General features: G+C 36.5%; 1 protein-coding gene and 1 pseudogene across 2 annotated transcripts; both read right to left on the bottom strand.

Moving 5' to 3' along the window:
* Positions 1 to 109,217: 109,217 nt before the first annotated feature.
* BIN4 (double-stranded DNA binding protein) lies at positions 109,218 to 269,805 on the bottom strand. 2 transcript variants are annotated; one of them, XM_089812844.1, is made up of 11 exons: positions 269,652 to 269,805; positions 223,724 to 223,930; positions 223,287 to 223,431; positions 223,086 to 223,168; positions 198,539 to 198,589; positions 178,800 to 178,917; positions 177,860 to 177,906; positions 177,722 to 177,748; positions 145,408 to 145,483; positions 118,426 to 118,565; positions 109,218 to 110,035 (listed from the first exon to the last, which is right to left on the bottom strand). In XM_089812844.1, exons 1-11 carry the CDS (start codon positions 269,697 to 269,699, stop codon positions 109,940 to 109,942), a joined length of 1,038 nt encoding a protein of 345 aa, XP_089668970.1. In that variant the 5' UTR covers positions 269,700 to 269,805; the 3' UTR covers positions 109,218 to 109,939. The 2 variants fall into 2 exon arrangements, with proteins under 2 accessions (XP_089668970.1, XP_089668971.1); XM_089812845.1 differs by lacking the exon at positions 109,218 to 110,035 and adding an exon at positions 111,992 to 112,113.
* On the bottom strand, positions 117,815 to 117,911 carry LOC149571290 (U6 spliceosomal RNA; annotated as a pseudogene).
* Positions 269,806 to 288,358: the final 18,553 nt, after the last annotated feature.

Genomic DNA, 288,358 nt, shown 5'->3' with positions numbered 1-288,358 from the left:
GTGAAGGTTTTTGAACCATTTTGGGGTTCTAGAGACGTTGCAAAGTAAGAGTTCTAGAAAGCCCTAGGGTAAAGGGGCTAGAAAGGAGGGTTTTGTAAAAACCATTGTAAAGTTGATCATGAGACCAAAAAAATAGAATAATCCTTGCATTTGAGTCGTTTCTTAAGACTTTTTTGGGTCATGGGAGTTCCAAAAGTCAAGGGATTGTGAGTTGCTTTGTAAATGGCCTCAAACTAGGCCTAGTTGGCAGACTGAAATAGCCAATTTTGAGTGATATTTTACAAAACAAGTGTAGTTGGTTTTGGAGTATATTTTAGAGTGAGGAAAAGGGTATTTTAATCACCCAATAGTTTAGGAAGTTCTGTGGAAAATTTTGGAGAAGACAACAAATTAGTGACTGGCAAGGGCTAGTTGGAACAAGCCTAGAAGAGGCAAAATTGAGAAAGTGTAAGAGATGAGTTGCTGAGAGTGTGCAAGGAGTTGGAACATGTTAGATGAGATGTTTTGAGATGATCCAAGGTGTTGAGACCATGATATGATGCCAAGGACAAGTTTTGGTACTTGCATAGGGTGTTCCAACCAAGCTACAAATGCATAGGATAGGACCTTGTAAGGTACTTGCAAATTATGGTTCTAATGCCGACAAAATAGAACTCCCACCAAACTTGAAAATTTACCTTATCTTTAATGTCAAGGACTAAGTTCAATATAAAGAGCCTACATTCATAGAATGACAAACAAAATCAAAGGTTGAAGAAGTCACTATCCCATTATAATCTTAGCCAAAAGTTGAAAAGGTTATGGATTCAAGAATCAAGAAGAAGACTTGTCATGGCGCCTATATGGAGCATCTTATCAAATGGAAGGATCAACCAGAATCTGAAGTAACATGGATAGATAAGAGTGATTTTGGAAAGAAAGGTATTCCTACGAAATTCCTTCAGATTTATCCACCATGAGTTCTTGGTCACATGGGGAGAATGGTGCAAGAGCACCTAGTGAGTTTGAAAATTTTGGCCTAATTGGGGCTCTAGACCTAGTAGGTCAAGTAAGAAAGAAAAGGACATCTATGCTTTGGGTTGGTGAGTGGAGTCTTGTGATGATTAGGAGAGTTTGGAAATATCAAGTTGAGGACCATATAATAACCCTAGATATTGCATTGGGGTTTGTGCCCAAATTTTCCTAGTAGAGAGAAAATGCCTTCATTTGAATATTGGGGTGATTGAAGTTGACATAGTCAATTGGTGTGCATAGATCCTAGGGAAGGGGATAGTTGGGAGATATCCTCTTGGGAATAGGGTCAGGAAGAAACCCTATAGGATCAAAAGAAGTCATTGGTTAGTTTGGGCATAGTGGCCTAAACTAGCAGGGTGGGTCTCCTTACATTACTGTTGGTTAGAGAATTCCAATTTTTATTTGTTCAAGGCTAAGAGACATATAAAAAACTACATTTTCAATTATGATCTCAAGGCCTGCATGGCAGTCCAAGTACATGGATGGATGATGAAATAATTATTCTTGAATTGGCTAGACCACTTTGTAAGAACAATTCCATGTGGGGTGTTTCTCTCAAAAAGGTGTCTTCTAGTATTTGATGATCATGGAATCCATATGACATGGAAAATAATTGATAAAGCAAAGAAGTTGGGCATAGATTGTGTGTCACTTGTAATGTATACCATCTATAGGTGTCAATCATTGGATGTTAGTTTTTTCTCACCATTAAAATCTTACTTAAAACATATTTGGAATGTGTGGTTGGCTAGGAACCCTCAAATCAATATTGGTAGTAAGGAGTTAGGAATGTTATCCAGCAAAGCCTCCAATTTGGCACTTACACCCGATAATATAATGAGTGGTTTCCATAGGATAGGGATATGGTCTTTGAATAGGGAGGTTTTAGTGAATGATATAGGCCCAAGAAAGTGCTTCATTGTTGATGAGGATGGAAAATAGGGATCTAAACCACAACCCACAAGTAGTGGATCAGAAGAAACAACTACTGTAGATGATGCAAATATTGATGAGTTGTAAAGCGAGGGGAAGGAAATCACTATTGAATCCTTCCTAAAAATCAATGGCTTATTAGATGAACCAATTAACACTTTGTTGAGGAGTTATGGACAAAATATGAAGGGACTAGGTACAATTGCACCTAAAAATACCCAACCAGAAAACCTGAACCAGCCAGTGGACTATTATAGGAGATAAAACCTTGAGCATACAACAAACATTGATATTAGATTAAGCTTGCTAATGCAAGATTCACAACCAGATTGGTTGTAGGAGGTTGTCACAAACCTTGGGTAACCAAATACTTGTGGGGATGAAAATGTTTCCCTTTTAATTCCATCCCCACCACATGTTGACCCCAAGGACTTCATCTAATGCTTTGCAAATGGTGGCAACCATGATGAAATAAATAGTTAACAATTTTTTGATACCCAGGCCCAAAATGACTATGATGGAGATGTTGATTTTATACGTTACATGCCACTAGACAGAAAACAACATAGTGGTTTACCCAGTAGATTCCTATAGCTACCAAAGAAAAGGATACAAAATTCTAAGGAACAAGAGAGACTAAGAAGTTATTTGAGGCTAATGCACTTTACGTGAAGGAAATATTCTGATATACCTATGAATGAAACGGGCCCCAAAGTTTCTTTTTGACCATTTTTAGGTGATTTCACATAGTGCGTATGCGCTATGTGAGAACACATCACTCTCCACCCTCCCTACTCTCTCTCTTTCTCTTCCTACTCTCTCTCCCCTCTCCCATCCCCTACACTCTCTCTCTCTCCCCTCTCCCATCCTTTACTCTCTCTCGCTCTCCCTCTCCCACCGCCTACTCTCTCTATCTCTCTCACCCTCTCTCCTCTCCCATCCCCTACTCTTTAGATCTCTCACACACACTCCCATCCTCCCTCTCCCACTTCTTACTCTCTCTCTCTCTCTCCCCCATCTCCCTACTCTCTCTCACACTCTCACATCTGCTACTCTCTCTCTCCCATCCCCTAAACTCTATCTTTTACAGATACACACTCCCATCCCCCTCTCTCTCTCCTCTCCCATCCCCTACTCTCTACTCTCTCTCTCCCATCCCCTACTCTCTCTCACACACTCTCTCCCATCCCCTACTCTCACTCTCTCTCTCTCTCTGCCACCTCCTATTCTCTCTCACACTCTCTCCCATCCCCTACTCTCTCTTACACACACTCCCATCTGCCCCTCTCTCCCATCCGCTACTCTCTCTCTCTCTCTTGGGCTGCTCTCTCTCTCTCTCCCCCTCTCCCACCACCTACTATCTCTCTCTCTCTCTCCCTCTCTACTCTCTCTCTCCCATCCCCTACTCTTACTCTCTCTCTCTCCAATCCCCAACTCTCTCCTATCCCCAACTCTCTCTGACACTCTCTCTCATCCTTTCACTCTGTCTCTCTCATCTCGTACTCTCTCTCTCTCTCTGCCACCTCCTACTCTCTCTCACACTCTTTCCCATCCTTTCACTCTGTCTCTCCCATCTCGTACTCTCTCTTTGCCACCCCCTACTCTCTCTCACACTCTCACACTCTCTCCAATCCCCTACTCTTTCTCTTTCATAGACACACACACACACACACACACACACACACACACACACACACACACACTCCCATCCCCCCTCTCTCTTCTCTCCCATCCCCTACTCTCTAGATTTGTCACATGCACTCCTATCCCCCTCTCTCTATCTCCCTCTCCCTACTCTCTCACACTCTCTCCCATCCCCTACTCTCTCTCACACACTCTCTCCCATCCCCTACTCTCACTCTCTCTCTCTCCCCCATCCCATTCTCTCTCTCTGCCACCTCCTAATCTCTCTCACACTCTCTCCCATCCCCTACTCTCTCTTACACACACTCCCATTCGCCCCTCTCTCCCATCCACTACTCTCTCTCTCTCTCTCTCTCTCTCTCTCTCTCTCTCTCTCTCTCTCTCTCTTGGGCTACTCTCTCTCTCCCCTCTCCCATCCCCTAAACTCTCTCTTTTGCAGATACACACTCCCATCCCCCTCTCTCTCTCCCCTCTCCCATCCCTTACTCTCTAGATTGCTCACACGCACTCCCATCCCTCTCTCTCCTCCTCTCCCACTCCCTCTCCCACCACCTACTATCTCTCTCTCTCTCAAGTTCTCTCTCTCTCCCTCTCTACTCTCTCTCTCTCCCATCCCCTACTCTTACTCTCTCTCTCTCTCTCCAATCCCTAACTCTCTCTCACACTCTCTCCCATCCCCTACTCTCTCTAAACTCTCTCTCATCCTTTCACTCTGTCTCTCTCATCTCGTACTCTCTCTCTCTTTGCCACCTCCTACTCTCTCTCACACTATTTCCCATCCTTTCACTCTGTCTCTCCCATCTCGTACTCTCTCTTTGCCACCCCCTACTCTCTCTCACACTCTCACACTCTCTCCTATCCCCTACTCTCTCTCTTTCACACACACACACACACACACACACTCACACTCCCATCCCCCCTCTCTCTTCTCTCCCATCCCTACTCTCTATATTTGTCACACGCACTCCCATCCCTCTCTCTCCTCCTCTCCCACTCCCTCTCCCAGGTCACCTACTATCTCTCTCTCTCAAGTTCTCTCCCTCTCTACTCTCTCTCTCTCCCATCCCCTACTCTTACTCTCTCTCTCTCTCCCATTCCCAACTCTCTCTCACACTCTCTCTCATCCCCTACTCTCTCTCACACTCTCTCCCATCCTTTCACTCTATCTCTCCCATCCCGTACTCTCTCTCTTCTGCCCCCTACTCTCTCTCTCACTCTCTCCCATCCTTTCACTCTATCTCTCCCATCCTTTCACTCTGTCTCTCCCATCTTGTACTCTCTCTTTGCCACCCCTTACTCTCTCTCACACTCTCACACTCTCACACTCTCTCCCATCCCCTACTCTCTCTCTTTCACAGACACACACACTCTTATCCCCCCACTCTCTTCTCTCCCATCCCCTACTCTCTACATCTGTCACACACACTCCCATCCCCCCTATCTCTCTCCCTCTCCCTCTCCTACCGCCTACTAGATCTCTCTCTCTCAAGTTCTCTCTCTCCCTCTCTACTCTCTCTCTCTCTCCCATCCCATCCCTTACTCTCACTCTCTCTCTCTCCCATCCCCTACTCTCTCTCACACTCCCATCCCCTAATCTCACTCTCTCTCCCATCCCGTACGAGCTCTCTCCGCCACCACCTACTCTCTCTCACACTCTCACACTCTCTCCCATCCCCTACTCTGTCTCTCTTACACACATTCCCATTCCCTCTCTCTCTCTCTCTCTCTCTCTCTCTCTCTCTCTCTCTCTCCCACTCCCTCTCCCACTGCCTACTTTCTCTCCCCCATCCCCTACTCTATCTCTCCCCTCTCCCATCCCCTACTCTCTCTCTTTCATAGACACACACTCCCATCCCCCCCTCTCTCTCTCCTCTCCCATCCCCTACTCTCTAGATTTGTCACACACACTCCCATCCCCCCTCTCTCTCCCTCTCCCACTCCCTCTTGCACCACCTACTATCTCTCTCTCTCAAGTACTCTCTTTCCCTCTTTACTTTCTCTCTCCCATCCCCTACTCTCACTCTCTCTCTTCCATCCCCTACTCTCTCTCACACTCTCTCCCATCCCCTACTCTCTCTCTCTCTCTCTCACCTCCATCCTGTACAAGCTCTCTCTACCACCCCCTACTCTCTCTCAAACTCTCACACTCTCTCCCATCCCCTACTCTATCTCTCTTATACACATTCCCATTCCCCCCCCATCTCTCTCTCTCTCACTCCCTCTCCCATTGCCTGCTCTCTCCCATCCCCAACTCTATCTCTCTTACACACTTCCATTCCCCCTCTCTCTCTCCCTCCCACTCCCTCTCCCATCGCCTACTATCTCTCTCTCTCTCACTCTCTCCCTCTCTCTCCCATCCCCTACTCTCACTCTCTCTCTTTGCCACCCCTCCTCTCTCTCACACTCTCACACTCTCTCCCATCCCCTACTTTCTCTCTTACACACACTTCCATCCCCCCTCTCTCTCCCTCTCCCACTCCCTCTGCCATTGCCTAATCTCTTTCTCTTCCATCCACCCTCTCTCTCCCTCTCCCACTCCCTCTGCCATTGCCTACTCTCTTTCTATCCCATCCCCTACTCTCTCTATCTCTCTCTCCCCTCTCTCATTCCCTACTCTCTCTCTTTCACACACACCCATCCCCCCTCTCTCCTCTCCCATCCTCTACTTTTTCTCTCACTCGCTCTCCCTCTCCAACTGCTTACTCTCACTCTCTCTCTCTCTCTCTCTCTCTCTCTCTCTCTCTCTCTCTCTCTCACTCTCACTCTCTCCCTCTCTACTCTCTCTCTGCTACCCCCTACCCTCTCTCACATTTTCACACTCTCTCTCTTTCTCTCTTACACACATTTCCATCCCCCCTCTCTCTCTCCCTCTCCCACTCCCTCTCCCATTGCCTACTCTCTCTTCCATCCCCTACTCTCTCTCAAGCTACTCTATCTTCCCCCTCTCCCATTCCCTACTCTCTCTCTTTCACACACATGCACTCCAATCCTCCTCTCTCTTGCTCTTCCTCTCCCACTCCGTCTCCCACCACCTACTCTCTCTCTCCCCCATCCCCTACTCTCAATCTCTCTCTCCCAACTTGTACTCTCTCTCACACTTCCTCTCTCTCCCATCCCCTACTTTCAATCTCTCTCCCCCATCCCGTACTCTCTCTTTGCCACCTCTACTCTCTCTCTCTCACTTCCTCTCTCTTGCATCTTGTACTCTCTTTGTCACCCCTACTCTCTCACATTTCCTCTATCTCCCATCCTATACTCTCTCTGCCACCCTACTCTTTCTCACTTCCTCTCTCGCCTCTCCCATCCCCTACTTTCTCTCTATCTCTCTCACACACACAAATAGCCATTCCCTCGCCCCACCCCCTAGCTCTCTCTTGGTTTTGGTTTGCAATTTAGGTCTGAATAGTGTGTACGCACTATAGCGCGTGCGCACTACCTCAAATTCAATAGCATTTTAATAGCGCGTGCGCGCTATAGGGTGCACGCGCTATTCAAAGCTTTGCATTAAAACCAAGCCTAAGGCTTGGTTTTGCCTTGGAGATCCAACCAAAAGGTTTGGAGTTTATAAACAGGTCTGAGACGTGTTTTCCAGCAAACATACAAAAAATGATTGATTTTTCTTGTGTGCTCCCCTTCAAGATTCCTCGTGGTTGGGTATCGATAAGATCAGGTTACATAACATTATAGGTCTTTGTGTTAGCTATCTAACCATATAATTTATTTTTAATTTGAACTATTTTAAGTCTTTCATCTATAATTTCTTTTGAATGTATGTTCATTTTTTGTCAAAAACCACCATGTACTAATTGGGCTGTAGATTTTAGCTCATTCATCGAATTTTGTAACAACTTAGTTTTTTAGAAACTAGACTCCATTCTACACACTTTGAAAAAAAGAATTTTTGATTTTAGATTAGTTTTCAATCATTTCTAGGGGGAGCACACAGATATTTCACGTTTTTGGGATGGGTCTAATTAAAAAATTCATTAAAAAAAAAATACACATTATAAAATTACCCGAAAAATCTGGGATAAACTACATAGTGTTAGGTAACTTTTGACCGTAGCGATTAAAGAATTTCAAAAAAAAAGTTAAAATTTTAGGGGGGCCACACTTTGTACTATGTTATGTTTTTTTGGAATAAACAGTACCACTTTCTGTGGGCCCCTTTTTTGAGGACCTAAAACTAAACCATTTTGAAAAAAAATTAGTACTTTAGAAACTAGATTCAAAGGACTACGACTTTTGTTTTTGTTATATCTTAAAATTTTGAGCGTAACTATCTTCAAATTCTTGTTGAAGTCCAAAATTTGTTGATTTCAGGATAAAGGTGTCCACTTATACCCCCCTTTTGGCACCACAACTTTGTGCACTTACCCATGTTCAGACTGGTCTTGTCCAAGATCTGCCGATTATTTTTCACTTAATCATGCCCTTTATCAATAAACTAGTGGCCATAGAAATGATCTCCTCATTGATTTGAAAAGTGATGTTGTTGATTGTGACATTATATCATTCCATGAATTCACAAATTGGGTAGAAAGAATTTCCTCATGCCCTTCCATAGACTCCACAAAGGGAAGCATGACACCCTCTTTGATTGACATCCATGTGCAAGTGTCGTTTTACATTGAGTCCTCAATTTTTGGAGATTCAATCTACACAATATCTCCTCCCACTTTCAATTCTTCCTCAGACCTCTCTGAAATCTCCAAATTAGCAAATGTTAGAATTCTCACTTCCCAAAACCCTTAATGTAGAGAGAGCTAATGATAAGAAATATTTCAAGACTGAGCTTAGCTCTTAAGAAAGCTTTCAAATCATTATAATTTTTAGTGAAGGTGGTAATAAAGTGTTTGTCAAATTGTTGACTCAACACCATGTGTGAGTTGTCACCTCCACTTTCAATTATAATCTATGCACCCCTTCAAATTTTGTGAGCACTAATCAATGCCATGAGATAATAATAATATAAACAAGTATTTAAATGCCAATTTTTTTTGACATGGTCACTACAAATTTCCATTATAATCTTTACAGACTTAGAAATGGTATCCCAATAAATAATAAATACATCCATTTTCCCATCCATCATAAAACCTTGTCTTTTCATGATAACATTTAAATTCAATTTCAAAATAACAAAGGCATCCCTCTTAATTTTCAACATTGCTCCTAATCTCTAATGAGACTTCAACAAGAACCAAGGAACCATCATTACCTAGGCATATAGTTTCTTCCCCTTTCAATAAGGGATTGTATATCTATTGGGATAGAAGTCATCTATTGCCAACACCTAATACTTTGCAACAACAAGCCCAAACCTGCTAAAGAATCCACCAAATCATCCCCCTCTCTATAAGTGTGTTTTATTGTGTATCTCTTCAGGCTCATAAGACCATATGTCACCAAGGGTGTTGGAAACTAACCAACATGATTCTATATTTCCTCTAAACATTACGCAATAATTTTAGAGTCACCTTCAATGCATAAGTGTCTTTGTCCCATACTAACAATGAATTTAAACCTTAGTATAAGGCTAGAGCCTTAGCCACATTATTGGAAGTGGAGTCAAAATTCCCTTCATAGGTCATTAGCAAACTACCAATAAAATCCCTAATCACTCCTCCACCAACAATGCAACCATCTCACACAATGCCATCAAAATGGAGTTTTAACAAAAGTTGGGGAGGTGGTAACTATTTGGTGTTTAGCCTAATAATAACTTTAGAGTTATCAAAAAACTTGAAGGACTTTAGGAAATTCTAAGATAAAGTAGATTTTTGATCACTAATTAAAGGGCACTTGGGGAGGGTTTTACAGTCGTTCACAAAAATGTTCTCTTGCAATAGGATAACAACAATGTAGGCCACCACATCAATCGTGTGTTGTTCCTCTCTAAAGACCCACTTATTTCTCTCCTTCCAAATACCCAACATATATGTGGTGGGATCATTCTACAAAAAAATCTAATAAGAGGGTGGCTAAGAGGGTAATCCTTGTTTAGGATAAACTACTACAAGTTGCTCATAAAATCGCATAACAACGAAATTTCTATATGAAAATATCTCACACTTCTAGAAAATGGACAAGAAAGAAGAATGTGATTAATTTCTTCCTCGATAGCTTTGTAAAGGTAACATCTGTTAGGTATCTAAAATCCTCTTTTATTGAGATTGTCAATAGTTAAGATCTTGTCATGGAGAAAAAACCACCAAAAAAGTTTATTTTAGGGAGAAGTTGTCCAGTCCAAACAAAATTCTACCACTAGGGGGTGGTATCATTCTTGAATAATTGCAAGTATGTTGATTTGACAGTGAATTTTCTGGAACCATTTTTATCCCAAACAAAATTTTCCTCCTTTGGGAATTACATTATTCTTGTTTCCTTTAAGACATTCTACAACTCAATAACCAAAGGTTCAAGATGTCTAGAAAGAAGGACGCCTTTTGAAAGATTTCTCAACCTCTTTGTTGTGGTAAAGTAGTCACTAACCATAGCACCAAAATGTGTTTTCAACTAGCCATGATATGACAAAACTTTCTCATCGTTAAAGGCTTCCCCTAAGCCAATTGTCCTCCTAGAATCTTAGGAGGTAGGGAGGTGACCCCTTTAAACCCTTTAATCAATCATGAGCTAGCAAGCGTAGTGAAGGACCACCCTAGCACCCCAGTCACCATATTTAAGAGGTAGAGGGATAAGGGATCTCCTTGTCCCAACCCACACCTAGCTTTCAAAAATCCCCAAGGAGTACCATTAACAAGAACTGAGAAGTTAACGGATTCCACTACCATCATAATCATTCTAATCAATTTATTATTAAATACAATTCTAGTTAGAACCTCATAGAGAAAAGATCACTCCACTTTATCATGAGCCTTTGAAATGTCAAATTTTAGGGCCATTCTTGGGTTTCTACTCTTCTCCACTGAGTGAATAACCTCATATGTAGTTATAGCCGCATCAATAATTTGTCTTCCTAGGACAAATTTTTTTTAGGAGGCCCAATGAATTTATCCAAATATGATTTGATTGTGTTAGTGAAAACTTTGGAAAAGACTATGTACTCTATGTTACATAGACTAATGGGCCTAAAGTTTAAGAATTATTTTGTTTTGGGACTTTAGGCACTAACATAGTATAGGTATTATTCAATTTCCTTAAGATTGTACCTATTCTAAAGAAGTCCCTAGTGACTCTAACCAAATCTATCTTGATAAGGTCCCAGAAACGTTAGAAGAAAGTTGGAGGAAATATGTCCATACCAGGATCTTTGTATGCTTTCATAGAGAAAATTACCTTCTTAACCTACTCTTTAGTGATAGGAGCAAAAATAACATCATTATCCTCTTCACCAAGAACTCTAGGTAGGGAGTTAACAAGTCTATCCCCGATATTAGTGTCAAATATTCTATTTGGTCTAGCATAAGCCTCAGAGAAAATTTAAGTAACCCATCTACTAACATCCTCATTTTCTGCTAGTTGGTTGTTATAATAATCCATCAAGGAGTTGATAGTATTTGTCCTTTTATGTTTCTAGGTCAATCTACGAAAGAACAAAGTGCTCTTATCCCCCTTGGTAAGCCATTGAATCCTTGATCTTTTCTTCCAATAAATTTCCTCCCTAGCTAAATTCTACTTCCATTTACTGCTCCATAATTCTTCCTCCATGTGAGACTCAATTGTAGAATCACCATTAGCCATAGCTAACTATAATTTTTTAATATTTTTATTAATCTCAACTTTCTTTTTGAAAATGTCTCTAAAATAAGTCTTGCTCAAAACAATTGCTTCTTTCCTAACATTCTAAGTTTTTTAAACAACATCTACATTGTCATGTCTTCAAAAATAATCCCCCACCACTCATGGACACAATTAGTAAAATTAGGGTGGGAATGCTGCATGATTTCATAGCATGAAGGCCTAAGACTATTTCTTTGACCATCCAACCAATTTAAAAAAATGGGTGAGTGTTTAGAAATAGTATGAGATAAGGTAGTGAGGGTAGAAGAAACCAAATGATTCCAATTAGTGGAGACCAAGAGTTTGTCCAAATTCACTTGGATAAGGTCTTGACCCTTTCTATTATTAGATCAAGTTAATGGGGCCCCTTTGAGTTTCATATCTAGGAGATCATTATTGTTAACATACTCAACTAGACCATGCATGTTTTCAATGGAATGCATGACTCCTCCCAACTTTTCAAAGCAATATAAATGAGTATTCAAGCCTCTCATACACATGATTTTTTTCCCCTTATTATTTATGAACTCACATGTTTCTTCCCAAATAAATACTCTCCCAACCATCATAGTGGGAGCATAAATATTTAAGAGGCACCATGAATAATTGTTACAGGAAAAAGAGGTGGCAATATATTTGTGTGAGAGAAAAAAAATGTTACCAGTAGTTGTTCTAGGATTCCATAGGGTAGCCACACCCCCCGAACCACCATCCAATTCACTATAAACAAGCTTTGCACCAAGATAAAGCTTACTAGGCAAACTATTAAAATAAGGAAATGATATTTTCACCTCTTGAATTAGTAATTTGTATATTAAAAATAGCCTTCTTAAGAGCATATTACTTTGAGGGTTGTTCAACTATATGATGTTCCATGATAGGAACTTCATTTTTCACCTTTATGAGATTCCTCCGAGGTTAATTATCTCCCACTCACAATACCTCTGACCATTGCCTTTTGTTCTTTCATTTCTACATGAGGGTCTACCTAGCTTCACCTCATTTCCAACATTGATCGTCTTGCTACCCCTCATTTTCCTTTTCAAAATCACCCATTCTCCAATATCACTACCATTGGAGAGGAAGGAGAATATTGTTAATATATAAAGAACACCATTTCTTTAATTACCTCCATTGGTATACTAGTCATGACGATTGAAGAAGCAACGGTCACTACCCCAAACTTAGGGGTGGAAGGGAAAGATATATCACCCCAAAGCATTTTATTTGGTTCAATTTGTCTACAATCATTATTCTCTATAGTTTTTTCAACAAGATTATCAAAGGGGTCACAATTCTCATTCCCACCAAGGTGACCTAGGATTTTGCCTTCTTCGAGTACAACCACAACAACTACCAACGAAGGCTAGAGATTTTTTTTTAGGGTATTCAACAGATCATTCAGATCCTCCAATAAAGGGTACTCACCCATAATAATGGAAATTTCCTTGAAACTCCCATCCACCTTGGAACTAACCAAAATTTGATATTGTTCCCAATCTTTACTTTCTACCTCAATAATCATAGCCACCATTTGGGGAGGAGGAAAAGAAGAAGACCCATTTTCTTGAAAATTCTCCTTAGCAATCCCTGGGGATCCCAATTTTTCTTTTTCTCTTAGTTTGGGGACTTTACAATCTATCACTAAATGGTTAAATTTAGAACATCTCTAGCAAAGAAATCGAGCATTCTCATACACAATGGCTTGGGACCTCTTCCCCCACTTTGTGAAAAGGGTGAAAAAATCAAGGAGAGGCTTGTTCACCTCCACATTGACATAGAATATAGCATACACTAGCCTAGATTTTTGTATTGTGACACTATCAATAGTAACATAGTGGCCAAACAAGTTTCTTCCTCGATAGCTTTGTAAAGGTAGCATCTAATAGGTATCTAAAATCCTCTTTTATTGAGATTGTCAATAGTTAAGATCTTGTCATGGAGAATAACCCACCAAAAAAGTTTATTTTAGGGAGAAGTTGTCCAGTCCAAACAAAATTCTACCACTAGGGGGTGGTATCATTCTTGAATAATTGCAAGTATGTTGATTTGATAGTGAAATTTCTAGAACCATTTTTATCTCAAACAAAACTGTCCTCCTTTGGGAATTACATTATTCTTGTTTCCTTTAAGAGATTCTATAGCTCAACAACCAAAGGTTCAAGATGTCCAGAAAGAAGGACCCCTTTTGAAAGATTTCTCAACCTCCTTGTTGGGGTAAAGTGTCACTAACCATAGCACCAAAACATGTTTTCAAACTAGCCATGATATGACAAAACTTTCTCATCGTTAGGGCTTCCCATAAGCAAATTGTCCGCCTAGAATCTTAAGAGGTAGGGAGGTGACCACTTTAACCCCTTTAATTAATCATGAGCTAGCAAGTGTAGTGAAGGACCACCCTAGCACCCCAGTCACCATATTTAAGAGGTAGAGGGATAAGCGATCTCCTTGTCTCAACCCACACCTAGCTTTCAAAAATCCCCAAGGAGTACCCTTAACAAGAACTGAGAAGGTAATAGATTCCATTGCCATTATAATCATTCTAATAAATTTATTATTAAATAAAATTCTAGTTAGGACCTCATAGAGAAAGGATCACTCCACTTTATCACGAGCCTTTGAAATGTCACGTTTTAGGGCCATTCTTGGGTTTCTACTCTTCTCCATAGAGTGAATAACCTCATGTGTAGTTATAACTGCATCAATAATTTGTCTTCCCAGGACAAATCCTTTTTTAGGAGGCCCAATGAATTTATCCAAATATGACTTGATTGTGTTAATGAAAACCTTGGAAAAGACTACGTACTCTATGTTACATAGACTAATGGGCCTAAAGTTTGAGAATAATTTAGGTTTTGGGACTTTAGGCACTAACACAATATAGGTATTATTCAATTTCCTTAAGATTTTTCCTATTCTAAAGAAGTCCCTAGTGGCTCTAACCAAATCTATCTTGATAAGGTCCTAGAAATGTTACAAGAAAGTTGGAGGAAATATGTCCATACTAGGATCTTTGTATTCTTTCATAGAGAAAATTACCTTCTCAACCTACTCTTTAGTGACGAGACCAAAAATAACATCATTATCCTCTTCACCAAGAACTCTAGGTAGGGAGTTAACAAATTTATCCCTAATATTAGTGTGAAATATTCTATTTGGTCTAGCATAAGCCTCAGAAAAAATTTAAGTAACCCATCTACAAATATCCTCATTTTCTGCCAGTTGGTTGTTATAATCATCCATCAAGGAGTTGATAGTATTTGTCCTTTTATGTTTCTAGGCCAATATATGAAAGAACAACGTGCTCTTATCCCCCTTGGTAAGCCATTGAATCCTTGATCTTTGCTTCCAATAAATTTCCTCCCTAGCTAAATTCAACTTCCATTTACTGCTCCATAATTCTTCCTCCATGTGAGTCTCAATTGTAGCATCACCATTAGCCATAGCTAACTATAATTTTTTAATCTTCTCCTTAATCTCAACTTTCTTTTTGAAAATATCCTTAAAATAAGTCCTACTCTAAACAATTGCTTCTTTCCTAGCATTCTCAAGTTTTTTAAACAACATGTACATTGTCACGCCTTCAAAAATAATCCCCCACCACTCATGGACACAATTAGTAAAATTAGGGTGGGAATGCCACATGATTTCATAACATGAAGGCTTAAGACTACTTTTCTGACCATCCAACCATATAAAAAAAATGGGTGAGTGTTTAGGAATAGTATGAGATAAGGCAGTGAGGGTAGAAGAAACCAAATGATTCCAATTAGTGCAGACCAAGAGTCTGTCCAAATTCACCTGGATAAGGTCTTGAAACTTTTTATTATTAGGAAAAGTTAATGGGGCCCCTTAGAGTTCCATATCCAGGAGATCATTATTGTTAACAACCTCAATCAGACCATGCATGTTGTCAATGGAATCCATCACCCCTCCCAACTTTTCAAAGTGATATAAATGAGTATTAAAGCCTCTCATACACATGAAGTTTGTCCCCTTATAATTTATGATAAACTCATATGTCTCTTTTCAAATAACTACTCTCCCAAGCCTTATATTGTGAGCATAAATATTTAAGAGGCACCATGAATAATTGTTATAGGAGAAAGTTGTGGCAATATATTTGTGTGAGAGAAAAAAAATGTTACCAGAAGTTGTCCTAGGATTCCATAGGGTAGCCACACCCCCCGAACCACCACCCAATTCACTATAAACAAGCTTTGCACCATGAAAAATCTTAGTAGACAAACTATTAAAATAAGAAAATGATATTTTCACGTCCTGAATTAGTAATCTGTATATTAAAAATAGCCTTCTTAAGAGCATATTGCTTTGAGGGTTGTTCAACTATATGATGTTCCATGATAGGAACTTCATTTTTCACCTTTATCCAATTTCTCTGAGGTCAATTATTGTAAGAATTTTCCTAAGGGAAAAATTCATGTAGGAACCAACAAATCAAACACAAGCACAACTATAGACCAAGAGAGAGAGTATGATCAAAATGATGATATATTCATTCAATAGCCATGCTCAGAGTACACTAGGAGTGCCTGTATATAAAGGTCTCTGAGATGCATCTAGAATGCCTCATAATTAGCATCATGATAAGTCATACAACTAGGCACATGTCCACCAGATATGGGTTATCCTCCATTAAGCACGGAAGTAAGTGTGGTGATGAGAGGATAAGCCTACAAGGGTGTGACACGCAAATTAATGTTGTAGACACCATGTGCTAAAATAGAGTTGCATACTCTTGTATTATCAACATGACAACTCAAAAAGGTGCACAAACTCCTAAGTGTCTCACAAAATAAAATAATAAAATAATGCATTAACCTAAGTAAACTTAAGTAAGTGTAAATAGTGAATACGTATTTACACCAACACCCTCCTTAAGTGCAACTTAGGGGAATGTCCTTAAGCTTATGAAATGTAGTGCCTCTCCCGTTTGACTTTTGTAAGTCATCCTGATGGATGCAACCTTGCTGATCTTTTGTTGTGATGGGATCATGATTGTGACCCTGAGTGGTCTACACCGTCGAGGTGTTCAGATTTATGTTTCTGTATCAGTTGCTTTGATTATGCTTTTGACTCATCTTTGAGATTATGATGTGATTTTTGGTTCACTGGGGTTTGTGCCAGTGGTTACCAGGATTGATGTGGTATCATGAGGTTGTTCCGTGATTACCTTGAGATGTGTGTAGAGATTGCACTATGTACTATTACCATTCTACACTGGACTAGGTTCCTGTAGCAGTGGTTAGTCATGTTTATGACTGTGTTTGCTTATGTGTTTTAAGTGCCTTTTTAATGCAGAGTAAACAATCATTATTAAATGCTTAAGTAATTAAATGGATTGTTCATGTGAGATTATTTGGTTATGTGCTGCGGACATTTACCTTGTTTTATTTTGTTCTGAGAGATATTTGTTTCTTATGTGATGTTTTACTTTTGAGGCGACCTGAGGGTCAAATGTTATACCTTGATTTCAGTATCATAGATTTTAGACTACTATGTTGTTCAGTTAATCATATTGCATGATGATGTCATTTTGAGATGATAGTGCGTTTTATGATGATATCTGGTTATCTGGTAATTGGACATACCTCTGATTATGTTAGGTGATGGATTTAATGCTATGGTTATTTACTTCTTTCCTGTGTTATTATGCTTTATGCGAATGTGAGTGATGTAAATAGATTATTTTAATATAATTAAATAAATGGTTAAATTAGGTGATTTAATGCATTTATTGCTTCGGCTGTGTTATTACATGCAATTGCACTTGATCGTGTTGTTTAGTGTGCAGGATTTATATCCCGGGCAGTGGCACATGGAGTTAGTGATTCAGCTGTCCATATTTTACTAATGTCGTCCTTGTATGGTTGACGTATCCTTAATTAAATGTTAATTTAAACCTTTTGGTGATTATTAAATCCAAACTCTTTTGCATTATGTGATTAGACCAGTAAGCATGTCTGTGCATTTAGAGATTCGCTTTGTCACGAAAGTTGTTAGGAGATTTTTTGTTTTTGGGTTTTCGGGCTTTTAATTGATTTATTTTAATTTCTGGCAGCTTTGCCATAGATGAATTCCTATTTATAGGAATAGCCTATTTTCATTTGGGTCGATTCGGGGTTTAATTAGATTGGCTGGTTATTTGCCCTAATTGATTATTCACTCGAAAAATGAATAAGTATCCAAAGAGGAATTTAATTCCTCACTTCTCACTTTCAAATTGGAAAGTTGGAGAGTAAAACCCAAAATCCTCTTCATGAGGATTTACTGTTTTATTCGTTGTGGGAGCTACGGGCGTGGGATCGTCGCGAGGTTGAGCTCGTTGGATCCAGCTTAGGGAAACCTTAGATTGCCGCGATTTTCAGCCACTTCTACGAGTGTTTTATTTTCTGGTTCAGTTTTCCATTTTGCCCTTTTGGCTATGAGGTAGGGTTTTCCTGTTTTATTGTTTCGGCTCCATTTTTGCTTATATTTTTGGTAGCCATTTGGTTGGAGGCTAAGAACTAGTATTCCCCTCCGTTTCTATATGTTAGTTCTACCCAGTTGGGCAGGTATGAACATTTCCTTGTTTTTTGTAATGAGGGTTTGGGATTTTATGCCGTTATGTTGGCCGTTTTTGCATACGGTGTCCAATTTCATTTATTTTTGGATTTTTGGAGTTTTTGAACCCAAAGGCCAAATGGGTTTTAATTTTGAAATTTTTTCTAAAATTTGAGGTTTTTACCTCGTTTTGCGTGTCGCCCTATTTTCTCAGGTTTTCTTGCACAATGTGGATCGTGGACTTGGATGATCCATTTGGATATCAATCAGACCACTTCTGCACTTTTATGTTGCATTGGGATGCGTGTTGCATTCATACTCCCGACATTGTGTTCGGTTGAGTGATTTTATACCTGTTGTTATTGTTTCTTTTGGACCTTTGCTTTTGTTTCGTGAACGCTAGGATTCGTATAGAATCCATACTCTCAGATTAAGGCCAGTGGAGTGAGTTCATGACCCTTGGTCTTGTTGCATAATTGGGATTTGTGTAGAATCCATACTCTCAGATTGAGGCCGGTTGAGTGATTTTATGTTGTATTTTTTTTGGCTTGAGATTCGTGTAGAATCCGTCCTCTTGAGTTACTTTCGGTTGGGTGTTTGTTTTGCATTGTGTTCTCGTTCATGTCCTTGTGTTATGATCTTCGTGATGGTGGTGCACCACACACGAGTATGTGCGCGTACTTTTGTCGGAGGACTTGCGGTCTCGACCTTCCATGTCTTTTTTGGAAATTTTGATCATTGGGGGTTGGCATGGGAGTATGCATGCCCATGGGCACTTGTTGTAGGATGAGCATGGGTAGGGTAGGGTAGCATATGGAGGGGGCTTCTATCTCACAGCCCGATGATCATGGTGTCATGGGTTGGTAGAGGAAGCTTTATATAAGTGATAATTAAATAAAATGTGTGAATGGTAATAAAACTTAAGATAATAAAATGTGTGAGCACCCGATTAAGTTTGAGGACACAATGTGTGAGAACCCATTTAAGTTTGAGGACACACGATCCAAGCTTGGGCTTTTTGATGCCAAGCGACTCTCCAAGATGTCAGCCCCTACTTAGCAGCCTTTTGAGTGGCTGACCAAGACCTGTACTCCTTGCATTGCCTTAGGTTCTTGGTTGCAATCATCATACTATCTGGCGTGAGTGTTAGCCTTGGATGTTGTGCATTATGTGTGTTTGTGGTTGGATCATTATCTCCATCAGCACGGCGGGTGTGGACCTATGGGTGCCACGTGGTTGGGAGGCATAGCTACCTTCACCACTACTAGGGACCGATGTACGGAGACGATCTTTTGTCCTAGTGCGACCGTTGCTGGATGTATTCACTTGATACTTCGGGTTCCGGAGTATGCTTTCTTGTGATTTGTGCTTTCATTGGGATGCTTGTACATCATGTTTAGATGATGTTAGTTTGCTTGACGCATTCCCTTATCATGATGTTTAACATATGATTAGATGATGTTATTTGATTTAGTAGTATATCTGTTGCTTACTGTTGTTTAGCATGTGATAGGTGATGTTATCTACTATAGGATTATCTTATGCTTTTCTACTAGCATGTTAGATTTCCTTATGCTTATATTGTTGCATGTTTTAGTAGTGACATCTCTATTACGACAGTACTGACGATTTGGTTGGTAGCTTGGGATGTTACGCGCAGGGGATGGCTAGGACCCACGATGGTCTTATGATGCTATTGGCGGTTGGGAGGAACCGCGTACTTATTTTGGTTGTTTAGTTTCTTTGAGTATTTCTGTTTACTACAATGTTTATTTCAGTGTGTTCTTTGCTGCTGTAGTTTAGATGGATAGATGTTTTTCTTTCTGTGTTGTTCATGCCCTCGAGTGTTCATTCCTCGAGCCTTTGTGCATCTGGTACTCCTTGGTGGGGAGGTTTTTTGCTCTCTTTTTTGGTCCTTTTTGCTTTTGGGAGTGTTTTCGTGTTTCTATGGGCGACATTTTGTTAGCATTGTGCGACATAAAAATGTATCACACGCCCATACAAACTATGTTGTACGATGCTAAAAAGTGTTGCATGCCTTCTTGAAAAATGTCGTACGACACTGGAAGAGTGTCTCACACCTTAAGGAGAAGTGTTGCCCTCCCTTTGTAAAAGTGTCACACGATTTTTGTAAAAAACCTGCGTGTGCCATCAACGGGCACTTTCCTTCGTGATCCGAACTTTTCTTCAACCCTATGTTGTTGCATTTTGAATTTTGTCAGTTTCTCTTGAAATCCAATTTTCGTGTTTCTATTTTTGCCTCTTGGGGTTTAAAATATATCGTTTAAGTATAAGAATAATTTCTTATACTTAATATATATTTTAATATATGCGACGAATCTTTTGAGATAGGTTTCAGACCTCTCGAAGATAAGTTATGGATTCTAGGAAATTTCAGGGCTTTAGAAATCCAGACTTAGCCAATTTTCAGGGCTTCAGGATTTCAGGCTTAGCCAAATTTCAGGTTTCTGCATTTTACCCCAGCTTGGTGTTTTGTTGATGAGTGGTTGTTTCTTGTGCCCTCATCATGTGCGTTGTCGTTGTTGGCTTTGTTTGTGTGTGTCCGTTTGGTAGTGGCATTTGGAAATTCGTTGGTTGCCGAGATGGTGGTGAAGTCTTCCATTGCGATTGTTGTGATCCCTATATGATGTTGTCATGTGCATTCATACTTGTAAAAAAAAAATTCTTGGCTTGTATTTCATCCTTGTTTCCAAGGATCTCCGGGCGGGGCATTACATGAAAACTAGGATGAAATGTAGGATGGGTCCTGGCTACTAGGCCATGTTAGGTACCCATGTACATAATGAAAATGCAAGCTCTCGTAAAGTGGAGAAATAGGGAAAATCTCATGGGAAAACCCTCCCCCAAAAAGAGAGATAAATAGGGATGCACGGATGGATGGAGTAATCAAGACCCCCCCATTATGACATACATCCAGTATGTACAAAAGTGAAGAATGAGAAGAACTAACCCTCATAAGAGGAAAAAGTCCCTCCCATAGGAAAGAAGAGGAAGAGAGACAAAGTAGTCCCTCCCCAAATGAAGAATGCCTATCAGTGAAAGCCGCTCCAATGAAGAAGCTAGTCCAAGAATGCAGAATGGTATTCCTCCCCTTAGAAGAAACAAAAGAAAAGGTACAATCTTGAAGATGTATGGTGGCCCTGAAACCTGCTCAAGTATCTTTGTACTGATGCTGATGGTCGCCCCTTCCAACTGTGCTAAAAAGAACAAATACAGATCTGGCAAGGATGTCTATTGAACCTATTCCAATGAACCATCTGTCTCCTCGGCTGACAAAGAGACCTCCTCCAATTGTTGTTCATAAGGATCCACAATCATGCCAACTTGTGAAGATTGATCATGTAGAGAATGGAAATGAGGGTCAGAGTGAGCCCTTGCAACAACTGTAGAAGGATCATCGTCATCAATGAGAAGATGTAAGTCCTCAAGTCTATCTCCCAAGTCAACTGAAGCTAGAGCTGGAAGATGAGATGTACCATGTTGTGTTGAACCTTTCATTGTGGCAATGCATGCATGTGGACTAAACTAATGTGACCTCTCACTGCAACTATCAATAGAATCCCACATATCTGAATCTGTTGAAGCACTATCGTTGATGTCACTATCAGTTTCCACTATGTATGAAGTGCGGAGAGGATTAGAGGATAAGCTAGGTGAACTTTCCTCAAAGTGAACATCCTTTTCTACAAAAATACGATGAGTTTTTGGATCCATAAGTCTGTAAGCCTTTGCATTTTCTTCATACCTAATGAAGGTACAAGGCCTAGGTGTTAGTGTCGTGCATCCCCTGGAAGATAGGTTTGCCCATGCTAGACAATCGAAGACTCTGAAGTGACTCACAACTAGTTTTCTACCACACCATGCTTCAAAAGGAGTCTTACCATCTAAGGCATTATGAGGAGACCTATTAAGTATGTGAGTAGCACTACTAATGGCTTCAACTTCTAATGTATGATTGAGAGACTTGGCTTTAATCATGCAACTTGCCATGGTTTTGAGAGTCCTAATCCTCATAGCTGCAACATCTATCTTGTGTGGACTGAATGCTAGTGAGTTTTGAAGATCAATCCCCTCAATTTTGCAAAAGTCCCTAAGTATTCTGTCTACATATATGTTCTCATTATCCAACCTTAGAACCTTGATGGCTTTCCTTGATTTGTGTTCAACATGAGTCTTAAAGTCTTGAAGCTTATGAACCATTTCACTCTTGTGATGAAGTAGACCCAAGTGAATCTCGAAAAGTCATCAACGAATGTGAGGATGTAGTAGCCTTGGCTGACTAAAGTTACTACAAAGGGTCCTACTAAAGCCATGTGAACTAACTGAAGAACAATTGGAGCTCGTGAAGACTTCCCTTTATCATACTTCTCCTTGAGATGCATATCCACTGAACATGATGAACACTCTCCCTTAGAAAAGTTGATATTAGGTAGACCTTTGACCATATGTTTGAAGCAAAGTTATTGAAGAGAGTGGAAGTCAAGATGACCAAACTGCTCATGCCATAAGTTGGTTTGTGAAATAGAGTGAGTCAACAAGGCTTGAGAAGGAGACTTAGGTACAAAGTGAGAGAAGGAATAAAGCCTCTTGTCATCATTGACTTTCCTCGTCACAACTAATGAATCATCTCTAAGACTTCACACCATCACTAAATCTGGAAGGAACTCAACTTTGTGACCATCTCCAAGGTGAGTGATTTGGTAAACTAATAGGAGATTGGAGCTAAGGTTTGGAATGTAGAGAACATCTTTGAATTCCCCATATTCCATTTCCACATCTCCTTTCCCTTCAACTTCCACTTTAATATCATCTCCCATGAAGATGTGTGGTACCTTTGACTGCTTCAATGAAGAAAAGTCTCCCTTTGAAGAACCCATATGATAGGAGGCACCTGAGTCAAGTATCCATTCTGAAGAAGAATTTTTGTTTGCCATAAGTGCTTGCCCTTTACCCTTTGAAGAGGTTGGAGTTGAATCCTTGGAAGTACCTGGCACTTGAATTTTGTTTATCCTGAGTAGGTTTTCCAACTCATCGATTCTTTTAGTCTTGCAATGATGCTCGTAATGATTTGGCTTTTTGTAGTATGCACAAAAGAGTTTGTCCTTCTTTCATTACTTCCCTTCTTGTTGGAAAAAGAATTGCCTTGTTGTGAGGAGGATTGTTGTGTCTCTGATTGTGATTTTTTCTTCCACTACTTCTTCTTCTTGTTGCTTTTCCCTCCTTGACTTGATTGGTGCTCATCACTAGCCACCAAGGCTTTGGTCTTTGATGACTTGATAAGTCTTAAGTCCATCAAGTGAGATTGTTCAATAATCAACATTTATGCGAATGCATCAAATGAAGGCTTTTGGTAAGTAGATCCCATGGTCAACCTATGAGTATTGAAATTCAAAACAAAGGAAGCATACTCTGAAGGTAGCCTCTTTAGGATGTGATGAATCAACTTGCCATCCTTTATGGGATTTCCACAATCTTTTAGAAGTGCCCTATACTCATTGGCTTTGATGATGTAATCTTCGATTGTGTCAAAGTTCTTCAGATCCAAGAGAAGTAGATCATCCTCAATCTAAAATCCCTTTTCTTCATCCACCTTACCATACAATGATTCAAGTTTGTCCCAAGCTTCTTTGGATTCTGAACAATCGATAATGTGAAAGAGGAGATCCCTATGTACACAATTCCTGATAACTCCTAAAGCTTGTTAGTCTTGACTTTTCCATTCGATGAGTTCTTTAGCATCAGTGGGTTTAGGAATTGTACCATCAACATAAAGACTATATCCTTTTTCCATTAATCTACTCCATGCAATATCTTTCCATGCAGAATAGTTGTGTGAAGTTAAATGTGGAAATTTAAAACCCATGATGCAGAAAATGAAAAGAACACAAAAGAGAGACACAAGAAACATAGTACACCCCCCCCCCCCCCCCCCGACTTTTTTCTCAATCAAAAGAACCCCCCCAAAAAAGATACATTTGGTACTTTATAAGTAGTGTGTGTACAATGAGCCACTTGTCAAAATGAAAAAAGTGAACTTTTTTATTTTGCTTTTACAACTAGCTTTTGAGGCCAAAATTTGTCACCAAGCACTATAGCTCAGATGTACAATAATTCTGAAAAGTAATCAAGGCTTACAATGTAGAAAAAGGCCTAGTTCTAAAAGTGAGATTTTGGTCCATACAACCCTAGAATCTAACTTTAGGTCTAGAAAGTAGATGAAAAAAATGCACTTTCAAAAAAATGGAACCTAAAAAAGTGACTAGATGTGCCCGTACGAAGCATTTGAACTTGTAAAATGTAGGATTATACAGGTATAGTCACCAAAAAACATAATTTCTAAAAAATCCTTGCACCAAAAGTAGAAAACAACACCACCACTAGAAAATTCAAGAAATTCTACCCAATTTCAAAAAAAATTGCACCTAAATCGGAGTCCAGATGTCCAAGTTATGGGCTCACAAAGTCAGGCTACCAAATAGAAAAGCAATCTGGAGAGGAGTCTGGAAGGGAAACTGCAATCTTAAATTTGATGATCAAATGGAAATCGTAGTAGTTGAAAAAGGCCTAGGAATAACAGTCAGATGGTCGTCAATTTTTTTCCTATACTTTGCCGACGTCAACAAAAAATCCCCCTTGCTGATGTATCAAGCTAATGTGGTGTTTGTACTATATGGATAGGCTGATGTGTCACCACTACAAACATGTCTTGAGTACCAGATTCCATGTGGCACGTGGCAGTTCTGGTCTTACATACACATTGCAATTAGGCAGGTTGCCATGTGGCATCTTAGGTGACAACGTGGCAGATGTGGAGGCGGGAGTTCTGTCATTGTTGGATAACAAAAGGCAATGTCAGATCCCAAATTGTGTGCACTGGAATGAGCTGCCAGATGTTAAAGATGGTCACCAAAATTTGTTGATTCACCAGTATATTCCTGTTTAGTGACGTAAAACCTTGTTGGAGCCAGAGTCAACAATCGATGTCACAAACTCAAATGATGGTGCCAGAAAATACAAGTTGAGTGCGAGCCGCTAAAGAAAGACATCACTAGAATCGAGGATCATGCACTGAAAAAACTTAACTGCGTGGGCTGGAAGCTCTAATGTGCTAGCCAAAGAAGGTTTGTATTGTTGTTAGGTTGAGAAAACTGCTGCCAGAATTTTTCAAATAAGATCCCACATTTCTGGGGTGGGCGGGCAATCCACACTTTAAAAGCCACATCATGCACTATTAAACCAAAAGGCAATGCCGACGGTGTTGTGGTGCTTTCGTCGATCCGGGTGGGATTTGTCGCCAAAGAAGGTATATGTGGAATTTGTTTGCTGGTACTATGTATTGAAGCCTGCTGCAAATATTGTACTATGTACGGTTGCCAAAATAAATATTCCTATTTGACAAAATAAAATAATCTCCAAATTACAGAGTCGAGGTGTTACTACACAGTTCTGCTAAAAAACATTTCTTTGCTGGGTGCCCGAAGGGCAAAAAAAAATTTCTGCAAATTTTGACAAAAAATTACAGAGAAAAAAATGCAAATCCAAAAAGATCAATTAAATCTACAAAAAATGACCATACCCGAACTACAAATCGGGGCCTTGAGGTTTCGATTTGCAAAAAAAATTGCCTCGTGGTCGACTTTGGGCCAAGGTAGCCGTGTTTATAGTCGATCTTCATCGATTCAGCATTTCAAATGTAATGGCAAGGTCAGATTTGGCTCCAGATGCTCCCAATTTTTGCAGTACTCCAAATTCAGGCTGAGGCGCTAAAGCAATAATGGTCTCGAATGACTATGTGATGAGAGAATCTCCAAGCTCTGATACCATGTAAGAATTTTCCTAAGGGAAAAATTCACCCAGAAACTAAGAACTCAAACACAAGCACAATTGTAGACCAAAAGACAGAGTATGATCAGAATGACGATATATTCATTCAATATGCCATGCTCAGAGTACACTAGGAGTGCTTGTATATAAAGGCCTCTAAGATACATCTAGAATGCCTCATAATCATCATCATGATAAGTCATACAACCAGACACATGTCCACCAAATATGGGTTATCCTCCATTAAGCACAAAAGTAAGTGTGGTGATGAGAGGATAAGCCTACAAGGGTGTGACATGTAAATAAGTGTTGTAGACACCATGTGTTAAAATAGAGTTGTGTACTCCTGTGTTGTCAACATGAGAACTCAAAAAGGTGCGCAAACTCCTAAGTGTCTCACAAAATAAAATAATGTAAAATAATAAAATAATGCATTAATCTAAGTAAACTTAAGTAAGTGTAAATAGTGAATACATATTTACACCAACAATTATCACCCATTCACAATACTCCTAGTCATTGCCTTTGTTCTTGTATTTCTGCATGAGGATCTACCTAGCTTCAACTCATTTCCAACATTGATCATCTTGCTACCCCTCATTTTCCTTTTCAAAATCACATATTCTCCAATATCACTACTATTGGAGAGGAAGGAGAATATTGACAATATATAAAGAACACCATCTCCTTAATTACCTCCATTGGTATACCTGTCATGACGATTGAAGAAGCAATAGTCACTACCCCAAACTTAGGGGTGGAAGGGAAAGTTATATCACCCCAAAGAATTTTATTTGGTTCAATATGTCTACAATCATTATTCTCTATAGTTATTTCAAAAAGATTATCAAAGGGGTTACAAATCTCATTCCCACCAAGGTGACCTGGAATTTTACCTTCTTCGAGTACAACTACAACAACTACCAATGAAGGCTGGAGAGATTTTTTTAGGGTATTAAACGGATCATTCAGACCCTCTAGTAAAGGGTACTCACCCATAATAATGCCAGTTTCCTTGGAACTCCCATCCACCTTGGAACTAACCAAACCTTGATATTGTTCCCAATATTTACTCTCTACCTCAATAATCATATCCACCATTTGGGGAGAAGGAAAGAAAGAAGACCCATTTTCTTGAAAATTCTCCTTAACAATCCCTAGGGATCTCAATTTTTCTTTTTCTCTTAGTTTGGGGACTTTACAATCTGTCACTAAATGGTTGAATTTAGAACATCTCTGGCAAAGAAATCTAGCATTCTCATACACAATGGCTTGTGACCTCTTCCCCTACTTTGTGAAAAGGGTGAAAAAATTAGGGAGAAGCTTGTTCACCTCCACATTGACATAGAATATAGCGTACACTAGCCTAGATTTTTGTATTGTGACACTATCAATAGTAACATAGTGGCCAAACAAGTTTCTTGCCCACCTAAAAAAAATTCATCCCAAAATTCAAGAGGGAGACTAGGAAACCTTACCCAAACCAAGGTGAGATGATTCACCTTAGTCATCAAGTCACAATTATGTTTCCATTGAGCTAGTTCTAGGTTGTGCTTCCTATAAGTCCATGAGCTTAAGTGGAAAAACATAAGATCTTTAGAAACCACAAATTTAAACAAAAGAGACATCATTACATTGTTAAAATACAAATGCTTTGTTTCAATTTTTACCTCTGAGTGCACAAATTTATCAAAAGAGATAAATCAAATTCAAGAAGTTGTTGTTGAGGAGACTATTATGGACATAAATGTTGAAAAGAGTTTAATGATTGACAACTCTATTATTTGTAATGATGAAAGTATATAAGTAGACTAATATATTTGTTAAGCTTTGATCAACAACATCAAGGACAGGAAATAATTTCCACACTTCTTTATTTTCTTGAAGTTAATATTCCAAATTAGCTTGATGTGATGGTTGCCAGGATAATTGATAGAGTTAAACATCCACAATTCTCCTACAAGGAGCTGCCCAATCAAACATTTTGCCAAGATGGAATCTAAGGAGGAAGATTTAGACATTGAAAGGTAGTTATTACCTCTATATGCACCCCAACTTGGTAACAATTTTGACCAAATTCATTAGATATGTGAGATTATCTATCATTTTCATGTTATACTTCAAGTGCAATTAACTATTCAATCATATAGTATACCATTTCAGTTGCATTGGGGCATGAAATCTACCCTAGGTTGGTCATAAAAGGAAGCTATTTCAATTAGTTAGTGAATGGATGTATTTGAGGATTTTTGACGATTGATTAGCTTAGGGTAGGGTAGAGATGTGATGTTAGTTTTCTATTATCCCTAAGTTCTAGAGCACATTTTAGTTTTAGTTTGAGTTGGTGTTAGAGGTTTTTTTTAGTAATAAGTCTAGGACTTATTGATACCATATTTCAGAGAACACCTAAATAAATGTCAGTTAGTGCTACTAGTAGGAAGATCCCCACTTGTACAAATCATTGGCACTTAGATGGACTCTTAAAATCACATCTAGAAATCTCAGATGCTTAGTTTGGTTTCATTTTTTTCATTTTTATTGTTGTTAATTTCGAGGCCTTGCCTTCTTAGTTATATTCAACGAACATGTTGGTTAGATGATAATCAACAAGGCATGTAGAAGATCATGGTTTCTACTTTTGAGACCACTTCTAAGCTATCAAGACTCCATTCCCAATGGATAATATAAAGAAACTATTCATGATTCTTAGCAGGAAAGCATTCATTAGAAATTTCCAAAAATGTTATCATTTTTCATGTTCATTCGTTCTAGTGCTAGTTAGAGGCCTAATTACTAGGTGTATTGGTTGTCTACAATACCCTATTTTGTGATTATTATGTGATCTTGATTATAATTTATTGTTCATTTTGCATGAATTGAAAAAAGCTACATGTATAACCAACTGAAGTAAAGAAACATGTTGAAGGGAAATGGAGAGCAAGAGATATAACTGAAACATTTTGTTTATATTCACTAAAGTGTCAAATGTACAAGTACATGGAACAATCACCAAAGAAAATGTATGGGCTCACATAGGTCATAAGAATAGCCAACCATCTATCAGATGCCATTTAAATAAGTACTTGCATGCATAAAAATAGGAGAAGTGTAGGGTACCAAACATTTCCTGTGAAGACCTTGAAGAATTTGACCCTTTGTTTTGACTTCTACATCTTTCTAGTTTCCAAATGCTATAGAACCTACATGGGTTTAGAAGAAGGCGGGGGGGGGGGGTTGAGGTAGATCCTAAAAAGATCTAAGAAATGCCTAATATCCTATAGTTTGATCTTACAATCATGCATACATATACTCATTCCTACATCATACAATATCCAACTGGTCATACCCAAGACAAGTGAAAGATGATTGAAGGAACCATACAAAGAGAGAAAAGAAGCACCATGTTTTATCTAACATCATTTGTTGCATGCACAATTTCAAGACAATCATACTAGAGGCAGAGAAGCAGGCATAGGGGATCTCTATTATAGCAAATATTGTTTCATCATGCATTTAAGAAGTACTTCACTATCACAAAAAGAGCTACAAGATCTTTCATGGTGATAAAAGCTACTTCATAGGCTGAAAATTGCATAAGATAAATGCTATAAGAGCTATGGCATCATGAGCCAAATGTGATAGGAAGAATAAGACTCAAGAAAAATTTGACATAAAAAACATGCATTTAAAATCAAGGTACATAGACACATCTATTTTATTCTGTGGTTGAAATGTGTTCTATAAAAAGTCGATTAACATGCTTAGTATTTTCAATCATGTGAAAGAGAAATAACATATTTCTTATAGAAATAAAACATGTCAAATAAATGGATCAACAACCATGATACCTGAATGATGCTTCGTTCTCAACTCAAGAAGTGGATTAGCCACCATGATGCCTTATATCAACATGGACATTTTTGGAAGCATCAATCAAACATGCATGCATGCACAAAAGAGCCAAAGAAAGAATTACATGTGTACAAGTTACAAATGAGTATGCATTAATAGATACATATGATTCCATGCCCACAAAATCCACATGCAAATGTGGATTTTAAACCTATTTATACCCACTTGATAATAATTTGATCCACTTTCTTTTGATGATCATTATAGGGACATATTATCCTCCATCATCATGTCCTTATTGTTTTCAACACAATATTAGTATATGTATTTTTCTTATCATTAACATCATTGTCCTTATTATCATCATGTCATTGATCAACAATTCAAATTTTTTTTACTAGGGGCACATTATTATTTTTCTTTGTATGCATGCTTACTTGTTACTTGTGTGTATTTTTATCACTCACATATATCGTAGAGTTTGTACCATATTTCCAGATAGAAATTATGTTCTTTATAAAGTGGAGTTATTAGGCGTATAATTGCATGCAAATTTTTTATCATGTACTTGGAAAAACATCACATGGGTTCTTTATATATTGGGGCATATGGTCAAGTGAAATAGAAAATCAATGTTTATATAACTTTTCAACATGATTCTAATACATTATTTCATTCCTCATCCCTCCATCCCCTTAATATTTCCACCTGTATATCCAATTATATCAACTATTATCATTATCTTTTATATCTTTCATCTATTTATTTTCTATTACTCCCCCATTCCATTTCAAAAGAATATAAGTACTTATAAAGTTTTCTTATTCTAAAAGGAGACATTCCAAAGTCTCTCCTTGTTATCCATCATCATCCTTTCAATAACTAAGGCATTTGACAACTACACCTAATTCATTTATTGACAACTTTTTATAATGTTATTTTATATGACACTACTTCTATCCACAACAACATTATCCAAAAGTTGCAAGATATATAATCCTATAATTTACCATCAATTCATCAAATTAAGTGTCGTGTTCTAATTAGATAAAGTGGGATAGGGCTCAAACATGTACAATCAAAAGAACCAACAAGTTCATAGAAAAAACATCAAGCCTAAGAGGTAGGCAGAAATGAATTCAAAAGTCTTTTGACTAGAGCCATAACTAGCAGGACCCAAGTCCAACAACTAACATAGTACAATTTGAAAATCATAGGGGTTTAGGAGGGAACCCCAAACCATAAACCAAAGGAGGGGAAAGGAAGAGGAAAACCCTCCAAAGCTAAACAAAAAATACAAAGATTAGCAAGAAGGAATGCAACAAAACCCAAAAAATGGAAGCCACTCCAAAGAGAAGTGAGAGAGAACAACCAACCGAAGGAAGACGTCTAGCCTAAAACAAAACTACCACCCATCATTGGTGTGAGGAAGGGCACCCACAACCACTAAAATCTTCTTACTAACAACAAATCCACCTCAAAAGGATGTGCCTCCACCTCAAAGGGATCTCCCACATAAAAAAGAAACCGAAAAGAGAATACATCATCCTCTATAAATAAACCAAGTGATATCTCATCTCCATAGAGAAAGACTCTCCCTTATAAAGAATCTCATAGGGAGATAACCATCTAGAGAAGACCTTGAGAAAGAAAAAGGAAGAGAAGAGGGAAAGAGCAAGCCCCTTGGAAAAAACTAGCTTCCAACACCAAAGAGAAAGGTAAATATCAAAGCCTCCTTAAACCCACCAAATCGAGGATAGAGTAGCAACAAAATATAGGTGAATAACCAAGAAGGCACCAGAAGCATTCCCACAAGGAAAACACCACACAAAGTCTCCAGAGTCTTCAACAGGAAAACCAAGAACCAAAAAGGAGAGGAACCCCAGGATCCCAACAAATAGACCTAACCCAAAGAATCCATATCAAAAAAGGACACATTGAAAAGGGGAGGCCCACTAAACTAGAAAGATGTAGGGTAGAAGAGAACTACACAACCCAATACTACTTTATATTGCAACAAATACCAGACAAAAAGTTCTCATAGGCGAGCCAAAAAACCTAGAAAAGGGCACAAACCACACCAAACAAGGTAGCCACTAAGCAATGGAGAAGAGAACAAAGGTCCCCAACCAACAACCACCCCTGTATTGCAAAAATGAATCAGATTGTGCCTCTAAGAGCCAAGGGACAATCCCACACTATCACACAACTTGCAAATGATTGTGGCACTTCCCAGAAAGCCATATGGGTCTCCATTGTCCTCCTCCAAATATGTCAACTTCCCAATGCTGCTAAAACCCCTAACATTACCGCCACCTACACTTATTTCTCTATAATCATAACTAGAGATAGATGTTAATAGTCTCACTTAATAGTTTTCTCAACTATTCATCATTTATTAATTTTTCCTTAAGGTTGATTGTTTAAAATTAAATTAGTTAACCCTAGTACCTAATTCTTCTAATTTGATCAATAAATTAATGAATGAATAAATTCCATCATTAGTTGATTGATTATTTCTAATTAATCTTACCACAATTTCCTCTACTAATAAGTTTGACATTGTTGATGCTCCTTGTTCATATTATTATATCTACTAAGTGTATGAACATGGTTGAGTATCTAAATTTGACACGTCTTTGGTGGCATAACTACCTCAAAGCCTAAGGACTAACTAATGGAGTGATCAGTGCACTTAGCTACAACTATGTTGTCATTGATGTCAAGGTGAAGAAGGAATAATGACCAGTATGGATCCATGATCGATGAAGAACATTGAACTCATATGTGCCACTCTAGTTCACAAGGGTGATTGGAGAAAGGAGAAGAAGAATTTTTTTTAAAGTAATAGAAAGGGATTGCTACTTAGACAAAGTCGTTCTAAGTGAGTAAGAATGGAAAAGGAGATTCCAAGTAGGAAAGATAGATCATATGAAAAATAGTTGTGTACGATGGATTAGTTGAGTTAGCAAGAAAAGTATGTAGTAGGATACCCATGAATTTCATGTCACAAAGTAGGAAAAGTGCACCCATTGTTGCATTTAATGGTGACAAGTATTGTCACATCAAGGAACAATCAAAAGATCAAATTTAAAATCTTTCTAGTGATGCAATCCCTTATGGTCATAAAAAATCTATGACTTTTATTCATACATGCTACATCTAACAAGAGTGGCACATAAAAATGACATGAGGACAAGCTAGGAATAGGATTGAGAAATCAAATTTTGAGTTTTCATATTAGGTTTTGAAGAAGAACAAGAAAAAACTATAAAAGAGAATGATGCTTCTAGAGAAAATGTTAGATTGTAGAGATAATAGAAAGAGAGTCATAGAGATGAGTTAAGTGTAATCTCAGAGTAGGAAGTGTGACAGTGAGAAGTCACATACAATGTGAAGGACTTACTGTGTTAAGGATAAGCCAATGACCCTGAACACCACAAGTGACAAAGTGTGTAATATCAAGCAGTGCAAAGCACTTAAGTGATCATGTCTGAGATGCAGAGCCAAAGGAGAGAAGAGCATAGTTGTAGAAAGGTCCAAAAAATAACAAAAGGATCTATACTCAAGATAAGTTGTGTAGCTATTTCATTAGATCATCCCCTCTATTGTTTACTAATCTTTACAACAAAAAATCCCATCGAGGGTGGACCCTAACAAGTTCTTTTTATTAAATCCCCTAACAGGTTGAGACATTAGTTTGTGTTTTGAAGTCCTGTAACTAGGCTTCTCTTAACTAGGAAAGACTTTCACAGGTCTTATCTAAATCCCTTAATATGGTGGAACCTAACAATGTCTTTATAATCTTCTAACAGAGATAAGCTCTTGACCAGACACACTTTAAAAGAGTGCAAGCTTTGTGAGGATTGACTCACACACATTAGTTTTTACCCTAGATGGGTTTCCATGAGATAAATGTTTTGTTATGTGTCTCTATGATTGTCTTCATTATTTTTTCTTAATCTTGACTAGTTATGTTGTAGTGAGAACTAACCCATAGACTAGTCTGAAGAGAGGTTAAAGATAAAAGTTTAAATTACCTAGTATATACTAATTCACCCCCCTCTCTGTATAGTTACCTATTTTTTGACCAAAAATTGGTATCAGAGCCTGGGTCCTCTAGAAGAAGGAGTTTAATAGCTTGAGGGAAAGATAAAGATGTTGAAAAGAGAAGCACCCAAGTTCCCAAAGGAAAAATATAGCTCATGGTACAAAAAGATGAGGTTGCATATGAGAACTTTCAAAGATGTATACTGGTGTCATGTGAAGACAATATACATAGAAATTGTTGTTCCACTCATTCTTGACTAGATAATGGAGAAGGAAACTCACATAGCCACAATGAATGCTATAGCAAAAACCTTGTCCTATGTTAAATACAAAGATGTAGAAGAGTTGGAGACGATGTACAAGATATGGGAAAATCTTCAAAATGTCTATGGTGGAGATAAGAATGTTCAAAAGGCTAAAGCTAAAAGTTTGAGAGGTAAATATGATGACATGAGGATCTAAGAAGGAGATTACATCAAAACCTATGGAAAATGGGTGAAAGGTGTGATGCTATCCATCAAATCTATTGGAGGCATTCTACATGAAGATGAATGTATAAGCAAGATATTGAGAACCTTGCTATCCAAGTATGCCATAAGTGTATCAACCATTTAGGAACTGAGAACAATAGATAAATTGGATGTATCTCTTGATACATTGATAGGAAAGCTCATTGCATTTGACCTAAATAACTATGAAAATAATCAACCCAAGGTTGAAGCAACATTCAAAGCCCTCAGTTGCACCTATTACAACTCAAATAGGAAGGGAGGAAGAAAGAATCTCTAGACACAGAAGAGATATGGAGAGTCTTTACACTAAGGAAGTTGAACAAGAAGAGGTGGAGGCTCTATTTGTAAAGATAATGATAAGAGGGAAAGGGAAGTCAAAATGTAAGATTCTATATAAATGTTTTAACTGCAACAAGGTAGGACACTATGTTGCTATATGTACATAACCTATAAAGAAGGAGAACAACAAAAGATGGCAAAAATCCAAAGGAAAGGAGAAGAATATATGCTACATTCATGAGGAGGGTATGACTGATGAGGATTGAACTATTGATGAAGACGAGGATGAAATATCCTTCGTTGCAATAACAAAAGAAAGGGTAGAGAAATCCCTAATAACAATTACCAGTATTCACAAGAACTACATAATTGACAAAAAATTGTCTCACCACATGTTCGGTGACAAGAACAAATTCCATGAGGTGGAGGCTTGTGATGGAGGAATGGTGAAGTTCAAAAACAACTCACCATGCACAGTGATAGGTAAGGGTATTGTAGCCCTAAATGAATCCACTAGTTGTGAAGCTATTTATTAAGCAGAAGGATCCAAATATAACCTACTGAGTGTAGATCAATTAATGGATAAAGGTTATAGGTTTTAATCTAACAAAGGGTCTTGCAAAATATTTGACAAGAAGGGTAAACTTTTAGCTACAAGAGAAAAAACCATAGGTAATCTATTTTACCTCGATATTTATGAAAATAAAATCTCGATAGCTAAGAATGATAATATTTGGTTGTGGCATAGAAGGTTAAGCCATGCAAAATTTGAAAGCATTGTTAAGGTAGGAAGGAAGAAATTTATAAGAGGTTTGCCTCTTACCACTAAACCTAGCAATATAATGTGTATAGACTGTCGATTAGGAAAGTTGGCCAACTCTAGTTTTTTGATAAAGTGGTTTATCTATGAACATGGAAGTTTTAACGTTAGTTCATACTAACTTGTGTAGTTATATGAGGACTAAGAGTGAATCTAGTAATAGATACTTCAAGTTTTTTTTTTTTGAGAATGATGTGGACTATTTACTTGAAGGAAAAGTCAAAAGTCTTCCACATGTTCAAGGCCAATAGGGAAAATTTAGAAAGGGAGAATGATAAGGCATTGAAGTGCCTAAGATAAGACCAGGAATGTGAGTTTACCTCACAAAAATGTGAGCTACTATCAGGAGCATGGAAGAAAAAGAAAAATGTCAGACCCTAGGACACTACAATAGAATGGTCTTGCAGAGAGAAGGAATTAAATAATAATAGATTGTGCTAGGAAACTAATGATTAAAATAATGTGACATAGATCTATTAGAGACAAACTTTGAGCATAGTTGTGTACACATTGAATATGGTACATGTGAACAAGGAAACTAAGAAAACACCCTATGAACTATGGTTTGATCACTCACCTCCGGTGAGTTACTTCAAGGTATTCATAAGCAAGTTTTAAATCAAGAAATATGAATACCAAGGAAAGTTTGAACCAAAGAGTGGTGATTATATCTTTCTAGGACACTCTACCAAAATAAAAACACACTCGTGTTTGAACCTCCAAATAGACAAGATTGTGGAATATGGCAATATGAAGGTAAATGAATTCTTTAAGATGAACAAAGGAGAAAGAAATAGGGAACCAAAAGTCTATAGGAAATTTGAATACATTCTAATAAATAACTTAGTGGAAGTAGTATCATTGGAAGCAAATGTTGTACAAGTAGTTGTACAGACAAAGGAAGAAACAATTCAACTTGAGGGACCAAGAGTAGAAGCACTTGAAGGAGAACTAGTGCTAGCCAACTATGTGAAGAAACACCATTCAAATGACCAGATCATTGGAGACAAAGATATTGGAGTAATGAAAAGGAGAAAGGAAAGAGAGACACTATGTCTTCTCTCACACATGGAGCCCAAAGCTAAAAGGAAATTCTCAAGGATGAAGATTGGATAATGTACATGGAGGAAGAGATTGATCAAATAATAAATAATGACACATGGACCTTGGTAACCCATCCAAAAGACAAGAATGTTATTGGTATAAAATGGGTGTTTAGAAACAAGATGAATGAACATGGAGAATTGGTTAGAAACAAGGTCAATCTTGTCTACAAAGGATATGCACACAAGGAAGGCATAGATTATGACAAGACCTTTGCACCAATGACTAGACTAGAAGGAGTTAGGATACTCCTAGCCTTCACAACATATAATAACTTCAAGGTATATCAGATGGATGTAAAATTCACATTTCTGAATGGAGTTGTGGAAGAAGTATATATTGAATAACTAGATGGATTTGAAAATGAAGATGGTAAAAACCAATTGTGCAAGTTGAAGAAAGTCTTGTATGGACTAAAACAAGCACCCAAAGAATGGTGTGACAAACTACACACATATTAGATAAAAATTGTCTTTGTGAGAACAAGCAACAACAATAGCATATATCTAAAGAAGGAAACAAAAAGTAGTTTGATAATTGTTGAAATATTTGTTGACAATGTCATCTTTGGAGGAGATGATAAGATGAGGACCGAGTTTTTTGAAGTAATAAAGAGACAAGTTGAAATTTCCATGATGAGTGAGATTAAGTTCTTCATTGGACTTCAAGTGTCCCAACTGAAAGGAGGAATCTTCGTAGGGAAAATAAAATATGCAAGGGAGATTCTAAAGACATTTAGTATGGAAGAAGCCAAACCAATACACACCACAATGGTGATTTGTTGAAAAAATTATCAAAGGATTATCAAAGGAGGATAAGAGCCCTGAAGTAAACAAAACAATTTACTGACCTATGATTGGTAAATTCCAATATGTTGTGCACAACAAACCATATATTGCATAGGCAGTTGGTATAGTGGCTATATTCTCAACCAACCCAAAGGAATCACACATGGTAGTTGTGAAGAGAATCTTTAGATATATAAAGCTTATTGAAGAGTATGGTTTATGGTATCCTCGCAAAGGGAACTTTGAGATCAATTTATTTACTAATGCTTGTTGGGTAGGGAACACATATGATAGAAAAAAACATGACCAATGATATATTATTTCTTTGAGGAAGACTTGTTGCATGGGCCAACAAGAAATAGAATTGTATATCACAATAAATAGAAAAAGCATAGTATGTAGGTGCAACAATGAATTTCACTTAGGTTGTTTGGATTAAACAACTTCTTGAAGGGATTCAAAAGAAGATGGAGGAGTTAATTATTATCAACTGTGATAAAAAAAGAACAATCAACATATCAAAGAACGTGATTTATGCACTCAAAAACAAAGAACATATCAATAAAATGTCACTTTCTAAGAGAGAAATTGCAAGAGAAAGATGTAAGGTTGGAATTGGTCCCAACCAAGGAGAAATTGGTTGATTTATTCACAAAATCTCTTCAGAAGGATACTTTTGAGTATATGAGAGAGAAAGTAGTGGTATTACCTTATCAAGCTTTAAGTGAAACAAGAAAGCATACATCAATCCATGTTCGAAAAGTGGTCAAATCAACAATATTGATTAATGAACAATGGGGACTACTCCACAGGGGGAGCAATCAAAGAAGTTAAGTTGCACACCTTTGGCATTGTTGTCAAAAGGGGAGAAGTTCATAAGTTTAGAAAGTAACAAAGGAAGAGAGAAGTAAAGAAGAAACAAAAAGAGATAAGCTAGACGAGAGAAATTAAGAAGCTAAAACATTAATCGATGAAGTTAATAATTGATAGTTACAAGGATACTTGACCACAGAAAAGGGAGAAGCCTAAAGGAAACATAGTAGAAAAGGATAAAAGTTTAGTAGAACTCAGTTAACCCATAAAGATGACTCAAGTTGGTCAAAGAACATGGATGCATCATCTAAGGGGGATATATTGAGAAAAGAAAAGGTAATGTCATGATACTATCTACTGGGATGTAAATGAAGGGCATGATTGAGAAAGGGTAGAAATGTTGGCAGAAAGGGTCAAAGTGTTGAAGTGTTTCCATCAATGCCAAAGAAGGAGATTGTTGGCATGACTATCTCAAATCCTAAGGACTCGCCAGTGGAGTGACCATTGTACTCAGTTATGACTAGGTTATCATTGATGTTAAGGTGAAGAAGGAATGATGACTAGTATGGAGCCATGACCAATGGAGCACATTGACCTCATAGGTATGACTCTAGTTCACAAGGGTGACTTGAGCAAGGAGAAGAAGACATCTAATAGAGGCAATAACAAGGGTGACTACCACTTAGACAAATTCATGCTAAGTGAGTAAGAATGAAAAGGGAGATGCCAAGAAGGTAAGAGAGATCGTATAATCACTAGTCATGTAGGATGGAAAGGCCAAGTTAGCAAGAAGAAGCACATAGCAAGATACTCACGACTGCTACATCATGAAGTAGGTAGAAGTGCAATCATAATTTAATTTAATGGTAACAAGTATTTTTACATTGAGGAACAATCAAAATAATTTAACTATGAATTATTTCCAGCGATGCAAGCCATCGAGGTTACATAACATCCATAACTTTTGTTTGTACTCGCTATATCTAACAAAAGCATCACATAACATTGGCATGAGGATAAAATAGGAATAGGCTTGAGAATTAAAATTTTGAATTTTCAAATTAGGGTTTCAAAATAGAATAAGATAAGACTATAAAAGATAATGATCCTTCCAGAGAAAAGGTTAGATTGAAGAGCAAATAGAAAGAGAGCCACATAGTTGAGCTAAGTGCAATCTCAGAGTAAGAAGTGTGACAGTGAGAATTCATGTACATCATGAAGGAGTTAGTGTGTTGAGGAGAATCCTGTGAGGCCTCACCCCGACCCATCATAGCATAGTGACACTTTATTATTATTTTGATACTCATGACTCGAGATGTCGAGACACCATTAGATGCTTTGAACATATTATATTATTTCATGTTTTGTGATGTTTACTTTCAGATATTTGAGTTCATCATTTAATGCTTTATGAACATGTATGTTGGTGAAGTAAATGCAAGATTAACACTTTGATTATGAAAATGTAATGATTAAGAATATGAGTAGGATGAGAGAAACCCTGATTGATTTATAGATGTATGTTTTAATTTATGTGAATCCCTGATACGTATATACATATGTGCATGTGATTTTTTGGGACTACTGATGTGTGCAATGAGTGTGTAAGATATTTTAGCCGAGAAACCTGATGGAGGAACGAAATTGATCCCTATGTGCCATATGTGGAAACCTTATTGTTCGTAACTTAATTGTATTGTAAGATGTATGAATGTATCTTTCCGTATTCAATAAATGTGAATGTTTCGTAACTATGTTCTTATAGTGTCACTTGACACTCATGAATTTTCATATGCATTCCAGCATGCTAGTTAGGGTTAACTGTGTAATCTTTGGACCTAAGTCAAACTAAGTTAGTGACCTTTTGCTAATTTTTTCTTAATCGGGTTTTGTTACCCCTAATCTGGATTAGTGCTTAATCTGCATTTTGGAGTTGTTGGATAGTCCTAAATATTCCTAGCATTTGTTTGGTCCCAAATCTATTCCTAAGGCCTTAAAACATGAAATTTTTATACCCAAGGGGTATGGGTATGGGTTGGGGGCATTTTCCACCCCCTAAGCCCCTTTTGTTGACTTTTGAGGTCACTCAAGAAGTCTATTTTTGCCTTTGTGTGAAAATTGAAAGTGGTTACCATGAGTTGCATAACCTCAACTCCACTTAGAGGTTAACCTTAGGTTTGGTTGAGTTAGAAACTTCTAGATTTTTAGGTGGTTGGGGGTAAGTTATTGCCCTTTTTGGTGGTTGAGTTTGGATCTTATTTAGAGGCCCTTCTTGGAGTATTTTTGGTTGTTACCCAATCTCTACTTTTAGAGAGAAGTCTTGGAAGATTGAAGGCAAGGAAGGAAAAGCTCTTCTCAAATTGTGCATTTTACCATAACCTCTTTGTGAAGGTAGGAGTTCTTCATCTCCTTGTTCATGTTGTTCATGTTTCTCATGATGTTTCATGCTTGGTTCATGCTTATGCTATTGTGTTGTTTATTGGTATGCTTGTATGTATGTTGTGTATGCTTGGGAAGGATTGAAACCATATTTTCTTGAATGCTTTTCTTTCATGTTTTTGTTTGAATTTTGAAGTTTTCTTGTATGGGTGTTTTGGCATTACTCACCCTTGGATAGGGCAGAAGTAGCCAATTTCGAGAAAGGTCTTTTTATTTGGACTCCAACAGTGCAGAGTCTCTTCTCAAGACGAGAAGAGGGAGAGAGGGTAGGGTGTTATGGGCCCCTACTTGTCAGCACAAACCATGTATGAGTTTTTGGCATGAAAGAATGGAAGAACAGAAGTTCTTGAATTATAGCCCCGATTGGGAATCTGGTTTGGTGTTGTGTCTGACATCTTTTGTTGGAAAAATCCACGTTTCTCTAGTTTTGATTCAATGTGGAATCTTGTTGTGAAAACTTAGTATGGATATGAATGTTTGATTTTGTCTCCTTGTTATGTTTGTTTGTCACCTAGTTAGATTTCGTTCCCTCCACGATCTTAGCAATGTATTTTAGAAAATGATATGGATCACTTGATAAGGGTCATGAAGGAAATTTAATTTGGTTGTTGTAATTTCGAGATTGGATTCCTATGAAAATTGTATTTAATAACTTTGTTGTAATGGAAACGACGTCGAGTTTTCTTCCTAGTTCTTTCTCGGTTGAGCCTTTGAATCAGGTTGCCAATAAAATAGTGATTGAGTATTATTGCCTCTCATGAGTTTTCATTGTAATTTTTCGGTTATATGGATGCACATCAAAAATAAGATGAAATGATGATGTTCAATTAGGAAAAATTTCAAGTTTTCTTATATGTTGAAAATGAAAATTATGTTATGAATGAAAGTTCAGATTTGTGATTATTGTAAACCAAAAATCAATCTTGCAATGTTATTTTATGTAGTTATTCAATTTTTGGTATATTTAGTTTGTAGCAAGTCCTAATAGATTTACTTTAAAATAAAAATAAAAAATCCCCTCTTGGTTAATAAATCAACTTCAAAATTTATACTTAGAAAAATAAAGACAAAAAAAAAAAGTCCCAAAAGAGTAAAAAATCTCTGGTTTTTGTATGGGGAACCAATTTAATTCTCCTCTTAGTAATAGAGGATCTTTAAAAGATTCCCCTATATATCTTGGATAAATAAATATAATCAATCAAAACCAAATATTTAACATATTAAACTAACAAATATCTATCTTCTTATATCCTATTCTATTCTAAGATTAAAGAAACAACTACAAAACTTTTTGTCATTAATCCTACCCCCCACCATTTGGCGCAGTGTTTTTTTTTACTAGAGGAATGCATTTAAAAGGATTGGAGTTGCTCCCCCACGTATTCCCATGTACTTGTACTAGCATGTCAAGGAGATTATGGTGGCAGGTGGTAAGGGTTCTAACATCCCTTTTCTTTTACCTTTTTAACTATCTCCTCCATGCACTTCCTTTTTGCTCAGCACTTTGTTTCAAACTATGACCACGTGCTGGTCTAGGTGGGCGTGACAGACTTGGGAAGCACCCAAGTTTTTCATTGGTTAAAGTGTTGGGTAGAGTGGTAGGTGTGATAAGACTAGATGGGAATGTTCTTGAATTGTAACTTCATTGCCCTCACCATTCCCCAATCACATAAGATTTGCAAATTTTAGTTTGGGCAACATGCAAAGTACTTGGGTTTAGGGTGCCACGTGGGAGGTCTCCCATGTGGTTAGTTTGGGTTTTTTTTGTTTGGGTGTTATGGTTGTAGACACCTAAAAATCATTTAGAAAATAAAATATTTTTATTTTCTGAAAAAAGTCCCTGATGACATCATCATTTATTAATTAATTTATTTATTTTTATGCCATTAAATCCCTTTATCTTAATTTAAAATATTTAATTAAGGAATCCCTCCCAAAAATGTTTAAATCTTATTTAAACATTATTTCCTTATTTATTAATTATTTAATTAATAAATTGACCAAAAAACCCAAAATAAATAAAAAATTTATTTTTTGCCCAAAGCTTGGCCAATTTCCTTAAGACCACTAACCTCTTCCAAAATCTTCTAATCCTTCTTTAATTTTGATTAAAGGCTAATCCCATCATTTCCCACCCCTAATCCCAACTCAAAATATTTAATTAAGATTAAATATTAATCTTCATGTTTATTAAAAATGTTTTAATAAATATCTCCTCAACCCAAACCCTTGAAATAAATAAAACTTTATTTATTTCCTAAAAATCTAATTTATCCTCATCCTAAGAAGTTCTAGACTCTTCTAGAAAGTCTTCATCCTCATCCTAGGAAGTTCTAGACTATTCTAGAAAGTCTTTATCCTCATCCAAAGTCTAGACTCTTCTAAAAGATGTCTTTAAACCTAATCCTAATCCCCTCCTAACCTTGTCACATTCCCTAAACATGGGTTAAAACTTACTAACCCAAGCCAAAGTTAACAAATATCTCCTCCTTCACCCACCCTCATTAAATGCCATCCACTTGCCTATCCCTAAGCTAATCCTAAACCATCGTAATCCATCCTCTAATCATTTGCACAAGCCTAAGCAAGCTTAAAACCTTCCTAATCAAGCCCAAGTCAAAATTCCTCTCATCTCCCTCAAAATATCCCAACCATAAAACTTTATGAAGCCCACTAGGCCATAAATGACTCTTCCAAAGCCCTTTCATTGCTCTTACAAGCTATTATGAGGGTCTTTATGAAGATTTTATCCCTTGAGCCTCCTTTGTTGAATCATCCTTCCCCTTTCCTCCATCCTCTTACCTTGTGACATGTGTCACTCCCTGATTGGCTGTAAGAAAGCACAATCCACGTGCTCTCCTCTCATGCAATCTGCGCCCTCCATGAGCTTTTCCTCATCCTTGCATCTTTGCCCTTAATCCCTCAAGCCTCTTGCCTATAAATTGGATCCTTCTCCTTTGCAAAACAACACAATCCATGAAGTAAAGTCATAAGGCCATTTTAAGAAGCCATTTTACATCAAAACCATACACTCACACCCAAATTCCAACTCCATTTGAAGCCCTTTTTGAAGCATAAGCTTGAGCATACATCCTATCTATTTAGACAAAGCCACTCAACAAGAGAGCTTCATATTGAGAGAACCCATTAATGGCTCATATTCTCAATTGAGAGCTCATCTTAGTCTATCTTGAAGTTTATGAATTTTGTTTATTTTGTAAAAGCTTTATTTAAATTTGGTTTCTATTAGCATACTAACATTGCTCATATACATTTTGGCACGCCCGGTGGGACCCCGCATGGGTCATCTTCATTAGCTTTTTTAGTCAAGTTTTGTATGTCATTTGCTAATTTTGGCTAATTTTGCTTGTTTTTGTGATTGGTAGGATTGTATAAATTGGTTTTTTCGGTCCACATGAGCATGAAGAAGACAAAGGAACTCATAGTCTATCTCATAGTGTTTGCAGATTTTTCAAGCTTATAGGTGGACAAAGCACTTGGAATTCTTCTTCCTCTTCTTGTCTATATTCTTCTTATTCCATCTACTTCTTCTTCTTCTTCTTGTGGGAGATCTTGGCCATTTTTTTTTAAGGAAGCAAAATCATACACACTTCTTTTTAGTGCTTAAAATGAACCCCCAAATCATACTTAAATCCATTAAAAACTAAAAATTTGCAAAAAAAAAAAAATCTTTTAACAAGTGAAACTAAACCAATCCAATCATTTGCATCCTTGCAACATCAAGGTTTTAGATGCATTCATGAAAAGTTAGGAACACTTCATTTTTGGAAATTTAAAAAGAACTTCAAGTTTCCATTTCAAAAGGTTCAAAATCAACACTAAGTGCACACTAAAATCTAAATCAAACTCAAAGCATCAATCAAGGATAAAATGAACCTCATTTGCAAATATTTTAAAGTTCTTTTAAAAATCTCATGCAAACTAAGAGTCCTAAATGGTTGCCAAAAATTGTCCTAAAAACTTTGTTATTTGTTCCAAACAAATTTCTTGTTGCAAAATCTTGAATGTTTCTTAGGTTTTTCATGCATCAAAACAATCTAGGAATATCATTTTTGGGCTTAAAATATGCAAACTAGAACACAAAATCTTGAATGAAAACCAAAGTCCAAAGAGTCATTTTCACTTTTGAGTCCAAAACAATCTTGGATGATCTAAGGTTAAAACAAATCACTTCAAAGTTCTTAAAACAACACACAAAATCTCAATCTTGAATGCTCAAAGGAAAAAACTTGAATGTTTAATCACTTGTCTTTGAATGCATGTTGCTAAAATCACTCTTGAGTGCCATGGATTAAAATCAAGTTTTTTTTTTTAATGAATGCATGATTAAAACAACAAATCCAATCTTGAATGCCATAGATCAAATAATCATCTTTTGGGGCATAAAAAGAATCTACATTCTAGAAACTTCCTAAATTATAAAAACCAAATAAAGACGCTTTAAGTGAGTTTGTAGTTGGACTCACCCTCTTTAATCACCCATCAATTTAACCATTGGTTGCAATCTCAACGCCATCTATGGGGATGGGTCCACCTAACAGGGTGATAAGTGCTCCACAAAGATCAAACTTCACTTAGTTGTGTTTTTATTAGTTTTTCTGACTTAGAAAATTCCTTGAATGCACATTAGGCTCGCTAACATTTCATTTGGGCATTAAAATTTGAACAAATCTTGACATGGGGGGCCTCTGGGCGCACGCTTGAAATCGAATTTCACACATCTTTGTTTTGGGCTTAAAACAAAATCACACCAACTCTTGAATGCCTTAAAAGAAATTAATCGATACTTGACGTGGAGGGCCTCCGGGCCCGTGGGTTTACTTTCTTGTTGACCCTAACTCTTCTTGTTGTTCGCATTCTTCGATCAATTTTTCTTTGTTAGCGCATTTCAAAGTTGGAATTGAACATTTGCATCTTCAACAAGAGTGCTTGCAAAGTCTAGATCAGCACACATAAGAGTCAGTTGGAAAAGGAACAAGAATTTTTTTTAGCCCAAGGTCATCCAAGTCTTCTCTCCCCTTGTTGTCTTTCAAGGCCATCTTGGGTGCATAAGATTAGGATCCAAAACCTTGTTTTTCTTTTTAGGAGGCCTGCTTGGGGATTTCATCACCCCTTGGGATGACCTCAACTCCAACGTTCCGGTGGAGTATAAAGATCGGGAGGTGAATCCAAAGACACCTCTCTTGGAATCAAGATTTTGTCACTCGGGCTAAGCTTCAAGGAACTTTATACCCTTGAGAAGTGAAAGAGGAGAAGTGGGTTACCGCTCCTCTCAGCTGTGTGACATTGTTTTGGTTTCATCTACGAATTTGGGCCTCACGTACCTTGGGTATATCGAGGACTCCCTAGCTAAAGCAACTGTCAGCCTTGTAGACAACCATCTAGGATGTTAATGTGTTTGAAGTGACTGATTGAAACATTTGTAAAACATACACACTCCTTGGCGCAAGTATCACATTCTGAGAATCCAAAACTTCTATCTGGTTGTTCCTATCTATTGGTTGATTTTTTATTTGTTGAATGAATGTTTGCCAAACTTGGTCAATCCTAGCTTAGGGCACACTTAGCGTAGTCACTGCCTATTCCAGAAGTTGAACAAGTTGAAGAAAAATAATCAAGATCTCTTAAAGCCAAGCAGATTCAAAAATTCATGTCAGAACAACCCAAACCCAAACAGAAATTTCACAAAGTTAAACTCAAGCCATCTCAGGCATACCAAGAACTTTCAGCCAAGAGAAAGGAACTAACACCAAGCCCTCAAATTGCCAAACTCCACAAAGCAGAGGACAAAGATGCTGACGAAGCCCTTCAAGATGCCTGGTTAGATCGCACCATCCAACTTAACCAACATCCAGGAGTTAACAATGCTTATGCCTTACCAACTAGGCATGACTTCTATGATTAGACCCCCTTATTTCTCCACATCTTCTTGCATAAGCTTCACTTTAGAGTCATCCTTGTAGGTAAGACAACCATCCTTAGTCATCCCCTTAAACATTTTAGCTCATCCATCTCATTTAGAACCAAACCATCTAGCCAGCAATACAAAAATCTTCACATTCAAGCCTTCAAAATTTTTGTCACCTTGCCAAAAGTTTTCCATTCCTAACATCTTCCAAATCCACTAGCCTCACCAAGGTTACCCCTTTGACAGAGCTTTTTCTAGGGTAATCTAGCTTTGTCACTTTTTATCCCTCATCACCTTGAGCTAAAGGTTGGGATCCACAAGTGGTCAATCTCGTGTTCTTCCTAAAGGATCATCAGTCTATCCTTAAGTTGACACAATCACCACCAAGCTTGCACATAGGAAAGCAGACCTTTCGTACTTTGGAAACATATCTTTGAAGTTACCATCCCCAACTCAATCCTCCTTAGGTTTTATCATATAGCTTTGCCTCAACCTAGGAAATCATTTGCATAGAAAAGCCTTCCCCCCTTTTGCATCCATCAGCATTGTTGCATCTCATCCTTAGGAACATTCTGCATTTTCATGCCACCTGTCACTCGCTTAGGCAAGAAGAAGAAGGAAACAATGGAGCCCTATCATTTGGATCCAATAGCATCACTCCCCTTGAGCACTCAACCATCCTTCAGCCCAGAGAACACTATACCATCACCTACTGATATTGAAGCTTTCATGAACCAACCAGGAAATGCAGTATTGGTGAACACCACTATAGACAAAAACAAGGAAACAATCATGGCTAACTTTCGAAGGGACAACATTGGAGCCTTCAACTTTGGAAGACCTCCCCCCTTATCAGATCCATCTCACCCCTTGTTTGAGAAACTCCCACCACCCATAGGCTCTTATGATTCAAATTATCCTCAATATGTGCCAAAAGAAGAGCCTCAACCCACCCCATATGATCCAATAGACCCAAACATACCATCCTCCACTCAAGTTGAGATCTCCCTTCCACAAGCCAATCTAGCCACCACCACTCCACCATTGACCCATACCACTCCATCCCAAACCCCCTTCACCCAAAATACCTCATCATTCACTCCCTTCACTATTGTTGCTACTGTTCCCCAATCCAGCCTTCCAAATCCACCCATCTCCCAAATCAGTGCTAGTATCTTTGGCCAACCTCAGCAATATACAATAGGGATGCCGCCCATGGGGCCAAGTAATCAACCTTTCATCACCCCCAGCTTGTTTACCTCAGCTCAAAACATGATTCCATCATTTTTGCTCAGTCCTTGGAGCTCAGTGCCATCAGCCACAAATCCACAAGCTACTACCCTCACTCCACAAAGCTATCAAACCCCACAAGCTACTACCAATGTTCTGCCTAGCTCTCAAGTGACCCAAGCTCCTGCCACCACTCTACCAAGCTTTCAAATCCAGCCACCAAGCTATCAAACCCCATTAGTTCCATTTCCAAGCTTTCAATTCCCACCACCTCCACCACCAACTAATCCATTACCTCCTATTACCAACTATTTTTCTATGCCACTTCTAGGAGGAAATCCACCACTACCAACCACCAATTACTTGGCCTCCTTTGCCATATAGATACCTTCCCAAATGGAAGCACAACCCACATATATTGGTCAAACTCCTCAAATCCAAAGTCAAGTTCTGCAAGCTCCCCGATCCTTTCCCCAAGCTTCACAACCATCTTATACCTTACCTCCACAAAGCAATCCATTTGTCCCACAGCCAACTTATGTTCCTCAATCCCAACCTCAAATCCAATATCAACAGCAAGCCTCACAACACATGCAACAATATGTGCCACCTCCACCTTAGCAACCCATCATCCACCATTCAGTTGCCCAAGCCATGTACAATCCCTACCAGCCCATACCTCAAAGCCATCCATATTCCATTGCCCCATCTAGCACATACCTACCTTAGGGCACTCCTACATTGGGGGCACCCCAGCCATCACCCATTAATTTAGAATGGGAAGCCATGAAGACAGCTTTGAAGAACATCCAGGAGGGAAATGATCCAAAAACCTTCAAGTTTGAGAATGTGTGTCCTTACCCATTTGATAGAGCCATTACCATGACACCATTTCCCAAGCATTTTGAGACACCCAAGTTTGACAAATTTAGAGGAAAAGGAGACCCTGTCACACATATCAAAGAATTTTACATGCACTACCAAGAAGTGGCATACGATGACATCTTCCTCTTGCGTCTCTTTCCCAAAAGCTTGGCTGGACCAGCTCTTGAATGGTTTTATAGAATCCCCTATGGAACAATTAAAAATTTTGTTGAATTGTCTGAGGCATTTGTAGCCCAATATGCCCATCTTGTTGAAACAGAGCTATCAGTAGTTGATCTTGTCCACACTAAGCAAAAAGGTGGAGAAATCCTTCCCGAATATCTGCAAAGATGGAAAACCCGTACCACCCGCATATCTTGCACCTTGTCAGAGCGCCATTTGGTAAAAATGTTTGTTGATAATGCCCATCTTAGCTTGGCTCACCACATGACCATGAACTGTTTGTAGACCTACAAAGATATCAAAGAGAAAGGAATGATCCTTGAGAAAGGAATCATTAAAGATGGTGTGGTCAATATTTACAAGGAAGCCAACCAAAATCAATCACATTCCAATGACAAGTCTAGGTATTGGAACAAAAACAAGCATGTTGCAACAGATGGCATCATTGACACCAGACATGTGAATATTGTTGGTCCTTCTCAAAACTAGTCCAACCCACCATATCAACCAAACAATCAGCAAGCTATCAACTACCAACAACAGAATAACCAAAGCTATCAAAACCACAATCCAAGACCCAACTTTCAAGGGTCTAGCAATCAAGCTAATGCCATCAATGTAGCTACAGGATAAAAGCCCAGATTCCAACCTGCACCTAGAAAGTATACACCCCTTGGTGAACCTTTGGATGTCATTTTTGAGAAATTAGTCAAGGAAAACCTCATCAAATTTCCTCCTACCCAGCAAATCGACCCAAGCCAATCCAAAGCTGCATGGTACAAAGACAATGATGACTGCAAATTTCATAGGGTAAAAGGTCACGCTACCCTCATATGCATGAAACTAAAAGATTATGTGCAGGACCTCATTGATCGGAAGGAAATCACCGTTGGTGCCCAAACCTCTCCCAATGTAGGCTTACAGATCTATCAAAATGCTTTTCCTCCTCACAACAACCAAAATCTTGGAAAAGCACCTATCCAAGCCAACAACAACAACACCAACAACTGCCAGCCAAACCAACAACATGGGAAGAACAATGACCACACTTCATCCTACATAGACTATGGTAGCCTCATAGGTTGTATATTCAAGAAAGAGCCTTCTGTCAATGTTATCAATATCCAAGGACCAAACAATGAGTGTGCAGTCACCACTCGAAGAGCGCAATTTAACATCGCAGGCCCACCAATTTCACCAGCACCATCAGCTCCATCAAAAAGCCAGTACAATATCTTGGAACACCTTGGGAACATGCCAGCCCAAATCTCCATTTTAGACCTTCTTCGCACTAGTCCTGTGTACAAGAACATCCTTGACAGTGCTCTCATAGAATCCCATGTCCCTTTAGATATCAACGCTACTAATTTTCATAATCTTGTTGGACACCTATCCTCCTCATGTGCCCTATCATTCAAACCCACCGACATACCTGTGGTCGAGCCAGATCACACCCGTCCGCTTCGCATAGCCATCATGGTATCCAATTTTTCCGTGAAAAGAGTAATGATAGATAATGGATCAGCCTTGAATATTTGCACCCTAAAATTTATAAAACAAGCTGGGTATACTGAGGCAGATATCATCAGTGAGGTTATCACCATCAAAGCTTATGACAACTTGGAAAGAACCACAGAAGGAACTATTTTGCTACCAATCAAGGTTGGGCCAGTCATCCAAGAGACACTCTGCCATGTTATTCATCTAAACCTACCATTTAACATCCTCCTTGGTCGCCCATGGATTCATGCCATGAAAGCCGTTCCATCCACTTACCATCAGTGCGTCGAATTTCCACATCAAGGCACTGAGGTAACCATCCATGCTGATCTGGAACACTTTGCTTACTGCAATGTGGTTGAAGCTTCATATACAAACCATTGCCCTGGAATTGATATCGACACATCCATTGCCAGCTCATCCCACACTTGTAATGACTCAAAAACCATCCTCGCCTCCACCTTGTCGACTGTGAAGATCAATAACAAAGGTTGTGGAGAGTATAGTCTATCAGATGCATTTGCTATCGGGGCACTCCCACTTGATCCACATGCCCATGGACGACCGACATATCACAAAGCTAAGGAGATTCCACCTCCTCGATATAAACAGTTTGGCCCAACAACCTTTGTATCCTCAAAAATCCCTCTTCATGAGGAACTCACTCCAGATATCAACAATTGGTTACATAAGGATGCACCTCAAAGAAATCAAGCACACCTTGATTACTTCAGCCAGAAGTATCCCCAAGAACATAAATTCATCACTAAAAAATGGAACTATCAAGGTGGTGGTCTAGGACCAGAAGAAAGAGGCATGCAGTGCCCCATCGACGCACACAAGTGGGAATCGAAGTCAGGTCTTGGCTTTGGCATACCCACAACTGGGGGCACCAATACAGATGGTCACACTTTTTCGAACATTCACTGTGACCTTGTTGAAATCAAAGACATTCCTGAAGAAGTTAAAAAGAGAGCCTATGATGATATCCTAGACAAGATCTCCCTAGGAGACTCTGTTCTCCAAGAACTATCCATCCATTTCATTGACCTACCACTCGCCCATCCACAACTCATAGATTGGGACCAACCAAGCGTCATACACATTGATGAGTTCACATCAGAGGAAGCACTTCTGAGATTCATGGGAGCCAAAACTCCTCATAAGCAAACAAAGCCAAATTCTACCTATATCTACAAGCTAGATCCCAAGGGGTATTTTGGAGAAAATCCCCAACCTAGTTCCGATACACCCAAAACTGGAACTAAGGTGAATTTGAGACTAGCTAAGGCCGTGAAGAGAACCCCTCAACAAGAACATCCACAACCACAAGCAGAACATGAGGATTTAGCATTGCCTCCTCAAGCTAATCGACCAGAGGTGTCTTCTATTCTAATTGAGGATACTAGAGAAGTCAACATCGGTTGTTTAGAGATCCCTAGACTTGTTCACATTGTTGCATCCCTATCACAAGACCAAGCTGACCTCCTCTTTGAGGTCTTAAGAGAGAACATTGGCCGATTTGCATGGTCATATCAGGACATGCCAGGACTTGATCCAAAGCTTGTAGTTCATCATCTTGCAGTCGATCCAAAGATCAAGCCTGTCAGACAAAAACTTAGAAAAATGCACCCCAAAGTGGCATTATTGGTCAAAGCTGAATTAAAAAAAATGTTAGCTGCTAAGGTTATTCGGCCTATCGACTACTCAGAGTGGATCTCCAACATGGTCCCCCTCACTAAACCTTCCGGTGACATCAAAATCTGCACTGATTTCAGAGATCTTAACAAAGATTGTCCAAAAGATGATTTTCCCTTGCCCAACATAGATATGATTGTAGATCTTACAGCTGGACATGAAATTTTGTCCCTCATGGATGGATTTTCTGGGTATAATACAATCAAGATTGCAGAAGAGGATCAACATAAGACATCATTCATTACCCCTTGGGGAACCTTTTGCTACAACATGATGCCTTTTGGCCTAAAGAATGCTGGAGCTACCTATCAAAGAGCTATGACAACCATTTTTCATGATCTCATCCATAGCATTTTGGAGGATTATGTGGATGATATCTTGATCAAGTCTCATACCTTCATGGATCATCTTGCTGACCTGGAGAAAGTCTTTGATAGGTTAGCCAAATATCATCTCATGCTGAATCCCAAGAAATGTGTCTTTGGGGTCACATCTGGCAAGCTTCTAAGCTTTATAGTTTCTAAATGAGGTATAGAGATCGACCCTAAGAAGGTCAAGGCTATCTTAGACATGCCTCCTCCCCAGACACTGCGAGTGGGAAAGCTTCAATCTGTCCGACGCTTCATCTCCCAGCTTGCAGATAAGTGTACACCATTTTCACATTTACTAAAGAAGGATGAGAACTTCAAGTGGGATCCTTTATGTCAGCACAGCTTCAATCAGCTCAAGCAGTATCTCACCAATCCCCCTATCTTGGTTCCACCAGTTCCTGGTCATCCCTTGATCTTGTACATATCAGCAACGCCTACTGCTCTAGGGGCACTTCTAGTACAGCTTGATGACTACGGCAGAGAAAGAGCCATCTACTACATCAGTAGAACCCTAGTTGGTTATGAACTCAATTACACTCCTATGGAAAAAGCTTGTTTGGCAATTGTTTTCTCAACTCAAAAGCTTCGCCACCACATGTTAAGTCATACCATCCAACTAGTCTCCAAGATTGACCCTCTCAAGTATATGCTCTCCAGAACAGCACTAACAGGCCGTTTGGCCAAATGGGTTATGCTCCTTAGCGAATTTGACATCCAATATGTGGACAGAAAGGCAATCAAAGGGCAAGCTATAGCAGATCACCTAGCTGATGCACCTCTAATAGATGCTTATCCATTGATCACAGAATTTTCAGATGAGCATATCTGTCTAATTGAAGAACAACCCCCATGGAAACTTTATTTTGATGGCTCATACACATCTCATGGATCAGGGGTAGGAATATTGTTGGTCACACCTCAAGGAGATTACATTCCAAAAGCCTTCAAGCTACAATTCCCTAGCACCAACAATATAGCTGAATATGAGGCCCTCGTAGCAAGATTAAAGATAGTTGCAGAATGGAACATCACTGAGTTACAAATCTTTGGCGATTCTCAGCTCATCATCAAGCAAGCCCTAAATTAATATCAAACCAAAGATGAAAAGCTATTACCCTACAAAGAGCTAGTTGATCAGCTAACCCAGCATTTTACACAAGTGCCTCGAATACAAAATAAAGCAGCAGATGCTATGGCTACTATTGGCTCACTCTTGGAAATTCCCCACACAGCTACACAATATGAGTTTTTAGTCGAGTAGCTCCTCACACCCGCCTATGCGAATGAGGATTCAAACCATGTTTGTATCTTGGTTGGTCCCCAATCCCCTTGGTACCATGAGATTCACGCTTACCTTAACAATGGTATCATATCCCCTCACCTCACACGTACCCAACACCAGAACCTCATCCGAAAATCATCCTGCTATGTTATCATAGCCAATACCCTATATCGTCGGGGTTATCACAATACTCTCTCTCGATGTTTAGACCAAAATGAGGCTGCGATGGTGTTAAAAGAAGTACACTCTGGACTTTGCAGTGCCCACACGAGTGGTATTGTCTTAGCGTGACAAATCCTTAGAGCAGGCTACTAGTGGCCTACCATTGAAGAAGACTCTTGTGACTTTGTTATAAAGTGTCTCCCACGTCAGCAGCATGCAAATCTTGTGCACGCTCCAGCACAGGATCTATAGCCTATTGCACCACCTTGGCCTTTCGCTTGTTGGGGCCTTGATCTAGTTAGAACTATCACACCCCTCTCATCTGATGGACATAAATGGATAATAACAGCTACAGACTATTTCACTAAATGGGTGGAAGCAGTCCCCCTAGTCTCAGCTACAGGAGTTCAGGTCTCTAAGTTTATCTTGTACCACATTGTTTGCCGCTTCGGCATCCCATCCACCATCTTCACCGACCACGGAGGTAACTTTGAAAATCTCAACAAGGAAGAATTATGCACTTCCCTCCACATCCATAATCGCTTTTCTAGCCCATATTTCCCACAAGGTAATGGCCAAGCAGAGGAAACTAACAAAACCCTCCTTAAAATCCTAAAGAAAGTTGTCAATGATTCCGGCCGCGATTGGCACCTACAAATAAATCCATCCCTATGGGCCTATCGAACCTCCTTTTGTACATCCACAGGCACAACTCCATACTCCCTAGTCTATGGTGCCGAAGTGGTACTACCCATCGAGGTTGAACTTCCCTCCTTGCACATATCTTTGCAAGGGCAAATATCAAATGAAGAATATAGAGTAGCTCGACTCACCCAGCTAGATCTCTTAGATGAGAAGTGACAACAAGCCTATGATCATCTCATAGTCTATCAAACTCATCTCAAAAGGAATTTCAACAAGAAGGTGCTTCCACGACACTTTCAGCCGAGCGACATGGCCCTCAAAGAAAACATGAAAGTCCAAGTAGATCGAGAAAAGAAAGGCAAGTTTGAACCTACATGGCTTGGTCCTTATGTTGTCACTGCATCCTTTGGCTCCGAAGCCTATCAACTATCTACACCAGAAGGAGAACTCTTGAATGATCCTACTAACATCATTCATCTCAAGAAGTTCTATGCTTGAAGATTGTTGGTATACCCAGCTTTTGAAAAATACAAAAAAAAAAATAGTAAAGAGAAATAAGCATCCAACGGTGAAAACTTGGAAATTCAAGCACCTTGGATAGGTACCTTGGTGAAAACTTGGTAATTTAGGCACCTTGTGTACTAAGACTAATCCATTATCTATCACTATCCTATCCCTCATCCATCCACCCACCATCCCATAACACACCTGCTTGTTCCTTTGGTGTTCTAGCCAAATATCCAAAATCTAATGGAGCTTGTATTATACCTTGCAAATCTTGTACCATAGCTTGTATATCCAAATCTTGTCCAAAGCTTGTATCCTAGTTTGTATCCTATCACATGCACACAAAGAATCCCATTTTCACTTAAGCTTTTCACAAACCATCTACCTATCTGCTTATCAACTATTGCATACATCCCACCCTTCACCAACATTTCCATCTCACAAAACCCAAACATGAACAACCTTGTACATTTGTAACATATCTTGGTCCATCAACTTGTACATCCTCTTTAGCTTAGTACCATGGTATTTATCCAAATTTTGTGTCAGTTCCTCCTTGATCAGCATCTTGCACACATCGCACAAATCTTGGTTAGCTATTCTAATGCATCCTTTAGCTAGATCTCCTGTCACCAAAGTGTTATCCTTCTTAGTTCAGCTTGCCAGACACATCACTCATCGAGATCCATCAGCTTAGGTGCTCTCCAATAGATCCTTGTAGGATATAGCTTTCGTCATGTCTGATCTTGGTCCGTTAGTACCTTGTCCTACCCATCTCGCTGGCAAATGGTTCTCTTTTGGATTTTCACTTTCTTTTGATTTGGAATCTTCCCTTTTGGGTATTGAAGTATCTTTTCCAAGCAATCTTTTTGTTCCCTCCTCAAGGTTGCCACGATCTTGCATATCATGGTATGCTACGAATGGGGCACTCTGAGCGTACGGTTTTGATCAAGTCTTTCGTTTGTTTCTTTTTTGCTTGTGGGTTACCCAGTGTCGATTCCACACTGTTTCCTCTGAGTTTCATGTGTGATGCTAGGGCAATCCTTGTGTGTTTGTTTCGAGTGAATTTGTCAGTCCTCTAGATGGTTAGTGACACGGCCTTGATGTTCTTGGTAACCTTGGAAATTAACCAACAGTCCTATAGCAAATCTAGTGCTCAACTACATGGTGGTACTTCTCTTTGAAGTATCCCCCTGCTCAAAAAAGCTTCAATGGTTTCCCTTCATCTTCATTATCCCCCATCCATATCCAGCATCTGTCTCTCCTACCCCAACTTATGCATCAATATCTCTTTGAATCAATCTACACTTTTAGCTTTAGGGATCCACAATCCTAGTCTTAGGGATCAACTAATCCAATCAATCCACCAAGCCTCATCTTTCAAGCTCCACAATCCTAGTCCTAGGGATCTCCGAAACCCATCTTCTGCCAATCTGACTCTTTGAAATCCTGTTGCATCAACTTTATCATCCCATCATCCATCTCCCTATCCTGGATTCCTTTTTATAGTGCTCCACTCCTTCATCCTCTGCAATCCCTGAGATCTTAAGCTTGCTTCCTCTTGTGCCTCTGATTCTCCTTTATCATTCTCCCATAGTGAGAGTTTGAGCTAACTAAACCTCTTCTCTTAAGCCACTCTTCGTCCTCCCACCCACCAAGATTCTTGTACATTTCAAGAAGTTGTTGAGCCTCGCTTTCTCTCCCCGCCACCTTCCTGAGGGGGCATCTCGCAGTCTATTCTCTCCTCTTCTGCTCTAGCCTTGGGCATCTTATTTTCTTATCTTTGATGCCATGCCACTTGCGGCATCACATCAAAGAGGGGCAAAATGTAGACACATAAAAATCTTTTAGAAAATAAAATATTTTTATTTTCTGAAAAAAGTCCCTGATGACATCATCATTTATTAATTAATTAATTATTTAATTAATTTATTTATTTTTATGCCATTAAATCCCTTTATCTTAATTAAAAATATTTAATTAAAGAATCCCTCCCAAAAATGTTTAAATCTTATTTAAACATTATTTCCTTATTTATTAATTATTTAATTAATAAATTGACCAAAAAACCCAAAATAAATAAAAAATTTATTTTTTGCCCAAAGCTTGGCCAATTTCCTTAAGACCATTAACCTCTTCCAAAATCTTCTAATCCTTCTTTAATTTTGATTAAAGGCTAATCCCATCATTTCCTACCCCTATTCCCAACTCAAAATATTTAATTAAGATTAAATATTAATCCTCATGTTTAGTAAAAGAGTTTTAATAAATATCTCCTCAACCCAAACCCTTGAAATAAATAAAACTTTATTTATTTCCTAAAAATCTAATTTATCCTCATCCTAAGAAGTTCTAGACTCTTCTAGAAAGTCTTCATCCTCATCCTAGGAAGTTCTAGACTATTCTAGAAAGTCTTTATCCTCATCCAAAGTCTAGACTCTTCTAGAAGATGTCTTTAAACCTAATCCTAATCCCCTCCTAACCTTGTCACATTCCCTAAACATGGGTTAAAACTTACTAACCCAAGCCAAAGTTAACAAATATCTCCTCCTTCACCCACCCTCATTAAATGCCATCCACTTGCCTATCCCTAAGCTAATCCTAAACCATCCTAATCCATCCTCTAATCATTTTCACAAGCCTAAGCAAGCTTAAAACCTTCCTAATCAAGCCCAAGTCGAAATTCCTCTCATCTCCCTCAAAATATCCCAACTATAAAACTTTATGAAGCCCAGTAGGCCATAAATGACTCTTCCAAAGCCCTTTCATTACTCTTACAAGCCATTATGAGGGTCTTTATGAAGATTTTATCCCTTGAGCCTCCTTTGTTGACTCATCCTTCCCCTTTCCTCCATCCTCTCACCCTGTGACATGTGTCACTCCTTGATTGGTTGTAAGGAAGCACAATCCATGTGCTCTCCTCTCATGCAATCTGAGCCCTCCATGAGCTTTTCCCCATCCTTGCATCTTAGCCCTTAATCCCTCAAGCCTCTTGCCTATAAATTGGATCCTTCCCCTTTGCAAAACAACACAATCCATGAAGTAAAGTCATAATGCCATTTTAAGAAGCCATTTTACATCAAAACCATACACTCACACCCAAATTCCAACTCCATTTGAAGCCCTTTTTGAAGCATAAGCTTGAGCATACATCCTATCTATTTAGACAAAGCCACTCAACAAGAGAGCTTCTTATTGAGAGAGCCCATTAATGGCTCATATTCTCAATTGAGAGCTCATCTTAGTCTATCTTGAAGTTTATGAATTTTGTTTATTTTGTAGAAGCTTTATTTAAATTTGGTTTCTATTAGCATACTGACATTGCTCATATACAATGGTTAGTATGGGTCTTAGGTTAGTGAATAGGGGTAAGTCAGTTTAGTTTGTTTATTAGGTAAGTTGTTAGTGAATGTTAATTTTATTTATTTATTTTGTGTTATGTTAGTGTAGTAATGTTTGTTAAAATAGGATGTTAGTTTTAAGTTAGTACATTCAAAGCTTAATTAAATTAAGCACTTTGGGTGAAAAGGGGTAGTTAAGGGTTTATTTAAGGTTAAGAATAGATTAGAATGTTTAGGGAAGAAGGAAATTAGTATAGGTGAGTTTAATTTTTAGTTAGTTTCATATTTTAGTAATTTATTTTATTTTTATATTAATTAATTAGTATTTATTTGTTTTTAAACATTAGCTATTAAGCCCTTGGAGATAGTTAGTTCTAGTTAAGATGTTTGTTAGGATATGTTGTTATTCATATTAATTTTTAGTTTAGTTAAAGGGTATTTAGTATATGTTATTTGGATAATTAATGTTAGATTTATAATAGTGTTATATTTCATTTGAAAATTAATTAGCTTTGTTATTGGTTGTATTATTTGGTTTAACTTAAGATTTATATGATTATTGTTTGGTATTATGTTAATTATGGGGTAAGTATAAAGATGATGAATTGATTTAAAATAATGTAGAATTATTGTTTATGATTTAATTAACTATATTGATTTTATAATATTAGCCTGTATTTTAATAAATGTTGTTATATTAGATTTAATAAATATTAGTATTTACCTTTAGAGAAATAATTAGTTTTAATTTAAAAGTTTAGTATAGACTTTAAATGTTAAGCAAATAATTGGATTAACCTAGAATGAATTATTAGTTTAATTTTGTAAGGGTTATTGCAAGGTAAATGACAATTGTATATGTTGGCATAAAGTTATTTGCCATTAGTGACAACACTAATCTTATAGTTCACACCGAGTAATACAGTTCACACCAAGTAATACAGTTCACACTGAGTAATACAGTGCAAATCGAGCACTGACAACATAGTTCAAACCGAGCACTAGAGACACAGTTCAAACCAAGCACTGAAGACACAGTTTTAACCGAGTAAAGTTGCACTTAGTGTTAACCGAGTTAAGTTGCACTTAGTATTAACCGAGTGAGGAAGCACTCAGTGATAACCGAGCTCAGGAGGTTATCGAAGAAGTTAGTTTCTACCGAGTGACACTATATCTACTGAGTCACCAATGGTTACCGAGTTCCAGGAAATGTTGTATGACTAGTATGAACCGAGCCCCTACCTCTACCGAGTGCATGACAATGCTGAGTAACGTAGTGGATGCCGCGTATCAGAAGGTCATCAAGTCTATCTGAAGAACCCGAGTTTATTTTACCATTTGGCTGACTCAGTTATATTTTGTTTACTTGTGTTTGGCCGACCTTGCATGAATAATTATTGGAATGGTATATATATGAAATGTATTATAGAAATTCAAGTGATATAGATATTCAAGAAGACATACAAGATATCTAGAATAATGATAGTGCGAATTCATCAGCAGAAAAGAATACTCAGCAAGGTCTACCAGGAGCAAAAATGATTTCATCAATCACAGAAGGTGATCTACAATAAAGAACTCAGTCAAGTTGTAAGTTGATCTGTTGGTTCATCCTAACAGGTGAATCATTTTTGTAAATCCTTTAATAGGGTAGACTTAACCATATTTATTCAAAACTCCTAACAGAGTGCATACTTATAAAGTATGTTTGTAAATCCTCTAACAAGGTGGATCTAGCAATCCTCTATGCTTCTAACAGGGCAGATCACCAGAAGTGATCATTGTAAGCCTTAATCGGCCAACTTCATACTACAGTAACGAAGCTTTGTGGGTATCATCCCCACCCCAGTTTTACTTTCTATTTTTGGAAGGTTTCTGGGTCACCAAATCTCTATGCATATATGGTTTAAATGTTTAATAGTTTTTATGCAGCAGGACAGATAAGTAAATGTTGTGTATGGTTGACTTAAAAAGTTTTATTGTTACTGATTCACCCCTCCCCTCTCAGTAACCTATTATATCTTGAATATTTCCAACAATTGGTATCAGAGCTTTTTGGTTCTCAAGATAAAGTTTGACAGCTTGAGCAAAGATCTAAGTTATGGAGATATTCAGATTGGAGAAAGTGATTGAAAATGAAAAGCTTGATCTAGAAATGGCCATGGTTCAACTCAAAGAAGCAAAGGAGCATCTTTCTCAATCCCTAAAAAGAAGAAAGGAACTTGCAAGACAAATGAATGACCATCACTATGTTGAAGAAAAGATTGAAGATTTGTTACCATCAAGTAGTTCAGAAGAAGCTGACAAAGCAATCAAAGAACTTCTAGAAAAGAATGGATCTCTACAAGAAGAGGTAAGAAAGCTCAAAAGAGAACAAGAAGTCCAATCCATCAGGTTATGTGAAGTTTTGGAACATAGAAACAAAACAAATGAAGACTTAGAGGTAAGGAATAATCTATCCCTTCAGCATGAAGATCTTATAGGACAACTATCTAATGCAAATGAAGAAATCATGATTCTAAAATCTGAGAATGAAAGTTTGAGAAATGATTTAATCACTGAAAGACAAATCAATGTAAGTTTGCATAGTGATCTGAGAACTGAGAGACAAATAAATGAAAGCTTGGAAAATGACCTAATCTCTGAAAGGCAAGTCAATGAAAGAATGATGAAATCCCAAGCAGATATGAATCAATTGAATTTGCAAAATGAGCAGAATCTTCATAGACAAAAAGGTAAAGCTAGTCTTGGATACAATGAAGAAGGTGAATCTTCAAAACAAAGTACCCAAAAGAATCAAAAACCTACTTGCAATCACTGTGGAAAGTTAGGTCATACATCAAACAAATGCTGGAGCAATAGAAAAGAAAAATTCAATGGTAAATGTTTCAATTGCAATCAGCATGGTCACAAAGCAAATGAGTGCAAAGAAAAACCAAAATTTGAAGACAACTGTCACAAATGCAATAAACATGGTCACAAGGCATTCCAATGCAGATCCAAATCATTCAGTCCAGCTGAACAACTTGTCAAAGCCATATTTGGATGGGACTACAACACCTGGTGCAGATGTCACTATTGTGGAGAATATGGACATACTGACATAAATTGTGCAAGACATCACCTAAGGAAGAAGGGCACTACTGTAAGGTGCTATACATGTACAGAACTTGGTCATATAGCTAGAAATTGTATGAATATAGAAAAAATTGAAGATGAAAAGAAAATCAAAGCAGACAACATCCGAAAGCAAATGAAGCAACAATGGATTCCTAAATCTACTGAACAAGATAAGTCAAGCAATGGCAATGTCACTCAAGAAATGAGTGACTCCATCATTTCCAATTAATATTCATAAAAGAAAGTATGGAACTGCATCCTTCAAGAATCATCCTAAGCAGTTCCAAAGGAAGAAAAATGATCAAATCAGTATGCAGATACACTTTGATCCCAAATCAGTTCAAGACTCAACCGAGTTCGGTCGGGAGCAACAAAGTTTCACTCACTGAGTTGTATCTACCGAGTGAGGTTGGTTCATGACCTTACTGAGTTAGATCGGTACATCAATGTTTTCTCTTGGTTACCGAGTTGATAGTGTCTACTGAGCAAGTGGATGACAACTTATCATTTCATCTACCATTGTACCAAGCATTTATGATGAATGTTTCGTCAAAAAGGGAAAATTTTGATCTCATTCTTCACTACGAACTTTGAGCTAAGTTATCTTCTGCGATTCCAGAGAAAGCTTAAAGAAATTTTGAGCGAATTTTTTTTAAGAGCAAAGAATCTCTTCAGAATTTCTCTTCACCTACTGAGCAGCAATGGCATCCGATAACAGCAGCTCCAAGGAAAAGAGAGGCTCAGAAATGTTGGTTAAAGGTGTGGAATGGAAGGCGCCGAACTTCAAATTGACACCAGCAATTGCAGAATCACTTGACCCTAACGGTGCTCAGTCTTGAATTCCTCCAAAGGTACTCCTTATAAATGACATACACTCTCATTTCAAATGTTCCATTCAAGAACTTGGAAACCTAGAAATTGATAATGCCCTAGGTGAAATGAGCGTAGATGGGAATTTGAAACCCGAGCATAAACACCTTGAAACAAAAGGGTTAACCCACATTTCACATTTGCCAAGAAATTTTCAAATTAAATGGGTTAGGTATGTACTCAGCCGGGTTCACAACGGGCAATTGTGGTTAGAGCAACCAGTGCTTATCACAAAGAAAATGATTAACAAAATTACTGGCCTTCCCATATTGAGAAAAGTTAAGACTACCAAAACCCTAGGTTGGGAAGAATTGCAAAGGCTAACCCAAGCATAATGGGATGGTAGAGGACTTAAGCTCAGTACAGTAACTGACGCTGAATTAAGATTTGGTATTCATGTCATTGCTCATAAAATTTACAGTTCCAGCCGTCCAAACAGTGTACCTTGCAAAGCAGTAGATTTAGCATATAAGATAGTAAAGAAGAATGTTGAGTTTGATTTGTCTGAATTGCTTTTGTCTCAATTTAATAAAAATATGGAAAGCATAAGGACTTCAAAGAACAATTCCTGCAAATTCGGTTCACTTTTGATCTGTTTATTTTTCTATGTTCAAAAGTCTTTTCCATCAAAAGGATCAGTAGTATGGAGAAAAGATATTCCCATTCTCTATCAAATAAATGAGTTTATTGCAGAGTTAGGAGAAAATTTTGACAGTGTTTTGGATAATTACTTTGAAGATTTTAAGGAAAGAATGAACAATAGGTTTCGGATTCCACCTAAACTGGTTGAGGAATACAAAGAAGATGTATGCTTTATGGTAGATTGTGACAAGGTATACATACAGGCAGTCAGGCCCCGGGTTGCATGGGTGAAACCTCTTCCTTATGAGGTTAATATTGATGAAACCAAAGATATCATAGAAGCACTGGTGAATGAACCAGTAGACCCAAAGCAACCAGTCTTTGGAACTTATGATGAAGCTAAAGCCAGAATTGAGCTTTCAATCAAAATCCCTCAGGTCATTAGCAAAGGAAAGAGGAAGATTGCAAAGCTAAAAATAGAACTTGGTCCTTTGATGATTACTGAAGGGAAAGGAGAAGATGATGAAGAAGAAGAGGAAACCGAGTTAGAAAAAGAAGAGGAGCCTCAACGGAAGAAAGGTAAGGTGATTATCACCAAACCTAAAAAGAAAACTACTACAGTCTTCTCCAGAAGAACAAGACAGGGGAAGAAGGAACCTGTATTTGTCAAGCCTCTACTCACATTTGAGGCAAGGTTGAAGAAATTAGAAGAAAGTACTAGCTTCACAAACTTCAAAGCATTGAAGTTTGAGACAAGAACAGAACAGGAGAAAATGAAGATTGAAGAATTGGTATTGAATAAAATGGGAAGATGGAAATACTCTCCTGAAGAGATTGCCTCTCAGATCCCTACAGAGCTATTGGAAAGGTTGCAACCAAGATGGGAAATTGCAACCAAAACTGTCAAAGATATCTTTGAGCAAACCCTGAAAAATCTCCTGCCGAGTCTCACTGATGCAGAAGTAAGGAAATCACTGAAAGATCATGAAGGTAATATGATGATTAAATTCCACACTTGCTTGATATTAATCAAAGAAATTGAGCATGTTGTCAATGATGCAACAAACATGTGGAAACATGTCTATTATCTACATAAACCCAGTGAGGATATTGTTGAAATCAAGGACAATGACAACAGTGATGATGTTATTGAAGATATTCCAAGGGATCTGCATTCAATGATGATAAATGTTGAGGAAGAATTTAAGGAAGATGAAATGGAGGAAGAAGAAGCTGATCAAGCTAAGGAGGAAGATGATCTTGTAAAAATTGCAGCCAAAGTCATTGCATCTCTTCCTCACTCTCCACCTAAAGCAGCTACATCAACTGTGGAGATAGCCTCTACTAGTGAGATTGTGTGCACAACAGCTTCATCAATTGCTCAATCTTCACCTGTCTCCTCTCAGCTTTGGGCACCATCTACGCAAGTGTCTACCACTTCATTAACCGAGCTGCAGCCATCTTCATTGACCGATGCATCATTAGCTACAACAGTAGGTTCATCAGGCATATCAACTTCTATTGCAGAGTGTTCAGTAAGTGCACCCACTAGTACTTCAATTTTGACAACTTCATTTGCTCCAATTTTTGCATCAGTTAGTTCTCCCATACCAACCTATACATCAGTCTTGGGAAGAACATCAATTTTTGATACTATTAGCACTTCTCTCAGTTTTCCTCTAGCTAGTCCTATTCCAGTTTTTTCATCCAGTCCAACCTCATCAACTATTGTTTCAGTCTCAAAGGGAAAAGGTGAAGACACTGCAGGAAGAGCAAAAAGATACATGATTTCCAGCAAGGCAGTGGATGAGGAAATAGACTTGGATAAGGACATTATCATTCCTAAGATAGATCTGGATAATGCATCAGTTGATGAAATGAGAATGGTCAGTCAGCTATTAGATCAGAAGGCAAGGCAAAAACAACTGAGGCATGAGAGAGACCAGGAATATAGTATTATTGAAAGTGCTAAGAATATTCTAACAGAGGCTATAGGTGTTGAAGTAGATTCTACTCAACACATTTTGAATCAGTTAGAAGAGGCTGTATATAAATTCAATGAGGATACCTCCAGCCAAGAAAAATTGATTGAAAAAGCAAAGAAGAAATTTGACAATAAGGTGCTTGAGCACATTGCTCAGCATATTGCATTAAAACAGGTAGAACTGTCTACAATTTTGAGTAATTTTGAACATTCTTAATGTAACTTCACTTTTTGAAAAACTTTGTGATGTTACCGAGTATACTAAGGAAATCAAAGAAAAGTTGAATAAAATTGATGAGGATATGAAGGTCAGTGCACAAATGTTGCAGCTTGACCACAGTTCAAGTTCATCCCATCATCTCATAATAAGATTTTTGTCAGAGAAACAGGTAGAATTGTTGAGAGAGGAAGCAAGGATCAGGTGTACCCTGATTGACATCCAAAATATGATCCTTCCTGTCATGGACACAATGCAGAAGCATATTGCCCATTCCAAAACATTGATTCATGACAAAAACTTCTCAATTGCAGATCATATGATTGAACTTTCTGCAGAAGTTCAAATAGCACTCTCCACCAGCAAACTTTTGCAAGAAAATTGGGATAAGACATTGGCTCTTATTCTCAAGGTACATTCTGAGTTTATCTCTCATTTTGGACTCTCTATGTAAATATATATTGTTTAATTTGGCATTATTGTCAAAAAGGGGGAGATAGCACACTTCCATGAGATAATTGTGAAAGAGATATGTGTAATAACTTGTAAATACTGTGCATATTGTATGGGGGAGATACATGTAAGAAAGATATGTGTAATAAGACTTGCAAAGATCAATTTTGAAAATTCAGAACTGTATGTCTATTTTTGCACATAATTGTTTTTGTCACTAATGCCAAAGGGGGAGATTGTTGGCATAAAGTTATTTGCCATTAGTGACAACACTCATCTTATAGTTCACACCGAGTAATACAGTTCACACCGAGTAATACAGTGCAAACCGAGCACTGGCAACACAGTTCAAACCGAGCACTGGAGACACAGTTCAAACTGAGCACTGAAGACACAGTTTTAACTGAGTAAAGTTGCACTTAGTGTCAATCGAGTAAAGTTGCACTTAGTATTAATCGAGTGAGGAAGCACTCAGTGATAACCGAGCTCAGGAGGTTATCGAAGAAGTTAGTTTCTACCAAGTGACACTATATCTATCGAGTCACCAATGGTTACCGAGTTCCAGGCAATGTTGTATGACTAGTGTGAACCGAGCCCCTACCTCTACCAAGTGCATGACGATGCCGAGTAACGTAGTGGATGCCGCGTATCAGAAGGTCATCAAGTCTGTCTGAAGAACCCAAGTTTATTTTACCATTTGGCCGACTCAGTTATATTTTGTTTACTTGTGTTTGGCCGACCTTGCATGAATAATTATTGGAATGGTATATATATGCAATGTATTATAGACATTCAAGTGATATAGATATTCAAGAAGACATATAAGATATCTAGAATAATGATAGTGCGAATTCATCAGCAGAAAAGAATACTCAGCAAGGTCTACCAGGAGTAGAAATGATTTCATCAATCACAGAAGGTGATCTACAATAAAGAACTTAGTCAAGTTGTAAGTTGATTTCTTGGTTCATCCTAACAGGTGAATCATTTTTGTAAATCTTTTAACAGGGTAGACTTAACCGTCTTTATTCAAAACTCCAAACAGAGTGCATACTTATAAAGTATGTTTGTAAATCCTCTAACAAGGTGGATCTAGCAATCCTCTATGCTCCTAATAGGGCAGATCACCAGAAGTGATCATTGTAAGCCTTAACCGGCCAACTTCATACTGCAGTAACAAAGCTTTGTGGGTATCATCCCCACCCCAGTTTTACTTTCTATTTTTGGAAGGTTTCTGGGTCACCAAATCTCTGTGCATATATGGTTTAAATGTTTAATAGTTTTTATGCAGCAGGACAGATAAGTAAATGTTGTGTATGGTTGACTTAAAAAGTTTTATTGTTACTGATTCACCCCTCCCCTCTCAGTAACCTATTATATCTTGAATATTTCCAACAGTATATTTGTTTTAAAGTAAAGTAATAACGAATGCTCAGTTTTAACGATCTATTCATACCCATTGGTTGTAAAACTTCTATGAAATTGTCAGGACACTGTTAGGGGAAATTATATTGATTGTTTTGCTATGTACATGTGTTTTAAACTAATTTAAACTTATCGAACTTAGTAAATTTAGTTATTACCTTAAAAAAAAAATTGTGTGTTTCTGCCTGTATTTTTGGGCATGACAAATCCAATGAGCCCAAACACCACAAGTGAGAAAGTGTGCAAGAGAGAGCAGTTCTAAGCACATAAGTGATCATGTCTAAGTTCTAGAGCCAAAGGAGAGTAGAGCACAGTTGTAGACATGTCCAAGAAGCACCAAATGGAGCTATACTCAACCTAAGGTTACTATGTATTTTATTAGATCACCCCCTATGTTGTTTACAAATCTCTACAACAAAAAATCTTGCTGAAGGTGGACCCTAATAGGTTCTTTCTATTAAATGCTTTAATATGACGGCACATTAGTTTGTGTTCTAAAGTCCTTTTACTAGGCTAGTCTTAACCAGGTAAGAATTTCATAGGTCTTATCTAAATCCCTTGACTAGATGGAACGTAACAATATCTTTGTAATATTCTAATAGAGATAAGATCTTAATTGAGCACACTTCAAGAGAGTGCAACCTTTGTGTGGATTGACTCACACACTATGGTTTTTCTCCTAGTTGGGTTTCCATGAGATAAATGTTGTGTTATGTGTTGTTATGATTGTCTTCATTATTTTTTCTTAATCCTGATTGGTTAAGCTATAGCTAGCACTAACCTGTAGACTATTGTGAAGAGAGGTAAAAAAGAAAAGCTGAAATTACCTAGTGTATATTGATTCACCCCCTCTTAGTATACCTACCCATTTTTGGACCAACAATCCCCTCTTCTCCCATGTTCCCATGTGTGTAAGTATGCAACTTTATCCCAAATTTTAATCACATGTGTGAACATGTCCTCTTGGAAGCATCTTTGACTTTTACCCAACTATTCTCATGCTTAAATTACATGTATGAGCGTGCTAACTTAATCCATATCACATGTGGGCATGCTAGCTTGGAGGCATGATGAGCCTGTACATCACCCTTTGACCTTTTGACTTATTCCCTTCTTTACTCACATATGTGTGGGCATATCCATTGCATGTTCCATCATCTCTCTCTCTCTCTCTCTCCCCCCCCCCCCCCCCAATGATAAGTCTTTCATTAGATATTACATCCTAGCCATTGATTTTCCTCATGAATAATCTATAGATAGGAGCCTACCCTTCAATTACATTTACACAGTCCATCACACTCTCTGCTTTCTCTAACTATCCATCCATATACTACCATCCTTTCATTTTCTCAACCAAACATTCTAATTTCAAAGTCATGTTAGTAGTTTGCAAAGCAACCCTACGTCCATCATTAATAGATCCCAGTGAGCACTAGGTATACTTTACTTTAGGTCAATGCCAAAAAAGGTATAAGGGTCAATATAATGCATTTGAATCCCCATGGTTTTATCCTTACTTTTCTCTCGAGTACACTAGCAATTTGTACAACCACTACTATTTAATAGATATTTATTATAAAGACAAACTCAATTTCAACTACAGTACTTGGGTCTCATTATCAAACTCAAAATCAACCAATTATTCTATGAAAGCTCTTTATTAACAAGCTATTTTCTCATTAGTATTCAACAAATATTTTATGTAAGGAACCAACTCATCTTCAACTATATTAGTCATCCATATACTCGATACAAATCAAGCTTGAAGTTAAGGTTTCTCCTAATAACTATGCTCTCCGTTGATCCAGTAAAATCATGATATATGACTTACAAAAATCTATTTATCTCAAACTATAATTTGACACCCCTTGATTTATATGTCATAACATTCTATCACCTAGTTCATAATCTTGACGATGAATCATAGAGTATGATAAAAAAACATTGATGGGAAAAAAGAACACATATTTAATTCAAGAAGCTCATAATCACATCAATATGGACTTGGAAAGACAATAGCTACAATTCTTTCATCTAATAAAAAAATGATTATTACAATACTACAGAGACAAATATTCCAATTATGTAACACTTATTACAACTATGCAAAGAAAGAAAATAAGTTTTTACAGTCCAAAATGCCCCTCGAGTTTTGAACCCTACAAGTAACTTATAGTAATATGAAATTATTTCATATTCCTTATGGAAGACACCTAATTGTACCACATACCTTATACTTTGTTGAATTTCAAACTTGTAGCCTCTCCTTAAAGAAAAACATTTAATAACTATTTAATAAGAAATAACTATGCAGCTCTTAACATTGTATTGATACATAATACACGTTCCTAAAGTAATGACCCAAATTTTAATTTTTGTCAATGAGTAATAGATATTCAATTAACGTCCATTGACTGATAAATTTTCTTCTGCACCACACGCATTAATAATTCATGTATCAGAATTTTGGGGCCCTCACATCTTGTATTGGATGGATAAATTGGAAATTGGGAAGATGTAACCTTACAACAAACGCCTTTTTATGTCCACATATGGCGTGAAAGAGAAGTATAATTTTTTATGCTTCAACATTCCCATACGCCATAATTGCTTGTGAAGGCGTGCATTAGCTAAGAGTTGAATGAAGGAATAAAGCGTACACTTAATGACCAGCAAACAAGGGATTACTCAACACAAAATATTTTCTGATGTAACATCATTACACCTTCTTTTGAGATCCCATTCATTGAGTTCATGGCTTAGGATCACATTCTCCAAGATTAAGTGGCCTAGGGGTTTTATGGCTTTATAGAAAATTTATTTTTGTTACATATTTCATGGGAGAGTACAAATTGTGGGTTGAAGTTTCTTGATTGAAATCTAAAGATTGAAGATTTTCATTAAAGTTATGTGATACATAATCATGACATCATTTCGTATATCGTTGAGGTCTTGCACACACCAAGATTTGAATAGTGGCACACTCGTTTAGAATAATTCTACTTTACCCAATATATTAAAGATCTTAATGACATATTAAAAATATAAACAAATAGAAAGTAAATGTGATTGGTTTTTTGAGAAAACATATGATTAACAATGATATCAACATGATGAAATATATTGAAAGATATATCAATAAATTATAATTAATAAACATTCATAATCCTAAATTGTGGAGACACTTTTTTAGGAAAAAATCGACATATAAAAAACACTAAGCTTGAACTAATCAAGAATGATTTATTAAATCAATGCAATTTACTAGTCTCCTTAGCTAGAGAACATCTTGACAACACAACAATACTCGAATTTGTAAGAGATTCATAAGACATCTATGCAATGCATCTAATTCATAAAAGAGTGAGAAGAGTAGACCACAAGTAGGATTCCAAAACTAAAAGCACCAATCCCTGGACTATGGAAAAACCTCATACCCCGACATGTAACTTGAAGGTATGTTTTTTTTTTAATGCACTTTTTTTTGGAGGTTTTTGTAACTGTGATTTTCTAAAGAAAAAATATGAAATATATTTTCTTTTGATTTTTTTCTATTATAGTTTTACGACACTTTTGTATGTTAACCCGTGTGTTTAAATATTGTTGTTCTCTATATTGTTTTGCACTAGTAATCTTCATAATTGGTGTTAGAGTGAGGATATTTCATAGAATTTATTTGTTTGAGATGTGGCCAATGACAAGAAGCACAATGACTAGATTTGAGATGCAAAATTTTGATGGTAATTTTGCTCTATAGAAGCTGAAGATTCAAGCTTTGCTAGTGAAGGATGGATGTGATCACGCTCTTAAAGGGGTATCCATAAAACCTTCAAACATTGTCAAAGAATAAGAGAATGAAAATGATAGCATGACTAGGATACGAATCCATTTCTCTAGTAGATTTAGTTTTAGTAATCTATTATTTTTGGAAATGATTATTTTAGAATTTTTTGCATCAACATTTCAGATCACACTCTGTGATCCATCATTAGGATTAGAAGAGAGTTGAAGGAGAAACCAATAAATAGATCAATGGATAAAATAATTCATTTCCAAAAATAACTTACTATTTGATGGATTGTGGAAAACTTATGTCTTTAAGATTTAGTTTTGTTCAATGTTGTAGAGAATATAGTTGCACATGACTTGTAGAATAAGCTTGCAAAGTTGTATGAGACAAGTTCAATAGTAAACAAAATTCTAATACAAAGGAACTTGTATAATTTGAGGATGTGTAACAATTTGTAATGTCTCGGCAAGAAACCCTCAAAATATAAGGTTAAATATGCACTTAATTTTTGTCTTTTATGAAAGCATAGATATAAGATCATGTGAATAAGTGCAATCATAACCATATTGCATAATCAAAGATGTAGCAAAAAAATGACTGTAAATAATTTTTATCAATTGGGAGTCTTACTCGCCCTTCCAAAGGTTTTGTGACAACTCAAACACACAATCAACACAAAATACACCCATCCATGAGATTTCCAACCAAGGAATAAGACAATGCCCAATGAACCAAACGAGGCTAAGCTGGTAATAACCCATGACTATACATAGAGAACACTAAACTATCCTAAGATTTCATCATAAAAAAAAATCCATTTAAGCCCAAATGAAGTGTTCCTATGATGTTTAAACATAATTTTTCATTTCCATTTAACTAATAAGAATGTGTTAACTCATCTCAAAAGAATTCATAAACTAATCAACTTTCAAATCCAAAAAGAAAGCCAAAAAAAAACCCAAACACTAGAGTAGACTGAGATGTCGATCTACGTAAGTGTTGGTTCATCGCAAATACTTTAATTAACTAGTAAACATCCAAGATATACAAGTCTCAAATTAATGAGTCAAAAAAACTAAATCATAACATAAACATCAACTAGGACATGCATTGGTTCATGCATACACACTTATCTGCAAATTTCACATGAAAAGAATAAAAGTACAACACTTAGACACCAACGTATGACTAATAAAAAACTAGTTCCACATCAGGTATGTTTATCCCCTAGTCTCTCTTGCCCTTGATGAAAAAAATCCTAACTAGGATTGGAAATTGGCATTGATAGTGAATTTCTTTTTTAGTTTTGGGTAAGTGACATTGATAGTAGTTTACTTATTGCACATTCAATTTTGGCATTGACATACTTGTTCATAATTTAGTTTGACATTGATGTATTGACATCATCGATATCAATTGTATTCAATATTAGTTGCATGCTAAAATACAATTTATAGGCATAATATGTCCCAAATTAATCTGAAAAATCATTGTAACATGGGAATTAGGAAGCACCAATATGTGAGATAAGTAATTAAGGGCCCGTTTGGTAGATGGAATTAGAATGGAATTGGCATTTGGAATTCTAAAAGAATTTGAAGCCAGTGTTTGAGTCCACAAAATCAAAACGAGAATAGGAAAAAGTTAGAATCTAGTATCCTCATTTACCCCTTAAAACGAGGATTTGGTCTTCCATATAAATAGGTGAAATTGCTCAAAAACCCGTTCTAATTCCAATTTTCCAAAACAAAGCATTCCAAGTTAATTGACACAAAACTAATTTTGACATCCGTTCACATTTGACTTTTTTAATATTTGGTTTGGCACTATGTAAACACGCCATTTTTTTAGTCATTTTCACCTCTGTATACTCATAGTTATGGTTTATTGGACAAAAAAATTGGGATGAGCTTTCCTTATAGATGTTGGACAAGATTAGAACAAGGAAACCTCGGGGAGTTCCCCCTCTATAGGTGGCCTCGTTCTAAGAATTACAACACATGATAATTACTTTTAAATCTAAGGTTGTTCATCCTTCAAATAAGATGGTGTTGATCTTATTCATTAAATAAAACACTCTGGATGGGATTAGCAGAGAGCTTTACAAGCAACTAGAACACATAAGTGTTGAGCAATCATTTTGCACACTACTTAATGACAGGATTCCTTTAGAACTCCTCTCTTGAAAAGCTAATCTAGGATCAACTCCAAGGTTCTAGACAATCTTGCGACCTATTGGAATTTGCTCAATTGAAGATAAATGTGTATGTTCATGAGGAGGCCTTTGCTGGTTTGAACCAATTTTAGATAAGATGTTTAATCTGTTGTTTTGAAAAGCAACCACAAAAGATATATTTTTGGTATTTGTTGTTTTATGATGAATGCAATTTATCAATGCAACTATGTGAATTCCTATTTTAACCAAGTGTTAGCAAAGAAAGTAACAAAGATAGGGTAACAAGAAATTAAAGCAAATAACTTGAAAGGAAAATTCCTAACAGACATAAACCACAGTAGCAACATGTCTATGAGTTAAATTGTTGAAAAGATCTTGTAGGAAACTAATGAAAATAGGAGCAACACTTCCTCAATTCCATTGATGCAATTGTCGATGGAAACTTAGTAATAACCAAAAGATATTTCACTTCTCATCAAATCACAAGGCCAGAAAAAGTGTGCTCATGTGAGACAAGAAGTTATGTAGGAACAATAGGTGATCTTTTCTCCAAATCGGCATGTCAGTGGAATTTGTTAACACGAGGCAAACACCAGAACTAAAAGGTTGCATAATCAAATGAACACAACAAAACCATTGGCTCCATTATTATTCATGAACATGCATTCATAAAAATAACACACTCTGGCAAGAATAACTACACTCATAATGAGAGCACTAATAACATATATTATTGCTTCAAAATAATGGCTTGGAGTAAATATTACATCCATTTATTTATAAGAAATCATCTCCTCTTTTTGTGTTGAGAGTGAGAGCTCTTAAAATGCAAACACATACTAAAAACTAATAAAACAAATCTAATTATATACAAATCGACTCTCTAAATGGTGCTAAGTAGGTCTCCACCCTTGTTTACATCAATTAATGGGTGCATGAGCCTTGACATGACTTAAAGAAAAGAAAGAAGAAGTAGATAAGAAGAAGGAAGCTGCAAGAGGATTTGCGAGTCACTGGAAGCTCTAAAAATGGAAGCTCGACCTTCTCTAAGCGTTTCTAGGAGTTGAACTATCATCAGAATGTGTTTCTGGTGCGCATAATGCTCTAAATTAGGAACTAGTAGTTAACTGTCAATGCATTGTTACTTCTTCAAAATTATTGGTGCACCTCTATGAATAGCGCACCTGCACACCTATGCACCTTGATGACATCTTCCAAAAATCCAAAAAATTCTAAAGTGTCAAAATTGAATTTCCAGCATCCGGGGTTTCCCCTTCCTTATCCCAAAGTGATGTCTAGATATTTATTCTTGAATTTCTCTATTATCTCTACTACTTGGGTAGCTTTAGGAAAATCCAAAGCCGCATATTTATCTTTAACTGTTTATCAATAGTTACTAACCTCCATATGGGTATCCATAAAATCCTCAAGTTTAGTGTCTATTTCCAACAATACCTCTTTAATCTTAAATGCTTACCTGATATCTTCATCAGCCAAAGCATCTTTGAAAGTTCTTCAAAAAAAATTGGACAACTAATTGCATTGATTTGAGCTTTATCTTCGACTCATCTTCAAAAATCTCAAGGGCAACAACGTCATAGTGCTTCTTTGCTTCCAAAATCTTCTCTTGAATCAGGTCTCTTAACCTCTGAGTATCCTCATGTAGTCCTTCCATGACCTTATTGCCAACAACTATCTTCTCAATCCAATCCTCAAGCTTATCAAGCTCTTCTGCTGTATATACCTCCATGAGTGTAAGATATCTTTGACCTTTTATTAATGTCAAAATTTGTAGGTCTTTCACCTAGGTATGTACCTTATCCATGAATGCAAAATCTTTGTTCACTATGGACACCATTTTATCTACACTCAACTGAATGTAGTGCAACAGGTTCAAATTGCCCTGTATTATTTGTACACCCTTCTCCTCAAAATTGTCACACCATTGGTGACATGCTCCCAAAAATGAATCCATCTAAACAATCCCCTTCTCCTTTCTCTCTAGTGCTACAACAAGTGTGATATCCAGATGATCCAAATCTATTAGGCCCATTATTCCATGCAGATAGCCTCTCATAAGCTCATTTTGTCACCGCAACATCAGGAATTCAGACTCATTTCTGTCCATATGCTTAAACACCTCTTTACACTCGTAGTAATCATTACTTTGGTGGTATCTACCATGGGCCTTCCTAGTAAGACCTCCTTGATTTGATAATCACTAGGAGTCAAATCCTTAGTGTCTGCATGTGGATGAGGGATGGTTATGTTTGCAAGTAAGTCTTGATCTTAGTTCTTCATAATGAAGGCTAGTGGTCGTGCATCACCCGTAGGTGGCTTAGGTTTCTTAATGGCTTTTACTAGCTCATCCATTCCCTCCTCAACAATTACATTCACCTGCCTCTTATGTTAAACCATAACCTCCCTCTTTAGACAAGCAGGTGTAGTGCCCATTGGAGACATATATTTGACTGAAGAGGGGGTTTGCACTACAGGTCCCTTTCCCTTATTAGTCCTCTCTGAAGTCTTTTCTCGTTGAGAGAGATTACTAGTTTGAGTCTCTATTTCTGCTTGAGCTAAGATTCCAACCTCAGTATCATGAGGAGTTTGTTGAGGTTTCTCATGTAGTTTCCCCTCCTCTGATACTTCATGAACTTGCATTTTCCAGGGCTCTTCTTCCTCTGCGACCTATTCTTCTGAGCTTATTATGGGAGGAAGTTCCATTGCTAAGCTTTTGTCTAGGAAGGAAAAATCCTGAGATGGTAGTGGTGGTAGGCCCAAAGGTCCTTGGTAGAGGTGGTAATTGGTTCCAGTCCTCTTCCAGGGATTAACTCATAGGAGTATCCTGTATCTTCTCCACCACCATCTCAGTGCCCACTGGCATGAAATCAAAATCTAAGAGAACAAAGACATCTGTCTCTTGACCCTGCATGTTTGTAATCCACTATTGTTGCTCATCCTCTGAAGTAGTAACCTGAATAGGTTCTTTCAGAATGGATGGTGGTGTTATGGTGGAGATTTTTCTTCTTTCCTCTTCCATGGCCTTTTCCAAATGAGTCCTCTAACTCAAGGGAACATATTTAATTTTCTCCCCTTCCTCTTCTTCCACTTTAACTTCAAGAATGGTTTCTGGCACCTATCAAGGAGTATCCTTTTTCTTCAATTTTCTCCTATGTGACCCTCCCATAGTGACATCAACCATGGCCATCTTGGGAACTGAGGGGGAGGCCTCTTCCTCTTGACCTATTAGTGGCACCCTCTATTCTTCCTCTTCTTTCTCTAATTCATGTTCCTATCCTGGTGGAGGCACTTACTCAATCTCTTGGACATGAGCTACCTACTCATCTTGAGGCTCTGCTTGTTCAGGACCTTGTTGTGGTTATTGAAGCGGTTGGGCGTGTGTTGTTTGTTTGCTACCCTTTGTCCCTCTCTTCATTTCCACTCTTGTATCTACTTCAAAATACTCAATTTCCCATTCATGTTGATGAATCATTTCTGACCTTACTAGCAACTGAACTAGGAAAGTTGGTACTATGACCTTTACATCTTTGCCTTTAATAGGTCGTGTTGTGGCTTGTAGAGGAACAACCTATGGAACTAGATCAAGTTTGAAAGGCTTCTTGATCTATTCCCTCATTGGTTGGACTATATGGCGAGCTCTATTGTTGATATCTTTGTTCTCATCCCTACCAATCTTCATATTCATGATCAACTTGTATATTTTGCCCTGATTGTAAAAGGATCTAGGACATCTTTAGTGTCTTTCTTGACAACCTTGAGTGGAATCTTCATTTTTAAGGCCTTTTTTGCTAGATATAGAGTCATTCTACAATAATCCCTTATTCAAATATCATAGTCATCTATCGCATTCATCCAGTGGTCCTCTAGTGCATCCTCATGAACAAACTACTTTCTTGCTAGATGTTGCACCGTCCCAATATTATCAAAGTATGGGCAAGGGGATTTGTACTCTTGTAAGGGATATTAATCTCATTCTGAATTGAAGGTCATAATGTCTTGCTTCTACTTGAACTCGAAAGCACCTATGGTGATTGGTCACACCCATGTCTTCTTTTGTTGTTTCCTCACTTTGTCATATGTAGATGTGAGTTTCTTGGAAATCTCTAGAAAAATAAGCCTATCTGAAGGATATCTTGGTAGCTTCATTGGGTTCACTTATGTACCTGCAACCCTAAGGTATGTGAATGTTTGAACTGGATGTAGTAGGTGCTAATCTCTGTGATTTTAGGTGCTGCCTCTACTGACATTTGTTTGGCATAATCACCCTTTATGAATCAGATGACTATGAATATAAAGCTATTATTCACTATCTTGTATTCTTTTCTCTAATCTAAAAGCTTCTTCTTTACCAGCTAAGGGTATACCACATAGGCCCATGCATTAACATCTTGCATGCTACCCGTTTTGTAAAGTCCTGGATAGTTGGTTGTTTTGGCCATCAACAAGTACACCAAATATGATGTCATTTAGAATTTGGAGTCAACCTTAACAGTTACTAGCTACTCATCTAGGTTATCACTTAGCATTGTGGCCTAGTCAATTGGTATCTTGGCCATTTGGATGGTTTCTATGAAATGGACCATCCAAATATTGAGATAGCCAGCTATTGGTAGACCCATGACTATAATCAAAAGAATGATGGTGTATCCCACATCATCCTTCATATATTCCTGGGTCATGTCTACCTTACCAACTTTGCAGCCCACTGGTGTTCAATCAATCAAAAATGATGACTGGATTATCTCTTTGAATTCCTTCTCATGATCCCAATACCATCTTTTTACCCCTTCTTAAGATATGTGTACATATTGATCAACTTTGGGCAAGTGGAAGACTTTCTCAATGTTGCAAGGTCAGAGGTCTAGGACTATCTCGCCTGTGACACTCTTGACAACCTTCTCTTCAGTGACATAGTTTTTGGTGAGAGCCATGAAGATTTTTGAAGATTGCACGGAAGTAGGATGTGATGCTACATTAACTAACCCTGATTGGATGAGTGCCAACACCATTGTAGATCTTTCTCTTGGCTTATCGTAGATGGTGAGGAAGACGTTCCAATCAATGTGTCCAAGCTTGGTGTCTCTAATTCAAAGTATCAATCTTGAAAGAAAGATTTCTTTGGTGTACCTTGATATTTGAACACTATAGGTTTGGGAGCCATCTTTTCTACAAGCGAGGATGATAAAGATGCTATTTTATCTGCACAAAAGAGAAAGATATTAATTTGCAAAGCAAACAATCTAACCCAAAACAAACCCTAACTAACAAAAACCTAGCCCAAATGCTCCAAAATAGTGAAAAACCAATTCAGTCCCACCCATAAGTCCTGGAATGTGAATTATCACACCTAACGGTTCGCTAAGTGTGCTAAAGGGCCACTGAAAGACTATTTTAGTGTAGTTGCGCATGTGTGCACCTTGGTGAGGTGCACACATGCACTTGGAAAGTGCATTTGTGAAATGGGGGAACTTGGTTTTTCAAGTTTTGGGTGTAGAAAGGGTGTGCACATGCACACCTTTGACTTGAGTGTTTAAGTTGTTAAGTTCATTCTAAATATTTTTGAGGTGATCAAAGGTGCTCACATGCACACCTTGAATAGGTGTACATGTGCACACTTTTGATGTTTAACTCTTGAGTGTTTGTGCACCTTTGAAGGTGGAACATGTGGTTGCAGAGGAGGTGTAGAGAGAAGTGAGGAAAGGGGAAGGGGTCCTAGGTTTTTATAGACTCGAACCCAGTGTGGGTAACTTTTGGAGGTGCGCACATGCGCACATCTCCAAAGGGAAATAAGTGTGCATCTAGGCACATAGGATAGGTGCACATGTGTGCTAAGTGCACTAGTGTGCTTTTATGCACAAAAGCACTTATTCTTCCAAATTTTACTAGTTCTGACACCCTGAGGCTTCTTAGTTAGAAACAAATACTTGAGCCAGACTCCTGGAGGAGTCCCAAAATGACCTAGTCCCTAGACTAGGGGTTTGCGAGGCAAAAACAATTCACTAAGGGGTCTCCATTTCTAGGAGAAATGGGGTGTGTGTTGTGAAACCACAACAATAAGCAACATAGAGATGAGATGTTGTGTTGAAGATAAGATTTTTCATGTGCACACGGTTCTAAGTGTTGCATATTTATGTGGATCTTTCAAAAAAGTGTGGCAGAGGAGTTTCTCGCGTACATGATTCTATGTCTCGATGCATTAATTAATAACCCAAAGTTTGTAGAAGATGACATTCGATGCTTGAATGAGATGAAATATATTAAAAACACATTTCATCTATTTTTATTCTGCTTAGTCATCCAATTCTAGAAATGTATATTTTGATTATGAATTCTTGGTGAGCCAAACGGTCCAAATCAAATTCTCAAATAATAATCTGGATTTCAAGGTCCAAAAACCCAAATCCAAGATTATGAATGTTAATCCTAAAATCATATGCTAACAACCAAACAGACCCTAAGGTGTGTATATTGATTACACCTAACTTTAAATGTCACATTAGGGAAAGCGAAAGAGTGATCTTCAAGTATAACCTTCCAAAGGGACCAAATAAGATCAACACTACCCAAAGTGGATGTACGGGGTACCAATGCTAAATCTAAATCCTTTTATAGGATGTATACTTATGATGTTCTTTCTCCCTATTGTTGCATAAATAATTAATTAGATTATGTGTTGATTTATCATAGGCAGATTATCCAATTGAATGCAACTAATGAAATAAAATACATGAAAGCTAAGTATATATACTGATCAAATGAAGATAGATTATATAAATGAAGAAAAAAAGTCACCTTGAAGGCCAATGAGATTGGTCAACTTGGATTTGAAAAAATGTTGTTAGGATCTATCAAAAATAGGTATTGTTTTGGATTTGAAACCTAAGAACTAATATCTATTGGGTCTAAAAATATGGGGGCCTCAAGATAGGGATGAACTCCTAGGTCAAGGAAAACCTAGTCAAGGTTGAAGTCAAACTTGACCTTCTCTACACAAAATTTTAAACTTGGATTAAGCATAGAAACCCTAGTTCAAATATGCACATTCACTGCTCTAAAAACTTATAGATCCGTCACACAAGAAATATGGTATTTTTTTTTTTTGGGGAGGGGGGGGGGGGGGGGGGTTGGTGTGGGGAGGCTTTCCATGGTCAAGACCCCATTTAAGAATTAAACTTGAAATGATAAAGAATGTAAAAGAATGAAAAATGTAAATATTCACCTTGCTTGTCAAATCTCCATGGGTGGATTCATATCCACTATCCAAAAAGATGTATAGATTCTTATATGTAGATGTATGAATGTTATAAAATGATAGTGCAAGATGTCTACACAAATCAAATAGGTCTAAAAGATCCAAATCCTAGATCTATAAATGTAAGTACTCTTTTGAATGCTTAAATGATGAATGCATGTGCGATGAATGTGTGTGTGATAGTGATGAATGCAAATTTCATTTCTTGATGGATAACTCCACTATGTTCGATGAAGAAATAATCTAGATATTGGGAATTAAATGCATGATTTATGACATGGAATGATGACCTTCAATGAATTCTTGTTTTTTTGGCTTGAACTCATTGAATGCACTTTGAAAAATTGCTTGAATGGATTTTTTTCTCTTGAAATTGATAACATGGATACTCATGGGCTGATGGAGGGCCACACCACTCTACCCACTCACAATCAAGAATGAAACAATATGAAGATAGAGATGACAAAAATGCTTCATAAAGCATCCATTAATACTTGAAAATTCACTACAAGAGCTTACACTTGAAAAGCTTCTATTTTTCGAACTTGATTACAAATGATAATAAGCCTTGCTTAAATAGGCACTTCTAACCCAAGACATTACAAACACAACCAATGTGGGATAAAAGGTAAATACAACTACCTTTAAATAAATATTAAATTCCCACCCAAATACAACTAAGCACCCAACAAATATTAAATACATGATTTATCCAAAACCTTCTAGAATTTCTACCTACAGACCTCGATTAATGGAATGACAACTATTTTTCTTATTTTTCTATTTACGCCACCTATGCACCTTGAAAATAGAAATTCCTCTTTTCTTTTTCTTTTTTTCTCCTTTTTTTATTTTTTATTATTTCTCCTCTAATTTTCGTCACTTTTCTCTCTCCTCCAGAATTTTTTTTTTTTTTTTAAAATATATATATATATATATATATTTTGCCAATAATTTTTCCATGCAAGATGCTCCTGCATCATGGGCAATAATGGATGATAATGGATTTCAAAATGAACTAATTGAGCCTCCTTTTATAAGGATCTCAAAATAAAAATAGAAGATAAATATAATAGTTTTAGGTTTGATTCTTCACAGAAATACATGCCCAATATTCAAGATTTTCCTTGAGGTGGATTCGATTCTATTCTTTTCATTTTGATATCATCTTCTTATGTTTAATTTGAATAAAATACTTGTACATCTTTGATTAAAATAGTTAATCTTTGTAATTAGTGTATTTATTAAGGGTCTAATTTCGAGTTTATCGCAGTTATAGCAATATGGAAAGGGTTTGACAATTTATTATTAATTTATATAGTTCATGTCTTTTTTTGGGTTAAATTGATGTTCAATATCAATTGTACATCATTTAAATTTCCTTTTTAGTATAACTCTTATATGTTAATACTGTGATCAACTTTTGAATCATATGTATAACCCTAATTATTGGGTTGGTCAACTTTTGAATCATTATCATAGTTCTATGTATATTATTAAAAACCCTCATCAAGATTAACATATATTTCATGTGGTACAATTAGTAACTTTCATATGATAGTAAGCATGGAATTTCTTTCATAGTTGTGAGCAATTTTCATATGGAAGGTTAAGATGTTAATCTTCACAGTTTTTATGTCATGCATTCTTGGAAATGATATGGGGACTATTATTACACTTGCATCGTGTTTGATTATATGTAACTTGACTTACACATGCATATTCAATGTTGGATAAAACCCTTGGTAAGGTTTATCACATTCAATATACATTACGTTATTATTCCTTCTATTGCATTTATATCATATGCATTATATGTGTGTCATAGGCATACACCGATACACTCATTTAAAGAGCATTATGACATGCATATCATACTTATGGAACAAAAAGGTTAAGGTATATTTAATGACTTCAATACACACATCAATGATTTATTATGGAAAGTTAGTTTACATCAAATAGTAGAGATTATACTTGAAGCTTTATTTTGATACAGAAAAATGACTATAATGATAGTAAGATTTGGTGATATTAATTGAATAAGTTCATTTCAATTATTTATTATTTTAATATGAGATACATTAATCAGAATAAGATTGCAATAACAATTGTTTGTTTTTAAAAGTGGCCATTTTGAACCATGTTATCATACATCTTGCCAATTTGTTTATAAGTTAGTTTTGAGATAATTTGGTTTCAATTTGTTTTCTAATCAAGAATACTTGTTTATATCACAAAGGTAGTTTGGCTTCAATGTATAGATAAAGAATATTGTTTGGGTGTTTATTGATTAGACTTTGATATTGTTGTTCAAATAAGTTTATTGACATAAAAGATTGACCAGGTTCTAAGTCTATGATTAAACATTATGCATTATTGAGAAAAATGGCATGTGTTATGTTCAATAATGTATAGTGTGTAGTTGTAGTGTCTAAATACAATCAAGTTTTTCGATCAATGTATGTATAAAGTGGATAAAGATGTGAAAATCCATTAAGGTAAATTGTAATAAGGCCAATGAGGCACAAAAGATCATCGCTCAAAATTAAAATTGTTAGCGAGACAATATCAATGAGATGCACAAATTGATTAAAATGATAGGGCCAATGGGGCTAAATTAAAGTGGGTTTATTCCATAGGATGAATCTGACTCAAGACAATACTTGTGTCAAACTTTTGCGTGTGATGTGTACTTAATGTTATCTATATTATTTTATTTAGCAATGTTATAGTTTATTAAAGTTTTCAAAAGAAGTTAACATGTTTAATTTTGTGGTGATTACTGATTCACCCCCTCTCTCAATAATAAATATACTCCAACAATTGGTATTAGATCCATCCTCTTTCTTTAGGATTTTCCTAGTCTAGGGGCTATACTATGGCTTATCAAGTGGGAATGGTGCAGAGGCATCCACTAAAGGAAAATAAGAAGATAAGGTTAATTAGGACCCTAGGTTAATTCGAGGTAGTCAATCAAGTCATTTAGTTTTTTTGTTGAGCAATAGGCCCTTATTTGTAATAGTATTTCCATGTTTGGCATGTTTATAAGCCAACTTTGGTAAATGACCAATTGAGGACATTAGATGTAAAATTTTGGCTATTTAGGTGTTTTGAGTTCTTTGGAAGGTCTAAGTCATGATTGAAGACTGAATTGTCTATCGAGCTCAAAAAATGTTGTCATTGGCAACTTTTTCTTCTCAATAGTGCAAAGTTGCAAAAAATGCAACTTGTCAACTTTTGCAAGATGTTGGAATATGAAATTCCAATAGTCATGGTCAAGTGTAACTAATGGAAATCAAGTGGATTTATGTTTACAAGGTGATTGGGATCGAGTTAATTCATGGCAGAGTCATTGTGTATTGAAATCATGTATGAAGATTGAAGGAGTAATGAAAAACTACTATTTTCAACAAATTTGATGTAACAAAGTTGTTCCACATGTGTGTACAAATTTGTACAAGAATGAAATCAACTGGAAAAGGTAGAGTGCTTAGTTATCTTTCATTTACATCAAGTTTGAAGTTCTAAAGTGCTAGCATTATGAGATAGGTCGATTTTTGTGTTGACAAGTCCAAAATTGCACCCATACCTTGGGTTTTGAAAATAAATGATCACAGCTTGAGATTTCACTATTTGTTTCAATGGATCTTGAAGAATTTTAATCTTAGCCAATGTAATTTAAGATTTTAAAATCCTTTTATAAGTATTTGTATGGAAATAGTAGAAAATTGATGCCCTAGGTGGACATCTTCATGTGGCTACTTAATGCTCATAATTAGAAATCAATGTAACTCAAAATGGGTGTTGAACTAAAGGATAAAATTTTGGAATTTAGGATTTTTTGGTGTCTTTGAGATGTTCCAAGTTTTTTTTTTGCATAGGTCTTACCTTTGGTTGGTGGTTTTTTTTGGATAGAATTGACCTAATTAGGCCTATTAGGTCTCTATAAGTCAGCAACCTTTTGGTACTTGTGTTAATTGTTGGAGTTTGATACTTTGGGGTTAGATAGAGGTCCCAAAAAGGTATTTGGAACACCCATTAGTTTCTTAAGTCTTGTGGGAAAGCTGGAATTAGGTAGGAAAAACATAGGTAGTGGGACTACAAGGAAATTAGGCCCCTTTTTAAGAAAGTAAAATGTAATGAGTTGTGAAACCAAATCTAATGGTTGGAACATGTTATCCTGATTGGGTTATCACCTCTTCCAGGATAATAGGGTCTCTTGAGCATTAATATGAATTTTTTTGTTATTGTTATACAATATATATAACCAAAAAAATGCATATAATAATCAAAGTACACCTAATCAAACAATGATGTTCTAGTGACATGATCAATCACATGTATTTGAAAATTGTGACATTGGTCATTCCATACGTAATCCTTAATGTACATTGTAAAAAAACATCTTGATTAAATTTTAAAGCATTATATAATTATATTATGACACGTAATCATATATTAGTGTAAAATTAAAATACAGTATTCATTTACATGTTAAAGCATGATACTAGAGAAATAATAATAGAATCTTATATGATAAAACAATTATAGTCCAGTGACCACTGGTACATGTAGACACCTAAATCTGATTACATCACTTATGTAATCTTAATTAGTCATCTTCTAGGACTTTATTGATTAAGTATTTAATATTTAATTAATTAATCATCATCCCCTAGTTTATTTATTTATTTTAATTAACTATAGTCCAATTGATAAAACCAAATGACAACCCAAAATCTAATTATCAATTAAATCCCTATTCTTTTATTAAATTAAATAATTGCACCATGCCTATTTCATTTAATTCTACATCCCTTTTATTAATTAAATCATTAATAAATCAATTCCCAACCCCTAACTATTCCTAAAACCCTATCATTAGCTAAACCCAATCCATTCACCCATGCTAACCTCACTTAGCCAACTAATCAACCCACCTCATTAATACTAACCCACTTGCATCCCTCTAACATGCCACTTGCATCTTAATCCCCTCCTAAGCTAAGCCTAATCCCCTTCCTAAACATGTACACACCTTAACCAACGGTTAAGACTTCCTAACCCAAACCAAAGTCAAACTCCCATCACATCCCTCTTGCATCACCATCTAAAGGCATTAATGGCTCTTTAAGGCCTCTTACATCCCTCTTCCACTCTCCTTCCCCCTCATACTTCCCTTTGACCACCCATTTTGACCTCCTCTTCGATCCAATCCCCTTGTGACACTTGTTACAAGGCTATGAATTTGAAGAAGCACAATCCATGTGCTTCCCCTTGCTTCAATCCTAGCCTTCCCTCATCTTTTATCCATTCTTGCATCTTGGTCATCTATCTCACCACCCCTTGGCCTATAAATTGGACCCTTCCCCTCTCACAATATATATCAACTTTCATGCAAACTCATAATGCCTCTTTGAAGAACAAATCATTGAATCACGCCATTACCATGTAGGAATCCTCACACACCCTACATACCATGTTTTACCCTTTCGAAGGTTCCTACCCATTTTGAAGCTTGAGCATATCTGAGGACACATCCAACCATCATTGTGGACATATCTAACCATCAAGGTTTCACTTGGGCAGCTTATCATACTTGGTTTGCATTGCTCTTTTGTGTTTCCTTCATACTTTCATACGTTTGTCGTATTTCTTTAGTTTGTGAATGATAGTTATGTCAATATTCTTTGCACAATAAGATATTACTGCATACAGTACATACTTCAAATAGTCAGTCAAAAATCTCATGAAATCACAAGAAAATTTACATAATCAAAATATCCACAGATATAACAACTACCATACACCATCAATTATGTACAAGTGAAATATGGAATAAATAAAAAATGAACTATAATCAAATGCATCTCATAATGTCAATATAAAATTATAACACGAGGATACAATAAATCTTAGATCTAGATACCATAGAGAAAGTAACTCCATATAACTCGAAAGTTCAACAACCCAAATTAAGTAAGCAACAAGACAAATCACCATGGTTCTAACAAATAGGAATAAGGACAAAAGAAACTTTCCAATTCAATGACATGAATCAAACCACCTCAAAGATAAGAACCTTTCATGTATAATGTGATCACACATAACAATAATAATCTAGTAACCAGTAGTGCATACATCAATGAAACCATCAAATCACCTCACAATCCATAGAAACAATCACATAAGTCATCAAAGAAGTATCTAGAGATGAAACAAGACATCACAAGGAATCTAATCTAACTACATAAAGGCAAAGATCCAACATAATATTGAAGCCACATCTATTAGGATGACATGCAAAAAGAAAATCTTTGCTTAATCACAATACTCACAAATTTACTCAAAAATCTAGGTTTTCATGATTTTGAAGACTCAAGAGAACTCAATATTGTTAGGTGATAGAAGACTCAAAATGAATCTATATTTATATCTAAGAGTTGTAACATTAGGGTTGTAAAAGTCAACAAAAGATTCACCTACCACCATACATGAGTCATTAATGTTTTCAATCCATTGAGTAATGATCACTTTTCACTGTAAGCTACAGGTGGTGCATACTTTTCGGTGAATCAATCACTCAACAACATTTGTGTCCCGTCATGACTTACTAGTTTAGACTAAGGAGTCAGTGAAGAAATTTTCTTTCTATTCCTAAACTCTTTAAGCTATAACTTAGCTTAATTTGTCTTTGAGGTCTCACCACTAACTGGCGAGCTTGAGACCTCATCGAGCTTAACTTCCTTTTCTTCTTCTCTTATTCGTCCAAATCTTGTTGAAGTCCTTCTCATATTGATCTCTATCTACAGTCTTGATCTTCCCTTTACCAATAAGAGACTTGATGTTTGGTCTTCTACTACTTCTCTAATCTCTGGCAAGATGACCAATCTTGTGACACTTGTATCATATTATTCAAGTACCTTTCCATGGTTCGATGTTGTTTCGTTGACTCATCCTCAACTTGTAGTGAGTTTCAAGATGACCATCGTTCCTACAAGTAGTGTAGATCAGTGTGGAAAACTTGTCCCTTCTAGTAGGATACATTGAATTCAAAGATGATTGGTTAGATCTTTCTCTCAATCTATAGTCCTCATCTCTATGCTCATACTTGTTGTAGTAGTAGCAGTATTCATATATTCTCTACTCATTAAAATTAGATATGCACTTATGTGTAGTGTGACCATATTGATGATAGTTATTGTAGTACCCATCAAAGTTACACTTCTTGACATGTGATATCTTCTTAAACAAACAAATGCTTGATGTGTGTCCCTTCTTACCACAGTAATAATAAGTGGGTTTATCAGTTTTCTAATTTATCTTTTGCAGATGTGCTTCCTGACGTCCTGAAGTCATGGTTTTGTCCTCCTAAAGTCTCACCTTCTCTAGTCTTGTTCTCACCTATGTAGCCAAGACTAGTGGTGCTTTTGTTTCTTCTTTAAGGTCACAATTGTTCATCAATCTTCTTTGAGCTCTCATTGGTCTTTCTCATTTTTTCATCCCTTTCATTTTTACTCAACTCTTCAACCAACTTGAGATATTGTTCAGTCAGCTACGTGAACTACTCCATGTGAGAGTGACTATTCTTCTCTCTCATTTACACTAACTACACATATTTTCTTCTTGTTTCTTCCTCATATTCTTCTTTGGCTAAGATGGCATTGTCTTGTTCCTCTTGATCTTTTCTCACTTCTCTTTCTAGCTCTTCATTCTCTTTCCTCATTTGTACAAGTTTCATTTGGCTTCTTATTGTCAACCACTAGATCAATTATGGATTCATTAGACTCCTCAAATCCACTATGATCTTCCAGTTTCTCTATGAATTCCTGGCTTTCACTCAGATTCTTCCTTTTGGTTAAGGATTTTATTAGCTTATCCTTTAAACCTCTACATTATCAAGTGCCTCATCGAGTTGCTTCTGTAATATGGTTTTCCATTAGATCTTCCCTCAAGTTGTTAGGCTTGTCACTTACACACAATAATGAAGGCAGTAAAGTAGAAGCATACAAACTCACACAAAAATCCATACATAAATGACACATGGATTTTGTACATGGAAAACCTCAATAAGAGAATGAAAACCATAGTGGGAGTAGTATGCCCAATAGCACTTATAATGCATGTAAAGGCTTTCCCTGTTAAAGGTTACAAATGTTCCTTTGAGGAACACATTCTATTAGAAATGTTTATAAACTATTAGGATTATAAAATCTTGTAAAAGCAACCTAGTTAGAGGATTTACATATCTCTTTCTAAGAGACACTTTGTAAGAGGATTTACAAAAGCTTGCTATTGATGCTTGCCTTGTCAAGAGCTTGTAAATAGATGCAATGGTAAGAAAGAAATCTAAGTAAATGATCTATGATTGGCATTGTCTTTCCTTGTAGATATTTGTTGCATACTCTTGAAGATGCAATGATCTTCTACCTTTCTCTACTGTCCTCATGATCTCTTCAATCTCAGAAATTGCCTCATTGTTCAAAACAACCTGTCTATTATTTTTCTATCTTCTCCGCAACTATGTTCTTCACTAGCTTGCACTCTTACTTCAAATAAAAACTAGAACAACCTTTCTTAATATTGAAGTCTAAGCGTCCTTATACACTTTACAATGTCTATGTGTAGTTACCCAAAACAAAAATCCCTCTCAATATCAATTTAAAAATTCATACTTTAGTTGTTCATAGAAAACATAAGACACCTACGAGTCTAGACTGACAACCCTACCAGTCCATTTGTGAGTCTAGATGTAGCCTCTATCCTTGTGTTCTTCTATCACTTTGACCTAAATGCCTATCACATCATTTTAGACTAATTGTGTGTCTTATTACATCATCAATGACCCTTGATTCATGGTATTCTTAACCTATTTGCTTGTTGTATCTTAGTCAGTGCTACTCCATACATGTACATCGATGCACTATTCTATGAGTGGATGTAAGAGCTTGCAACAACTTCATCTTCTATTTACCAGTTGCAAATAAATGACAACACATTGGTGTTCTAAGTGTTAGCCTTACCACTTTACAAACTTCATTCCAATGAGACTTGTAAGTCCAACATCCACCACCCTTCAAGGTGTGTGCCAATGATGATATTCCCAAATCCTTGCTCAATCTATTCACAAGTCTTTCATCTTGTGAATCCTTCGACGCCTACTCACCAACACATATCCTTTTCATCCCCCTTTCCACCATCTTACCAACATCTATAAGCATATATCCGACATACATGTATATCAAAGGATATCATCTAGGAATTAGATGCTTGAGTCCTTCATCCATCTCTCACTTTATCATTCCCTTCATTAAATTCCTTCAAAAAAAATTACAATAAGCATCCAATGATGAAAACTTAGTAAACAAGTGCCTTCAGTAAGTACCATGATGAAAAATTGGCAAATAGGTTTCATGTGTAATCCCTCCATTAAGTTTTTCTTTAGACTTGGGGATCATCCCTTCTTGTTATCCATCCATTATATCGTCCCTCTCATCTACCTACTATAATTATCTTATCTTATCCATCCTCCTACCCTCATCCCCTCGACATTTACACTATAGGGAAATATTTGTCCATATTATTCTATCATTCATAACTTCTAGATCCCCACCCACTAGTCATTATTCTATCTAAGTCCATTATATTTTTTTTTATGTCTTTAATCTTGACTATTATATCCTTCCACCTATCCACATGCAAGCTTCCACATCCCTTACTCACTATCCAACCTCTATCCATTATTCCATGTATAATTCCTATTACTTTCTTCCATATTTGATCTTGACACCCCATCCATATCCTTCATCTCATAGTCTTTGTCTTATTCACTTTTTCCACCCATTATATATTATCCTACATTAGCTCATACTTATTTCTATGTCTTTGATCTTGATTTTCCCAAACAATTCCTTCATTTTATTTTATCCTTTCTCGTCCACATCTTTCCTATCATTGCCCCTATCCTAGTACATATGTCTTCCACTTTCATATCTTTTATATTAATTAAAACTAGAAGACCTAAAAAAATCATGCAACATCCATCAATATCCTTTACACATTATTCACCCACTTAAGGCATCCATTCTTGTCCATCTTTCCACTCTTCAATTTCCTTCCTTTAGTCTAGGGGCATTTCACTCCTTTGCAACATTATCCTTAGTGTTGGGCCCATTTGCCATTGCACCAAAAGCCATGACTGTTAGTGAACATGGAACACCACATAATTAACCACCTGTGGGCAGGGGAGCGCGTCGCATCACCCAACAATCTCCCCCTCGACGTGCATACCAAGTGCTTACGCGGGTCGGGAAGGCACCAGAGAGATTTGAACCCATGACCAAGCCAAAACCAGGCTCTGATACCAATTGTTGGGCCCATTTGCCGTTGCACCAAAAGCCATGACTGTTAGTGAACATGGAACACCACATAATTAACCACCTATGGGCAGGGGAGCACGTCGCATCACCCAACACTTAGAGCCTCATCCACCTATTCCTCGTGTTTTCCCCACGTCCTACCACCATTTATTCAATTCCTTTATCTTCCTTTTATTCAATTTTCTCCCCTCCTTATCATACATTGGTTCTCCCTTTTCATTAGTCACAATCCATACATTAAATCCTTTCTTATCAATGATATTTTTCTTCTAATCCATTTCATTCATTCCCCTAGCCTCTATTTTATCCATTGTCCACATATTAATTCAATCCCATATGATCCTTCCTAACTCTATCTAATCTATTTGTCTTTCTTCCATCTTATTAAATTCCCCTTATCCTCTCCTCTCATCTTATCCACTCCTTTATATTAGAATCTCCTTCTATCTTATCCAATTCAAATGTGCTTCATCACAATCATGGTTCTCTTGTAGATACGATTGGCCATAGATGTGCTTCATCAAATTGATCAAGATCTCCTGATCTCGTTGGTTGTTCTTTTCATTTCTATTAACTTAGGATGTCATTATTATCTTCAATCAATACAATAAATTATCCCTTTAGGATGTATTTTTCCTATTTCAGCTCATCAATCATTTATCTAACGTCAATTCTCTATTCTAGGCAAGAACTTTGGACTGAATGACCACTTGGTCACAATGCCTTCATTTTTATTTTATCTTTTGGGCTAATGATGTCTACATATACATGTGGTTTTATGTGGTATCATATTATGTGTGGTGAATTTAGTGCATATTTTGTTGGTTAGAAAGTTATGATTATGCATGCCTTACTGGGGCTAGAGTCCTTTGCAACTTCCATTGACCACTAATCATGGCTTCAATGTACTAGGCATTCCCTATTGGGATCATTGCATTTGTCCCATCTTGACTATCTACCTACATCTATATTGTTGAGCTCGCCTTGCCTATTTTTTCGTCTAGTCCATGCAAAAGAACCATATCATTCATGCTTTGTAGCATGTGATGCATATCTCGAATGCAATATTAAACATGGATCTTCTCTCCAGAATTAGCATGATACTAATCCCATTAAACTTCTCTTTTAGTAAGTTGGCACATAGTTTGCATTTAGTTAGGTTCATCTTGCTTTATACATTGCAAGGCCTTGTTTTTGTTCTCTTTTCTCCTCGTCTTCTAGAAAATCATGCAAATTGCCACCCCCTTATTCCCTTATTTTCTTCATTTTTGTTCTTCTATTGTGTGTTTGACCAATACTCCCCCAACCCTAAAGAATGATCCCTCATGCCACTATATCCACATAGTGTGTCAATCTAGTTAACCTAGTCTAGTCTAGGGCTTGATGCCCCTCTTAGCATGTTGCACATTTTGTGTAGTCACTAGACAACTTGCATAGATGTCATTTTGCCTAGGCAAAGACTATCCAACCACAAAATTTGTTGGCTAGATGCCTATGCCAAACCATGTCATACCACGCAACATTGTCTTATTTTCACTTTTTAGTACCACACTTCTATTTTTATCATATAGTTCCTATTTTCAATTTTTTGTCAGTACTGTGCTTATCACACTCCTCTACATTCTCCTATAAGTACACAATATTAAATTTTTATGGTGTTGCAAAATAAATTAAGTTTTAATTTATATGTTGAATTGGTTAAAATTTGATATAAATTTAAATTTTTTAAATTTTTTTTGTAATTTCATAATTATTTTGTAATATTTTATTTGTTAAATATTTAAATTATTTTTACCATCAATGTATAATTTTTTTAAAAAATTGGTAAACGATCAAAGCCTTATAATTATATTATAAAATTAAAATTTAAGAGAGAATCTATATTAGACACTAGTAGGAAAGAACGAAGAAGAAAGCCTTTAGTCCAGCATGAAATCTTAACCCTAACACAAGTACATAGGTAAAAGGGGCATTCCCCAATATTAGTTTTTTGAGAATATCCTTCTTTACATCTTATGAATTTGTGTAAGAAAATTGGGGCCTTAAAAAGGGTTTCCCTTGTCGAGAGTTTGCATAGGAATTTTGTCTCTTAATCACAAATTGATGAGGCTCCTTCGAGATCTAAGTCAACTCCTTTTGAATTTTATTTTCAAAAATTTTCATAAACCTTTGCATATTAATTTGACTTCAAGCTCACATAAAATTGTTGGTCTTATAAAGAGTATAAAAATAAATCAATCTATATATTAGAGATCTTAACTTTCTTACTATAATCACTTTAGATACTTTTTTATTCATTACCATTTATCATTATGTTAATGAGATGCTCCTACTTTGTATTAAATATTGCTAATTAGGCATGTTTGCAGACTTTTTTTTATGTCTAAATCTTAAATATCTTGTTATCCATTTTGGAAGTTATTAAGTTTAATTGATAGAAAAGCCTTTATGGTAATAAAATTGAATTAAAATTTTATAATTTTATTCAATTAGGCTCAACTTTAATAGAGATTAGATCTTTCAAAAGGTAATCAATAATAGATTGAATTAGCTGTTAGATAGAGTTGATTTGGGATTTTGTCCAAGGTTTACTTAACCAAGCTTACCTTCCAGCAGGAATTTCCCCTTACATCTAACCCTAGCACTATAGGATATCATCACCAGACATTATAGAGAGAATTTGTGGATGCTTTTTCATTTCTCATTTGTCCTCTTTGATTCAAATCCACCATTAGAATCCCAATTGAGAAACCCAATTCACCATTTGGGGTATGAGACCTATTACGAGAATTATTTTCACCAAAACTACTAGTTCACACTCCAAACTTCACCACATGAATTCAAACTAAGTGCAATGTAAAGTTGATTCATAATTCCAACAAATAATGTCCATGATTTCAACCCGACAATCAAAATATGTCCATACAGATGAAAGGAAGCATGGAAAATTGTGATTTTCTCAACAGTCCAACCAAAATATCATTCCAATCCTTAAAACTTCAAGTTACATCAATTTTTGACCCAAAGGGTTTTAGAACATCTTCCAACATCAATTCCAACTGACCCTGACTGATTTTCAAACCAATTAGTCATTGGGATTCAAATGGCAACAAAAAGTTGTCAAAGTTGCAAAGCAACATTGTTAAGTTATTGACAATATTTAAAACTTCTGACAAATTATGTATTTAACACATCAACCTAGCTTATCAACTATATAAATAGGTCTCGTATGACCAAAAATAATAGAGAAATGTGTTTGGCACCTTTCTACCCAACTTGGGTGGTTGTTGACAATTTAGGTCCTAATGGGTTACATTCACCAAATTGGCTCTATTGGCCTTATTACATTGCAACTAATTATAGAATGGTCTTCACAAGACCTTATTACATCCTATGACAACTTGATCAACACTAAAAGGTCAAGGTCTACAATTAATCCCTTAAACACTCGTGCATCACCCCAACTAGTCTCAATATATAAGTTGCTATTAGTGTTGAAACTTTGGCATTTAGCGACCATGACACCACTAAAAATGCCTTACGAAAAATATTTCCAAGGTATTCAATGAGGTACATGTTTTGGTACTCATGGTTTTGACTTATCAATAAGATTTTGACAGTGTATTTTAGTGACTAAAGCTATTTATTTTGATAGGATATTGTATAGGAGGGTTCCTCTCAAAAGTGTGCTTTGAGACTAGATCACCAAGACCTAGGCCTCTAATGAGTTTGAACTTGGTAGACCCCAATACCAACCAAAGAATTTTTTTTTTTTTTGAGTCTAACCTTGTTCAAGTCATTCTCCAACATTGGCCTCACTATTTCATGTCTTCGTCGATTCTCTTTCAACTATGGTTGAGATCCTTCTATCTTTAACAACAAGAAGCTTTAGGTTCTTGTTTGAATTAAGATTCACATTCTCCCTTGTCTTGCTGGTTGTAAATTTCATGTCATAGAATTTTTGAGGTCTCATTGACCTCGCTAGGAATAATTCCATGTGGGATTCTCAAAAGAAATATCTTAGTGTGTAATGTTTTGTCTTCAAAAAATTGCCTTATTCATGCTTACTAGTACATGTACTGTTCTTTGGAGAACAAACCTAGTTTTTACTCTCAATCTTGTCACAAGTCATGGAGGGATCCTATCCCTTCTTGCACCACATTGTCAGTCTTCTATTATGCACCATCAACATAATTATATTGAATGAATGATGCATATCCTTATGTCCGTTGATAATCATTCCTTTCTTATTAATAATGTTTACGTCCCAATGATGTTGTGTAGCTATCTTCTCTATGGTAGTGGATTATTGATTCATTATCACCAACCACTTGGGTTATGTACAACAATTTTTATATTATTGAAGTGAACTATGGAAGAAAAGGTTTAAATGCCTTTCGATGAATAGTTGGAGAAAGAGAAGTGTGGCTCTTTGTGCACAATAAATGAGGTCATTTTTATGCCAATACCATCTCCATCCTCAAGGTGTTTGGCATATGTTGAACAATTTTTTACTAGGTTTTGACAAAGTCTTTAAATGAATTCTTCATGCCATGATTATGGCACAATATTTTTCTCTCTCTTTTGCTTCATGTCAATATCTACCAATCTTACCTCTCCATTAGGTAACCTTATTGGGTCATTGTCCCATAAAGTTCAAGATTGAATGATAAGTCGGTCGTGTATGACTACTCAAGACTATATTATTTCTTAATACTTATTTGTTAAGTCACCAACCCACAATGACCCACCTTCAATAGGTTTCAAAACTGGAGTGTCGTGCTACTCAACAATCTGGTCAGATTGTCTAGTAGAATAATCTTAGCCAGCACATCACACTTTTTCTAAATTATGGTTATCACCTAGCCATGTTTCATTGATAGTCCTATGAGGCTATCACCTTGGATCTCTACTACGCCAAAGAGGCTTTTTCTTCCAGTCCATTGTCTTCTAGTTTGCAAGTTAGGGTTAGGGTTCCTCAGCACCACCATCAGAAGATCACCAATAATCATACTGCCTATAGTGCCCATATCAAAGTTAGGTTACACTAGCTCAAGGTGGCAGGGAATTCTTCTTGCCTCTTCATGCATGTCACTCTTAACTTTGTACTAAAAGAATCAAGGGATGTTTTATGGTTGTTTGTAACCTACCAGAGATTCTCCAATGATTTGTTCGTCATTATGAGAAAATCTTCACTACTCAGGAGGCTTTGCTTGAGTTGTGTTACTATCTCATTGTTGTTCCCTCCTAGCTTTCCAAATCTCAAAGCATCTTTTGTGATTGATTTCTCACCATTGAAGATCTCAAGAAAGCAATTTTATCCATTGATGATGGTAAGGCTCTTAGGTGTGATAACTTGGCTTGTGAATTTTAAAGCCTTATGGTCTTGTGTGGGACTTGATTTGCATAAGTTCTACTTGGAAAGTTTGCATTCTATTATACCTAAGATAGGTGTCTCTAGAGACATTTGAACCTAGCATCCTATTACCTTGCTCAATATCTCCTACAAGATTATAGCCAAACCTTGATCTTAAAGGTCCATCATCTACTTCTATATATTGTTTGTCCTACACATATTGGTTTCATTAAGCCCAACTTATTCTAAATAATATCATTGCTCTGTAGAAGGCATGAAATGGGATCATCATTCCAAGTAGAGTTATCTTTATCAAAATTGACTCTATCAAGGCCTAAGATCAAATTAAATGTCCTTTTATATTAGCAATGTCGGGTGCTCTTGGTTTTGGCCACTGCTTCACCCACTCTATGAAAATGTTATTTTAGGATGTTTTAAGGTGTCACTACCGACAACCTCAATCTTTAACTTTTGGGCTTTTCAAACATATCCACTAAGGTATCCTTTAGCTCCTTTGTATGTTTTGGTTGTTTAAGGATTTGGGTATTTGTTGGCAAACTCTAATTCTACAAGATAGACAAGGGGAATTGCCTTGCCTCAATTACCTTCACAACTCACTAGTAGCTATTTTGTGGATGATTATTTTCTAACCCTCGCCAAAGATGAGCACAATATCTAGGACGTTTGCCTCAGTTACCTTTGCAACTTACCAATGGCTATTTTGTGGATGATTCTTTTCTCACCCTCACCAAAGATGAGCACAATATCAAGGGTGTGCTTTAGTGTCTTGACATTTTTTATTTGAACTCTACTTTTGGCTATTCAATCACTCAAAACCCAGTGTTGCCTACAATCCTTCCTACCATCATCTTAAATGCTCTGATATGGTTGTAAGTGGGTTGGGCATGCTAAAAAATATTATTTGTGGCACTCCCTTTGCTTTCCAAAGCTCACTAATGTACCTTTGAAATGCAGTTTTTCCAACAATCAAGAAAAAGTTGTCCTAGCTTGAGAATATTTTGAGAGAGATTTTATGAGCCTCTTTTTCTTGATTATCATGACTTTCACACAACTGCCTAGAAGCTTTCTTGGCTCTTGCATGACTTTGGTGGTTTGGGAGTTCTCTCTACTCAAAGAAAGGTTTGCCCTTGTGTACTAAATGGATCATTTGTGCCTTATAGAGAATGAGGTTTGGAAAAAGCCTTCTTCAACATTGTATGTCTTCAAGATATCTAGTCAATAGGCCTTGTAAGGGAAACGAATTTCAAACCCTTTTGGTTATATGTCAAATGTCTCTCATATTGAAGGAACTTTTGTGGCCAAAAGCATTTGGTGTGCTTGGTAAGTTGGAAAACCCTAGCTTTAATAGGTTAGGTTTGATTTCAAGAATGATATTTGAATGAATGAATGAAAGATTTTAATAACATCCACGAGGCCAAAGCAACCTATGGAACTACCTAGAAAACTCCAAGTAGAAAAGATTTCATTCAACAAGCACAATATTTGTTGTTCTTCACTCGTTCAAGGGTTGCCTTTGCCCCATTTGATGACAATTTGTCTTGTGTTTTCACAATCATGACATTCAAATACCACATGTCTTTCTTTTCAGAGCCACAATAAATCTTCACTCCTAGGAAGATATGCAAGCCTAGTATCGACTTATCTACACAGATTAGTAGGTATCAACTTTTCTACAACATATGGGTATTCCAGACTCGTTGCTCATTTTGTGGGCAACTAAAGACCTTCAAACACCTCTTCATTGCTGTGATGTATTTTTTTCATTCTCAAAGAACGTTGCAGACATTGCCTACTTTATAAATGAACGACGCTCCCCATAATTTAAGAGTGAACTATACATTTTTTTGAGACATATCACACTCTTTAATTGCTATCGTTGCCTTCTTAAAATCACTACATTTTATAATATGCAAAGTTCGTACTCTATAGAACTAAAACCTCTACCTTTGATTCGCCTTTCAAATAAATTGGTAACGCATATTACCACATTGCTCTCTTTAAATAAACTTATTATTTATTGAATGAACTTGCACCACAACTGTACACATTAGGTCTTTAATCTCTATGTCTTATTTGAGTTCAGTATTACCTATTTTATTTTCTTATTAACGACTCCTTGCTATTGTCGCCTTTGAATATCATCTCTGCATAATATTGGTGTGTAATACTTCGCAGGGTAGCCTTCACATAAGACAAATATGGATCTAATTATTATTTTGTCTTTTATGTAATTAATACAACTTTTCCTTCCAATCTCTATCATAGTTAATGCAAACAACCAAACAAATAGGTTCTTCCTCTGAAGACATTTTCATTGTTGTCTATTGATGATCACACGAATGCATTGATGCTTCTCTGACATCAATGTTTATTGGGTGTGATTAATGTATTCTTGTTTCTCATGTTCACGATATTTAGCAACATAGTACTATCCATTTCTTTATGCCACTTGCTTGACATATACACTATTCTAACTATCTTGACATAGTGCCTCTAACATCACATATAGTAATCTCCATTTCCATATTCTTTCTTTTCATTATCGATACTAATGATAGAAAATCTATCCATATGCCTATGACATCAATGTATGATTTTATCTTCTTAACATCATTGACAACATTTCTAGCTAGTTGTTTTCCATAAAGCCCTTCTAAGTAATTGGCCTTATACTCCCTTCAAGTTTACCAAGATAGGACATGCTTTCAGGTTGTAAATGCTCTTTTCTTTGTGGAAATATGGAAATGTTGTTTTGTTTCTCACAACCTTGACGATGTTTACATTTTGCTTTTTACTAAAGTGTGCATTGAATAAGGCAATGCTCTAGATTAAGTGTGAATGAACAAGGTTTCTCTACAAGTAGTCCACCTTCAAGAGCTTCTAGAGCATTGAAAAAATGTTCAATGTATGGTGGTCAAACTCCCTCCAAAATGCCTCTACCTCATTGTTCTCCACCTCTCAGCTACCAACATTGAGGAAACTTCAACTTGCTATTCTTAAACCTCATGATCTTAGGCTCTTTTCAACTAGTCTACTTGTGGCTATTGTTTCAATATGCAACCCTCTACCTCTCCATCGCATTGGGGTTTTGTGTCTAGGCAAGGTTCAAGAGGTGTGAGCTTGGTGATCGGCTAGCTTTTAATAGTAATAATAGACAACCCAATTCATTGAAATGGCTCTCACACTTGGCTTTCGTAATCTTGCATTCCTGCAAGGACAATGACAAAGACAAAGACAAAGTTGCTGCAAAAGAAAGATGCTCCCTCCAAAACGCAAACCCTAACCTTGTTAATGTATGTAGTTACAAGGACAATTGGGATCTGTTTCCACCACCCACTACCACTACTCTAACCAAAAAGTGGCTTCTATTTGTGCTTTCTGCTCTCCAAACTCTACCCATGTTTCTTGTTAAGAGCATTGCTTGTGTGGTTTTTGACTCTAGGCTCTTCCTACTTTCTTGTTCTTGTGATATTGTATTATAATTTAAATAAATGGAAATAACTACTATTCATTAAAAAAATAGACCATCCTCCACTATCAATTTGTTCTCTTATACAACTGTAATTATGTCATTCATTCCTCTTTTCATTTCCTCAATGGTCCTAGAACCACCCCTGGCATCACGATTAGAGATGTTTGTAACGTGATATTTGATGCAGTTTATGTTTCCATGAAATACCTTTTCGCATTTAATGCAAAAAAAATTAACCCAAGCTTTGATCCTTGATATGCATACTTCCAAACATGGTCTTAAGCTCTCCTTCTAGATTATTGCCTAAAATTTTTAGTGGTGTTACCAGGACCAACAGGGCATAGCCTAAAGCCAAATTAGATGTGGAACCTTTTGTATTTGCCATTATAAACTTACACATTCAAAGTGAAATCATGTGTTGTTTATATTTTAATAAGAAATATGAAACTATATTAATTTAAATGAATATAGACTAAGTTGAAATGAATAATAGAGGACTCTAAACATTTTCTATATATATATTTTTTTAAAAAAATCCAAATTATAAAAAAGGGTATTGTTTTTGATGAATAAACATTTTCTATTAATTAAATATTAAAGATACATATGCACACAAAAAAAAAGGGGGTCGAGGGATACAAGATCACCCCAAGAGTTCACTCGACACGAAGCTAGATAAGACAACTTTTCATCCCAAAAAAAAGCCCTTAGGCTACAAGAGCAGTGCCAACCAAGGGAGGGTCTTTATCATCAGAACCACGAAAGTCCTTAGGGTTGGCAATTGGCTTAAGGGGAGCCCAACCATTAGCAGGGGCAACAACAACAACAATTTCTTTTTCTCCCTCTAGCCTAGGCGAAGAGTTAGCTAAATCCAACCAAGGGAAAGCCCATTTAGGGTCTCTACGCGTAGAAGGCCAACCCACATTAGGGGCAGCAAGAGGAGCCACCGGGGACCAACCCGAACCCAACCTTTGCGATGACAACCACCAAAACTGTCATTGGGAGAGTGGCAAGAAGGTTGCGACCTGGGAGTATGTGAGCAGCGCGCTGAATTGCTCTAGTGTCTCCAACGACCATGAGGAGTATGATCACTGGACAAAGTATCCGATGACACTTAGGCGACCGTACATGGGGCATTCTCCCAATGAGCTAAAAAATCCTGCAGGTGAGCAACCTCCAGCGCAACCTTATCTGTTTGTACTTGAATTTGCGCCATGACATTATTACAAATACATGCTTTAGAGTACATAACAACATGTATATCAAGAAAGTTGTGAGAATAAAACAACATTGTGGTCTTTCCATTTAGTAAATAAAATCTCCATTCTGAAAGCATGTCATATCTGGGAGTACTTAAAAGAAAGTTTGGGCGAATCTCCCAACACCACCATATGCCAAGTAAAGGCCTCTGGGCGGAAAGTCATAAAAATATCATATAGATCTAGAGTCAATAATTTTGGGCTCGCTTGCAAAACCAAAAATTATGTAGGAAAGTTTTCAGCTGGCCACAATAAAGGACATCTAGGGTCTGGGACACCCAAATGTCAGAGTTGAGGGCCCAAAGGCAGCACCTCGAAAAGGAGGCCCCAGGCAAAGTGAGCAATTTTAGGCCCCGTGATGGTTTGTCAAACTGTGGCAAATCTAAGACTCCAAGTCTTGTGTGAGGACTACAAATGCTAATGTTGGTTGAGAGTATCAACCATCAAAAGGTGGGGAACCAACCACCGATAGCCCAACTTAGGTTTGTAATTGGTCATAGGAGTGGCAGGATACCACTTCCAATCCTTCCACCATGGGTGATAAGAGTGAATACCAAGCTTGTGCAACAGATGAGGAGGCACCATAAAAACTAGAAGATCAACTGTCTGTTGATTTGGACGAATAAGCTTGAACTGCATTTGTAGGTACTCCCATGAGCAAAGCTTCATAATAACTCTGGAATATAGATCTTTGGGTGTCTTGATTCCCCTTCAAAATAACCGCAATGCACTAGCTCCTTGAATTTTGGCCAATGGAACACCTTGAACAACAATCAAGGGAGACCACCACAAATTTTGTTGGTTCATAGAGAGCCCATCTCTGAACCCATTGCCTGCCCAACGAAGCCACGGCTTGATGGCTTCCTAGGCTTTCCAATTGCTTTTAGCAACAAAGGTGCCCTGAATCTGCACTGGTTCAATGGTCACAAGAAGGGTTTGAAAGCCAATCCCCTCCCAGGTTGGCCGGTTAACCGAAAAGGCTAAAGAAATGCAATGTCTCAACAAGATTTTCCATGCCTCATCGCCAGTGAGAGCCCAAATGACCCACTCACTTAGCACAAAGGGAAATCCCATGTTTGCGAGTGGAAAGTGGTCCAAGACCACTAGAGTCTTTGGGTGAACAACAAAAGTCCCAGACAACTCTATGAAAGCCATGATGCACAACATCAAAGGCCTAGAGGAAATCCCTTAAGAGGCATTCAAGCTTGAGGTATGAAGCTTTAGAAGCGGCTCAACACAAGGAATAGTAGACATGTGTAGCAACCAACACTTGAGAGCAAATCTGAAATTTTCCTACAACGAAGAAAGGCTTGGTGATCCAATAGTCTAATTTCTTCTCAATCCTTGCCAGGACAACATTCCACCGCTCCACAGGGGAAACTTGAAAGGCAAATGGAATGCCCAAAAATTGAAAGAGTTTTCCATGTTGAGCCCATTTCCACCTATAGTGCTGCAACCATTGTAGGTCTAGCAAGAAGGATTGTCTTTAACAAAGGGTCTTGTCCCATTAAATAACACACCCAAAGGCAAGGCAAAAAAGTATCTAAGCATTGTAATGCATTGGCGATATTGTCTTTATCCCCCAAAAGGGTGAGAAAGGAGTCATCAACAAAATGGCCATTCACAAGTTGTGTAGTGGAATCTGGAAGCGTTATGCCATGCACAAGACCCTACGAAATAGCATTGGCAATTTTCGATCGCCAACACATAAAGAGAAGGCGCTAAAGGACATCCTTGACAGATAGATCCGTAGACCCTGAAAGCTTCAGATTGTCAACCATTTATGGTAATACAAGTAGAGGCATCACCAAAGAGCATCCGAACAAATTGTAAGAAGACTGGACCAAACCCCAAGGCTTGAAACATTGCCAAAATGAAAGCCCATTCAATTTGATCATAGGCTTTGGCAAAATCAATCTTAACGAACAAGGCCTATTGTTTGGACTCATGAGCCCACTCCATACCTTTCCAAACAAAAATAATATTATCCAAAATATATCTAGATTTAATGAAACTAGTTTGTTTAGGACAAACAATTTGTGGGAGCAAATGCCAAATTTTAAGGGAGAAAGCCTTAGCAATGATTTTGTAAGAAACATTTAGCAAAGTGACGTGCCTCCAATTGCAAATGTCCTCGAGATCATCAACTTTAGGTATGAATTTGATATTACCCTTATTAATAATACTCCCTAAGGAATGAGAATTGTATGCTTCTTGATAAGCCTGATGCAGATCATGTTCAATGTCCTCCCATAATACTTTGTAAAATTCACATGGTAAGCCATCACAACTAAGGGCTTTATCATCAACCATGGAGATGACAACTTCCTTGAGGTTAGCAAGCGTGAGCTTCTACTCAAAAAAGGTATATTGCTCTAGAACAAGCCTATCGGCAATAGCAACGAGGTAGGCTTGTAATGCCTGGTCACATGCTGCAAAGGGCCCTTGCACAGTGAAGACCTTCTCATAATGGCACACAAAATCCTGAAGGATGCTAGGCAGATCAGAAAGAACCTGCTGGTCTTCCCTTACACGCTTGATGCCTATAGCAAAACAACGAGCTCGCACAGCATTGAAAAATTCCTTGGAACCCTGATCGCCAACCTCCAACCAATGGAGACAAGCTTTGATCTAAGTCCTCGTGGCAGCATAGTTGTCTGCAACTTGTCTCTAGTGTTGAAGATTGGCAAGCCAAACCTGAAGATCTGTATCAAACAAATTCATGGCGAGAGCTTCCGAGGCCGTACACAAATCTTTAGTAGTGGCTTCATAAGACCTTAGGCAGTATATGGCCAACTATCTATTGTAAATGTGAAGAAATCACACAATACAAAGGATGGCGTCATTCCACCATTGAATCCACCCAACAGGGGTGTGGGGCCTAAGCTCAGGGTTCTAGACTCGAAGAATGCGGGCAACAATGGGTGAATGAGAAACAAGGTGTTGAGAAAAAAATGGGTTTTGCAAGGATGGGGCAGAGCTGTGAGCCAACTAATAGAAAAGATGATGGGGTAATGATTAGACAAGGTCACATCTGGCAGAGGGGTGAGGGGTAATGCTTGTTCGTGTGAGAAAGAAAAGAAAGACTGAGCAAAAAACATAGCCTTGTCTAGCCTCTTTAACACTATCAAACCCAACTCGAAAGTTGGACAAAGTACACCAAACCTCCCTAGACCGACGACGATTAGCATTGGGATCAAAAAGGCCCAGCTTGTTTTGCATGTAAAACCAAGCTTCTCTTTCGCCAGTTGCGCATCTAAAAGGAAGAAGCCCTTCCTTATCAGTAGCCAACTCAACCATATTAAAGTCCCTACAAAAAACCCAGGTGGTAGGTGATCCGCCAACCAACACCACAGGTGTGACTGCTCAACAACATCATTGGGGGCATAAATGTTAACAATACCAAATGAATGATTCTGAAAAGACATCAAAATCCAAACAATCCTTTGCATGGGGTCAGAACCATGCGAAATAATAGAAGAAAGTAAACGAGGAGAGAGAAGAGTGACAACACCACCTCATCCAACCTCATGCTAGGAAGCAAATACGACACTATCCGACCAAATAACACAGTAGTTTGAGTTGAGAAGAAACCCAACAACTTAACTTCTTGAAGACTGAACATCAAGATGACCAAGCCAATGCCTGGTATCACGAACATAATATGTTCTAGGAAGGTCTATTAGCCCCCGCACATTCCATGAGAGACAATTCATTGCAACCCTGTAACCCAGGTTGCATGTCATCCTCGTCCCAAAGAGAGAAGTTGTGCGAAAATGTGGATGCATCAAATGAGGAGTTTCCAAAAGAGCTAGCCCGTTGTATCTTCTCTCCATTATCAAATACCTCATTTCGGCCATCTAGGTTGCGAGAATGACAAAGGGATTGTGACGATATCATCAACGCTACTTAAACCCATAAAGAGTGAGAGTCGAGGATATGAACGCTTGCTATCCCCTGAGCACCACATTTTGAAACAAGTGGAGGTGGGAGCAAAGGAACTAAAGGCTCTAATGGCACCAAGCTTGAGTTGAGACAACCATTATCCTAAGGCAAAGAGTCTACCTTAGCCGTAGTGAAGCCCTTGCCCTTTTTCACAACAATAGTCCATTTTTCTTTTTAGCGATCGAAGCCGGTTTGGCATCCTGGGCAGGTGGACGATTGCATTCCAGCAATGGACAATCCCTAATCTCGTGTTACATAGACTAACACCGATAGTGGATATTCGAGAGGTTTAGGTAAAGCACCTTCTAAGTGAAGGTGGTACCACCTATCTAGATTTCCACTGATTCTTTGAGGTCCCTGGAGAGGTCGGCCTCAACACAAACCCTATGCTGGGCCGAGCATTGAAAATCTTGTTTGACTCAAGGCAAACAACCTTGCCAACAGTTTGCTCAATGACTTGCAGGAAAGACCAACATGGGATAGGAAGCCCAAGAAACTCCACCCATACAAGAACCTTAAGCTTGCAATCATCAAAGACAACAAAATTGCGAGAGCAACATTGAAAAACCATAAGAGAAGACCTGACAGACCAGAGGCCTCAAATAAAAACATGTTCAGCTTGGCTAGGATTGCCAAAATGAAAAAAGAAAAAACCATTTATAAGGCTTTGAATGCCTTCAAGGTAGACACCTTGAGGTGTTCAAACCTTGGAGACCCATTCCCGCAGCATGCTTTCAGAAGCAGTGCGACCCACAAAATACCAAATCAGGGTTTGATGTTCTAGCCAAGTGCATGCACTATCAAATTCCTTGACATTCAAAACAACATCAGGAGAGAAGTTACCTTGTGAAACACCTTGGGAACAAACTTGTGCGAACGTTTGTTCGATGGAGCCATTCTCACCAACTCCAGCACCAACATCATCTGCTATGTCAAAGAAGGGCGAGACCATTATAGACAAAAATAAGTCCTATAGTAAATGTGGTATGATAGGTGGCAAACCAACAAGGAAAAATGTGCTCTATTAGGGTTTGTATGACCTCCGTCTGAATCCTCGCTGGTTTGCCGACTATCATACCATATTTACTTCGCAACTTATTTTTGTTTATAATGGCCTTAACCTTCTCCAACACAACAATTGATGTTGGTGTTGGAGCTGCCGTTGTTGGTGAGAATGGCTCTGCCGAACAAACATCCACGCAAGTACATTCCCAAGGTGTTTCACGAGCTAACTCCTCTCTTGATATTGTTTTGAATGTTAAGGAATTTGACAGTGCATGCATTTGGCTAGAACAACAAACCATGATTGGGAATTTTGTGGGTCGTACTCTTTCTGAAAGCATGCTGCAGGAATGGATCTCCAAGATTTGGACACCTCAAGTTGTCCACCTTGAAGGCATTCAAAGCCTTACCAAAGGTTTTTTCCTTTTTTGTTTTGGCAATCCTAGTCAAGCTAAACATGTTTTTATTCGAGGCCCCTGGTCTATCAGGTCGTCTCTTCTGAATTTTTAACGTTGGTCTCGCGATTTTATTGTCTCTGATGATCGCAAGCTTAAGGTTCCTGTCTGGGTGGAGTTCCCTGGGCTTGCTATCCCATGTTGGTCTTTCTTGCAAGCCATTGCACAAACTGTCGTCAAGGTTGTTTTCCTTAAGCTAGATAAGTTTTTCAATGCTCGGCCCTAGCGTTGGATTTGTGTTGAGGTCAACCTCTCCAGGGCCTCAAAGAATCATTGGAAACCCAGATAGGTGGTACCACCTTCACTCAGAAAGTGCTTTACCTAAACCTCATGAATACCTTCTATTAGTGCCAGCCCGCAGAAGACAAGAATATGAATTGTCCATTATTGGAATGCAATTGTCTGCCAACCCAAGAAGCCAAACTGGCCCCGATCGTTAAAAAAGACGAATGGACTACTGTTGTGAAAAAGGGCAAGGGCCCCAATGAGGCTAAGGTAGGCTCTATTCCTTTGCTGCCACCTCCGCCTGTTTCAAACCCCAGTACTCACAGGACAACAGGCATTCATAGCCCCAACTCGCCCTTTATGGGTTCGAGCGCTACAAACGACATCGATGATATCATCACAATCCCTTTGTAATTCTTCCAACCAGATGGCTGCGATGAGGTATCTGATAATGGGGAGAAGATATGGTAGGTCATCTCTCTTGAAGACCCCTCGTTTGATGCTTCCACATTTTTGCACAACTCCTTTCTTGGGGACGAGGACGACATTCAAGCTAGGTTACAATGAATTCTTGCATGGAATGTGCAAAGGCTAAATGACCTCCCTAGAAAATATTATGTTTGTGATACTAGGCATCAACTTGGTCATCTTGATGTTCGATGTCTTCAAGAAGTTAAAGTTGTTAAGTTTCTTCTCAACTTAGCATGTCATGTTATTTGGCCGAACAATGCCTTATTTGCTTCCCAACATGAGATTGGATGAAGTGGTGTTGTCACTCTTCTCTCTTCTCATGGACTTTCTTTTGTTATTTCTCATGGTTCTGACCCCATGTAGAGGATTGTTTGGATTTTGATGTCTATTTAGAATCATTTCTTTGGTATTGTTAACATTTATGCCCCTAATGATGTTATTGAGCGTTCACACCTATGGCATTGGTTGGTGGATCACTTGCCACCTGCCACCTGGGTTTTTTGTGGAGACTTAATATGGTTGGGTTGACTATTGATAAGGATGGGCTTCTTCCTTTTAGATGGGCAACTAGTGAAAGAGAAGCTTGGTTTTACATCTGAAACAAGCTAGGCCTTTTTTATCCCAACGCTAACCGTTGCCAATCTGGGGAGGTTTGGCATACTTAGTCCAACTTTTGAGCTGGGTCTGATAGAGTGTTAAATAGGTTGGATAGGGCTATGCTTTCTGCCCAGTCTTTCTTTTCTTTCTCAAACGAACAAGCATTAACCGTCACCCCTCTGCCAGATGTGTCCTTGTCTAATCATTACCCCATCCTCTTTTATATTACCTGGCACACAACTCTACATCATTGTTGCAAAACCCTTTTTTTTTCTCAACGCCTCCTTGTCCCATCCGCCCACTATTGCCCACATTCTTCGAGTTTGGAACCTTGAGCCTAGGCCCCACACCCCCTGTTGGATGCATTCAATGGTGGAATGACATCATCCTCCGTACTGTGTGATTTCTTCGCATTTACAGTAGAGAGTTGGCCATATACCGCCGAAGATCTTATGAAGCCACTACTAAAGATCTGCGTACAGCATTGGTAGCTCTTGACATGAATCCGTTTGGTATGGAACTTCAGGTTCAGCTTGCTAATCTTAGACACCAGAAACAAGATGCAGACAGCTATGCTGCCAGGGGAGCTCAGATCAAAGCCCTTCTCCATTGGCTGGAGGTTGGTGATCAGGCTTCTTTGTTTGAAATAATAGTGAAAACAATTTTTAGAATGACTAAAAATGGTGATGAATCTTGTTCTTTGGAATCTAAATCTATTTAGAGTACTTGAGATAATGCATTATGTTTTATAAATCTAGACACAGCAAATAGAAGCGAAGTGTTGAAAAATACAAAGAAAATGTTCAAAAAATCTATTTTGAGATCCTATTTGCCTTTGAAATCCACTAAAAAATCGCTTCACTCTTTGGTGCAGAATTGCTGCAAATGGACAAGTAAAAGGTTGGGAGGGGAGCAAATGAGCCCCAAATGAAATAAAGGTTGCTTTTTGCCAGCACCACACCTCTTATTTCTTTTGACAGGGTCCCTTTCACAGACTCGTAAAACAAGTTTTTAGTGCAAAAAGTTGGCAATGCTAAAAACTGTTGACATTTCCAAGCAGCCCATCTATGGTTCTTATTAATGATTTGAATGTTGACGCTGACTAGAAGGCAGATGACCATTCTTGATATAATGCAAAATTTGGAAACTAGTTCCCTCTCATATGTCAAGAACTAAAAGCACCTCTTCACAAGTTCTACATTGAAATTTACTAAGTTTCTTCTGAGTATAATAAAAACAATTTTGTAAACATAAGCCCACTTTTAGGCTCCCTTGCAGCCCTCTACCTTATCTAAACCTTGATGTCAAATTAATTCAAGTATCAATTGGTAAATCAACAAGCGTTCCAGTTCAAACCGCTAAAACACATCAGTCAATTATAACATGTTACATCTGATTGAAGGTGAAAAATGCATATTGTTTTAAAATTCTGTAAATGTTCTTACTGATGATTTGGACCTAGACCACAACAAGTAAGCAGATGGACAGTCTAAATTATACAGCAGATGGCTATTCTTATAAAAATGGAAGTTTTGGAAGCTAGTTCTTTGCCAAGAAACAACAGCACATCTTCACAATGATTTGCACGTAGACCATGACAAGGAAGCAGATGGAACAGTCTTAATTAAATACAGCAGATGGCCATGTTTAAAAAATGAAAGTTTTGGAGACTTCCTTGTCAAGAGATAACAGCACATCTTCAGAATGATTTGCACATAGACCACAACAAGCAAGCATATGGCAGTTCCTAGTAAAATGGCGAAGAGAACTATTCTTTATAAAATGCAGGTTTTGGAAACTAGTTCATTGTCACACGTCGAGAAATAACAGCACATTTTCATGAGTTTCAAGTTGAAATTTACCAATAACTTCTTATCAGGTATAATTTGAAAACTATTTTGTAAATTTAAGTCCACATTTAAGCTCCCTTGCAGCTGTAGACTTCTGTATACCATAATTAATTCAGATATCAGTTGATAAATCAAAAAAGCATTCATGGAAAATAGTAATACAAATTCAAACCCTAGAGATCATGTCAATCAAGTAAAGCGTGTTAAATTAAATTAATGATGCAATGCACATCACTATAAAATTCCGTAAGATGTTCTTACTAGTGATTTACAAGAAGATCCCAACAAGTAATCAGATGACAATTCATGTTACAATGGAAATTTTGGAAATTGGTTCTTTGTCAAATGTCAAGAAACAATAGAGCATCTTCACAATTTCTGACTTCAAATTTCCCATTAAGTGCTTAGCAAGTATAATTAAAAACCTAGAACTAGATATGATGGCTTATCATGAATAAACTTTATGTTTGAAGATTCAAGGAAAACTAAAGGATGTAAAAAAGACAAAAAACAGTACCTCTATATGGTTTCAAGCCAATACTAAAAGACTCATGGACCTTTGTTTTCTGGGTGAAAGATTTAAGGCTTGTCTTGTTTTGAAATATGGGCCATCTAATCTCACTTTACATAGAACAGGCACACTCCATTTGTCAAACAATCTTGCATCCTATATCATCAGCCTAAATTCGTAAGGCACTTTCCATGTATTATGCACCTTTAGTTTGCTAATGCTTTCTTCTTGAAATCTTTCATCCTCTTTAAAAATCAGAGACACAGCCAATGATTTCTTTCTGTTGTATAAATGTTCTCCCCATAAAATATACTCATTAGATGTGGTGTAATGCATCCGACTTCTTCATCCGTGTACAGGACAACTTCATGTGCCATTTTCTCCGAGCAATTCATTTTTTTGAACCCTTTTGCTTCTTTGCAGCTGGAGCCTTTTTCACACCTTTCTTGGTTGGTTTTGCTGTAGACCTCTTCCTTTTTGTTCCACCCTGTCCAATCCAATCAATAATTAAGTACACAAAACAAAATATCAAGCAGAATATAAAGTACATGATATAAATACAGTACACAGATTCAGGTAGTGGTATCGAAAAGATCTGACCGCAGAAATTGATAATTATATCAGAAGATGAACTCCTTTCAATCTTAAATATTAGTTACTTTTCCAATGCACTGGAAATATTCACCAAATATGCTCCATTTTTGCACTAACTTAATATTCTAGCCATGAGATTTTCTGCTAAGAATAATTAATTCCCCCCAATTGCAAAGAGAGAGGTAAGGTCCAGAAGTGAGCCGACTAAAATGCTAAGTTGCTGGTTCAGATTCTGGTACGGGTGCGGGTTCAATATTCAGGTTCAAAATTCATCTAAATATTTTTGGGCTTGGGTTCGGATTCATTTTGGGTTCATCTGTACAAAAACATATGGTTTTTTAAAATATGTTTGTGTATGCATATCTGCAACAAAAAATAAATCCATACTTGAATCTGCTAATAGTAAAGGAACATAGCAAAATACACCACCAAATCTCTGTTTCAGTTCAATAGGACATTAATTGCATAATTTAGCATTACATACAACTTGATACACTTGCTTGGTCACATGCATGGAACATATTTCCATGTCATGGGGACAGTTTGAGAATGAAAGGAATTGTCAAAAGATAAGTGCAGTTATCTGAATTTTTATTTTGTATAGAAAAACATATCATATCCTTTTAAAGACATTCCTCTATAATCGTCAATTTAGATGTCACCTATTGTCAATTTGGATTTCTTTTATAAGCAAGTCTTCATTTTCATACACAATACATAAATGACATATTAAAAGCTTTTTTGGTCTTTTTAGTGGTCACAATAGGGTTGAGAGGTCAAAAAACACTTTAAAAGTCTTAAAAAATGTTCTGAGACCAAATTCAGCCCAGGTCTGTTAATTCTGTAATTCTCCAGGGTTTATCCTGTGTTCTGGTAGACCTTAACTCAAGATCATGCTATGATATAGGAATACCAGTATCTATGAATCACAACTTCGATAAATGAAGAACTTAATTATTCTTCAGATTTATCCTATATATTGTATTCTTCACATTACTATTATCACTAGTATTAGTCATATCAACAAGTTTAGTAATATGACATTGCATCATGTGTTGTATGATACCACATGTTAAGAAGATTCAGATAGATATAGAGTATCAATTCTTGCTTGTTCATCTTTATTGATGTTGCTAGATATGATATCTCTCAATATGATTATCAAGTTAAGAGAGTGTGTTAAATCTGTAACTTATAATCTTACTGATCTGATTACAGATCAGTCTGATCTGTTCTTAAATAACTTAGAGTAATCCAAATGTCTTTACACCTTCCTCTTAGAGATATCGGCGTCTTTACTTAAGATGAGTTTGAAGTTAACTAAATTCAATTTGTGTTAAGTTAATTTCTAAACTAATTATTCCTTCTAAAAGTCGCCGGCTTCCAGATTGGTTAAAGATTGTTTGGAAGGGACATGTCCCGTCCTAAGTTTGAAGTTAACTAAATTCAATGTGTCAAGTTAATTTCTAAACTAATTATTCCTTCTAAAATTCGCCAGCTTCCAGATTGGTTAAAGATTGTTTGGAAGGGACATGTCCCCAGGTCTCTCTACATGTACTGGGTATTGTTGAAGTTTAAGGACAGGCAAAATACAAATACAGAATTCTGAATTAGATTTCAAATTCAATTGAAGGCAATAATCTGAAGTTATTCACAGCAAGCTATAAGGAGATAAAGAAGGTAGAATCCACTCTATATTCAGTCAAAAGAATTTGCTGAAACTTTACATGGTATTAGAGTCAGGTTGTTGAACCTAGGCTCTGCAAAATTCAGTAATCAGACTTTATATATATCTAACAACTATCTCCTATCTTCAATGGCATACACAATCAGACCCGAGGATAGGTTTGATGGAAAAGAACACTTTGATGCCTGGAAATTCAGAATCATAATGATCCTTGAAGAGAATGATGTAAAACAATTTGTTGATAGAGCATCCAAACAACCTCCAATTGAACCTCATAAATCTATCTGCAGCAAAGCAAAATAGAAAAGCCATTCAAATCATATTAGATATGGTAAAAAATGATATTGTACCCATGCTTACAAAACATCAAACTACATTTGATATGATGAAAGCAATACGAAATGCATATGAGGTCAACAATGCAACTAGGGTTCTCACACTGAAAAAGCAACTAAATCACATTCAAATAAAGAAAGAAGAATCAATGAATTCTTACTTCCTAAGGGTTGCCGGCGTTAGAGATGAACTGTCAAATATAGGAACCATTATTAGTGACACAGAATTAACACTAATGGCTATAGATGGATTACCAGATTCATAGGAGACTTTTGCACAAGGAAATACCAGAGATAATCTTCTTGACTTCAACAGACTTAAGAACAATTGTCTTCAAAAAGAATCTAGAAAAGTAAAGAAATGAGGGAAACTAAAAATAGAAGATGAAGAACTTCTTGTTTTTAATACAAACTCCTATAAGGGCAAAACGAAGCATTTCAAGAAGAAAAAGAGAAATCAAAAGAATGGCAAACCCAAAAAAGATTTATCCAAAATAAAGTGTTTCAAATGTGAAAAGTTTGGACACTACATATCTAATTGTCCTGAGAACTCTAAACAAGCAAAATATACAAATGTTACTAGGGAAGAAGATACCTATGATCCTAAGAATCATGTATTGTACTCATCACTATCAAATGAAATCTCAAATAAAGCATGGGTAATTGATAGTGAATCCTCTAAACATATAACAGAATACAAAGAAGCACTAGACTCTATTTCAGAAAAGGTCAATGGCGAAGTTACCATTAGTGATAATTCAGCACATCCCGTTGAAGGAATTGGAAATTGTACCTTGAAACTAAAAGCTGAAAATTCTCTTCTTCTCAAAGGTATACTCTATGTACCAGGAACTAAAAGAAATCTAATCTCAATTACAGCACTTGAAGATGATGGGCATAATGTTGCATTTGTGGACGACAAAGTAATAACTTGGGCAAAGAACTCCTCAATCAAGAAAGCAAAGTTGATTGGTCAGAGAAAAGGATATTTGTATGAATTGAATTCAGAATCTAGTCGACCTATTCAAGCCTTAATTCATGAAGCTAAAGACATAAATGAAATTTGGCAGAGAAGATTAGGGCATCTAAACTTCAAAACCTTATCAACTATGGAGAAGATGGTTATTGGTTTACCTAAACTCAATAAAGAGCACTCAAGCATATGCAAAGGGTGCACACTGGGTAAGAACACCAGAAGTCCATTTCATGATAGCACTAGAAAAAACAAATAATGTTTTAGAATTAATTCATTCAAATGTATGCGAACCTATGTATGTTCCTTATCTTGGAGGATTTTGGTACTATATTTGTTCATAGATGACTTCTCTAGGAAAACATGGATTTACTTCCTAAAATGCAAAGAATCAAAAGAAATCCTAAAGAGATTTAAAGAATTCAAAACATTAACTGAAAACTTATCAGGACATAAAATTAAAAACTCTTAGAACTGATAATGGAGAGGAATACAACTCAGATTTGTTTAAAAGGTTTTGTAAAGAAATAGGAATTAAGAGGGAGTACGCCATTCCTTATAATCTAGAAGAAAAGGGGGTAGCAGAAAGAAAGAATAGAATGATTATAAAAGTTGCTAGAGCTATGATATTTGATCAAAATCTAGAATATTACCTTTGGGCAGAAGCTTCTTGTATTGTTGTCTATATTCAAAACAGAAGCCCTCACTCTTACCTTAGAGATAAAACTCCTGAAGAAGTATTTATTAAGGTTAAATCCAATATAAGTCATCTTAGGATTTTTGGGTGACCCATATATATCCATGTTCCAAAAGAAGAGAGAACCAAGTTAGAACCCTCTGGGAGGAAAGGTATTTTTGTAGAGTATAGCGAAACATCCAAAACATATAGGATTTTCATACCTAGACAAAAAAGTATTGAACTTAGTAGGGGTGTAATTTTTGAAGAAGATCTAGCATTCAAAAGAGCCCTAAGTTCTGAATAACCTTCTCCTTTACCTAGTTCTAAAAGAAATAGTGAATCTACATCCCAGAGGGAGAACTTAGAAGATATTGAAGATGAAATTCAAAATCTAAATCTAAAACAGAACCAACCAATCTTTTTGATGCTATTAAACATACTACTTGGAAAGAAGCTATGACAAAAGAATACCAATCTATTATGAAGAATGATGTTTGGGAAATTGTTCCAAAACCTAAAGGAAAACCTGTTGTTTCTTTCAAGTGGATATTTAAAATAAAGCATGCTGCTCACGATAGCATTGAAAAGTCTAAAGCTAGATTTGTAGCCAGAGGATTTTCTCAGAAAGAAGGGATTGATTATGAAGAAACCTTTGCTCCTGTTGCCAAATATACCTCTGCAAGAGTAGTCTTAGCAATTGCAGCATCGAAGGGATGGAAAGTACATCAAATGGATGTAAAAACAACATTCCTAAATCGAAAGATTACAGAAGAAGTATATCTGGAGCAACCTGAAGGATTTGAAACTCATGATCCTAATGTTTTTATTTGTAGGCTCAAGAAAGCTCTCTATGGGCTTAAGCAGGCTCCAAGGGCCTGGTATGAAAGAATTGATAAGTATCTCACTGGCTTAGGATTCTCCAAGAATGAAGCCAATCCAAATTTATATTATAAAAGAGATAAAGATGATATGGTAATTTTGATACTGTATGTTGATGATTTACTAATAATAGGTGATGATCATCTTATAGATCAATGCAAGAAAGATCTAACTAAAGAATTCGAAATGAAAGACTTGGGACTCCTTCATTACTTCCTAGAACTAGAAGTACGTCAAAATTTTGATAGAATTTTACTTAATCAAGGGAAGTATACATCAGACATTTTGAAGAGGTTTGGAATGTGGAATTGCAAGTCTATGTCTTCTCCAATGGAGACTAATCTACATAAACTTAAAGAAGCAGCAGCAGAATGACCTTCCATAGATTCTACTCTCTACAAGATAGATGAATGGATCCCTTATGTACTTAGTAAATACAGGACTTGACATTTGCTATGTTGTTAATGCCTTAAGCCAGTTTATGTGTGAGCCAAAGGAGATTCACCTAGTTGCGGTTAAACACATTATGAGATACTTACAAGGCACTCTTAATTTTGGACTCAAATACAAGAAGGTTGGCTTAGATTTACGCGGATTCATTGACTCAAATTGGGGTGGAAGTGTTAAAGATAGGAAAAGTACTTCAGGATGTTGTTTCGGTTTAGGATCAGCAATGATATCTTGGATATGCAGAAAACAGTCTTCAGTAGCTCAAAGTTCCACAGAAGCCGAATACATTGTAGCAATAATGGCCTCTTGAGAAGCAATTTGGCTAAGGAGGTTACTTGGCCAAGCCATGAATCCTATGATTATTCATTGTGAAATCAGAGTTCCATCAATCTTTCAGTGAATCCAATTTTTCATGATAGTTCCAAGCATATTGAAATTCTTTACCATTATGTAAGAGATATGGTAGACAGGAATTCTGTAAAACTAGAATACATTTGCACTGCAGATCAAACTGCGAACATACTCACCAAACCTCTATCTAGAGTGAAGATAGACCACCTCAGGAGAAGACTTGGTATGGTTGAATTGTAATCCATTTGTATTCTTTAAATTATTAATAAAATAATTTTATTTGTCAGGCTATTGACTACTACGGGCTCCACCATTTGTATTCATTATTTGAGAGGTGACTATCTCTGAGATAATGAACACTTGTATAAAAGACATTATGAGAGATGACGATCTCTTGGATAATGTGCTAACCAGTAGAGTTCTATTGTAAGATCTAGATGAGTTCAGACTCATATTGTGATATAGACATTGCTATGTCTATAAGTCACAATTTGAATAAAAGAAGAATTTCAGTATTCTCCAGGGTTTATCCAGTGTTCTGGTAGATCTTAACTCAAGATCATGCTATGATATAGGAATACCAGTATCTATGAATCACAACTTCGATAAATGAAGAACTTAATTATTCTTCAGATTTATCCTATATATTGTATTCTTCACATTACTATTATCACTAGTATTAGTCATATCAACAAGTTTAGTAATATGGCATTGCATCATGTGTTGTATGATACCACATGTTAAGAAGATTCAGATAGATATAGAGTATCAATTCTTGCTTGTTCATCTTTATTGATGTTGCTAGATATGATATCTCTCAATATGATTATCAAGTTAAGAGAGAGTGTTAAATCTGTAACTTATAATCTTACTGATCTGATTACAGATCAGTCAGATCTATTCTTAAATAACTTAAGAGTAATCCAAATGTCTTTACACCTTCCTCTTAGAGATATCGGCATCTTTACTTAGGATGAGTTTGAAGTTAACTAAATTCAATTTGTGTCAAGTTAATTTCTAAACTAATTATTCCTTCTAAAAGTCACCGGCTTCCAGATTGGTTAAAGATTGTTTGGAAGGGACATGTCCTTCTACATACAGTGGGTATTGTTGAAGTTTAAGGACACACAAAATACAAATAGTCTGCTCCTTAATCAATACTGCCTACCTATAATTTGCAGAAGTAAAATACAGAATTCTGAATTAGATTTCAAATTCAATTGAAGGCAATAATCTGAAGTTATTCATAGCAAGCTACAAGGAGATAAAGAAGGTAGAATCCAATCTATATTCAGTCAAAAGAATTTGCAGAAACTTTACGAGGTCTAGATAGCAAATTCTTCAAGATTCGGATTCTTCTGACAGAATTTGCAGCAAATTCGTAACTCTGCAAGAGGAATTGGAGAGAATTTGACAAGGACCGGACTTTGTACAGAATTGAACCAGACTTTGAGGGTTGCTGGAGAGAATCTGGTAACTTAGCTAAAATGTTTAATGCTCATCAAGGATTCAGAGAAAAGATGGATGCAAGAACTGGGCATTGAAGATTCTGTGCACAAGCTTTTTGGGACAGATACTATTTGTAAAATCAGGAGATGAGGGTTGATCAAGACATTTTAGGTGTTGCTTGAGCTGGTTATCCACTCCTTCAGTGTCTTGAAAGCATTTGAAAGGACAAGTACAATTTCACAATTCAAGGTGTTATGGCATACAATTTGGTCAGCTATTAGTGCTTTCTCACTCAAAAAGCATGTCATTGAATTCATTTTGTGGGAACATTTCCCATTAGCTTGTAAAAGATAAACAGAAGGTAGCATAATTAATCAAAATTAAGTTCTAGGATTTTTCTAGAGATGTTAAAACACTTCCTGTTAGGATATAAATACAAGTACTTACATTTTTCCTTTCTAAAAGGATAATCTCATTTTCTTCTGTTGCTAGGTTAATGTACTTTTATATATAAAGTAAAATAGAATGCATTCGTGCATACCAATAGTTCATCTCTTCTGATGGCAAACACAAATTATAAAACATCTCCTGAAAAGTTGAAATGTTCTCTGTGAAAATATCCTCCTTGCAACTATCTCCCATGTCATGGAAACCTTCAAGATATTTTATGAACTCAATTTTGCAGATTGGATGGTTATTTACCCCTTTTCAAAAAGCTTGGCATTCCATATAAAAATAACACAATTTGTTTATGTATGGCAATCTGATTTTACTTCTTTAGACAAAGCATACACAATTTTATAATTAAATGATGATAATGATATTTTATTATTTCCTAAAATGAGATTTTCCCAATTAGTCCATGCGCAAATAACATTTAGACTCTCAATTGTTAATCATCCTTACACATGGGCCATGATAATCTTCTCTTTATCATCACAATTATATTGCATATCTAATGTAGAATACTTTTATCTAGCAACTAGTTTGATGGCAAATGGTAATTTTGTAAGATTAGAGTCTCCGCCACCTCCTATCACTCTTCAATGGAGCCTAGCATTAAGGTGGAGTTAAGCAGGAGTCAATGCTGTAACCCTCATGTCGATTTCATCTTATTAGACGATGGCATCTTTGTTAATAGATTTTGTACGATATGCATCCATTGCAACAATTTGGCTCATTAGGCAATATGTCAATAAGCAATTTGAAAGGACCCAATGAAAAGCATACTGCAAATGAAAATTCCACAATTTATGGTAGTAGATCATAATGATATAACCTGCCTTAGTGTCACCATAGCATTCACTATCACATAATCTACTCTCACAAAACTAAACCATTGACCTAATTAAGACAACATGAACAACACAATACAAAGAATACAAATCATAGCCAGAAACCTGGATAAACGGAATTGTATATACATCCAGCTAGCATATGCATAAAAAATTCACACAGAAACGCATCCATTCTTCAATACCATTTGTTTGTCAGGCTTCTTTTTAGATTTTGTATCAGGAATATCCGCAGCTTCATTATTTTGCTCAGCTTGTTTTCCTGGCATCCCAATCACTCTGTCTCCCTCATCATCAGAATCAAACATAAAGCCATCCAATGTTCCTGGATGACATGAAAAATGGAAACTCCCATGAGCATTAGATTTCTCAAAACTGTTAAAAAAATAATCTCAACATCTCCAAGCTACGACTTCATGCTTAAATAAAAATAAGTCAATGGTCTAATCCCATTCTTTTAAGTCACAATGTAGAAGCAAGGTGAACAATTAACAATATAACAGAAATAAAGATGCTATAAATGACAGTTTACGGTTCAATGAAATCAATTTTGACCAGGATGCAATTCTTTACCAAAAACAGGTTTTAAAATTACCAAATTAAATTGGCCTTCATAATAATTCAAATCATAGGGGTAATCTAATAGACTTTTGAGAGTTGGTCCTAACAATTCTGCTACTTGCCAGGAATGCAAAGGCAATTCAATTCATTTTAAGGCATGAAACAGGTGGATTGAATAGCAGGGTACGATCATGGACTTTAAAAGGTGCATGTGTTTGACACTACTACAATTTCTTGTAGCAGTAGAGTTGATTATTGTTCAATTTTTGAGAAAAGAAAGAGTTACCATTACATCTTCATCTTTTAAAAAAAATCTATTAAAAAAATTGTGACATCCATTCAAATTGAAGTAGATCTATTAATGTCTGCCATGATAATATCCTGTATGGCAAAATGATAGAATTTATACAAATCAAAGATATGTTCTATAAAACTAGCATACAATCAATATGCAGAATATACCCCTGAAAACACAAAATTTGCACAATCATGGAAAACATCTTCCATCTAATGATGAAAGAAATGCATTTAAAACAAAAAAATATACATAAAATACACATGGAAAGAGCTCAGGGAAATGCAAGAATTTATCAGGGACATAGGAAGAGAATTTAAAATGGATAAAAGTATTGTTGACGGGGAATTGGTTACCGATGTTACAGAGTCATGTTACTGAGTTGATGAGGTTGCAGTGTTGATGTTGCAGAGTTCCAATGTTACAGAGTTGATGTGGTTGCAGTGCTGATGTTGCAGAGTTGATAATATTGTTGTTGTGACAGTATGGTTGTCATTGATGGAAACATAGTACTTTTGTCGATGACATTGTGATCAATATTTTGAGGTTTTGTTGGTCCGGAAAGATGGCACTCCAGAAGATTTGTTCTAGTGTTGTGTTTTGTGATGTTTGTGTTTGACAGTGGTCCAGAATTCTCTGTTGTTCTGGATATGATTTCTGGCTGTAGGGTTTCAATGTTTTTGTGTTTTGGATCGTGTTGATGTGGTCTGGATGCATCATTGCTAGCATGTTTTCTCTTATTGGGCTCTGGATAATATAGCTTTTGGGTAACATGTTATTTGATCGAGGCAGTGTGTGTGCTGTGTTCCAGTATTCATTCCTCCCCGCAACGGGAATGTCTAGTCTGGACCTATTTCAAAATTATGTTGGTCAACTTGGTAATTTCAGTTCAGTACAAGTAAAAAGTTGTATATAATAGACTTAAATGTGACTGATTAAGAAGAAGATCTGTCGGATACAATGTGGCAGCTTGGCGGAATCATGAAGTTGTGAGCAAAGAGTTCTTTCAGCAGTTATACTTCAGTTGTGGGCTTTCTTCAGTTTTATTTCTCAGGGAAGTAAGCACACTCACAATGAAAATTCTGGCAGTGAGCAAACCACACATTGCAAAAATCACCTTACCAGTGTTTTATTCACAATGGTTAACATTTTCTGTGATTTTCGCATATTGAGTTTTCCACGTAAAATCAGTTGTTCATCCTACATAATTTGCATATGCACGCTTTCATGTTTACATCTGATTTAAACAAGTGAACGAAGTATTAATCTGCTGATTCCGAATCAGTGAAAATGGTAAAAAAATTATTTCACAATTGATTAAGCAAGTTGTCTGAGATATTCAACAACTGGCTTAAATTAAACAACTCAAACTCATCTAAAAAGTGCAGTAAACCACCCCACTAAGTACCACACTCAGTCAAAAGGTTCAAATTCAAATTTGAGTTCGGCAACAATACAATTTGGAAAAAATCAAAATTAAATTTGCCTTATCTATATTTAATTCTTTTAAATATATTTACTTACTAAATTTTAAAAAATAAATAACAAATAAAACAATTTGTAATATAATTAACTTATAATTATAACAGGGGTTTTCTTTTCCATTATTTTTCCCCCAGTGCCTACAGTTGAATGGGGAGTAAAATGTCAATTGTAATTTTACAAAATAAAAATAAAAATTAAGGCCTTGGTTGTTTTTATCAAGCAAATTTTTTTTTTTAATAATTGTAACATTTACTAATAAATATACTTATAAACTATATTGAAATTTTACAGACAAAAAAGTGAAAATCAAGACAGAAATTATCAGGTAAACAAATGTAGTGTCAGAAATGATCAGCTGAAACTGTTTCAGGAAATGAGCAGGGAAGGTTGACATGCATTTTTAGAGCCGCAAACAATGTAATTGAAAAACGGCTTGAACATTGTAGAAAATGTTATTGAAAACCCTTAAATATCACTTTAAAAATATATATTTCAGTGGAAAAAGATGACAAAATTTTCCAGACAAATCTAAGCCCAAATTTTCACAAATTGTATATAAATGTTTGAAATTCGTTTAAATTTGAATTTCATGGTTGAAATTCAGCAATGCTGTGACTAAGTACACATAACCTTCACGATACTCGAATAATAAAATATGAATAAAGCTGCACATACTAGAATCGCCAATATATACAGAAAAATTCCTTTCAATCCAATTAGATTGATGTATTGTTTTTGTCACTTGAAGTAATGTAACATGTAGTTCTTCAGAAATAAATATAAGTTGGAATTGCTTGCTATCTCTCTTGAAGTTGCTCTGAAGGCCAATGGCGATTGATCCTACAAGAGAGTTAATACTTAAACCATCTTAGGTGAATATGGTAATAAGCGGAAAATCTAATAATGATTATTTTGTGTCATTATTTAAGCACGTCTGATTAATAAATGTTGGAATATTGTCATTGATGTCAAAGGGCCAAGCGGTGGCGTTCAAGCTGAATTATTGAAAGCGGAAAAATAATATTTTGTTTTTGACAATATCTTCAAGTGCTTTTGGCCAACCTTGTTAGAAAGGGGTATTTTAAATAAATATAAATTTTTGGTCAACCTAGTTGAAGGGTCATGACCTGTAATGAGCCCTGCTAGCTCTCTCCAAACTTCTGCTGTAGGCAGAACTAAGTCACTATTTTGTTTTGAAGTTTTATATTTTTTGCTGTTTTGAGATTATATGCTTTTATGGGTTTGTTTTCAGATTGCAAGATAACAATTCACATCAAATTGAAAAAACAAACAAAAAATTGCACACCAACTTTATTTGCTGTAATGGACTCGCAAATATTTATAAACATCAAAGCAATACGCAATAAACTTATTAATTGAAGAATGTGGCAATGAGAGACATCAATGTTGAAACCTTGTTATTGAAGAATGAAATGAAAATTGTCCTTTGTCAACACATACAGGTTCTGTATGCTCAAATGTTGCCAATAAATACTGATCACAACCCTCCAAATGTATGATGCCACTCTTTAATTCGAAGGCAGCTGTTGGAAAACCCACACTGCTCCTAAACTGTGAATGCCACCCTAATATGGTGTGCAAAAACCATCAAACACAAGCTGGTAATAGCAGAGACATAACCTTCATTGATAGTCGTACCTTCTCTCATCATTTAGCAGAAAAAGATTAAATAATTCTTGACACAACTAAACATTCAAACCCAAATCAATCTGCAGCAGATAATCAGAATGCCAGCACCTCAATGTGTGATGCAATAATAGTATAATACCATAAAAGATGGTCCGTAACAGCAAATTAGTGCCCAGCTCAGGTAGCCGCTCCAGAATTGTAGACACCAACAGTATATGTTCACAATCCTTCAAACAAATTCCTTGCAAAGTCCTAGAATCACTTGCAGGCTTGCAGCAGATATCAAATCAGAAAACACAATTCATTGGCAGTGAAATCCAACTCAAAGTGCATAACCAGCTGGAGGGATTTCCCAGTTCCTCAAACCCTAACACCAAACCCTTTAACTCTCCCAATTCGCATAAACATAAACACAATAGAATGCATATCCATCTCCAAGAGCTTGCCTTTATAATAATTCAAATGGCTTCTCCTTCACACCAAATGGCTAGTCGCTTCATGTTTACAGTTTTCACTTAAAAGGCTTCATTTCCCATAAAGCAACTTTATGTTATATTTTAAAGTTGATGAATAATAAAGTCGCCTTATTAATTAAACTCCACACTTGCTCCAAAATTAACCCTTTCACTAATATAGTGGCATCTTGACAGACAAGGTTCTTGTTTCACATGACTATGATTTAAAACTTTTCATCCCGATTCCAATGGGCTATAACATTAAGGTACCTATGGAATCGAAAATAAAAAATGACCTAACAACATTGGAATAAAAAATCTAAAGGCACAAGAGTCGGTCCCAACGATAAAAGATAATCAATAGTCCTGATTGAGTGACTTACTAAATATAGACACTCCCTCCAAGAATCTTGGAGCCCAAACCAAGATTGAGAAGTAACATCTGAAAACATCATACAACTCCTCTAAATCATCAGAGCTCATTGGGATCATTTGTTGACTTACCATAAATCATAAATCAAAATCTCGTTCTTTGCCACTTATCGGTGAGACAAAAAAAAGTTCTTGCCAATATCAGAGACAAATCGGCAACTTCTTGAGAAAATATCGGGAATTTTGAAAATGACTTAAATTGAATTAGAAATGCGATTTTTCGAAAAATTCAATAAGGATATGCATCTAATTAGTTAGTAAATGAGTAAACAAACCAGATAAGCCAATCTAGATATATATAAATGCAATATGTAACAAAGTCACATCCTCATGTGGGATACCGGTGGCTGGCAGCTATATTCAGAGATTCTAAACTCTAAAGCAAACTAGAAATAGCAAATTGTCTTTGTCAAAAGAAAAGCAAATACAAATGTCAAGTACAATATGAAACTAATCTTCATCTTCCTCTTCCCCTTCCCACTAAAAAGAAAAAAAAATCTAGAAAACTTACTCGTGAATCCAAAATTGCTCGAGAAATTTCTTCGTATTTGCTTCAAATCCACTTGTAATTGATCTTGAAGGCTGCCGAAGACTGTTTCTCTCCTCCAAACACTCAAAAATGCAAAATAAACAATGAATGGGCAAGTCCTTGGGCATTCCAGTTTTATTGATTCATACAACTAGAGGTAGCACTAGTTCTTAATCTAACATTCATGATTCATACAACTAGAGGTACTCATAATTGATCATTGGTTGGGTTTACCAAAATATGGCTCATATCATAAGCACTTAGTCTTTTTGGCTTATGCTTATGTTCTTTTGTTCCTAGGGACAGCTATATTTTCTAACATGTGACTATGCTCCATATGATGTGTTAAAGTTTGATCAGATTTGTATGTAGGAGGAATTTTATTTTAATGTCAGATCTATGTGTGTATTTTCAATGTTGATGGTATAATTCTTCACAATATCACAATGATGATTCTTATACACCAATCACTATTTAATATCAATCGGTTCTAATATTAATGCAGATATAGATTTGAGAGATCTAATCTCAATATTGATTTCCTATAAATCTATTATTAGACTGATGTAATATGATCTTAATGAATAGCAATGTCTGATTTAATCTTAATCAATAAAATTACTCTCAATCTGAATATGTTCTTATTGCTTCGGTCAATCTGTTGGTATCAATCTCCTATGGAAACATGACTTCTTTATTAATGATGCTATTTGAGATAGTATCAACTGTTGTAATGATACTTTCATTTTGCACTTGCATTTTTCTGTACACTTACAAGATCCCGATCGGCATTCATATTTGTATGTTGTGAGTTGTCCTGTCTCCTATTGAAATGAATACTTCAGATGATAGCAAATAAGTTTGCCACCTTGTAGCATAAGGTCTCCAGTGGCATACTAACTAGCATATGCCTCAACCTTGAAAATTGGTTGCAAATTAGGCAAGCGTAACGATAGAGCATTGCAAATCTTGTTCTTCAAAGCATCAAAAGTTTCTTTAGGAATCTTACTCCAATGAAAATTTTACCCAATGTCAAAACTGAATATAAAGAAGCTATAGAAGATAAAGTTGGAATGAAATTATTCATGTTTTGAGCGGAACCTACAAAGCTCTATAGCATTAGCCAATTCATGATAGCCTCTTCACAAGATCCACCTTCAATTCACCTCCTCCAACTATAAGGCTAGGATATGCTAAAGACTTGGCAAACTCATACTCATTCAAATTGAACAAGAGATGTTCCCATACTTCCAAAACTTGCCATAAATGAATCAACGTTCTTATCATGTTGCACTAGAAATAAACATGCCATCAATATAAACTATGACAAATACACATGCCTCCATGAATTTTCTTGAAACACATATTTTTGGTGCATTGGATAAGCCAAAATGAAGAGCTAACCATCTAGGAAATAATTGTTTGATTTTGAAATTAGTTTTCCACATATTGTCATCCTACATCGATGCCTTCATTTTAGAAAATATCTATCATCAAAAGAGAAAATAAATTCTTAATAGTGTTTTTGTTGAGAATAATAGCCTTACAAATTCTCTAAGAGCCATAGTTCTCTCTTACCATGACCTTCAGCAATCCACATGGTCAAGTGCCCAAGTGTATCACACCTTGTCCCAATAACTCTTGAAGGTGTTTCTTCATCTCATTGCTCTACATCTATGAGTCTATCTACAATTTTCTATCAAGCAAATGAGATTAAAGCTAGAACTGTGGTTTGATCTCAACTTGATATCTCACACTCCTCCAAAACTTCCAAGAACCTTCGACCTATGCTCCATGGAGTTTTCGGGACGAGGAAGTTTTAGTGGACGGGGACGTGTTTCTAGTAAGGATACGGGTTGAAGCCAAAATTTTGGGGACGGGACCTCACGAAACAACAATTAAAAACATAGGGAATTTTTTTATATATAGAGACAGAATTCAAATATGCATATGTTGTGAGGTTTTCACATCATTGCCCCTAAAATTTTGGGGACCCCCTTTTTTTTGGTTGCCTTGGCAAATTTTTCAAAGTTGTCCAAAGGTTTTCGATTTGAAAATTTTACACCTTGGACACTTTCGGGCTAGGAGAGATTTGATGTGATTTGTTTTTTCACACGATCTTAACTTGAATTTTCGAAACATGTAATTTTATCCTTAGGCCAAATAGAATTCAAAAGCAACATTTTCTTTTTATGGATAAAATGATATCCGGTAGGATAAATTTGCAAATTTTTGGACTTAGACAGATTTTGAAAATTTGATATAATTGTATAAGCTTAGACATTTTCAGAATTAATTTTAGATTTAGTTGTTTTGAAAAATCTTGAAATTTTTGGTGAAAAGGGAAATTTTTTTATAGTGAAATTGAAATTGGAAAATCGATTTTGACTGCCAAAAAAATGATTTATTTTGGTAAAAAAAATTGAAATTGTATTGCAAAATCAAAATTGAATTAAATTGCAAAATCACATTAATTTGGTTGAAATATTGCCTAGAAGATTTTTAAAAACGTTAAAGGAAATTGGTACTTGGAATTGAAAATTGATTTTAGCTTGCCAAATTCAATTTTAATAATATTTTAATTACCAAAACATTGTTAAATGAAAATTTTGACATCTCCTAGGCTTACCTTGTTTTTATTTTGCAATTTTTGATCAAAACTCGCAATCAAATGGGCTAATTTCACTATGGGCTAAGTAATTTTAATGTTGCATTTAAATTTGGGCCATTAATTAAGGAGCTAATTTAATTTTCGTTCTCCCTCCAAGCAGGTCGGCCCACTTGGAGAGGCAAAAGAGGTGGTATAAGAGAGGCTTTCCCTCTTATTTTCTCATTCTTTTTTCCTCCTCCTTGGATGTGCAATTTTCTTCTAGAGGCAAATTTCAGACTTGGGCGATTTCTTCTTGGAGCAGATTTTATCCTTTTTTGGTGGCATTTTCTTCTCCTTGTTTGGGCAAATTTCTGCCCTAAGGCGATTTTTGGAACAATTCTTATTTTTTCCAGCTAGGGCAATTTCACTAAGGCAGATTTTTTTCCATTTCTTGGCAGCGAATTTCAGAATTGGGCGATTCTATTTGGTCATGAGGCTATATAATTCACAATTTCAAGGAAGTCAAAATTCTGATTTTTGCTAGGGCATCATTATTTGCAAGGAAGGTTGAAATTTCCAAAATCTCTAATCCGAATTTGAAAAGGGCCTGATTATTGGTAAAGGCAGATTTAAGATAAATTCTATTCATTTTTTTGAGGTGAAGATTGGTTTTAAAGGCGGATGCTATTCCTTATTCTTGTTTGGTTCATTTCCCTTATTTTCTTCTTGCACTTATCATGCACCACTTCATCATTCCATTGATAGGCTAGAGTTAAGAGATATAAGTGTAGATTTCATGATAGGACACTTGGAGAGGCAAAAATAAGCTAGACCACCCTAGGATTGAAGTTGGGAGATATAAATGTAGTCCATCCTAACGTAACGAAGAGGCAGAAATAAGTGATAGTCCCACCCCTAGGTTGAAGGTTGGAGATTGATAAATGTAGAGATAGGGCTTGGAGAGGCAGAAATAAGCTAGATTTCATCAATAGAAAGAAGTTTGGAGATTGATAAGAGTAATCCACATCATTTAGAACGAAGGAGCAGAAATAAGTATTTAAGATGGTAGATGTTAGTGCAAGCAAGAACCCAAAGGAAACGAGTACCAAAAAAGAAAAAGAAGACTTGATGCCTAAGACCACCTTCTTCTTGAAAGTGAGACGAATAAGTGACACCAATATCGGTACAATGAACATGATATAGTTGAAAGACAGATTGAAGGAAGGACAATCCCCATGGCAAAGAATATCTACAAAAGTGGAATTGTACACGCGGCGACTTTCCCTCCTACCTTGCCTTGTTCAAAATTGGTAATAGAATGTGCATCCCAGTTTGATATTGTTACTAAGTCCATCATTTATGATGAAGGGAAGGGAGTGTTAGCCAACATCGGCGGACAAGTGGTCGAAGAAGTATTTAATATTCCCTAGTACAAAAGCATGACCGTTGTAATGATGTATTAGGCAGCTAAGTTATTTCAGGATAATCAAGAGGCCTACATAATTCATCTAAAGTAGAATTGGTTACACAAAGGCAAGAAGGGAGTTACCAAGTCATCAAAGCTCATCAAGTCAGATTTCAAACCGGAGTACGACAATCTTATTGTGCTTCTCAGCCGAATCATGGGCATGGCTCAAGGTATGCAATTCGAGCACTGGATGTATTACTTTATTGATGAAATTGAAAATGGAAAGATAAAATTTGATTGGGCTAAAATTATAAGCGAAAGTTTAGAGTTGCAACTTAGTACACTGCAAAATCAAAAGCAATTCTACATAGGGTCCTATCTTTTCTATCTAATTGCGAGACTATGTGAAAATCTTGAACTTATGGCCTTAGGAGTGATTGGCAATGGGCCAAGGCAACATCAGTCCTATCCACAACTTCATTTGCACAACGCCAAAGATTATAAGATGTTTTATGACACCTTTTCCATGAAGACAGTAAGGATATTACAAGGGACACCTACTAGAAGGCTCTCAATGGAAGCATAAACAAAAGTTAAGAAGTATGGGAGTTGGTTCACCCAATTTCCGCAATTCACATATATTAGAGTAGCAAGAAGTACAGTTTGTCCCAAGAGACTTCCAAGGTACCCACCCGACAAGGTAGTCTTGATGGAGTTAGCTAGGCAACTTGAGCATTATGACAAAATGATGAAACTTAAAGGTGAGACAGGGATTACCTTCTGATTTGGAATAGGCAATGATACTTGCCCCAATCCTGTCGCCTTTGTAGCTACGGAGAAAGAGTTAGAATGGTATCATCTAGGATGGTATAGAGACAGACGAGGATTCAATCCTAATGGTCTTATCAAGGCATCACATGGAAATACATTCAAACATATTCCTACTATAGAAAATTTTTGGGCCAATGCACAAGATGACTTTCATGTGAGGAAGCTAGCTTTCTCAAGGTTGTCAGTAAGCATGATGAGGGCAATCAGATGGAGAGGCCTTGATACTACCAATCAACTGGAAGATGATGAAAATGTGCTAAGAGGAGATTATGATATAGTGAATGGAACGAAGTTGAGCCCAGTAGATTGGGATGATCATCAAGATCCTTCCTTAGAGGCAGTTACAAGGATAGTTGATCTACACACCAAGTTGTGGTACAATGAGAAGTTAAGGCAATTAAAAAGTCGAAAGGTATGCCTTACTTATGAGAAGATGAAACCGAAGGAAGGTCCAGCAGAATCAGTCGAACAGAAAGGTGAGGGCAGTAGCCAACAACAAACAGTAGTTAAGAGTAAGAAGAGAAGTTTGGAGGTTGAGAAAAGTAAAGAACATTAGGAGCCTCCAACAAAGAAACAAAATGCAACACCTTCAAAGGACAACATAATTGAGGCTAGAAGCCAAGAGGATAATACAAGTGGACAAGGGGCTGCGGTAGAGGTGAGCTCTAATTCAGAATCAAATGGTTCTAGTGACAGTACCGAGTACTCTCCTCTCTCGGAGAACCAACATGGAGATGATGTGGCAGTCACTAGTGAGGAAGATAGGCCAATTGATATTAAGGAAATAAGTCAGGTGCCCGAGGTCGTTGGTGATGCTTTGCTAGTTGAACCGAATCCAAATTTGGGGAGATGCACTACACCACTATAGTTAACGCAAATGCTTATGCCAATTGGCGAGGTAGTGACTACAGGAACAGTTGAAGATATCTAAGGGTTAGTGGAAAAGGGTGATAGCAAGAACCAAAAAAAATTTGCAAAAACAATGGGTAATCAGGAGCGACAATGATGGTCATCGAAAAGTTTAGATTGCTATACCAAAGGTTAGCAAGGCAGTGGATGAGATTGAAGCTCGAGAGTATGAGATAGTAGAGCATAACTTGGGAAGAATCACAGACGACATGGAATGTGAGGAGATTCAGGAATGCATGGTTTCAATTAGAGAAAGGTTGAGGAAGGCAAATGAAAAGATTGTAAAGTTGGAGGCCGAAAACAAGTATTGGAGAGATTGTTAGCATATCCAACAGTTGCACCAGGCAGCCCTTCTTCAAGACAATGGGAGCAACATAGAAGAGATATCGGCCTAGCTACATGAAGTCAAGGATTGGATCCATGATATAATTGTAGATGGGCTTAATTTCTTACCTTCCTTTATCTCGACATTCAGGTTATTGGTGGCTATTAGAGACAAATTCAAAGCATTTGAAGGGGAGTGGAAGTATTTCCTTCCAGACAAGGACTTAGCCATTCCCAGGCTACAAGCATTTATCGAGCTTCCAAAGAGATATTTGGAAAGAGTCAAATTGGTAGATGGAGGAATGAGTACAGTGGAGTCTTGGTTTGTTGCCTTGACCATCAGATTGAAGATACTTGAAGAAATACGGCATGAAATTGCACAGCATAGCCCAGGCGTTGACACTTCCATTTCAACCATGATGAGCGATGTTGGGGCTGCACTTGATTTTGAAGATATCAAAGAGGAGGACGTCAATGAGACGGAGTTTGGATCGAAATTGGATGAGTTAGGGAAGGTTGCCATCCAAAAGAAACATTTGGGCACCCTTGCCTCCCTCAATGTCATTATCAATATCCGAAAGAATATGAGAAGGATCATGAGAAAACATTGCAAGCAGCAAGCAACATGATGAATTCAGCTGAGCTCAAGATGAGGCATACACTTTGCCCTCCCATGAAGGAAGTCAACAACATGCTAGCCAAGTTCATTGCCTTGGCTGAAAAAAAAGAAAAGGGTAAAATTATATTAGAAGATCATTTGATGTAAGCTCAAGTGGCAATTTCTCCTTTTCTTTTGGGTAGGATAGGTGTCTGATTCTGATTGGCTACCATTTTGGTGCCTTCTCATTGGTTGCCACTTTTCCTTTGATTTCATTGGTCCATTGATGAGGTGGCATCTTCTCATTGACCGATGGGGTGGCAACCCTAATTAGGGTTTCTCGGATTCAATCTGGATCGTTGATTTTGACTCTTAATCTCTACCGTTGGTTGCAATTTTGGCCTCTATATAAGGCTATTTTCTCTCATTTGTAAAGGGTTGAAGAAAATTGTTGCTTACGATAATACCAAAATTGCCTCTCTTTATCATTGTTGTGACTTGCATGGTGATTAAGAACATTTGGTGTTATTGCATGGTTTCTACTTCTAATAGTTAAAGTTAGATTCCTTTCAAGTTGTTGAAATAAATTTTATTTCAAGAAAGTTGTTAAGAGTAAGAGTAGATGGGTCGTTGTATGGTGATATTAGTGGATGTTTGATAGGGATCTATAAACTAGGCCACTAGCATCCTAGCAACTGGTTAGGAAGCCTTGCATGGTAATCTAGTCTTTTTCCCTTGAATCATTGCATCTATGGAGGTAGAGCCACTAGTAAGCTTTCATCAAATTTGATCCCGGTTCATTTGCTAATCTTTCCATTCATAGGAGTAGGAGTAGAGTGGCAAGTAGTTTAGTAGTTGGAGTTTTGAAGAAGAAAGTCAAGAAGGCATAAGTCATTTGAACACGCACCCTCCATCATCACCATCAACATCATTTGGCACTCATATACTCCACAAAGCCAGACATCATCACCATCACAACAAGAGTTCGACAATCCTTCAATGAATAACATAAGGCCGCCTACATGATTAACTAGCAAATCACATTAATATAACTGAGTTGGTATCCAAAGGTGTAAGGAACATCGGAGTTTTTCTCATGTCTCCATGAGTATTTACTTTTCCAAGAGAGGGATTGAGTGTTTGATATTCCATATCAAGTATTCAATCGCTATATGTTATGTAGTGGTACAAAATTGACATCAACAACATATCATAACATTGATAAACCATTCACTATAGACATTTTAGAAGATCAATATATGAAATATTATCAAATGACAAATACTAAGTACTTCCATTATAACAATATCACATACATATATAGCAAAAATCAAAATGCCGAAGGCACCAATATCATGCTGAAATCATAATGAAATAAAGAGAAGTCCAACTAAAATATATAGTAAATACTAAATGCAAGCTTTCCTCACTAAACACAATCTTTCCTCATTGCTACTATTGCTCTTATGTTTTCTTTATTCCTCTTAGCAAGTATGTCAAATCTAAAAATGATTAGAAGACTTAGTGTTTTAATGGACCAAATATGGGTTGCATATTTTTATTGTCTTTAAGACGACTAGGGGCCGCGCGGTGTTAAAGTAACTAAGATCGTTTTTGCAAATGTATAATCATTGCCATTGTAATTGATGATTTCCAAATGCAGATTTGGATCTTATATAAATATGAGAGGAGGAGACATGTCTCTATAGTTAATCACCATTTAATTTATAAATCACTATATGCATAACTCACCTTTAACATATATATAATATTAATATATTAATCATATATGTAATATAATATTATATTATTATATTAATATATAATGCATAATATATATAATACATATTATATTACATATATCATATATATTATATATATAAGATACTTATCTTAAGGACAACTTATCATCAATAAAATCAATCCAACAAAGGCTACAACAGAGTCATGTCCCATAGCTTATGTAAGTCATAGACATACATACATACATACATACATACATATATATATATATATATATATATATATATATACATATAAATATATATATATACATATAAATATATATATATATTCTCATCAGCAATATGAGACATAAAACAATGTTCATATAAATCATGAATACAAATACTCAATGTAATGAGTATATCACTTCGACTGATGCTATACTTCAACACTCCCTCTTAACGAGGGATAAGTAATAGAAACATTTCATGAGACATCAAAATCAAGGATATCTATACACAACATATTATCTGACTTTAACACTTTGAAATAGTGACTTGTCAAATAACTACAATCACAATGTTATGAACACTATCATAACATACATCATGATCTTTAATTGTCCAAAACAATATCTAGAGTAATCATAATGAATATGTTATCTATGACCTTTAATTGCCCGAAGCAATATCTAGAGATGTTCGAAACAATATCTAGAGATGTCCATGGTAACAAATGAGTTTGTTATCTACGATCTCTAATTACCCGAAGCAATATATAGAGATGTCCACCATAACAGGCCTATCATTTGCAAGATTGTCACCTTACAAACAATTACCTTCTATTTGTTCATTATCATGGTGTCCAACAAAATCTGGCCCAAAGAGCCATGATAACAAAGTCTACCATTTACAAGATTGTAATATCTTATAATGGTTACATTCTGTTTATATATGTCAATGAAAGATTGTCACCTTTCATTACATATCATATGTGAAATAGTAACTACCATGAACCTAGTCATAGGGTGGTACAAAGGTGTCATGTCCCCTTCTCAGTGTCGTGTTTTAGCGCCAAGTTAATCTATCTCCACATTCGGATAGATTAACGGCATTATCTAACAGGATGCCTACTGGTCACAATGGAGGTCTAATTTTATATATTTCAGAACTTTAATAAAAGTGTGCAGAATAAAGTCACTTTATGTAATAAAGTTATTTACTTTATAAAGTAGCTTTAAGCGACTATAGGACGAAAATGGTGTTTTTATCCCACATTCCTTGCTCCTTGTGTTTTTCCGTCACTTCGAGGTTATAAAAGAAGAGCTTGCATTGGGATTTGAGGACGCAAAAAAAAAAAAGTTTATGAAATCAACACACTCCATATTCTAGTTACTTAAATGTGACTGGTTAGAAGCTTTGAGGACGAAATCCCTCGAAGTCTTGAGTTCAAGAATAGATTGGACATCACCCCAATCTTTTCTCTCTTCAAAGTTAGAACTCAATATAGGCAAAATCGACAAAGTGTTTTTGGGGATTGCAGCTGGATCATTTCATGGACTAGACAGTCGAATTATCAAAACTGGGTATGTGATGAGTCTTCTTTATGATCTATAGTTGGGAATATCAGTAACATAGTTGTAGTCTCAGTTCTGGAAGGAAATCGTGGTGTGTTTCTTAGCAACATTTAGCAGTCATAGTGGTGAACTGTGGTGGGAGTACCGACTAAGAGGCCGAGATTGCTACAGAGGGCACACAACAAAAATTACGACAACCTCAAGAAATCTTTAGAACGCGGGTTGTTAGAGCTAGTGGAGTGGTCGACATCTTCTTGGGACAAGCAGCATTCATCCAGTCGTCCAAGCATAACAAGTGCAGAGACTTATTCGGCATTAGGAAAGCGCATTACCTCTTTCCCTCAGCCCGCGGCAACAAGGTGGAGTCCTCATTGTGGGAGTTGGAGAACCGACACGTAGTTATTGCAAGAACAATAGAAACCAATGTTAAAGCGGCTATCTGCACACTTAACGTGATACAACTCCACTATAGGTTCGAAATTTCATTCCCAATCCGGCATCAAGGAATACAGGTTTGTACTCATTTTATTTCATTGTAAATATTCTTGCTGTCGTTAGTCTCATGTATTCTTTGCATTAAATCTAAGACATTCAATCTCTATCATAGTAGAAGTTGGGGCATTATACTCTGGATTATTACTTGGTACAAATCTAAGAGGGGATTAATGTTGTTTCTTCATGCATTTGGTGAATACTTAATGTTTACATAGTTGTTGATGGGAAAAAAAATTAAGTTGCATGTCAAGTCTTTGGTGCAAAGTCTTAACTAGTTCATAGTGATACTAGATACATTTGAGAAGTTTGCTTCCAATATTATCATAACACATTAAGGTTTCTTCAGAACTGTTTTACGAAATTCCCTCTCAGCCATACAGTCAGCAACTTGCTCTAATTTTAGCATCAGATTATTACAGTGGTATCAGAGCCACAAGACTTGCCATATTGTGGGAAATAATTATTTTTTTGTAGACCATTATCACCCTAAAATGACAGCCAGGAATGAATAGAAGACAACATAAATTCAGTCAACTACAGTCGGAACAAGCAGACTCTCCAGTACATATTGACATTGATGACAATTTTTCTGTTGATGAGGAAATAACTTTTGGAACAGGTGAACAAATTGATATTACTCAACAGGTTGATCATTTGGGACAGGCTGAACCAGAAAACAAAGTTCAAATGGCACATAATGAAGATGAAAAGGACAGGGAAGTCCGGGAAACATTACAGGCTATCAGAGATGGACAGAACAACATTGCAAATGCTCTTCAACAATTAGCAAGTACTATGCAGCAGTTGCTTCCGATCCATAGAAGGCCTCCTAGCCATCACAATGGAGGTGGTAGTATAGCTAGATCTCCCCGAGTAGCTAGAGCTCCCACACATAACACAGACAGGCCCTTGATGCCGATTTTTAATGTAGAAGAAGTTGCACCACCAGTAGCTTTGAATCTATTACCAGACAATGTGATGGCAACATTTGATGAGTGGGATTTGTTTCCAGATCCAGTTAAACAAAATCTGAACTTCGTTCAGTATCTAAATCAGAAAAGAGAGGCTGATAGGCAGCAGCAGGATCCGAGCCCGAGAGCACCTAACAGGGATCTAAAACATGTTATGAACACACTAACTCTCCCCACCTTTGATGGCAGTGATCAGACATCCGCTAGAGCTTGGATTCACAAGCTGGATACTTATTTGACACTTAAGCCCATGGCTGAAGCAGAAGCCATCAAATTTGCAACCATGCACCTAGAAGGAGCCGCATATGATTGGTGGCATCATGGGTTAGTCACCCAGAATCATGGCCTCATAACTTTATACGAGATTTTCAACTCCAAGCTGATTACCCACTTTGACAGGAAAGATGTTGAAGTTTATTACAGGGATTTGGCTCAGTTACGTCAGAGTGGATCTTTAGATAAGTCCATTGATGAGTTTCAGCGTATATCAGTTATGGTGCAAAATATGTCAGAGCAGCAGAAAGTGATATTATTCGCAGAGGGGTTACAGGACAGGTTTAGGGGTTTGGTTAAAGTCCTTGAACCAAACACCTTGGATGATGCGATCAATATAGCTCATGATTTAAATTCACCTTCATCGATATTATAGCCTCCAAAGAAACCTTACAAGGGATCTACATCGAGCCAAGGAAACAAAAACCAATAGAAACCAAATCCCCCAGATTGGATTTTGAAATGCAGAATGAACTCAGGAGGAAGAAATTGTGCTTAACTTGCAGGAAGCCTTGGACCCCCGATCACAGATGCCTTGGGAAAGGCAAGATACATTATGTTGAGATTCTCTCCAAGGATGAAGGGGAGCAATAGGAAGGTGAAGATGTTGAGGACAGCGAGGAAGAAGAAGTTGAAGAGCATCCCCTTAAAGATAATAAGAAAAAAAACGTCATGGAACAGCCTCCAGTTATAGCTATTCTTTCTAGTGATCCGGCCTATCATCCTTTTAGAGTGAGAGGTGTGGTTGAGGGATGGCCCATTGTGTGCCTCTTGGATACAAGAGCTTCTCATAATTTTATTAGTACAAAGATGGTATCTAGGAAAGGGTTGCAGACAGTTGACATTCTCGAGTTTGAGGTGAAGGTAGCAGGCGGTGAAGTGTTGAGGTGTGCAGAAAAAGTATCAGGTCTTCAGATACAATTTGACGATTATCTTTTGGAGACTAATTTCTACGTTGTTGATTTGAATGGTTTGGATGCCATTCTGGGTAGACAATGGTTAAGGACTCTTTGCAAGTACACTTTTGATCACAAGACCATGCATTTGGAATTCTCACAGGGTGATCGATTAGTTGTCCTAAAAGCCATACCAAATAGTGGACCCAGATTGATTACAACTCACAGGATGGAGGCCATTTTGAGACATGATGATATAGAGTGGGCGACACAATGCTTCATCTCCTAAAAGGAGACACAGGATACAGGGTAGTAGTATCATTATGACATTCAAATAGTTGTAGATAAGCACAGGAGAGTGTTTGAGGATATACCTCCGAGAGTCCCACCAGATCAAGCATATCATCGAGCTAGAGGAGGGTGCCACACCCGTCATTACTACCCCTTATCATCACCCCAAGCACTTCAAGGAGGAGATAGAGAAGACGATCAAGGAGTTTTTAGATATGGGGCATATCAGACCTAGCTCTAGCCTCTTTGCCTCTTTAGTGGTGTTGGTTAAGAAGAAGGACGAAACCCTTCGAATGTGTATAGACTACTGTGCCCTGAACAAGAGAATCATTAAAAATAGGTATTTGATTCCCCATATTGATGAGTTACTAGATGAGCTTCATGGGGCAGTTTATTTCTTGAAGATAGATTTTCGATCAAGATACCACTAGATTCGAGTCTGAGAGGAGGATGTACATAAGACAGCTTTCAAATGCCACTACGGACACTACGAGTTCTTGTTGATGCCATTTGGGCTCACTAACGCACCTGCCACTTTTCAGCCATCCATGAACCATATTTTCAAAAAACAGCTGAGGAAGAGTGTATTGGTTTTCTTTGATGACATTTTAATCTTCAGCAGGACTTGGGAAGAACATTTGCAACATTTGGATGAGGTCCTTAGTCTCATGGAGGAACATTTCCTATTTGCAAAAGAGTCTATGTGCTAGTTTGTGCTAACCAAGATTCTCTACTTGGGGCATGTGATTTGTGTCAAGGGGGTTAAGGTGCATCAGGAGAAGATACAGGCAATTATGGATTGGCCACCACCGAGAGATGTATCTGAGTTGCAAGGTTTTCTTCGTCTTTGTTTCCACTATCAACGATTTGCCAAAGGTTTTTCCCGAGTAGCAGCACCCCTTACAAATCTAACAAGGAAATGGGCATTTAGTTGGACAGAGGATTTTGAGGCAGCGTTTGATAAACTGAAACAGGTGATGAGTACATGTCCAATGCTAGCACTTCCTGATTTTTCTAGACCCTTTGTTTTAGAGTGTGATGCTTCGAGAAGCGGAATAGGGGCAGTATTGACATAGGATTGTCATCCCATTGCTTTTGAGAGCAGAAAACTTAGGGGCAGAGAGTTACTATACCCCACTTATGATAAGGATATGCTAGCTATAATGCATGCCTTAGCCAAATTTAAGCAGTACTTGGTGAGAAGTAAATTTATAGTAAAGACCAATCATAATAGCTTACGCTACTTCTTGGAACAGAAGGAGTTGAATGAAAGGCAATAGAAATGGGTCAGCAAAATACAAGCTTACCATTTTGACATTGAGTATGTGAAGGGGAAAAATAATATAGTTGCTGATGCTCTTTCCTGAAGACCCCCAGTGCTAGAACGTTACACCATTTCTAAGATTTCAGTAGATTGGAGGTCTCAACTATTAGTGGTGTATTCCAAAAATGCTCATGCTTGTTAGGTTATGGATGGTATACTTCAGGACGAGCGGTACAAGGTAATGAATGATGTTATATATTACAAAAACAGAATCTACCTAGTACCTGAATCTAAACGAAAGGAGGATATTATGCGCATTGTACCCGATGCACCATTAGCAGGGCACCCAGGGTTTTTTAAAACCTACAGGCAGATCAAGAAGAGATTCTCTTGGAAGGGGCTTAAGGACGATGTATTGCAGCATGTTAGAGAGTGCCAAACTTGTCAACAAAACAAGTCTGAACAGGGTTTTCCTGCAGGTTTACTATAGCCTCTCCCTATTCCAGCTCAGAGGTGGGAGAGTATCTCCATGGATTTTATTATTGAGTTGCCTAGGCTCCAAGGCAGGGACTGCATCTTTGTAGTGGTAGACAAATTGACCAAGTACGCGCACTTCTTCACGATCGCTGCCGATTGGTCAACCTCTCGCGTAGCTGAATTGTTCTTTCGAGAGGTTTTTTGTCCCCATGGATTACCCAGGACTACTGTGAGTGACAAGGACAATCGGTTTCTCAGTACCTTTTGGTAGGAGATTTTCAGATTGACAAGTACAGAGTTGACTCCCAGCACTAGCTATCACCCACAGACAGATGGTCAAACCGAAATAGTGAATAAGTGGGTGGAAAGGTACTTGAGGAACTACATTACAGGCCAACAAAGAGCTTGGATTAAATGGTTGTATTTGGGGGAGTATTGTTATAACAACACTTATCATATGTCCATTTGAATGACTCCTTCCCATGCCCTTTATAGTTACAAGTCCCTTTCTTTTATTGATTTGGCCTTACAGGATAGTAGGGCACCATTGGCCAAAGACTAGATTATGGACCAGCAGGACATCCTCCGAGCTCTCAGGGATAATATTCAGCAGGCACAGAACCAGCAAAAGTTATATGCTGATCGACATCGTACTGAGCGGAGTTTTGAAGTGGTGACAGAGTTTTTCTTCGTCTGCAGCCATATAGATAGAGCTCCTTAAAGAAAAGCGGATCAGAGAAACTTCAGAACAGATTTTACGGACTTTATTGTATCACCAAGAGGGTAGGAGAGGTCGCTTATGAGCTGGATTTGCCAGGTGACAACCAAAACCACGATGTTTTTCATGTTTCATGCCTCAAGAATGTCATGGGCCAGCAGATTGTACCCTCAAAGAGTTTGCCCCCACTTGATGAAGTGGGTAAGCTTGTTTTGGTGTCGAAGGAAGTGATTGAAACTCGGGAGAGGAAGTTGCGTAACAGAACCGTCAAAGAATATTTAGTTCGATGGAAAGACCTCTCATATGAGGACACCACTTGGGAAGGTGAGTCTATACTGCAGCATCCAACTTTGAGATTGCTTGAGGGCAAGCAATCCCGGGAGGGGGGGTTGTATGTCCCCTTCTCAGCGCTAGTGTTTTGGTGCCAAGTTAATCTATCTCCACATTGGGATAGATTAACGGCATTATCTGACAAGATGCCTACCAGTCACAATGGAGGTTTAATTTTATATATTTCAGAACTTTATTAAAGTGTGCGGAATAAAGTCACTTTATGTAATAAAGTTATTTACTTTATAATGTGGCTTTAAGTGACTATAAGACGAAAATGGTGTTTTTATCCCACATTCCTTGCTCCTTGTGTTTTTCCCTCACTTCGAGGTTATAAAAGAAGAGCTTGCATTGGGATTTGAGGACACCAAAAAAAAAAAAAAAAAAAAGTTTATGAAATCAACACACTACATATTCTGGTTACTTAAATGTGATTGGTTAGAAGCTTTGAGGACGAAATCCCTCGAAGTCTTCAATTCTAGAATAGATTGGACGTCACCCCAATCTTTTCTCTCTTCAAAGTTAGAACGCAATATAGGCAAAATCGGCAAAGTGGTTTCAGGGAATGCAGCTGGATCATTTCATAGACCAAACAGTCGGATTATCAGAACTGGGTATGTGATGAGTCTTCTTTATGATCTACAGTTGGGAATATCAGTAACATAGCCGTAGTCTAAGTTCTGGAAGGAAGTCGTGGTGTGTTTCTTAGCAACATTTAGCAGTGGTAGTGGTGAACTGTGGTGGGAGTACCGACTAAGAGGCCGAGATTGCTACAGAGGGCACATGGCAAAAGTAACGGCAACCTTAAGAAATCTTCAGAATGCAGGTTGTTAGAGCTTGTGGAGTGGTTGGCATCTGCTTGGGACAAGTAGCATTCTTCCAGCTGTCCAGGTATAACAAGTGCAAAGACTTATTCAACATTAGGAAAGCGCATTACCTCTTTCCCTTAGCCCACAGCAACAAGGTGGAGTCGTCATTGTAGGAGTTGGAGAATCGGCACGTAGTTATTGCAAGAACAGTAGAAACGATGTTGAAGTGGCTGTCTACACACTTAACATGATACAACTCCACTATAGGTTCAAAATTCCATTCCCAACCCGGCATCAAGGAATACGGGTCTGTACTCATTTTATTTCATTGTAAATATTCTTCTTGTTGTTAGTCTCATGTATTCTCTACATTAAATCTGAGACAGTCAATCTCTATCATAGTAGAAGTTGGGGCATTATACTCTGTCTGGATTATTATTTGGTAGAAATCTAGGAGGGGATTAATGTTGTTTCTTCATGGGTTTGGTGAATACTTGATGTTTACACAGTTGCTGATGGGAAAAAGTATTAAGTTGCATGTCAAGTCTTTGGTGCAAAGTCTTACCTAGTTCATAGTGATACTAGATACATTTGAGAAGTTTGCTTCCAATATTATCAAAACACATTAAGGTTGCTTCAGAACTATTTGGAAAAATTCCCCCTCAGCCATATAGTCAGCACCTTGCTCTAATTTTAGCATCAGATTATTACAAAAGGGTTTTCACCTTATATTTCTCTCTCATAGAGGAGAGCACATTATAAAGAATTTCTCTTAGAACTTTTGCTCATAGAGAAGATATCATCCACAAAGGATTGCATCTCAAAAATTTCTCCCTCTGAACATCGATCTTGGGAAGTCATGTCCTCTTGTTACTTACTCAGAAACTCTCTTTACCCAAGAATGCCTGTCAAACTCATTACTCCCTCATGATATACGTAGGAGTAGGCCCATCAACATCATGCAATCACCCACATGTATTTTTAAACTCCCTCTCAATATCAATCTTCTAAGCTCCAGCATTGCCTTCGAAGAAGTGTCATACTCCCTCTTAATGTAGAAGAATCTCATAATCTTAATCATCAAGAATGTTTTCTTCAAGAGCCTCACTTTATCCATCTTAATCATTAGGGTCTTTGGAACTACTATTATTAGATTTAGTCTGCACAATATTTGGTAGCATATGTGAAGTGCCAACCTTCTTTTCCTATAAGAATATCCTCAAACATAAAGGAAAAGATCAAAGCAAATAACCCTTATGGTGTGTATAGAATTTCAAATAAATGATTAGATAAATGTAAAAGATACAAGTACTTATCTACCCTATGAGGGTCATGGAATATCTCATTTTCTAAGGATGGTTCAAGTGGAAATGAAACATTGCCTATTATTCCTCCCACAATGTAAAGTTCTCACTCTTATATCATTGAACACTTTTACATCACATCAAATTTGACGACTTCTCTCTAAGTTCCAACTTGCTCTTTTCATCTATTGAAGCTCCAAACATTCATTAAGATTTAATAGTAGAAGCAGTTTCATATGATGTACACAAGGGGTAGGTCCATAGTTGAATGAATCATAGTCCTCTTGACTATTACAATTTATCGATCATTGAAGATTCCATCACAACACGGCTCACTCCCTTTGAATCAATAGGATCGAGATCACAGAAGATTGACTGAAACTATCTGCTCCATCTCTTTCAGAGTTGCAGTTGATGAGATGTCAAATGTTCGGCTCCCTCTTAATCTCAATCTCCTCCTTTCTATTAAAACATTCTCGAAGGAAATGATCAAAGCACATAGCTCTTATAATACATATTAAAAATATGAGAGACCTAAATTATATTCAATATAAGATATTTTCAACAAAATGTAGATAATTAGAAACTAATGTGATACTCTTTTACTTTTAGAATGATCCCTACTATTCCAATATAGTAAATATCTAATGAATTTTATACATGCATACTATAATGTATATTTCCAGCACATTATTTTCTTATATGATCAATATCTCATTTTATATTCACTTGTATTTATAAGAAAATGTATATAACTTATAATCACCTAATAATAATTTTAAAATAATGTATGAACCTTTGCATCTTTATATATAAATGAAGATAAGTTCATAAAACTGAAATAGATTCATAAACGTACCTTATAAAGTGAAGTAAGGTTTTATCTATATAAATTACCTTTTCGCTATGTATGGTGTCCAATAATCTTCCACCCTTAACACATGTCCCAAAAGGCTGATCGTATCAAGAGATGACTCAGTCTCATCTTCATGAATTATTCTTGGTCCTATGATAAGCATGGAGCACCTGTTTTATTTCTCCCTTCCATATTTATTTTGTGTCATGGGTAAGATTTTTGTAGCACCGTTAAGAGTTTGTTCTTTAATGCTATCGATATCTGTTCAAACCATATTTGCAGTTAAAGAGAATCGTTGCTTTCACAGATTAGAGTGATGAGTGGATTCACGGGACGGTGATTAGACATATTTGCTCCTGCATGGTGTTTCTTCGTACTTTTTGAATGACTCTTTCTCTGGAACACCATATGAGACATGGGTGCAAAACCTTTGACCATCGAAAACACTAATCTCCTCACACTTATTTTCCAGGTGATATTCTTTGCTGACGTATTCTCCTAGTCTTCTATCCCCTATTATCTTACTTATTTGTTGGCTCCATATCTCCTACGGATGTTGGCAGTACTCTCATATCATTTGTGATGAATAAAATAGCCAAAAAAATATATATTCGATATTGTATCTCTATCTATATGACTGTATTAGCAATCTCTGTATACTCAAGGGTGATAATACAGGTATAATATATGAGACACTTTTGAATTTGGTGATGAGGCACGACAGATGCCTTGCCATAAATCCCATTTATTTCATTCTCACTGTTTTCTTCCTTGATGTTCAATGGCTATCAGATCTCCTTTTGATTCAAATATGAGATGGAAACACCTGTCTTTGTCTTCATATTTTTGTTGTGAACAAGAGTAGATACAACCCAACAAGTCATACATGATATTTATGTTCAAACGTCTGCCTTAAACTTCATTTTCGTTATTGGATACCGTTGTCTTATTATGTGTTTAACAACTTGCTTCAGAATAAACCATCAGGTCTGAGTTCTTCAGCAATATACTGATTTCAATTCACTGTAATCATTTCTTCTTTGACTAAGACATTGCCCCAGAATACATCGAGGTGTTGCGTTGTGGAAACTTGTCATTGTTGAGGAATACATTTGTGCATATATAAATTTGTGCAGATATAAATTTTCCTATATATGTCAAGTGTGCTCTTTCTAACACTAGCTCCTGTCTTATATATAATTGTGATAATTTCTTAGAATATCTCTTCTTTATTTTATATCCCTGTCATAGTTTGGTTCTATGAAGTGTATTTCTGCTTGGATGAGTAATCACTTGGTCTTCAGCTTTCCATAGTAGTTTTGATGCTACGTCCAGATTACGTCCTCCCAATATCTCTGCATTGGATAATATAATGTGTTGCCTGAATCCTCTGCTGCTGCTATCAGTGATATTCAGCTAATTTTCTCCTGTCCGAATAGTTCTCCTCATTTCCCAAGTTCCATAATGTTCTAGTTTATTCAATAATTGCCTTCAGAATTCCGAGGGAGAAACATGGTCAACATAAACACATTCACTATATAGAATTTTGTATTACAATTGATCTTTGATACATTTGCAATTGGTTCTGATACCATGTTAAAGTAACGAAGATCGTTTCTGCAAATGTATAATCATTGCCATTGTAATTGGTGATTTCCAAATGCAGATTTGGATCTTATATAAATATGAGAGGAGGAAACATGTCTCTATAGTTAATCACCATTTAGTTTATAAATCACTATATGCATAACTCACCTTTGACATATATATAATATTAATAAATTAACCATATATGTAATATAATATTATGTTATTATATTAATATATAATGCATAATATATATATAATACATATTATATTACATATATGATATATATAAGATATATAATGCATAATATATGATATATATTATATTACATAGATAATTATCTTAAGGAAAATTTATCATCAATAAAATCAATCCAACAAAGGCTACAATAGAGTCATGTCCCATAGCTTATGTAAGTCATAGACATACATACATACATATATATATTCTTATCAGTAATATGAGACAAAACAATGTTCATATAAATCATGAATACAAATACTCAATGTAATGAGAGACAACAAAAATTAGAAAAAAAATGTTTTTTTTGGAGGCATTTTGCCTTACCAGTTTGGGTGGAAAAGAGGGGACGGCCAGCAGTTCCAAGGATGGATAGGGGACGGCAAAACCGTCCCTGGTACTGTTGGACGTCCTCAAGTTTCTTGCCAAAAAAATTGGTTGTTTCGGGGATGTTTTCGAATTTGCCAAAAAGGGGACGACTCAGGGGATAGCAAAAATCCATCTTTGCGTCCCCATTTTGTCCCCAGTACGGGTATGACCCTAAAACCATAGGGGATGTGTCCCCGTGGAACACTACCTTCAACAAATTTACCATTTCCCTTTTCTAATTGCGGTATGGTGATCCAAAAAACAACAGTGCCTAGACTACCAACCTAAAAGCTTGGAAGGGGAAATAATTTTACCATGAACCGAAAGTGATGACACCATGGCAGTTTGGCCACTTCCTACAAATTCACAATAGCAATTGTATATTCACAAGGTGATCAGGAACCACCACATCAGCTCATTGTTTTTCCATGTTCAGCAAGCTGCAAATTTGTCTAGTAAGATAATGGGTACCTATTTCAAATTTTGCTTAAAAAACATAATTTCTTGTTTCTTATTTTGTCTTATAACTTTTAGATCATTTACACATTCAGTTCCAATGGAAACTTCCACTCTATCTTCTAAAAATCCAGGATAATTCTAATTTAAGTAACGGTCTCAAGGAAGGTCTTCATATCAAATAAGTAAAGAAAGAATTTCACAATGAAGATGATGAATTATTACTTCCATAAATAGGAAAGAATATAGACCATTTTCCTTGAGAAATTGTTTTCTAAAGCCATGCAATGCATCATTGAAATTCTTAGATGTCACAGTTATGTACTTCCTTTACAATCATCGTTACAAAACATTAATCAAAAGAGTGCCAAGTTAGTGAAACAATACTAAAAAGTAAAAACATGTGCTCCAGTATTAGCCATGTTCTACACAAAAACAACTTGAGCTAGGATCAGGGTCTACCTTCAACCATAGTCTCAGCTTCATAGATATTGGAATGTGGCTCAAGCTGTATGAAATCATCCATAATGGCCTCAATCTGAAATCAAACTGACAAAAAGATTAGAATGAAAAAAAATACAAGTGAAATCTCATTAATATGGTGGGGTTCCAGATGCAAAGCATAAAACAGTGATCTAATTAAATATTCTTTAATTGAGGAAAACAAACTAAAAATTACCCCTTTTCTAGGAAATCAACAAACACAGATTGAAAATTTAAAATTGATGGTCCACAAAATGAAATCCTGTTCTCATACAATAATGCATAAGAAACCATAACAATATCTTCTGATTACAGACACTTAATGACAAACTGTATTGAAGTCTCTTTCTCAAAAGCTTTCAGATCTTACAAGCACAAATCACATACATCATAGGCCCTATTAATAAAAACAAAATGTAACATTTAGCATATAATCGTCATTTTAGTCATTTAGTTAGTTTTCAGCAACTTCATGTTCCATAAATCATCCACTTAAGTTTTTAGCATCTTTCTATTTAGTTTTTCAGTTCTCATTCACTTCAATCATGTTAAGATCTTCTATAATCTCTTATTTAAGGAGTATTCCTTTCCTTTGTAACTAATCAATTATCTCAATCATTTAATGGTATCAAAGCATTGGTTCTTTTTATGGCAAATTTTTTAAATTTCAAATTTGAGGTCTTTACCTAGAAATTTCTAGAAGTTTTCATCTTTTTTTTCTTAAATAAAAATCGAGTAATTTTTGATAGGTTTTTCTGACAAAATCAAGAGTTTTTTGGACAGACCATTTTGACATAATTAGGGATTTTATGGTAGAAGAAGGTTAACCAGAAAAGTTTTTGAACGGCTTTTTGTTGAAATTGTGGAAGTTATTAAGGTAAAAACAAGGTTTGGTTTTGTGACTCCACAGCAAAATTAGAAGATCGTGCCACTTCCTTGAGCCTACTCGCTCACGATCTGTTTCTTCCAACCTGTTGGTTCCCAAAACCGCAAATTGGAAATTCAAGAGCCTGCCACTTCTCCGATAGGACTTCACAATCAATTTTGGCCAACGAACAAGAATACTTCTCAATTCCCCTACACTTTCAAGGTCCACTACACCTAGGCGGGTAAACTTTCACCTCAAATGCTAATTGTCTGGTTCAAGGATTTTCTATAGCGAATTTAAACTTTAGAGTTCTCCAACTAGCAAGGTCCTTGAACTCGATGAAATTGAAACTGGATGCTAAGTTTGAATGTTCTGTATAAGGTTTGTTAATAATGGATTTGATGCTTGTAGAAGGAATATATAGATTTTCTGACTTTAATAATAAAAAGACCAGTGCCTCTGCTCATCCGAGCAATAGAATCAACTTCAATGAATTTTCATTGTACAACTTTATAAAATTCTTATGCACTTATACTGCCAACAATTAAATAATCAAGATGCGATAGATCAAATATATATGTAATCTTAAATTAGTCCAGATAGAACTTTAACTCCTCTGGTAGGGAGACAAACTGGACACAAATACGAAAACAATTTAATATTTCACAATATCTGCGATGATCAAATTTAAAAGCTAAATGACCTTGTCCACTTATCCGATAATTAAATTGTACACAGAATTTCAAATATTAATTACAAAGGAAATCTCCACGCCTTTAATAATAAATAAAGAACATTTTATTTTATTATTAAAATAAAATAATAGAATTTATATTACAAAGTCATAATGTTGCTCCTTATTCCTCCATAAAATAAATGTTTTTGTTCTTATAAAAGATGTTGAATATTGTCTTGTCACAAATAACTTGTCCCTTATTTATATCTTAGATATAAAGAGACGTGACTTTTAAATATGAAAGGGTACCTCCCCTTTAAAAGTAATATTTTCAATTCAATTACAATCACACCTCTTCATTTAAACCCTTTTGCTTTTAAAATAATTATTACTTTAATTTCTTTAATGAGAGACCAAGTTTAATCAGGTGATGTCATTGACAGATATTGGAGCATATGGATTTCTATAGTTGAAATTTTAATATTTCAAGGATACTGTTCAGGTAATATAGTCAGTTCCATCTGCCTGGCACACACGATAACTTCTAGGAATCCTTCCTGGTGTGTCAGTGACATAGGTATTGGTGAATACAATCTCTATTCGCACTCATTTTCCTTAAATTTTGTTCAACTATTCCATTCGATAGCATTTATATCTATTTTGTTGATGCCATACCTTGACTTTTTCACTCTTTGATTATGGCATCTCTTCCTTCAAACTCTTTGCTTCACAGGCATGATCTTTAACATTCCACAATAAATATTTCGGGTGTATATAATTGACAGTTCTGGAATTGTAACTCTCCCTCTTCCGTATCCGGTTTATGGCATAGGCAATTTTGTTGTGGGCATTGATGTGTTTGGACTGAGCAGGCAGTATAAGGTGAGCTCTGGCTTCTAGATGGCAATATCAAAATCTTTGTAGAGGTAATCAGGTATTTCTGCAAACTTCAAAGATACAAAAATGGTCCAAACGTCAGAATAAGACTTCATATATTGCCGGATGATCCCTTCAACGTGGCTCTGTTTCTTAAGCAAAATCCTAATATATAATACTGCCCAGGCTTCCATTAATCAATGCACACTATTATTGCATGCACATCTTCACTTCACCAATATTGAAGTAACATATATCCTGTTGCGCATGATTCCAATAGCAGTAAACCTGGTTGACTGAAATATCATCAGATGCTACACTTAAGAGGGCTGTCATCTTCAAACTCAAGCTGTCAACATGATTCACAAAGGAAAAATGTCTGAGTTTTAATTCTGAAGTGGTCCAAACATGATTATGTGTAGTGAATGCTTATTTAGTCTATATCACATTTGTTTTCTCCATATCATCATGTAGTCTTCCACTAACAACAGTATGTATGTTTTTCGTTGCTAATATATTTATATGACCACTGTATCCATCACTTCATGGGAAATCACCTCTATTATTCATGTAGCTGGTCCTAAATATGTTTTCATATACATAATTAATATGTTCCTTGCAGATGATGTTTTCTCTTCTTGGAATTTCACATCTTTATTGTAATCCTTCAGTGCATTCTTTAGTGGATCAATCTCTCATTCGAACTCAATTTTGACATTGGTAACAATATTTCAACATATGGCCCAGTCTACAGTCTCTTAGAAGTTTGACTCTATCTTTATCCAAGAATAAATACGGTGTTTCGTAGGACCATGATATTTGGGACTCTAAAATTTGCCAAATTTTAGAGTTCCATCACAACCCATTGTGACCTACAAGCTCTTTTACTCAGTCATGGCATGTGCATTTTCTCTGCCCACAAGATCTCTGTTGCATCTTCAGCTCCTGCCGCGACCAGGAAATATGTTCACTAAGGTTTTGTTGCATAAATGGATCCTTTTCATCTACGACAGCTCAACTTCTATGTCCGTGTATTTCTCTTCTGTACGTGTGAAAGGGTTCAGCCCTAGTAGCTTCTACTGTGAAGATTAGCAAGTTTTTGTTTGCCTAGTATTTCTAAGACAAATTGAGTCTTTGCACAGTTTTTAAAAAAATCATGGGCATTATTTTTCTCCAAAAACATGGAGGGTTTTTTTACTTTGTTTTTGACAAAAAAATTCACAAAATCATGTTTTGTGTGCTTCAGCAATTTTTTACAAAATGCTTTCAAATAAATCAACAAAAAACTGATACATTTGAGAAGCTGAATTTTATCTTGTTTTTCCATGTCTCTAGATAGAGAGAAGGATGGCATCATCAGCCAACATCATGCTGAAAGACATTCAGATTTTCTTGCCAAGTCCCTAAGTCTAGACAAATTTTAAAGATTTTTTGACAAAGTTGTAGTTTGTAGAATGACCGTTAAAGGAGAGTATTGAAGTAATATTGCACTATTTAGCTTATAATAGCCATTTAATGTTGATGTTTTTGGTAGCTTCAGTGGGATAAACCTACGAGTCTAAAGTATTGAAGATATTATATATGTATTTAATTAATATAATGTGAGATGTAATATATATATATATATATATATATATATATATATATATATATATAACCATAAAATTATTTTTTATTATATTAATTATATTATAATGAATAGACATGTCCCATGAAGGGACATATCTCTTCTTGGCTCACATTTTAATATAAATACAAGAGGTTGCTGCCTTTAGAAAACAGATACCAAATAGCCAGTGCTTAGTACATTTGCAGTGATCCGGAAAAATAACACGGTATCAGAGCTAGGCTGCGAAATGATATTTAAATAATTGATCTGTTACGAGTCATCAAAAGATGTGGACCTATTTTGAATATTCTCTGCTATGCATGCCTAATATCTCTGATCTTTGAGTGTCAATTCTGATTATATTTCTGAACGTTTGTGATTGTCGCTTCTATATCTTCGGCAAACATACTGCTGCATTGGTGTCAAGTTCTTTTGAGCACCAATATATTCCTGCTGCGGCATTGGTGTCATTGGAAGGTCAGCATTAATAAATGAGAGAAACAATGTATTCGAAAGGCATTTGATTGGTCGAAGAAATGACATCTACGTAGTCAATCATAACGGAGAGGCATCAAATGGAAATTAAAACATTGCATTGAATTTACTGGCAGGGAATAAAAGAGCTTTAACACCAAAGGCTTTGATAATGAGAATTACGTGAAACCAAGTGTGATTTCAGATTCGGTTCACTGTTGAATGACTTGAGTTGTCAGGCTGTCCGATCTGATATTTCCTACTTGCCTACTTGAGTGGGTCAAAACAATTTTTTCTTGTAATGACAATTTGGCTGATTCAATTGACTAGCTTGTCAATCCAATTAGAGTGGACCAGGGGTTGACAGCCTTATTTTCCTTAAACACCACCAACTTATTAAGGGAATGAATGTCTAAAACAAGCCGACATTGGTGAAATGAAATAACTCACCATGATAATGGAGTGGATGAGTAAAGACAAAGATATATGAGCAAAGATTGAAAATAGAGGGTGGTCTTCCATTGACCCGACCCATTACAAAAGACATAAAACATCACATGTTATACCATCAAACCCACATTTAAGAGGGAGGATATTACCCACTTACATAATGAGTAAATGTGCATTGATACCACCTACTTTAGATGCTATGAGTTAAACCCAAGAATTGTACAAGGAACCTAATCATACTTAGTGAGGGTTATAGGCATTTCTTGAATCTTGGGAACCATTATCCTTTAAGGTAAGTATTTACGATGTATTATTTAAGTTTTCTTTTATAATTATTTTTATGGAATATATTGTTTAAAATGTCTTATAGACATTTTAAACAATTTAAAATGTTTTCTGTAATCTTTTAGTGCCATAGACCTTTTGGTGGTCTTTTGTTGGACATTAATATATTTATCTTATCTTATCTTATATTTATAGATATATTGGTAGGTTTAAAGATATGTTTTAATTGGCATTTATTTAAATATTCATTTCCATATCAATATCTTATGGGATAGTAAAATTGAAAGTATACATTTCAATTAAATATCTATATTATATTGGAATGATCTTATATTATGCAAAATTATTTGTATCAATCTCTCCCTTATTTTTTATTTTCAATACATACTATCAGAGCTATGTACCTTGATCTTTTCCTCCGAAAGTGTTATTGCAAGAAAGAAGAAATTGATATCAGATTTAGAGGTAATCTGACACTTTGTTAAAGGCGACTTTGGATGAGGAGCTTGGATGATTGATATTCAGAGGGAGTTTGAAAGTCCTTGAGTATGATTGTATGATTTTGATGGGCCTACCCCCTTGTGTACATCATGAGGAAGTGACTTCCAAATGATTATCACTTGTACCTGTAGAAGTTATTGAAAGGTCACAATCTTTCAATAACATAACCTTCTATTGTGATAGACATTTTATGTCTGAAACAGATCATAATAGATTGTAAACATGCATGGTGAAGTAAGTTCCTTAAATAGACCATGGCCTTCTATATTGATGGACATTTTATGGTGTCTAAGCAAGTCATGATAGATGATAACTTGCATGGTGGATTAAGTTCCTTAAACAGAACATGGTTGTTCATATGGTAAGCATTATTGAAAATGCATGTGCACATATCTTATGAACATTTTGAGTACTTGGTGAATGCTATGCAAAATGATGTTCAGGAGGCCATTACTCAAAATACTTGGTGAATATCATGTGACTTGGTGTTCAAGAGGCCATTACTCAAAATACTTGGTGAATATCTTGCAACTTGACATTCAGGAGGCCATTACTCTAGATATCATAAATCATTAAATAACATCAAATGTTGCATATCTTCTAATCCAAATATTCTTATATTACATGGAGGTAATATTTATTCATGTGTTTATCCTCCCTAGCTAACAAGAAGTATTGATGTTTTTGGTAGCTTCAATCAAATAAACCTATGAGTCTAAACTATTATATATATATATATATATATATAGTTAGTTTTTTGTTTTTTCTATAGGTAACCGGGTGAAGCCTAGATTATCTATTATTATTGTTAAGATTAATTATTATTATGTGTGATCTCAAGTAGATTCGAACCCAAGACCTCCCCAATGAGAGGCTTGCAATTTACTTGTGTGTTGTAGGCTCTTGCCTATATATATTATATATTATAGCCATAAAATTATAATTATAATTATATTAATTTCATTATAATGAATAGAGATGTCTCTTAATGGGACATGTCTCTTCTTCGATCATATTTTAATATAAATACAAGAGGTCGCTATCTTTGGAAAACACATACCAAATAGGCAGTGCTTAGTACATTTGCAGCAATCAAGAAAAATAACATCCAAGTCATATAGTTGATTTTGTTGAGTATGTTGTCACCGATGTCAAAGGTTGATGATCGAGTTCATATAAATATCAATGGATTAAGCAAAGCAATAAAAATTTGGTTGAGCTAGTTGCTTGCTTGCTTGCTTGTTTGGAGAAATCTAGAATTGCCAAAATTGGGCATTAAAACATTACCAGTTTGAAGTGATCAAAAAACTTATACACTACATCCAACCACTCAAAAGCTCCCCTCCTTATTACATTTGTAGGTAGAGCTGCAATTTGTGAGCATCCCTTAACAAACCTCCTATAGGACACATATAGACCAAAGAATCCCTTAAGTTGTGAGAAATTTGTTGGTGTAGAGGCCACTTAATAATAGCCTTGATAACTCACTCCCTGGAAACTAATAATGTGACCAAGATAGAGAAGTTGTCATGCAAAGTCACACATAGACTCCTTGGCATACATGGAATCACTCTCCAATATTCTCAATACCTCCTCAAGTTGTCCCATGTGTTCTAAGCAGGTTTCGCTTAACATCAAGATATTATCAAAAACTATCAATACAATCTTCCATGATTGGTTTTTGAATACCTGATTCATACAAGAATAGAAAGGTGTCAAATGCATTTACAATCCAAACAGCATGTCCAAAGGCACAAAGTGAAAAAAAGGCATCTGAGAGTTGCCTTCTCTATATCCTCCTTCCTCATTTTGACCTAATGGAAAGTTGACCTCAAATTCAATTTTGGATAAATAACAAGCATCGTGCAACTCATCAATTAACTCATCAAATCTAGGAATAAGATATTTGTTTTTTTATTATCTTGTTAATCAATGCCCTATATTACTACTAAAGCAAAAGTGCTCCTACTGGGTCTAATGTAATTCGTTAAGGGCCTTTTCAATCCCATCCCTATGCATCTTCAAAAGCTTGTATGGTGTTATGATTACATATTTGGGACCCTCCTCTCACTCTATTACATGCACGAATCCTCTCTCAAATGACACTCCAAGTTGTGTACTCCCGAACACCTTGCTATGCTTTGAAAGCAATTTTTGAATTACTCAATGGTACAAGTTCTTTTGTTGTTTCGTAGCTCTAGGTATTATGAGAATCTTTGTTGCTCACCCCACCTAATCATGTCTAATTAGTCACTCCATCCTTAGAAGGATACAACTCTAAGACCCCATCTAATAATCCTCTAAGTACAATTTTCTTCTCATTTTACTCAAAATTCATCTCTATCTTTAGTAGATTGAAGGTGCCCTCGCAAAATGTTCGCATACAAGGGATCCCTATAACTAAATTAGTATCCCCTATACTCACCAAATTAAAATCATCCTTCAATTCATATTCCTGCTCAAATTCGAAATCTTACGAGTAGAAGTGAGCTCATATTCATCTACCGCCATCAACTTCAAAACCCTTCCTAGCCACAAGCCCCTCATCAATTAAATTATGGGTAGCACTTGTGTCAATGAGAGATATGTTTTCCCCCTCTAGTACCCCTCTAACCATAAATGTTACTTCTTTTTGGAAGCTAGAGACTTGTGAAAGGGTACCAAGACTTCCTTTTTCCTACTCTAAAGAGCTTCCCTCCCCACAACTCTCAAACAAACTGATTTTCCTGATCCTAGCTTGGTTCATTCCTTGACTGATTTGATTCTCTATAAAAATGCTTTTTGACTAAAATTTACTTCTAGAAGTAGAGGTCTCCATGTCTCTAACCTTCTTCATCGGTTCTTGCAACATAAGTGGATTGAGTGCCTTCATCCAGCTGCTTAAAGGATTTGACATCCGACACAATATAAGTCTGCTCTGAAATATATGCAACCAGCACCAATAATCCCTGAAAAGCAACAACATAAGCATCTACCCAACCCCACCACTACTACTTCAAATGCAACTCTAGATCATTCTTGCCAAATTTGTCAAGTCTGCCGATAAACTCAGAATAAGAAGTGATTTGATCATTACCCATAGTGATCATCCCATGGTGTAACCACTCATGACTGGTGTAACCACTCATGACTGATACCATCCAAGTGGACTGACTTATTTGATAGCTTCATTTTCAGGCATTGGATTAAGCTGAAAATAAGTTTTCATTTTCTACACCCAAGCTCTAGCTGAAGTCTTCCCCAATCCATCATAATACAGAAGGGTTACTTTCTCAACGCTCTTCTGCAAGTCATAATTATTCACTCTTACATTAGCACACGGTCTGTTGTTTATTCTTATGTCTATGTATTCCCTAAAAGATATAGCACCCTGAAAATCAAGACCTCCATCTATCAAATCTTGTATAAACTAATTCATCTATCCAATATTGTATATAAGTTGTTCACTGTCAACCTGTGGTTGAACTTTGCGTGGGAAAACTAGCATAAGGGGTCTTGAATAGAACTGATTTGCATTTCTATTGTTAATTGAGTTAACCCTATTGTCCATTCTTATATATGCTGTTTCCACATATTGATGAGGGTTTTGCACACCACCAACAGAGAATAGAATGTACAAAGTATATCAGATTCTCTCTTGAACAATGAGATCTCAAATGGCATTAAATGTGATTAGACAAGATAAACCCAAGGTTCCTTAGGTAAAGTTTTGACCATGTTTGGATAAACTTAGTTGTAAAATATGATGTCAGTCACACAAAGAACTTATGCTATTGTTCCTAGAGAACAAATATGATCCCTTCTCATTGCAAGATTGTGCTAGTCTAACTCAACTCCTTTGAAATAAATTGCCAACAAGATCAAGGGGTTAAGAGAAAGCTAATCATACTTTAACCTGATGAATAGTTATCTGTCTTGACCATTGAAACTCACAAACCAGAATGTACTTTGCCAGATTAATGCAACTACACACAATCGATACTATCTTCCAAGGTAGCTCGAATGATTTTTCAAATCACTAAGCATCTATCAATCCCATAAGACATGCAATAATGATAAATATATTTAGCAGCAATAGATCAGATTAACCATGACTGCAGAATACATAAACAAGCTAAAAATGGTATGAACATAGAATTTCCAACGTATCAAACAAAATGACTTTCTTAGACTAACTGAACCAAATGGAAATAAGAGTTGGAGAAAGTAACAATTCATCTCGCCAACATTTTAGCAACAAATCATGAAATCCTTCTTACAAAATGAGGAGAAGCATAGGTCTTTTATAGTTTTTACAATTTGAAACTGGTCAAGATCAAATCCTCTCGGGGTGAAGAACCAACCCCTAAAAAATTCCTAGGATTAAAAAAATATTATTTTACATCAATTCCCACTAGAGGACAAAATAGATTCACCTACTACTACAGGACAAAATCTACACGCTTCCCAAGGTGTCACATCAAAAAGATAAATAAGTATTTCTGACATAATGATTATATCACTTTTTGTCAAAATGTTATTTCTTACAATGAATATTATTCCAATCATCCTAGAAAGTCAAGGTAGGCCAATTACCTCTAATAGCTGCTCTTTTTGTTTCTGCATGCCCTTTGAATCTTCCAATTTTTTCCTTCCAATCATCCCAAAGAATATCAGTTACAACATGAATTATGTATGCACAGGTGAGGGTAATCCTAACATTTTCCTTGAAATCAGCATCCTATTTCTCAATTTACGTATGGTATTCATCAACAACTGCATATTTAATGCTTTGTATCTCACACTTTGTTTTGTAAATGATGTACCAAGTGTTGGTGCGGCAAGCTTTTCCCACTTTTCTTTTCTTTATCGTGCATCTATCCATTCTTTGAATTTGTCACAAATCTCAAGTGCCTCATGGAGCATTTCCTGAAAGCGAAGGACCTCCTTCATATGATCAACAAAGTAATTACTAATTAACTCTTTCTTCAGGACCATACCATCGTACCATTCATCAATCTTCTTCATCTAGAAGGGCTTTATGATTTTCTCCTCCATCGATTTCATTTCTCTCATTGCAAACAAGGCTCTTGTAAAGTCTCACATCCATACTATACTTTCAACAAACTCCTTGCAATGATGTTCAATGGATGACAATCTTTCAACGAAATTTTCACAACTCACGTATCTTTCTGTGGGAGCATCTATTATTTGTCCACTTTCTTTAATCATATCATCCATCCGATCAATAGTATCTTACGCTATAGAAATCATGGATTTTAGTACCTTTGTTGACTACTAAAAGAGGACTAAATTATTGTAAAGGTGTCTTTTGTCTATTGAACTAGCTCCAAAAAGTGTTTCAAATATGTTGTTGCTTGTTCTACCTACGACTTATACTTACTGGCCTATTCTTCCTAACTCAACTTTGTAATTGTGGCCTTTGTTGTTATCTCTAAATTCAATAATATCTTGCTCCTTAGTAGCAAGCCCTATATTGATTATTATTATAACATAATCAATTGTGGTAGCTTCACCTTTCAACTTCTCTTTCCTTAAAATAACCACCTGAACTACTCTCTCATGTTCCACATCCCTGGTTATCTTTCAATCATAGTTACACCACCCTGGGGAATGACGAAATGGGTGGACAAGTTTCTAGGTCGAGGGGACAAAGGGGCCTTAATTTGGGGATGGCAAGGGTACAACAGGGGGACAATGACGAGGGATAGGAGGGTTGTATATACTATACATATGGTACTTAAAATGCTAGTTATGAAAAGATGTATTGCAATATAAGATATAAAGATGTGAAAGAGTAAATACTTGTACATTGCACTGAATTGGAACATTGAACATTGAGTATAAATAGTCGAATCAGAAGATAGTCAACACCAAGACGTCCGCCCATCCTCGACGGAGGTGGTAGGATCTAGTGGCATCATTGGGGACGGGAGGGCGGAGTTCCGAAGTCCCTGGTGTGTCCCCATTTTTGAGACGTGGGGAAAATAAGGAGGGGACACTTACTATGCTTTGAATATGTATTCACTTTCTTCTTCTCCCTAGGATGACCAATTTGAACAAACAATGCCTCCAAATTCAAGCGAAGAGATCTCGCAACTAACTTCTCTAACCAAGTGGCTATTACTAGCTGATTTAGAGTGGAGTTTTATGGACTGGAGTATTAATCTACAACCTTCTCAATTTCCTTTGTCTCCTCTTGTTGACTTTCATTTTCAAACTCATCTTCAATTATTTATGTCATCCTCATCAAGCGTAAATGTTCCAATGTGTTGTCTTCTTGCATCCTCTTGTTTTTCTAATTTTGTCTACTAATGTTCTTCAATTTCTATAGCATGTATTTCAACTATGATATCACCATGTGTGGTGTCAAACAATTTATTTATTTCTTCTTCTTAGTTAGTTCATGTCTCCCTTAAAACATTCTCCATTATCTCCTAGAGACCTTCAAATTGTGGGAATAGTATCTCATCCTAGGGAGGAACTTCCCTAGATACTTTGACTGTAAGGAATGATCATCTTTTTCCAATGAGTATCTTAACACCTCAAATTACCTCAACCTGTGTAAGAATGGTGGTGGATGTAGAGGTGATGGTGATGATAGGATCAGATAATGGAGCAAGCATAGGGCTATCCTTAGAAATGATTGGAAGTGTAAGTTGTGTTACTACATGCAATGATTTGGCAACCACGATGGGAAGTGTGATGTAAGTGGCAACGAGTGAAGTTGGAGGAAAGTGCGTCATATCCTAAACATAGGTAGCGTTATATTCCTTAAGGGATACACAAGACCAAGTCCTAGATTCTCTATAGTGTGTCATTCTACAAATACCTTCTTTTTCTCTTTCCTTTTATCCTTTACCACCTTATCTTTCATTGACTCTGTTGGCTAAGAAGCCTCATCTCCCTCTTGACCATGTCCATTTTAATGTGATTCTAATTCTTCCATCACATCATAGGTGAACTTGATGTCATCCCTTTGCAACATGTCTTGCTCCTTGTTTGTCCACCTCCTCTCCAATCCAACACCAGTTGAGATATGATCTCTATATCTACAACAAATTCATACAAACAAACAATAGAGAGTAATTTCTTATTCTTACGCTTTCGTATTCTTGATGTTGAATAACAACTCCATCATCTTGTACCTGAGAGGGAATTGAGAATAGCTCATACAACCTATGTTGCTAGATACTCATCCTTCAGAAGGAATGTTTTTGGACTTCATAATGATCAATGTGATTTGCTTAGTTTTCCTGTAGTTCAAATTTATGTCGGAAGTCTCTACCCCATGCCACCATTGCTTTCCTTAATGGATAATAATCATGCCATGTTCAGTGTCAATCTGTTAGGGATAAAGATTAGATATAATACCTTTGAATTTTGTGTATGAATTTTCTCTATGAATTAGTTTCACTTACTAGACTCTTCTTTTGTGCAGATATATTTTAATATGTTTCCTCACTAATATAATGTATTGATGACCGGAATTTTGTTTAAATAAATCTGCCGTCTTATCATTTTAGATCCACTGTAGATGTACTAATATTGTTGTGATATATATTTTCCATCTTGCAGTTAACTCATCGTATTTATATTGATTAGATGAGTCACATCCCATGTAGGGACATGACTCTATGTAGCTTAAGCCATGTGGGGTCATGTTCATACATTGGACATGACCTTCCATAACAATATTTTTCACCAAATAATGATCATTGGTGTACATTAACCAACCACCAAATTCCTTATCAAGGAGGTTTCCTTACAAGTTGCGACTTATCACAATGTCGCTGCCTAATGCCACATCAAGAGTGACAAGGCATATCACCGATCACCATATCATTAATCAGTGATGCCTAATGCAATTGATAATGTGAATGCAGAATGGAATCAGGGATAATTTAAGACCCCAATCTATATATTTCCAGTTGTATAATTAGATCAGTAATTTGACATAACTTCAAATTAATATTTGTTAGACACTAATAAAAAAAAATTAGTGAATACACATAATTATATGTATGTATGTATGTATGTATGTATGTATGTATGTATGTATATGTGTGTGTGTGTATATATATATATATGTGTGTGTGTGTGTGTGTGTGTGTGTGTAATTAACTTGTTTGATAAATATTAATTCAATGATAAATAATAAATCAATAGGGTAATTTATCTCTTAACAAATTAATCTGACTGAAGCTATAACTTCAACACAATCAAATCCACAGAAACACAATTCAATCTTACAGTATTTTGCACAAGGGGCAGGAGCACAAATCTCATCTGCCATCCAAACAATTATAGGATATTATACTATATGCTTTCTCCTAGACTTAATTGCCCTATCTAGCTTAATTAGTTGTCTCGAAGGCTATATCAATACCAATTTATCATTGAGATATCTAAGCAATTGATAGGCTAGGACTACATACACTAAGACTCTCGTCTATGTGAAGGTGGGAAATTGAATAAACAACGAGCCATATTATTAAACTGCCTCCATTGCCTTTGTTATCAAATTCTAATCGAAATTAACTTTCAAAGTACAAATAATGTAGAAGGTAATGCCATCATTAGCACTTTTAAAATGTGTCTTATCATGTAGGTGCGGTTATGGATAGGCACCATACACTTTATACTAGTCCTATCTGTTACCTATCAGTCCATTGCATGCCAGCCCTCTATACTTATTTTTCTTGCCAACATATACACCATGTAGGTGGACATGGTGAACACCCTTGAAGTCTCCAAAGAATAGCAAGCCTAATCTATCTTATCCTCTCCAAAGAATACAACTCAATAAAATAAAACATTCATTCGTAGAAGTTGTTGAAATGTGTCTACCCCATAACTTTGCCTAATAGAATAATCATATTGCAAAACTCCTCAAGAAAATCTCTTCTTCGGGAGCTTGGAGAAGTGAGCTCTTGCACTCCAACTAGCAGCCACAAATCTTAGACTTACACTTATTTGGCCTATGTTCATATAATCATTGGGTCTTCTCAACACTCACATAAGACGTCTTCTTGTAGGTAGGAATATTGAAAGCTGAGGCAATTGCATCCCTCATAAAGTAAATGAGGAAACTTCCCTACAATGTCACCAATCTCGTGTCATACATTAGTGTTTCATGCATTCCAAGATCATCTCACCGCTCGACAATGCTGGTGAGAACCATGCTACTTGTAATATGCCATTACTAACCATTGTCTTCGCCTTATTAGTTGTCAGTGGATTGTACATCCTTCTCTTGACTTTGCCAAATCAATGTGTCCTAGGCCTGTATCTCACCTGATCCCATCTAGAACTAATCTTGGACTCGTGTACATGGTCATTGTGCTTATATCTCATTCTTTGTAGCTCTCATCAATTTTTGAAGCCCTTGATGAACCGACACCTTTTGAGCCCTTGGGAGACATTTACTCAAACACCACTCCATCACTCATGATAAACTTAACCTTGTCAAAACTAACATCTTGATTCCTATCATAACTCCAAAATTATATATAGGTGAAGATTGCACTCCTAGGTTACCATTGGAATTTCATAATGTGGCAACAAACATTCAAACATCATCATCAATCATGGAATACGCTTTCAACTTTTAACCCTTTAATAAATTAGGACTTGTAATGACAATGATTGGGATAGGATTTGAACTCCTAGAATTGGGAATGGAATTCTAATATTGGATTCCGATTTTGGAAATTGATGGGGGAATATTTTGTATAAACATTATGTATGTATTACTTTGGGGTGTTAATAAGTCCTCCATCCATGCATCTTTGTTGTTTCTCTTTTGGAAACGAGTTATTTTCCCATGCAGTTTTCTCCTTTTCTCTGATTTGTGAGAGACTTCTACTTGCAATGTATATGGGTGCCTAAAACGGGTTTGTAGTTTGGACCCATCTTGCATCTTGCTCATTTTGCAGAATTATCTTCTCCCTAAGTCACACTTAACGAGGGTGTTGAAGTAAATTAATATTTACTCCTAGCTTAAGCTTACTTAGGCTATTTAATATTTATAATCAAGGTAGTTCGTAGTTTATGTTTGAGCACTTGCACCTAACTGTCTCTCTTATTGCCTATATAAGCAAGGCTATTGTACATTAATTTGTATCCCAATACCATTTTCATCTTCTATTGAAATATTTGCCTCTCCATGAAGGTTGTCCCGCACACTGTGCTCCTAGGAGATTGATCGCTCCAATAAAAACTAATCACAATCCCCTCATAAAACTCTTTACAAGCTGTAATCCATTCTGCACTTATTCCTCTTTATAACTCTGCCACGAACTCTTACAAATCTGCCTTTAAATCTGATCTTCCTTTTCATCAATGTGCTTGGAGCATATGCTTGGTAGTCTCAAGACACTCTCCCTCAAAGATCTTTCTTTTATTTCTTACCTTCAATTACACCTCTGAAATGCAATATATATATATATATATATATATATATATATATATATATATATATATATATATATATCATCTTCGAATGAGATGTTCATATCAAACAACATGTCCTTTCATGGGAGGCAACTCCAATTAATATGCACTTTTTAAAACTAACAAGAATTAGTTTCTCAATCTGCTCTTTTTAATCGTTTTTCCAAATCTGCACATAATCTTCACTCATGATTTCACATATATCTGGTGTTTATGCCTGATTGTCCAGTGCACAACAATACACATTCCAACATTCTCCCTAAGTTTCTTCCAATGTGATTCCTAAGTGAAATCACCAATAACTCCTCCAAATTAGATCTTTTACAAAAGTAGAGAATGTTCCTTGCAAGGGTTTTTATTCTCACAAAAGCCAAATCTGTTTTCAAAATATAAATCCCAGCATACGATGAAAATGTACTCAACTCCAAATAATAGCCTACCAAAAACCCCACACCCCTTTTTGGAATTCACTTTTCAATTTAAATTTAAACACCTTATGTCTCTCCAATGTTGCCGCCCAACCACATAAAGTCACTATCTTTAATATTTGCGAAAAACCATTTTCAATTTTAACATTGGACACCCATATTAACAAATATTAATAAATTAAATAACACAAGCTAATAATTAATTTAATTTAAAGTTATTTAAATCAAATGCACATGACCACATTAATTGGAATTTAATCGTCACCTGCTCTAACCAACATCCCAATATAAAAATAGTGGAAAATTAGCCGAGTCAACATACAACCTGACACAAACTGAAAACACAAAGTACAAACAAATTGTCCAAATCCCCTCTTAAAAAGGGCGTAATGTGAATCTCAACTAGTTGAGTTCAAAACAACACCAGTCATCACCAAATAAGCTAGATGAAGTTGTCACCGTGAATTACATAACCCTGACTCATCAGCCTATAGGAACCAATTCAATAGCCTAATGGTCACAGTGCTGAAGTTCTTAGGAAGGGGACATTACAAAGTGTACATTTCAAAAACCTTAAAACAAAATATACCAAGACCAACTTTAACAAGTTAAATCCCTTGTTGAACAAGGAAACTCTATAAACTTAGCGAAGCTCCCTACAAGATCAAGATAACAATATAATATTCGAATAAATGTCTCCTTCAATCAGTCAGTTTCTATTTTAATGGTCACCCTAGATTTTGTTAGTATCTCGTAAATAAGATCTTTTCATTTCTCGAATGTTTCTTTTAAGAAAATCTTGTTTGTACATTCTATAAGAACATTTTCGTTCTTTATTAAGTCATCCCATTATTCTATCATCTGGCCTATGTAACATGGTATAAGACCTTAAAACAAACAAATTATTTCCATATGGAAAAAAATGTGATAAACGAAAAATTAGAGCATTAGAAGGCATGTTTCATGAGCTTCCAAGGAACATATGTTTCCCTACAGTTGGTTAATCTGTGAGTTAAAAGCACCCTATTAAGGTGTCACTTAAACTGTCACTTAAACTATCACTAAAAAAAGGGGTGATACAAAATCTAAGGCTACTTAATACTTCATGCAAAAAGAAATGAGGTTTGACAAATGCATAGACACTATAAGGAAACTAATAAATATAGGTACCACCAACTTTGAAACAATTTCCACACTTGCCTATAAAGAAAGAATACAAGAAATTGAAAACTCTAATTCTAGAGCAGTCTTGTGAAGATCCTTGAGAGGACTTCACATCAAAAATTATTTAGTTGTGAGAAATTTTTTTGAAAGGTGAAATTGAAAACTCTAATTCTAGTGCAATCATCTACTGGATTATCATAAACTCATACATGCGCTTGGCTAAAAATGCCACCCAATCTAATATCTTGCCTCCCATCAAATTATTCATTAAGGTTACTTGTGTAAAAGAGATGTCGGAAGCATGGTTAGAACATGTCAACTGACTCTTCACATCCATGAGACACTTCCAATTTCCCTTGTTAATAAATGTTTTCTTAATTCCTCTATGGTTTGACGAGTTATGGAGAGACTACTTCTCTACATCTGTAAGGCCCTCTTGACAAATCATGTTACTGTAAAAATCCTCCTCCTCTTGCGACAACTTCTAAGGCTTTAACTCAATCTGGCAGCTGGAATACCCTACAAAACTTTGTTGTCATCACTACGTTATGGTGTACATAAGTGAGTACGCTCCATCTTGAAAATGTGTCAAATGATTCTATCATCCTCCTTAAGAAGTCTTTGAATTCTTAGATGCAGAAGATTGGCATCTGTATCACCCAGTGAATTTGAGCTCTCTGTAAGTCATCTTTGATCAACCGATTATTTGGAGCGTCAAGACAGTCACACCACCATTATCTGCAGTCAAGGTTGTTCAGCCCTTCGAAAGTGACTGTCTGAGTCATCACCTAATCTTTTGAAGCATTTGTTGATGTCATCTTTATTGTTGGTCTTAGCTTCTTACTGGAATGGTGCCTCTTGCAATTCGCACTCTGGATGACAATGTCTATACATTCTTGTTCGTTCATGTACTGTTGTCACTAGAATCTTCTTTCAAACTCTTCCTCCAAGTTCGTTTGCCTGCAGACTGCATAGTAACTATTTCTTGTTTTGTTCTTTGAAAAAACCAGTTAGGGCTTGGCTTTTTCTCCTTCCAAGTACAGCAGCAATAATCATTAGGGCTTTGCACTCTCTAGTGACAAATATATAGAATGGTGTCACTATCCTTAGTTGATACGACTTGATATTCACACGCTAATTCCTTCATGGTGAACAGTCTTCTAGGCTTGTTGTATTGTCATTTGTTCTCAAATTATGTGTTTCCTATTGTTTGTGCAGTGTCCTGCTTAATGTCTCCTTGGTGCCATTCCATGGTCTCCTACGACCAAGTATGCCGTATGGTACAGTGATGTTTTTCTACACTCTATCGCCTATAAAAATTGCCAATCATTGGGATGTGCATAACATTTTATATCAGATAATTAAATATAGTGTCATACTCCAGCACTTGGTGTCTTCGAGTGGATGGTTGATGCTTTCCTTGTATGCAAATTGTCCCTCTAATCGAATGTACAACATTTCCAAGTCAATTCCATGTTGTTGGTACTGCAGATGATGTATTTGCTTTAGTCAAACAGTAAGAACCCCCTATCTTGAACTCGGTCGCTACCGTACCGGATACTTCTTGCCTGAAGAATTACCCTCAGGTCGTACGTTGTTTTCTGAGCATAGGCCAAACTCGTGTGCCATGTGATACCTCCTCTCAACCTTGATGATTGTTGTACAATACCACTTCTATTCACTTCAAGGGTTGCTCGCGTTGCCGTACGATATTGCTTGTGAATGCCTAAGCAGTGCCCTTATGGATCGTAATGTTTTCTCTTCCACCTATTTAGTGTTCTTGTGAATGTTGTGCACTATATACCTTTCCCCTCACTGGTCGTACAATACCTTTACATGCCTTTCCTTCAAGATTGTCATACGATAAACCTTTTCTTCCTTCCATGTAGTATCTAGGCACCATGTAAAGTTTTATGTGGTCATAATGCCTATGTCTTCTCTATTTTTGTTCATTTTTCCAATTTATTTTATTTTATTTTATTTTATTGTCCCAAGTCTAAGGCTTTCGGCCTTCTAGGGTCCTTGTCTTTGTGATGGTAAATCTTCAACTTTGAATCATTAACTAGGTCTGCAATCTCTCATCCATCGAGAGTCCACGACTTGATCGACCCATTATCACCAACTTCCCTTATTTTGTACGGTCCCAACCATTTAACTTTGAACTTACCAAGTTTAATCTCATTGCGGCCACTATACTTGAGCACTAACTGTCCCAGTTGAAACCTCATCCACATCCAATGTCATCTCATGCTTTACGACGAGTTTGTGTCACTTATGTTGCCTTTTGCGTCATTAGTCTTCGCTCATCCAACTTGTTCAATCTATATACCCTTTCGCAAAGGCTTTCCATATCACCAATTCTATTCTCAACTGCTATCTGGAGACTCGAGACCATAAACTTTGCCGGTACTACAACTTCTTGCCCCAACATTAATTGGAATGACATTTGTCTGGTTGTCACCTTGTACGTCGTGCAGTAAGCCCATAATGTTGACAACTTCTCCTAGTTGACCTGCTCTGCCCTACACGACTTGTAGATTATGGATAGAAGAATCTTATTTGTTGCCTCCACCTAGCCAATAGCTCACGGGTAGTACAAACTTGAGTGGGAGTGAAAGATTTTAAACTTGATTGTAAGCAATTAAGATGACATGATTAACAAAGTGACCTCACCTGTCACTAGTCAACTAGATACGGATGTTATATCGTGTGATGATCTGCTTGTAAATAAATTGTGTCATACTTATGGCCAAGTTGTTTGGCAATGCTTGTGCTTTTACCCATTTAGTGAGATGCTTCATTGTTACCACCACATACCGACATCTTTGAGGCTTGCTCACCTTTAGTGGTCCAACAAGGTCCAAGCCCCATCGTTTAAATAGCTCTTGGGCTTGTGAGGGGTTAAGCGGCATCAAATCTCATTTTATTCGTTTGCCACTTGTTGGCAAGTTTCACAATTGATTACCCATTCCTTGGCATCATCATATTGTGTAGGCCAGCATAGTCTTGCTAAGAGGACTTTCCCTGTCATTGTGTCTAGTCTCATATGTCCCCTTGTCGAACCTTCATGCGCTTCCCGCAAGACACTGTGCACTTCCTCTTCCGTTACGCACCTTCATAGTACTTGGTCTGGGCTCATTTTGTATAAGAGTCCATTAATCAATTAGAATGTTTTTCTTTGTAACACAAGCTTTCATCGATCTCTTGGCGGCATATCTCTCGAAAACTGCGAGGTCAATAGATATTCCCCAATACTCTTCTACCTCTACGGGAGGATGGCAAGACGAAACAGATGTGCATTAGGAAAGTCATCATTCATACCTTCTAGTGGCTCTCCTAACTTGATTGAAGAAAGCTAGTTCGCAATAACATGGCTCTCCCCCAATCTTACGACAATGGTGAAAGTACACTCCTATAGCAATAGCAACCATTTGCTTACCCTGCCTAGTATAATAGGTTCACTCACCAAGTACATCAATGCCTGATGGTCCACGTACAATGTGAACAGCATGGCCAACAGATAGTGTCTGAACTTTTGTATCGCGTATATCATTCGTACGGCTTCTTCCTCCACTATGTTGTAGTCTTTCTTAGCCCTAGACAACAACCAACTTCCAAAATAGACAGGATGATCCAGGCCACGATTGCCAATTTATGCAAGAGTTGCACCTGTTGTGAAAGCGGATGCATCCACATGCATGTGAAATTCTTTATTCCAGTTGGGATATTCCACAATCGGTGCTCCTAACAATCTAGACTTCAACTCCTTAAAAGAATTCGCTTGCTCTGTATCCCAAACATAACGTCCCCCTTTTCTTGTCAATCTATCGAGAGGAAAGGAAACTTGGGTGAAATTCTTTACAAATCGTCTATAATAGTTGATATGCCCTAGGAATGATTTGACTCCACTTCAACTATTACGTGTACCTTATCTGGATCAGTTGGAGCCTCCATTTCAACTATTACGTGTACCTTATCTGGATCAGTGTTTAGTCTTGTCTACACACGTTGTGCCCCAAAAGCTTGTCCTAAGGGACCATAAATCTGCACTTCTTTAGATTAAGTGCTAGCTTGGCCTACTGATGCCTTTCCATACACTCCCCCAACGCCGCTAAGTGTGTGTCTTGCCTGTTGGAAATAGACCAATCGTCTAGAAATGTTCAGAAGTTCCCCATAGATATTTTGTCAAAGATATGAAAAAACATTCTCTCAAAGGTTGTTGGCGCGTTGCACAACCCAAAGGGCCTCCAGTTACACACATAGACTTCGTCTTATACCAGAAATGTAGTTTTCAATTTGCCTTCATCTGCAATCGAAATCTAGTTATAAATAAAAAACCCATCCATAAAAGAATACATTTTGTGCCCTGCCACCTCTTCCAATATTGTGTCTGTGAACGAGATCAAAAAGGTATCTTTTATAGTGACTGCGTTCAAGCACCAGAAATTGACACAGATTTGGATTTCGTTCACATCCTTTTTCAATGATATTACAATGGGCAAGACCCATTCTCTTGTCTAGACCTTGAATATGATCCCTACCTCGAGCATGTGTTGGATCTCTTCATCAACCTTGGCAACATAATTTTTATTCATTTTGTATGGTCTTTTCCGCACATGTATGGCTCCCGATTCCAAAGGTGTGCAATGTACACACATCTTTGGAGGTATGCCCTTTAGATCCTTATAAGTCCAAGCGAACACATTTATATTTTGTGACGATTTTAAACGTTGTCGCTTTCAACACAAGATCCCAATCATTACCAACCAATAAGTTGCGCGTATTCTGCATCAACGAGATCAATAATCCATACGGAGAGTTCCTCGTACTTGATTGGCCCTCGAACATCAAAATTGTGGTCAAGACTTTGATTTACCTAGGCCTTACCTTCTTTATGGTCTTCAAACTCTGGCAAAAACACATCCTTTCCACCACCTTGGTCAAATTCCTTCACCCCTAGCATATAGCTATGAAAAAGTTCAGAGTCCTCCATCTGCCAGTGGCATCATCCTCTGAGAATTCTTCTAATTCGAATATGTCCTCGTCATTGTGCTCCATTTGATTTCTTCCTTCATCTATCCGACCATACTCTTCGTCTAACTCGAGCTCCAAAGATGAGGCAATCTACTCGCTCACCATTTGTGTATGGAGGTCGATAACGAACTTTCATCCCCCACTTTCCATTGACAATGTCTTCTTCCAATTATGGTTTACCTTCGCTGACAACCATCCGCTGCCAAGAATGGCATCATACCCCTTCTTCAACAGGATCATGAGAAAGCCCAGTAGAAACAATTGTTTCCTAATGGTTACTTGTTGCGCCATAAGCGTCCTGAGGGGTTTTATTCCCTGTTGATCTACACCAAGTAGGTTGAAGGTGAGTGGCCACAAGGTTGGCTTCCCAAGATTTTTTCATGTGTCCTCCAACAAGACGTTTACTCTAATCCTCCATCAACAATAGTGTCCATCAAAATAGTTCCTAGAATCCCCATTTCAACTGTAGTTGGGTGTCGGCCATTGTTTACTGTTAGTAGCATGCGGTTCATTACAAACCCTTTTGGAACATAAGGTTGTTGTGCAAAACTTGTTTGGTGAGTGGTTTGGGGACTGGTGAAGGTAGTCAATAGTGTCGTCCTTAGCTGAGGTATAGTCTAGAGGTCTTTGATTTTGATTTGTACCTCTATTTGTAACATCTATCGCAATATGTTGTTTTCGGACTCTATCCCTCTTTCCCCTTGTGGCCTTCTCGATTTCTTCTTTTTCTTTGCATACCCTTTGCTTATACATGTGGGGATCCAAATACACAGCTTGTTTCGCCTTATTTCGGGTGACCACAAGTACCTTGTCTTCCTCAATATTGAGCAAATTTACGCTCGACTTCAGACAGTTAGTATCTTTGTGATCTCAAGGACAGCACCATCCACACACAACTTCTCATCTGTGTTGCTTCTTGTACAACCTATAGCAAAGTGGCCCCATTGGTTGCATGCCTAACACTGAATCATAGGTCAACCCTTCAAAGCATACTGTATTTGTCTTTTATTCTCATTCCCTCCTCTATCTCCCCGACGATTGTTAAGGTATCCACCAGATGATGCATTGTTGGGTTGTTGGGTCTAGTTGGTCCTCCTAGAGGTAAACAAGTTGCTCCTACGTGAAGAGCACTTGTTGACTATAGGTCCTCATGTTGTACGGGCATTCCTTAGTGGAATAGTCCATCACCTTACAAATGCCGCACATTAACTATTTTGGGCATGACCCTTTCGTGTGCTCGTTCTCTTTGCACTCTGTGCACCACATCTCGCCTTTGTTACTGCGGCCTACAATCCCCTTCATCATTTTAAACTCCTTCAACATTCTCTCCATGTCTTTGTGGAGTGCCTAGACCTTTTTATTTGGTTCGTCTTCCCTCTCACTTTTGCTCCCCTCTCCGAACGATTCGTCATTTTTTGTCAATGACTTGCTTTCTTTCTCCTTTTTCTTTGATGGTGTTCCCTTCACTCTCAAAGTTCATGGCTAGGTCATAGGCATCTGAGTATGACGTTTGAAGTACTGCCTTCATAGGGAGGCATTCAATCCTTCGATGAACCATCTCTTTTTTTGTTCATCCGCTGGCTGAGTGGCTAGTTTCCCAAGTAATTCTTTAAGCCTTCCGTTATAGGCTCATATGATCTACTTCCCCTACTTCGAACTATAGATCTCTACTACTACTTGGTTGTCATCTCAAAGCAGTCTGAACCCCGCCTGGAACTCTTTTCTGAGATTGTCCGACAAACTTATTTTGCTATCCATGTTTGAGTACCAATCCACAGCAACTCCTCGCGGAGTAAACGGAAATTGTTGCACCCATTCATACATGTCCATGACTGCATTGATCACCCATATTGTTTCACACATAAGACAATGTCTGGCAAGATCTTCCTTCTCGTCTCCAATAAAGTTTGAAAATATTTGTTTCAACAACATGTTTCTTCTCATCAACTGATATGGACTAATTGATTGTGTACCAATTGATTGGATTCACAGACTGATAGGATTAGATCCTGACGGGCCGCTTTGACCACCGTGTTGTTGTATTCCCCCAACACTTGTCCTTGCTTTGGTGTCTTGAACTTCCCTTGCCTGTTCTCCCCCTTCATCTTGGGTTTCCTCCCTTTGCGGTATGCAAGATAAGTTTACGAATTGTTCTCGCGTCTCCTCAATCAAGTTCAACCTCTGACGTGTCTCTTTAAGAAATTCTTCACTGCTTCTCACTTGCTGATGTTCCGACAAACCGTGGCCTTCATCTTCAGTAGTTCTTACACCTCCCGCAGTACCCCCTTTGTTCCCCCTTCAAGACTCCTCTAAGGTACCCTTCAGACAATCCTTCAATTGGTTGTCACTCAGCAAGTTGCCTTAACCTCTGTCTTCGCTCAGCTTACTATGCGAGAATTAAAGCTTCGTGTGTGATTTGCAAATCATTTGTTTTCTCCTTTCTATTTCTTTTTTCATTTAGTAAATTTGGCATTAATTTAAATAACCATCATAATTAGTAAATAGAACACTTTATTTATTTATATATCCGTATACATGAGTCAAGTATGTAACCATTACAGATTTAGAAGTGTTCTTTTCATTTGCCACTCCCAAGGCTTAAAGCTCATGGATTGGTCCTCCATCATGTTCCTCCTCCCGTCGGTTGTTTCCAACAAAGTTCCTCAAGATTTGTTGGCGGCATTGCTCCCTCTCTATTTCCTCCAGAGTTTCGAGAATCACCATTAAATTGCCTAAATCGCCAGTTTGGCGATTCGATTTAACTTGGGCGATTTTTCATGAGTTGTGAATAGGATCAGCCGTTTCCTCATGAATCGCCGATTCATGTGATTCATGGGAAAAATCACCTGAATCGGCCGCACGGTAGACCATAAAGTGGACTTTATTTTTTAATAAAACACATGTTTTTTTTTGTTTTCTTTTTGGCCTTTCCTCTTTGTTTTAAGCCTAAAGGGCCTTCTAATTGTTAAGCATGAGTAGAAAAGAGGAAAAGAGAGATAGAAGAAGAGAAAAGGAAAACCACAAGTTTCCAACCAGCAAGAAGGAAGAGCACCAAAGAGATCAGAAGTCTATCTGGGGAGGCCATAAATTGCATTGGGAGCATTAAGGAGTCAATAGCAACACTCCTCAACTCATTTGCAAGAGGTAAGTGCTGATTTTTTTTGCACTTTAGTGTATTATGCATTTTTAGTTAAATTTTTTTAGTTTTCATTTCCAAATCTTGAATGTTTTTTAGTTTTACTAAATTGAAAACTAGGGTTTTCTATTTTGTAGCTTTTGTTTATTAGTTTCAAATTTTGATATTTTACATGAATTTTCTTATTGCAGCATCCCTTTGCTTTCATTTTCCGCAATGGGTAAAAAAGATGAATGTTGGAAATATATTGAAGAGTTTCCTGAAAGAAACAAATTTCAAACGAAATGTATGTTTTGTAAAGAAATAAATTCTGGTGGTATTTATAGATTCAAATACCACATTGTTGCTATACCTGAACATGATATTACAATTTGCAGTCAACAAACTACTGAGGCAAAACGCACTTGTTTAGTGGCATTAGAAAAATATAAACAAGAGAAATTGAATAAGAAAATGCAACTTGAAGGGTTAAGGGCTATTGGCTCCCATGCTCCCATGGCTGCATCTGCATCTTCATCAGCTTTCGCATCCGTAGGTTGTGTTGGAGAGGGTTCTTCCAGGCCTCCTTTTCGTCCTAGTTCTAGTGCTCATGTGAGTGCTAGTCGATCTTATACTAAGATTGATCCCAACTCCAACCTATTCCGGCCTAGAGTGCGGAAAAACAGAATGGATAGTTACTTTGTGCCCCGCACTACGCCTAACTCACAACCCACGCTTGAGGGCATGAGTTTGAAAAAGGAGATTCATGATGTTGCTAGAAAAGAGATATGCAAATTTTGGTACCTTTGCAACATTCCATTTGTTGCAGCCAAGTAATTGATTCTTTTTTCTTTGTTTTCTTTAAGGTTAAACTTCAAGTAAAACTTTAATTATATCTACTTGTTTTATGATTCATTGATTAATCATAGATTTGCTTTACAAGCTTACATAATGATTTGACATCTAAATTTCTAATCATAATCTATTTGTGATAGGGCTCCTTATTGGAAAAACATGATATATGCAGTTATTATTTGTGGTCTAGGGTTTAAAGCTCCAAATAAGGCTGAGTTGAGTGGATACCTCTTGGATGAAATGGTAGAGGATATGAAGGTTGAGCTTGAGGAGCACCGAAAGGAGTGGATCGAAAAGGGTTGCACCATCATGATTGATGGTTGGACAGATAAAAGGAATAGAACACTCTTCAATTTTCTTGTTTCCTTTGGAGGTGATTGATCATTCTACTTTCCTACATACATAATTGTGAATTGTGATTGAATATTTCAAATTTTGATTTGTTGATAGCTAATTTGTATATGATCCATTATAATTCATTGTTTTTTAAGATATACCATGTTCCTCAAATCCATTGATGCTTCCGCTCATATAAAAAACACCACATACTTAGGTGAGGTTATTGAGGAAGTCACAACAGAGGTGAGGGAACAACATGTGGTGCAGGTAGTGACAGATAATGCAGCAAGTTATGTTGTTGCAGGTAAACTTTTAACTTTTCAAGTTTTGAAAATAAATTTATTTGAATTTTGAACTTTTTTTAATTCTAAGTTTCCTAAGTTCTAACATGTTTGAATTTCTAATTAAATTAAAATTGTTATAGGTAAACTTTTGATGCAGAGGCAACCCACCATATTTTGGTCCCCTTGTGTGTCACACTGCATTGACCTCATGTTGGAGGAGATTGGCAAGCTTGAGTGGGTCAAATCATGTGTCGAAAGGGCAAAAAACATATGCAAGTTTATTTATAATCATGCATATGTCCTTAGCACAATGAGGAAGTACACAAGAGGCAAGGAGTTAGCTCGTCCAAGCATCACAAGGTTTGCCTCAAATTTCATCACACTACAGTCCTTGTTTACATCAAGGGATGATATGAGGAGCATGTTTATTGGGCAGGAGTGGATTTCATCTTCCTATGCTACGACCACTACAGGGGTAGATGTGGTGAATTGCATCTTTGATGATGATGGTTTTTGGAAACCTGCTAAAGAAATCCTTAAGGTAAATTTATTGCAATTTAACAATTAGTATTTTACTATTTAGTATTTGATATTTAATATTTAATTATTTAATAATTTAGTTTTACTTTAAGTTATATTATTTTATATTTAAGTTTTGACTCAATTTTTTTTATTTTTTTAATATGCAGGTCATTGAGCCCCTTGTATCTCTCCTATGAACTACTGAGGGGGAGAAGCCCTCTACGGGCTACATATATGAGGGCATGGATAGGGCCAAGGAGACCATTAGAGCCCAGTATGCAGGAGTGCAGGAGAAGTATGCCCCTATTTGGGATATCATTGATAGGAGATGCCAGAATCAGCTCCACCGACCCATCCATGCAACAGCTTACTTTTTGAATCCGGCATTTCGTTTCCATCCTGACTTCAAGGTGGATGAGGAGGTTCTCACCGGCTTATATACAATGATCCAGAGGTTGAGTACTGATGAGGATAGCACAGCTGCAACCACTGAGCTCGACAAGTTCAATAATAAAAAAGGGCCACTTTTCTCTAACAGGATGGCCATAGATGCTTGGACAACAATACAACCAGGTAAAAATTAAATTAAATATTCATGAATCTAAAGTTTATGACTTATAAGTCGTGCATTTTAATTGTTGATTATGTAATTTTAAAGTTATAAATGAGAATAATTGTTTTTGTTTTCCCTTATTTCACATAGATGGTGGCAAATGTTTGGGCCCACAACCCCAAAACTTCAAAAAATTGCTATCCGTATTTTGAGTCAGCCAAGCAGCACTTCTGGATGTGAGCATAGTTGGTCTATATTCGAGCACATCCACTTGAAGAGGAGAAATAGGTTGACTGTGCAGAGGTTGAATGATCTTGTCTTTGTTCATTACAACATTGGTCTTAGGATCAGACAGATTTTGGGTGCTGATTCCTCTCTGATCATTCTAGACGAGATTGATCCAATCTTCACTGAAAAAGACCATGAGTGGGTTGACCAAGTGGATATAGAGGTTGAGGTTGTGGCCATGGCAAAGGAGGCAGCTAGAGGACGTTCGGTCACTGGTAGACACACGTGAACACATAGACACAGGTCATAGTGATGTTGTTTGTGAGCCCATCTTACATGCGGGGGATATGTCTCAGCAGTCCTCTAGGACATACTTAGATGCCTTTCTAGTAGGCAAACTAGATACTCAGAGGCCAAGGTTGAGGCTGCGACCATACTTGAGGATGATGTTGAGTACTGAGTTGGAGCCTTGTTTTTTTATTTTGTTTACAAATATTGATACTGATAGACATACATTTCACGGATCATCATCTTAGATTCTTACATACATTTATGATTTGAAGTCTTATGGATCTTCATCTTACATACATTCTATGATTTGAATCATTATGATCATATGATTTCTATTTACTTCAGCTACAGCCTACAATTTACATTTTACATGTAACATAGTTACGTATGTGATGGATTTATCATTTATGTTCCATGTTTATGTATGTTAAGTTTTAGCTTCTATTTGATGATGTTATAGTGTGTTTAAGTTATATTCGATAAAGGGTGCATGAAATAAGTTTTAAATTGTTAAAATCTCTAAATCTAAAGGGTTTTTTAAATTTGTTGATTCATAGTCGATTCGTGGCCGATTCACAATTCGATGCGGCCTTGCCGATTCCGATCCGATTCTTATTCTCATTACTTTGGTTTCCTCCCTTCGCCTTGTCTATGCAAGAAATACTTGTGCGAACAGACAGGTAAATTGATGCAATAGCCTGTTTGTTGCGAGGCTCACTTCAAGGCATCCCAGACGATATCCTAAGGAACTTCCGCACATTTGGCCTCTCTACGTATGAAAGTTTTGATATTTTCTCGAAACAAAATGTGGAAATTCTTTGTTGGAGCATGTTTGCCTTCAAAAAGCTTCGTCTATCCACCATCATTGGTTCTTACATTTTCAAGAACAAGTATTCCCATTTATTCGTCGAGTTCCATTCCCTGCATTGCTCCCATATTCAATAGGCAATGACGCCAAATGTTTACCATTGTGGGGGTAACAAAACTTAATGCATAAATACAAAGTAAGTTATTGACCATAAAAATATAGAGAACTCAACAAAGATTCGTATCCATTAATTACCGGACATAAGATTGCATCCGTAATAATCAACATGCTCTTTCACATGAAGAGGATTCATAAATATAGTACCCAAGGGGGTGCAAGGTGAACCGTCACACCCGTATAACTTCCCTCGGTCATGCCAAACTGCCTAACTACCCAATTTCCTGATAACAATTCTCACTACTTTGATCATCATTATAAGAGAGTTTATTCCAAGTTTGACCAACCAACAAGCTTTAGAAGTCACATTGCCACACAAGGTTGCAAAGAATTAAGCATTTTCCCTCTGTCACACAAGCTCCCTCTAAATCTAATTTATGTAGCTGAATAGTCTCCCTCTGTAAATCATTTCTACCTCTAATAATAATATAAATAGGCTCTTCCTCTTTAATGAAGTTGAGTAATCAATTTAGCCACATGGTTGTAAGCAACGTTTCCCATGTTTATGGCTTTGCATGTAATCTCACATCATCTTGTTGCTTGTCAATCCAACCTGGAAGATTTTAGAGGGATTGGCAATGGAATCATATAGACTAATGCTAGAAGCATACATGATTCACTGCACTCGATGTTATTGCATGAATCAAATCTATAAAATTCATGATCAATACAAAATACTGATCTCTTCATGGTTTAATCTTCCTCACAGTATGCCAATAGATCTTTCACCATCACACAATTATAATGCCGGCAGAGAAGGCATATTTGAACCCAACACAGAAGATTGCATGAGAAGCCTAAATAGCTGAGATTGAAACACCCACAGCAAAACAACATATTTAACACCCATTTGACATCATAGCTCTTCTAGAATCCAAGTGTCCTATTCTAGTTCGGATTGTTTCCTTAAACCTGGCTTTGATACCATGTTGAGTTTAAGAGAACCAGAATAGCATACAAGTTGATATAACTGAAATGCAAAACACAAGCACAAATAACACAACCCCTTCTCCTGGGAAAACCCTCCTCACCAAGGGAAAACCCAGCCACACCAAAAGATGATTCTTTAATTAGAATTGTAAAACCAATTTACAATATCTCTGCCCTCTTTGTAAGTCTTCAAGACATAAACGTCCCTCAATATTCAGGGCTAATATAACTCAGAATATAACTTTGCTGCTAATATAACTCAGAATACAACTCTGCTGCTTATAACATAGACTCACAATACTGCAGTTCATCCACAGAGCCAGAAAATACATGATACAGAATATAGAGAGAATTTCTAGCTTAAGATATTTAACACACAAAAGTCTATTCACTAGTAATGACAATACACAGAATAATGACATATCTGCCCAGACACAGAGCAGCATCTCTGAAACGTTTCTACTCATCCAATACATCAACACGAGAATAATCTCAAGCTTGCACTAAAGTCTCTGCACATAACAGTAGTAACATCTTGACAACAAAGAGGTCAATATGAATAGCAAATGACAGCCGTTATACCCAAACATTTTTGGTACATAGAAGATATAAAATGACACCATGAAGGAGGAACGCTGCACCAGGGATGACGTGGATGCTGCCAGCAAACAGTGATGCCAAGAACCATGATGCCAAGCAACAGATATTATGACACGCGCGGCACATGAATAAGAAACAGCCACTGACACCTTTAAAATGACAACGGTCGACTCTAATACGAGACTGGCAATCATAGTAATGAAACAAACCACTGACCAGCCAGCATAACCAAATATGTTCGAACAGTGTCAAGTCAATGGTTCTTGAAGCTAACTATTATAACTCTATGGTGAAAATAACAAGAAACATCAATTACTCTGAGACTAAGTCCAATTCGTCGTTGCAATATCTGAGAAACCTTAGCTGCCGCTTGGTTGAGAATGATTTCTCTCGCAGCTATAAAAACATTAACACATATAAGTGCACCGCAACATATCAATGCACTCTTCATTATTAATGTATGCTTATGCCATGGATTTATAGTTTAAGCAAAATGGATATGGCAGAGCTGGTTGGAGTTATTTATTAATGAGCCTAAATCCTATCTAAAAGTTCACAATAAACATTAAAAGGCACCTATTGAAGATAGTAATGAAAGGTTTGAGGTCTCCCATTCCCCAATCCATCCCTTGAGGGCTCGATGGGATTGCTTATCTGCATACATATGCATTGTATAATAATGAGATCGAGAGGTTTTTTGTTTCTTAACAGAGAGGTCCAATTTTAGAAAGCATATTCAATATAGAAGAATTCAGCACAGCATCTACCAACCTTTGCCTCCGAGGTCCCAAAATTGACCTATCACACAAAATAATATGTCAATACCATGTTTATATATAATTGAACTACTCTGAAAATCTAAAAAATTTGAGAAACAAAAGGAATATATATATATATATCACAACTTACCACACAAAATGTATATGATGGAACAATTGTTGTTTTATAAATGGCACCTGCAATCAGTTTCACAAACACATTTATAAAATTTGAATTGAGAGTTATGTTTATGATCAGAAAAACATACATATTCCCAAATACATGTCAATAAATTATAAAATTGATATAATTTTATTCAGAAGCAAACACTACAATCAATGAGATGTTTGCAATAAAACAATCAAACAAGAAATGTGTTTTCACCATCAAACCAAACAACTAAGGAAGTTTGTGATATCTAAACTATGGACCTTTTATGTGTTGGAGTTTTATACAATCCATACAGTTTCCTCTTTGTGCTCTCATTTTGGTCTCAGGGCACCGGTTTCAATCTGTGCCTGTGGAATTAAGTAGATTGCTACGATAAAGAGTATTTCTTTGGTTGCCATTGGTGAGTAGATTCTACAATGGAAGAGTATCTGACTATCTGATGTTTGAGATGTAACAGTTTCAAGGAGAAGCTTTAGACACACTTGGAGAAGATGTGAAAATTTCAAAGCAAATGTATCTCAATGTAAAAATGGGTTGTTTTCAATTTTGACATCACAAAATTGAAGAAACCCTACGCAATTTTCTCATGAATTTGTAGGTATACCAACTTTGTCTTAACGTATTGATACAACATCATTAAGGCAGTGCAGTGAATTTGAATGTACTCTTAACGTTTCACACTTTCTGCACTCAAAGCCACATCAGAATATAGTTTATAGACAGTTAGTTTCAAGGTCCTATAAACTCATTTGTTCTTTTAGATATTGATATGATCACAATTCATTTCATAGTTGATTTGACATTTCACTGGCTAATAGCTACCAGCTAAAACAGTAAATTTAGAAAAACAAATATAAATTAAGCTATACCTATACCAAACTGAAAAAGAAAATATGTTGAGGCTCAAGATCATTGTTACCTTTGAGGTCCAGTAAGATTTCATGATCTCCGGAAGATGATTTAGATACAGCCAACCGACCAATAGCACCAACATCTCCACTGAAATCTAAAGCCTCCTCCTCACATTCAAGAAGTGCCTGCACAGAAACCAGTTTCAGGTGATATTGCATTTAAAAGTAAAGGCATGATGCAAAGCAAATATCTTAACACAATGGATTAAAAAAATACAAACCATCTGTAGAACAAACTGTCAACTGTTAAAAAACATCTCACAAAGTAGTAAAAAGCTCTAGAATCCAAAAGCATGACCTAAAGAAGATAGTAACCTTTACAGTACCATAATCTACAGAAATCTCACCCCAGTCTACTCTTAAGGTCTTGTATATGTCAAATCACAGTTTCTGCTATCTCATTTGGAATTTCAATTAGCCTTCCTGAATTATCCTTGATTTTTGTTATTCTACTGATATTTCTCCTATAAATAGTACTATTATGAAAAAAAAAATTATACTTCTATCACCTTCTAACAACCATGTTTCTTTTGATTTTTGTTTCCAAAATATTTCTTCTTTCGCTAAGATATTTTCCTATTTTGCTAGGAGTTCTTTTTCTTTAATGTATTTTTCATTATTCATTCCTGCCCTAATTTCTTCTTTAAGTTTTTCAATTCTTCTTCATTCTCTATGTTTTTTTTAAATATATTATTAAAATATATCTTTATTCCTGCTTTTAATTTTTTCCTTTAATGATTTAAATTTGGCTATAAAACAAAACATCCTTAATCCTTCAATTTTTTCTTCATGCCACCATTGATTTATTATTAGGAAATTATTTATCTAGTAACCACATTTTTTCACACTTGAACAGATATCTTGAAGGTTTTTATGATTCGCCTATTTCTAATCTAACCGGATACTGATCAGATCCTGCATTAGGGAAAAAGATTGTACTGATGAGATGATTAAATGATATTAAATTTTATTTAAATATAAGCATGTGCAATCTTTCTACTATGTTGCAGAAGCCAGTTAATTTATTATTCTGTGTGAAGACCCCATTAGATGTAGGAATGTCAATAAGTTTATCTTCTACGAACCATGCTTTGAAATATAACATTACCTAGTTAATGGTTGTGGATCCACCTGTTTTTTTCTCCTGAATCTAGAATTGCATTAAAATCTCCCCCAATGAAAACATTTTCTTGAGAATTTAACTCTACAATAATTACTAATCTCATTCCATATTTTTTTCTTATTTGTTGTTGGTGTTGGGCCATACACATTAATAAGTAGGAATTGAATTTTGCTTTTGAAACTTTTTACTCTCCCTCCCATCCAATTATTATTGGATACAAATGGAGTGAAATCTACCCTCCTTGGGTCCCATATAATACCAATCCCACTTGAGGCCCCTGCTGAATCTACTAATTCCGTTTTCCAAGAACATAGTTTTCTTCAAAAAAAAATTCCTTTTTTATTAAGTTTCCATTCTTGTATTAATACTATATCTGATTCAAATAATGCTAAATTGTGCTTAAGTAAATGCTTTTTGTTAGGGGCATTTAGGCCCCTAATATTCCACGTTGTTAGCTTCATGGCTCCATGGGAAGGAACTTCCCCTTCCCTACATTCATAAGATTGTTAATCTTTATCTAATTTTTAGCTAGTCTTGTAACTGCTCTAAGTTCAACTAAGGATTTCCTTCCACTTTTTTTGTTTTGTTTTCCACATATTGGGTGTTCTAAGCCTTGTAGGTTTTCCATGATACCAAGATTATCTAGATTTTTACTACCCTTATGCACACTTGCAGCAATAGATTCATATTCCACTTTATCTAAATGTTCTTTTTCTAGTTCTTTCATAATTTTGTTACTAAGTCCTCTATCATCTTCGTCCATTTCTCTGCTTGTTGTTTTCTTAATTTGACTGTTTACAACATTTATATTGATTGTATCTTGCTGAAATTCTTCTAATTCCTGAATCCCAAACTCCTCCCAGTTTTGGAATTTTCCTTCTTTGTTCCTATATAGATTATCCAAACTCCAGTTATCTAATATCTCTTCTTGATTTATCAATTCAAACTCCCTTAAAAATATCTCAACCTCAATAGGAATTTACCTGTACTCTCCTTGTCTTTTCTCAACTTTTTCTTATAGGTTATATTTCCATTTGTTTTAAGTTATATTATTTTATTGTTATTGTATCTGATTGTTTATCTTCTCCTATTCCAACAGAAGTTCCTAATTCATGTTTTTATCTGATACTGATTCACAATTTCCTTTGATATCTGCTAAATTGTGTTTTGCTTTATTATTCTCCAAGTCCTCGTCTACAAATTCTTCCTTATCCAATTTCATGATTCTTTCAATTAACAATCTTTTTTCTCTCATTGCTTCTTCACCTTCTTCATCTTCTTCTTTAGCATCAAGATCCTTGGGGAAATCTTCTTCATCTAAGTCAACTTCATCCAAAGGAATGGGGGAATCAAGTTGATACGTTATACTACCTATTTTCAATGTTATTTTCCCAGCTTCTATCAATTGACTCGGAACATCTTTTGTTTGAGTTTCCTGCTTTTCAAGATTAAAAGTAAACTTTTCCTTCTTTTGCCCTTTTATGTCTAGCTGGTTGCCAAGCATGTTTTCTTTGGGACTACTAATTAAGTCATCATCCATGCTCATTTTTCATGTCTTTTCTTTCTTATTTTTTTCTCAATCTATCTTTTCTTCTTAATTTCTATTTTGTTTAGTCTTTGTACCTTCCTTAGAATAGCTGATAATTACCTCCTCTGCAGAGTTGTTGATTTCTTCTCTTCTTTCTAAGCATTCTTGATGCATTTCTATATCATCAATTGAGTGGTCATTTAGTGTAAGTGTTTGCTCTTGACCTTGATTGTCTTTTGTTGATAAAGAGATGGTACTTTCTTTGTTCTTCTTATTGTTCTGTTGATCTTTATTTTTAAGGCCCCCATCCAGATCGGCTATATAATTTTTGTGTGCTTTGTCCTAAAGGATTAATTGATCACTTCAATCGCTTTGAATTAGTGACAAATCTTGGACTGATTAGAAGGGATCGACAACAGTTTGAATTCCACAAGTCGCCTTTTGCCCTTTTTCAAAGATCGCTGAGATAATATTTGCAGTTCGTGAAGCTTTCAACTTCTCTTCCAAATCAGTGGACTAGATCTACTGTGAAGGTCGCAATGACAGAGACATCTTTCCCACTGAAGTTGGATCTTCTATGGTAAAATGGGAAGATTGTGGACCTCCAACGAGGTGTCAGAACATAGCTTCAAATCTCTCCAGTGGATCAGATGCAATGTATGCACGAAGAAGTCAAAGATTGGGAATATTCTACTCATCCAACTTGATATGTTGCTTGTTAAATTTGAACTGCTTTTCCTCCACATTTTGTTCATTCTCTACCAATATATTCAATCTGAAGGTAAATATCATCTAATTCTGAGAACCTGGTGTAAGTATATTTTAGTTCTCTTTACAATACACAACTTAGAAATATTTTGCCAAATCTTGACAAATGGCTTCAATAACCTCTGGTCTTCCAATTTATTACTCAATTCATCAATCTACCTACACTAAACTTTAGGAGACGCCAAAATAGCTTGAGATCTTTTCCGATGAAATATTTAACACCAATACACTTGTCTCCAAGTCATGTGAATATGAGGCTAAAGGCTAATTTTCTATTTAAAAGAAATTAGATCATTGCTTGACTAGAAAGAATTTGTTGCCAATCTAGAGTAATTCGTTGATAGTTTGGAGTAATTTGCTCATAATCTAGAGAAACTCGAGAGTAGTGGAGCAATTTTCTAAATTCACATTGATTTTTTTGCTACGGCATGATGTATTTAATTAGTTACCGATTTGGCATACGAATCCAATTCGGGCACGTGAATCAGATCCATGGATTCACGATTTTTTTTTTCTCAATTAGGATTTGTGGAGGATTCATGAATATATATATATATATATTACTGATATTGACCAAGACCCAACTAGGAACAAAGGTTTATATATATTATATTATGTATATTTCTCTTAGTTTTTAGTATATATATAATGCATAAAAGGGTCAATTTTGCACTAGAAAGCAAAAATATATATTTAAAAAAGTCATATTAAATAACTTAGACTCACTTAAACCCGTCGATCCTTGAGGATTCGCGCTAGATCCTTGAGGATTCGTCCCTGGATTCGTGCAGATCCGGGCAGGATCGTTGTTTTACACAGTGAATTCGTCCAGATTCGTGGCCCGAATCCACTATGTAAAACAACAATCCTGCCCGGATCTGCATGTATCTGGATCCGGATCGGACCCGAATCCGGAGCCAACCTCTAGGGCACGAATCCGATAACTAAGTGTATTTATGATTTGCTTTTTCCTCTACTTGTCCAATTTGTATTTCCCAACTCAATCTGAGTTGGTGGTGCCTTGGTCAATGACTTGCCTGCTTCATTGTTGTGTTAGACAATTACCAGATCGGCAAACTACTTAAATTCATTGCTTATTGCTTACGAAATATAACTAAAACTTCCTTTGTTCTCAATTTGCTAAATATTGTTTGAACTTCACAGATAATTAAACCTACTCGCTACTCAAAGTAGTCACTACTTGTCATCATAGTATTGTAATAAATACAAAAAAAATCCACAATTGATAATTCTTATCAAATATATATTCTCAAAATTATATTAACATGAAATTATATATTTATAAAAATAATATAATTTCTTTATGATATTAGAAATATGAATTCTTCTAATTAAATGAAATTGGCAAATGTACAATTAATACATGGATGAAGCCTATTATATCCACAAATAGTCTTTCGATTACTAAGTTACAGCTTCAATAATAACTTCAAGATGACTTACCAGCTTCTGTGAATTAAAATATTTGTTGGAAGGGGTAGAAAAATTGCTAAAATTTATAACTACTCTTTCCAAATGATAGACATCTGAAACATTGCGTGTATTTGATTATCACCTCCACGTGGTCTAAGATTAAATAAATTTTATTTTTATTTTCAAAATATGAATTATTAATAGCACAAGCTAGCAACTCAAGCTCTTCCAGAGCTCTTATTTTTAATAATAATAAAAATATATAAATTAAAGTATATATCAGTGTAACATTGGGACATGTCCCCCCACCAAAACCAGGTTGCACACGAAACAGGGGGGACGGCGTCTTGGGTGGCACCACTCAGAGCGCCACCTCCACCAAAGACGACGAGACGTCTCCATGTCCCTTGTGGGTGCGGGGGGACGATGAGACGTCTCCCACGGCAACAAGATGGAGGACATTAAAAAATTAAAAATATAAGGCATTATTTTAATATTTTTTGGTTCTATTTTTGTTATAATGGGATGTGCGGCCCATTCCTTCCTCCTTTGTTCAAAAGCCTTCTATTATTCATTTTTATTCACATTTGCATTTCTATATCTGAAGATTGATATATATTATAAATTTGAAATTATATAATTTGACACTCTTTCATTTGATGATGTTCAATGTTCATTGTTTGTCATTTGATCATGAATCATGATGTCCCAGTTCAAAACTTCAATGCAATGTTCAATGTTTAAGTTGTTTACATCTTTATATCTTATATTGTATAATTGGAGTACATATTTTCATAACTAGCATTTAAGTACCATATGTATAGTTTATACACCCCTGCCTCCCCCGCCACCCCGCCCCCCCTCCATCCCCCACCGCCGTCCCCAAATCAAGGCCCCTTTGTCCCCCCATCTCAGAAACTTTTCCCCTCGTCTTGCAAGGCAATGTGACTATGGTATATATTTACATATATAATTAATAACATAATATTAACATTAATAAATAATAATTTAAAAAATTAACGAAAAGAGACATCATTTCTTACAACGAAGTACATAGGGAACATTGTATACCGATAAGAGATATCATGGAAAGTCATGGAGAGATATGGAGGAAATATATATACAAATCAATTTGCAAAAAGTCTGAATACAAAATAAATTAAATCGATAAATTAATGTCTTGACAGGGGACATTACACCCTCAATTTCTAGCTCTTTTATACCCAAGTTCTTGCATTTCTTCAGTCCTTCCACTAATGCCATGAGTTATGCTCATTTATTCGTTTCTATGCCTATAGGTTTGGCTACACTAGCTACTTTTCACCTTTCAAATTGTGAATACTACAACCGATAACTCCAAGCCCTGGGTTCTGCCTAGAGGCTCCATCAAAATTTAATTTTACCACCCTTCCTTGGGTGGAATCCATCTACAACCTGGTCTCTTCTCCTTATTTTTCTTCACTCCTAATCCAACATATGGTGAAATAAGGAGCCCTACCCAAAATATTCTCATTTTTCATCCCAGTAGATCATCTCCAAGTTTTTTCAAGGAAGGTTCATGATCAGGTTGTTCATGGTTTCTATAAAGGTTCCTTCTATTTTATTCACAGTTTGTATCTTGTTCATTTTACAATCCTTAAAAATGTGTCAGTGTCTCTCCTTCCATAACTCCCATCGTACCATGTATGGCGCCATTACCCAAAGTTTGTCATAAAGGCTTTTCCCTTTTGTAATAGGTCATCCTTGGAGCATTCCTAAGATACTCCTAGGAAAAGTTGAGTCCCACCCCAGTTTCTCCCTCAACCAATTCCAACATTATTGAGAGAATTCGCAATTCAGAAATAAGGGATGAACATCTTCTTCCTCTTTTTCACACATAGGGCACCTGTTAGGGCCTTCAAAACGTATTTTCTTAAATTTGTCTGTTGTAAGAATTTTATTATGCAAGGCTAACCATGAAAATGTTCTTTCTTTCGGGTGACAGTATTTATACCTATATAGTTTAAGGGGAGACTCTAATTTTGGTCTTCCTTTCCTACCAATTATAGTCATATCTATTCTTCGTGTTGTATTCTCCAATCTCGGAGCCATGTGAGACCAGAGTATCACGACCTAGGTTGAAAGTGATCTTTCTTTTCCTAAGAATTTTTGCCAATGTGTTCTTTTCATTACTCAAGGTCTCCATCGCCTTAAAATCTTTCCACTTCCATCTTGATTCCTCCTTCGTAGCTTCTATGTAATCTTCATAAGTACCCCACCTTGTTTCTAGAGTTTCTTCTAAAATGTTTAGGTTAGGCATCTTTTCTATCGCCTCATAAGCTCCCCGAGAATCTGACCAAAAAAGGGCACTTTCCCCATTGCCTAAATTCCACATCAGTTTTCCATCATAAGACCTATGTAGTCTAGCACGAAGTTTCATATTCTTGATCCCCTTGGTGGGGAGTTTTCCCTAAAGATGTTGGTGGGATCCTCATCATTCAAATATTTATGTTACAGAACCTTGGCCCATTTGAGGTTTGGGTTCCTAAACATTCTCCATACCAGCTTAGCTCCAAGGGCCTTGTCCTATTCATGTATATTTTTAATATCAAATCCCCGTCTTCCTTTGGCCTGCACACTTTATTCAATCAAAGAATCCCCCCCAAAGATGATGCTTCTGGTGCTTTATATATAGTGCATGTACAATTGGCCACTTGTTAAAATAGACCAAAGTGGACTTCTAGTTTTGATGGTTACAACAGAAACGATGAAGCCATGGCAGACTCAAGTACATAAGACACCAGATCTCCCAAGGATCTAAATTAATTACACATGCAAAAATAGGCCAAAAATGACCAAATTATGAAAGTACTATGTCTACCCAAAATAATACCAAATCTGGAAAGTAGACAAAAAATCATGCACTTTCAAAAAAAATAGCACCTGAGTATGTGTCCATATGAGTTGGAATGAAGCCTCTGAAGTTGTAAAAATTGCGATTGGGAATTTTCAAAAAAATTCAGTAACAAAGATCACAAACAACTTGCACCAATGTGTAGATCATGAAATTCTATCCCAAAACAAAAAAAAATTGCTCTAAAAAAGGAGTCCGTATGAGGGAGATATCATTGTTTGAAAATCACCTCTGTAATTATTTTTCCTAAATCGTCATCGTCGCACCTCCAAAAATCAAATGACTCTAGATTTCACCTCAGATGTCCGATTTTGATGAAACAAAAGTCGATTTGGGGGTTTTCTGACCTTTTGAATGTGATACCAATATCTGATTTGCACCAGCAAGCTATAATCTTGACCGACAAAAAAACATCTCTCCAATGGCTATGCAATGAAACTCCTATGGCTCTGATACCATATAAGAATTTGGTATAGCTCTGATACCATGTAAGAATTTGGTATAGCTCTGATACCGTGTAAGAATTTGCCTAAGGCAATAATTCAACACCAAGATCAAGAAGCTCAGTAGATAGCACAAGAGAGACAAATGATGATCAAATTGGAATAGATATCAAATGATTGGATTAATCAAATAATTGGATATCAGATAATTGGATGAATACATTATAGAAGTGCCTTGTATATAAAGGCAATTGATATAACTAGGAGTCAGCAAAGAGATAAGCATAACAACTAAGCACATGTCCACCAAGAGTGGATTATCCTTCATTGTGCATGAATGTATGTGCAACAATGAGAGGATAAGAATGCAAAGGTGTATCTCATAAAGAGATGTAGTAGACAACATGTGCTCAATTGGAGTGCAAACTATTGTGTTGTCAACATGACAACTCATATGAATCTACAAACTCCCAGGTGTCTACATGACAACTAATATGCTAATGCATTAACCTAAGTAAACTTAAGTGTAATTAGTAAATACTTAATTACACCAACAATTATTATACTATCATTGCGATCAATATAATTTTTATATCACAATAATATACACAACCTTTATGTTCTCTATGTTTGCCTAAAGGAATCTGGCCATAGCTACAATAACATTGACACTCCCTCTATGTTAGGGTGGAATCCTTCTCGATGTCTGACTTATGTAGTAATACCCACCATGGTTACTCCCAAAGGGTGGATGCATAATGGCTACTCCCATGAATAAAAATATAAATGAACACAAGTGCTCATCATGAAATCACTCAACGTGATGTCATCATCTCATCATGACAATCACAATGGCTACTTCTGGAGGGTGAATCAACACAAGTGCCAAGTCATGGACTCTCACACATGACCTTCGCCATGGCTACTCCCCAAGTGTGGTTCAATCATGGCTAATCCCATGAATAGAAATGCAAATGAGCACAAGTGCCCATCACAAAGTCACTCGACGTAATGTTATCATCTCATCACGACTTCCATAACGACTACTCCTAGAGGGTGGATAAACACAAGTGCTAAATCATGAATTCTCTCCCATGACATCTACAATGGCTACTCCAAGAGGGTGGATCCGCTGTGGCTACTCCCAAAGGTGGAACAAGGGCTTTGATCTCCAATTACTCTGCCTTAGACAAAAATGTACACAAGGGATTACACCTCAAACTTCTCCCTCGTAGAGAAGAATTAATTAAAGTACATCTCAAGGAACCATTGATGCTAAGACTCCCTCTCAACAATGGCTTCATTCTCCATAACTCCAAGATGTTGATGTTTGGTAGCTTTAGTAGGATAAACCTATGAGATTAATATATATATATATTAAGATTATATTATCATTATATTAATTATATTACTAAATAGACATGTCCCATGAAGAGACATGTGTCCTCTTGGTTTATTCCTCATACAAATGCAAAGAGATCACTGCCATTTGTAAAACACATATCAATATAAATGGCAATGCTATTACATTTGCAATGACCTGAGAAAATCAACGTGGTATCAAAGCCAATTTCATATGTAAGCAAGAGAGTAAACACACGATAGAGACATTCAAATTTAGAGACTAAATCGTCTAGGTTAGAAAGCGTGGCCATCACAACAGAAACCCGAACAGAAATACAAAGGGATCGACATGTAAGGAAGGGATTTTTCAATAAATTTGATGTTTCTACAACAATCATTATTCTTATAATAAGAGAGCTACCAATGAATGTGAGGGGAAAATCAATGTTTGTGAAAGGCACTTGATAAATGTAATGGTTTGAATGCTAATAAAATAATGTTCCGACATTTCTCATTGTCTGAATTGTTACCCAAATCGGGCGCTCCTCACATCTCAAATTTGTAATACTCGTATCATTCCTTTGAAACCATGATTGCTATTAAAGGTAGCATGTTGAATACAAGGACAATACACTCACCAGTCAGATCAAGAGTAGAAGACTCAGAAGATTATAGTTTCCATATCACTGAGGATATATAAATATATCGCAGAAGACCATATACTTATTTCAGAGTATATATTTATTGTTGAAGTCAATGTACTTATCATTGAGGATAATATCTCTATTGAAAAGAGATTATATATTAAGTTTGATACACTTACAGCAGTGTGGGTGTGTGGGTGTGTGTGCACGCGCGTGTAAGGCAACATCCATTACAGAGATCAATATTTACATAAAAGTATTGATATATCAAGCATAGCAATCTCATCAAGAGTGCAGATTGAAACATCCATACTTAGATATACTATATACATATTGAAGATTTATAACAAGTATACTGCAAAGAATATATGTATTCCATTAAACACACACAAATATATATATATATATATATATATATATATATATATATATATATATATATATCACAGTATCGATCACACTACATCAATCACCTTATGAAAAATGTACTTTATACTGTGGCTGATGTACGTTTATTCTTCTTCTTGTTCTACACATTATATATCTTGAATAGATAAGTTTTTGGTTGGAGGAGTTTGTTCAGGTTCCAACATTCATCTAATAGCACTATTGCAGTATCACAAAGGCGCACTTGCAAGGAGGTAAAAGCACTTGGGCACTGACTTGGGTGGAGGTTTTAGACCAGAATAAATAAATGCACTATATAAAAGCTGACAACAAAAAGTAGTGACAGGGGGCTCACTCTGAACTGTACAATCTTACTGAGGGAGGTTGTGATTTCTTCACTCAGATAGAGACCATCACGAGGGAAATCAAACAATCAGGAAAATTATGCACTAACTCGTCATATCGCATAGTAACATTGGATGGGAATGTAAGTATGCCTTGGAAAGCAAAGCAATGGAGTGCAGTGCCACAAAACACCTGTACCTAATTCATCCTAATAGGAAAGGATACTAATGAGGAATGGAATAAATCTTTGTTTTGCTTACTTGGAGATGACTTTGCTCTAGCTAAAAAGACGTGACCAGGGTAAACAAAGTGGATCCCCTGTAATAGGGAGAGAGTATTAAGGCACCCGCATGGTAGTGAGTACATGTGGTATATGATTTTAAGTTTTTTTTATTATGAAGTATTTTGTAAGTTACTTCTATTTTAATATGGTATCACATATATGAGTATTAATTTTAAAAAATTAGTAATTATTTTTTTTTTTAGGCAAAAGTGGCAAGCCACTATAATATTTTATTAAGTCTGATTCAACGAGGTCAACTGGGAAAGAATCAATGAAGAAAACCCAACATCATCCCTAATATAGACATAGATTTATATAGTTTAAGCAAATAATTACAAGGGGTGTATCAACTACCACCCAACGGTGAACCAGAGAGTACCTTGACAATGATTTCTTTGGACTTTTCCAAGCACTATCTTCATGACAAACTTATCCTAGCAATTAGCACTTAGCACTTATCTTACAAATCTTCCCAATCAGACACAAAACCACCTTCAATTGACCCAAGCCCACCAAGAATAGGGCCCTAGCCAGAACAAAACTCTGAAGTGCCATGAATCCAATCCAAATCCGAGTTAACCTCATCAATTAAATCCCAAAAATTCTGTTCAATCGGCTGCATAGAAGCAACATTCATATCCCTGGAGTTTGAAACATTAGATTCCTTCTGCAAATCAATCATAGCCTGACCCACCATCTTTATTTGTTCCACCAAATGAACACCCATTAATCTTGGTTCAGGGGGCAAAGCATGTTTTAAATAAATGAAACTGCCAGTGTCTATAGCATGCTTAAGCACTTCAAAAACAACATAAAATTCATGATTGTGTAGGAGTTGAAAATGTGAGAACAAACCACCAACTAATGCCACTCCATTCCATAAGTCATACTTTTCCAAAGCCAAAATCAATTTGTTATCAACCATTAAGTGAGGTCGGATTACCTTATGGGCCAAAGCTTAAAGCATTTCAAGAGACTGTAGGAGATCCATAGCATTGGAAAGGAAAATTGAAATGAGCTAAGACGGGTAGAAAAATAGAAGTGTCGAAGGATATAAAAATTCTTCACCAATGATATGCCGAATAGCTCTTCGAACTATGAGTGAAGAAATTAAAAACATTTGATCCAACACCTCATCCAAAATGATACTCAGTAACACAGTTTCCTCCAATGCCGGTCGCAAGCATATATGAAAATTCTTTGGCATGGTGGCAAAATGTTGTTTGTGACACATTTCACAAGCCAAAGCTATATCCCACCCAGAACTCATCTTGTAACACAAACACGAGCACAGATCACAAAAATTGAGCTCTTGCATATATGTGCAATTGAAGATGTCATTCCTCAAGCAATAAATTACACAGTGCAACATGATATAAGCCATCTATGCTCGCACAAAAAAGTCCTTGAAAGAGCTGGAAAAAGTACTAATGATGATGCATTTTAATGACTCGGATTTAGCCACATGAGGAAATCGAAAAGCGTGAATTAAAAATTAAAAGGGGGGTACATAATAAATATAACCATATATATTTATGTCATTTATTTATAGCTAATAAATGTTTGATAAGGGAGATTGATTAAAAGTAATCATAATAACAACTAACTGATAAAGTAATTATTATGATGAGATTTATATTAAAGTAAACAAGTGTCTAATACTATAAGAAATATTTGCCTTGATCTTTTCCGAGAATGTACTTGCAGGAAAAGAAAGATTGATATCAAATTGAAAGGGAGTGACAATTCTTGATAGGTAAAGGAGCTAAAAATATTGATGTTCGGAGGGAGTCTAACAAATCCATCTAAAGGAATAGATAGAGGATATGTTTCAACTGATCTTTGAAGATCTCAATCATATTACAATCAAAGGGAGTTTTGACTTCATGTAAACTTTTAGTATCATGTGTGTGATTGCATGATTTAATGGGCCTACCCCTTGTGTACGTCATGAGGAAGTGATGACTTCCAAATGATCATCACTTGTATTTGCAGAAGTTATAGAAAGGTGATGATCTTACAATAACTTAATTTTCTATTATGATGGATAACTTATAATGTCTATGCAGATCATGATAGATGATACTTTGCATGGTAGATGTTTATATGGTACACATTATGAGAATGTGTGTGCACATAATTTATAAATATTTTGAGTATTTGGTGAATAACATGTGTTGCTATTCTGGAAGACCAATACTCATGACATCAGATGTGATATCAAACCTTATTGAGTACATTGTGAATATCATGTGTTGATATTCAGTAGGCCATTACTCAAAGTATTTGGTCAATATCATATGTTGATATTCTGGAAGACCAATACTCATGATATCAAAATGGTGAATATCATATGTTAATATTCTGCAGACCATTATCTTATTTGAGTACATGGTGAATATCATATGTTGATGTTTTGTAGGCCATTACTCAAAGTATTTGGTGAACATCATGTGTTGATGTTCTGTAGGCCATTACTCAAAGTATTTGGTGAACATCATGTGTTGATGTTCTGTAGGCCATTACTTAGAGTATTTGGTGAACATCATGTGTAGGTATTCTAGAAGACCAATACTCATGATATCAAATGTGATATCAAAATGATGGATATCTTCTTATCAAAGATATCCTTAATCTTGCTAACTCGGTGTTACTTTGAGGTAATACATGTGTTTATCCTCCCTAGCTAAGAGGGAGTGTTGATGTTTGGTAGCTTTAGTAGGATAAACCTGTAAGATTAATTTATATATATATATATAAAAGATTATCATTTTATTAATTATATTAATGAATAGACTTGTCCCATGAAGGGACATGTCTCCTCTTGGTTTATTCCTCGTACAAATACAAAGAGATCGCTGCCATTTGAAAAATGCATACCAATATAAATGGCAGTATTATTACATTTGCAGCAATCTGAGAAAATCAACAAGCTTGTCTAAAAAATGCACAAACTTCACCCTGGAAAGGGCTTTTGATTAGAATATCAATCATTTGATCATCAATGTTGATGTAACTCAAGTAAATAGTATTCATATCTCTAATATAGTGATATTTGATCTCCACATGCTTTGACTTGTCATAAAATACAAGGTTGCAATTTGTATCACTCTTGGGGAGTACCAAGCTCACCAAGCATCCATTTATCTAGAAATATCACAACCTAGGTGTCCACATAAAGGTTGCTTCACAAAATCACTCAATGTAATGTTGTCATCTCATTGTGACATTCACAATGGCTACTTCTAGAGTGTGAATCAACACAAGTGCTAAGTCACGAAGTTTCTCAAGTGACCTCCACCATGGTCACTCCCAAAGGGTGGGTCCATCATGGCTACTCCCATGAATGGAAATGCAAATGAGCACAAGTGCCCGTGCCCATCATAGAATCACTCAACATGATGTTATCATTTCATCATGATATTCATCATGACTACTCCCAGGGTGAATAAACACAAGTGCTAAGTCGTGGATTCATTCCCACGACATCCATCATGGTTGCTCCACAAGAGTGGATCCACCATGGCTACTCCCAAAGGTGTTACAAGGGATTGGATCTCAAATTACTCCGCCTTATAGAAAATTGCACACAAGGGATTGCACCTTAAACTTCTCCCCTATAGAGAAGAATAAATTGAAGTACATCTCAAGGAATCAGTGACGTTGAGAATCCCTCTCAGCAAGGACTTCGTTCTAAATAACTACAAGCTTGTCTCAAAAATGCACAAACTTCACTCTGGCAAGAGGCTTGCTGAGAATATTAGCCATCTAATCATTAGTGTAGATGTAACTCAACTAAATACGATTCCTTTGCACCATATCAATACTATACTGATATTTCATCTCCACATGCTTTGACTTGTCATAAATTACAAGGTAGCCGTCTATATCACTCTTGGGGAATACCAAGCTCACCAAGCCTCCGTCTATTTAGAAATATCACAACCTAGGTGTCCAGATAAAGGCCTTCCAACCTACATACATAAATAGAACTCCATAACTAGAAACCATCTCAACATAGCCCACTCCTATTGAATCAATAGGCTCAAGATCCTTGGATGTCAACTGAAGAAAATCCTCTAGCCACTCCCTTTGTTACGAAAGTATGCCTTACCCACATGATCGCAATCATGGAAGATATCTTGCTCCAAAACACTCTCATCAACAAAGCATGATCCATATACGACTGGAAGTGCTAGATCCAAGACCACCTTGGACCTACTATCATAACATTGAGCCCCGGACAAGACAAAAATATGACCATCCTGAGATTAGAACGAAATCCCCTGGCAGTCTACTCCCTCTCGTTAGGAGGGCTCTCTTGTCTCAACTTTGATATGTAATCTTAAATGCTACCATCACCTACACAAATGCCTCGACAGCATTCCTAAAACACCATACTTCTTCTCCTCACACTCGCACTCTCTTCTACTAAAAAATATTTGAGAAACACTAATGCAATAAGAAAGCATTCTGAAAACATTATCATTTGATAGGATACAAAGTGATGTTATAGAACATTCCTACTGTTGTTCTAATGAAACACCAAGAAGTGAATTTAAGAGCTGAACTCCTTTGTTTTTTTAATGATACACACCACGAATTACTTGCATTGTTACAAAGAATCTAAAGAGACATTATAAGATCATCTTGAACCTCAACCATTGTCATTGGGTACACAAGTAGTTGTTACCATACAAACTAGTAAGTGCTTCCATTGTACACTCTTATACAAGAAAAGATGAGTGAGTCTTAAAATGCGTAATCAGTATTGGGTCTTCTTTTATTTCATATTGGATTGCACAATTATCTTCTTCTTTTTAAAGTTCAAATAGGTTTGGTCTTTGCACTTTTGTGTTTGTCTAAGTTTTGTAGGAACTCAACAAAATGCATTAGAGATCACCCATCCCTAGCAGAAGAAGCAGTGACACCATAATTTATTTATAATGCAGAGCCATTGTTTTTAAACAACAAAAATCCCTTTATACACTCTGTTTGAGTAAAAAGTCCTACTATGTGCCTTCACTCTTCCCACTACTCTCTACCACATGGTCCATATCAAATCTCAATAACTCCCTCTGCAATCAGCTTTCAACAATAGACATTATTGATTTCACAGTCGTCAAGCCATGAACCACAGATCATCACTCCACCACGAGCAACCCTTTTCATGTGATCTACACTTTATTTGGACCTTCTCTTTTCTTTTTCTTTTCTTACATCCAATGATATTTAATTTACATCTCAGATCCACTTCATAAATAGCTTAGTCGGTAGTTAAAGTGACTTTATACTCCTGTGGTGCCTTAAAGTTTCATACCAAGGCACATGTTTGATTTTACAATAACAATAGCTTCTCTCCTTCATATGGCAAGCTTCAAGGTTCCCTACCCTACAATTGAAGCTATCAATTATCGCAAGGCATCATATTTTGAACAGGCCTCTATTCATCAATGGTCAAATTTGTTATCCCAAAGGACCATCAACTTATCCTTATACTCAATGGAAACCTCACTATGAAAATCCCACTTTAATTGGGTTAGCATTGAGTGATGATCCAACCAGCATCTCAAACAGACCAGATCGAGTGCAAATTTTGCAGCAGCGAGCTCCTCCCATGTCGCTCTCCAACACGACATGGATCAAACTCCCACACACATTCAAGCCAACGCTATTGCGGGATAGTATTCGTAATAAAACAAATCCAGATTGACATCAACTCTCTTGATTTCAAGATCTATGTCAAATAGTTGTCATCTCTACAAAATTCAAACTATAATAATCAATATTAAAGAAAGTCAATCTGCTCTTTAGTAAAGCAGGCACACAAATATTTATTCTTAACTCCCAGATCCCTTGCAGCCAGGAGTCTTCAAGTATTGCAACTCATTCCCTTTAATCCCCTAGGAGATTGCATACACTTACGAGCATATCCACACCAAGGGTGACTTCAGCTCTTCCAATGGAGGAAGGAAGCGAGAACTTATTCAAGACCTACATACAGAAATACAAGAGCATTATACGAAGAGTAAACATGCCACTAAGCCCGTCAATTGTCTTCAAGTCCCGAGTCATACTGCTCCCTGATGCCAAGAGCTTCCCTACACTCTTCGATCTCACCAACGCGGACAAAGAAATGTTCTCACCATGCCGAACATTAATAACCAACAAATATTGATTTTTCAATGATAAAAATCATCTGCATAGGAATCATTCTCCTACTACTCGATCACAAACATGGAAGTGATTCTCCATACTTTCATCTCTTGATGCTCATCACAACAATATTTGTTAAACACCATGTCTTCAACCAATGCACAAGCTCGAGAATGCATCCGCTCTGATGCCATGTTGTTTTTCGTGCTCCTTAAACCAGAGGCAATGATTTGCCCACCCAACCATAGACAATACTTGATTGTCTCCCTCAAGCACTGCTTCTTAATAAGATTATGTGTATTTATTTTTTACTAAGAAAGAAAGATTTACTCTTCCTTTATACCTATCGGTGATGCCCCTTCATCAACGGTCACTACTTCTCCAAGATGGCCATATATAATTATATCAATTCATATAATTAATATATAATTATAACCTAGGCATGCACCTACAACACAATGGTAAATTATGAGCCTCTTGTTTGGGAGGCCTTGGATTAAGTCTACGCAAGTTTAATAAATTATATATATAACAATGATAATTAATTACAGCATATAATAATAATAATTAATCTTGGCTTCAGCCTCTTACCAATCAAAAACAATATATATATAACCCGTATAATTAATATATAATTCGATATCATATAATTCATTATCAATATAATCATTATATTATCAACAATAATTTTATCACAATAACTATTATAATATTAAAAAAGCTGGATTTCACTACTCCTGTTAGCTTTTGAGATTGCAACTAAGGCTTCCGCTTTTCATCATGCTCATGTCGATGACAAAGGTTTACTAGAAGAATTTGGGGTGGTTAGAGCATAACAGGCATCTCAGAAAGATGGGCATAGCTATTAGATCACAAGGTGCATCGCAAGGTTTAGGTTGGGATTGTGGTCACCTCAAGAATGGCACAAGGGAAGGACCTTCATGAAAACCCCATGCATCTATGCCAAATTCACAGGACACTATAAGCAAGCAGAGTGGTTGTTTGGAAAATAATGTTGCAATATGCGGTACTCGACAACGGATGTCGTTGGTTAAAGGTGGGTCGAGATTGAAAAAAAAACTAATTTGCGCACAGTGTGGAAAATCCACAGCATGGGGTGGGCTCTAACAAAAAGGATTGGTAAGGTGGGTAATGCGGAGATGCATGCTGCAACTTTGAAAACCCAAAACATTGGGGTTTCAAAGAAGTTTGGCATGCAGGAGGAAGGATCAGGGAATTTAATCAAACCCCAAATAGCAAGGTTCATTACAGTGGACATAGCAGATGAGGTGGGGGGGGGGGGGGGGGGGGCAGTGAAAAATAATATTGAAGTTTTCTTCGAGTTGGGTGACTTGGGTGAGTTGATAGAGTCTGAGTGAGTTCCACAATTGGATTTCAGTGAATTGGGAGCCATTTTTGGGCGGGTATGTCCAGATTTATCCTTGTGTGGGTGGTTTCTTTATTGTAGTTTTTGAAAATGCATTCGACAAAGCAAATCTTGTTGATTGTTCCAAGTACAGAATCTTCAGTTTTCATCATCCCTGGTAATCAGTCTCTTTGTCACAAGGGTCGAAATCCCTAACATTTTGTACCAAAGCCAAGGTTGTTGCCTGGGTAGTTACTACATCATTTAAGTGCAAATTGTAACACATATGTAAACCCTAACAACAATTCATTTGTTTCAATTCATGAATCAATGAAAATGAAGACTCTCAAAAAAATTGTAAGAAAACAAAACAATATTAAACTTATGGTTAACACATCGAGATCCGAAATTGACAAATTCAAAGGTCATATTTTCAAACAATGGAAATGGAAGATGGAAAGTGATCAGTGGGCTATAGTATCTACATCAACCAAACCCTAAAGCATATCTAAATGTATACCATCCAGTACTTGTTGATAATTGCCTTGCGGATTCTCTACATTATTTCCTTTGAACATTGCTTGACAATGGTGCTTGGATTTTGAAAGTCTTGAGTCACTCCAGTCCTCTATGCTAATCTGGATAAATTTCTTTCAGTTATGCTGATCCAGCATTAAAGGAATTATATCACTAACTCCTTCAAGAATGCCATTTTTCTTTATGTTTAATTTTTCATTTTAATTTTGATTGGTTGCAAATGCTACGTCCTTCAACAGATTTCTTATAAATATGTGCATAAAGCTGTAAATTTTAACATTGTACATTGTCACAATAGTTGGCAAATCAAAGCCCCACTTAAAAGTAGCACCTCAAAGGACAAAGAAGATCCCAAAGGAGGTTCAGATGGCCACATGGCATATAGTATAAAAAAGCGATTTCCAACCACAAAGCAGTTTTCTACATCCTTTCCTGTTAAATTATCCCTTCACTCTTTTGGCTAAATGAGAATTTCAATATAGTTAGGAAAAAATACCTTTGAACGATGAACTCTATCTGCAAATACCAAAGGCAATCTTGAGGCAACCTGCAGTAGCATCAGTAAGTTAACTCATTACAATCTGCAGATTTTAGCACGGAAACTTTGGTATGTTAAAAACATGACAAAAATAAAGATGATCTTCAAGCAACCTGGAAAAGCATCAATATATGAATTTATTAGAACCATGAGCTCTTTTCATATTTTCATGGAATAAATTCTTTGAGATTAATGTCTATCGATCTCCACCTTTTGTTCCCAACACATTGAAAGCTAATACTGCTTAAAGTAACAACAAAGTAAACCATATATTATCTGCCAATATCCAATGCAATACATCAGGCAAACAAAGCTGAAATGATCCTGTGGTAACAAATGTCAAATATAATCAATAAGAAACTGTGTGCACTATAGTATCCCATTTGCCAGTTACTTTGCACTGATACAAACTTCAAAGTCAGTTGGAAGGCATTTCATCACCCATGAAGTAGTGTTCAAAATGGAAGCAAATTCTTTTATGAAAACTATAGAGAATAGGAGGAAAGCACATCACAAAGGAAAGATTTGAATTAACTTCTTAAGCTTTGCATTGAAAATTGACAATGGATGAGTTGCAAAGGTTTCTGCAACATATATTTTGTAATGTCTCTTTTTAGGGACATTGGAATTAAAAAGACAACTTTAAAAAAGTATTAAAATGACACACAATGAAAATTAATAACAGTCATTTTTTATAAAAGAGGGCAATAATAAAGAGACAGAAGATGAATTCCAAGAGACAGGCAGTTGGAAAACGAAGGATCACAGGGATGCTTTCAAAGAACCTAGAGAAGCTCTGTTTGCTAATGCTTGGTTTATTCATTTTTCTTAGCATAGCTCTGGGAGCTTCTTATTTTAGATTCGATTTCCTGAAGACAGAAACCCTTGAGATTTTATTAGCAGATTCGACAGAAACCCAATTCGGAAATCCAATTCAACTTTGAGGTGGTTTTGCAATGGAATCCACAAATGGGCAAAACTGTTACTGTTTGAAGAAAAACATGGTTGAAATAATTTATCTATTTTGAGGGCAATAATCCTCCTTGTTTTCAGATATTATATGTTTTCAAAATTAGCTATTGGATAAATAAGAGTTAATTTTACATGCAGATTGTTTGCTTAAATTTCTGTGGTAAAAACAGGACAAAATATCATAGTGAGATATTACAGTGTTATCAAAGCAACTGTTCCTATTAGCCTGTGAGGTTTCGTGAATAATTGCAATTCTGTAGTCTTGGTCGGAATCAAAATTGCAATAATAAAAAGAATACCAGATTTACCCTTAAATCAAACTTCTCCAATGATTTCTCCTTCACAAGATTCCATTTTTTATTTTGTTCTTGGCAATCGCTTTTGGAAATTCCTCCATTAAAATAGCATACTTTAGCCATAGAGTGATTTATTAGATATATGTTACATTTATCCCAAAAATCACTTTATCTAAATTATTTTTAATTAGTGAATAGGATTTCAATGACGGTTCATTTTCCCACCTAACTTATTCTAATCACTTCTTAACCTGGTTGTGTCACTACGTTTTCCTCATTAGTCCTAATCATCATCATGGTCTAGTACTCTGGCACAGCAAAAATAAATGCATCCTACACACATGTTAATACTCATATCATAATCATCTATCGTCTATACCTCATCATATAAATTAAACTGTGCATAAAAAATATAAAAACTTACATCATTATCAGTCAGTAGCTGAATCACATTCATTGACAATATAAGCATCTAATCCATTGATAAAGTACATATCCATATAGGAAAAAAATCATGCGTCATATAGAAAGGCACAGTAGCATAACATCATGATCACCATAAATAGAATATACATCATAGATATAAATCAGAGAAGGAATGTACAATCATATAACAGATATAAATCATAATATTTAATTTTGCATACTCGCCAAGAAATGGGGCATTACACTTCTCCATAGCATGTAATAAAATGAAACTACTTTGCAGCAAGTACATGCATTGGAATGACTAAAATTGATGAGTGCAAGGTACCTGGGTGAGAAAGACAGGACTATTCTCATTGTCGAAGAGCAGCAAGTGAAAGTAGAAGATGTGCAAGATCCACCCATGGTTGATAAAAGCTTACAAATCCTAAAACTGCCCTTGTCCTCAGGACTGAGAACTTCACTAAGGCCTCTGAATTGTCTATCTTTATGCAAAACTGCCAAATAAAAAATCAAACGATTCTCTGGATAACTCAAAATGGAAGCAAGAAAAATTCAGTTATTAAAAGGTTGGTTACCACTTTTCAATTTCCCATAAAATGATCATCCTCAACCATGCCATCTAGGTTGGGTTCAGGAATATGGACCTTCTTATCAACAAGGTTGTGCAATACATTTTGTTTTCGAGCATTTCAAGGCTACAATTGAATGTGATGAATAGCCCCCAGATTGTTCACATTTCCTTCTTCAATCCCCATTCCAGTATGACCAGAGAGCAATTTGTAATGGATGACCAAATACGTAAAGATCCAAATAAATGGTAAGGTATATAAGTGTTTGCTAGTTGTCTGAATTTCGCTACTCTTAGAATTTTTTACCATTGAATTCTAACACAGTCAAATCCAGAAAACTAGCGAACATTCCTGTGGGTTGTGGAAAGCTAATAGCTTTGAAGATGTATAGCTTACTTTCCCAATGCTAAATCATATTTCATTTTAGGTAAGACTGTTGTAAAGAAAGTAGTTTAAACTTATCAAAGTACTCAAGCACTATATATGATTGACCAAGGTAAGGACCTACTACAAGAAATTTTGACAAAGGTTGCATGCTTTTGAAGAGCCAAAAGTTTTGCCACCTTTCAAAAAATATTTTCTATCATAAATTGAAAAGTGCAAATGTAGACAAGTGGATCAATAAACTTAAGATAAAAGAGGAGATACAACCCAGCACCTCTCCTTGTGGATCTCCAGCTTTTATTACCTCAAAAATTTAAAGATGAGTGGAGGATGGTCACTAACAATAAAGTTTTAACTTAAATAATTATAAAGAACAGACACCCATTGCCGAGATCAATGACCTTGATCTTTCACAAAAATGGGTCTACTTTAGCTATAAAAAAATCCTACTCATTGTTAGAAAATTGCATGAAAATTAAATATTTTCTTTATGAATGATTTATGATGCCCTTTGGGCTCAACAATGTTCCTACAGCATACATGGAGCTCACTACTGATATTCTCTATCCTCGCCTTGGATGATCCATTATTATGTATTTGGATAATATATTGATGCTTAGTAAAAATTGGAGATCATATTTATCATTTTCACTGCATCAAAGCTGCTCCATTCGCACCACTTCAAGCTAATATTAAGTCATATGTTCAATATTCTATTAAATAATTAAGTTTTAATATTGATCAAAATAGGGTACAGGACACGTTTCTTATCCCCAGGGGACTTATTTCCATTTTAGAAACATTTTGGGGACAGTGGGATGAAAAGAGGACATCCCTGTAATGTCCCCTTCTCACTAGCACTCAGATTTAATGGAGTTTGGCCTATAATCAGACCCTCGAAGGCCAAGGTGTTGAGGAGAGGGTTGTGTGGACAGTTCTTACTGTTGTCATAATCTTCCACAAATGTCTGGCAGTTACAGGTTTCCTACAGCCACAAACTTCCTGTAGCCTTATGATATTTGCACTTTATATTAATTATCTTTTTAATATTACTTTAAAGTGCAATTAATTATTATTGTAAGAAAGGGTGAACTTTCTAGAAAGTGAAATTAAATATTATTTTTATTTCTTCTAGAAGGAGGCCGACGTCTTGAGGAAAAGAATAAATACGGAGGGAAGCCTCATTGTTGGATATCGAATGTGTTGCCATCTATTTTGTCTAATAACTTGTGGAGCCAAGGGCTTTTGCAGTTTTCTACATTGATCATTGGGAACGAACACTCCCACTGATTCACATAATTGATGTGGTGAAAGATCCTTCGAAGGGTTGCAACAATTGGAGAAGACAATCAGTCTTTTCATTGTGCCAGGTTTGTGGCCTAGGGCCAGATTTGAGGAGTAATGTTTGAAGGAATAAGTCTGGTTTTAATCTCCAGACATATTGCGGTAGGGCTGGGATATTTGGTTAATAATTCTGGAAGAGTTGAAAGACTTTTCTGTAGCTGAAGGTGAACAGTTTCGCTGCTACAATGTCGTTGCTACAGTATTTTTGCTACAGTGTCGTCACTATAGTAAAATCCAAGTTTTTTTGGGTGGTTTCCAAGTTCCTATCCATTTATATTTTGCATTGCATTGAGGTTAGATCTTAATATCTTAGGGCATTTGTAGGGATCTAGAAATCAGTATGGAAGTCTTGTAATATGATTTATATCAGAATCTTATATCAATAAGTTGTCAAAAGAGATCAGAATATCATTGAAAATCATAGCAGGCATTGCCCTAATGTTTTATTTTTGTAGATGCATATTTTCTCATTGTAACCAATGCTATATGATTCAAAATAATACAAAAAAAAAATTGCATCTTCATTGTTAGATGTTTTAGAGTTCTTTGCTTAGTTACCGATTCGTGATACGAATCCGATTCGGGCACGTGAATCGGATCCGTGGATTCGTGATTTTTTTTTCCCCCCGATTAGGATTCGTGGGGGATTCGTGAATATATATATATATATATATATATATATATATATATATATATATATATATATTACTGATCTTGCCCAAGCCCCAACTAGTAACAGATATATATATATATATATATTTATTTATTTATTTATTTGTTTCTCTCATTTATTAGTATATATAATGCATAAAAAGGTCATTTTAGCACTAGAAAGCAAAAAAATATATTTTAAAAAGTCATATTAAATAACTTAGACTCACTTAAACTTGTCGATCCTTGAGGATTCGTGCCTGGATTCGTGCAGATCCGGGCAGGATCCTTGTTTTACACAGTGGATTCGTCAGGATTCGTGGGCCATGAATCCGGACGAATCCACTGTGTAAAACAAGGATCCTGCCCGGATCTGCACGAATCCAGGCACGAATCTGGATCAGGATCGGACCCGAATCCAAATCCGGCCTCTAGGGCACGAATCCGGTAACTAAGGTTCTTTGCAAGCATATTTATTAAAGTTTGGCATTTAGAAAGAAATCAAAATTTAGATCTGCACTATATATCTTGTGCGCAAAGTGTTTGACAAAATTCTCAAGTTAAGGAATAAGAAAATTTAATTCAGAATTGAAAGGGATATTACAGTGGTATCAGAGCTTGCTTGCAAAGTGTTTAACGAAATGTCAAACAATTAATTATAAAGATTTGTTGTTTGACGAAATTATAACCAATTGGGGTTACAGTGGTATCATAGCCCTAATCCTGCCATCCTGGAGGGTTGGAGTTTCATATGCAGCTACAACAGCAAGGTCACCTTAGGGTTTGCACTCATAGGAGAAGAGAACGAGAGCAAAATCAGTTTGAGAATATACCCTTAGAAGAGATGGGTGACATGGGAGGAGGAGAACCACCAAGAAACGAAGGAAGATATGTTAGAGACATTGAAGAAAAAGAGGCACGAGAATTTTTTAGACATATTGTAGCGGGGCAGCAATAGATAGCTGAAGCACTATGAGCACTCACTACAACAATATGACAAATGACCCCGCAAGACAGACAAAAGAAAGTGCTAGATGATGATAGGAGTAAACCACACAAAGCTCCCACCTGTACCATTAATGGGCCTACATGCCCTACCTTTCTAAGGGATGAACTTGAAGATGGTAATGTTGAAGGAGAGGCAACATTTGCAAATCATCTTATGGCAGAGAATGTTGAATGGGAATGATTGACACCAGAGGTTAGGGAACACTTGAGCTTTGACAGATTTCCACATCAAAGGAGAAACCAATGCAAGATAAGATGAGATTGAAGACCAAGAGATCAAAACAAAGATCCGAAGCATGCAGCCAACACATTCACATTACCTATGCTTGATGGCAGTGGGAACGTTGCAGTTCAGTCTTGGATTCATAAGCTAGACACTTTCCAGAATCTTCAATCCATGATAAAGGAGAATGATTTTATGTCTTCTAGTTCCAATAAGGTATGTAAAAAGTTATATGATGAATTTGATAGACATGCAGATTTGAATCAAGAAATATATATAACAGTCTTGGGCAATGATTTGTCTACATCATCCTTACAAGAGGTTTCACAAGAGGTTATGGAATTGATCTTGGGTATTGACACTCAAGATCCCGGTGCCATGAATGGTAATCACATGAACACTTCTGAATTTTATGACATCAGTTATGAAACCTTGCATCCTCAATGGTTAGCAGTGCAGAATGCTATCCTTGAGTTGTCACATGGTAGTACTCAAGAAGTGGGTACTAATGACAGAATGTATGATGCGGATTCATGTCATGATGAGTCTGATTTTTCAAAACAGCCCTTAGAAATTGAGTTTGAAGATTTTGCTATTAGCATGGAGTCCCAAGAATGCGAGCTAGATGAACATGCAGTTGAGTGTTATGTTGAGAAGCATAGCAGAAGTTCCTTGAATGTGGGTATGTGTATGGATAATAGCACACAACATAATGCTTCTAATTCAGACTCGTTTGAGTCAAAGATATTGTTTTGGAAGGGGCAATTACAAAGACCTCATCATTTGATTGAGCCTCTTAAGGTGGATATGAAGGTTGATCCTCTACTTAGTGGAGCAGACTTTAGTGTTTTGATTACAAGTGATGACGGTAACACTTTACAATGGCACGATATTATTACTGATTTGTTTGAGGACAATTGTGTTATACACCATCATTCTCATGAGATAACAGCTTGTGATAAGGAGAAAGTAAGCGCTATGATATCATTCATTAATAGAAGTCATACACCTATTAGTAAACACAAAGATATCAATCATACGAGAGCTGGTCTGACATACTTTAGCATTAAAGAGGTAAAGAGGTTTAAAGAAATGAATGATGAATGGTTGCAAAAAGCTAAAAGTGCTAAATTGGTGGCTGCCAATGCAAAACAATGTCTTCAAAAAGTCAAAGGAAAGGTCAGTCTAATCAACATACAAAGGCAAAAGAGGATGGATAACATTAGAAGACTCTTATTTCAATCAGAGAATGAATCTGAAACTGTACCTGGTTCCAATGACAACAATGAAGTTGTTGAGTCTGATCAACTAAAGGATATGGTGAAGATTCCAAACATGGAGAAACAAGAACAGTTGAGGGTTCTTCAGGTGCAGCTAAAGTTGTTTATAGCTTGGAGACTTAGCTGAAGGTGGAGGAGGATGAGATTATTGCAGCGTTATCTCATCATAACATGATGCACAAACGGATTGAGGATCATCTTTGGGCAATTCAGAAAGGGGTAGATCCAAAGGGGGAATTAGCAACCCTACATCGAGAAACACTTAATGATTTGCATAGGAAGTTGTGTTTTTGTTGCAAAAGGTTCAATGAAACAAACCATGATTGTCCACTAAGGCCAAAGGGGAAGGCTAGCCGTGTTATGTGCACATTGTATGAGGATTCTAAATCTGAAAATCCAGATGAGCAATCTGATCAAGAAGATTTTGAGGCAGCAAGATCAAAACATTATGAAGAAAAGGCTGAAAAGGAAGAGATGGTTCAGCTACAAGAAGCATGTCTCACTAGCATACCGTGTGACAGAACCTTTAGGCTATATGGAGTTTTAGCTGGGCAACAAATCATTATTTTGCTTGACACAAGAGCCACACATAACTTCATTTATACCCAGTTGGTTGAGAGATGCAATATACAAACAAAGGACTTTAAGGGTACCAGAGTAAAGGTTGCAGACAGCTACACTCTTAGGTACAACACGAAGATTCCAGATCTGCCCGTGAGTTTGAATAACTTTGAGTTTAAGGTAGATTTTTATGTGGTGAACATCGGACATACTGATATGGCATTGGGAATGACATGGTTTCATGACATAGGTGAATAACCCCTTTATCTTCAGGACATGGAAATAAGATTTCAGATGGATGGGAAGAGCCATGTGCTAAAGGCCCTTAGAGACTCTAGCTGTAGGACTATATCTTTTAGGAGGATGGAACAACTCATGTGTTATGACATGGTTGAGTGGGCAGCAGATTGTGTTTTGATGCCAATACATGAGGAGCAGCAAAAACCTACTTATCATCCAAACATACAACACTTCAGGCAGTTTGTGCTAGTTTCCTTGGATGATATCTTGATGAACAGCAAATCATAGAGGGAGAATATTACACATCTTAATACAGGTTTGGGTATTCTTGGCAAAGAATCTTTGTATGTCAAGGAATCAAAGTGTGAATTAGGCTTCAAAGCATTCTTGTATTTAGGCTACATCATCAACACAAAAGGAGTATGCATAGTTCTAGACAAGGTCAAGACAATAATTAAGTGGCCTATACTTGAGGGTCTCACATAGCTTAGAGGAATTTTGGGCTCATGTGGCTTTCACTGCAGATTTGTTAATGGATATTCATGGCATGCAGAACCACTTTTTGATCTAACCAAGAAAGGATATCTTAGGAACTACATAGCAAGGCAGCAAAAGGGATGGGTGAAGTGCATATGTCTTTGTGAGTACTACTATAATAACACCAACCATCTTTCTATTTAAATGACACCATTTATGATCTTGTATGGTTATGAGGCACCCAACTTTCTTGATTTATTGATGAGTAATAGTAGAGTGCCTAGTGCTGGAGCTTTGCTGTAGGAAAATAAAGATATCATGAGGGTTCTCAAGGAGAATATTCAGAGAGTAGAAAACCAACAGAAGCAATATGCATATCAGAAGAGAGTTGAACATTCATTCGAGGTAGGAGATATGGTATGCTTGATGCTATAGCCTTATAGACAGTCTACACTCAAGAAGAATGGTGCGGAGAGGCTCAAGTCACAATACTATGGACCCTTCAAAATCATTAGGCGTGTGGGTGATGTAGCTTATGAATTGGAGTTGCCAGCTGATAGTAAGGTCCAGAATGTTTTTAATGTGTCATGCCTCACGAAGGCGTTAGGACATTGAGTGTTTCCTTCCACAACTTTACCACCCTTAGATGATGAGGGTAAGATGATTCTGGACAAAGGCTATATTGGATGTTAGGGAGAAACAGGTGAGGAGACATGTTATCAGGGAATATTTCAACAAATGGAAGGACTTGCTGTTGGGGATGCTACTTGGGAAGGTGGGGAAATTTTGCAGCATCCAAAGTTGAGATTGCTTGAGGACAAGTAATTTCAGGGAGGGCAAACTGTAATGTCCCCTTCTCACTAGCACTCAGATTTAATGGAGTTTGGCCTATGATCGGACCCTCAAAGGCCAATGTGTTGAGTAGAGGGTCGTGTGGGCAGTTCTTACTGTTGTCATAATCTTCCTACAGCCACAAACGTCTAGCAGTTACAGGTTTCTAGCAGCCACGAACTTCTTGTAGCTTATGATATTTGCACTTTATATTAATTATATTTTTAATATTACTTTAACGTGCAATGAATTATTATTGTAAGAAAGGGTGAATCTTCTAGAATCTTCTAGAAAGTAAAATTACATATTATTATTTTTATTTCTTATAGAAGGAGGTCGACCTCTTGAGGAAAAGAATAAATAAGGAGGGAAGCCTCATTGTTGGTTATCAAATGTGTTGCCATCTACTTTGCCTAATAACTTGTGGAGCCAAGGGTTTCTGCAATTTGCTACATTGGTCATTGGGAACAAACACTCACATTGATTCGCATAACTGAGGTGGTGAAAGATCCTCCGAAGGGTTGTAACTATTGGAGAAAACAATCAGTCTTTTCATTGTGTCGAACCTGTGGCCTAAGGCCAGATTTGAGGAGTAAATTTTGAAGGAATAAGTCTGATATTAATCTCCAAACATATTGCAATAGGGCTGAGATATTTGGTTAATGATTATAGAAGAGTTGAATGACTTTCCTGTAGTTGAAGGTGAACAGTTTTGTTGCTACAATGTCGTCGTTGTAGTATTTTGCTATAGTACCATCGCTACAGTAAAATCCAGGGTTCTTTTGGGGCGGTTTCCAAGTTCCTATCCATTTATATTTTGCATTGCATTGAGGTTAGATCTTAATATCTTAGGGCATTTGTAAGGATTTAGAAATCAGTGTGGAAGTCTTATAACCTGATTTATATCAGAATCTTATATCAAAAAGTTGTTAAAAGAGATTAGAATATCATTGAAAATCATAGCAAGCATTGCCATAATGTTTTATTTTTGTAGATGCATATTTTCTCATTTGTAACCAATGCTATATGTTTCAAAATAATACAAAAAAAATTTGCATCTTCATTGATAGATGTTTTGGAGTTTTTTGCAAGCATATTTATTAAAGTTTGGCATTTAGAAAGAAAACAGAATTTAGATCTGCAATATATCCCTTGTGTGCAAAGTGTTTGATGATATTCTCAGGTTAAGGAATAAGAAAATTTAATTCAGAATTGAAGGGATATTATAGTGGTATCAGAGCTTGCTTGCAAAGTGTTTGACAAAATGTCAAACAACTAAATTATCAAGATTTGGTGTTTAACTAACTTATAACCAATTGGGGTTATTAAAATCCCCTACCCATTACTAATTTCAAAATGTTTAACTTTTAGATTGTACATATTTTTCAATCCCGCACTTAGAGGAAGACTCAATCTTCCTACATATATGATGGTGGTGCCCCGTAACCAAGGGACAACACCTTTCATATCATTATATTATATAATATTATATTATTATTATTATATCATTATATTGAATATAACAATTACAATATTATTATATTTAATATAATTATTACTATATTATTATATTTAATATAATAAGTATATAATATAATTATTATTCCTATAATATTTATATTGTCAATTATCTATCATATTATTTTAACACAATAATTATATTATCGCAACCTTTATGTTATTTATGTTAGCATAAAGGAATTTGACCATAGCTACAATACCATCAACACTGCCTCTTGTTAGCCGACTGGATGGTTCCGGATGTTTCTGTAGCCGACGGTCCGGTGGTAAATAGTTTGTAACGGATAAAATAATTGTGGCCGACAGACTCCTTCGGGAAGGTTCGGCAGTAGTATTTATATCCCGTCCGGGATCATTGTAAAACATCATTCACTTACTATTGCGAATATTATGCTACTGTTCTGCTGTTACTTTCTGTGTGCGTTCATTTACTTTACCTGTACGGTAAACACCTCTTAGCTAGGGAGGAATCCTTCTTGATAACTTATAATTCGTCCTCTTGACGCTATCTTAAATGATTTAATTATGAGAATGATAAATAAGCATATGTATAAATAATTCATAATAAAATTAATCAATTAATATCTAATATAATACTTCATATTATTTTAGACATCACTATGAATTAGATATGTAAGTATCCTGAAGCTAACTTTAACACTCCATCTTTAGCTAAGGAAGCTTTCATATTAGGTGGAGAAATATTAACTTAATGAATATTCACTATAGTGGATGTACAAATCATCTTTATGGCATATCGTTGGATATCACTATATGTGTTATCCACTAAAAATGATTAGGATCTCTACCATTATTGCATGTCATCAGGAACTATTAAAGAAACTCCCACCATAATGAGTTTACAAGATTACCTCTATAGCATGTCGTCAGATATCACCATATGTGTTATCCACCATAAAGGATTTGGAGATACCCACCATTATAGCATGTTGTCAGATATCACCATAAGTATTATCCACTATAATGGATTAGGGTAACTACTATTATGGCATGTCATTAGGTATCGCCACATGTGTTACCCACCATAATAGATTTAAAGAATTATCTTTATAGCATGTCATTGGATATCACCATCTATGTTATCCACCATAATGGATTTAAGATATCTACCACTATGGCATGTCATCAGGTATCACCACAATTGTTACCCACCATGATGGATTTAAGATATTTATCACTACGAAATGTCGTTAGGTTTCACCACATGTATTACCCACGATAATTGTGAGAAAAATGAAAGTAGAACAAGCAAAACAAATGAATCCAAGAGCGCAAGAGTAATGAGATGTTACCATGACAACCAAATTCCAAGAGCATGAGCCAAGACGCCAACAAGAGGAGAACAAGATTTTGAAAGAGGAGAAGCAAAGAAAAACCCCTACTGAATTATTATGAATGAAGCAAAGCCTAGAGAGAGAGAGAGAGAGAGTAATAAGCTTATTACAATAATAGTGTTGTGTGTTGAATTCAAGAAAAATGAGAGAGAGACATCTCTTAAATAGAGATGAGGAGAGAAGTTACAAAAATAGCTCACCAATCTATGAATGCCAACATTCATAATAAGTGTGGGTAAGTCTCAACATCCTCTTAAGGAGTATAAACTAATTTCCTTATAAAAAGAATTACTAAAATGATATGTCCTCACACATAGACAATAGAAAAAGCAAATGGCATGTCCTTACACTTGGACTAGAGGACAAAAAATTACATAAGGGATACCTTGCTTTATCCCAATTAAACAAATAAATACAAATAAATACAACTAAGGAAAGATTACTACTACTAACAATAATGGATTTAAGATATCTACCATTATGGCATGTCGTCAAGTATCACCACATGAGTTACCCACAATAATGGATTTAAGATGTCTATCACTATGGCATGTCATCTGGTATCACTACATGTGTTACCCACCATAATGGATTTCAGGAAATCTACAAAAGTAATGGAAATTATTTTATGAGACATGAACCTTCATTGTGAGATTGTCACCTCACAATGAAGATAACAATATACAAGTCTCTTATCATTGTGAGATTGTCACCTCACAAGGTTAATCATATCATAATTATACATAAATCACCACAAGTTCTCTTGCGTGATGTTGTCGTGGCATCATATATATGACATCCACCATAGACCATATCAGAGGGTAGAACAAGGCCTTTTACCTCAAGAACTTCTCTCACAAAGAAGAGCTCATTAACAAGGTATGTACCTCAAACTTCTTCGTTGTGGATAAGAAATCATTAAGAAGATATCAACCTTTTGCCCTCCTTGTCCAAGGTTGCTTCTGATGAACTGTCAGACTCCCTCTAAATCTGATTTCAATCTTCTGACCTCCTTGTCCAAGATCCTTATTAGTTAACTAAAGAAATCCCCTAGTTGCTCCCTCTATCGCAGAAGGATACCCTTCTTCAAGAATGCAATCAGGTCTAAATTATCTCTAACGACTTCAACGATGAGAAAATTAGCCTGCTCCAATAATGTTGTTGGCTTCACATCCTTACAATACAATAGTGGTTGCACGTCTCTTTACAAAGATTTTGTTCTACAGGATCAACGCACTTCCATCACTATTCTTCTGCATAAGGTGATATATCAAACACATAAATGGTGGACATATAGTGGTCATATACCTGACAAAGTCAATGGCCCCTGGGAAAATAGAGCTTATTACCCAATACCACTGTTGTCAAGTAAAGCGGCTCACCTCTGCCATGCTTAGGAATTGCATTTCAAAATTTTGAAGTGCTCTGCATACTCTTCACATGAGATCTGTCTATGTTCTTCCACATATTAAGCTTACTGTCATATGCCTCAACATGCCCTCCTCTCTGTTGGAGATCGAAATCCAAGTTAGCAACAAGCTTTACAAGTTGGACTGCAAAGCGAACATCTGGAAACACTTCAGTGTTTGAGTGATGATTTGCTACCTCACTTTGAATTTACACTTTACATCACGACAAATTTCCTTGTTAAGAACACCCTCAGGTGCAGAAGGGAAAAGTACATCACATTCTTGAAGTAACAATGTTTGGGGTCAACAATTTCATTTGCCCCTACAAATCCTCTGAAGCCAGCAAACTATCGAACAATGGCCACACAACAAATGTCTATTTCAAGCATAGTTTGCAAACTCGGACTCAAAGAGTACTCGGCAAGCCCAAAATTTCCAACTTGGCATATACTCAGGGAAAACTCGGCAACTCAGAAAGTCCAAAAATTTAGAATCTCTTAAAGAACCATATTTTTTTTTTGTAGAATACAATTACAAAATGCATTAAATTAGTAATTGACATTTCAATAGAGAAAATGTGTAGTGTGATAGCACTAAAATGATGTGAAAAATGCATCCAATCCAATGTTTTCCCTGCATCAACATTTTTACCTACATTTTTTTACGTCTATAAATATGCGAGAGTTAAACTTGAGAGTACTCACCCAGCAAAAAAACTTGGGAGTACTGGGCAACTCTGAGAGTACTTGGAGAGTTTGCAAACTATGATTTCTGTCGACCGACTGGATGGTCCCGACGGTTTTTCTGTAGCCGACGGAATGATTGTCGTCGGTGTTTTGTATTTTGTAGCCGACAGGTAAATAGTTTGTAGCGGATTTAATGTTTGTGGCCGACGGACTCCTTCGGAAAGGTTCGACGGATAGTATTTATATCCCGTCTGGGATCATTGTAAATTATTATGATCTATCATTCATCATTGATCTTATCAAGCATAATGTATGTCTGGCATATGCAAATATAATTCTGCTATTCTGTTCCATTGTCTGTATGCGTTCATTTACTTTACCTGTATGGTAAACAATTTCAGGTTTATGTCCACATGTTGTGGAGGACCATTAAGCTAGTGCATGACAGCTTTGTAAACCTCTTGGAATATAAATAAATATTCTTCATCTCCAAGTAATAAATATGCTTAAGGAAGGCATGCTTACAGAAGGTACACAAAACAAATCTATGCTTGCAGCAGTCTCAAAATCATTTTAGATCGATTGTCCCCAACAGTGTTCCAAACAACGCAATCAACATGTGTCAAGGTAGCACATTGATTTCCTCCAATGGATCTGTACAATAATTCTTTAGCCATCTGATGTTATGAAAAATATTATTCTGAAACAGATTACTGTCGTTGATTTGTATAAACCATTTGGCTCTGTTTGAGACTGTAAGGGTACAGTTGATGCTTCTAACAAACATTTCCCATATATTTTAATATGCAATAAATTATTTTGTGTATTGGGTTAATATGAAAGAGTAACAATGTCCTCTAGCAAGGCCCAAGAACAGAATGCTTTTGATGCTCAACCATTCCATCATATAACTCAGATTTTGAAGTTTAGTATAAATCTTTAGAACGCTTAATGATATCTGGAAAGTCATAAACGATTTCCCAAGCTCCTGAGCTTCCATTGGTATCATTAAACACTCAATCCCATACTTTACTTAAGTCGATGCCCAACATTAACTAAACTGACTGACTTCCCTGAATATGTTTTTTTTTTTTTTTTTTATTTAATTAATTTAATTTTCAATTTCCTTTGAGACTGTAATGTGTTCATGCAGCACTTGTGAGGTTTCATCTACATTCCTATCAATACTACGTGATTGACTTGGATGATAGTGAGATTCTCTGTCACAATTATCCATGTTGAAAATGGTTCAGTCCCATTATCAATCGAAGAATGCAAATAAGTCTCAGAAATATTTTCAACAAAATTGCCTTTGTCATTAATCTGTAATTGATCTTCAAAATTTTCTTGCGTCTCATTTATATTTCCAGAATACTCCCATGTACACCTCACATAAACTTTTTAAATCTGGTGTAGATTTCAGATAGGAATGTGATGTCTTCAGGGTTTTTTCTATTTTATTTGCAACTCAAGACAAATACCTTTAGCAATCAGAGATTCTTGAGGATTCTTGGCAGAACAAGCATGCACAGTAGCTTATTGCTCAATGATTTGTTCAACAGATCTTGTTTTGGTAGAAAAAAAGTCACAAGATTCGAATTCGAATTCAAGTTTGTTGATCATGAAATTCAGATGAAATTCGGCAGGGTAAAAATTAGGGAAAAAATTTGACATTGAATTTAACATTGCTCAATACTTAAACTAAATAACTCAATATTATTTTAAAATAATATAATATTATTATATATAACAATATTATATTACATTCCATAAAATTCGGATGAAGTTCGGAAAGGGTAGAAATTCGCTGAAATTCAAACTTAATCGATGAAATTCCATGAATCCTGTGACTTAGGAAAAACAAGCAAAAATGTCTCAAGAAGCTTCACAGGACAGCAGGACTGATCACTTTCAATATCTGGGGTTGATTCAGATTGTTGATGATCAAAAGTAATTGACGGGAGACGTGATTACCACTAAGACTCAGATTTTGCAGTAGGGTAAGATGACAGAGACATTTGGGTAATGTTGGTCAATTAGTTAAGCGATATATCTAGTGTAACCAAATTGGTAGACTTTGATACAGAGTCATGAATTTGGCCAATGAGATTGTTATCATTAAGAATGAGCATCAACAGAATGACAAGCCTGATTAGTTCATTGCTTGTCCAAATACCATTCCTGGAACAGCTATGAATGGATGAAAATCTATGCAAGGGTCCCAATCCTCCTCTGCAAGGGAACATATTGTCTCTCACCCTTTAGCCATCAACAGAATTTCCTCATGGGTAATTTTCTCCATAGTCTGCAATCACTATATCTGAGATAACATTATTGGTCAACTTGCCTCTGTCTTTGGAAGGATACGAATACTCTGGTCAACAACTTTATTTTCTAACTCATCCAAATGTAGTATTTACTATATCTATGGGGATCCACCAGAAAAATGATTATATTATTATGGCCCATGGGTTTGTGGATTAGTGATAGAAGAATCCTAGCCAGGGGAAAATCCAAATGATTTCTTCAAACCTAAGTTGCCGGTTTGGATGCGGGTTTGACATTCGGGTTTGAAATTTGCTCTAAATTTTTTTGGGTTGGGTTTGGGTTTGTCTGTAAAAGATTTTTTTTTAATTTTAATATACATATGCTGCAGCAAATAAGGTCATACACCACCATGCTAATATAAAGCAATTTAGCAAAATACACCACTATGCTAATATAAAGCAATTTAGCAAAATACACCACTACATATATTAACGACTTTGTTCGAATGGCATAACAAAATGTCAAAATACACCATGTGAATGTTTTGGTTGAAAAACTTTAAAACAGCAATGTCAACATTGCACTGGTGTGTTTCTAGATTCGATTGTGTTAAGATTTTTACCATCAACGTTTCGACTATATTTTTTGTGCTTCTCTTGCTCTTCATCCTGATGATGGATCACGTAGTGTGATTCGAAACGTTGATGGTAAAAATCTTAACACAATCGAATCCAGAAACACACCAGTGCAATATAATGGATTGTGGAAATTTGTTCTCTTTAATGTCAACATTACTAATCAGTAACAAGTAATCAGTCATACACTCATATGTGATCAAATATCAACATATCAAAAATCATCAAATAATTCATAATCAGTAGGTTGTTGCTGATTAGAAGCCCAATTTGTGCCACTAGCATCAACAGTCTCAACCGTAGTCTCAGTCATAGCCTTGGGATCAGCTCCATCAGTACTGTATCTTAGGATCACCATCTCCAATCGCAAGTGCATCAAAGTGGACTTCCAACTCCGCAGCCATTGGGTCGACATCCCATTGTTTTGCCTCCCCCTTTTTGTAGGTATTCTCTTTGTGAGCTAAGAGCCTCAAGTTTGAATGCACATACACCAAGTTATCTGTTTTCTTGGAATTTAGTCAGTTGCATTTTATTGAGTGGATGAAAGAGTATGTGCTCCAATTCCTCTCAAAGGATGATGAACTAGCAACCTATCAAGATTTGTGAATTTATAAACAAGAAACCCAGCCTGCTAACTAGCTACGCGGAGGTTCCCCTTCGCGGCCAGCTTCTTAGAGGGACTATGGCCTCCTAGGCGAGTTTTGAATATTTAGCAACAAGAAACTAGAAATTAGAATATTAAGATTAAAGAACTTGCCTGTGATAAAATTTTGATGGCAGTGGGCTGCGAGTGTTGATATCTTTGTCCATGGAAGTAACACCATTTATGAGTATCAACATTGTTCTTGTCTTCAAGAGCGTCAAGACCACAATCATCAATTCTCATGAAACTCATAAATTCAGACCTCACTACAGGTCGTAGGTGCTCAAGAAAAAGTCTTCGAAGGGCTGCCTTGTACCCTTGAGCAACTTTAGAATCTTTGTATGGGGCAACTCTAGTGGTACTCCCCTTGAGGACATATTGGCTATAGAACGTGAGGCTTAATGCAAAGGCAAGAAGATGCAAAGGGGCAATCATTTTGTTCCATCTCTCTACCATGATTATATGTAGCTCCTTGAAGAACATTTCATCAGGATCTTGCTCTTTCTCATTTATGATATTTCTAATGTCCTCAACCATGAAGTCAATGCCATCATATACCTCACCCAAACAAGGCCTATCCATGTTTGCGTATTGGATCATGCTCAATATATGCTCCATGATCTTCAGAAGGTACTCAGCACAATCCCACCAAGATTCATCTAGTATCAATCCCCTTATGGCAGCTGTCTTAGCACTATTAGATTGCCTCCATATGTTCCAATTAGCACTACTTACCATTCTAGCTAATTCATCTTTGACCTTGACAAGGCATTTTAACAAAATAGTGTTGGAGGCAAAGCGTGTCTCAACAACCTATTTTAAAATCAAAACAGTAATAGATTAAAATTTTGAAAGTGTAGAAAGTTTACTAAAGCGATTAAATTTCTAAAACATGTTTAAATTTTAAACAATTCAACTTACCTTCAAGAGCTCCAATTTCGAGAATTGTCTAAATATGGCTTGTGTCATATGGTGGTTCGTGACAAACAATTGGGTCTCTTGTGCCTCTTCATACATCTTTTTTATCCACTCAACCTAAGTGCCAATTTTTTGCAGCATTAGGTTAAGTGAGTGCACAGCACAAGGTGTCCAAAAAATGTCTTCATACCGCTCCTCAAACAATAAGCTGGCAACCCTACAATTCTTTGCATTGTTGGTTATTACTTGAACAACATTTTGAGGGCCAGCTTGCTAAATAGCTTGGATGAGAATGTTTGCAATCAAAGGACCATCCTTTACCTCTCCTTCCCAATCCACAACTTTCAGAAACATTGCACCTCTTGTAGACACTGCAATAACATTCACCAAAGGACAGTTCCTTGCATATTCTCATCCATCTAATACTATTGTCACACCTGTTTCGACCCATGAATCCTTGATGGGCAACATGGCATTCTCTACACGAGCCAACCCATCATCTAATAAAGTGGTGTGTATCTTCTCGTAACCAAGGCCAATGAACCCGGTTGGACCCTCATTAACTGCCCTTATATCGTCAATACGGTGAGCGAACAATATTTAACGACAATCCATTTGCATAAACGCATTTAGCTACAGCTTGATCAGCAATGTCTCTAGCTTCACTTTGGAATGATGATTCTAAGGGTCCCACTACTCTCTTACAACCTGTTGTTGAGGAGGATGCAAGAATGGATGGCCCTCTGCAAGTGGCTCACTAGGAGTGGTAGTTGAAGACATAGATAATGTTTCTCCTTTCTTTAGAGGCCTACCACTTTCCAACAGATGTGAAGAATTTTCCTCCCAGCAGCTTCCTCTACTTGCTTCTGTTCTTGAATGTATTTGTTTATGATGTGATTTGGAAGGAAGGTTTTTGGTAGCACTCTGTTTACTCTTGGCTTCCCAGTACGAAATTTGATTTTTTTTAAGGAATAAAGCACAAATGTGATTTTACTCTACTATAAGAGCTACTAAATTCCTCTTTGCAGTGGCTACAAATCCACACATAACCACCTCCACCTAGCATTGGTCGAATCATTTGCACAAATTTCCAGAGTGAGGAACATCTGTTGATTTTGAAGTGGGGGTTATTGGCTATAGAAGCACTTGCAACCATGATAGAATCTATAAACAAACAAAACAAGTTACAACAATGAGAAAAGATTCAAGAAAATAAACCAAAACAAACAAACTTTCATACTTCTTTCAGTCATACACAGCAGATCAAAGTGCATCTTTGATCAATAATCAGAAATTAAATTTTAATACAAGTTAAAAAAAAATTTAAAAACTAATAGAAATACATTAAAGAAACTTTAAAACTATTAAAAAACTAACAAAAATTAAATATACCTCAAATACACTGGCGTTTGAATGGTTGCAAAGAGGACTAGTATTTGAATGTTGGTGATCGAATAGCCTCCCAAATGGTGAATGAATGCAATCACTGTGCAAGACACAATCCCCCTATTGGTGTTTGAAGTTTGTTGGTGTTTGAAAAGTGTCCCCCAAAATGAGAGACAGAATCAGAGCCTCCCACAAGCAGAGAGACACAATCGCAGCAACCTCTACTCCTCATAGAAAGAGAGCTACAATAAGCTCCAGCCAAAACGAACCCCAGCATAGTTGCACATGCCAAAACGGAGCCCAGAAGTTATAACGATTAAAACAAAGCCAAAACAGCAGCCACGTACATGATATAAGTTGCAACTATTAAAACGAAGGCATTTAGGTCAAAACAAGGTAAAAAAAACTTTACTAAAAGGTAAAAAAAAAACTTTATTAAAATGTTGAGAAGGCAATATTATTTTGGCGTTTTCCAAATTTGCTCTGAACTCGACGACATTCCTCCCAAGTCCAATTTTTGTTTCCAAATTTAGTCGAAATTCCTCTAAAGTCGACTAGGGTTCAAAAATTCGAATTCACAGGGAATTTGTTAGTTAAACCTCAAATTTGTAACGATTTAGAACCACATACAAATTTGTCTAAACCGAATGTCAAATTTCAGGGATTTGGAATGAATACAGTAACTTAGCTTCAAACTGAAAAAAAATATTGCCCACCATAGAGCTCAGTTGCATCACCATGGTAGTCATTGTTTCTACACCAAATGGTCATTTAAGACAGCCAATGTTCTATGGATGGCTTCCTAGATCAAGTCCAATCTACCTTATACGAAATTATCATAAATCCTAATTATTCAATAGCCACCACTTGTATTATTTTTGCTCAAGTTCAACGATTGTAGATTTCGAAGCACCATAGGAGACAAATACGAAAAAAATCATGTGCACGGGTACACAAGTAATCTTTTTCAAATGGCAGACGCAATCTTTGCAAGAGGGGTGATATTTGAATGAAGGACCTGAAAAATTTTCCATATGATTTTGGACCGCTTGTATGGTCTCCACCAGCCACAACGGAATAGGCATGCAGCTAACTAGAGATGATGTGATCAAATGAAGATGATGTTGACCAACCAAAATTGCAAGGCTAAGAAAGAAGTTCAGCCAGAGGTCAAAGCTTGACATGCATACTAGACACCTGTAGGACATCCACGCTCAGAAGCTAGGCACCGAAGGTAGCACTAAGTGCCAATGGCTGACTGGAGTCATATCGATGTGTCACATAGGTGAAGACTAGCTCGCGGAGGCAGACGGTCAGCTACAACAATGTAGACGAGGCACAGGCGTGGCACGCAGCCAAAAAGGCAAAATGTAAGACACAATTTTGACACACATCCTCCATCCATTTTAAAACCTTTTTCTTTGACAAAATTGTATGATGAGTTTTAAGCCATTTCAACCTACTTTGATACATATATGATGGTGGTGCCCCGTAAGCAAGGGACACCACCTTTCATATAATTATTATTATATTTGATATAAAAATTATTATATAATTATATTTAATATAATAATAAAAATAATATAATTATTATTCATATAATAGTTATATTTTCAATTTTACATATAATATTGTTAGGCAATAATTATATTATCGCAACCTTCATGTTATCTATGTTAGCACGAAGGAATCCAACCACAACTACAATAACATCAACACAAAAAACTATAGGATACATCCCCTGACATTTGGGGACGGCTAGCCTTCCCCAAAATGCCTAGGGGATGCCTGAAACGTTCCCGATACAAAAATGTTCCCTACATATTATCAATTCTTTTTCCCAAAAGCAGCAATGTGGGGGGGGGGCACAAGGTTCAAACTCGTGTCCATTGACGATAAAATTCAAATGAAGGAGGTGCAACCAGAATTGGTCAGGCTACAATTGGATGATCCACTTCTATCAGAGGGAGATAGTGAACCAAATGATTCTGAGCCTTTTGCTATTGACAACTAGAATGAGGCTTAGTTTCATATGTTGTGCCTGTAGCCTATTATATTTTGATTTTTTAGGACTTCTGGATATATGTTTCAGACAATTTGATTTGGATATTTATATTGATAGACCAAGGCTTTGATGTTTGAGACTATTGTTGTAATGCTACTATACTGATTTGTATTGCTGCCATTATCATTTACATTGTTATACTATTGTTGTAACTTGTAAATTGACGATTTATTTGCATATTGTCTTTTTGTTATCAATTATTCACCTCTCTCTCTCTCTCTCTCTCTCTCTCTCTCTCTCTCTCTCTCTCTCTCTCTCTCTCCAATATCTTAGTATATTTTGAAAAATTCACATACACACATATTTATATATATTTTAAAAATTTGTATACTGTTGTACCTTATTTTTGGCTCTTTAGGAAATGTGCCTGAAACGTGTTCCCTATCATCCCTCGTCCTAGTCCCCGAAGCGTCATGGAACATAGCATGCAAACCCTATCAAAGTTGAAAACTCCCAATACTGGCCTATTCCTAACTATACTGCACACCTGGTGATCTTCCTAGGATGCATTAACCACTAAAAAACACATCGAGCAAATCTAATTTATTGATTGACTTGACATAGACTTGGCAAGTTGATTATTGACCCAAACTCAAACTCAACACAAACTTGAGAAAATGAAAACACCACGAAATCTAAAGATTCAACGATTTAAAACTCGTATTATGCTACATTACGGGTACCTCACCCCCTCGGCACCAGGAAAAGTTCGAACAAGTTCACAGTTCTAGTCTGATTCGAACTTGGTTTGACTGGGGTACTGCTTTTGTCCTGCGGGTTCAACCAGATTCAAATCGGGATCGAACTCGGGCAAACCAACACCAAAAATCTTATACCCAGTTCAAACCTGCAATGAACTGGGCTCCACGGACGGCGAGAAAGTGTTTTTTAGGCAAAGATTAAATGTTTTTTGGATCCACAACCCTAAAAGTTGTTAAGAATTGCTTTTGGTGGCCTCTCCTTGTCATTTTATTATGAAGATTGAAGATTGAAGAACTTAGAATATTAATAGTTTTTCATTCCATTAGTTAACAATGATACTTGAACTTGATATTTTATGAGTTTTGAATCTTTGATGTTGAAATTGATTGAACTATGTTAGTATATGATGGTATGATCACTATGATTACAATTTTAACTGTTTATGGTGTTTTAAAGTTTTTGTTGTTTAAATGTGTCTATGATATTATGCTACATTCTAATTTTTAAATTTTAACTCATGCTTCATAAAAATGTGTGTGTATATATATATATAATTTTTACATGTTTTTGTACAAACGAACCCAAACCCTTTTCCAAAATTTTGACAAACTTGTGAACCGGTTCTTGAACTTCTAACTTGGAACCGAACCCGAACCGGCAACTTAGGTATTATGCACCTCTAAATGAATGAACTTTAAAGAAAAAATAAACTTGTTAAATAAAAGCTACTTTGATCGCATACACAAATATTCATTAATCACATTAGTATAAAAGCATATTTTAGCTGAAGGTATCAGCATATTTAGATACATAAATATTGTCAAGTGTTTAATTTGTGTAAAACTAATGAATTATATCATCCATGGCATGATATAACAAAAATCAAAATATGCAGTCACGAACTATGGTAGGAGCTTGTACCCCTCAGCCAAAAATCACAAGTTATGTGCTTCTATCTCAGGCATGTCTATAAATGGCACTACAGCCTTAAGAGTATTATTTGAGAGAGAATCTAGCTAGCAAACTACAAGTATAAATTTTGCTTAATTATTAGGCATTTAATTTGAAAATTTTCAAAAAATAAAATAACAGTGAATACAAGATTTTTTATTCACTAAAATTCTTGTATTCAGCAGATGATTTATAGAGTGTCGTAATACTGCTCTTCCATCCAACATGGTATCAAAATATTTTCACTTTAGTTCTTAAAACTGAAGCAAGGATTTGGGAGTAACACCTCCAATGGGGTAAAGTGGTGGCCTTTGAGACAACACAAATCATCATGGTGCATGTTGTTTTTCATAATTTTATCACTTTTAGCCATCCTCCAAAACTCCTTCAAACCCTTCAAGAAACATTTAATGCGTTTACGTTTAAGCCATGTAAAGTGTTTGCGGTTTTTACATGTCAGGATTTAAATATTGCTTGGCATTTAAGTATTAAGCATTTGTTTGTGGAGTTTTTTTGGGGCTCACCAAGTACTCTCAAAGTCTGAGTCTGTGAAATATGGTTTATAATTCATGATTTTAATGTAGTAAACCATCATCCAGAACTACAAGTGACAAAATATACACACAGCACAAAGGAGAGTATTACAATAGCACAACTCAAGTTACTAAGTAGAGCACTCAAACAGTTAACTTCCACCTTACCCGTGGCTCCATCTGTTTCTCAGGAATCTTTTCATCCACACCCACAGCATCTTCAATGTCAACTTCCATCATATTGCCATCATCTGCAACAAACAAAACTATAAACACCACCGGCCAAGGAAAATGCTGATGTTCTAGCAGCTTAAGCAAAGATAGATCTTAATAGTAATTTACCTATCTCCTACTACATATTTGCCTCACCTTCAACTTTCAGCGGGGATGAATTTGCTCCATTGCCCTTCTTACCAACTTCTCTAATATCAGACTCAGACTTGACTTTAGGAGCAGTTAGAGTTTCCTTTTCTTCATTTTTCCTAGGTAAACTCTTCTTTGTACCTGCATTAGACTTTTAAAGAAGGAACAGCAGATACTACAATAATGAGCAAGGATGATTAAAACAGGTCAAAAAGTAAAACTTTTACAAATCGCTAATCAGAAGGACTAAAAGGAAATACAAAAAATTAATAACAAAAACTAGACAAGGAATGCAATTCTTCATCCACATCACATTCTTGGTTTATGTCATCTCCTTATTCATAAAATATTTAACTATGTTATCTCTTAAATGGACTCTTTTTCCTTAGTAAAGTCTATTTTTCCTTATATTGGTTTCACTTGGACTTTCCTTTTTTTCTCACCTTAGATGCTTTTGATTTTCGCTGATTCTTCTTTGGGGTCTCTTCTTCACTATCACTAAGAAGGACTGTCTCTTGTCCTTTATCTCGAGATCCCAATTTTGACTGATGCTCCTCTTCTTCAAAGGATTTTTTTGAACTACCAGGCACATCACCTGAAGCAGAATTTGAAGGAGAGGATGACAGTGTTGTGAAAGTCTGCATTGGAGCCTGTACATGGAGCATAACATGGCATCAGTGTTTGCAATAATAGTGATAAAAAATAATGACAAAGCCTAAATGGTTTTTATCTGCATCTTCATGTGACAGAAATACAATCTTTAAGCGAACAAAAATAACAGAATTTGAAACAAGATGGAATTAAACTTGCAGAGCAAATTTCCAAATCAATCACATAAACTAATAACAAACATGCAATGAGAGATAAGGTCTTCAACAACTTAAAGGTTGTGAGACATTCACATAAACTTGTAACAAACTAATTGTAATTTTGTTTGGTGTTCATAGACCCAACATATAATATATTGTACAAGTTAAATAGATCCGTAAAACTAGATCAGCAACTCAAACTTTGTCATTGCCATCAATACCCCTAATGTGTACTGCTAATCAATCAGCTACTTTTCACCTACACAGATGATAGAAAATAGCATACTACAAAAACTCTCGCAAGGGAGGGAACTAGAGCTGTGGAGACACATCTAAATGCCCCCTTCAGCTAACTATCAATAATTGATTAAAAAACACATCAAACATTGATCATAAATTCATATTTTATTTCCATTCTTTTTAATAAATTATGCACAAAATTCACCAACAGCATCCCTAACCCAAAAGGGGCTAAAATGGTATTGTCAGCACGGTGAAGAGCTATATTATCCAAGTGCTTCTTAGTCATGCTATACTTAACATACAAATCAAACACCATTGTCCTAATCCACATCAAGAAATTTTGCATATCATTTTTAATACACAAATCCAACTACCTGGGTGCCAGAGCTAAAAATAATAACTCTCATGGAAATTCCAAAAGAAATCAATGTACAGAATGAAAAAGCAAGATTTGTATGCATGGTGTCCAAGAATTTAACAACCACCATTAAATCCTTTAATGATGAATTTGTAATGTCCCCATGTTTAGCAGGCTCCTACAGTAGGCTAGGTCAGTTCATCGTGGCAACCCTTGTGAGTGACAGTGAGTTTTGAGGGTCTCTGAGGCGGACTTGCTATTTATAGTAAGTCTATTTTGGGTAATTACCATATTTGATGAAGTCATATTTACTATTCATTAATGGGGCTTCATATTTATTAAGGCACTATGTTATTTAATGCTATAAAATGGAGTTGTAAAGGTGAAACCTCTTAAGTGAAGAGTTTGAAGAGGAAGCTAAGTTGCACAATTACAATATAAATATGACTTCAATTGTGAGAATTAGCATCCAATTGTCATTTGTTTTTTTATTATCTCTTGTTACGGTTTGTATTGAGTTGAGAATTCAATTTTATTGCTGATGTATAATGGATTTGAACTGAGATTGTGTCTTCTCATACTATTGCTACCATTGCTGAGAAGAGAATTTGTTTAAATCTTCCATTTTGTGATCACTGCAGTTAGGAAGACATTGTTTCCTACTGAAATTATTATTCATTTCTCATCTGAAATTTGGAGTTTATCATTGTTGTTTGCCGTTTGGTATTTTGGTTATCAGTGTGGGTATATCTTTGCATATGGAGGTGAGCGATCTGCATTTCAACTGCCCATTAATCTGCTAATTGCGTGAGTTCCCTTGTCATTTGGTAAGACATTTATCTGCATTTCTAGCGCCTAGATCCCTGTTGAATTGGCATCCACTCAGCGCTTTGAGGTGTTTGTTGTTGTTTTTCATCACTCCTGATAATTAGCGGGGTTTTGGTCTGAACCTTGGTGTTGCTATCTACATTTAGAATGCCTGATATTACCTGTTAATCTGGCATTAAGAATCCTGAAGATAAGACGCTAATATCCCTTGTATTCTTAGCGTCTTCTCTGTTGCAACTTACCTAGCTGGGCGGCATTGCCTGTGGCTTTCGACTACAGTATTTGGTACCAGAACACCCTAACGGACTGTGCCTTTTTGCAATAAATCTGGGCAATTGAATCTGCAGTTGAGATGCAGTCTGCAAACTGAGTTTGGCATCCATCTTAACCTATATAAGAGGCGGCAATATTGGATGATCTGCATGCTTGATTTGGGCGATTTAATTCTGCATTGTAGAGGCCTTGCTACAGCCACGTGGGATTCACAATTTGGAAATTCAAAGCATTTCATCTGGCGACAACCAAACTTGTAGGCTACGAGGTTCTGTAAATTATGAATTGTAATTACCAGTTAAGTTGAAGCTATCAATTGAATATCATTAAAATTGCTAGCTTATTCAAGGCATTAGCGTATGGCATTTTCCATTGTGAGTTTTTATGATTTACTTTAAGCACTTGATATATTGTTAGCGAATCCAAAAAAGTATATATTTCAAAATATTACCAAAAAAAAAGAAAACTCAAAAATCCAAAACAAAACATCAGATTGGGCCAGCTTGGGCTCATTGCAGTGGTATCAGAGCAGTTTCCTGCCAGCCTACATGGAATAGGCCTCGGTGACATAGTGATCAGTGCATTATTCAAAGGTTTGATTTCAGCGCATTATGGATTGGAGATTCATTCCAGATAGACATTACACCAGCAGAGGTCGCACTTCTCCACATGGTGATGAAGAAACAAAGATTCAATTTGGCAGTTTGAGCAACAGAGGTGTTGGTACTCTGGGTGGTTCAGCTGGTACAGGTTATAGAGATGTTGGCATGGGTTCTAAGCTTCATAGACTGGTTTGGAAGACATTCAAGGACTTGGCAGCTAGACAGCACCATGTTGTCGACGTGCTGCAGCAGCTTTTTGAACGCTACAACGTATAGCACTCCCTAGAGGTCAGAGTAGAGAGTAAGGTGGTCATGATGCTTCTGTCAGTTCACATAGGTCTTGAGTAGATGACAGGTCTAGTGATGGCAACTGGGTCAGAGCAAAGGACCAAGCCAAGATCATTGACAAAGCAGACAGGGTTGGTCATATTGGTACTTATGATAGGCCACAAAGGCCCGCATTTCTAAGCCCCGAGGCAACTGCGATCAGTATTGAAACTGAGGCCCCACCTTTTTTAAATGACATGGTAGCACACTTTGCTGAGTTGGATGCTCTGGACATTAAGCAAGATCTAAATTTTGACAGGTTCTTGAGATACAGACGCAAGAGCATTATAGAGGGAGGCCTGCACCTAAGAGACAGAGGCATCGGCAGACTGATTTACGTGAGGTGGTCACTAAGATGATGTTGGAGCACTTCAATGGCAATGGTAGAGTGACAGCTCAAGCTTGGGTTCAATAAGCTCCACACATATTTGTCATTGCATTCGATGACTAGGGGGGGCGTATAAGACTTGGAGTGTTACACCTTGACAAAGCAGCCCATGACTAGTGGTACCATGGGTTAGTCTCCTTGCAACATGATCAAATTACTTCCTATCAAGAGTTTGTGGATCATTCGATAGAGAGATTTGATAGGAACGATCCTGAGGTGTATTTCAAAGAGATAGCTTAGTTGAGGCACTCTGGTGGCTTGGAGACTTGGATCAGTGAGTTCCAGAGGCTCTTAGTGATGGTGTATGATGTATCTAAGCAGAGGCATGTGATGTTGTTTATGAAGGGATTGGTTGAACCGCTCCGAGGCTAGTTAAGTCACTTGACCATCTACTTTGCAGGAGACTATGAGGAAAGCGAAAGATCTTGAGTCATCTTCTCGAATCAAGTTTACTTCAAAGCTTGTTGTCCCTCCCCCTGTTGATGAGAAGCACCCACCAGTTACTGAGGCCAATGGGAAATCAACTTGGAAGATTGATGAGGCTTCTCGACAAGATTTGAGGAGACAGCTTTGGACCTTTTTCTATGGGTCACACTTGCACACTAAGGCTTGGGGAAGCAGCAAACTGTGCCATGTGAGTTTACTATGATGAGATTGAGGCTAAGTCATCATAGCAGCTTGATGATTAAGATGGGGATGATCAAAGTGCCAGTAGGGTATATATTGTGATGAGTGCATACAATTCATATTTGATCCACATGTGCAGGATATATATTGTGAGTATGGTTTGTCAGTACCTAAGTTTAATGTTTGGCAAGATGGTTGGGTTGGCACAGTGAAGGAGGGCTTACCAAGACTGCCTATGGAGTTGCCTTCTTGTCATACTTTAGTTTCTACATCATCAGCACGAGTATTGACTGTTGTCTTACAGATTATGTTGTTTGTCATGATGTTGTTGCTAGCACTGAGATGGTTCAATGTATGTTGCCTGATTGCTTTAGGACAAGCAACCTTGGGGAGGGAGGATTGTAGTGTCCCCATTTTTTGCAAGTTCCTGCAATTGGCTAGGTCAGTTCATCATGGCAACCTTCATGAATGACAATGAGTTTTGAGGGTCTCTGAGTGTTACATCCCAAAATTTTGCCCTAAATTTTAAATTCATCATAGCTGTTGGTTTAACAAATTATTTTCATGTGAAGTGAGTTAGTTAATTATAGACATCAATTTATTTCTTTCTTGATCATGTGAAGTGAGTTAGTTAATTATAGACGTTGTATCAATTTACTTCTTTCCTGGTCATGTGAAGTGAGTTAGTTAATTATAGACATTGTATCAATTTATTTATTTCCTAATCATGTGAAGTGAGTTAGTTGAATTATATAAGTTGTATCAAATGATAATGAGTTATTTTCATGATCATGTGAAATGAGTTAGTTATTATAGATGTTGATGAAATCTCTAACGGTCACTAGATGATGGGCAATGGTTTTGAATTAACAATTGATATATTCTGAATTAATGTCTTGGCAAGAATGTTTGTTTGAGTGATTGCAGAAATTACACTGAAAAGAGGGGAAGCATTGCTAAATGGGATCATCAGAAGGGGATGGTCAAATGATCCAATCATCTAAATCGACAGGATTGACCTAAGACTACCCTGGCAAAGATACTAGGATTTGACAATATATTGCATTGTGGAACCGCATGAGCTACTAAAAGAACAATATAATAAATAATATAAATTAAACATAATTCATACCTTTAATGAAATTATTATTTAATCATTATTATACACTCTCAAATATGAACATGTCTATAAAAATAAGGTGACACCAATAAATTATAAGTTATAATCTCATGATGCCACTTTATCAATACAAGCACGTGTACTTACATAAGAATGTATAATAATTATTAAATAATAATAAAAACTCTTTAACTTCTTATTTTTATTTCCCTCCTTCTTCTTCTCTTTATTCAATTTGAAAGGCATTCGAATAGCTTCTTGTAACTGTTGGTAGCCGAAGAGCCAAGCTATTTCTTTTTTTATAGTTTTATGATTGTGTCTTAACACAGTCTTTTTATTCTTCCTTCTCTACTATCGGTGGCTCTCTGTTCTCTACGTTTACATAGAGTGGAGAGACTGGGAGTAATTTCCGATTGAAACCATTGCTCTTCCGTTTTTCTCCATATCACCTTCACGTTCCATATCTGCAGGATTCTGAGCAAGGAGCGGAGTCCATTCTCCCGACCACAGAGAATCCGAAGCAAAACAGAGGTGTCATGTAAGATATTGCCGAACTATGTTTCCCTTTTTATATTCTTTCATAATGCTAAGTCTGTCGTGATTCATGTAGAACATAAAGACCAAGTTCATATACCATCGAACCTTGTTTGCATTTCTTTCCATGTTGTTGCATCAGTCGTGTGTTCTTTATGCATAGAATCCAAAATATTTATGCCTATTTATTACAGACCGAATCAAGGGGACATTAAATAGATTTAAAACATAGAATCTGTCATTTATATCATTGACATTTCTTAATCATGATAGTGTATAAATCATGCATGAACAATTAACTCAGCTCAGAATTTATTTCATCCATTTATATTACACAGAGATGAAAATAATATCATGGAATCCAACACCGAGGAATTCACTAGCAATAATGCCATTATAGGTGAAGAGGTGTAAAGCAAATATAGTGAATACAAACTTGCAAGCACCTAGGAATCACCGACATGGTAGCCTGAGAAGGTGAGGAGGTGTAGAGAGTTTGCACAAGCAAGAATGGAATCAAAATAAATAAATAATAAACAAAAACTATAATAGCCCATGCATGTTCCAATTATGAAATATGTTGTCAAGTCGAGTGGTGGAGATCGGGTTTACAAACCCAACTTGAAATCCACGGCCAGAGCAAAAATGGGCAGATGTGCCAAACATGTGATCTTTGTTGTTTGTCCAAACGCTTCAGTTATTTTGGAGAATAACTATTGGGACACTCAAACCACCTGATTACTCAAATGGTTGAGCTTATGAACATCTCAAGCCCAATCCTAAGGTAGGGAGGACCATTCTATTAAGTTAGGATGTGTGGGGATAAGTAATGGTCCGCGGTTGGGAGGTTAAGCCTATGTCAATGCTTCTTCTCTCACCAATGCCGAGGCTTGTACAACGAGATAAATAGATTTTTTCATTATTACTGTATGTTTCTTTTACTTTTAACCCTTAGAAGAATAGATAGATACTTTAATTTCTAGATGGAGTAAACATTTACTTTTATGTTGAATAAGCATTTCAGTTGATATAATTAGCCGTTACTTTATTTCAGTTGAATATGTTAGAAGTAGTTAAATTGTTAGTAATACATGAACATTTCCTTTTGTTTCATGTGAAATCAGCTGTACATGAAAGACAGTTAGAATGGAAAGAGTTTCTTTCAGTTATAATCAGTTGGTAGAAATCATTGTCTTGTGAAATGGAATCAGTTACTTATAAAATCAGGTTATTAGGAGTTTAAAATTGGTTATGAAAAATTTGTATGTTCCACTGAGGTGGACTTGCTCTTTATAGTAAGTCTATTTTGAGTAATTACCATATTTGGTAGTGCAGTGGTGGCATTGGCAGTGGATAGTCATCTGCAGATGGTAGATGCATTTTATTGATGGAGTCATATTTAGTATTCATTAATGAAACTTCAAATTTATTAAGCCGCTTAATGTTAGTTGATGTTATAAAATAGAATTGTAAAGGTGAAACCTCTTAAGTGAAAAGTGTGAAGAGGAAGCGAAGTTGCACAATTACATTATAAATATGACTCCAATTGTGAGAATTGGCATCCAATTGTCATCTGCTTTTTTATTATCTCTTGTGAGGGTTTGTATTGAGTTGAGAATTCAATTCCATTGCTAAAGTATAATGGATTTGATCTAAGATTGTGTCTTCTCATACTGTTATTACTGTTTCTGAGAAGAGAATTTGTTTGAATCTTCAATTCTGTGATCACTGCAGTTAGGAAGACATTGTCTCCTACTGAAGTTATTATTCATTTCTCATCTTAAATCTGGAGTTTATCATCACTGTTTAGCATTCAGTATTTTAGCTTTCAGTATGGGTTTTATCATTGCATTTTAAAGGTGAGTGATCTGCATTTCAAGCGCCCATTACTCTGCTAATTGGCATGAGTTCCCTATGTTATTTGGTAAGACACGTATTTGCATTCTAGCACCTAGTTCCCTGTAAAATCAGCGTCCACTCTGAGTGCTTTGAGGCATCTGTTGCTGTTTTCATCACTCCTAGTTATCGGCGGGGGTTTGGTCTGAACCTTGGTGTTGCTATCTCCATTTAGAATGCCTGATATTACCTGTCAATTTGACGTTAAGAATACTGAGCATAAAGACGCTAATATCCCTTGTATTCTCAGTGTCTCCCCTGCTGTAACTTACCTAGCTAGGAGGCTTTGCCTGTGGCATTCAACTACAGTGTTTGGTGTTACCAGAACACCCTATCAGACAATGTATTTTTACAATAAATCTGGGTGATTGAATTTGCAGTTGGGATGCAGCCTCCAAACTGACTTTGGCATCCATCTTAGCCTATATCAGAGGCGGCAATATTGGATGATCTGCATGCTTGATTTGGGCGAGTAAATTCTACATTGTAGTGGCCTTGCTATCAGCCATGTGCGATCCACAAGTTGGAAATTCAAAGTGTTTCATCCTGCTACAACCAAACTTGGAGGCTACCAGGTTCTTTAAATTATGGATTGTAATTATCAGTTAAGCTGAAGCTATCATTTGAATATCGTTAAAATTGCCAGCTTATTCAAGACATCAGTGTATGGCATTTTCCATTGTTAGAAAATTCAAAAAAGTGTATATTTCAAAAAATAATTACCAAAAATGAAAAAAAGAAAAAAAGAAAATCCAAAACAAAACTTATTATATCTCTTAGCACAATCAGATTGAGCCAGCTTGGGCTCATTATAGAAATCATGGAACATGTCAGTGGGACACAATTTTTTAGCAATTGCCAATTTTATGAAAGAACCTACTATTCCAACCACTGAAACCAGGCATTACTCAAGTTATAAACAGCCTATGAAAAACCCCCTAGTGTGGACAGTAAACCACACTAATCATAGAATTTCCCTAAACACATAACCGAACTACAACTACTTTTTAATGACGAGACAGCTGCTAGTTGCTCAGAGATTTAGCAAACCATAATTGAAGTAACCTCATTTATTATTTAACTCCAAATTGGTATACTGAATTCTCACCATACCCAATATCAGACTCTCATCCTCCCAGATGATTCTTCTCTTAACAGATTTTTTATTACACTTTGCAAACTTTAAGTTTTTATAGAAATTATGACTCAGGCATGCAAGAATTGCTTGGATAGAAAGACGCAGTAACCTGGGTCAAAATTAATCACGCATGGGACAAAAAAAGGGGGAAACAGAATGACCATAACCAAGCATGCATTGAGTCTTCTATAAACCCCATTCCGAGCAATGGGGCACAAGTACAAACCTAAGTTGCCAGTATGGCTAGAGGTACAACAACCTGGTATGTGGGCATGGGCAAAAAAAAGTTGCCACTAGGTATGTGGGTATGGACAACAATTTTATGCCCTTGGGTATGTGGTTTTGGCTACATGTATGGATATATCTATAAAAATGTTATGAAATATACAGAATTGTAAAGCTAAATACATTTGATAGTTGGAAGATATATTCACAAAATTATAATTTGTAAATACTTAGTTTAGAAAGTTTAACGTAAATAATTAAACCTGTTTAATTATTTAATGTTAATATTATAAATAAATATAAATAAGAAAAGTGAAATAATATTAAATTTTAAAATATTGAATGATAATTTTAAATAAAAAATAATACATATAAAATACTATTAATTTCTAAATATGAATTTAAATATATTAAATGATAAGTTTCAATAAAAATTTGTATATATGCAACTGAGCATACTTGTACCCAGGTGAACCTAGTGCAGGTGCGTGTGACCAAGGGAGTGTACCCAATTACTGAGGTAAAAAGTTAAAAACCTATGTAATGGGGCACAATAAAAACCTTTTAAAACAGCCAAAAAACACAAGGACGCAATTTACCATCAGGACTCTAAATCTTCATGAAGAAAAGTGTGAAGAACCATCTAATCTATCTTCAACTTTCAAATTGATCATCATGTCAATAGCTGCAAAAAACAACCTGAAAGTAAAGTAAACAGAAAGAGTATAACAATACTTTTGGTTCTGGATCCTTTCTTTAGCCTCACTCTGATACCATGTTAAATTTATGAACCAAAAATATGAGATTGCAACAATTGAAAAAACTAAAACTCGGAAGAACAAATAGCACTGAGGATTTCTCCTGGTAAAAACCCTCCTCTATGAAGGAAACAACCCAGCCCACAAAAACCGATGATGCCTTTATTTAGATTCACTGTCAATCACAAAATTGCTCCTTATTGACATCTCAACTTGAAGTCCATAAACTTGAGATTAACCAAATGAATCACTGTGACTGGTTAATGATTACACAAAGATCAGGAACAAAAATAACCAACAGAGAAAAGTGTATAAACCTGATAAACAGATATGATCTATCTCAGACTTAATATATAATACAGAATAGTCTCCAACCTATTGATCATATACAGAACAGAGCATATATATATCTGCAAGAACTGACGTATATCAGACTAACTGCAAAGACATTTCTCCTTGTCAAGGACACAAGAATTGAGAACACAAAGCTACATCTGCAGAGCTCCATGAAAATCATGCATATTTGGAAGAATGAACAATATCCGCAACAATGAAAAGTTGATACAATAGAATAGGAGACTTCAGCTCATTATGATATTTGACAGTAACAAGATTCATTTTCACACGTGATAATATAAATCGACCATAGTAATAATAAATTCACTGCCACAAAATGTGAATCGGCAACTATCAAGAGTGTCATTGAAGATCAACATAGGAACCAATGCCTCTATAAAAGTCTTGACGACGAGAGAAAGGAAAACATGGATACAAACGCACAATGCCAAATGTCCATGATGCCACAGATATGCACAATGCCAAATCTGTGATGCACGACGGAAATAAACAAAAACATACAAGAGCCTGATATAATATGAAGCTCTCCAAAACTGCGGATATGACAGCAGTAGAAGAGACATTGAACAGTAGCATCATAAGGAGTTCGATGAGTAGTGATGGGAGGCATTGCACAATGCCTTAGAAAACAAACAACGGGTATTGAAGAATGCACAGACGAACATCACAGGTAACAGATCTATCTCGTAGCTGCTATATTCAACACACAGAAATTGGTGCCATGCATAGTGCTTTGTGATTCTAGGATCATCACACCTTAGAGTATCAACAAACACCAAATCTATGGTGTGATGTATCACTGTAAAGACCACCTCTAATGTTTTCCTTTTTGTTAATAGGATAAGTGTTTGTAGTTTCATGTTTCATTCATCATCATGGTTGCACATAATGATAATAAAGTAGCACTGAAACATGATGGACTTTCATAGCATCAAATCGTTATCTCAATTACAATATCAAAAGGTATGAACAATAATCTGAAATCAGATTCAGGAAATTAATAGTAGACTGACTACAAGCTAAATAATGCATTTTCAGTCTTTCGGGTCACTCAAACTCCTCACAAAAGACTAGGTACAAATATTAATCTACGCCCAACTGTTCTTTTTCATTACAAATCCAATCCCCAATGCAAACACATCTCAAATAGAAGATTGCAGACCTCTAATAAATGCAGATTTGAGTTTACTCTAGAAACCAAAAGCGATTAGGATGGTACAGCCTCCTAGAGGCTTGATTTGCCTCTAAGAATTTGCTTGACCAAAACCCCCAGTGAATAGTCAAAAAGGGATACCCACCTATGCTATGGAGAATCCAAATGAATAATAACCAAAATGATTGCAATCAATATGACAGTATCCCTTAAAAAATTATCCAGAACTCAGAAATTTTGTACCAGTATACTGAATAGGCTACTAAACTCAGGGCACACTCCAAATAAGAACACACCACCAAAATCATGAAACCCATATCAAAAAACTGAAAATATCTTAATATTTCTGAAGACAAAAAATCACATACATAGTCAAAATCACTGAACAACTCCAATCCAAAAGCACCAAAAATCTCCAATCCAAGAGCACCAACTAGCTAAGGTGGATGTTTCACCACTGCTGACCCACTTATAGTGCCCCAATTTTTAAAAAATTAAGCCAACTCCTTTATTTGCATGTCACGCTTCTATAGCCATTTTTCTCTTTAAATTGGTTAAATGAAAGCACAGGTTGTTGAACCCCCCTGAACCAGTTCAACCAAGTTCATCCCATTTCAAAGGTTCGAGGTGGTTCAACCAGGTTCAAAGGATCAAAATGTTCAACACAGATGATAATGAAAGGGCAAGGGCCATTAAGTAAGGAAAATAATTTTGAAAGGATTCTGTAGTTTTGAACTTTGGACTCAACAGGTTCACACAAGTTCAATGGTTTGGCAGTTCAAAAAGGAGCAGTTTTAGTGGTTCAAATTCAAGTGTCTAACACGGTTATGAACCTATATGCCTCAATTTGAAATGTTGAGCATATATGTAAACCAAAATCAAATTCAAGAGTCTATGTTTTGCCTGACAAAGTTTGCAGAGGTTGGGTAAGGCTGATAAACTTATTAAGGTCCAACCATTTCCAATTTCAATGCTGGGTCATAGTATTAATTTTGTTGCAAGCTGATACACCATGGGCTATCTCTTTGAGCCTTACACTCTCCAGGTTATCGATGTTGTATGTAAATCAGAGGCATCTCCGTGAATGGTGATATAGGATATAGACTGTTACATAAGGAGACAAAGACATATATGGCTGAAACATAGCAAGATATTGCAGAAAATTGTATAAAGCATAAAGAGAGGCATATATGTCATTGAGATACTGTTCAAATTCATGAACCAACTGCTTGGTCTTCATTGATGAGTTTAACATATCTTAAAGAAGCTTATACAGACCATGGTTTATGGATATAGCCCGAGGCTCCATGAAATTTATAAAGGATGCAGAGACAGCAAAAAATATGGTCTCATCAATTAACTCTCAATCTATAAAAGTAACATAAGTCACAGTATTCGCTGAATTTCATCTATTAAGTTCGAATTTCAGCGAATTTCTAACATTTCCGAACTTCATCCAAATTTTATGGAATATAATATAATATTTTTATTTATAATAATATTGTTTTAGTTTAAAATAATATTGAGTTGTTTAATTTAACTATTTAGCAATGTCAAACTATTTTGACATTTTTGTGCATATATTACTTATATTTAAAAATAAATTATTTTAATTTTAATTAAATTTAATGTCAATTATTTTTCCGAATTTTATGATCAAAAAACTCGAATTCGAGTTTGAGTCTTGTGACATAGAAAGTAACAATGCAAATAGCAAAGATATATGGCAGTGTTCTAATATAGAGTGTGAACAATTCTGATTTCATGACAGTTTTATAGACCCGCTCAATACCAAATAACTTTTGATTCGGACATTATTTCATGAATCGATCCAATAAGAACGCAAAGAACTAGGATTGCACCAATATATTCAAATATGAAGATCTAATGGTGCAATGAAAAGTTTTGCCCCCTGTTGTCGGTAAAAACTATATTGTAGCCAACGGGTTGAGTTGGTATCTGAAAGGTTACGTGACGGTTGAGTCACCCCTTCGGGAAGTATATGTACATTGTCCGAATGGCTTATGAATCATCATTGTAATTGAAATGGCATATGTGCTTATATGAATAAAGTATTTGTTTTGTGTTATATTCTAATCTATGAATGCATTAAGCATCTATTTACCCTATACAGTATTCACGGTACCAAGTTTGCGAATAGCGATCAAAAACAAGTTGGGAGATATGGAAAGTCTCAAGGAAAGATTGCACAACCTAAATAAACTTGACAAATGGCAATTACAAGCACAATGGGCCACCAAAGTTTCACAATGCAAACGCAAGGTGTGGCACGACAAGCACTTAAAACTGAACAGGTTCCAACTAGGTCAATCAGTATTAAAGTGTAACGAGCATAATGAAATCATACCAGGTAAATTTAAGGTGAAGTGAGTCAGGCCATATAAAAATCGTGAAGTGGGCGATATTGGAGCAATAAAACTGTGGACGTTGGATGGAAGGGAGGTGACGGATGTAGTAAATGGGCCAAAACTAAAAATCTACAATGAAAGAAAAAAGTCCTCGGAGAAAAGGAGACTCCCCCGAATGAATAACCCAGAGGTTGTTAAAAACATAGTAATAAGCAGTAAAATATATATATGAATACTAAATAAATAAAAAATAGTTAATTATAATAAGTATATACAAAAGCAAACAAAAGGAAAGAGTAGGACCAAGAGAAGGCCACCGTACGGAAGCACTTGCAGGCTTGAAGAAACCATCTTACCATATACCAAAAGGAGATAAACTTTGAATACATCTACCGTACGGCCAAAAAGGAGTAAGACATGTAAACATACCGTATAGTTATTAAAGAACTCCATTCATTTTGGGTTGTACATCGCACAAAGAAAGCGAGTTATACCATACGGCATTGGCAAGGAACAAAAAGGCATCGTACAACACTTAACACATGGAGATGGAGGGAAATAACATTATCATAATGCCTTAAATTGATCACTGTAAAGAAGCAAAGATACAAGAAATAAGTCATACGGCAGGAAGATATCGTATGGAGTTGTTGTCTAGACTCTCCTCAAGTAAATCAACTCTCCTCTATTAAAATTTTGAAGTTGCACAGAGGAATACCATATTGTACGGCAACTGGGTACAATATATATCGTACGGTTGTACAACCATGGAGAGCCAAAAGATAGATGTAGATTATCATACGATCTTGAGGGAATGAAATGTTTACCGTACTAGGTAAAGAAAACAATGCATACAAACAATTGATGAGAACAGCAGATAAGAATACCAGAACTATGTTCGCATACACCAAGATATTACATTATGCTTCTGACATTATGATTACAACAATCCCGAAAGGGGATATAAATACTATCCGAGGAACCTTCCCGAAGGTATCCGTCGGCCACATACAACATGTCGGCTACAATAGTAGAACCTTCCCGATACACACATCTCGATACACACCTTTTCGGCCGATACCGACGACATACATCCCAATACAAACGGATACATCCTGATACACTAACAGGATGCATCCTGATACACTAATGGGATACATCCTGATACACTAACGGGATGCATCCAGATACACTATTTACAGTCGACATGAAATACAGACTACCGTACGGCTATAATATTGTATGGCCAAGGTAATTAACGTGGGTCACCGTTGCAACACAGATACCGTATAGCCAGTGAAAGGAGCATCTCCCATATCATACGGCCGAGAGGGACAATAGACACGAGTTACACAACATAGAAAGACTACCATATGGCCACAAAAAGGAAAGCTAGAAACAGCACCGTTGCAATTCCGTACGAACACCGTGGAAGGGTGTTATAAAGAACACTAAGTCATACGACCCATACACAACACAAGTAAAAGGCATCACACAGCTAATTGAGAGAGCAGAGGAGAGAAAGCATCGTACAAGCATAGAAGGAACACAGACCACCACCGTACAGATATCGTACAAACCTAGAGAAGCATACGCTAAGGCAAAATGCCATAGTGTCATTTTGTAACCCTACAATACGGTTGTACTCGCGCAAAAGATTGGAAAACTTAGGTACAGTAGTTGTCAAACCGTTCAAAAAACCATTTTAGGCAAAACAAAAGGAAGGACAGTCATGGAAAGGAAGGACAGTAAAGAGGGCTTGGAAGAAAAAATTAGAAGACGATTCATCCAGTAGCACAATGAACAAGAACGTACAGGCTTTACTATCGGGAGTGTGTATTGTAGGTACTAGGAAGTACAGGCAAAAAGAAGGCAAGGGCACAAGTAGAGCCGGCTGCAACTACACACCTCACACCCTAAAATGTGACGTTCGAGGGATTGAACGGGTTGGAGTGTAGGAAGTGGTGGCAGGAGACCCTAAATGACCATTTTGTGAAGGAAAGCATATGGAGGGCGCAGGTGGAATGGGCGTCGCGGATGTCAATGTTTTGCATTTGCGACTTCGAGAGTTTTCTCTGCACCATGCTAGAAGCCTACGATCAATTTTCGCGAACAAGTGCATATCTGTATCTGGGACAAAACCTCTCGATATCTTTTAGAGCAGTAAATTTCACAAGGATGTTCAGCATACCAAGTCATGCACATGGCGGGGGAAAAATTAACAAGCCAAAGAAACTAAGTCGAGAAGTGAAGGCGCAGCTAGTAGAACTAATATGTGGTAAACGGCCTCAGGCAGAAAGTGAAGCCTTAATGGATACTTCAAAGGGAAAAGGATTGAAGAAATCCGATGTACACGAAGGACACTGGCATTGTCGGATGGACCTGGTGAAAAGTAGACTCACTGGATCGAGTAGGGCATCGGATATCTCATTTCTACAAGTGACCATAATGAACAGCATCATAAATGGCAGAGTCTATGATTGGGCATCTTTATTGGCTGAGCACATGAATGAGTTCATGATGCTACAACACAAAACATTCTATTTGCCACACTACACCATCGATCTATTTCTCGATGCCACAGCACGAATGATACCTAAAGATAGACTGGAGATGAAGCCAAGTCTGATAGAACCCGAAAAGCCTCCGATCATGCAGTAGAAGCACCTTGATACTCCAAGAGGGCAGAAGGCCATCAAACAAAAGAGGCTGCGACAGGAGGTAGAGAGCTCAGAGCATGGAAACACTAATAGTGGGAGGCAGGACACATCCTCTGAAGATATTGGTGACTCAAAGGAGGTAGAGGACGAGGAGGATGATGAGGACGTCGAGGTTATCACAGTGCCACCACTATTGTTTTCGAGTTCCCTTGCACCTACTTCTCACCTCACTTAGTTCTAATAGGCGTTCACATTTTGGGATTTGGACAATTTAGGCAGCCTGTGGTTATGACCCCACTGACCATAGCAGCCAGAACAGCAGCACAGCCAACACCTCGACCATTAGTCCAACCAGCATTAGCACCTCCAGAAGTTGTTGAGCCTTCAGTCAACCGAGAGGCTTTGCCAACTGCAGTTGTAGTTCTACCAAAGATAGCGGTTGAGACACATACGATCACGGTTAAACCTGATGATGAGGTAGAGGCACAGAGGGAGTGATGGAGGTACCTCTGCAGGAGGTTCCTGAGAGTTTGAGGACATCATAGGTCAAACTAGAGGCAGTGAGATCTGATGCAAATGCGACAATAGATGATGCATTATTGACTAGTGAGGATGTTGCAGCCAAGGACTTAAGTGAGCAGGAGTTGAGTGGGCATTTGGGTAGGAGGTTCAGCATCAGATTGGTAGTGTCAACACTTGTCACTCTCTCACCCACGAGAGAAGCATCTGAAGTGACAGATCATCCAGCAAAGAGTCATCCTACCGTCACAGTGAAGCCACCACCATCCCCTCCTTCGACATGGAGCACAGTTGAGAGGATGTTGGAAGCAGTAGAGACAACAATGGCTACACAGCACACCACGCCATCTGACTTCTCACCAGCTATAAAGGAGGATATGGAGACATACTTAGCAGATGTACTGACTCAAGGTAGACGAGTAGTAATCTCGGCACAGAGATGCGCCTTGGAGTTGGTAGTACGAGAGTTAGAGCAGGTATTGGCATTTATGAGGGTTGGTTATCCAACGGCCTTCTCCATATGTTTCGAGGCAAGAGGATGGTCGAGCATAGAGACCCCGGCGATGTGGAAGGAGTGGAATACTTAGGAGCGTGTGGTGGAGAAAAAAGTCGAGTAGCTCATGCGAGGGATAGTACAAATGTATCAGGAGGCATACTATGCCTTAGGCAGGAGTAAGGCAGATCAGGTAGTAGCAATAAGGGCTCGGGAGGAGATAGCTACTAGACTAGCCTCAATACAAGTGAGTTTGGCCACCTAGCAAGCGGCTTGGGAAAAGAAGCACGCAGCACTCATTATTGAGAAGGCAACAGTTGTAGCTCTGTTGGGGGATGAGAAGAAAGAATTGGATACAAAGCAAGTGGAGCTCCGAAGGATAGCCGACATGATAAAGAGGGCACTCGAACTGCAGATGCAGGCTAAACTAAATTTGGATGCTTGAATGCAACAGGTGCATGAGTTGCAAGCGCAACTGAACAAGCTGAGGGCACAGAAGACATCTACCACACCAGGGACGCATCCCTCTTCTTAGTTTGTTATGAGTCTTGATGTAATTAGTGGCTTGAGTCATATTTTGAACTTTGATGTATAAGTTGTCTCTATTTTGTCGTCCGAAGACAACATTACTTTTGGGGGGGGATGATGTTTCAGTAAAAACTATATTTTAGCCAACAGGTTGAGTTGGTATCCAAAAGGTTGCGTTGCGTGACACTTGAGTCACGCCTTTGGGAAGTATATGTACATCGTCCAAATGGCTTATGAATCATCACTGTAATTGGAATGGCATATGTGCTTATATGAATAAAGTATTTGTTTTGTGTTACATTCTAATCTATTAATGCATTCAATATCCGTTTACCCTGTATGGTAAACACCCCCCCCCCAAACAAAGACCAAATTTGATTGTCAAAAAAAAAAAATTGGCCCACCCGGCATCAAGGATATTTTCATTTTGGATTAATACATTCCAATACCACTTGTCTAAATATCATTTTAATATGTTGAGCTATATTCTTATAAACTTTTACAACAATAGTTTATAAAGATATCAAATTCTAAAAGTGGGAAAGTTATCAAGAGATGAAAGATAAAAGATAGATTAAATATATAATCCTTTCAAGATTCAGTTATGAAACTGAATCATCATCCTGTAGTAATATTTATCATAAAAAAATGGTAAAGAGAGGGTTTCTTTTTCTTATTTTCAAAAATCTATGTGCTACCGAGGAGAAGAGATGATTCTCATTTGACTGTAACAAGGGAGAAGCTACAAGGGAAAGAGGAACAAACTCTTTCATTATCCATTATTTTCTGTTTGCAGAAGGAAATTGGGGTCTGAGTTGAATATGGTGTTTTGGAATAAAATGAATCAATATTTTATCTGTGTGCAAATTATGTGTTCCTTAGAATATGAATTCTGAATGTATTCGTGTTCATTTCCAACACATGTTTGACTCTGTTAAACAGAAAAATAAATTATATTTCTGAATCTGTGAATTTGGAATGATCTATGTCTTATGAGGCAAATTGCTCATTCTTTTATAGTTTCTCTTCTGTGAAAATGGGAAGCTGTGTAGTATGCAATAAAGTAATATTGAATTTAGAAATTGTTATGATTGTGAGGGTTGGGTAGTAAGGAAGGGAGGGAGTGCGTTGGTTGGTTTTCCCAACTAAGCAGCCCTTATATAAGAACTTTAGAATATGATTGATGCATGGATGTTTTTGGTAATCAATAAAAGAAATAACATTTCCTTGCTATTTGGTATTCTGGAACTAGTAATGAATGTTCTATTGGTAATACTGAATCTATGCTATAATTCCCTATGTGATTTGTGTAAAATCTCATTCTACATTTTGGCGTCGTTACCTAAGTTCGAACTTGAAGGTTGTCCAAGAGGCAAGATGGAGTAATGGGAAATCCCTTCCTACCACGTATGCAAATAACAAAGTCACAATGAAGAGGAGGAAATAACCAAAGAAGATCAGTTGACACGAGCTCTAGTGACGACCTGGGAAGTTTCTGTCGACTAGTACATGCAAAGGGAAGCCCGCGAGAGAGCGGTTCCAAAGAGCATGGTACGGGACGAACTTTCGGTACCACTAGCAGTATATGATCTACTTAGACAGATCCCTCGCCTGTTGGCAAGAAACTTGGTACATGTAGAGGAAGAAAGGGCAGAAACAAAAAGAGAATGAAGAAGGCAACAAGTACTCAAGCAGTTCGCTGAAAGGACATAGGAACGGGATTTGGAGGACCATGATAGTTCAAGGAAGGTAAATAGACAATAAACCAATTCATGCCCTTAGTTCCAAACATATATCCAAGGCGAGTGCTAGAGGAAGAAATTGAGGAGGAAGTTGCCTTGAGGACTTTGTCTTCAACAATAGGAGGAAAGACGTCAAAATCTGAGGGGACAAGGGGACCACTTCCAAATCCAAGAAGGGTTGATTGAACATACAATCAAAAGAATAGCCAATTTGGCTATCACTAAGACACCTGGAAGGAAGGCAGGGTGCAAAAATCCTGAAACTCCTGCACGCAGAGAGTATTGGCAGGAACAAAACCCCAGCCTAGGAGAAAGAGATACTATTGGGACTAGCAACCAGGAATATAACTTGTCAAGAGGGAGCCTCCCATCAGAAGGGAGCAACATGCCGTCAGGAGGGAGAGTCTCGTCAGGAGGAAGAGTTCCATCAGGAGTGTTAGCATGCTTTTAGCATACAAGTTTTAAAATTCTAAAACTGAGCCTGTGGAAAATATTTCCAAACTTCTCATACTTTGCAATGGTTTTTGTTAACAATGTTTTTGTAAAATGATTCTTTGTAACAGGATAATGCAGCAAGGAGTTATTGAAATTGAACCTTGAACCCTAGAGTTCATCATTCAAGTTCGTTGGTTCAAAAGTGCAGTTTGAGTTCAAAGTTCATGTTTGAAGTTTGAGTTCAGTGGTTCAAGCTGACAGGTTCAAATTACAGGTCTAGAATCAGAATTCAATAGCTCAGAGTTCAAAGCTCTAATTAAGTTCGGAACTTCAAAATTCAAATTCAAAGTGATTAAGGAACTAAACATTGATAGTAAGCCTTAGATGGTGGATAATTTAAAGTGACTAATAATCTTGGTGTGTCTCCAAGTTTGATTTTCAGCCATTCATCTTGCTATGGGAAATAACAAACCCAAACCACGAGCCGAGTCGTGATCATGGGAAGATTCATGCTATTTTGAAAATAGTCAAATCAACCCACAAGAATTATAGAACAGATCTAGTAGATTGAATAGAAAAATAGTGGGATGATTCAGAGGAAAATGTTTGGCACATTATTGATCTTGTTATTGGCCAAGGTGTCTTTGCTGCTACAACATGGAGCATTCTAGTGGAGAAGGTTGTCTTGTAGAATGAAAATGCACTCCAAAATTGACAACAATAGACAACACTGTGGAGAAATTAATTTAGTTATGAGAAGAGTGCAGGCATGCACGTAAATTGTTTGACATAATGTTGACCCAAGCATGACAGCAATTGGAACATTTTTGAGGGTAGACATAGCACATATAAATGCAATGGAATGGTAATCACTTCTGTTATGTCCAACCAATATAATTATTGTAATTTTATAAGAACGACAAGGTGTAAGTCTTTAAAGAGGCCCACATGAGGGTTATAAAGCATGTGAAAGTGGCTGGAAACTCCATTTTACCAATTCTGATTATATGACAGTCATATAGACCCGTACTCAATAACTAATATCTTTTGACTCCATCATTATTTCTCCAATCGCTCCGGAAAGAATGCAGAAAATTAGGTTTGGCAAAACATATCTGAAAATGAGCTCGATCCAACGGTGGAATAAAAAGATATGCCCCCCGCAACAAGACCCATTTTTACTGGCAAAAGTATTTTTTCAGTCCGTCCAGGAAAAGAAGTATTTTGATTTTAATTTAGCATATTTAGATGTCATTTGTTTAAACATCATTCAAATATGTTAAGATATACTCTTATCAACTTTAAAATAAATGGGTTATAAGTATATCATATTTCAAAAGAGAAAAGGAAATGTTACAACGAAGATAAAGGTAAAAAGAAATATCATTTCAAGAATCAATTATGGAAACTGAAGAGACTATCGGGCAGAGAAAAGATAAATATGTCATAGCAAGGGAGGCTATGGGGTTCTTTTTCTCAGAGTTGTGTGGCTGTAGGAAGGGGAAAGAATGCATTTATACTATTAGTGACAGACATGATAGGGGAGTGAATTTTTTTTTTTTTTACTGCATTTTCTGGGTAATCTACAACACAGAGACAAAGCAGTCGTGTGCCTGTTATGTTTGTGTTTAAAATAATGAATACTTGATATCAATCTGATCGTGAGGTCTGAGTGTCAAGTTTATTGGATTGTAACTGATCGTATGGTCATTTCTTTTCTATTTTGAATACTTTTCTGTGTATGTTAGGTGAATGAATCTATCGGTTTATGTACTCATATTCTGCAGATCAAAGTGTCCATCTTCTTTTCATTTCTCTATCAGGGAAGGGTTAGTGAATAAGCTTGTGGTTGTTTATTGATCTTCCTCTTAATGACTCAAATATGTAAACGCATTTAATTCATATTGATGAAATGAATGTCAATATGCCTTTGTGTCTTCAGGTTGAAGACATGACCATTATTTGATTCATTGAATATCTTTCAGAAGGGAGCAGAGCCTTCTTATTACAACTCAGAGAGTACTTGTATATAACCATTTCAAGTGACCGAACTGTTAGTCACAGATTGTGCCTTGTATTCAAGCAATCTTGAGTCAGTTTTTGGTATTTGTAAAAGGACAAATTTGTTTACTAACAAGGAGGGAGTGTGCTGTCGGGAGGGAGCGTCCCGGCAAGAGGGAAAAACAATAGAAGAATGGCATTGGACAAATGGAGAGAATGACACGAATGAATGGCTAAAAGTGTTTCCAGCAACACTATGAGGTATAGCCATTGACTGGTATACAGATTTGGAGGCAAGCAAGAAGAACACATGGAACAATCTCCATACAGCCTTTGAAGAAGAATTCAGACTCCTTCGGGACGATGATGAAATAGTGACTGAGATTTATAACACAAGGCAAGGGAAGAATGAATTGGTCAAAGTGTATAGTAGGAGACTGAAGGAACTGATAGGAAAGCTTGACAACAAGCTTGCAGATGGACTGAAGAAAAGATGGTTTACTGAAGGGTTGACGTCGTCCCTAAGGGAAAAGATGAAAATAGTTCCACCATCAACCATCATGGATACATGTACTCGCATCATGGATATAGAAAACAAGAACAAAACCTCAAAGGTTAAAAGGCATGTAAGCGGGAGTGAAAGCTCAAAAGAAACTAGGGATGAATCCAAGACTATCCAAGCTCTAAGGAAGGATATGATGCGATTAATGAAAGAGGTAACAAGAAGTAAAGAAGAGAAAAGAGAAGGGAGGGAACTATGGTGCACAGACTATGAAAAGGAGGGCCATACAAAAGGGGCATGCCCATGCAAAGCATTCTGTGAGATCTGTCAGGTGTTGGGACACGCAACCAAAGATTGTCCCTACAATCTAAAAACCCAGAATGCACAAGTATTATTCACCCAGGGAGAACAATCCACACCGCCCTCCACCCCTCCAAGAAATACAAATACAGAAGCCTCACCTGGCAGTTATAGAAATAACAGACGGGGGAGTAATAATAAGAACAATAACAACACACCCCGAAGAGCAATCCAATATGATTATAAGGGAAAACCTATGATCTAATGTCAGCAATGCAACGAATGGGAGAATTTCGTACGATACTTCCAAAAAGGAGGACACAACGGAGGAATGTTGTATAAATGGTGTGGACCAAGCAATCATGAGAATGTGAATTGCCCCAAGTAAAAAGGGGTGAACATGTTGGATATTGAAGAACCAAAAAGTGAAGTCCTCACTATCACAAAAATGCAAGCCAGGAAACTTGTTTACCTGGATGCTACTACGAAAAGGGAAAGATTCATGAAGCCAAAAAAGACATTTAAGATAACATAACGGCAGAAGGGAAGACAAGGACAGATAAACTTCCTACCAACGAGCGTGTACCAAATATCATGAAACAAGTACTAGAGACCACTATTCCTGTGAAATTGCAGATCTACTAGAAAGACTACCCTAGTTGCAGAGAGCATTAACAAAAGGTGCAAGCATCAAAGGAACACCCTCCAAAGAAGAGAATATGGAAGAAGCACAAGTCGGGAAAGAGAGCAACACTCTATTCACTATAGAAATGGGGAGGACACTAGCAGTGGTGTATAAACTCTCGAACACTATTGTTGATGGAGGCTCTGGCATGAATGTCTTATCTGAAGAAACATGGAAAGCAATAGGGAAGCAATAGGGAAGCCCAAACTCTAGCCACCCACATTCCAACTAGTGGGAGCAGACCAACATGGAATCAAGCCAATAGAAACCTTGATGGGACAAAAGGTAATAATTGGCACATGACACTTCTTCTTGGATTTTGTGGTAATTATTGTAGAGAAAAAGGGGTATGATACCTTACTAGGAAGAGGATGGCTAGTTACGGTAAAGGCTACCCATAATTGGAAGAGAAACACTCTGTCCATTGAGGCAGAAAGCACAAAATACACCATAGATCTAAGGAACTAGTCTATAAGTCAAGACCTAGCATCGGATTCAAAAAGAGGGAGAAGACCATGAAGGGGTGGACCCAGATGAGGAAGGGGTGCTCAGACTTGGGGAGTGCTTGAAAGATGAAACGAGCTTTATCAATGGATTATTTCACTGGCAGATGGGAGACTGTGAAGTTTTCCAACCAGAATGTAATTGTTGCAAATCGGATGAAAGTTATCCAAAGGGTTATAAGGAATACAATGGGGGTACAGGAACCCTTAACAAGAAACCGGCACACATATTTGAGGAGGTAGAATACAAGGAGGTTAAAATGCAAACACTAAACTTGGGTGAGAAGGACCAGCCCAAGGAGATCCTTATAGGAGATGATTGGGACCCAGTGTTGAAGGCGGCAGCATTCAAGATTTTCCTAGAATATAAGGACGTCTTTGCTTGGACGTACAGGGACTTGAAAGGAGTATCTCTGGAGTTGTGTCCATCGGATACCACTAGTACTAGGAGAAAGACTAGTACACAAAAGGTCGTACCAAATGAATAAGAACTATGCAGTCAAAGTACAAGAAGAAATCACAAATATGCTTGAGGTCGGGATAATATTCAAAGTACAAACTAGTGAATGGGTATCTCTTATAGTCATATCATTGAAGGACGGCAACCAAATCTAGATATGTGTCGACTTTAGATGCCTAAATGCGATAACCATAAAAGATCCTTTTCCAATCACCTTCATAGATAGCATCCTAGAAGAGGTAGTTGTCCATGAAATGTACTCCTTCATGGACGAATTTTCAAGATATAATCAAATCAGTATTGCCGAGGAGGATAAGCTAAAGACTACATTTATTGTGAAAGATGGGGTGTATGCCTATAACAAAATATTGTTTGGGTTGTGCACTGCACCAGTCACGTTTCAAAGAATCATACTACATATCTTCGACGATATGTCAGTAGGGAATTTCAAAGCCTTTATGGACGATTGATCAATCTACAGTTGGAGGGAGAATCATCTCAAAGTCATTTGTGAATGCATTGATCGATGCCGAAGAGCAAGGCTGGCCCTGAACCCAAAGAAATGCAGATTTATGGTCCCACAAGGCAGGCTTCTTGGACATATAATATGCAAGGAAGGATTGAAAATAGATCTTAACAAGATCAAGGTCATTCTAGACATGGAAGCCCCATTAAATGTAATTGGTGTCAAGTCATTCTTGGGACACGTAGGATACTATAGGAGGTTTATAAAAGGATTCGTCTAAGTGTCTTTCCCTTTGGAAAAACTAACTAGGAAAGGAGAACAGTTTTACTAGTGGCAAGAACAAGAAGAGACTTTTCAGGAGCTAAAAGAGGCTAGTAGGTGCTACAATTCTCATATACCTTGATTGGAGTAAAGAATTTCATGTCCACGTGGTCCGCTTCTAACTATGTAATAGGGGCCACTCTGGAACAAACTGGAAAGGAGGGAATGGACCACCTGGTGTACTTTGCAAGCAAACTACTGTCAAAAGCAGAGCGAAACTACAATACCACTGAAAGAGAGGCATTAGTAACGGTATATGCAATACAAAAGTTTAGATATTACCTGTTAGCTACCCCTTTTATATTCTTTGTTGATCACCAAGCACTTATGTATCTAGTGAACAAGTCTGTGATCCAAGGTAGAGTAAGTAGGTGGTTGATTCTTTTGCAAGAATTCACTTTTAAAATCATCTTCCAGCCAGGAGAAGTCATGTAATTGCATATCAGTTATCAAGAATCAGGTCAGGAGAAGCCTCTAGAAGTGGAGTGAATGAAGACTTTCCTAATGCCCACCTATTTCAAATTGTCGTACTACCCCACTGGTATGACAAGATCAGGCAATATCTATCAACTGCTACCTTTCTGAGGGAGATGCCAACAACAGAAAGGAGAAAGATTGTACTTAAAAGCAGAAAGTTCCAGTTAATCGAGGGATTGTTATATAAGATGGGGCCAGATGAGGTATTAAGGAGATGTGTTATGGAGGAAGAAATTGTGGGAGTCCTAAAGGAATCCCAAAAAGGGTTGGCAGGGAGTCATGTGGGCCCTGATGAAACAACCAAAAAAGTATTGTTGACTGAGCTCTAGTAGCCTACATTGTATGTTGGCGCTCGGGAATGGGTTTTGAGTTGTGACACATGTCAAAGAGCGAGAAAGCCCCTAAAAAGAGATTTCAAGCCATTTTTTTGTCACAACCACAAGAATTATTTGAACGTTAGGGACTAGACTTTGTGGTGCCCTTGCCTGCAAGTCGTAACCATAGGTGCAGGTACATAGTAGTAGCAACAAAATATCTTACAAAATGGGCGAAGGACAAGCGCTTTCAAACAACACAACTCTCAATACGGCCAGAGTTTTGTATGAACAGAGAGTAACCAGATTTGATATCCCACTACAGTTGGCAAGCGATAGAGGGGTGCATTTTGTGAATCAAACAATAAAGGTAATGACGAGTACAAAATCTTTCATTCGTTTTCCAACTCGTACTATCCTAGGGCAAATGGTCAAGTAGAAGCTACAAATAAAATATTGGTGACGATCTTGTACAAGACTTATGGGGTCGAAAAAACAGATTCGGAGGAGAGGCTTCCGGCAATTGTATGGGCATACAGAACTACCTACAAAGTCACCACTGGGCAAACCCCTTTTCAATTAATGTATGGTAGGAGATCGTAATGCCTATGGAGTACGCAGTACCCAATTTAAGAATAGCAGTTGAGCATAGACTGGGAAATATAGAGAGTTTAAGAGAAAGATTCAATAACATCATAACGCTGGATGAAATAAGGTCCCTAGCTCAATAGACGACGAAAGTAGCACAAAGGATGAGAAAATTTTGGCATGACAAACACCTAAAGAGAATGAATTTTAAGCCTGGACAGTTGGTACTCTAGTTTAATGGTAAGAATGAAATAAAGTCGAGCAAGTTCAAAGTACGTTGGTTGGGCCCATACAAAGTGGTCAAAGTAAAAGAAAACGGTGCAATAAGCTTGTCAACCTTGGACAACAAGATTTTGAATGATCCTGTCAATGGATCTAAATTGAAGCCTTATAAGAAGAGAGAGGAGCCAGTTGTCATCTATGCCTTGGAAATGTAAGGAAGTGACACACAAGTAAAAGTCGAGAGAATAGAAAAGTCAATAAAAATAATAACAGGCTCAAAGGAAACACAAAAAGAAAACAAATGTAAATGTGCAACAATCAATCCAATCAACCCTTATAAAAGACAAGGATACCCTCACCCATAACACTTTGTGGGGAAAGCAAGAGAAAGGTTGGAATCACATGTGTACGACCCAATTCAGAAGAAATTGTGACGTCCATACGGACTAACCCCGCTATACCTAGTATGACGTCTGCTCCTGCTCCTACTATATGGCCTATTCCAACTGCTCCTATCGTACGACCAATCCCAGTTGCTCCTATCATGCGGCCTATTCCAGCAACTCCCATTGTATGGCCTGCTTCGGCGACCACTACCGTACGGCCTATCCCTACCATCACTATCATATTTGCTATCACTGTAGTAACTGCTATCATTACCATACAGTCAATTCTTGCTACCAATGTACGGAAGGGTGGAGACGTAGGTTGTGCTGGGGTACAAAGAATTGAACAAGTACAGCCCCATAAGGAGGAAGTTACTCAGCGGCAGTAGGGGGGTAAATTCTTACCACATGGTTTAGAGAAGCAGTTAAGGAGAAAAAGACAAGACTATTGTCAGTTGGGCACTTGTGTATTATTGGACAATGGTTAAGTTGAGTCTCAGGAACCCTAGCAAAGGGGAAGATATATGATTCTAAGAAGAAAAACTCAGTTGTGCCAGTGAAGAAGGGGGTGAAAATGACAACCAAAAGTGACAGAGGGAAAGCTACATGAAAGATTATGACTATCAACATTACTTTTGAAAGCGTCATGGGAAGTGAATGTCGCAACTAGTGGGAGCATGTTGAAGACAACCATCCTCTCAAAGAGGCACTACAAAAAGCGGAGGTAGATAAAAGTATTTCTATGCCCATGTTTGATTTGAAAGAGTTTGAGTCTATATTACGAACCATGGTTGGCTATGACAAAAAAAATCAATCAATCCATAATCCAGTATTTGCACCAAACTCTAGCAATTTCCTATTCAACCAAGGCAATAAACAAGGTGTTTGGAATTCCTGATGACATTGGAGGAAAAGAAGTGGTTGGGATTAATGTGTCGGATTAATGTGTTGGAATCACATGTGTGCGGCCCAGTTCGAAAGAAATTTGTGATGTCCATACTAACCCCACTGTACCAAGCATGAAGTCTGCTCCTGCTCTTGCTGTACAACCTATTCCACCTACTCCTACCATACGACCTATCCCAGTTGCTCCTGTCATGCTGCCTATTCCAACAGCTCTCATCCTACGACCTGCTCCAGCAACCACTATCATACGGCTTGTCCCTATCATCACTGTCGTACCAACTATCATTGTCGTACCTGCTATCATTACTGTAAGGCAAGAATGCGTGGAGATGTAGGTTGTGCTGGGTATAAAGAATTGAACAAGTACGACCCATAAGAAGGAAGTTACTCGGCAGCAATAGGGGGAAAATTCTTACCACGTGGGTTGGAGAAGCAGTTGGGGAGAAAAAGACAAGACTATTGTCAATTGGGCAATTGCGTATTATTGGACAATGGTTAAGTTGAGCCTTGAGAACCCTAGTAAAGGGAAGATATATGATTCTAAGAAGAAAAACTCAGTTGTGCTAGTGAAGAAGGGGGTGAAAATGACAACTAGAAGAGACTGAAGGAAAGCTACAGGAAAGATTACGACTATCAACATTACCTTTGAAAGCGTCATGGGAAGTGAATGTCGTAATTAGTGAGAGCATGTTGAAGACAACCATCTTCTCAAAGAGGCGCTACGAAAAGCAGAGGTAGATAAAATTATTTCTATGCCCATGTTTGATTTGAAAGAGTTTGAATCTATATTATGAACCATGGTGGTTGGCTATGACAAAAAAACCAATCAATCCATAATCCAGTATTTGCCCCAAACTCTAACAATTTCCTACTCAACCAAGGAAATAAACAAGGTGTTTGGAATTCCCAACCGAGGGTAGGAATTGACAAAAACCCTAATGACATTAGAGGAAAAGAAGAAGAAGTTGGGATTAATGTGCGATATGATCTCATGAAGCAAGAATGGGAAGGCATCTTGAAGAACAGTAGAGGCCTCAAGAAAGTGTTCATAGCCAATGAAGAATGGCATTGCATTGTGGATTTGGTCAAGAGCAAACTCACAGCCGACAGCTGCACATCAGATATTGCTCTATGGATGTTACCTATGGTTAATGGATTGCATAGGGGCTAAGTGTACAACTGGGGACAATTTCTCTCAGAGAGACTACAAGAATTCATGGAACTAAAGCATAAGGCATTTTATATGCCACATCATGCCATAGCCTTATTCTTGGAAGCAGTTCATACTCAATTGGCACCTAAGCACAGAGGGACATTGGTCGCAACAAACAGAGTGGAACCCTACAAACCAACAATGACATATTGGATGCACTTGAACACCTCCAAAAGAAGTGGAGGAGAACCTCAGAAAAAGAAACATAAATAGGCGGTTGTACGAATAGCATCTGTTGAGGATTCAAGTCAAAAAGATACTGGAGACGATGGTTCTGAAGAAGGGGAGAGTAGCACAAACACATCTTAGGACTCCCAGGAGGCCAAGATTCGCTTAAGTCATTTCAAAGGCACGCCTGGTGATATCACATTCTTACCACCAACAGGAGGACCACTGCCCACAAAGGTACCCGAGTATGCCCAAATTCACCAACCTGGCCTAAGCACGTTGATGAATGGTACAATGGCCAATAGGCGTACGAATGAAAGTGACCAAGGAAAGGAAGGAGCCCATGGAAGCACCGCTATGGCAGAGGTTGAGGACGGTCGTACCTTAGAGGTGATGGAAAAAGACAAGGCGACTATGCAGGAAGAGGAAGGCAATCAACACTAACAACACATTCCTAAATGGGGGGCCATGAGACTGTCCCTTCCTACAATAGCGCAATTGTTCCCATTAAATCAGCAGCCCCAACCCTGCACCAAGGTGATAGATCTCTGATGCCTAAAACAGTGTGCACACAAGGTGAGGTTGCAAACACAGTTAGGTACATATGTAGTCCATCCTATTGCTTCGGTGGTGCAAACCACAAGCAAAATGGAAGCTCAAAAGGAGAAGCAGGTGGAGGACGCTACAGTTGTGGAGAATATGCCAATTGAGGACACAATTCTGGAGGAGATCGATAAACTACTGGAGGAAGAGGGGATGATCTCTCCACCTTCACCCACCCCTCTAGAGCTAGAAGATGAAGATCCTACAAAAATACAGAGTGCGAGAGTAGAACCGGCTGCAACATTTTCCTTTGAAGATAGGGCTGCTATATTCCTCAAAGAATTACAAGCTATGCAACATTCCACTAGAGAAGTGATCACGCAGGCTAAAAATCATAATATGGGGGCCATAGTTAGAGCAGTTGAATCATTAGTAGCATTTATGCAGCAAGGTTGTCATTAGGATTGGGAGTTGCTTCAACAGAGTGGATATGAGCAAGAGGAAGAAGCTACGGAATGATTAAAACTATACGCTATACCTCTAACTCAGGAACAACCACCTCTCATTCAAACACTTGCGGGCATGGAAATCGCATTTTGGAGGACATACTTAGAGCTCCAACAAGGAAAGAGTTTGCAACAACAAAGGGCTAACGAATAGGAGATCGAAAAAGCTACTCTAGCAGAACAGTGGAAGGCAAAAAAGGCATCCCTGGAAGGGAATTGGCACATAGAAAAAGCTGCCTTGGAAGATGGAATCGCAGCAGCTGAAACAAAGAAGATGGATGCTTTATGAGTTTTACAGGGGGTTTAGGTCAAAAAGAAAGCACCTGAGTGCGAACTACGACTCTATAGAACCCCGAGTAGAGGAATGTCTTCCCAACCTTCTTCTTGAAGCCTAGTTTTTTTTTTCTAGTTTGTTGGGTAGTCGTTTGGAAGACTTCTTTTTTGGGGGGGATAGATGTAGTACACAATAAAGTAATATTGTATTTAGAACTTGTTAAGATTGTGAGGGTTGGGTAGTTAGGAAGTGAGGGAATATGTCAGTTGGTTTTCCCAACCAACCAAACCTTATATAAGAACTTCGGAATATGATTGATGCATGGATGTTTTTGGTAATCAATAAAAGAAATAACATTTCCTCGCTATTTGGTATTCTGGTACTAGTAATGAATGTTCTATTGATAATATTGAATCTATGCTATAATTCCTTGTGTAATTTGTGTTAAATCCCATTCTACAAGATGGATAGATGATCTTTATGTCATTTTTCATTTCTCTTTGATTCTTTATTCTGAAATTGCATTCATATCATATTGATAAATGAATGTCACTTGCCTTTGTGTCTTTTGGTTAAAGACATAACTAGTAGTTAATTCTTTGAGTATCTTCTAAAAGGGAGTTGTGCCTTTCAATTCAAAGGAACATTATCAATCTAACTTTTAGTGCTCTTTGTTCTTCTCTCAGAGCATGTGGAGTCACTTTGTGCATTTGTTTTTGAAGGACAAATCTGTTCACAAACAGATTTTTGGTAACTCCGCAAGGGAGACGGAAACAAAGATCAGCACTTGATTTATTATCTTCAGATTTGAAATTATCTGTGCATATAGGATTGGCGACTCTATTAAATAATCATATTGAATACAAAGGTTGTAAGAAAAGGAAAACCAAATACCACCAGCTTCGAAATCCTTGAGAGGGATGATATGATGCCACATGAATTCTGGGATCGTTGCAAGGAAAGCATCTCTCATGCTGTAAGAACCAACTTAAGTCTAGAAGACGACCATGCATCCATGCTTTACTGAAGAAGCCTCTGCAACAGGTTTCATAAATTGAAAGAGCTACAAGAGTATGAAAAGAGGGTATCTTAGCTAAAAAGGGAACTATAAGTTGATGGTGATGAAGTTCCAATGCTCTCATCTTGTTTCATTTCTTGTAAAATATCCATTCTTAAGCAAGCAAGAAGCCTAAACAACAATAATCTAGCCTCAAGAAGATCCGATATCATCAAGCAAGAATGACGAAGACAAAATTAAAGAGCCTGAGAGCCTAAAAATCTTACTAGAATCTTTCTTTACTCCTGAGGTAGAAACTTTTAATTTCAGAGGTATGGAAAGCCATCTTGTTACAAATAGTTTTAAAAATGAAAGTTCTCAAATTTGTGCAACCGGAGTATGAAACTTTTGCTGAAAAGATAGACAAGGATGGTTCTTTATGTTTGAAAGTTTATAATCAGCCCATTGTAGAAACATTTTATTTTGAGGATAAAGAAATACTTATTGAAAGTTATCTATTCAAGGGAGATTGTGTTAAAGAAGTTAAGTTGTGCTCTAGTAAAGATTTTTAACAGATTCTAAGCATTCGGTTGGAAAAGAGAATTTTGAATTAAATATGGTGCAAGATAACAGTCAGATTAATGAAACACTGCAGCCCCAAGAAATGTTAGACAGTTTGGGTAGCGCTTATTTTCATGACGAAGAAATCATAGAGCGGTCCTTGTCATCCATTAAAAAAGATAATGCTTCCATAGAAGAAACAGGTTTTGATTCAACTCCTATAGAAAATGTTATGCTGATAAAAAAGCCTTCATTTCATTTCCTTGAATTTAATGGTGTTGGTTTAATTCATGAAGATGGGGTTGAAAAACATAAAAATGTGTCTTAAGCGTTAAATGAAGGAATAAGTAGAATGCATTGTATGTTTAATGATGATTTTATTTTGGATAGAAATGAAGAAAATATCTCTGCGAGAGTTGATCCCATGCTAGATGAAATGTTCTTCTTTTCCAAGATAAATCTAAATGCTAAAGATTATGCGAAGAATGATGGCCTTGATAGCAGCAATTATGAAGATTACGAAGCCTTTTTAGAAGAAATTCTTGAGCATTGTTTTTTTCAGCTAGGAATAGAAAATTATTTGGAAAGTACTATGGAAAGGACTCTAGAAGATATAAAACTTCATGATGAAAAATGGCTTTTTAAGAATGAGTGTTTGCTCACGAAGGAGATTGTCAAATGTTTGTTGTTGTGGGTTACTTCATCTGAGCATAAGTCATTGTTCAGGAGGGGCTCATACTTCTCTCAGCCGATGGATGGTTTCGTGTAAGTTTTTCTTATCTCTAGTTTTTGTGGTGGGAGTTTCCTACCTATGTATATGATTGCAAATCAGTTTTTTCTTTGCAAGTTTTGTTGTGAGTAGCTTAGCTTTGGTTTGGTGTTAGCTTTGGCTTGTTAGTTCACCTTGCTCCCCTCCACCCATTTGCAAGCATCTCCTTGTGCTCTGTTTCCCTTGACTTTGTTATTCACCCAATGGATTGCAGTGTTATTCTTAACCAGAGATTCTGGGATTTCTCAACTTTTTGCACGAAAAGGTAGTCCCCAGGCAGAACCAATTGTTGACCCACTTATAGTGCCCCAATTTTTTAAAAAATTGAGCCAACTTGTTTATTTGCATGTTGTGCTTCCATACCCATTTTTCCTTTTAAATTGGCTAAATGAAAGCTCGGGTCCTTGAACCCCCCTAAACCACTTCAACTAGGTTCATCCCAGCTCAAAGGTTTAAGGTGGTTTGACCAGGTTCAACAGGGTTCACACAAGGTCAATGGTTCAGCAATTCAAAAGGGATCAATTTCAGGGGTCAGATTCAAGTGGCTAACAAGACAAAGAACCTATATGCCTCAATTTGAAATGTTGGCTATTTTTGTAAACCAAAAACAAATTCAAGAGTCTGTGTTTTGTCTGACTGTCAGACAAAGTTTGCAGAGGCTGGGTAAGGTTGATAAACTTATTAAGGTCCAACCATTTCCAATTTCAATGTTGGGTCAAAGTGCTAATTTTGTTGCAAGCTAATACAACATGGGCTTTCTCTTTGAGCCTGACAATCTCCAGGCTATTGATGTTGTATGTAAATGGAGGTATCCCTATTAATGGTGATAGAGAATATAGACTATAACTTTAGGAGACAAAGACATGTGGTTGGAACATAGCAAGATATAGCAGAAAATGGTATAAAGCATAAAGAGAGGACATATATGTCATTGAGATATTGTTCAAATTCATGAACCAACTACATGATCTTCTAAGTTGCCGGTTCGGATTCAGGTGTGGAATCGGGTTCGAAATTCATTCAATTTTTTTGGGGGTTGGGTTCGGATTTGTTCTAGGTTCGTTTGTACAAGTATATATGTTTTTAAATGTGTCTCTGTGTGTGTAAATGTATATATGTACAAATATGCAACAGCAAATAAGTTCATACACCACTATGTTAACTTTGAAGCAACATAGAAAAATACACCACCATATCAATGTTTCAGCTCGAAAACAGTAAGGTCAACATTAATATCCAGCCATCACGATCAAATATCATCAAGAATCATCAAGCAAATCATCATCATTCTGCTGTTGCAAATTAGAAGCACAGGAAGTAATGCTATAGGCCTGTTTAAGGTCAATGTTGTGATTGTTCCATATTGTAAGCTTCACACATTAATTGTCATACTCAATGATTCAAAGAAAGCAGCTTTGGATCAGACTGGATGAAGCCAAGAAATCAGGCTTTGGATCTAGATTTTGTTGAGTAACAAAGATCGCTTCTGCAAATGTACTAGCATGGCCATTGTAATTAATGTGTTCCAAATACAGATTTGGATCTCATATAAAGAAGAGAGGAGGAGACATGTCTCATGAAGAGACATGTCTCAATGGTGTAATCATCACTTAATAATATTATATTAACATAAATAATAATATGTGCAACAATATATATATATATATATACTCTAATATACAATAATATATATTATTTAACATAGATAAGTATATATAGGAATACCAAAACAATAATGTATATTAGATCGAATCAATCCGACTGAAGCTACAACTTTAGCACTCCCTCTTAACTAGGGAGGATTTGTAGAACACATTATGCTCTCAAGTATATGAAGAGGTATCATCTCAATATGGTATTCAATTCACTATGAGGCTAAATTTCTCACCTTTCATAACACACAATTGAAACAATTTCCTCAACTTTAATATAAGCCTAAACACCAACTTAAGTGATCTATAATAGTAACTATGTCATGGTGTGTGGCAAGATCCGGCCCAAAGAACCATAACAAGTTCATTATCATGGTGTTTGGTAAAATCCGAACCAAAGAACCATGATGAGTTGGTAATCATGGTCTCCAGCAAAACCCGGCCCAAAGAACCATGATGAGTTGGTTATCATGGTGTCCGGAAAAATCCGGCCCAAAGAACCACGATAACACTTGCTCCTACACACCCAGCACATTTAGGTGCTACAAATTAATTTAGCGTATCTAGAAGATGGGTCAAACTATTTACAAGGTCGTCATCTTACAATAGTGACCTTACACACATGAAAGATTATCAACTTTCATTACATATCATGTGCGAAATAGTAACCACCATGAACCAAGTCAGAGGATGGCAAACAAACTTTCACCTCAATTCTCTCTCACAAAGAGGAGTGCATTACAAGGAATTTCACTTAGAACTTCTCCTCATAGAGAAGATGTCATTTACAAAGGATTGCAGCTTAAAAATTCTCCCTCTGAACAAAGATCTTGGGAAGTCAGGTCCAATAATTACTCCTTTAGAGGCTCTCTTCCCTCAAGGATTCTTGCCAAACTTACTCTGAATTTGATATCAATTTTCTGATTTTCTGGTGATAAGTCATCACTTCCTCATGATATACATAGGAGTATGCCCATCAACGTCATGCAGTCACACAAATGTATTTCTAGACTCACTCTGAGTATTAATCTTCTAAGCTCCTTGCATTGCCTTAGAAGAAGTGTCATACTCCCTCTTAATGTAGAAGGAATTCATAATCTCAATCATCAAAGATGTTTGCTTCAAGAACCTCACTTAATCCATCTTGATCATCAAGGTCTTTAGAGCTACTATCATTAGATTGAGTCTGCACAATATTTGGTAGCATGTGTAAAGTACCAACCCTTTTCCTGTAAGAACATCCTCAAACATAAAGGAAAAGATCAAGGCAAATAACCCTTATAGTATGTATAGAATTACAAATAAGAGAGAGATAAATGTAAAAGATAAGAATACTTATCTGTAAATCAACATCCTTGATACAATTGCTTTGATGAGGGTCCATGTGCAACAAATCAGAGAACGTCTCCATATAAGCATTTGTCAAACAAGGGGAATAGAACATTGACTATTACTCCCCCCACAATGTAAAATTCCTACTCATTATATTTGACAATCATTCATGAGTTTATCGACCTCTATGTCTGAAGTGACCATCAAATGCCTCAATTACCCAATCAATCTAAAGTATTTGCAGATATAAATTATCTACTCTCGACAAGAAAAATCACATCTAATTATCCTATTTCAATGTCTTGTCGTACGTTCTTGACATCTATTTCCTTCCATCTCTTGTAGTCAAAAGATAATGCCCTTCAAACAGTACTTGATCCCCTTTAGCAACAGATCCTTCAATTTGATTTTGCTTAGTCCTCACAAGGATTAGTGTAGAGAGTCTTCCTTGACAACTTTGTTTTTGAATGAGAATCTCACAAGAATTTAAGATGCACCAACTTCTCAGGTTAATATACCCTCAAATAAGTCAAATCTCCATGGTCAATAGGATGATTAAGCCTTAACATAAAACTTAACCTAAAGATCACCCATCCTCAAGTTATTGTAATTTGTGAATACATATGCATTTGTATTCCTTCATCCATTTGTCTATATGTAATAGGAAGGTCATTTGATCTCATATGGTTTCCATTCAATTGCTCTAGTCAACGTGCCTATATAGTATTTGATATACTTATCATCAATATTATAACAACTCCATTGTTTATGACTTGGAAAAATATATCATTGCAAAACCACCCCTATAAATGTTCACTTTACAAGGAACATTGCTTGAAGGTTTGAGTCACCCATTCAGGCCATGCTTTATTTGTGGGTGCCATAGCGAAAAGAGTGGAGTCGTGCTCAATTACTTAGATTTCTTTCTGTTGGACGGAAACATTAATAGATATGAATATGGTGCTCGTTAGCGCCTCTTGATTCACTAGACATTCTGATATGTCGTGCAAGGCAGTTGTGAGGAAAAATTGTGACTCGTGAGCAGTTTATTCTATGATCGAACCACCTCAACACAATGATATACGTAAGTGTTGTCTTCCTTCAATGTAAGCAGTCAACCAAGACCATATCATAGCTCTCAGGAAGTCATCGCTTCAAATTATGTTTATAGTTGATCCTTACCAAGCAATCATAGAATGTAATCTCCATGAGCATCCAAACCTTGTCTCTTTATTCAACACTATTATTGTTGTTTGTTGTTACAAGTTTGCACAAGTGTAAACATTGTTTCATCTCTGCCAACTCTTATCAATATGTCGTTGTAGATATGGAAAGACAAACTACCCAATAAATACAAAAGACTAGACATGTTGTGAAAGAATGTGATTTTAATTACATTGATTTCATGTGAAAATTTGGCACGATTGGAAAACATCCCAGTCACTGTTAACCAAATCTCTTATAGACTTCAAATTTGATGATATTAAATATTGAGTTTGAGCCTATTGTCATGTTTAGGTGGCCAACAGATCGGATTTGTTAAAAATCAACAACCACATATATAAAATTTATCGTATCTAGGTCATTCGCCCAATATTTGCATTGTGATAGTTATGACCGACTGCGTTACTTCTTGTAGAAATCAAAGACGTGAATCGACATTCTTGACAATTTGCATTTGTAAGCTTCAAACACCACTATCACTGTAACTATTAGCACCTACTATTCATTTCTAAGGGATTATTAAAATGTTTTAGATAAATGTTTAACAAAATACAATGTTATATTTCAAATCAAGATCACTAGCAAGAATTATCGATGAAAACAACCATATTTAGATGATGCCAATATTGTAGACAAAAGAATGCAGATTCACACAATAATTTTTGAAGATTTATGTACTTCCATTATTTTTGATGGAAGATTTGATCTCTGCAATAGCCGCACGTTCAATGGCATCCCCGTATTGGTGGGTGATAGCTATGTTTCGCTACTTTAACCATACATTTCATGTTATTACTTTCATGAAACATTAGCACGACTATATTCATATTCATACCTTCAAAATGGTGTTGCTATCCTAATGCATATATTTACAAACTTTAAGTAATGACAATGGTCTCTGATACATACCGACCTAGTATGATTGTCCTTATTACCCACTGTATAGTGACGTGGCCAGATATGTGTGATTGGGAAATGTCTTTATTAATGATTATACTCGTCTGTGCCACTTGGTGCTTTCTACTTTCCCTTTAAATATTTTTTATTACTATCAAGTGACTTTTACATGTAGCACTCAAATATATACATTATTTCATGTATTGCAATCTCAATATTATTTACCCAATAATATCTGAAGCTATCCTGAGCGCTACATCTAATCAAAATAGCACACGAAGAAAAGGTGAACACGTCCCAATCTGAAATTGCGACCCCATCGTGCATAGCAAATCTTCATTGAAAAGAACTGGTGAATTCTCGTGAAGGCTTGTAGTGCTCAAAGCCACGCAAATCTCTTCATACCCAAAGTGCCAACAAGCCCTTTCTTTCAATGGACTCAACCATATAAATGTGCTTCTCTGCTTGGGACTTTTGGGCGCCACGTGTTGATAACCTCCCTTTTGTGCATCTATTATTCGATTTACATTTGCAGCTTAGCTCTGATACCATGTTGAGTAACAAAGATCGCTTCTACAAATTTACTAACATGGCCATTGTAATTTATGTGTTCCAAATGCAGATTTGGATCTCATATAAATAAGAGAGGAGGAAACATGTCTCTATGGTGTAATCGTCACTTAATAATATTATATTAACATAAATAATAATATGTACAACAATATATATATACTATATTATATATATATATATATATATAGTAATATATATATGTATGATATACAATAATATATATTATTTAACATAGATAAGTATATATAGGAAATGATGATTTGCCAAAACAATAATGTATATCAGATTGAATCAATCCGACTGAAGCTACAACTTAAACAGATTTAACCACAGCAAAGATCTCTTTAGATTTTGTTCAATCCATAGTTTTCTATACATATTAGCCTATATGCACAAATTATGGTGTATTGTTTCATACATTCCATAATGGATGTGTGACAATTTCATACATCCTGATTCTTCTCAAGTAGCATTTAATTCAAATTAAATATGATCAGTAATTTGAGTCTAATCATGTGCTTGTCTAGTTTGGCATTAAAAACTTTTCAAAAAAGTAACAAAAAGGGGTATTTTTTGACCAAATTATTTGAAATTATGTCTGGATTCCTGTGCTGGAATCCAAAGTCACTCAAAAGTTGTCTGAATTCTACCAGGGTTCCTCTGAGGAATTCCTAACAAAATTCAGTCTTTGTAGCAGAAATTTGACAGAATCTGACAAGGACCAGGCATTTGAGAGAATTGAACCAGGAATCCCTAGGTCTATGAGAGAATCTGGTAACTTAGATGGTCTTCGTCGATGAGTTTAATATATCTTATAGAAATAGAAACAAAGATTAAAAGAAGCTTGTACAGAAATTATATATGGAGAATGAACCATGGTTTATGGGATAGAGCCCAAGGCTGAATGGATTTTCTAAAGGATGCAGAGACAGCACAAAGTATGGCCTCATCAAACTCTTAATCCATAAATGCCACAATGCATTTAAAAAATATATATGGCAGTGATCTTATATAGAGGGAATGTGAACAATTCTAATTTCATGACAGTTTTATAAACCCATGCTCAATACCAAATAACTTTTGACTTGGACATTATTTTGTGAATCGCTCCAGTGAGCACATAGAGAATTAGGATTACGTCAACATATCCAAAAATGAGGAAAATCTAATGATGCAATAAAAACTTATGGCCCCAAACAAAGACCAAATTTGACTATCAAAAATATTTTTTGGTCCACCTATCATCAAGAATATTTTCATTTTGGATTAATACATTCAAATACAACTTCTCCAAATATCATTTTAATATGTTGAACTATATTCTTATAAACTTTTACATCAATAGTTTATAAAGATATCAAATTCTAAAAGTGGAAAAGTTATCAGGAGATGAAAGGTAAAAGATAGATTAAATATATAATCCTTTCAAGATTCAGTTATGAAACTGAATAATCATCCCGTAGAACTATCTAATGCAAAAAGACGGCAAAGAGGGAGGTGGGGGGTTTCCTTCTTTTCAGAAATTTGTGTGCTACTCTGAGAAAGAGATGATTCTCATTTGACTGTAACAAGGGAGAAGCTACAAGGGAAAGAGGAACAGTCTCTTTCGTTATCCATTATTTTCTGTTAGCAGAAGAAGTTGGGGTCTGTTTGCTGAATATGGTGTTTTGGCATAAAATGAATGCATATTTTCTCTGTGTGCAAATTATGTGTTCCTTAGAGTATGAATTCTAAAAGAATTTGTGTTCATTTCCACACATGTTTCACTCTGTTAAGCCGAAAAATAAATTGTATTTCTGAATCTGTGAATTTGGAATGATCTATGTCTGGCAAACTGCTCATTCTTTTATAGTTTCTCTTCTGTGAATATGAGAAGCTTAATAGATGATCTTTGTGTATAGATGTTCTTCTCTCAGGCATGTAGAGTCAGTTTGTGTATTTGTTTTTGAAGGACAAATAAATTCACTGACAACCACTAAGACCAGCTACCCATAATAGGGATTCCATCCTCTATCCAGCTAAAGATGAACTCCAAAGATCAATTTGATAGCATTACATGAAATTGTCAAAGTAAGCATAACCAAAAGAGAACTCAAACCACTATTAATGGAAGGAAGAATTAGGGCAATCTTGATATGAATTTGAATATATTTCCTTCCATTTTTTAATTTGAACTTGGATAAATTTCCCTCCATTTCATTTTTAAAAGCGCATGAAATGAACCGTCAAACATTCAACCCATCTCTAGAGCTCACAATATAACACTTAAAAATCATTGTATCCCGAAGTCTTGGCATCATTTTTGGGATGCTAAAATAGTAATCTTTCAAAATATCAAAATGTCCCACTTTCTTGGCATCACATTAGGAATTTTTTCTTCCCCCTTTTAGAAAAACTTTAAAGTTACCTTATTCCTAGGCATTGAACAAGGGAAGCATCTCATGAACCCATTACCATCACTTAATTTTAAAGTAAGCTTATAAAATACTTAAGTGGAAAAATCAAATACCATCTTGAATACAATGGAACTCATCAATGCCAAAATTAGAAAGTATTGCACTAAACTGAGAGAAGAAAGAAGAAAAGACTAAGTGTTATTTTGCACTTACTAAAAATAGAAATGGTCAAAACCACTGTTGGAGCTCTCCTCACGACACTGAATCCCCAAATTATATCTACTTGTCCTATATTAACTCGGGAATAGACTAATGGAAACCTCATACTGAACTAGATGAAAGAAGGGGGCATTACGTCCTCCCTCCCCAAGATTGCTTGTCCCCAAGTAGTCACAACTTTGGAGGTTGTAAAGTCTTCTCACTCTCCCATATAACATCCTCCACTAGTAAGTTCTTCCACTTCACTAAATACTCCCTGACAGTCCTCCTTTGTGGTGTACACTCCCTCAAATCAAACATTGCCTATGAAATCAATATTAGATTGACTTCCTCATACGAAGGAGGCAACTCTATAAAATGAATCACATTACACCTTTTTAAGGCTAGATACATAGAAGATGTTGTGTACCTTGTCACTTTCGGGTAGCTTATGCCCATAAGCCCCTCTCCAATCCTCCTTGTGACTCTGAAAGACTCATTGAAAGAAGGCTTGAGCTTCTTTGACACACTCCTTTTGAGAGTGTACCACCTACAGAGCTACAGTCTCAAATAAACCATGTCTCCTACATCAAATGCTTGCTCAATGTGATGTTGATTGGCATGTAACTTACACTATTTCTAAGTATGTTGTATATTTTCCCTCAAAAATCTCATAATATCCTGACTCTCCTAAAACCCTCTAGCTCTGGGTGTTATATAGTCCTCAAAAATCAAATTAATGAAGCTAGGAACTTCATAACCATACAAAGCCATAACGGGAAACATCCTAAAAGTCATATAGAATGCAAAGTTGTCGCAAAACTCCCTTAATACAACCATTTAACACATAGCTTCTACTACCCTCAAACATAATTGTGTATGTATCCTTCCACACATTTATCATTGATCTTTGCATGTCCATTAATCTGAGTGGTAACTAGTGCCAGCAGTCAACTTAGGACCACACACCTTCACGAACTCCTGCAAAAAACAAGCTCATGAACTTGTCCCATGAAATCTAAACACCTCTATTAAGGACAAATCTACCACCTGCACTGCTGTATACTCTGCTGAAATAGCCAAAAAGTGAGCAAATTTGGTCGATTGGTCAATTAGCACATAGATACAATCATTCTCTTGCACTTTGGGAAGTCATGTGATTAAGTCCATTGAGATACTCTCCCACTTCTGAGAAGGAAGTGTAGGGGCTGCAATAGACCAGCTGGGTGAGTATGTTCACTCTTATTTAGTTGGCATACCTAACATTCATAAACATACTTAAGTATGTCATCCTCCATGACTTCCCATGAGAAACTTTCACAGTTCTCACCATGTGACCTATAATAGCCATTGTGACAACCATAGGAATGTGATGAAATGTCTTAGTACTCTGCATTTTGATCTTAGTCTGAGGCGCTACTGGCAGGGTAAATCTCTTGTTCTTGCTTGTCCTTTTGGCGAATGCTTGTTGATTCTGATATGAATTCCTCTGACTGGAAGGTAGAGGCGCCAATGCCATTACTAGTTCTAAAGGGTATTCTATTGTTGCTATTGTCTACAGGGACATGTTACGTAGAGGTAGATTATTTCCTTCTAGAAATAAGACCCTCTCTTGCCTTATGCCTGTCATCTTTTAGTGTGCCATCTAGAATGTTGTTGGCAAGGGCATTCTTAGCATATTCAACCTTTGTTGCAATTTTTTCCTTCCAATCTGCTGCTACCTCTGAAATTGGGCATAGATGTAGCCTTCTTGACAAGGCATCAACCACTATGTTCCTCTTCCCTTAAACATAATCAATATCAGAATCATAGGCTTGAAGTTTGCTAATCAATTTGTGTTGCTTATCATTGAGATCTTTCTGATTTGGGAAGTATTTAAGGCCATTAATATGTTCTAAAAATGAATCTCCCTCCAACCAAGTACTGCCCAAACTTAGCCAAAGCATGCATTATGGCTAACATTTCCTTATCGTAGATTGAAAAAGTTGCCTTATGGCTAACATTTCCTTATCATAGATTGAACAACTCTTCTTGATCACTCCCAACTTCCTACTCTCAAATACAATGTTAACAAACATTGGGCCTTTCAACAAGAGTCCAGTCTTTCATGTCAAGAAGTATGTGAAGGCTATCATATGTGTTTTCAGGAAATGATACAAAAGATCAGTTATGTTCAGTTGATTCAATATGTGGTATGTGGTTTTTCATTGACTTTATTAAATTAACTTACCCAATAGAGGGTAAAAAAACAACGAAGAAAGAAGCAAAATTAAATAATTATGTAAAAGGAATCCAGACATGACTAAATCTGAACCAGATTCAGCATGATTGATGATCATTGTTTACACTGTTTTATGATGATAAGAAACAATGGGCCTTTTAAGACGAGTTTGTCTTTACTAGCAAAAGGCATGTTAAGACTAATATGTAAAGGGGAAAAAAGTGAAAGAAAGAAGCAAAATATATTGTTTTGTGTACAAAAGAATAAGACAATTAAATTTGGACAATATATTACATAACTTGCGAGATTTGGCTGAAAAGCCTACACAATATGCGAACGAATGAAGGCAACCAAATAGAGAAATCAGAAATGAGAAAGAATAATTAATTAAACAGTATTCCACTCAAAATGCAAAACTTACAATGAGCTTGACAATTGAAATTACAAGGGTAATCCCTTGATTATATAGGCCAAGGGGAGAGATCGGATGTAATAGGATTGTGACAAGTGTTGTCATCCTACGAGGTGTGACAACTCAAGGTCATGAATGCTCAATAACCTTATCCCTTAGTAAACTTATCTAGTGTAAAGAGGACCTAAGCGAATAACTAGCTAAGAAATGCACTAATTGGATAAAGAACCCTTTTCAAACAAACATAGTTGATGACCACTGTTAACACTGTTTTATGATGGTAATAAACATTGGACATTTTAAAGAGGATTATGTCATTCTTGGCAAAGTATGACAAGGCTATCAGATGTGTGTTGAGGAAATAATATAAGGTGGTTGTATTCAGTTAATAAAATATATGCCGTGTGTGATTCTTTGTTTAAATTAAATTATTAATGGTAAAAAATGGCTTGCCCAAAATGGAAGAAAAAGGAAGAATTAACTGTGGAAGAAAGAAGCAAAATGAATCGTATATCATTTTCTTCAAGAAGTTTTAAAGTTTCATTGCATGCCAATTCAACAGAACTTCAATGCATATGTCATGAATGGAACTATGATAGGCTATTCATTAGCCAAGACTCTTCACCTGTAAACCAATGCCACACTGACAATATTGAGTGGATCTGTTTCTTTAATGAAGTATATTGAAGCCTTCTTATGCAGTCTGCTGAATAAATCTACTTTCTACAAGCACTCTCCTAGCTCCACACTAATATTAGATGCTGATCAGTTCTGACCTTGAGCATATTACAGCTACAACTCTGAGTAGAGTTTTGAAAATCTCAATAAAATATTTTGATAGTAAATGATTAACTAGACAGTATTTATTAAGATATAATGCCATGAATCAAATGGAATGAGCTCAAGTGGTAAAAGAATGCAGGCTTCCCATTAGTAGCCCTAGTCTTAACCCCAAAGGAGACGGGAAGATATTAAATTGGGTAGTAGTGTCATATTCAACAAGCTGTACAGCTGCAAGAGCATCCTCAACCTAGCATGGAAAAGATAATTCATACTCCTTCGATTTAACAGAACTTCAACCAATTACACATGTTAGACTGAAATTTGTTGATGGTGGTTCAAATCTCTGCCAACTATCTACAAAGAAAAAGATACTCCATTTTCTCATGCACAATTGAAATTTGAAATTCATATTCCATAAATTTGGCAAAACTTCATCCTGTTACACATATTGGCTTGGGATTCTTTGTATGTTGGATCGGACCTCCGTAAATTAGTTACATAAAGAAAGACTGCCCAAAAATGATCTTCTTACTCCCTCAATTTCTTCAACAAATTACACATGTCAGCTTTAGGTTAGTTCAAAGATGAATCAAATCTCCTCAAACAACAATTAGAACCGTTTAGATGAGATCTTAAGCATCTTGTTGCTTGTGCATTACATGTCAAGGATTGCCCAACGAGAAACTACATAAAGCAGAGAAACGAGGGAAGTCCAATTGATTAGACGACCAGCTTGAAGACACCTCACCAAGGTTAAATTCCCCCGAGATACGGAATCTGATCTTTGACCCGAATGCCAAAGAATGGCGCACAAAGAAAAAAACGAGATAAAATATCCTCTTACGTATGTAAGTCATGTAAAAATGCCTTAAAAAGTATAACTTTTGAGACGAAATTGGAAGAAAAATAAAATAAGAAGTTGATACCAAGCACACAGATTCTGCACGTAAAGCATTATTTCTTCCATTAATTTTCGAGTTAAATCATAATCTCTTACATTAAAGAAACGGTCGAAGAGAAGAAAGAAAACAAATAGAAGGGTTTTGAACGAAGATTAACACAGGCGCAAAGGGGCAAAAGTTGTAAAACATCTGCTGGAATTTCGTAATTTAGTGACTCAGAATAAAATACGATAATACCTGAAACTCCCTCAGCCAGTCAGGGGACGCTTCCCTGTTGCGATCCATCTCGTAATTTGTAGCGCCGCTACTATTCTTCAATGTGCCATGAAAAGAATTTCGTTTCTCTGCTCGAGCTGAACGCTTGGATTGAGTTGACCGCCGTGTTAACGACACGGAATTTTAAACTAGCCCGCGCAATGGAAGTTTAATGGGACTCTCGGGTGTCCAGATAACCCTCCAAACAACTTAGGAGACGACATTGTGAATGAAATGAAACGAAGGAATTTTAACTCGTGTCTAAGGAGCAAAGATATATCACATTTTAAATTAGCGATTGTGTCAATGGGTCTTTGGTCTACTGGTGAAATTAAATGGCTCACAAAGAGCCCATCAGGGAACCAGTCTTGGTGAATGCAAGACTCTGACATCATAAAGGATGAGGCCGAGATCATGCCTCGGCTGATTTTGACAGCGTGGATGCCCCTCAGTCCTTGGCTCTAAGCCGAAGAGGTTTCGAATATCAGGGTCATAAAAATAGGGGGCCCGTATCGGGGTCCTAAAAAGTCTATGTGGTGGCCTTCGCTGGTTGATAGCTCGTAGGCTTCGTGCCTCGCAGGTCTGAACCCTCCATCAAAAAAAAAATAGCAATCATACCTTAGGGTGCAATAGGTACGCCGAAAAGATATTGAGGTCAAATAAGCAAATGATTTGGTCTATAATTTGTTCAAATTCCTCTCAAAAGGATGATAATCATGCTCCATTACTATAAAAAATTAACCTTTGACCTTATCGCAAACATTAAATCGCAATCATAAATATAATCATAATCCTAAATAAGATCGTAACATTAACTGCAAAGACAACCCCAACATTAATCATGACATAAGCCTAAACCATTATCCTAACGCTAATTTGACTATAAAGTAATCATATTCTTAAATCAAACCTCAATCCTAGCATTAGCCCTAGCCCTAAGAAAACATCATAACCCTAACCATGATACTAACTCAACTATAACAGTAATATTAATCCAAACATTAAGCAATAATCTTAAACAAATTCATAACCTAAACAATAAATCCAATTGTAACAATTTAACCAAGGGGTAAACCTAAACTCTTATCCTAACATTAGCCCAACATAGTAATCCTAATCAAAACTTTGACCCTAACGATAATTACAATAAAGATATAAATCCTAAACCTAACCATAATTATTATTCTAAATCCTGAATCTAATTCTAAATAAGATCATAACCCAAATTCTAGACCCAATCCTATTCCTAACCATTGCATTAACCTAAACTCTTGCCTCATCTTAATCGTAAATATTAATCCTAATAATAACCATGATACAAACCTTAAATCTAACCTTAATCCTAATCATAATGATAACAAAAACAATAGCAATGATTCAAACCTCAACTCCAAGTAAGATCCTAACTGAAATCTGACTCCTATTCCAAACCCTGAATTGTAACCCTAATTATAAGCATCATGATACTAAGCATCATGTAAACCCTAACCTTTGTTATCCTTACAAAAATAAAGACAAAAAGAAGAAAGGTTTGAAACATTAACATTAATTGAAATATAACTTCAAAACTAGCCAAAAGAATATTATTATATGATTGATCATGAATATAGTTAGATTCTTAAATTAATTATTATTTTTAATTATGTTTATAAATTTAATAATAATAATAATAGAAATGAAAATTTATTAAATTAAAAAATTATTATAGTTTACATATTTATTTAAATTTTATATAATAATATTATTAAGATTTACATTTAATATATATAATAGTTGCATCTTATATATTTAACATTTATTATATTAAACAATTATATTATATTTAATAAATATAATATAACATATAATAGTAAATATAATAATTATGTTGTAATAGGAGATGACCCTGCAACATGACAGTAATGTCACAAGCCTCGGTAGTATGAGGTCTTTGGTTCGAATCTGGTGGTGCACTTGTTTCTTGCGTTTCCAAGGGTGTTGATGCCCATGTGCTTTACTCGTCTGCATGCCTCATTTGGTGTGTTATGTGCCTTGTGAACAAGGTTGAGTTGATGCTAATATTTGGTGGACTCGTTGCCAACTTGTCCACCTATGGTGTCTTGTGGAGGTGTAGCCAACTGTTGTTCTAGCCACCAACTGACTGCTGCCAGCTTGTTCCACTGTATGCACGTCCGTAAATTTCATTCAGGCATTGCTGAGGTGGGTTTTGTTGTCGTCAACATTGGAGATATAAGGGGGTGGCAGTTAATTGCCTTGGAGGGATAAGGAGTTGTTATGGAGAGATAAGGGTTGGAGGGATAAGGAAGGAAGGAGCTATGGAGTGATAAGGGATCGTTGATTGACTTTAGGAATTATCTTGGTATGTTGTGGTGTGATGCGGTTTATCGTTGTATTGGGGTGTTAATGTCTCTCAATAGATTATAGAAATGTAATGTTCTACCAAGGGGATGGGATCCCCCAGATGTGATCCCAATGTTTCAATAAATAATAATGTTACCAATCAAAATAATAATAATCATGTTGTAATAAAATGAAATTTATATTATATTAAATATGACATTAACTATATATTATATTTAATAATTTCTTAATATTTTCTAATAGTTAATGTTACAATCATATTGTAATAAAAATAAATTTTAAATAAAGTTAAAGAGAGACAAAAAAAATTGAAATAACATAAATCATATGAGAAAATTACAACAATTTTTTTCACCAATCCAAGTACTTTTGGTAAGGGATTGAAATCACAAGGCTTGTTGATTTGGAAAGGTTAAATCATTCATTAAATTTATCACAAATTGTGATGTCAAATTGTCATTCTGCTAATAACAGGGAGACCATATTTTCTCATATATTATCATCCAAGTGTCTATGATTTGCATTCAATGGAAGTGATTAAAATAATAATAATTTGACTAATTACAAGTCTAAAGAGGATCCGCCATATGAAATGGAGAACTTGTTGCAATTTTAAAAAGGAAGATGTGGCAGAAATCATCCAATAAATATGGCAAAAGTCACAACTAAAAAAATCATATATCCACATAAGTCGTCTGATGTGGCTGAAGTCCAAACAAAATAATATTCCTATGACTCGTGTCTTATCTTTTGCAATGAGAAAGGATCGGACGATCAAAGACATTTCCATTATCTTGCACTGCCCAATGTTAAACACTGACCACGGATGCAAATCTGAAGTTCAAGAACTTCAGTATAGGTACGCCTTTGGCGTAAAAATTACAAATTGGAAGAGGTTAAACGGAATTGTTTTGTTATGTTTTTTAAAGGTTTTGTTAGTGTGCTATTTTATAACTTTGTGTTTGTGTGGGTCTTTTTGAAGTATTTATCTTTCTCTTTTTCCTTTTTCTTTTTTTTTGTTGAAGTTGAAAACTTTAAGGTAACATTTCATAGTTCTTGTATTTATATGATTTCAAATAAATATTTCAAAAGTATTTTAGAAGATAATTCTTCAACCCGTCTCTTGATCTAAAGTTTGATGAACCTTTAAAAAGGCTTGAAAATGTACACTTATTAAATAATTTGTGTGCTCCCTCCTTAAAACTATATTTGCGATTGTGTCAACAAATTTTAGAATCTACATGAGATTCATTTTGTTAAATTGGTAATCGTTCATATTTTTCTTTGTTAAGGCTCGTGGCTTATACCTTTCTCTTTGCTTGTGTTGCAACCTTTGACTTGTGACTTTCCAACCGCAGACAAAAAGTCTTCTCGCATTTCAATTTGGGTTAAATTCCCAGGCTTACCACCACCTTTCTAAAACTTTCTAACCCAAGTTGTCTCGTTAGTGGGCTTTGTCACTTGTATAAAATTCAAAATGTTTTATAAGACTTGTCCCAATTAATATGTTTCTATTAAGGTTGTCCTTTCAAAGAACTAATAAAATAATGGATATCAAAATCACGCAGACCTAGTGCTCCTAGATGATTTAGTATATTAAATTAACAAACACTTGTTATTAATGTCGAGTCTCTAATTACAAGATTAAGGATTGCTCATTGGCTTTTATAGTTCCTTAAACCCACTCCTCAACCTTAATCTAGGGCATTATCTCCAAAGAAGGAGGTTCATCGGTCTATTATGGTTAGCCACATGGCCAAGAATGTTAGTATTTGAAATCATTTATCCAAACCCTAAAGGCAAGGAGTTTCAGTTTCACGAGTTTGAAAGCTAATCAACTCTTAAATATCAGACACAATGATAACATCTTCTTGCAACTCTCAACTAGCCTAGCTTGACATACTTTCCCATAAGCGGTGTTCCAAAGGAGATTTTATAGCCCATTAGAATGTTTAGAAGAATGCAATCTTGTGTCTGAACACAAATAGTTGAGCTAGCTCATTTGAATACACTTAGGGGGTGAATTGATCTTCTAATAATTTTAAACTTTTACATTAATTCCAAACATGTAAATTTAAACACTTGCAATGATACATAAAACATGCAACACCATTGCAGAAGAGAACACTAGATTTATGTGGAAAACCTAATGAGGGGCAAATCATAACAAGGATCAACTCAAGTGTTATAAGAGGTTCAATGTAGGGCTTTCTGGCCAAGACAATTATCTTACAACAAGAAGTAGAGGAATTGAAGAATTGAAGATCACTTGTTTGGAGAAAAATTTAAAAAATAACTTGAAGAAGAGACTCATTATCTCATAAAGGATATGTTGATTGAATTATAATGAAATAGCGCTTCAACAAACTACTTGTATTATTCTCCTTAGAATGCAAGGGCTTTTGGCAAAATAATTGTCAAATTAGCTCTAAAGCTTCCATCACGCATTGTTGTTATCTTAAACTTCCATCTTTATAATACGTACACACTCATCACCCTTTCTATTGATTTTATGTTCTATTTATAAAATCTTAATTGATGCATATAATCAGTTAGGTTGGCCAAAATAAGGGAGAAATGGTAATTCCAAAATGTCAACCACCAAAACATATTTATGGTGAAAGTGGTCCCATCTTGGAGAGAGAGAGGACATAAAACATCAAAACATAATACCCAATGTGATCCCAAACTGCAATGATCACTCCCAAGAAAACATATAATTCTCTTTAATGATCAAGTTGTCAAGCCCACTAAAACCTTCATAGCTAAAGAACCAAGAAAACACATTCATGAAGCATATATGTGAAAATCCATAATTATGGTACATGATTATGCAAAAAACATAACCTAAGATATTCTACAGACATTATAAACATTCTCTCCAAGGCACAAACTACAAGCATTAATGTAGAGCATTTCCCAAACCAATCCAAATTGTCAACATATTTAATACATCGATAACATTCAAGGGTGACCCCAAGGACATAAAAACATAGGAGTGTGATATAGCATATAATCCATGTTCTAGACTACAAAGTTGTACCAACAATTATGGAGAAATGAAAATCATTGTTTCAAGAAGCTAACATAACACTTCTCTACAAACAAAATTTTCAACATGTTTCAAATATCAAAAACACCACTGTAATTGTATAGGTAAAAATGGTAATCATAGGTAGATCTCCACTTTTCTATTATGCACTTGGAAAAGAAGACAAGTAGATCCAAAAATGGAGACTCCTTTTCAATGAAAACTAGATTAACACTACCCAAATAGATGTAGGGATGCTAATGCAAGATTCACACCTAAGAGGAAATGTAATTTATAAGATATCTTTGTTATCTCTTTTGTTTATTGTAACAAGATATGATAGGTATGCAAAGAAAGTACAATAAACACTTCTAAAATGATAAACAAAAAAGATATGTGATCTAGTGTATCAAAATAAGTTATATGGAGGGGGAGAGAGAGAGAGAGAGAGAGAGAGAGAGAGAGAGAGAGAGAGAGAGAGAGAGAGAGAGAGAGAGAGAGAGAGAGAGAGAGAGAGAGAGAGAGAGAGAGAGAGAGAGAGAGAGAGAGAGAGAGAGAGAGAGAGAGAGAGAGAGAGAGAGAGAGAGAGAGAGAGAGAGAGGAAACTCACCTTCAGGGCTAGTGGAGGTCTCACTTTCATATCCAAATATATCCATCAAATTGTATTAGAAAATACAATAGACTAGGATATGGAACCTAGAAATTGTAATTCTCAAATGCATAAATCGCACAGTTTCCTAAATAAGTTGTTTTTAGGTGACCTATGCCTGAGAGGCTAGAAATAGAGGTCCTGGATCTGTGAGAAAAAAATGTACTTTTGGATCTATTTTTTACCAACCTAAACCTGCACACAAGAAAAGGCAAAAAATTTGGGGGGAAAGGGACTTTCCTTGGTCAAACCCTTTATTAAAAATTAACATAGAAATGAATAAAGTAAAGCATTCGCCTATGCCTGAGAGGCTAGAAATAGAGGTCTTGGATCTGTGAGAAAAAATGTACTTTTGGATCTACAGTTTTACCAACCTGAACCTGCACACAAGAAAAGGCAAAAAATTTTGGGGGAAGGGGGCTTTCCTTGGTCAAGTCCTTTATTAAAAATTATCATAGAAATGAATAAATTTTAGTATTCACCTTGCTTATCAAATCTTCATCGATGGATTTGAATCATCTACTCACAAAGATGTCCATTTGCTTGCATGTATGTTGAAATGTAACAGTAGAATGTCAAATGTCTTCACTTATGCAACAGATCAACTCTTGTCATGAATCATGGACCATGGATAATAGAAGAAGCAAGAAGAAATAAACAATTTAGGCCTTCTCCCTTTATGACCAACTCATTTTCATCCTATAGAGAAAGTAACTAGATCTATAGAAGGAGATAATTCAGTAGATGAAATGTTTACTTTCTCGAACTCCTTGAATGCACAATGTCTTGAAGGCTTGACTTGAAATTGATAGTTGTGGTTCCATAATAATATATGTGAAAATGAGAGGAAGAGACTCCCTTTATAGTGATTTTGGGTTCAATTTTTGAGGAGTCGAACCCACAAGGTGAGAAGGGATAAAGAAACGATACACCATGCATACACCATGCCTGTAACCCATAGGTGAAATATTCTAGGTAGGCACCAATTTTGAATTCCTAACGTGGGGATAAATAAAGTCTAAAGGGGTTTAGGGAAATTTAGAAATATGCGTGATAAAAAATAAATCTAAATGCATCTGAATCTTGAATTAACCCAGATAGGGCCTAGGGGAAGAGTGAACTTTATGATTGGAAAGAAAAATAGAGGAGAAAGTATATATATTATATCCCACCTCATTTTTTGCACAAGTTATAGGGGGGAAAGAAAAGGAGGATGCTCTAAGTATGGATCCTACCTCAACTTTTACAACAATTATAGAGAGGAATTAAACAACATGGATGGATGAATAAATGGGAGATTGTGCATGGGAATTAGAGAAAATAGAGTTTTCAACAATATTAAAGGAGAATAAGAGATCTTGATTAAATAAGGCGTGCAATTCAATAACACAATGAGAAGGACCACACTAAGGAGGGCTAAACACTCTCAAAAGGGTAAGTGCTTAATTTTTAAGACAATACATTTATCCCCCACTTTAGTAGGAATATGATACAAGATTGTGCTCATGGTAAAGTAGAGCAATGCATAATATAGTCTTATCAAAGCCAAAGAGACAAGGAAACATCAATCCCCTAAGTGACTTAAGTCCTTATCAAAACCAAAACTAATATCAAAGAGACATATCTAACAAGAAGTTTAAACATCATGCAAAGTAAGATTTATATGTCTTACTATGGACCATATATAGAAAAGTGTACCAAAAGGTGCATTGGTAGTCTAGCAAGTTTTTTTTGGCACATTAGTCAATCCATGTAGGACCTATTCTTTAAGGGTTGTATGTTCAAAAAGGAATCTGGAAAGAGCAATCAAGCCTTAAGGATTCGTATGTCGAATAGAGATTGAGAGAAAATATAGCGATTAGACCTTAAGGATTTGTGTCTCCATAAGGGATCCAAGTGTCAAGTAGCATCAATAATAGTGCATGTGTGAAAAAAATGAGTAGATTGTGTTCCACTATGCTAAAACTATTACAAGTACCTTAAAAGGAGAAATGGCTAAAACAGAGTATAGATGCATCCACTTGAGATATTTTTCACTATGGCATGCCCTTGAGAAAGAATAAGTCAAGGAAAATAATCACATGGAAAAAAGAGAATGAGAATGGTTAGTATGATCATATGATAATATATGTAATATTATGTCAAAATGAAATATCATCACTCCACAAAGGAAGAAGAACTACAACACTATGGAGGAAAAGGTATGTAAGATTTACAAAGAAAAATCTTTTTGGGCCACATCACAAAGACCAAAAAGAATAGGTGCCATAATTTTCATTATACCAAGAGAACAATCAATAAGGAAAATTTATAAACAATAACACATGTACAATATAATAAGTAACAACATATAGAAAAAGTGAGATACAAATAGAATATTGTTTACGACATTTGCAATTCCTCTACCTTATTTAAACAAAGCAATAAGGGTTGTTTAAATAAATCCAAACAAAATATATAATAAGCAACACATCATAGGATAAGCACATTAAAATATGAAAACACATAGAATCTACTACCCAAAAGAAAGTTAAGTGTGAGGAGGTGTATGAGGTGAAGCAACATTTTGAGACACACATACACAAGCTCTAGCTCAATGCTTGCGGTGACATTATGAGTGTGTTTTTTATGTTTGGTCTTATTAGATATTTGAGGTGGGATCAGATTAATCAACATCAAATACTTTTCTTCCTTAAGTAGAATAGCTAAATAAATGATATTACATTGAGAGATAACTTGAATAGGATGAGTGTAATAAATAGGAGGAGTAAGAGTAGGAAGAAGGTCATGGTCAAGATCATCCTTCAGTTTACTAAGTTCACAAATATCTTTAAACTTTAAAAAAATGATATGATTGGAAAAGATCACCAGGAGAAGGTGTAGGTGGTCGAGGGATGGAAGAAGACCAAAAGACATATAGGGTGACCGAGTCTCAAAGTTTTACTTGAATTTGATCAGAAGTAGGAATGATAATGAAATTAGTATTCATAGATTTACCACAAACTTCCATGGGAAAGGAAATAGAATCATGAGAAGGATAACAAAAACCATTATAAGTTTGAAAAAAAAAAGATGTATCATAAGAATCTCGTAATAATTTATTATAAAAACACTCTTCAGTTGTTACATTTATCGTGCAAGTGGGATCAATAATGGTGTCATGCAAAGGAAGACCATTAACCCCATAAACAATATAAAGATGACCATTAGGTGTCATAATTATGTTAGCAAGATTAAAAGCAATAAAATTTTGGGACTGAGGTTTAGGCTTAGGCTTAGGTGTTGGAGGTTGGATATGATCAACACGGTTTACAACATGATTAGCACCTTCAACTTTCTCATTGTAATTAATTTGTGTAGAGAAGAAGGTTGGTCAATATTGTTGGTTAAATGAGGTATAGAGGATTGGTGTAGATTTGCAAATTTTTATTAGGAGATGCAACTAATTTGTTCCCCTGTTTAATGTCAGCATTGATAGTTATAGTGTTAGAATTAATAAGGCATTTGTTGGCATGTTTCAAAGAATAGAACTTCATAGTATCATGAACAAATTGATGGTGATATTGAAAAAAAGCCTTAGGATCAAAGGATTGAGGAAGAGGTTTAGAAGGATCAATTGGTTTGATAAGAGGAAGTTTAATCATTTTTGCATTTATTAACTTCAACATCACATTACAGAAAGATTCAAAAAATGGAGTAAAAGTGAGAGAAGTTATACAAACAAAGGACAAAGGAGTGACACCTTTAGATGTTGTTGTCACTTGTTCATCTATTATGTTGGATGATTTTTTGATCCTAATGTAATTGTTAGGCTTTTTATATTTGTTGAAATTGGATGTGACATCACTCTTATCAATGTTAAGAGGTGATGAGCGCACAACTCAAGATAACATGAAGACAACAAGGAAGGAGACTTTTATTATCAGGAATGATATGCTATTACAAGAAAAACAAAATCAACTATATACCCTACGGGCTTACAACATCATCATATTCTAGAGAAAACCCCTTCTCACAAAGCCTTCTCCCAAACTCCAAAATATTCCCTTTAAATCACAATAATTGACCTTAAATAACCCAAATTAGGTTTAGGATTAGGAATACATTTTACATTGTAACCCAAGACTCTTTTGTTCTATTTTATTGCTTTCAGTCTTGAAGACCAACTAAAGTTGAAAAGGAGTTCAACTTCTCCCTTGGTACTACCTTTGTGAACATATTTGTTTGATTCTCATATGTATGAATATTTTCTAGCTTTAATTATCCATCATCCAAAAATGATCGAATGAAATGGTACCACAACTATATGTGCTTTGTATTGGAATGTAAAATATAATTATTGGCAAGATGAATGACACTCTAGCTATCTGTGTATAGATATTTTTTTGTCTATGGATGTCCTAAGTCTTTCTTGAAAAATTGAAGCCATATCAAATCCTTGGCTGAATTTTTAGTAGTAACATATGTTGTCTTTGTAGTGGATAAAACATTCACATTTTGTAATCAAGAAATCCAACTCACTGCTATCTCACCAACAATAAATATATATCTTGTAGTACTCTTCTTGGTATCTAGACCCCCTAGCAAATCTGAGTCAACATAACCTTGTAAATTAGTAGTAAATCCCCCAAAATATAAATATTTATTGGATATACCTCTCAAATATCCAAGAATCCATTTGACTGCATTTTAATGTTCAATCCCAAAATGACTCATCTACTTGGTAACGACTCCTACAACATGTGCAATATTTGGTCTAGTTTATGCCATGGCATGTATCAAACTCCCTAAAACTAAGGATAAGGTACCTTGGACATTTTATCCTCTTCTTCTATGTCTTTGGACAAATCTTCTTTGTCAATTTCAAATGACTAGGCAAAGGTGTGTTGACAACTTTGGCATTCTCCATATGGAAACATTGCAACACATCCTCAATATAATCAACCTTGGATAATGTCAATTTTTTATTTTTCCTATCTCATCAAACCTTCATACAAAGAATATGTTTTGTTGCCCCCAAATCCTTCACAGAAAATTAATATGTTAATTATTGTTTCAATCCCTTGATGTGATCCATGTTAAACCCAATAACAAACATATCATCAGCATAAGTTAATGTAGTTTTCATCATCCAACCTCTTAAAATAAACACAATGGTCTGAATGACACCAAGTGCATCCATGCTAATTCTTAAAAATATCAAATTTAAGATACCATTCTCGCGGTGTTTGCTTTAATCCATATAATTTTTTTTTAATTAATTACACACTAAAGTATCCTTACCTTTAACCTCAAATCCATGTGATTATTCCATTTATATTTCTTCATCCAAATCGCCGTGAAGATTTTTTTTAACATTAAGCTATTCCAAAGACAAATCTTTAGCAGCCAAAATACTTAGAATGGAACGAATAGAAGTCATTTTAACAACTAGAGAAAAATCTCATCAAAATCAATGCCCTTTTTACACGTAAATCCTTTTACAACTAGCCTAACTTTAAATTTTTCTTACCACCATCCTCTTCTTTCAACCTATGAACCCATTTATTTTATAAATCCCTTTTACCTATAGACAACTTACATAAATCCCAAGTCTGATTTTCTAATAAGGAGTCCATTTCTTCTATCATTGTAGACTCCCATTGAATCTTTGTAACTAGCTATACAACTTCATCATATCCTTATGGTTCACAAGCATATGTTAATAAAATAGAGTACAAAGAGGGAGAAAATATTTTTGGAGGTCTACTTGACCTTGTTGATTATCTAACATTCACTAGGGTTTGTGGTATTTGTGATGTTGTTATTGCGGAGCATGAGGAACTACTTGAATATCATCTTTTTGAGTATCGTCCAGTACTACATACTCATTTTCTTTCTTCTCATGTTGCTGCAATAAATTTGTGTGCAATACTTTCTCATTGATTATGTCATCCCTACTTCTTAAATTTTTATGATTTTCAAAATCCCAAAGTCTATAGCCAAATTCATCAATGTCATATCCAACAAATACACATTTCTTAGATTTAGGTTCTAGCTTGATTCTATTTTTAGCATTTATATGTGCAAATGCTTCACAACCAAAGGTTTTGAGAATGGAATAACTCACATTCTTACATGTCCATGCTTCCCATGAAATACTGTAGAACAAAGGATTAGGGGGACCTCTATTGATTAAATATATAGTAGTATTAACAACCTCAACCCACATGTTTAAGGGTAGCCCAATATGCAACCTAGTACTCTTTGCATGCTCTATAATTGTCATATTCATGCACTCAACCACTCCATTTTTGGTTTAGGATCACCCAAAATAAATGGCAACTCATCAAATTCCTAAGAACACCTAGAATAGGTTAGATCTATCAAATAGGCATCTAGACCAAATTGTAAGACCTAGTTCAAAGATTGGCACAATTATAAGCCTTTGGTCAATGATGGTCAAAAATGGTCAAAGGCCCTAGAATCTTTGGATTTTACTTTATTTCATGTTTTAACATGTTTGGATCCTATTTGGATCATTTAGACTAAGTGTCATTAGTTTTACTTGTAGTTTGCTAAATTTGCAAAATTTGCTTAAAAAGTTGTCAAACTTTAGCAACTTTTTGCAAAATAATGCAAAAACTTCCCCAATGGCTCAAAAAAGTTTGAAATATTGTTATAAATTTTGGAAGGCCTACAATAAGCCCTTCTGGGTGGGTGATAGGCATAATGATGTACTTACACTTTTTTAATCAATAAAATACCCTATTTTTCCTACAATATGCCTACTGTCACAGATTGTATGGATCTGTATGGACACATCTAGGGTTGAGACCCACATTTATAGATAGGTGGATGAAGTAGCTTTACAATGCATGTATTTTTAATTCTCCATCTATCTCCTAACTCAAGATATTTACATTTTTGCACAAGTTGGTTTGGAAAAGTTGCTAACTTAAGGTTTCAAGCATTTTAGGTATAACCAAGAATTTCACCATGGGAATCTAGAAAACTTTGGTGAAATCCTAGTGTTTAACATGTATGATAAGATTCAATTGGTTTTAGGTTTTTATCTGTAGGGAACCATCAGATATTTGATGCCCTAGGCATGCAAGACCCAAGTGCATGTTAGGAAATGAATGCAACATCTCCCACAACTTGCACCAAACTTGGCATCAAGGCTTGAAATCAGGTTTGTGACTTTTCTAGGGTTTCCCTCACATGTTAATTACAATATATTCAAGATTAGGTTCATTGGGTCTCACATACAAGTTCACATACTCGCATTTCACTATACCTAGACTGAATCTCATTCATCTTCTTCTACCAAAAGGAAAACATATTTTCTTTATACGAAGTCCTAAAAAAATTTATTGAGTAAGCCTTTAGGCTTTCCCAATTTACAATAACAATATAGGACCATCTTAAGATATTATATTTATACATTTCATTACAGTATTACAACTTTTCACAATTACAGATAAATTATCGACTCATAGTCTTTATAACTCTTCACTCGATGCTTATCTAGATGTGCACATTTGGCCACAACGTCTGCTATTGGAAATGGAAAGGAGTAACTGAGATGGGAGGGTTGAATCAGTTACTACAAAAATAAATCTAGAGTCCCTTTTAAGATTTCAACACAATATAAAACTAAAACTTGTTTTAACTTGGTTAACACTGAATATTCTGTTGTAACTCGATTAACACTAAATATATTACTGTCACTCGGTTACCACAAAGATCTTAAGATATTAATGTGACTAGCCTTTATTAACTTAGTTGTAGAAACATAAAGGAAATAACATGAACACAAGAGACACCAAGATTTAATGTGGAAACCCAATTTGGGAAAACCACCAATTGCAACTAGTTATTGTTTTTCACTCTTCTGAAGTAAGCCCTGTTAGGAGCCAACCCTATTAAAGGTTATAAAAAGAACTATTAGGTGTGACCCTATTAGATGATTTAATTCACCCTATTAGGAGTGACCTTTTAGAGGTCTTCAAACACTTCAATCTAGAAACGTCATCTTGTTAAAGGATTTACAGAATAGTTGTTAGGCTAACTTTGTTAAGAGATTTGATTCACTACTACAATTATTAGAGAGTAACAATGAATTGACCTGATTACTGATGCAACTAACTTTGCAAATGCATATCTCAGTTCTAGCTTGATTACTTGATCCTCCTTGATAAAAATGTTCTTTGCAGCTCGGTCAACTTGGATGTTATTCCCTTTATTGATATCCTTCAAATTCGCTCCCTCAATTCATCTTCTTCAAATCCACATTTAATCCTCAACATGACTTTTCATATATATGATTCACCTTGTCAAGTCAGCTTGAATACTCTTTTAATTGATCAAATATTAACCCTTAAGTTGGCTTTTTTTAACCAATAAATTAATCAGACTTACTATACTGATAGTCCATTAATATAGAATTGAGTACTTGGTCAACACTGAGAATCCTTCATTAACTAACCCAACTTAGTTAGAACAATAGTTCTAACGTTAACCAACCCAACTCGATCAATATTAATTTCATGCTAACTTTCCTTTGGTAACCAAGTGAACTTGGTCAATAAAGGATCTACTTCATTAACCAACTAAGCTCGATCAAAAATGTCTCTGAACTTGGTCATTACTGAATGCTCGACATACACAAGAAACTACCTTTGATGCCTGAGTGAGCTCGGCTATCACTGATTGCTTAGTAAAGAATTGACATTTTTGTGTAACATAAAAGACAACATATAATTAAATAATTATTTTCAACAATCTCCCTCTTTGGCATTTGTGGCAACACAACATGTCATATTATAAAGAAATTTTAGAGAAAAACATAAATAAGGATAATATCCTTAGTTTTATTCTAATTCTCATCCATGAGAACTCCCTCTGACATCAATCTCTCCCTCTAGAATGGTTTTCTCTGACATGAACTTGTTGAAGACAACAAACTCTCCCTTTCTACAAAATTTCTCTGATATCTAATATGACAACAAACTCTCCCTCTTTGACATCTCATGCCAAAGACAACAATCAATGTATTTTCCATGTACCTAATATACTGATTCATATGCAATCTGCTCTGACAATACTACATCAACTTGTCTAATCTTCAAAATGCTTGGTTGATACACCACTAAAATCTGATTAGTGAGTTTTGAATAGGGGTGTGACCCTTAGCTTACCTCTTAGATACAAAAATGCATCCTTAGGTAATGGCTTAGTGACTATGCCTGCAATTTGTTCCTTTGTATTGACATATTCCAATCTAACCTCTTTGTCTTGCACTAATTCTCTCAAAAAATAATATTTTATTGCAATGTGCTTTGTCTTGATATGCATCACTGGATTCTTGGATATGTTGGTTGCACTAGTGGTATTACATAAGATAACTATTGGATCATTGATTTCTTCCTTCATACCTAGCAATAGTTGTTTCAACCAAATGTTGTTGGAGCAATTAGTTGTTGCTGCAACATATTCTACTTCTATTGTAGACTGAGAGATGCAGTTTTGTTTCTTGCTTGTCCAAGACACTAGCCTCTTTCCAAGAAAGAATGCTCCACCACTAGTGTTTTTCCTATCATCAATACTTTTTGCCCAATCAACATCAGTGAAGGCTTCAATTCAAAGTTGCCTCATTTCTTATACCACAAACCATAATATTTAATACCTTTTAAATACCTCATAATTCTTTTTAATTCCATTATATTATTTTCATTTGGATTAGCAAAAAGTCTTGCCACCATACCAACTGCTAATGCAATATCAGGTCTTGTGTGTACCACATACTGAAGTTTTCCAATCATTGATTTATATGTAGTTTGATCTACTAGATCATCATTTTTGGAAAGCGTATGTCCAACATACATAGGTGTTCTAACTAGTTTAGAATCCTCCATTCCAGATTTCTTTAATATCTCCTTAATGTACTTTGATTGAGTAATGAAGATATCATATTTCTTCTATTGAATTTGCAAGCCAACAAAGAATTTAATCTCTCCAAACATTGATATTTCAAATTCTTTACTCATTTCCTCAGAAAATGATTTGCATAAGTCATCATGTCCAATGAATAATGTATCACCTACAAAGATTTCTGCCAGCACTATCTTCTCATCTGGTCCTTCCTTGATGTATAGATTGCTACTGTCGTTTGTCCTTTGAAAACCTATTTTACCATATGATTGTGCAATATTTCATACTAGGCTCTAGGGGCTTGTTTGAGACCATATAAAGCTTTGTGTAACCTTCAAACCATATCCCTTTTGTTAGGATCTACGAAACCTTCAAGTTGCTCAATGTAGACTTCTTTTTCTAGGATTCCATTTAAGAAAGGTGACTTTACATCCATTTGATATACTTTGAATCATTTATGTGCAGCATAAGCAAGTAGTATTCTAACACCTTCTAGTCTTGCAACAGGAGCAAGAGTCTATGCATTATCAAAACCTTTTTTTTGAGCATAACCTTTGCATACTAACCTTGCCTTGTTTCTTGAAACTTCTCCATTTTCATTCAACTTATTTCTAAATACCCATTTTGTGCCAATTACATTCTTGTCCTTGGGTCTAGGAACAAGAGTCCAAGTTTTATTCTTTTCAATTTGTTATATCTCTTCATTCATTGCCTCAATCCAACTCTCATTTTCTAAAGCATCTTTAATAGTTCCAGGTTCAAACTCAGTAAGTAGACATGTAACTTTTTAATTTGTTCCTTGTCATTGTGCCTTTTGACTAATCTCCAATGATTTTCTTAGGTGCATGATGGCTTCTGACATATCTAGCAAGTACAGGTACCTTCTTTTTGGATTTAGAACTAATTTCATTCTTTTCACCATGCTCTGAATCATGCTCGAGTCCCATAGTCTATAACTTGGATCTATTAGACTTTGAATCGGTTTGCATTGGTTGCAACTTGAGTTGAACTAGAGCTTTAGGGGACTTAGGTGGTGAAGACGATTGATTTCCAATTGCATTTGCTTGAATCTCAGCTATAATACCAGGTTCAAAGTAGAGAAAGTTTATGTAGTTTTAGGTTCTTTTCTACTTTGTTCTTCACTCTTTTCTGCAAACTCATCAATTTTTATATGTGCACTTTCTATGACCTTGTGAGTAGAAAGATTTAGACATTTATATGCTTTGCTTTTGTTGGAGTATCCCAAGAATATTCCTTCATCACTTTTCACATCAAATTTTCCTTTCTTGGATTCTTTCAAGGTATAAAATTTGCTTCCAAATACTTTGAAATAATAAACATTAGGTTTATGGCCATACCATAATTCATAAGGTGTTTGATCTGAGTCCTTCTTCAGCTGAACTCAGTTTAAGCTATAATTTGTTGTGTTGATTGCTTCCTTCCAGTATTTGATTACAACATTTTTCTCTATCATCAGTGTTCTTGCACAATCCATAATGGAACTATTTCTTCTTTTCACTATGCCATTCTACTAAGGTGTACCAGGTGCAGATACCTATCTTTTTATTCCTCTTTCATTGTAGAATTCATTGAATTTATTTAAGATGAATTATCCTCCTCTATCTGACTTTAAACTCTCTAGTTTCTTTCTTGTTTCTTTCTCCACTCTAGTCAGGTACCACTTGAATTTTTGAAAGGCTCCAGATTTGTCTTTTAGGTACATCACTGTCATCATTCTAGAACAATCATCAACAAATAAAATGAAGCACTTATCTCCATAATATCCTTCTACGCTAATAGGTCCACAAAGATATGTATAAACTAGCTCCATAACTTCTTTAGAATGATAATTCTTGCTTTTGAAACTTGTCTTTCCCATCTTTTCCAATTTGATAATTTTCGCACATGTCCATATCAAGTTTCTTTAGACTAGGAATGCCTCTCACTCTTTAATTCTTGCTTATGTTGACCAGGTTATCAAAATTCACATGACACAACCTTTTATGCCATAACCAACTTTCCTCTACTTGAACTAGGAAACATGAAGTTTTAGTTAGATCTAGATAGAATAGATTACCTTTTGTTTGACTGCTAGTCCCAACTAGATTTCTTTTTCCATCCAACAACTTGGCCTTACCATTCATGGATTCTACCTTGAATCTAATGTCATTCAATTGTGCCAAACTTAGTAGATTGTGTTTCAGTCCTTCAACCTAGTAAGCATTGTAACATCAAAGTTCATCAATCAATGTAATGCAACCTTTTCCTTTTAAATAACAAGGTTCATCAGTCCCAAATTTGACACTCCCACCATCATAGTGTTTCAAGTTCTCAAATTTATATTTATCACTGGTCATGTGGTGAGAACAACCACTATCAATAATCCATGTGTCATTCTTGCTAATATGAGAAATGAGGGACATCTTATCATTTTCATCATCTGATTCCTCTTTTACAATAATTTAAACCATTTCATCTTCATCACTACTATCAGAGTCTTTATCCACATAACAAGATTTCTTACCTTTGTCCTTGTACTCTTTGTAGCTTTTGAAATCTTTCTTGCCTATGTACTTGTCATGCTTATTTTCTTCTTTACCTTCTTTGTTTGGACACCTTACAACAATGTGACCAACTTCTTCACAAGAAAAAATAATTAGAGGTATTTTACCTTTGTACATTCCTTTGTCTTTAGGGAATATTCTTGCAAGCAAGGCTTCAATGATTTCAAGG

This window comes from Cupressus sempervirens, chromosome 2 (assembly GCF_028749045.1).
Source record: "Cupressus sempervirens isolate cs-2001-9-10 chromosome 2, ASM2874904v1, whole genome shotgun sequence".
Taxonomy (NCBI): Eukaryota; Viridiplantae; Streptophyta; class Pinopsida; order Cupressales; family Cupressaceae; genus Cupressus; species Cupressus sempervirens.
Note: the sequence above shows the minus strand (reverse complement) of the source record. Positions and strands in the feature narration are given on the sequence as shown.

Bases quoted from the DNA above. Each gene is read 5' to 3' on its own strand.
- BIN4 (XM_089812844.1), bottom strand. From the start codon at position 269,699: ATGGATCGCAACAGGGAAGCGTCCCCTGACTGGCTGAGGGAGTTTCAG. The intron at 223,169-223,286 runs GTGAGGCAAATA...TGTTTGTTGCAG, and splicing joins ATCCCCGCTGAAAGTTGAAG to ATGATGGCAATATGATGGAA. The intron at 178,918-198,538 runs GTATTTTTTCCT...GTTTCTGTGCAG, and splicing joins ATAGAGTTCATCGTTCAAAG to GCACTTCTTGAATGTGAGGA.